This window comes from Tiliqua scincoides, chromosome 7, assembly GCF_035046505.1.
Source record: "Tiliqua scincoides isolate rTilSci1 chromosome 7, rTilSci1.hap2, whole genome shotgun sequence".
Classification (NCBI taxonomy): Eukaryota; Metazoa; Chordata; class Lepidosauria; order Squamata; family Scincidae; genus Tiliqua; species Tiliqua scincoides.
This window is the reverse complement of record NC_089827.1, coordinates 35,105,936-35,314,436: the sequence shown is the minus strand read 5'-3', so window position 1 is coordinate 35,314,436 and position 208,501 is coordinate 35,105,936. Positions and strand designations below refer to the sequence as shown.

General features: G+C 45.4%; 2 protein-coding genes, 1 long non-coding RNA gene and 2 pseudogenes across 3 annotated transcripts; 3 read left to right on the top strand and 2 right to left on the bottom strand.

The window, feature by feature from the left end:
• The first annotated feature begins 20,396 nt into the window (after window positions 1-20,396).
• On the top strand, window positions 20,397-133,239 carry ST8SIA1 (ST8 alpha-N-acetyl-neuraminide alpha-2,8-sialyltransferase 1). The gene is made up of 5 exons (XM_066633163.1): window positions 20,397-20,841; window positions 43,349-43,493; window positions 75,770-75,879; window positions 88,170-88,262; window positions 128,078-133,239. Exons 1-5 carry the CDS (start codon window positions 20,618-20,620, stop codon window positions 128,562-128,564), a joined length of 1,059 nt encoding a protein of 352 aa, XP_066489260.1. The 5' UTR covers window positions 20,397-20,617; the 3' UTR covers window positions 128,565-133,239.
• LOC136656825 (uncharacterized) lies at window positions 128,754-145,213 on the bottom strand. The gene is made up of 6 exons (XR_010794719.1): window positions 145,107-145,213; window positions 144,798-144,923; window positions 144,320-144,433; window positions 138,734-138,873; window positions 137,368-137,474; window positions 128,754-129,247 (listed from the first exon to the last, which is right to left on the bottom strand). It is a non-coding gene; the product is annotated as an uncharacterized lncRNA (long non-coding RNA).
• A 31,349-nt stretch (window positions 145,214-176,562) lies between these two features.
• Window positions 176,563-176,680, bottom strand: LOC136657996 (5S ribosomal RNA; annotated as a pseudogene).
• Window positions 176,681-188,781: 12,101 nt separating this feature from the next.
• Window positions 188,782-188,898, top strand: LOC136657934 (5S ribosomal RNA; annotated as a pseudogene).
• Window positions 188,899-197,320: 8,422 nt separating this feature from the next.
• Window positions 197,321-205,449, top strand: LOC136657148 (sulfotransferase 6B1-like). Its single transcript, XM_066633803.1, has 6 exons — window positions 197,321-197,465; window positions 199,372-199,556; window positions 200,106-200,232; window positions 201,754-201,848; window positions 203,000-203,186; window positions 205,331-205,449. Exons 1-6 carry the CDS (start codon window positions 197,321-197,323, stop codon window positions 205,447-205,449), a joined length of 858 nt encoding a protein of 285 aa, XP_066489900.1.
• Window positions 205,450-208,501: the final 3,052 nt, after the last annotated feature.

Below are 208,501 nucleotides of genomic sequence, written 5' to 3'. Positions count from 1 at the left end.
CTAAAGGATGAGAAAATTTTCAAATGAGTAACTTCGAATTCCTTTTAAATTGTTTTAGCAGTTTTTCCCAGGTTTAAAGTTACCCCATGACTTATACAACTGGGTCTTGAAACACCTTAAAAGCCTAGTCCAGCGGTTTTCAAACTGTCAGGGAGAGTTTGAACTACAGTAAGTTCTTGTGGGGGCAGGGGAGGCAGTGACACGATCCCCAGGATCGTGTCACTTAGAGGGCTGCAGGGACTGGGATGCACTCACCAGTCCCTGCAGCAACCTGTTGGGGGTGCGGGGAGCCCTGCAGCTTAAAAAGTGAAAGTACAGCAATCGCACTCCCGCAAAACCGGAAGTAGAGCGCAATTACTGCACTTTCATTTTTTGAGACCTGGGGAGCCCTGCAGAAGGTTGCGCAGGGCTCCCTGCACCCCGGACAGGCTGCTGCAGTGACTGGTGAGTGTATACCAGTTCCTGCAGCCCCCTTAGCAATGCAATCCTGGGGATTGCGTTGCTGCCTCCCCCTGCGCCTTAAGGGGAAAGTGGCCAGGGCTCTCTGGCTGGGGCGTCGCAACGTCCCAGATTGAAAAGCTTTGGCCTAGCCCATTATTTCAGCATAAGCTTTGGTAGATTACAGTCTACTTCATCAGTTGCATCACATTTATTCAGCTGCCTCAGATATGATTTGACTGGCCTAGGACTTAAGAGGCTTCCGGTAAAAGTAGCATTCCATATCCCTCCACAGGAAAATACAGGGTGTCTTAAGAAAATGGATGCATACTTTAAATTTGAAAGTATATTACGCTATAATTCACACAAACTGCATATGGAGTACACAGAAGCAGTTTCTTGACCCGGTTTAATTAGACCCGGTTTAATTATATAGTTAATGAATTAGACCAGGGGTGTCCAAAGTTTTTGGCTGGAGGGCCACATCATCTCTCTGACACTGTGTCGAGGGCAGGGGGAGAAAAAAAATTAATTTACATTTTATTCCAATTTAAAATTTGAATAAATTTGCATAAGTTTACATAAATGAATATATTAAAGATAAACTTATATGAATAAATGAAGGTCTTGCAATAGCTCAAGGCCTATAAAAGGCCTTGCACAAAGCAAGGCTGGCCTTTCCTTTTCTGCCTCTGCTGCATCACAGACATGAAACAGCAAGCAGTGGAGGAAGCCCTTATCCCACAGCTCACGCGAGTGGTCAAACAGTCGCCCTCATGCTGAGAGCAGTTGCGTTGGGCCAGTGTGGGCTCCAACAAATCTCCAGAGGGCCAGAGGCTCATTGGAGACTGGGGGCTCCCTGAGGGCCGCATTGAGAAGCCTCAAGGGCCGCATGTGGACCCAGGGCCAGGGTTTGGGCACCCCTGAATTAGACCATATGCTCAGAATGTTGCCCATTGCATCTATACACATATAGTTAACCAAGGGATTGGCAGGCAGGCATCCATCAGTGTGTGTGCTGGGATAGTTCCATACGTCTTTTCCATTTCTTCCCTTAGGTTTTTTAATGCTGCAGGTTTTCTATAATGACGTATGAAATACGACTCATTAAAATGTGTGCACATTTTTTGAGACACCATGTGGGGTTGAAAGGGCAAGGATTACTTTTTTGAGAGAGTCAAATGCAATCCCCAACTTTATTTGCTTTGTTGTAATGGTACCTGAAAGCACTTGAGGGATAGCTGTTTTTCTGGCTTTGTTGAGATGCATTAAGACAGGTAGATACCCAGAAACTCAAGAACTTAACAAATCAGCTGAAACATGCCACAGTAGCAGCGGCTTCCTCTCATTGAGCCTCCAAAGAAGGAAGAAAGGGGCCACAGTCAAATCACCAAGATGCCGAAACACGAGGAGGCACTGGCAGCCACAGCCTGGTAATCTCGCTGCTATCTCCTGCTCTTGAGCCTCCCAAGGGGAAGGAAGCCAGATTGCCAAGCTGCCAAAACACATGGAGGCAGTGGCTCCTTCCATAGCTATGACCATGGTGACTGCTGCTTGTCCCACCACCTCGATCTTGGCTGGATCTCACACAGCACCCCTCTTCCAACCTGGTATCCTGGGTGTACTGCCCCCAACCCCTGCTTGGTGCCACTGGTTCTTGGTACTGCTGCTTTTCATTACACTGCAAGGGATGTCCAATGGCTCCCCTAGGGTGACTTGATCACAATTAAATCTGAAAGCAATTCCAATAATCAGGCAATATTAACAACTCTAAAAGCATACAAAAAACCTATAGAACCCAGTATGAGAGAAGATGCACAGAATTTTCTACCATCCAAGTGTCTCATGGACAGAAAATACCTTTGCCTGCTTCTGGAAAGCCAATAAAGAAGGAGGTCTGCAGGTTTCATCACAGCACCTGATTAACTGACATCTTTATCAAGGCTCTGCAAGGACAGAAAGGAAGCAGCCTGGCCACTGAATGCTATTTTTCATTTCAGGCCTATGGAAATCCACCAGTTCCATTGAGCTGATGAAGGGTCTGTTCGCTTAACATCACACTCAGCACTTCTTAACTGGATTGTAATAGTGCAATAGTAAACTCCCATCTTGCCCATTTCCTAGGAGACAGGCTGCTGTTGGAAAGCAAATGCTCCAGCCTTTCGTTCTCACTTTTGGCAGAAAGCATTGCCCAATTCATCTCGCAGATATATGCTCCAATGATCCCTATTTACCAGGCATCTATTTTTGGTCTATGACACTCCCCCCCTGCCCACCTCCTGGTAGATTAGATCTATCTGGTAGATTAGAACAAATTACATCTATCTATCTTAATTAGATCTGGTAGACTTACTTCACTCAGATATGCTTTCTTAAAATAGCACAACTTTAAAAGACAATTTCAAGCATGTCAAAGATCTTTCAAGTCAAAAGATACAAGTATACTGTAGCTGGCTTTTCAAAATAAGAACGACAATTCCCTATTGAATTCATAGCTCTTGACTTAAACTCTCATTGAACACACTCTTTCTTCCCAGAGGACCCCAATGAGACACATTTATGTTCCCTGATTGGGAACAAAACACAGTGGAGCCGTGATGAGGTAGAAGTCTGCTTTAGGAGCATAATGGAGCTCCCTCCAATAGCAGATAATTTTTCTGTGTGTGTCTGTGTGGGTGATTTCTTTGTGCATGTTTGGCTTACTTGTCACAAAGGCTAAGAGCCTCAAATGTATCAAATATGTATCAAAATGTATGTGTTGGTGTTTATTTTCCCAATAGACGTATGTTATCTGTTAAGTTTTTCACACCACCATCTGCTCTGTGAAATACTCCACTTCTGAGTAAGGGCATAATCATGCCACAAAGTAGATGTGCTTTTAGTGTAAAGATTCATCCCTCACAGCAGATGCCTAGTTGAATGCTGTGGTGCTCATCCTTGGAGAGTGGGCCAAGGTGGGTATCATGTTCCCTGGGGCACATGAGAGCCAGCTGAGTTGACTGCACAGCTCATTCTGTACAAGATTGCTAGTCGTCTAGGGTAGCTGAAGTGCTGGAAAATCACGACTGTATTTGTATTTTTTGTTGCCTTCTGCACCAGAGACCTGCCAGCAGCCAACCACTGCCCATGGAAAAGCAAATGGCAGGTATGAAATCGACTTGCAATTGTAAATGGATAGATGAAAAAAATGCATTGCAAAAATGTAAAGAGCGTTTTAAAAGAAAATACTTCATTCCAAAGCATCTCTCTTTCTGACAGCCACTAGAGGTCATTCACCGACCAACCTGCCAAGTGATCATATGAATGATATTCCTTATGCTGTGCTTTCAGCCCCGGTTTTCAGAACATGGGCTGTTTGTTCTTACTGAGATGGTACATGGGGTTTGAGCCATTCAATTCAGGCTACAGTGAGAGCTCACATCTTAAGGCACCTCTATACTATAAACAAACAAGTAAAGACCCTCCCAACTGAAAGTTACATATCAGAGAGAAGGGTTCTAGCGTATCCATTTCCTCCTGTCATGCTAGTTTTCTGTGTGCTGGGAGACTTTTTTTGTAGGAATCATGTGAACCTACGCCTACCTTCTGAAGGGGAACAACCCTAAAACAGGCTTACTATCTCAGTGAGAACAAAGTCATAATGTCCAGTCTAGTGATCCTAAATATGCATGCAGCCCAATCCTGTCCATGTTTACTTGGAAGCAAGTCTCATGGTGTTTAGTGGGGATTACTGATAGGTTAGTGTACATAGCATTGAAGCCTTAATACAGTATATATTACTGTATGAATGATGAAACCTCTGTGTCAATGGTAGGCATATGCCATCAGTACATGGGCATAGGCACCCACCCCCAGGAGCCCCAGCAATCTGCTGCTAGAACTGCTCCCCCACCACTTTCGCAGCAATGGTGAGGACCCTAAATCCAGTGTTTAGATTACTGCTCAGGAACTTTTGCAAACTATTCCATTCCCTGCAACATCACTGGACAGGCTCATGGACAGATTGCATGACTGATGGACAGGGCTGGCTGCCTCAGGCAGCACGTAGCTCCTCATCTCTGCCTGCTCCACTGCCCTCCCCTTACCTGACTCCTCCTCCTGCATGAATCAAAGCAGGAAATGTGAAAGACTCAGGAATGGCTCCCAGAGCACTCTGCACTTCCTCCTTTCTTTAAATAGCCCAGTCTTGCTCTTCCCCCACTGGCCTCCTCTTTGAAAGAGCTGGGGGGGGGGGGAGTGATGGAGCCAGATCACTGTCCTCTGAGGATCACTCTGCATCGACATCACTCTTTCCTTTGTGTGAGCTCTTTACACAAAGCAGGCAGTACAGAGTGTCCTGGGAATGTACCCTGCATTCCCTGCTTTGATTGAAGAGTGGGGTGAAGGAAGGGACTGGTAAAGAGGCCAGCTCCATCTGCTGCTGCAGAGTGGGTGGGTGTCTCTTTGCCACTTCTCCACTTGGGCCCCAGAACCTGCTGCTCCATGCAAATAGGCTTTTACATCATTGAGGGGTCATCCCTGCTTGTGGGCTATGAGGTATTGTGGCAGATCCACCGGGTTCAGGAAAAAGCTCCATAAGAGCATGTCGCCTCCTGCATGCATGCATGCGTTGAGAATTGGGACTGTGCCCAAACCACTGGCAAATTCCAAGTGATGGGCACGTTAAAAAATGGTACTCACAATCATTACCTTTTGTCCAACCTTGTTAACACCGGTAGCTTCTTTCTTGCACTTCTGCAGCTTGCCAGCACGGTCAAGCTTGTGGCATCATAACCTGAGGGATGACTTGCTCTGCCCATAAGCCAGTCCAGGCCTCATCATGGTGCTGTTATGGTGTCTTGGTGGCCAGTGAAATCAAAGACAGCTGTCAGCAGTTACAATCTTCAGTTCACTACGACTGTGTGGGGGGAGATGTTAGTAGTGAAGCTACAGGGGATGCGAGCATTCTTTAGTCCCAGCATGGCTCCTTCTAAAAGAAGAGAAAAATAAATATCAAAGGAAAGATCAGAGGCTTCCCACAGTCTCCAAGGAGAAAGTCCATAATTTGAGAGCCTTCAGCACATATGTGACTGTATACGTGTGTGTGTGTGTGTGAGAGAGAGAGAGAGAGAGAGAGAGAGAGAGAGCAGGGGTGTAGTAGAGGCGTGTGGTGGGGTAGTAGCAAAGCTCCAGCATTTTCTTCTGTAGCAGCAGCAGAGATGTCATTCGCAGACTCATTCTGGTGCTGAACACATCAGGTTCAGCAGGAGGCAAACTGAGAAATTTGCATAGGGACATCAGTTAACATCTAGTCCAGAAGTTCTCAAACGTTTCAGTTTCTGGAGCCTTTTACACTCCTAAACTGAGTGACAGGGAACTTTGCCAGTTCATGCATGAAGTCTCAGGGAGCCCCAGGGTGCTGGCGCATGAGTGAAGTGGTGTAGTGGTGAGTCTAACGCTGAATACCAGTGAAAAGCTGGAACAGGAAGGGAATGAGGAGGGCCACATAAAGGAGAGTCAGGAAGGGCAGACAAGAAAATCTGTCAGGGGGTAGACGGCAGTCACTTATGGTGTGGTCATGGAGCCCCAGGGCTCCTAAGAGTACACTTTGAGAAATGCAGGTTTAGGCCAACATCTTTCCCAAGGGCTGCCTAAGAGCTTAAGATACATCAAGGCTAAAATACTATACAAATATACCTGGGGGTAAGTACTGTTAAACACAGTGGAACTTCTTAAAAACATGCATAGGCTAACACTCCAGTATACCTTTTATATTTATCTCTGCAGTCTTTTTAAAGTCATTTTTCAATTTTTATACACTTATTTTAAACAACTGCAACCCCTCCAAGAGTGTGGAATGAAACAGAGATCTTTACGTAAAGCGTAAGAAGTTAGTCATAATTCTCTGTGGCTCCTGAAGGCAGGACTAAAAGCAATGGGATGAAACTTCAGGGCAGTCAAATTAAGCTAGGCATAAGGAAGAATGGCCTAACTGTAATAGCTGCCCAGCACTGAAGGGCTTGCCTCATGCAGTTGAGGGCAAAGTTCCCTCTAATTTCCTCCCTGAGGACATTGAGCCCTACCATGGCTCACAGGGAATGTATGCGCTGTTTTATGAATTTCATAAATTCATAAATGAATGCGCTTTTTTTAATTTCAAAGTAGAAATTAAGTGGCAAGAGAAGAAAACATTCTAATGACACTGTATGTCACTTCCACCTCCTTATTGGGCCTGTTATGACAGGTTTATTATCCCCTGGGGGCTGGGGATAACAATAGGTCCTCAGTTTGGCTGTACTAGTCTTAAGAGGTCAGTAAACAGCCACCAGGTAGGTGGGACTCTTAGCCTGGGAAGGCAGCTCATCTGAGAGAAGGAAAACTCTGATCCCAAACCACCACTGCCTTGTGGCTACATCCAGTTATGGAAAAGGCTTCAGGAGGCAAAATCCAGAGCCAGAGTCCCCGAGGCAGTTCATGGCTGAACACAGTCATGTTCTGGCAACTCCTGCGACGAAGCTGGAACCAAATGTATTGGCTTCTGCCTTTCCATTGGACCATTTCAGCGACGTGGAGTGGGGGGATTTGCTGCATGAGAAACAGTCTATCCTCCCTATCTACTTTACTCAGGCTTTGCACACTGGAGAGGACACTCTATTCTAGAACCACTATTCAGAGCGCGATCCTATCCACACTTTCCTGGGAGTAAACTCCATTGACTATAAGGGGACTTATTGTTCATCCTTGGCGATTTCAATGCTAGAGTTGGTGCTGATAACAGTTCGTGGCCCACTTGCTTAGGTCAGTTCGGCACTGGGAAGATGAACGAAAATGGCCAACGCCTGCTAGAGTTTTGCTGTCATCACGGTCTCTGTGTCAGCAACACGTTCTTCAACACGAAGCCCCAACATAGAGTCTCTTGGAGACACCCAAGATCAAAGCACTGGCACCAGCTCGACTTGATTCTCTCCAGACGCTCCAGCCTTCCCAGCATCAAGATCACATGCAGTTATCACGGTGCTGCCTGCGACACTGACCACTCCCTGGTGTGCAGCAGAGTGAAACTGCAAGCAAAGCGACTGTATCACACGAAAAAGGAAGGAAGACCTTGCATTGATACCAGCAAGATCCGGGATCAGAGAAAAGTGGAGGAATTTGCACAAGCACTTGAGGAATCTCTTCCAGGCCCGGCCGACGCAAATGCATCCAACAGATGGAACATTTCAAGAATACCGTTTACAACACCGCCTTGTCCATATTCGGCAAGAAGACCAACAAGACGGCAGACTGGTTTGAAGCCCACTGGTTTCACTGGTTTGAGGAGCTGACACCAGTCATTGAGGAAAAGAGGAGAGCTCAAGCAGCATACAAGGCCTGTCCCAGTGAGCGCAACCTGCAGGTCCTCCGAGCTACTCTTAGCAAAGTCCAGCAGGCTGCCAGGAGATGTGCTAACGAATACTGGCTCCAGCTCTGTTCCCAGATACAGATAGCAGCTGACACGGGCAACATCAAGGGGATGTATGATGGTATCAAGCAGGCCCTAGGTCCAACACAGAAGAAAATTGCCCCTCTGAAGTCTGCAGCAGGTGACTTTTCTTTAGGCTGATTGTCAGTCCAAAATCTTGGCAGGCCTTGCTAAAACGATCCATGAGACCCTCCCAACTGAAAGTTACATATCAGAGAGAAGGGTTCTAGCCTATCCATTTCCTCCTGTCATGCTAGTTTTCTGTGTGCTGGGAGACTTTTTTGTAGGAACCATGTGAACCTACGCCTACCTTCTGAAGGGGAACAACCCTAAAACAGGCTTACTATCTCAGTGAGAACAAAGTCATAATGTCCAGAGTCATTATGACGTACTGACATAATTATAATGTACTGACATAATTATAATGTCAGTACAGAGTGTCCTGGGAATGTACCCTGCATTCCCTGCTTTGATTGAAGAATGGGGTGAAGGAAGGGACTGGTAAAGAGGCCAGCTCCATCTGCTGCTGCAGAGTGGGTGGGTGTCTCTTTGCCACTTCTCCACTTGGGCCCCAGAACCTGCTGCTCCATGCAAATAGGCTTTTACATCATTGAGGGGTCATCCCTGCTTGTGGGCTATGAGGTATTGTGGCAGATCCACCAGGTTCAGGAAAAAGCTCCATAAGAGCATGTCGCCTCCTGCATGCATGCATGCGTTGAGAATTGGGACTGTGCCCAAACCACTGGCAAATTCCAAGTGATGGGCACGTTAAAAAATGGTACTCACAATCATTACCTTTTGTCCAACCTTGTTAACACCGGTAGCTTCTTTCTTGCACTTCTGCAGCTTGCCAGCACGGTCAAGCTTGTGGCATCATAACCTGAGGGATGACTTGCTCTGCCCATAAGCCAGTCCAGGCCTCATCATGGTGCTGTTATGGTGTCTTGGTGGCCAGTGAAATCAAAGACAGCTGTCAGCAGTTACAATCTTCAGTTCACTACGACTGTGTGGGGGGAGATGTTAGTAGTGAAGCTACAGGGGATGCGAGCATTCTTTAGTCCCAGCATGGCTCCTTCTAAAAGAAGAGAAAAATAAATATCAAAGGAAAGATCAGAGGCTTCCCACAGTCTCCAAGGAGAAAGTCCATAATTTGAGAGCCTTCAGCACATATGTGACTGTATACGTGTGTGTGTGTGTGTGTGTGAGAGAGAGAGAGAGAGAGAGAGAGCAGGGGTGTAGTAGAGGCGTGTGGTGGGGTAGTAGCAAAGCTCCAGCATTTTCTTCTGTAGCAGCAGCAGAGATGTCATTCGCAGACTCATTCTGGTGCTGAACACATCAGGTTCAGCAGGAGGCAAACTGAGAAATTTGCATAGGGACATCAGTTAACATCTAGTCCAGAAGTTCTCAAACGTTTCAGTTTCTGGAGCCTTTTACACTCCTAAACTGAGCGACAGGGAACTTTGCCAATTCATGCATGAAGTCTCAGGGAGCCCCAGGGTGCTGGCGCATGAGTGAAGTGGTGTAGTGGTGAGTCTAACGCTGAATACCAGTGAAAAGCTGGAACAGGAAGGGAATGAGGAGGGCCACATAAAGGAGAGTCAGGAAGGGCAGACAAGAAAATCTGTCAGGGGGTAGACGGCAGTCACTTATGGTGTGGTCATGGAGCCCCAGGGCTCCTAAGAGTACACTTTGAGAAATGCAGGTTTAGGCCAACATCTTTCCCAAGGGCTGCCTAAGAGCTTAAGATACATCAAGGCTAAAATACTATACAAATATACCTGGGGGTAAGTACTGTTAAACACAGTGGAACTTCTTAAAAACATGCATAGGCTAACACTCCAGTATACCTTTTATATTTATCTCTGCAGTCTTTTTAAAGTCATTTTTCAATTTTTATACACTTATTTTAAACTACTGCAACCCCTCCAAGAGTGTGGAATGAAACAGAGATCTTTACGTAAAGCGTAAGAAGTTAGTCATAATTCTCTGTGGCTCCTGAAGGCAGGACTAAAAGCAATGGGATGAAACTTCAGGGCAGTCAAATTAAGCTAGGCATAAGGAAGAATGGCCTAACTGTAATAGCTGCCCAGCACTGAAGGGCTTGCCTCATGCAGTTGTGGGCAAAGTTCCCTCTAATTTCCTCCCTGAGGACATTGAGCCCTACCATGGCTCACAGGGAATGTATGCGCTGTTTTATGAATTTCATAAATTCATAAATGAATGCGCTTTTTTTAATTTCAAAGTAGAAATTAAGTGGCAAGAGAAGAAAACATTCTAATGACACTGTATGTCACTTCCACCTCCTTATTGGGCCTGTTATGACAGGTTTATTATCCCCTGGGGGCTGGGGATAACAATAGGTCCTCAGTTTGGCTGTACTAGTCTTAAGAGGTCAGTAAACAGCCACCAGGTAGGTGGGACTCTTAGCCTGGGAAGGCAGCTCATCTGAGAGAAGGAAAACTCTGATCCCAAACCACCACTGCCTTGTGGCTACATCCAGTTATGGAAAAGGCTTCAGGAGGCAAAATCCAGAGCCAGAGTCCCCGAGGCAGTTCATGGCTGAACACAGTCATGTTCTGGCAACTCCTGCGACGAAGCTGGAACCAAATGTATTGGCTTCTGCCTTTCCATTGGACCATTTCAGCGACGTGGAGTGGGGGGATTTGCTGCATGAGAAACAGTCTATCCTCCCTATCTACTTTACTCAGGCTTTGCACACTGGAGAGGACACTCTATTCTAGAACCACTATTCAGAGCGCGATCCTATCCACACTTTCCTGGGAGTAAACTCCATTGACTATAAGGGGACTTATTGTTCATCCTTGGCGATTTCAATGCTAGAGTTGGTGCTGATAACAGTTCGTGGCCCACTTGCTTAGGTCAGTTCGGCACTGGGAAGATGAACGAAAATGGCCAACGCCTGCTAGAGTTTTGCTGTCATCACGGTCTCTGTGTCAGCAACACGTTCTTCAACACGAAGCCCCAACATAGAGTCTCTTGGAGACACCCAAGATCAAAGCACTGGCACCAGCTCGACTTGATTCTCTCCAGACGCTCCAGCCTTCCCAGCATCAAGATCACATGCAGTTATCACGGTGCTGCCTGCGACACTGACCACTCCCTGGTGTGCAGCAGAGTGAAACTGCAAGCAAAGCGACTGTATCACACGAAAAAGGAAGGAAGACCTTGCATTGATACCAGCAAGATCCGGGATCAGAGAAAAGTGGAGGAATTTGCACAAGCACTTGAGGAATCTCTTCCAGGCCCGGCCGACGCAAATGCATCCAACAGATGGAACATTTCAAGAATACCGTTTACAACACCGCCTTGTCCATATTCGGCAAGAAGACCAACAAGACGGCAGACTGGTTTGAAGCCCACTGGTTTCACTGGTTTGAGGAGCTGACACCAGTCATTGAGGAAAAGAGGAGAGCTCAAGCAGCATACAAGGCCTGTCCCAGTGAGCGCAACCTGCAGGTCCTCCGAGCTACTCTTAGCAAAGTCCAGCAGGCTGCCAGGAGATGTGCTAACGAATACTGGCTCCAGCTCTGTTCCCAGATACAGATAGCAGCTGACACGGGCAACATCAAGGGGATGTATGATGGTATCAAGCAGGCCCTAGGTCCAACACAGAAGAAAATTGCCCCTCTGAAGTCTGCAGCAGGTGACTTTTCTTTAGGCTGATTGTCAGTCCAAAATCTTGGCAGGCCTTGCTAAAACGATCCATGAGCTGCTGGAGACCCTCCCAACTGAAAGTTACATATCAGAGAGAAGGGTTCTAGCCTATCCATTTCCTCCTGTCATGCTAGTTTTCTGTGTGCTGGGAGACTTTTTTGTAGGAACCATGTGAACCTACGCCTACCTTCTGAAGGGGAACAACCCTAAAACAGGCTTACTATCTCAGTGAGAACAAAGTCATAATGTCCAGAGTCATTATGACGTACTGACATAATTATAATGTACTGACATAATTATAATGTCAGTACAGAGTGTCCTGGGAATGTACCCTGCATTCCCTGCTTTGATTGAAGAATGGGGTGAAGGAAGGGACTGGTAAAGAGGCCAGCTCCATCTGCTGCTGCAGAGTGGGTGGGTGTCTCTTTGCCACTTCTCCACTTGGGCCCCAGAACCTGCTGCTCCATGCAAATAGGCTTTTACATCATTGAGGGGTCATCCCTGCTTGTGGGCTATGAGGTATTGTGGCAGATCCACCGGGTTCAGGAAAAAGCTCCATAAGAGCATGTCGCCTCCTGCATGCATGCATGCGTTGAGAATTGGGACTGTGCCCAAACCACTGGCAAATTCCAAGTGATGGGCACGTTAAAAAATGGTACTCACAATCATTACCTTTTGTCCAACCTTGTTAACACCGGTAGCTTCTTTCTTGCACTTCTGCAGCTTGCCAGCACGGTCAAGCTTGTGGCATCATAACCTGAGGGATGACTTGCTCTGCCCATAAGCCAGTCCAGGCCTCATCATGGTGCTGTTATGGTGTCTTGGTGGCCAGTGAAATCAAAGACAGCTGTCAGCAGTTACAATCTTCAGTTCACTACGACTGTGTGGGGGGAGATGTTAGTAGTGAAGCTACAGGGGATGCGAGCATTCTTTAGTCCCAGCATGGCTCCTTCTAAAAGAAGAGAAAAATAAATATCAAAGGAAAGATCAGAGGCTTCCCACAGTCTCCAAGGAGAAAGTCCATAATTTGAGAGCCTTCAGCACATATGTGACTGTATACGTGTGTGTGTGTGTGTGTGTGTGAGAGAGAGAGAGAGAGAGAGAGCAGGGGTGTAGTAGAGGCGTGTGGTGGGGTAGTAGCAAAGCTCCAGCATTTTCTTCTGTAGCAGCAGCAGAGATGTCATTCGCAGACTCATTCTGGTGCTGAACACATCAGGTTCAGCAGGAGGCAAACTGAGAAATTTGCATAGGGACATCAGTTAACATCTAGTCCAGAAGTTCTCAAACGTTTCAGTTTCTGGAGCCTTTTACACTCCTAAACTGAGCGACAGGGAACTTTGCCAGTTCATGCATGAAGTCTCAGGGAGCCCCAGGGTGCTGGCGCATGAGTGAAGTGGTGTAGTGGTGAGTCTAACGCTGAATACCAGTGAAAAGCTGGAACAGGAAGGGAATGAGGAGGGCCACATAAAGGAGAGTCAGGAAGGGCAGACAAGAAAATCTGTCAGGGGGTAGACGGCAGTCACTTATGGTGTGGTCATGGAGCCCCAGGGCTCCTAAGAGTACACTTTGAGAAATGCAGGTTTAGGCCAACATCTTTCCCAAGGGCTGCCTAAGAGCTTAAGATACATCAAGGCTAAAATACTATACAAATATACCTGGGGGTAAGTACTGTTAAACACAGTGGAACTTCTTAAAAACATGCATAGGCTAACACTCCAGTATACCTTTTATATTTATCTCTGCAGTCTTTTTAAAGTCATTTTTCAATTTTTATACACTTATTTTAAACTACTGCAACCCCTCCAAGAGTGTGGAATGAAACAGAGATCTTTACGTAAAGCGTAAGAAGTTAGTCATAATTCTCTGTGGCTCCTGAAGGCAGGACTAAAAGCAATGGGATGAAACTTCAGGGCAGTCAAATTAAGCTAGGCATAAGGAAGAATGGCCTAACTGTAATAGCTGCCCAGCACTGAAGGGCTTGCCTCATGCAGTTGTGGGCAAAGTTCCCTCTAATTTCCTCCCTGAGGACATTGAGCCCTACCATGGCTCACAGGGAATGTATGCGCTGTTTTATGAATTTCATAAATTCATAAATGAATGCGCTGTTTTTTAATTTCAAAGTAGAAATTAAGTGGCAAGAGAAGAAAACATTCTAATGACACTGTATGTCACTTCCACCTCCTTATTGGGCCTGTTATGACAGGTTTATTATCCCCTGGGGGCTGGGGATAACAATAGGTCCTCAGTTTGGCTGTACTAGTCTTAAGAGGTCAGTAAACAGCCACCAGGTAGGTGGGACTCTTAGCCTGGGAAGGCAGCTCATCTGAGAGAAGGAAAACTCTGATCCCAAACCACCACTGCCTTGTGGCTACATCCAGTTATGGAAAAGGCTTCAGGAGGCAAAATCCAGAGCCAGAGTCCCCGAGGCAGTTCATGGCTGAACACAGTCATGTTCTGGCAACTCCTGCGACGAAGCTGGAACCAAATGTATTGGCTTCTGCCTTTCCATTGGACCATTTCAGCGACGTGGAGTGGGGGGATTTGCTGCATGAGAAACAGTCTATCCTCCCTATCTACTTTACTCAGGCTTTGCACACTGGAGAGGACACTCTATTCTAGAACCACTATTCAGAGCGCGATCCTATCCACACTTTCCTGGGAGTAAACTCCATTGACTATAAGGGGACTTATTGTTCATCCTTGGCGATTTCAATGCTAGAGTTGGTGCTGATAACAGTTCGTGGCCCACTTGCTTAGGTCAGTTCGGCACTGGGAAGATGAACGAAAATGGCCAACGCCTGCTAGAGTTTTGCTGTCATCACGGTCTCTGTGTCAGCAACACGTTCTTCAACACGAAGCCCCAACATAGAGTCTCTTGGAGACACCCAAGATCAAAGCACTGGCACCAGCTCGACTTGATTCTCTCCAGACGCTCCAGCCTTCCCAGCATCAAGATCACATGCAGTTATCACGGTGCTGCCTGCGACACTGACCACTCCCTGGTGTGCAGCAGAGTGAAACTGCAAGCAAAGCAACTGTATCACACGAAAAAGGAAGGAAGACCTTGCATTGATACCAGCAAGATCCGGGATCAGAGAAAAGTGGAGGAATTTGCACAAGCACTTGAGGAATCTCTTCCAGGCCCGGCCGACGCAAATGCATCCAACAGATGGAACATTTCAAGAATACCGTTTACAACACCGCCTTGTCCATATTCGGCAAGAAGACCAACAAGACGGCAGACTGGTTTGAAGCCCACTGGTTTCACTGGTTTGAGGAGCTGACACCAGTCATTGAGGAAAAGAGGAGAGCTCAAGCAGCATACAAGGCCTGTCCCAGTGAGCGCAACCTGCAGGTCCTCCGAGCTACTCTTAGCAAAGTCCAGCAGGCTGCCAGGAGATGTGCTAACGAATACTGGCTCCAGCTCTGTTCCCAGATACAGATAGCAGCTGACACGGGCAACATCAAGGGGATGTATGATGGTATCAAGCAGGCCCTAGGTCCAACACAGAAGAAAATTGCCCCTCTGAAGTCTGCAGCAGGTGACTTTTCTTTAGGCTGATTGTCAGTCCAAAATCTTGGCAGGCCTTGCTAAAACGATCCATGAGACCCTCCCAACTGAAAGTTACATATCAGAGAGAAGGGTTCTAGCCTATCCATTTCCTCCTGTCATGCTAGTTTTCTGTGTGCTGGGAGACTTTTTTGTAGGAACCATGTGAACCTACGCCTACCTTCTGAAGGGGAACAACCCTAAAACAGGCTTACTATCTCAGTGAGAACAAAGTCATAATGTCCAGAGTCATTATGACGTACTGACATAATTATAATGTACTGACATAATTATAATGTCAGTACAGAGTGTCCTGGGAATGTACCCTGCATTCCCTGCTTTGATTGAAGAATGGGGTGAAGGAAGGGACTGGTAAAGAGGCCAGCTCCATCTGCTGCTGCAGAGTGGGTGGGTGTCTCTTTGCCACTTCTCCACTTGGGCCCCAGAACCTGCTGCTCCATGCAAATAGGCTTTTACATCATTGAGGGGTCATCCCTGCTTGTGGGCTATGAGGTATTGTGGCAGATCCACCGGGTTCAGGAAAAAGCTCCATAAGAGCATGTCGCCTCCTGCATGCATGCATGCGTTGAGAATTGGGACTGTGCCCAAACCACTGGCAAATTCCAAGTGATGGGCACGTTAAAAAATGGTACTCACAATCATTACCTTTTGTCCAACCTTGTTAACACCGGTAGCTTCTTTCTTGCACTTCTGCAGCTTGCCAGCACGGTCAAGCTTGTGGCATCATAACCTGAGGGATGACTTGCTCTGCCCATAAGCCAGTCCAGGCCTCATCATGGTGCTGTTATGGTGTCTTGGTGGCCAGTGAAATCAAAGACAGCTGTCAGCAGTTACAATCTTCAGTTCACTACGACTGTGTGGGGGGAGATGTTAGTAGTGAAGCTACAGGGGATGCGAGCATTCTTTAGTCCCAGCGTGGCTCCTTCTAAAAGAAGAGAAAAATAAATATCAAAGGAAAGATCAGAGGCTTCCCACAGTCTCCAAGGAGAAAGTCCATAATTTGAGAGCCTTCAGCACATATGTGACTGTATACGTGTGTGTGTGTGTGTGTGTGTGTGAGAGAGAGAGAGAGAGAGAGCAGGGGTGTAGTAGAGGCGTGTGGTGGGGTAGTAGCAAAGCTCCAGCATTTTCTTCTGTAGCAGCAGCAGAGATGTCATTCGCAGACTCATTCTGGTGCTGAACACATCAGGTTCAGCAGGAGGCAAACTGAGAAATTTGCATAGGGACATCAGTTAACATCTAGTCCAGAAGTTCTCAAACGTTTCAGTTTCTGGAGCCTTTTACACTCCTAAACTGAGCGACAGGGAACTTTGCCAGTTCATGCATGAAGTCTCAGGGAGCCCCAGGGTGCTGGCGCATGAGTGAAGTGGTGTAGTGGTGAGTCTAACGCTGAATACCAGTGAAAAGCTGGAACAGGAAGGGAATGAGGAGGGCCACATAAAGGAGAGTCAGGAAGGGCAGACAAGAAAATCTGTCAGGGGGTAGACGGCAGTCACTTATGGTGTGGTCATGGAGCCCCAGGGCTCCTAAGAGTACACTTTGAGAAATGCAGGTTTAGGCCAACATCTTTCCCAAGGGCTGCCTAAGAGCTTAAGATACATCAAGGCTAAAATACTATACAAATATACCTGGGGGTAAGTACTGTTAAACACAGTGGAACTTCTTAAAAACATGCATAGGCTAACACTCCAGTATACCTTTTATATTTATCTCTGCAGTCTTTTTAAAGTCATTTTTCAATTTTTATACACTTATTTTAAACTACTGCAACCCCTCCAAGAGTGTGGAATGAAACAGAGATCTTTACGTAAAGCGTAAGAAGTTAGTCATAATTCTCTGTGGCTCCTGAAGGCAGGACTAAAAGCAATGGGATGAAACTTCAGGGCAGTCAAATTAAGCTAGGCATAAGGAAGAATGGCCTAACTGTAATAGCTGCCCAGCACTGAAGGGCTTGCCTCATGCAGTTGTGGGCAAAGTTCCCTCTAATTTCCTCCCTGAGGACATTGAGCCCTACCATGGCTCACAGGGAATATATGCGCTGTTTTATGAATTTCATAAATTCATAAATGAATGTGCTGTTTTTTAATTTCAAAGTAGAAATTGAGTGGCAAGAGAAGAAAACATTCTAATGACACTGTATGTCACTTCCACCTCCTTATTGGGCCTGTTATGACAGGTTTATTATCCCCTGGGGGCTGGGGATAACAATAGGTCCTCAGTTTGGCTGTACTAGTCTTAAGAGGTCAGTAAACAGCCACCAGGTAGGTGGGACTCTTAGCCTGGGAAGGCAGCTCATCTGAGAGAAGGAAAACTCTGATCCCAAACCACCACTGCCTTGTGGCTACATCCAGTTATGGAAAAGGCTTCAGGAGGCAAAATCCAGAGCCAGAGTCCCTGAGGCAGTTCATGGCTGAACACAGTCATGTTCTGGCAACTCCTGCGACGAAGCTGGAACCAACTGTATTGGCTTCTGCCTTTCCATTGGACCATTTCAGCGACGTGGAGGGGGGGGATTTGCTGCATGAGAAACAGTCTATCCTCCCTATCTACTTTACTCAGGCTTTGCACACTGGAGAGGACACTCTATTCTAGAACCACTATTCAGAGCGCGATCCTATCCACACTTTCCTGGGAGTAAACTCCATTGACTATAAGGGGACTTATTGTTCATCCTTGGCGATTTCAATGCTAGAGTTGGTGCTGATAACAGTTCGTGGCCCACTTGCTTAGGTCAGTTCGGCACTGGGAAGATGAACGAAAATGGCCAACGCCTGCTAGAGTTTTGCTGTCATCACGGTCTCTGTGTCAGCAACACGTTCTTCAACACGAAGCCCCAACATAGAGTCTGTTGGAGACACCCAAGATCAAAGCACTGGCACCAGCTCGACTTGATTCTCTCCAGACGCTCCAGCCTTCCCAGCATCAAGATCACACGCAGTTATCACGGTGCTGCCTGCGACACTGACCACTCCCTGGTGTGCAGCAGAGTGAAACTGCAAGCAAAGCGACTGTATCGCACGAAAAAGGAAGGAAGACCTTGCATTGATACCAGCAAGATCCGGGATCAGAGAAAAGTGGAGGAATTTGCACAAGCACTTGAGGAATCTCTTCCAGGCCCGGCCGACGCAAATGCATCCAACAGATGGAACATTTCAAGAATACCGTTTACAACACCGCCTTGTCCATATTCGGCAAGAAGACCAACAAGACGGCAGACTGGTTTGAAGCCCACTGGTTTCACTGGTTTGAGGAGCTGACACCAGTCATTGAGGAAAAGAGGAGAGCTCAAGCAGCATACAAGGCCTGTCCCAGTGAGCGCAACCTGCAGGTCCTCCGAGCTACTCTTAGCAAAGTCCAGCAGGCTGCCAGGAGATGTGCTAACGAATACTGGCTCCAGCTCTGTTCCCAGATACAGATAGCAGCTGACACGGGCAACATCAAGGGGATGTATGATGGTATCAAGCAGGCCCTAGGTCCAACACAGAAGAAAATTGCCCCTCTGAAGTCTGCAGCAGGCGACTTTTCTTTAGGCTGATTGTCAGTCCAAAATCTTGGCAGGCCTTGCTAAAACGATCCATGTGCTGCTGGAGATCTTTGGCAGAGTGGGTAGTGACAGCTGCATTGTCGGCAAAGAGGACGTCACGCAGACATTTCAGCTGGACTTTGGACTTTGCTCTCAATCTGGAGAGGTTGAAGAGCTTTCCGTCTGATCTGGTCCAGAGATAAATGCCTTCTGTTGCAGTTTCAAAGGCATGCTTCAGCAGGACAGCGAAGAAAATCCCAAACAAGGTTGGTGCAAGAACACAGCCCTGCTTCACGCCACTTCGGATGTCAAAGGGGTCTGATGTGGAGCCATCAAAGACAACAGTGCCCTTCACGTCCTTGTGGAAGGATCTGATGATGCTGAGGAGCCTGGGTGGACATCCGATCTTAGGGAGAATCTTGAAGAGGCCATCCCTGCTGACCAGGTCGAAAGAAAGATCTATGAAGGCTATAAAGAGTGGCTCTCGTTGTTCCCTGCATTTCTCCTGCAGTTGAGATCTATGGAGATCTGTCGTTCAATGATCTTAGAACCCAGGAGGGTTGCAAACGTGCCATAAAACACCCTCCCTCAGAACATCTCCCTCCCGCCTCCTCTTCACCCATCCAAGAGTCAGAGTCAGCCTGAGCCGGCCCAGTCAACTCACATGGAGGCACAAATGTGCTTTATGACACGTTTGCAACCCTCCTGGGCCACACAGTACAAGTACCTGGAGCCTCTTTAGTGCAACTTGGGCAAAGAACTTTCCTACAACGCTAAGGAGAAAGATGCCACAGTAGTTGTTGCAGTCACCCCTGTCGCCTTTGTTCTTGTACAGCGTGATGATGTTTGCATCCCTCATGTCTTGAGGTACTCCACCTTCTCTCCAGCAGAGACAGAGGATTTCATGCAGCTCAATGACGATGATTTCTACATTTTCTCTGGGATATAGCTCAGAGTAGTGCTGCACCCAGCGTTCCATCTGCTGCGCCCAAGCCAGCCAGGCAGGCTTCTAGGAGGCGTCCATACAGCGCCGAGCACCTCTGGCTGCTTTCACCGCAGCACTGCCCCTCTTGCACGCAAAACCTTAAGGAAGGGGCCATGTTCAGTGGGGAGGGGTGGGGCACAAAAGGGCCAAGTGCATTTCTGGGTGAGCCTGAGCCTGGATTTCACAGAAGCCCTCCTGCTGATCTCCAAGGACTTCACCTCCAGGGAGCTGCAGCCAGCCTTGTTTTCCTATTGAGCAGTGGGGAGGTGGCAAGGAAGCTGGCCCTCCTCCGTGGACCCCGCCAACCCTGCATTCCTCTCTTTGTGGGAATCAATGGAAATCTGAGCAGTGGCGTAGCTGGAGGGGGTGCAAAGGAAGGGGAGGGGCCGCTGCGGGGAGGCTCTCTGCCAAACTTTGCGCCTTGCTCCCCCTCCAGCTACGCCACGGAGTCGGTGCCTTGCTCCTCCTTATCACTGGGCGCCAGAAGAAGCGCAGGAGCCGGGGGGGGGAGGAAGGCAGTGCCCCCCTCGCCCCGCCTGCCTACCAGCCAAGGGAAGGTGCCCCCGCCACGCCCCCTTCCCTTGGCGGCGAGGCGAGGCTGCTGCGCTAGACAGAGGGCGACGCGGCGAGCAGCAGCCGGACGGGGCTGCGGGGAGCAGGCGGGAGGCGCGCGCCAGGGAGCGAGCCCGGCCCGGCTGGCTGGCTGGCTGCTCCAGGAGGGAGGAGGCGCCCCGGCCGCCCGGCCCGCCGCAGCCGCAGCCGCAGCCACGCGCGGGGTCCTCGTCGCGGGGCTCTGCCAGGCCGGAGGGGCGATGGGGGGCGCGGGCGGCGCGCCCCAGGAGTCCCCTGCGCGCCCCTAGCAGCTGCAGCAGCAGCCCCGCCGAGGAGGTCTTGCATGGGGGGCCTGGGGCTGCGCGCCCTCCCTGCTGCCAGCCACCGGAGGAGGAGGGGGCGGCGGCGGCGCGGGCTCCCCCCGGGCTCCCCATGAGCGGCGGGAAGCGGAGGCGGAGGATGGCGGGGCTCCGCGGCTGCAAAGGCCCCCGGACCCGGCTGCCGGTGGGCGCCAGCGCGCTGGGCTTCTTTGTCCTCTGCTGGCTCTACATCTTCCCCGTCTACAGGCTGCCCGACGAGAAGGAGATCGTGCAGGGGGTGCTGCTGCAGCAGGGCAGGACCTGGCAGAGGAACCTCACCGCCCTCGCAGGCTTCAGGTGAGCCCCCCCCCCCGGCAGCCCAAGGGCAGCCGGGGACATGCGGCGCTGGGGAAGGAGCATCGCGCCCTGGAGCGCTCGTCCAGGCTGCACCACTGGACCAGCAGCCTCTGCCCCCCCCCCCCACCATTCAGCAATGATTGATGCTAGTCCACTTGAGGAGTGTCTCTTGCCCAGGGGCATGCGGTGGGTGGGGAGAGCCTCCCCACCAGAATCCTTCGAAAAGCACCGCTGCCGTGGGAAGCACCCACAACCCATGCATAATGAGGCAGGCGAGGCAGAGCCTCCCCGCCGGAGTCCTTCGAAAAGCACCCCTGCTGTGGGAGGCGCCCACGCGCAACGCATGATCCAACACGCATGGCAGCGCCTTTGAAGGACTCCAGGGGGAGGCTGTGCCTCACCTGCCTCCCCACCCACCACACATCCTGGCTCCTACCCCAGTGTTTTCACCACTCTCCTAATAATGCTAAACAGTGGTGCAGCACAGGGTGCTTTCCATCAGCAAAAGTTCGTTACTGGCAGCTAATTATCAAGAGCAGTAGCTGGTCTAGTTAGGGTGGGTTGCCCTGAAGAAACACACTGATTACCATTCAAGATGTATCCTTAGTGCTTTTCATCAGAAAGTTCACAAATTTATTCTACACAGTAGTGTTTCTCAAATGGTGGGTCAGGACCCACAGGCAGATCATGAGCCATTTTCAGGTGGGTCCCCATTCATTTCAACGTTTTATTTTTAATATATTAGACTTGATGCTACCATGGGATGTGACCGCCATGGGATGTGACCGCATTTGGGGAAATGTTACACATCTGTATTTTTAACAGGATACTATATATATGCTTTAAACATTGTTAGTAAATGGGGCTTACTCTTGGGTGAGTGTGGGTAGGACTGCAGCCTAGGATTGTTAAAAATTATCCTGCTTGATGATGTCACTTCTGTCCATGACATCACTTCCGGTGGGTCCTGACAGATTCTCATTCTAAAAGGTGGGTCCCGGCACTAAAAGTTTGAGAACCATTGTAGTAGAGTAAATGAAAAGGTGGTTACATGTCCAGGGAACACAGTCTTATCAAAACAAAGAAAGGGAACCCCCAGCAACAGTTCCTGGGAAAACTGCTCTGCTGATGTGCATAGGGACAGTTGCTCCTCCCCCCCCCCCCGCTAAACTTAAGAGAATCACTGCTTTAAAAGGTGACTCAGCCCAGTTACAAGGGGCAGTTCCAACCCTTTCCTCCAGTACACATTGGAAGGTACAAAATGTTGCCAAACTGTGTGGATGTGAGAGTAGGTTGAAAATATTGTGTGTTAGTGCATTATCTTGCCCATATGCTTGATTTGAATCCCATGGGTCCATAGCTTGGTGAGCTGCATATAAGAAATGTTTGGCTGGATCAGAACTACGGACCACCTTGTTCCTCAGTCTGTTTCCAGCTGTGACCAACCAGATGTCCATGGGAACTCAGTCTTGTCAGTAGATTTACTGGGGTTTACTTTTGAGTAGACATACGCGTCGATAGTATTCCACAGAATTCTTCTGAAACAAGATGGGCTACACTTCCCCAGACACACAACCAATGTGCATTTTGATGGCTTTGTTGTTTACAGAAGTCCAGATTCATGTATAAAAAGTTCAGATTCTTGCAAGCTGTTCACACTTCATACATTTTAAACATAGGTGCTACATTCCCGCAGGGCATCATGTGTGTCCTACATGCACACAGTTGCATAGGATGAAGCAAGCATAGTTTGGTGGTGGCAGCTTCACTTACATGCCTGTTTGTCACAGGTGTACAAACAGGTGTGTGTGGTTTCCTACACTGGAAAAATGTGAGGGCAGGAAGATTCAGTATGAGACAACTTTCAAATCACGCGAACATTGAAGGTAGCTGTGTAACTGTGTTGATCCATCAGGGGAAAAAAATAATCCAAAAGCCCAGGATGATTACTTATTGCTCTCAACAAAGGTGAGGTGTTATGATTACAGTTTAAGTCTTTCTGGACACAATGGGTTTACTGAGTAAAGTAAATAATGCCATTTACAAACACCTCTAGCAATAAGGTATTTGCCCAAGTATGACAAAGTAGTGAGCAAGATTTTTGAATTCTACAGAACTCTTCTTTCAGCTGGATGTTAAGCAAAACAGCAAAGGGGGAAAAGGGGGGACAGAGGGGAAAAAACTGGGCAGGATGTAAGCTTCAGATTTGGGGAATCTCCCATCCTATCCAGCCCTTTCCCTTCCATCCCTTTCTCTATTGTTTGACTTAACATCTAACTTGAAGGAGCGTTCTGGAGCTCGCTCACTACTTTGCGACATTTTAGTTGGTCCTAATAAAAATATCACTCTATTATGGCTTTTGGATTTAGATCATATTTGGATTCAGGAGTGGGAAGTAGATGGATTTGAGGATGGGTGTTGGAGGACCTATTGCACAATGCCGTATCTGTGAGCATGAATCTGGCAGGCCATAGACACAGACATGCATATACTTAATGTCAAAACACAGGCCCTGTCTCCTTGCATTTTATAAACTGCTCTTACAATTGCTTTTTAGTGTTCCTCTGAAAAAAGTGGCGTGATGGTTAAGTCGAGTGTACCATTTCTCTTGTTTTGTTTTGGCTTAAAATGAAGATTGTGACTTAAGCCATGTGACAGCTTTCCAGAAACTCATTTCCCAAATTTAGGGTGCTGTGATTGATCTAATGATGAAAACGCATCTACCTGGAATTTGGGAAAACATTTTCTGGACTGCAGAATATTTCACTCGGGGTGAATTAAGCATCTGCACATATCCTTTTAGAGATATGAGAAACTACAGATAGGTAATAGAAAGCAAGCACTTCTTGGCAATATCAAGGAAAAGAGTGAGCTGCTTCTGTGCTGCCACCACGATGCAGGCTGGTGCATCCCTGCTGAATATATTTTAAGTGGTTCTGGCATTGCTGCCTCTCTCCTGCTTGTGTTTAATAGAACAGACAGTGTTTAAGCATGTAAACAAATCATATATATGTATTTAAAAGACAGAGTGTGGTTCATAAATCACTTTAGCCATTGGGCATGGTAACATTGTTTTCAAATAGGTCTTCAGATGTGTGAGGAATGTTTCAGAATAAAAATTGTAAGTAGCCAGGATGGTCTGTTTGGAAAAGTTCAGAACCTAAAAAATAAGGTAAGGCTTCTTAGGGTTTGAGAGTAAGAAACTGATAGAGAAAATGAAACTACCAATCTTGCTTTCTACTGGGAGGAGGATTAAGGATTAATTGAAAATAGTTAGGTCTCCGCTTCCCTGCTTGATCACTTGCCAGGGGGAAAGTAATATTCCTCTCAAGAGCTTCCAGAGGGCTCACTGTGTTAGTCTTGGACTGCCAAAGCAACAAGGAATCACTGGGCATCGACAGGACTGGCAGTGCCACCCTATGGATATCTATTCAGAAATAGTTTCCATTGTGTTCAACCCAGTCCTGTCTTGTGCCACTCCATAGCATGCAGCCATGCTAATGGAGCTTGCGCTACATGCTGTGGTGGGGAGCAATCAGATGGCCAAAGAGAGGTAAGTAAAAATATTTTTTACTTACCTCCTAGTAGGTTGCCTGATCACCTATGGGTCTCCTCGGTCCCATGCCAGCTATTTTGCTGGCATAAATCAGAGGAGAAGAAGTGAGTGGGGTAGATTGAAAAACCACGATAGGATCTGATGTGTGCCACTGAGAACCAGCTCCTCCAACCTACTTCCTACTCCTGCCCATCCTGCCCACCTCTTAGATTGCTCAAGGCCTGACCCCACTGCCTCCTTACCTGTGCCCACAGAGTGTCTGGGTGAGTCTGGCACCTGCGTGGTCATTTCTGCCAGCAGCTCCATCATATTCAATGGTGGCGTGGCTTCTGTGCCACCACAATGGGGCTTATCACAGTGGATTGTGAGATCTGCTGCCGTAGGCCCTTGATAAGGCTGTTACTGTCAGGCCTATACTGTATGTATGGGGTTGTATGGCAGTGTGTATGGCAGCCTGACAGACTGAGTGTGGCAGAAACTTTTGTGACTCTGAGTCCATCATTGGGTGCAGAGTTGTCCTTAGTTGGTAACTGTGGGTGTGTCTCTGTGAATGAGTTTGTCCATGGGTATTGAAACAAACTGGGAAACAGTGGAGTCAAATGGCCATGGAATTCAAGGGCTACTTAGAAAATGTGACAGTTACATGTCAGGCTTAGATAAACACCATGGTCCTTTACAACAATAGTTGATGATAACACAGTAATCCTTAGCTGTCCTATGTAAATGAGCACCTGCAGTAGGAGAGGAGGAGGGTTTCTACATCCCATGTATCTGTTGTTCATCCCTATTCTACAGACCACATAGAGATGATTGCTTGCTTTTTCTGTTGTTCACAATTATATGTGTCACTGTTGATGAGAGAATGCTTGCTAGTTCTTCCCTCGTTCTTTATGAAACCCCTGAGAAATCAGTCTTTTCCATGTCATTTCCCTCTTATAGTTTAGGACGGTTATTGTATATACTGGTAGTTTCTTCTCTTTTCTTATAACCCGGTGAGGTTGATGAGAGAGAGAGAGAGAGAGAGAGAGAGAGAGAGAGAGAGAGAATGGTTAACTACCTACTGAGAGAAGGTCTGCACACTGCCCTTATTGACCCTTGATTGTCACTACCTGGAATCCTTAGCTGAATGGTAGAGCACATGAATTGTATGTGGAGGTGTGAGATCACTTCCTGGTATCTCCAGCTGGAAAGGGTGATGGGACTCTGTTTAGGACCCCGGAGAGCTATTGCTGGATGATGTTGGGCAAGACAGACCACTCACCTGATTCAGTGGAAGGCTTACTTCATAGATGGCTTGGGTCAGCTGAGCCATTTTCAGTTTGTCATCTGGATCTGGTTCCATTTCCTGTCCTTCCTCAGTCATATATTTGTCGTTTATCTGCAACTTTTCTTGACAGTTATGTGGGTTAGAGAAGACATTCTATATCTCATCTTTGTTTCAGTACATTCAAGCTGCTTCTTGTTATCAAAAGTTAGATCTTTTCATAATGTATTGTGTGATAGTACTTTATACTGGTCTCTGTGCTTCTGTTTTTCAGCTCCTTCATCCTGATTTCCTTCCTCCCAAACTTTTAAAGTTCAGTTAACAAAATTTAAGGGACTGTATCTCAGTGGTAGAACCCCAGCTCCACACACAGAAGATCCCTGGCACCTCCAGGCAGGGCTAAGAAGCACCCCTGCCTGAAACTCTTGAAAGGGGCCACCACTAGTGGGTGCTGACTAGTTCAAACTCAACCCAAGAGTTAAAGAAGTGGTGAGACATTGCTATATATGTTTGATGGTCCTAGTAGTGTGGCTCATTTCAGTTTTTCGTCTGTTATCTTATCTATATCTATGCTGGCCAGAGAGAGCCCTGGGGATTGTACCTGGTGCACCTATGACAATATGAATGATGAAGAATATTTACATACCCTTTTCAACAAAACCTGTGTGGAGGCTTCTAAGAGGCACTGGGTACATCCCATTCATTATGAAAAGGAATGGAATTAAAACAAATGAACCTCATTTATTTTCCATTGAGAATGAAAGGAAAATCAAAACAAATACAGGTCCAGCCTATTTATACATGGATTTTTTTATACACGGATTTGACTCAACACGAATGGCCCCTGCAAATGAGAAGGAATGTGCTGATCCCTGGAGAAGGGGAAAAATGCACCCCTTTAAAATAGTTTAAAAAACTGAACAGTCCTTTAACAATAGCCTCCTTAATGAGAGGGGGGGGCAGCTGGCTGACAATCCTTCAATCCTTCTCTCTCCAGCAGACCCCTCCTTTCCACCTGAGCACTTGAAAGAAAGGTGATCACTTTGCATTGGTGAATGGAGGGACTGAGTGAAGCCCTTGGAGGAGGACTGATTGATGGATTGTCTTCTTAATGACTCTTATCTTACATCACAAAGATCAGCAAGGCTGTTTTTAAATCACCTTTAAATTGATTTGCTATAGTGAGTTTTTTGCCATCCACAGAACAGAACCCACGCGAATAATGAAGCTCAACCTGTAAAAGTAGCTTTTTAGGCCACTGTAGGAAACAAGCTACTAGACTGAAGAGACCTTCAGTCTGATCCTACAGTACTTCTCTTCAGTCTGTTGGCTGCCTTACCTGCAGCTGATGAACTTCTGAAAGGGGACTATACAAAATGACATTTGGAACCTTCATCATAAGCTTTCAACTGTGGGAAGCTTTCAAACCATGCTTTCCAAAGGGGCGTTTGCTGATGTGAGGCCACAGGTGTAACGCTCTTGCAGCTTAGAAGTCAGAAAGGGAACTTAGGCCCAAATCCGAACCCACTTTCCAGCACTGGCATAGCTGTGCCAATGGAAGGTGTGCTGTATCCTGCAGTTGGGGGGCACTCACAGAGACCTTCTCAAAGTAAGGGAATGTTTGTTCCTTACCTTGAAGCTCCATTGCCCTTATTTTGGTGCTGAAAAGTGGGTTTGGATTGTGCCCTTAGGTGCATGTAGCTGCATCACATAAGCTGTAAGGTAGCTACTAGCCTTGGCTGTTGAGGGAGGGACAGCAGTGGAACCATTTCTGTTAGGGATGTGAAGGGTGTATTTAAATGTGATTTCCCTCTTGGTGTATGTCAAAAAGAGGCCCAGGAAATGTACTTTGGTTTCTCTGGTTTGTTTTCTTTTTGAAATTGTCATTTCAGCTGCTTGGAGACGCTGCCTAACTGCACTGTCAGTTGGATCACTTTGATGCTTGCAACCAGTTCTGCAAATGGCAGCAAAAAGCCTCTTTTTAAGGTGCTTCACTCAGATGGTTTTCAGGATGCCCTTGTTTGAGAGCTCCTTCAACAAAATGGCAAGCCAAGGAAAAGAGACTGCTTTCCAGGCCTCCTTCAAATGATCAGCCGACTCCCTTTATTTGGGGAATTTTACCCAATTCAGGACCAAACTTGATGTGATGTTTGATGTATCAGTAGCCCTGAGAAGCTCAACTTCTTTAAAGTCAGTAGCACCTTTGGGAATGGGGAGGAGACTAGGGCAGGGAGGGGGCAGATTGAGGCTGGGAAGGGGACAGTATTAGTGGTAACAGTGCACTGATATCCTTTCCCCCTTCCTGCCTTCCTGGGTTCATTCAGACTTTGTATGTAACGGGCACAGGTTTGAGTAGACCCAATGGGCCAGCAATTGATTACTCCTCCCCCACCCCCAGCCAAGGGAACAAATCTTTCCTTACTCAGAAGAGACCTCTGGGACTGGACACTCCCCTGCAGGATGCAGCACACACCCTGTTGGTACAGTTATATAGGCACAGAGGGAGTTAGGTAGAATTGGGTTGTCCATCCGTGATCTGAGAAGTTCAAATCTTGCCTTGGCCACTAACTTTTTCAGTTGCCTTCAGTGAGTCTTCTTCTCTCAGCTTCTTCCTCCTCCATCAGTAGAGGTGTTTGAAAACAGTGTTGTTTATTTTACTCAGAAGTAAGCCCACTGTGTTAGTAGGACTTGGGCTGTAGTCCTATCGTACTCACCGGAAACGAACACCTCTATCCATCAGATCCAAGTTTAATAAAAAAGTGCACCAGAAAACACTAGCTGCGTGATCTTACGCACATCTACCCATTGTGTTCAATGCAACTTCCCCCCAGCAAAGTGTGTACAGGCAATGTCGGACTGCAGGAAATTGTACACTGTCCCTTTCTCATTACAATAATTATAGTGGGAGAATGGCATGTGAGATGCAAGCTGGATTCATAATGTCAATATTATGAGAGAATAGGTCAAAATAAAGAGGGTTTTGTATGGGTGCTGAAGAACTTGACAGAATGATTGCTATTTAGGGGGAGGTATACAGACATCTACCCAGAATTTCAGATTGAATAACCTTTGCCTGTTCCTCTCCCTCCCTGTCCTTCCTTTCTCTGGGCCCATTTAGGGCAGAAACATATTTGCTGTGAGATGGTGATGTAAAAATTAACAACATGATTTCATGAGAAACCGGCCATCTGTAGTTTCCAAATGCTGTGGAAGTCAACCAATGTTATATTTTCGCAACACTTTTGAAAAAAGAGAATGTGGGAGACGTGACCCTGTTTCCCAGTGTCATGGCTGAAGCTAAGTGGCAGAGCAGCAGGCTTGCTTGGACAAGGTTCTGGGGTCCATTCCTGGGACTGTTTTCAGGTAGGACTGGAAAAGACCCTTGTCTGAAGCCTGGAGAGTCACTGCAAGTCTGTGCAGACAGTACTGAGTTAGGTAGAACAATGGTCCATCTCATATGTTCAGGACTGGTACGAGTGTTTCACTCCCTTCTCAAGCACTGTATGATGTAGGTATTCTCTGGGGAGGCCTGTATGCCTGTCTGACTCCCTGACTCATGGAGTTCCTTCACCTCTGAAACGTGGAGATTCTGTGCTGTGAGGCAGCATGGTGTAGCGGTTAGACCAGGGCTGCTCACACTTTTTTGGCTCGAGAGCTACTTTGAAACCCAGCAAGGCCCGGAGATCTACCAGAGTTTTTTTTACAATGTTCGCGCCATCATAACATATAACATTTATGTGTACAATGTATGTTGGTGTACCTTGAGCCCCACTGAGTATAACAGGACTTACTCCTGAGTAGACATGCCTAGGATTAGGCTGTGAGGCTGCAATCCTAGCCACACTTACCTGGGAGTAAGCCCCATTGAGTACAATGGGCCTTACTCCCGGCGTTTCCTCCCAGAGGCACCTGAAGGGGGGGGTCGGCACTCCGTGATCTACTCATTTTGCCTCGCGATCTACCGGTAGATCGCGATCCACCTATTGAGCACCCCTGGGTTAGACCCTTTGGCCTAGGACTGGGGAAATGCAGCTTCAAATCTCTTTGTGGCCATGAAGCCAGCAGGATATTCCTGGGTATCCTGCATGAAGGGGAACATTCTTGAACATCTTATTCTCTGCTTGGTGACAGTTTGCTCCCCCCCCCCCAAGTATCACCCTACAGAAGATGTTGTGATGAAGTTTTGCTCCCATGCCTGTGAAATGAATGAGGTGACAGACCACGCTTGGGGGCTCCCTTCCTTTTTTAAGAAAGAGGCAATGGAGAATGAGGAGTAGTGTGTTGTGGTTTTGGAACCAACAGTGGCTATTTCTAGTTCTGCCTTCCCCCTAATTTCAGCTTCTTTCATCTTCCACTGCAGAAATCCACAAATTTTCTAAGGACAAAGGAACCTACCTTAAGCTGAGTCAGACCATTGGTCTGTCTAGTTGTGGGGGGGGGGGTATTTCCTAGTAAACTAGCCTGCCTGGAGATGACTGGGATGGAGCCTGAGACCTTTTTCCTGCACAACACATGCTCTTCCACTGAGCTACTACAGTTAGCTCCTGGCATGTAAGGATGGCAGTGTAGCTATAGCAAACCTTGATTTTGAAATTGAGTTCTACCAGCTTTTTCTGCTGCATGTGTACACTAGGCCTTACAGCCCAATCCTATTGGGTTAATATGCTGGCAGAACGAGCATTTCGCCCGTGTAGATTGCCTTACAGCAGTTGCAAATGACTCTTCAGAAGCATGCCTTCCCTTGTATGCTGGTGGATCTGTGAAGACCCTCCAACACCATAGGGCCCATTCAATTATTAAAGCCAAACTTTGGGAACTTGAATCTATTCAACTCTTCTCTAATCTTAACCCAACCTGTTCCCCTCAGTTCTTTGGTCTTCTCCCCTCACGTGGTTGTTTTCTTAATTATTTTAGTATGTTAACCGATCCCATTAAGAGGAGAGCGTTTATGTTAGCGAGATTTAACATTTTTCCTTCAGCCGTTCATTCCAGCAGATTTTCCAAGATCCCTCACGATTGCAGACTATGCCCTTTTTTTGAACCGGATACAATGGACCATATTTTGTTTCGTTGCCCAGCTCACTATTCCCTTCGTGACACTCTCCTGATCCCTATGCTATCTTCTTTGCCTGGTCCTTCTGCTGACCCTCTACCTATCTTATTAAGTGATAGCTCTGTGGCTATCACTAATGTTGTAGCAGACTATCTTTCCGCTGTTTCTAAGTTTAAATTCCCCTCTTGATCTATATAGCTTCACTTTCTCCCTGTTGTTTTTTTTTTAATCTCCTGATGTGATTTTTCCTTTTCTCTTGGTATATAGTCAAGCGTTGGCTTTGTTATACTGTTTTGTGTACCCGTTTGCCGTTTGTTTCTATAAATGCCAATAAAGGTTTCCAGACTTGACTTGACCCTCCAACACAGGTGGGCTGGTGGGAGAGGTGGGGTGAAGTGAACAGGGCAGAGGAGGGTGGAACAAGGCGGTGATGGGGAAGGGTTTGCAGCATCAGCCACTGAATCCAAACCTCCTTCCCAGAACTGATCCCATGGCACGGGTTCATGTGGACCTGTGCTGTAGTTTTTTTGTTGGCACATATCTAAGTAGACCCATCTGCTCTGCATACGCTTACCCTGGGTAAAGGAAAAATGTTCCCTTACCCATAGGAGACAGTCATGATTCCCTCCCTCATAAGATTTAATAGTAGCCATTTTGTATTGTGGAATGGGGGGGTGGGATAGGATTGGACTGCTAATTTCAGCCAAGGTTTGATATTTAACTTGAGGGGAAAAAATCAGGGCTCATCCTTGATATGTGGAAGAACCAACAATGATGAGAATACTTCTGAGTATGGTATGTGCAGTGTATCTGTTCCTCACTACAGAGTGAGGATTTTCCCCTCCCTGGTGTTGGGGTGGCATATTTGACCCCACTGCAACTTTTCCAAAGAATAAAGCACTTTTTCTCAAGGAAATGGGCAGTAGTCAGGCAGTGAAGACCAAAAGGGATTGTGAAGAGCTCAAGAAGGATCTCTCCAAACTGGGAGAATGGGCAGTAAAATGGCAGGTGCGTTTTAGTGTAAGTAAGTGTAAAGTAATGCACATTGGGGCAAAAAATCAAAACTTTACATATAGGCTAATGGGTTCTGAGCTGTCTGTGACAGATCAGGAGAGAGATCTTGGGGTGGTGGTGGACAGCTCAATGAAAGTGTCAACCCAAAGTGCAATGGCGGTGAAGAAGGCCAATTCTATGCTTGGGATAATTAGGAAAGGTATTCAGAATAAGATGGCTAATATTATAATGCCATTGTACAAATCGATGGTAAGGCCACACCTGGAGTATTGTGTCCAGTTGGTCGCCTCTTCCATCTAAAGGATATAGTGGAAATGGAAAAGGTGCAGAAGAGAGCAACCAAAATGATTACTGTGCTGGGGCACCTCCCTTATGAGGAAAGGCTACAGTGTTTGGGGCTCTTCAGCCTAGAAAATGGACAGAGAAACACTCTTTTCCCTCTCACATAACACCAGCACCAGGGGACATCCACTAAAATTGAGTGTTGGGAGAGTTAGGACAGACAAAAGAATATATTTCTTTACCCAGCATGTAATTAGTCTGTGGAACTCCTTGCCACAGGAAGTAGTGATGGCATCTTGCATAGATGCCTTGAAAAGGGGATTGGACAAATTTCTGGAGGAAAAGTTCATCACGGGTTACAAGTTATGGTAGGTATGTGCAAGCTCTTGGATTTAGAGGTAGCCTTCCTCAGGTTGCCAGATGCAGGGGAGGGCACCAGGACGCAGGTTGTGTCATGTTGTCTTGTGTGCTCCCTGAAGCATTTGGTGGGCCACTATGAGATGCAGGAAGCTGGACTAGATTGACCTTTGGCCAGATCCAGCGGGGCTCTTCTTATGTTCTTAGTGATGTGGGAAAGAGAGTTGCTGATATTATCTGTGTTATATATTGATGATTAACTGCAGTCACATATATTTTGCTCTGATGGCTAAGCGGAACCTCCATGGCCAGAGGCAGTGTGCTGCTGAATATTGGAGGACAAAAATGAGTGTGTGCACGGTTGGGGGGCTGGGTGGTTATTCCCTGCATTCATGCTCTGCTTTTGGGCTTCATGGAGGCATCTGGTTGGCCACTGTGGACATGAATGTGGGCAGAGCTAGCATCCGTACACATGAGTTAGCCCAGTGTGATGCTGCTGCAGCTTTGTTTGGAAACAGCTGTTCCCCAAGCGATGCAAATTCTGCTTCTTGACAGATACCGCATGCATGTGCAAGAGTGTTATGCAAGTAGATTTCTTTTATGAACGGCTTTGCTAAACATAGGTTCTCCAGCAGCCCTCCCCTTCTAGACCTTGCAGTAGCAATGTCAGCAGCAAGTCTGCAAGGTTTTGTTGCAGCCCCTCATCTGTCAGTTTCGCTTTGGTTTGATGCTGCCACTGACAGTTACATAATCTGGTCTGCTCTGACAGTGCATTTCAAGGTAAAGCTGAGGTCACGCTGTGCATTATTTGGGTTGCTCAGAGCTGACACTTCAGAGCTGAAAGCTGTTTAAAAGGCAGGCAGTCTCTTTTATTGTTCCTTTCGCTTGCCATAAAGGATATTTTTGAGGAGAAATAGGGGGACGACATGTGTCTAAAGCCAAACCATGCAGGGTAGGATGGATTCAAGAAATTAACCACTTCCTCACACTTAATGTCACATGAAGCAGGGTGGGGCAGGATGGAAATCTTGAGATTTGAAAAGTTTTCCAGTGTCGCAAATTCCAGTCTTAAAAAATATAACCTGTAAATGGGTCAATGCATGTTTCAGAGCCACTGGTATAATGTAGTGCAGTGTTCTTCAGCCTTGGGGACCCCAATGGGGTCGCGAAGCCTCAGTTGTGAGGTTGTGGCAACTTACAGGAATTAATAAGTTGAAGACCACTGGACTAGAGCACCACCAGGGAAAGGAAGAGGCATCTGGTGTACCTCTTCAAGTACCAGGAGATTGTGTTCCAGTCCTGCTCAGATTTTCAGCAATTGTGCTAAAATAGCTTTCACAAGTACCAGGCTTCATGGTAACGTTTTCCGATCTCTCCAATAAGAATATTTGGTTACAGTGAACAGTGTTGGAAGGGAGTAACAGGGGTGGGGAGTGGGCGGATAGGGTCTCAGGAGGGGGGCAACCAATGGTGGACCATCCATTCATCCCTCCCTCCCTCCCTTTCTCTGGGTGGTGGCACAAAAAAAGAAGACCAGTGATGTAGTGGTTGCAAGACTGAGTCTGTAATTCAGGATTTCTTTGATTTGAATATCACCTCTGCCATGAATGTAATTATTATTTTAATACATTTCTGTCGTGCTGTTCCCCTATAGAAAGAGGTGCCCAAGGTGACATACTTTTTCCCTCAGTGAACTTCTCAGGCTGCAATCCTATTCACATTTAACTGGGAGTAAGCCCATTTACTGTAATGGGGATTACTTCTGAGTAGACATGCATAGGCTTGGGCTCTCAGTCTTTCCTGGGTGCAATATGGGGATAGTAATATCTACTCACCTTATAAGGTTGTCGTAACAGCAGCCTTAACATCACAGATGGGAGATGCTTTGCTCACTCAAAAAGTGTTACACAGATGCCAAGAATTGTTATCATCCTCAGAGAATCAGCAGTAGCTGTAGCTCTCTGTTGTGCAAAGTGGCCTTCCAGGGCTTATAGTCAAGTTGAATTGCAGCTGCGAGTCTCGAAGGTTTTTAGCTGTCATGTGAAGTTTGTGACTGTGGAACCCAAGCTGGCTGGTATTGCAAAGACTTTGGATGCCTTGACAGTGAGGCTGTATCAGGAATGCTAGGCACAGTTCTGGCTGCCTCCGCTCAGAAAGGAGGTTGCAGGGCTGGGAAAGGTGCAGAACAGGGCAATGGAACACTTTCCCCATGAGACAAGACTAAAGAATTCAGGGCTTTTAAGTTTAGAACAGGGGTCTCCAAACCCCGGCCCGAGGGCCAGATGCAGCCCGCAGCAAGCCTCTTTCCAGCCCGCGGCCAACCTCTTGTCTCCTGAAAGCCTCCAGCCCACTCAACTGAACATGACCAGAACTGTGTTCTGATTCTGTCTGGAGGGTGTTCTGAGAGCCAGAGAGGTTGAATGAATGAGCCCATTCATTCATTTATTCACTCATATAAGTTCCATCTCTAACTTATTTATTTAAATTTTAAATTTAAATTTTTTTTTCCGGCCCTCCACACCTAGCCAGATATTTGATGTGGCTCTCTGGCCAAAAAGTTTGGAAACCCCTGGTTTAGAAAAAAGGTGACTAAGGGGGGACATGGTGGAGGTCTACAGAAGAATGCATGGAACTGAGAGATACAGAGAAACATTACTCCCTCTCATAATACTAGAAGCCCAAGTCATATAGTAAAGTTGATGACTAGTAAATTCAAGACAGGCAAGAGAAATTTCTCTGTGGTACAGCTCACAATTAATGCATGGCATTCCCTGCCTCAAATTAGGGGATGGTGGCCATGGGATTAGGTGAGCTTAAAAGGGGATTGGGCAAATGAATGGACACCCACTGCTCATCTATTCTAGAATAACCTCTCTGCTAACTCAATGAGGCCAGGAGGACAGCACTGTATAGGACAGGACTGGAAGCTGAACTAGCATAGAATACATTAGTCCTGTGACCATAGAGATGAGGAATGGCAACCTTTTCATGCAAAGGGCCCAGATGTTTGGCCTCATGTCATTGTCAAACGTTTGGGTTGCTGAGGTCCTGGAAGTGGCTTTGCAGAGCTCATCTTGGGAGGTGAAGCCTCCTGCCCAATTTGCCACATGTCAGACAGTGCATGGTAGAGCCACTTGTCCAGGCTCACTGAGTCTCTGGGCCACGCAGGGATTGGGTGGGAGGGCTTTACCTCCCAAACTGAGCTGAATGAACATAGGCAGCTATCTTAGTATAAGTATACTGGGTCAGACGCTTGACCCATGCAGCTCAATACTGTGTACGCTGACTGGCAGCAACTATCCAGCAGGTTTTTGTAGGCCTGCCTTAATTACACAACTAATTATTATGTAATTAGACTGTGGAACTCCTTGCCACTGGATGTGCCAGTGACACCTGGCCTAGATACTTTAAAAGGGAATTGGACACATTTATGGAGGAAAAAGTCCATCACAGGTTCCAAGCCCTGATGGGCATATGCAGCTTCCTGGTTTTAGAAGTAGGCTACCTCAGAATGCCAGACTCCAGGGAATGGCAACAGAATGCAGGACTCTTGTTGTCTTGTGTGTTCCCTTAGGGATCTGGTGGGCCACATACAAGAAGATGGACTGGTCTTTGGCCTGATCCAGCGTGGCTCTCGCTATGTTCTTATGCCTGGAGATTGAAACTGGTAACCTCTGTATGCAAAACAGATGCTCTGCCACTGAGCTACAGCCCCTCCCCAATAAGAGCCATTATGAGAGAACTCATTGGTGTTAAGTGATCCTGCGCATGCATTCTGCAAGAAACTGTCAAAGTCACCCCTGTGTGCAAGCAATCACTTTAATGGAAAACAGGATCTGCTATCAGCAAACAACAAGAAAACCTGGCTTAATGAAAATGAAAATTATGCCCAAGCACGGTGATGGGGACAACATTCCATTAATCTGATTTGCTGATACGTAATGGAGCTATTGATTACTATCTGCCTTCAAGGAAAGATAAATACTCTGTCTTCTTCCCCCATGAGAAATGTCACACACTAATGAAGTTCTTCAATCAGTGGTTATGAGCATAGCTGTAATTGTGCAGACTGCAACAAAGAGTTCAGCCACATCCCCCTCCTGAAAGAGGGACCAGAGCTCTGTGGTGGAGCACATGCTTTGCCACAGAAGGTCTTGACTTCAATCCTTGGCAGCACTTTCAGTAAAACGGCCCTTTGATAATAGGGCTGTGTTGGAAATGACCGTTGCCTGAGATCTTGCAGAGCCACTGCTAGTCAGAGCAGCCAGAATAGGCTGGGTGGGCCAATTGATCAGGGATGGGCACTCAATTCATGATGACTCAACTTGAGGCCTGAAAATTTCCATGACTCGTATCAACTTGAGTCGCAGGTGTCACTGACTCAGACCCGACTTGCAACTCGGGGCCACTGACTCAGAAAACAGTTATGACTCAAATTGAATTGGGTGATGACTAGCTTTTTGCATGTGCTCACAACTCTGTTTCACATATGTGCTTGCTTGCTTACTTTTTTTTGTCACTTCTGCATCATGCCAAAGACCTTGTGGGCAATCTGGAAGCCGACATTCAGGCTGACGACAGCAGCAGATGTGGTGGGAGGAGGGTTGATTGGTTCAGAGGCAGGGGAGGAGGGAGGCGTAAGGTTATTAGTATTTTGGCTGGCTGTACGAGGCTGGGCAGAGGAATCGGAGGAAGATAGGGGAAGCCAGGACAGGGCAAGGGGCTTTTGGCCATCTAGGAACAGACAATTGGACGAATGATGGATGGCCTGATTTTTTTTTTCTGGACAAGGGAGGGAACAAGGAGGAGCCCAATGTATGGAGGAGGTGGTTCTTGCGATAGAACAGTTACCTGGGAAGAAGCCCCATTGACCACAGTTGAATTTCTGAGTAGACTTGCAAAGGATTGGGTCATAACCCTCCTGGCTGCTGCAGGTAACCTTCCCTCCCGCCTGCTGCTACTGTCCCCTCATGCTGTCCATCCCCTCCCACCTTTCTGAATTCAGATACCCCCCTGTTGGTCCATGAAGTGTTTTTCAGCGCTCCTTCTGAAGGCGGATTCAGGCGTTGTGATGTGAATGGGGTGGGTAGTCTTTGCTGGGGTTTGTATGGAACCAATCATTTTCCTGCACTGCTACACTGACTGGAATAAGAGCACAGCTTTTGTTTACATAAATGAAATGAAAATGATGGTTGAAGTGAAGGACTTCAACACATCGCTGACTGCAGATGGGATAGGAACATCAGGGCAGTGTTAAGTGAGAACTCTGACCCCCCCCCAGCACCTCTGTTTTTTTTCTGTGGAGTCGCGCCTGACTCGCACCAGGACTCATTTCTGATAATGACTTGGACTTGAGTCAAAATGACTCTATAAGCAGCTCAGGCCGAATTGCAGTGGCCACCCATTGTGAATTGCAAGTTGATTCGAGTTGGGGTTGGTGATCTGACTCATGACTCTGAGGCAGTGACACCAGCACACCATTAAATCTGCCAATGAGACAAGCACCAGAAGTGCCAATTTTATGAAGAGCATGTGGATAAGAAGTTGGCTGTAATATTTCAGGAGAAATAAGAGGAAACTCAGCCATCTGATCATCTCTTGGTCAGAATCTTTATTTTTTTTATATTCTGGACATGATGTCCACCTGTGAATACTATTTATGAGGCTCATGCAACTGTCAGGGTCCTAACCATGCGCAGCAGCTAGCACTCTGGTGTGGAAGGAGAGAACCAGCGAGGGCAGAGGAGCCTGTGCCAGTCATGGCAGTACTGGAGCCATGCCCTGAGGGCAAGCATGCGTTTCCAAGCAAGAAGTTCCTTGGAGCTCAAGATCCCCAGACCAGAGACACAACCCTGAGTTAGATTTTCCCATGGGACCAGGCCTCCATGCTTCTCAGTGCACATTCACTGAGGCAGTCAGTATACTATGTGGAAACTGATTTTTTAAATGTTTTACTTTATTTTATGCAACAGAAAAAAATTCATAAATGTGATCATTATAAATTTACCAGTGACCACAAAAGGATATATCAACAGTCTAAAATATTGAAGAAATGTTTCTATATGCTTCATACAGTTTTAAGTGCTTTGTCAAGGAACGGCCTCCAGTTCGTTTCAAATATGTCCATGCACTGCTGACATCTATAAGCCATTCACTCAAGACTGGAAATTGACGGAGAAGTGATAGAATTCTTGGGCCCGGTCCTGAGGGCTGCCCCTTTAAGGCTCATCACTCTTCAGCAAAGGAGAAGAGCCTAGGATGAGTGGCAAGGACCAGAAGGGAGTGGTTCCCAAACTGCTGTGGCTCCCTGGGGTGACATGGATCAGTAGCATAGCATAGCAAGTCCACCTTGGGTGCCGGCCATAAGGAAGTGCCTGCATTGCTTTCCTGTTTTGTGCTGCACTGATCAGCATTAAAATCCTTTGCTGCACTCTTTCAGCTCCAGAGTGCATGCTCAGTTGTCCCTGTCTCCTGCATCACTCTGGCTCTTGTGCAGGTGCAGTAGCAGCATATTGTCCCTCCTCTTTCTCTGTGCCCCTCTTTAGAATTTCTGAAATTTGTCATCATCGTGGAGGTGAGTCAGGCCTAGTGAGTGAGTCAAGGAGTGCTTTGCACCCGCTTTTACTAAACATTCCAAGCCTCGGGATGCGCTGTGGAGGGCTGCACCACCTGCAGCCTCCACCAGCCCTACCTAGTGAAAAGTAAGTGCAAAGCACCCCCTGCCCCCTTAGCGACATGATCCTGGGGAGCGCATCACTGTCCTAGCCTCTCCCCTGCAAACACTTACTGAGGGAGTAAAGCTCCCTCAAAGTTGGAGAAACTTCGCTCTAGGAGGCTTTCCCGCTACTGGCAGGGGGGTAGGATTAGATGACCTTGTGGGTCCCTTCCAACTCTATGATTCTATAACTCTCTACTACTTCTTGTGAACTGTAAGTTTGTGTTGACTTATAATAAAGGAAATGAATTTATACAGGAAACAAAAAACCCTGATGTGTCTTAGCATCTGGAAGGTGTACAATCACCAGTGAGAACCAGCCTGTCATGGACTCCATTTGTCTTTGGATGGATCAATCAAGAGAGGAAAAAATACGAATAAAATAATTAATAGAACAGACAATTATGGACCTGATCATTTTGGCCAAAGTGACTAAAATAAATGCATTCTAAGAATTAAGATTGATGAAAGATTGTTCAGGTAATTAAGTGATCAGGTAACATTCCCTGGCAGCAGATCTGTTAGGAAATCTGATCCTTTCATTCTTCTGTCCACATTCTCATCAACGATGCCCAGATTTTGGATCGCTCTGCCTTGGAAGGTTCAGGCTTCTCCCCTTTTGACAAGTGCAGACTGCAGGTGAAGGCAGTGTTATTTGGAACATGCGTTTAAATGTATTGTGTGGTAGTGTTAGGGTTTCTGCAGTTTCCTGGTGTGGTTGATCTAACTCTGCTGTATGAGTACAGGTGAGGATTTGCCCCACCATGAATGCCAAACCCCCAGATTGCAGACTTCCCAAAACTTTGTTCCAGTCACGTCTGGGAAGTTTTCTGAGCCTCGGAGCACCACTGCTCACGGCCTCTCTGACTCTCAGAATGGTGCCCAGAGTGGTTTTCGGAAGACCTCTGGTTTTACTAGAAGTCGTCAGAAAAATGCTCCAGGTGCCATTCTGAGCCTTTCGCAGCTCAGAATGGCTCTGGATGCAACCAGAGCAAGGCTCAGAGCAAAAGTGGTCTCTGAAAACTGTGGATGATGTTATCTGCAGTTTTCAGTATCTGCAGGAATTTCGGGAATCGAACCCCTACAGACAAAGAGGCTCCACCTGTAATTTCCTCTTTAGATCTGTGAAGCCTCCGGTTTCCATTTCTTCTGTAACTAACCCTAAACCTAACTGAAACCATAGTTACATTCTTCCCATGTTTGCCCCCCTTCCTTTCTTTTCTCTTCCCTTCTTCTGTTGTCTCATGTGTCAGTATCTAGACTGCAAGTCCCTTTGCCCTCTTGTGCTTTCTAAAATGCCAAACCTGTGAACAATGCTGTGTAAATATATTAAGAGATAATTGGTTGATATATTAACAGATAACTGTTTGGGTAGGTGGAAGATGCGAGATAGAAATGATTAAGCAAGCAAACAGAATGGTGGTGGGGAGGAAGATAACTGCCTGTGATCTGGTTGGGCACATTGTTTATGCCGCCATATGGGCATTCTGAGACACTTTTCAGTACTTGTGAATACTCAGCAATCATTCATCTCTGTGGCATGATAGAGCCGCATAATTTTGGATTCATGTGTTTCTTTTCTGTAAGTGAATCAGTCGCATGGCTCACGTCACCAGCACTATATAACCTGCTGCTATCCTTTCTTTTTGTCTCTAGGTGCTTTAAAGCAAATTCAGGGTTTAGCAAATGTTAAAAATGACTACCACATCGCTAAGAAGCCCTGAAGCCACAATAGAAGTGAAAGGGCAACACTGCACCCCTCCCCATAGATTTCTTTCCTAAGTGATGAGGAAGTCATCTCATTAGCCACAGGAGTGCTTTTTCAAAGGGCAGCGATGATGGCAAAAATGTGTGGCAATAGCTACAGGGGAGAGGGAAGGGAAAAGAGATCATAGAGCCACAGCCAGACCTGCAGCAGATGGCAGGAACTGACAACGTTTAATGGCAGCTGCACTTCACAGCAAGGTTTCTTAGAATTCCCAGTATTCTGCCCTCAAAGCAGTTTTAGCACGGAACAAAATGGTTCCCCTGTGCTTTTAGAATGGAGGTAGTGTCAGATTCTCCTGTTCCCTCCAGTGTTTCACTGCTGAACATAGGGGCATCCTTCCTAACACCCCAGTGCTACACAGCATCATTCCTTCCTGTTATTCATTTCGGAAGGCTCTGTTCTGTCAGTTGTGTGCTATGCTGTATTCATTTCTTCAGCGTGAGCCCTGGTCTCAACTGATTTAAAAGCCAAGATTCTTTCACTTAAAGATATAAACATGTCTCATAAATTACCCTCATGGTACAGTATAAATAATAATCTACTTCATTATATGTGAAATAGCCTCATTCATGTGCGTTCATTTATACAGATGGGATGCCAAAGACAAGATACATTCCACTTCCCTCCCGAACTCAGAGATTTGGCTTTGTGCACTGAGCTGGAAGCTCTGAAGGAGGGCAAGTTGGAGGAGGCATAGCTCTGTGGTTGAGCATATTGTTTTGCATGTAGAAGGACCTAGGTTCAATCCCTGACATATCCAGTTAAAAATTGGTATGCAGTGGTATGAGTACCACCAGTGGTACCTGAGATGGTACCTGGTGGTACTTGCGGGTCTTCTGGACACTTGGCAGTGAGACCAGGAATGCAAATAAACAGCGGTTGGATGCTCCAAAGCTTGTTTTCTGCACTCGAAGAAGCCCTCCAGTCAATCGTGTGTCTCTTACCAGTGTTTGTCGTGTCACATCAGGCCTCGCAAACCAGAAGTAACTGGCAATTATGTCATCGTCAGTTACTTTCAGTGGTACTTTGAATAGATGGACGGTGTGAAGTGGTGCAGCGGAGGATAAATGTCGAGAAACAATGTGATAGAGATCTGTGCCTTTGTGTGTGGTGTAGGTTAGACAGTGTCTAGAGAGGAGCTTTTCTCTCATAGTGCTGGAACTCAAAGTCATCAAACTTAGTTGATTAGCAAGATTCAGGACAGATTGTACTGCAAAAGTACTTTTTCACCCAGTGCTGAGAACGTGATGTTCTCCACTAACTTAAGCAGCTTTTAAAGGAGGAGGAGAAGAGGTATATCAGTGGCTATTAGCCATTGATGACAGTGCAGAACCTTCATGTTCAACGAGAGTATACCAGATAGCAGCCTGTTTAGTGAGGCTAAACAGCCTTTATCCATGCGTGTGAAGTGGTGGAATGGATTGCACCACCTCAGGCTGCAAGTGCAGGAGATCACACTTTCTAATATTCTCCAGTATTAGATGTTTCTTGCAATCGGAAAACCCACAAAGTAGGCAAAAGACTGGGCTGGAACTTACAAAGCTTTAGTTATTGTTGAACACTTTGCAAAGTGTTTCTTTCCATGATAAAGTATTGTCCCACCCTTAGACAGAATTGGTATAGTCCAGTGGTTCTCAAATGGTGTACTGCCATGACCCGCCTCATACTCTGCGCTGGGTTGTGACCTGATGCTCACTGTTGTGCCGCAAAGCATTACTGGGATCAACTGGAGGCGGCTTCCAGATCACACCACGCCTGTGACCCACTCCACTGGCCTCCACAGGCCCCAGAATACCTTGAAGAAGCAAACCAGAAGTCATGGATGCAAACTGGAAGTTGCGGTTGCAAACTGGAAGTTGTCTCTGGTTGCTTCTGCGATGCATTATGGGGCCTGCTGAGGCCGGTGGAGTGGGTGATGGGCACAGTGTGACCCAGAAGCAGCCTCCAGTAGCTCCAGGTATGCTTTGCAGCATGACAGTGGGCATCAGGTTGCAATCCAACAGTGGGTCATGACCAACAGTTTGAGAAATGGTGGTATAGTCCATCCTGCTGCCTTACTCTGCTGAATGGGTAGACTCAGCCTGTGTCCCACAGAGTTCAAGGAGAGCCTCTGAGAGCAGAGTCCTTCTCCATGTGCATAGCCCCTCCCTTCATTAATACATGCAGTGATCCAAGGTTGTTTAGCGGCTAGAGTAATGGAGTAGGATTGGTGAGATCTACATTCACATCTCAATTCAGCAATCAAGCGCACTGGGCCAGTTCAACATCCCTCTTCTTAACCTACCTCACAGGGTTGTCGTAAAGATACGTATAGTGTGGGAAAGAGTCCATGTTTTGATGTGATGCTCAAGTGGGAGAGAATTGGGACTTTTAAGAATGTGACAAAAGGAAAGAATTTGGCTCATCAGTGTTACAGTGTGTACATATTCCTTAGAAGTGCCTCTCGCCAGTATGTCCTGCTCAGTTTTCTTGTCTTTCCTTTCACCCCTTTCTTTTAGGAAATTATTGGAAGACTGTTGCAACCCCAGTCAATACTTTGCTATGACAAAAGAGAACTCTCCTGTGGGGAAGAACCTCTGGTTTGATGGGGAACTCCTGTACTCGTTCACAATTGACAACGAAACCTTTTCTCTGTTTCCAAAGGTTAGTGAGGATTTTGTTTCACTTTGATGAAGCAATGATCAAAGTGATGATTTTTGTTTCATTTCGTTTCACTGTATGACTGTTCCTCTTTGCTTTGCATGCAGATGGACCCCAGTTCAGTTTCTGCCATCACTGGCTGGGAAGGGCCCTCCCCACTTGAAATTTTAAAGAGCCACTGCCGGTTAGTGTAGGCAGTTTGAGCTCGATGGACCAAGGATCTGACTAGCAGGATGCAACACTGATGCTTAGATGGTGGAGGCAGTGCCAGGCCATTCATGAAACCTACTGAAGCAGTTGTCTCAAGCAGCAAACTGGTGGGGAGTGTCCATCTCTGCCTGCCTGCTTGCCTCCATTGCTCCTCTTTCTCCTCCCACTCCCTGGATTGGAAAAGCAAGAGAGGGACAGAGAAGAACAGGAAATGTAGAGGGGAGGGCTGAGCTAGACCATTGGAGAGTGGGAAGAGTAGAAGCTGGCATGTCATTGGGGAAGGATGGACAGCACTTCGCATGCTACCTCAGACATCAGCAGATCTTCAGCCAGCACCAGATGGAGACCCTTTTCCCCCTTGCCATTTGGTTTAGGGGTGGCCTACGCTCATAGTTGCAGTGCACATCCTCTCAAAATATAGCTTAGATTACAGTGGTTCTCACACTGTAAGCATCAGGACCCACTTTTTAGAATGAGAATCTGTCAGGACCCACTGGAAGCAATGTCATGACCAGAAGTGATATCATCAAGCAGGAAAATTTTTTAGCAATCCTAGGCTGCAATCCTACCTACACCTGCCCAGGAGTAAGTCCCATTGACTATCATTGTTAAAAGAATATACATAGTAGCTTGTTAAAAGTACAGGTCTGAAACATTACTTCAAATGCAGTCACATACCATGGTAATATCAAGCCTAATGTATTAAAAATAAGATATGGAAATGAATGGGAACCCCCCTGAAATTGGCTTGCGACCCACCTAGTGGTTCCAACCCACATTTTGAGAAACACTGGATTAGAACATTTCAGTGCTTTGAAGCTAGGTTGTCACTCAGGTTAAAAAAAAAAAATTAGCCCAGCATTTCTCAAGCTGTGGGTCACAACCTGATGTGTGTTGGGTCATGACCTGATGCTTTCTGTCATGCTGCAAAGTATTACTAGGAGGCCAGGTTGTGGAGCTGCTTCCAGGTCGTGCTGAGGCTGCCTCCAGCTCATGCCAAGCCTGCCAGCAACTTCAAAATGCCTCACAGGAGTGATGATTCACAGCAGTCATGTAATCATCACAGCAATCTTAGGCTGAGAGAGGAACTAGGACATGAAATGGCAAACCCTGTCCCATGTTTGCGTTGAACATGGAATGTGTAGGCATTTCCATTTGAGTTGTATCAAGAGGTAGGGTGCTTCACCCTCTTCTACCCATTGCTTTTGCTCAGTAACTCCTTCCTGTGACCATTCCGTCCCTGCCACCTTGACTTTGAGACTACGTTTCCAGGTCATGTGGAATGAAAGAGGTTGGAGAAAAAATGTGGACAAGTAAATGGACTGAGTGCCCTCCTTCCTGTTTGCAGCATATTCTTGTTGCCCTTTCCCCTTACAAATGCCCCGTTTCCCCTATGCTCGTTGGAGACAATCATGAAGCCTTCTGTGTTTTCCCTGGGTTGCTTCAGCTTGAGAGAGAAAAAATCTCTGTGCAAAATTATCTCAGGCTTTGACACATTTCTCTGTTTCTCACTGTCACCACTGTGAGCTTCATTCATTCACCCAATGCCAGCTGCAGTGATAGTGGTAGTGGCTATGTGTGCATTTGTCACGTAATGAAAATGACACCTGTCATGATACGATCCAGCCAAACAAGAACATGATGGTGGTGGTCACGTATGGGGCACCAGTCAACTAAGGTTAAGAACTAAGGCTGCAGTCCTAACCACACTTTTCTGAGAGTAAGCCCCACTGAACAAAACTGGACTTACTTCTGAGTAGACCTGGTTAGGATTGTGCCCTAATTCCCATTGAGGACCGTTGGGCCAAAAAGTGGCTTATTGGACTTCAAATGGAACAATTCAATCAGTTTTTTGACTGGACAGCATAATGCACTCTCCTACCGAAATCCGCAGTGCTATCTTTGGGGCTACTGTGTATTATTTTCATTACGTGAGATCTTACATGCACCCACTGTCGTCATTGTTGCAGCTGGCTTCAGTTTCATGAATGAAGCATGCACTGTTGCAGATGTCTGATGGAAGAACATGCTGAAGCCCACAATCACAACCTGAGATTGCTGAGAAGGGAGTAGATTGCAGTGCTCTTTTTCCAGAGCTGCCTGCTGACAGCTGTGTGCCGAGAAAATTCCTTTTATAAATATGCATTTTGTGGGGCCAACATGTGTTGAGATGATCACAAATACATTCACAGAGTGATAGCTAGAGATATAGGTTGCTACATATATTTATGAGTCCTTGCCCTGCAACTACTTTGATCAGGGGCCTGGAGCTCTTTCTCTACAAGGAAAGGTTAACACGTTTGGGTTTTTTTTTTTTTTTTGGTTTATATTGTTTCAATTATTGTCTTAATTGTTTTATTATATATATCTTGGTTTTTGTATTGTTTTATCATTTTATTTGTAAGCTGCCTTGTGTGCCCTTAGCAGGGTAGAAAGGCAGGGTATAAATTCTATAAATATAATAAATAATACCAAAAAGTGATTCAAGAGGACAGACATGGTATGCATTTAAAAAACATATGCATAGCTTATAAAAGTGGGAGGAGAGAGAGAAAGAGAGAGAGAGAGAGAGAGACTTTTCTCCTTTCATAATTTGGAGCATGGGTTAACTAATGAAGCTGACCAGGCAGAAGTTTCAGAACAGACAAAAAGGATGTGCTACTTCAAGGAATGCACAATTCACTTATGAAATTCACTGCCATAAGTTGTCGTGATGGGCATGAGCATAGATGGTGTTCAGAAGGGATCAGATACATTCTTGGAGGACGAGTCTTGATAGTTCCTAGTGTATAATTATCATGGCTATCTCCAGCTTCAGAGGCATCAGATTGGCTGCTGTTGGAAACAGCTGGGCCAGTTGGTAGACCAGATGGCCCTTGGTCTTGATTCAGCAAGACAACTACTCCTTCTTTTCATGGTTGATCAAATGTGATGCAGAAATCTCTGGTTTTTCTTTTATTAGCCACTGTTCTTTCAGAATCTCTTCTGGCGTTGGTACCTCTGTAAACATCACGCTTGCCCATCTTCTAGCCAAGGATAAAATTGAAAAGCTACCAAGATTCAGGGGAAGGACAGCCAGGTCCTGTGGAAGAAGAATCAAAATAGGGAACTAGTCTTGGGGCCTATTTGTAACTTATTTCTGCCCCTCTACCATGGCTGCATCACACACACACCTTGTCTCCTCCATGAATATAAACCCAAACTACCTTAGGGTGGTTTTAGTTCAGTGGTGAAGCACATTTTGCAAACTGAAGGTCTTAGGTTCAGATCCTGGCTGCATTTCTTTTCATAAAGGCTATTGACCCATTAGCAACTGCTTTTAGAGTGCAACAGCATGTAAAGCAGATGTGGGTAGACAGTATTGAATTTAGCATGTTGTTATATGTAAATAATGTGGTTTTAATATTGGCTAAACTTTATAACTCCTGTATTCGTTCTTGGGAGGTGATTAATTTATTCTCAGGTATCTGATAGAAAGTAAACAGAGATAAATACGAACATAACTGTTTTAGCAAATGAGAAACAAAGAGCAATCCAGTTGATGGGTGCACAATGTGAAATCCATCTGATATATGTTTCATAGGCAAAGGCATGAAAGTGAGAATACAATCTCAAATTGACACTATACTGGATGATTTATGAACAATTTAGAAAGGATGTAAGTGAAAACTGAGGCTGAAATTGTCTCCATTGGTAAGAGTCCTTTTCCTGAAAGATTTTAACAAGGAAGGACAGATGTTATGGCAGAAAATGGCTCCTCTTAGGCATGAATCTGTAGCTGTGATTCTTTGGGAGCAACCAAAACCCAGGGGTCAGGTTGCTGGATTTAGGTGCAAGAGCAGAAGCAAATGAATGGTCAGACAGAAAATCAAGAGACAGCAGACAGATTGTGGGTTGAGAATGCAGAGAGAGAGAAGCAAGCAAGCTAGCTAGCTTGTACGAGCTTTCTCACTGCCTTTTATTGAACATTGCAACATCAGTTACATTCCGTTCCTAGATAGTGTGCCACATTAGAATCTCATACAGGGGCTTAGAACAATGGGTGCTTCTTCACAGAGTGCTGTATCAGCTATTGTCACATTTCAGCCTGGGAACTAGCGCCCCTATCGGTTTGCCGTAACAAGGGGGGGTTTGCCCGCTGCCATGTCACCAAGGCTTTCTGTGTGCTTCTGCTTAAGCACTAAAACACCACAGTTCCCCTTTTTTATTTATTTAAATTTGAGATAGCATTTGGCATTGTGGGGTCATAACACACAAATTTTGACACCATGCAAAAGAACATTGGATAAGACAAAAAGACCTTCATGAATACATGCTAAAATTACAGTTGGGAGAAAAGGCAACACCTTTTTCTCTAAAAATGATTTGCTGTGAACAAAATTATTATAAATCAATTAAAACAACAGGTGGTGGTTAGGTAACAACACATTTGCATAATTAAAAGAAACATTTTTATCATGGAGCCCATTCCTACAGGCATACAAAGTTTGTTAAATATTTTTGCACATGTTAAATTGCTGCCACTGACCACATAAAGAGTGTGCAGTGAAAGACATTGGGATTTCACCATGAATTACATTTACATTATAAGACATTGCATCATGAGCTATGCAAACATTGGGAAAGTTTAAACTTGGTTACATACTATGCACTCCCTTAAGGGGGGTGCTAAATGACTATCTTTTAACACAATTATAAAAAGCAAAAACAAACATAAGAGCAACAACATTGAACTTTTTATTAGGGGTTCTTGGTTCACTGGATGTCTTTAGGAAACTTTAGTGCTACGCATCTTCGTTTCTGTGAAAATAAACAAAATAGCAGAACTTTGCTGCTAAGTTATTAATGAAGCTGGCCCTTTCACTCTGGATCCGGCAATTTATCTGTAAAAGCACATGGGGGGGGGGTAAAAGCATATTATATTTGCATTTAGTGTTTTACTTAATAAGACAGGGGGGGCTTCTGAGCTTTGTAAAGTGTTGATATTAGTGTAAACAAATGAACAAATGATGATCTCATATCCCTCGTTTTTTTAATTATTTAAATAGAAAAATTGTAAGATGCACTGTGTGTGTGTGTGTTGCAAGGTCTAAGATGTTATAGGAGATACGCTTAGGTTTGAAAACAAACTGAGCAGGTAGAAGTGGTGATTATTCTTAGGCCTTTAGTTGTCTAAACATCTCAAGGGATTATTTTTAAGCATTGAAAATGAATGTGAAAGTTAGAATTTAGCAAAAGGTTAACACAGCATCTCAAGGGAACATTTTTAAGCATTGAGAGAGTGTTAGAAGTGAGTGAAGTCACATTAACATCTTAAGGGATTCATGTTTAAGCATTGAGAATGTGTGTGAGATTCAGAAGTGAGAAGAAGAGAAAAGCTTGTGTGTGTGTTATTACAATGTGGGGTTCTCTCTTTGAAACACACATATTTTTTACTAGAGACAATTTTGTTGTTTTATCTTATACATACAATTCACATACAATTCACATACCCCCTGCAGTCAGCAAATGGCATTGCACTTTTAATCACAATGACCTTATGTACCATAACCATCGTATGACTTACTCTGGCCTTTGAAATGCAACATAACTGTTGCTAAACTGCTATCCTTTGCACTCTCTGTGAGAATCTGATTTTTGAACTGGAAATAACCTTGTGTGAACCTTTCTGACATAGTTAAACCACTACAGCTAATTTGAAATATTACTATCTGCTAGTCACTTGTGTATGCACTAAAACTGGTTTGAAATGAAGAATAAGAATATAAAGAGAGCTGGTATGAATACTGTTATGCATGCTTGTTGCTCTGAAGAATATTGGATAGCTATTTACCTGTATATGAAGTCTGAGCTTAAAACCATGCTGCTGAGCCTGTGTGTTAAAAGGAAAGACTAATTTTTAAAAGCACACAGGACAGGGAAGATTTTTTTTTTTGTGGTCTGAAGATGCTTTTAAACCGAAAAGTTTTTTGTGGTTTGAAAACAAAGAAACATTCACTGTGTTTGCATCTTATCTATTGTGTTGAGAACACTGGGCACACAGCCAAGTTCAGCAATTCGTTTGACTTTCGGTTTCTTGCTTGGGCATTTAACTTAACATACTTTTTAACATGTGGAAACCAAAAGAAGGCTTAAGGACAATGAAAACAGGCATATATATACAGGTAACAAAAGAGAGATTAATATGGAATTCTTGGCTAATTTTACAAAACAATTGTTTAACTAACATTTTATAAACTGATAAATAAAAAAAACATGGTATCAGTATGGAATTAAGAAACATTTTATAAGAATAAAACAGAAAGGCCTTAAGGGCTTGATTAAGAGAATGGCTCCCTCTCTTGAGAGTTTTCGGCAAGGCCTGAAAACACTGTTGTTTAAACAAGCCTTCTGATTTCTGGCCTTAACATTTTTATACATCTTTTAGTTTTTTACAGGCTTGATTCCTCGGTGACTTGCTCTTTTATTCTGTCTTTTAGTCTGACTACTGTTTTTATGGCCTCTGTTATGTGTTTTTAAGTGTTTTTATCTGCTATGTATTAATGTTTTTAAAATTTGTTTTTTAATATGTTGTTAGCCACCCTGGGTCCTGTTAGGGAGAAGGGCGGGATAAAAATAAAGTTTTTATTATTATTATTATTATTATTATTATTATTATTAAAACTATGGGATTTTGAAAATTTTTTCTGATGGAACAGAATGAGACCATCTGATGAAACAGAATGGGATCAAAAATCTTTTTCCTGATGAATTTAAACCATGGAATCAGGAGAAATTTTTTGATGAAGCAGAATGGGATCAGAAAATCATTTTCTTGGTGAATTCAGGGAGGTCCTTTAAGGGCTTGATAAAAGCCTTGGGATCAGAAAAGGTTTCTGATGGAACAGGATAGAATCAGTCAAAGCTATGGGAACAGGGAGACTTTTTAAAAGCCTGAATAGCTTTGTTATTACTTTTACATAAACATCTTAGAAAAAGGAGGTGTAGCTTTGACTAATAACAGAATAAGGTTTAGTTTGACTTTGAAGCTGTGATAACTGCTGTTGGTGGGTAAAATGGCTGATGGTTGCTGTTCTGAAAGGTGTGTGGAATGAGAAACACTGAAAAGTTAGGGAACTACTACAAACTAAACTGAAAGGGAGGGGTGAGCTTAGCTTGTTGGTAGCAGTTTGAGAATCAGAACTGGAGCCAAGGTGTTTAAAGCTCTATTGTACAGTTTGCTCTTGTTATAAAGTGTGGTTTTTTTTTACTGACCTTTCCTTTGGTATGTAACTACTTTAGCGATGGGGATTGAGTATTTGACTGGTTTTAAAGAGAGATTTGCCTGTGTTACTTGGGCAAATCTTAACTCTTTTTTTATAATGGGTGGAGTGATTGTTTAGACTTCTTGACTTTGAAGTCTTATTGCTTGCTCCCTACCTTTTCTAACAAGGGAAATGATGGCTTCTGGATAGCAGAACACATTCTTGGGCAAATCTTAACTCTTTTTTATAATGGGTGGAGTGATTGTTAAGACTTCTTGACTTTGAAGTCTTATTGCTTGCTCCCTACCTTTTCTAACAAGGGAAATGATGGCTTCTGGATAGCAGAACACATTCTTTGAGGGGTTGGATAAAAAATAAAGCTATTTAAGCATCTGGGGAAAAAATAGCTTGTGTTGCAGGATTTTGACCTTTTTTAAGGTGGTCAAACAGTGGTTTTAACAATTGTTACAAATGTTGCACTCAAATGTTGCAATTACACCAAAGTTAACTGTTGGGTGACTTTTAATTCAGGTGTTGCTGGTACAACATGAAATAATAGCACTTTATACTCAATATTACAAATAAAGTGCTTGTGTTTGCACCCTTTTTGGTACTATATAAAAACTAAACTGTTATGAAATTTAAGACAGGTCCTGTAGGAAAAAAGGATTTACTTGGGAACCTGCTATTAAAATTCATATGATAAATGGCTATAAGGCTTAATTTACACTCAGCTGACATGAAGTTGGGCTGTTTAACATGCTTTGGGCTGTTTAGCATGCTTTTGGAAAAAACTTAGCTAATGATACTTCTGGCTTTCTTTTTAAGTGGTTGGAACATTACTGAGCTATACTGCATTCTGTACAGGGGTTCTTAGGGACTTCCAACCATAGGAAACTAAATGATATGTATGTGTTGTACCTTTTTGTAATTCTCTAGCATCTATGCTAGTGATGTTAAGGTTTTTAAATGTAATCTGTACCTCTTTTGGCACAGAATGGGGGAGAGTTTTCTGTTTTTTGGCTGTTTGCCTTCGTGCATTGTGGCCTTGTTTTACAGGGAGAACTATGGACAGCTTTAAAGACTCCTCTGCTATTAAGTTTTTTGATGCTATTGCTTTTTGAGCCATGGTTTCTATATAGGATGGCTGCTTGTTTTAGCTGGGTTGGTGCAAAGGAGGAAAAAAGGAAAAATATAAGCTGATGTATAGTCTGGCGGAAGAGGGCTTGTAGCACTGTTTATTTCCTCTGACTGTGTTTGCAGCCTTACTTGTAGAGCGTAAGTTTGGATGGTAAATTAAGTCTGTGATGTCTTGGGAGGAAACATGGTGCTGAGCTTTGCTAAAGAGAAACAGTGAATCATTGCTGCGGTATTGATAAGCTTGTACCTATACTTACCAATGCTATACTTACTGGGATCCTGAAGTCAGGATGAATGAGCTCTGTAGCCTGTGCCAGGCGGGTAAGCTAGCTGTTGTCGTGGCCCCTCTTTCAGGGTCAGACGAAACGTGGCCCCTGTTTCAGGGTCAGATGAAGCAATGAATGGGAAGCAATCCGAAACAGGCTACTTGATATAGAAAAGAGCAAAGATGCTTGTTTGCTATACTTGGCTGGCCCCACGTCTGGGCGCCTGGTATAGCTACAATAGCGTTGAGAAGCAACTTGACTTCAGAGTCAGGATGCTTGTAAGAACAGATGCAGTGAGAAGTTAGAGAGGCAGAATAAACACAAACATAGCAACGCAAGGCTGCCTGGGAGACACACAAGACTGTATCTTATTGCCTGAGGGAGAGTGCTAAAGCAGAAGCACTCTGAGGGTTTGAAAGTTAAAAGTGGAGCAACAGAAAGTCAAAGCAATGAATGGGAGCTAGCCAGAGGACAAGCAGCCTGTCTACTGTACCTGATTGTTGCAGAGGGTCCCTGTTCTAGGATTAGAGGTTCCTGTTCTGAGACTAGAAGTCGTTGTTCGAGGCGCCAGATGTAGCAGTGATTCTTTGGGAGCAACCAAAACCCAGGGGTCAGGTTGCTGGATTTAGGTGCAAGAGCAGAAGCAAATGAATGGTCAGACAGAAAATCAAGAGACAGCAGACAGATTGAGGGTTGAGAATGCAGAGAGAGAGAAGCAAGCAAGCTAGCTAGCTTGTACGAGCTTTCTCACTGCCTTTTATTGAACATTGCAACATCAGTTACATTCCGTTCCTAGATAGTGTGCCACATTAGAATCTCATACAGGGGCTTAGAACAATGGGTGCTTCTTCACAGAGTGCTGTATCAGCTATTGTCACACTTCAGCCTGGGAACTAGCGCCCCTATCGGTTTGCCGTAACAAGGGGGGGTTTGCCCGCTGCCATGTCACCAAGGCTTTCTGTGTGCTTCTGCTTAAGCACTAAAACACCACATGAATCATATTTGGACAGATTGTCAATGTGATTTGGAACATTGACATTTTAGGGCTCAATTGTGTCCAACTTTCTAGTGCTGATGCAGCCCGGCAGTGCAGCCCTGAGCTAAGAGAACAAACACTCCTTGATCCTGAAGAGGTTTAAGTGACTCCCTCCTTAAGTGACAGGATGCAACACCTGCCCCTTTGGCATGACTGCATCAGCACTGGAAAGTTGGATAGGATTGGACCCTTAGAGCCCAGTCCTAACCACCTATCCAGCACTGATGCAGCCGCAGTGCAGCCTCAAGGTAAGAGAAAAAATGTTTCCTTACCTTGAGGAAGCTTCCATGATTGTCCCCCCATCTCAAGATACAGCACATGACCTGTTGGCATGGCTGCATCAGTGCTGGAAAGTGGGATAGGATTGGGCCCTTGCTGAATGCTGGAAGATGCTGGAAAGAAAAACCAACCAACCATTTCTAAGGGTCGGTTCACACATTATGCAGAGACAAACCCATGTGTTTGTCTGTTCACGCTGGGCAGATATTGGGGTGTAGACTAGGTTGGTGTTGGAAAAAGCCCCAGCCGTTTCTTTTTGTTATTTGGCCAATAAGCTTATGCTCATACTGAATCTGAGCATTGATCTGTTTATTCATTGTTGTCTTTTCCAACTGGTATTGGCTCTCCATGGTCTCTGGCAGAGGTCCATCCTCCCCCACCGCCCCCACCAGATCCTTTTAACAAGGATGTGGACTCACCTCCCTGCATTACAATCTCTGCGCATGAACTGGAGGTTGTCCATGACTTTGTGTACCTTGGCTCAACGATCTCCGACACTCTTTCTCTCGATACCGAGCTAAACAAACGCATCGGTAAAGCGGCTACCACATTTTCCAGACTCACAAAGAGAGTCTGGTCCAACAAGAAGCTGACGGAACATACCAAGACCCAGGTCTACAGAGCTTGCGTCCTGAGTACACTTCTGTACTGTAGCGAATCATGGACTCTTCGCTCACAACAGGAGTGGAAACTGAACACTTTCCACATGCGCTGCCTCCGACGCATTCTCGGCATCACCTGGCAGGACAAAGTTCCAAACAACATAGCCCTGGAACGAGCTGGAATCCCTAGCATGTATGCACTGCTGAAACAGAGATGCCTGCGTTGGCTCGGTCATGTTGTGAGAATGGATGATGGCCGGATCCCAAAGGATCTCCTCTATGGAGAACTCGTGCAAGGAAAGCGCCCTACAGGTAGACCACAGCTGCGATACAAGAACATCTGCAAGAGGGATCTGAAGGCCTTAGGAGTGGACCTCAGCAAGTGGGAAACCCTGGCCTCTGAGCGGCCCGCTTGGAGGCAGGCTGTGCCGCATGGCCTTTCCCAGTTTGAAGAGACACTTTGTCAACAATCTGAGGCAAAGAGGCAAAGAAGGAAGGCCCATAGCCAGGGAGACAGAACAGGGACAGACTGCACTTGCTCCCAGTGTGGAAGGGATTGTCACTCCCGAATTGGCCTTTTCAGCCACACTAGACGCTGTTCCAGAACCACCTTTCAGAGCGCAATACCATAGTCTTTCAAGACTGAAGGTTGCCAACAACAACTAGGGATTGTATCTGGGGAAATTTACATATGAAGCATGCTTGCTGCCAGAGAGCTACAGCACCTCCCCTGATGGAGTGGTAAAAACAAAAGATAAACAGCCTCTTCAGTCACAGCGGCATTAATGCAGTTGATGCTACAGCTACCAGATTCTTTGTAGTCATTAAAATCCAGTCTAGGAGGCTCTTACCAGCCTTTGCTTGTAAACCTCTGGGGCTACTTAGAAAATATTTATAATTTCCAGTGGCTCGAGAAAAAGTCATTTTTAGCCTCAGCCATCTCAAATATTTATATAAATTGTAAATTAGCCATCCACCTTACTAACAACGAGAGACTGGGTTAAACATGATTTAACACTGATCTTATGGGAATACAAAAATTATGACTTGGTTGCTATCGTTTGTTTTACGATCCATTGGGTAATATTACAGTAATGTTTCAAAGAAGAATGAAACCAGGTACCTAATGGAAATCGGAGTGTTAAGAGAACTGGGATTCTAGAGAACCAGAGGCTTGCAAGAATATGGGGCTTGCTACCTAGTTTCCTGCCCACTTCCCTGACATTTAGCATAATAATGTAAAAAGAGCTCTGCTAGATAGGACCAAAGGTCTGTTGGTTCCCAGCTCCTCACAGTGGCCAACCAGATGCCCCATTTCTGGGCTTTCCTAAAACATGTAGGCAATCAGTCTTCTCCTGCCATTGCTCCTCAGGAACTGGGATTCAGAGGCACCCTGAACCTGGAGTAGCATAAAGCCATCATGGCTAATATTGTCCTCAGTGAATTTATGACTATGATAAAATGCCAGTGAATCTTGAACCAGGAGGGGTAGGAAACACAGTAAAGAAGACATAGGTAGACTCTCCAGTGTGGGAGAGTCCACTTCCTGGGTGAAGATGTTCACATGCTAAAGATATCTTTGCAAGCCCAACCATCTCCATTATTACACCATTGAGTAATTCACACATTGTCTTGTAGGCACATACAGGTGTCTGTACATATTTTCATCTGGCTGACTGCACATGCATTCATTTCAAAGTCCCTCTGGTCACTGGAATAGGCCTTGCTGAAGGAGAATCAGCATGCCTTCTGTAAGGGTAAGTCTTGCCTCACAAACCTTTTAGAATTCTCAACAGTCAGGTGGATGCAGGAGAACCCGTGGACATTATATATCTGGACTTTCAGGAGGCGTTCGACACAGTCCCTCACCAAAGGCTACTAAAAAAACTCCACAGTCAGGGAATTAGAGGGCAGGTCCTCTCATGGATTGAGAACTGGTTGAAGACCAGGAAACAGAGAGTGGGTGTCAATGGGAAATTTTCACAATGGAGAGAAGTGAAAAGCGGTGGGCCCCAAGGATCTGTCCTGGGACCAGTGCTTTTCAACCTCTTCATAAATGACCTGGAGACAGGGTTGAGCAGTGAGGTGGCAAAGTCTGCAGACGACACCAAACTTTTCTGAGTGGTGAAGACCAGAAGTGATTGTGAGGAGCTCCAGAAGGATCTCTCCAAACTGGCAGAATGGGCAGCAAAATGGCAGATGCACTTCAATGTCAGTAAGTGTAAGGTCATGCACATTGGGGTGAAAAATCAGAACTTTACATATAGGCTAATGGGTTCTGAGCTGTCTGTGACAGATGAGGAGAGAGATCTTGGGGTGGTGGTGGACAGGTCGATGAAAGTGTTGACTCAATGTGCGGTGGCAGTAAAGAAGGCCAATTCTATGCTTGGGATCATTAGAAAAGGTATTGAGAACAAAACGGCTAATATTATAATGCCGTTGTACAAATCGATGGTAAGGCCACACCTGGAGTATTGTGTCTAGTTCTGGTCGCTGCATCTCAAAAAAGACATAGTGGAAATGGAAAAGGCGCAAAAGAGAGCAACTACCTGTATTATTATTTATTATTATTACTGGGCTGGGGCACCTTCCTTATGAGGAAAGGCCACGGCGTTTGGGCCTCTTCAGCCTAGAAAAGAGGTGCCTGAGAGGGGACGTGATTGAGACATACAAAATTCTGCAGGGGATGGACAGAGTGGATAGAGAGATGCTCTTTACACTCTCACATAACACCAGAACCTCATCCACTAAAATTGAGTGTTGGGAGAGTTAGAACAGACAACAGAAAATATTTCTTTACTCAGCGTGTGGTTGGTTTGTGGAACTTCTTGCCACAGGATGTGGTGATGGCATCTGGTCTGGACGCCTTTAAAAGGGGATTGGACAAGTTTCTGGAGGAAAAATCCATTATGGGTTACAAGCCATGATGTGCATGTGCAACCTCCTGATTTTAGAAATGGGTTATGTCAGAATGCCAGATGCAAGGGAGGGCACCAGGATGAGGTCTCTTGTTATCTGGTGTGCTCCCTGGGCCATTTGGTGGGCCGCTGTGAGATACAGGAAGCTGGACTAGATGGGCCTATGGCCTGATCCAGTGGGGCTGTTCTTATGGAACCCTCTCCAAAATACAGATCATGTGGATGGCTGCATGTTGAATTTCATGTGTGAATAACTTTGTGCATATACCAAACAGTACACTATTCCACACATAATCCTCTCCATGTCCAGTAAATGTGGGGGAAGGAAGCCACCCAATTGCCCCAGCCCTGGATGCCAACACCCAAGTGACCACATCTTCATTGATCCAGAGAAGGGGATTGGTACTCATATGCACTGCAGGAACAGGAGAGCTCTGATCTCTGTTGTGTGTACAGATGCTGCCCCTTTCTCATGAAAACCAAATGTGTGGTCTAGCAGGTGCATTCCTGGGTATCGTCCTCTTCCTCCCTGCATGTACTGAATGTCGGAAGGATTTCATCTGAAGAGGGCTACACTGTAAGCAGGTTGCATGTTATGTGAATGTTGCTGAAGGTTCTTCAGTGCCTGCTGGATATTATATTAATTCACTGAGCCTTACCAATGTGGTAGGATTGTTTTTATAGAAGAGTATTCAGTTGTGTGAACCCCCAGCTGTAGTCTGAAATGGTACAGTCCAGAAACAGGTTTATCACCTCAATGAGGACTAGACCAGAGCCAACACAAACAGGAAAGGGCAAAATGCATGCTGTCAGTGCATGCATACATTGATTTTTTTTTATATCCCCAAAATGGACATAACCACTTCCTTAAGCACTGCTTGCTAGTTCCGATTTATGTAGTCACTGAACTGTGTGGAGAAAGTGTGATTGTGGCCCTTGGTCACGCCGCTGATATTGCTGTGCATTCTGGCCAGGCCCCTGATATCCATATATTTAATATAAGCATGAAAGGAACTTTGTGCATACACACATAGGGCTCCCTTTCATAATCATGTTAAATGCTGGATCCAGGGGAGCATGACCAGGGTGCAAGCCATTGTCAGGGGTTGTGGTTAGTAGGCATGGTCTCACTTCCTCCTCATGTGCTCACCAAAAGCATGAGCAGGGACAAGGGAACAGTGCCTTAGGACCCAATCCTATCCAACTTTCCAGACCCAATGCAGCCGCAATGCAACCCTAAGGAGGAGCCCTCTGTGACTGCCTCTCCCACTGCAGGATGCAGCACATGCCTCATGGGCATGGCTGCATCAGCGCTGGAAATTAGGATAAGACCGGGCCCTTAGCATCGGTAGAAATGATGCAATAGTAAACAAACACAACTAAAAACAAAACCAGCTCTCCACTCAGGTCTCATATCTAGCATCATTGTAACCAAACGGGCCACAAAATATGCACTAGAGTTCCTAGAGCAGTGGTTCTCAAACTTTTAACACCGGGATCCACTTTTTAGAATGAGAATCTGTCAGGACCCACCGGAAGTGATGTCATGACCGGAAGTGACATCATCAAGCAGGAAAAATTTTTACAGTTCTAGGCTGCACTTACCCAGGAGTCCCATTCACTATACAGTGGTACCTCGCATAACAAATGCCCTGCGCAGCGAAAAACTCGCAGAACGAAAGCGTTTTGCGAAGTTTGATAACTTGCACAACGAATTTTTATGACCCGTGCTTCGCAAGACGAATTTTTGTTTGTTTGTTTTGGTTTGACTTAAGGGGGGGATCTTCATGTCAGTTTATGATCCCGTTCACAGTAGTAAGGGCGGATCTTCATGTCAGTTTATGATCCCGTTCACCCTAGTAAGGGGCGGATCTTCATGTCAGTTTATGATCCCGTCCACCCTAGTAAGGGGAGGATCTTTATGTAAGTAAGTCCCATTGTGCTTACTCCCAGGAAAGTTTGCACCGGATTACAGCCTTCAAACTCCCCACTCAGCATCCCCCCCATCGCTCATTCACCCTCTCACTGCCCCATTTCCTTCACGTTCCCCCCCATGATCAGCAATTGAGTGCAGCTGCTCTGTCCTCCCCGCTTAGAGCACAATCCTGTGCGTGTCTCCTCAGAAGTAAGTCCCATTGTGCTTACTCCCAGGAAAGTGTGCACAGGATTACAACCTTCAAGCTCCCCACTCAGCATCCCCCCGCTGTTTTTGAAATCCTCTGTACAGTATGTATGCCTTTAAAGAGCACTTAATAAACACTTTGTAAACCAAATTTGATTTGTTCTGACTTTTCTTGCCCATAGGAACGGATTAATTAAATTTCAATGCATTCCTATGGGAAAACGCGCTTCGCAAAACGAAAAACTCGCATAACGAAAGGACTCGCGGAACGGATTAATTTCGTTATGCGAGGCACCACTGTAATTGTTAAAAGCAAATATATAGTAGCCTGTTAAAAGTACAGATCTGTAACATTTCCACAAATGCAGTCACACACTATGGTTGCATCAAGTCTAATATGTTAAAAATAAAACATTGACATGAATGGGGACGCACCTGAAATTTTTTCACAACCCACCTAGTGGGTCCTGACCCACAGTTTGAGAAACACTGTCCTAGAGAACAAGTGCATTATGCAGTGAAAGAAAGGCCTTCTGGTTTCAGTAATTTTTGGATCCTAAACACATTATAGACTGTGGAAAAGGTTGCTGTAAAGTGGTCCGTTGTGAGCAGTCACAATAGTGCCCTTGTGGGCACACCCTTTAATCTTCTGGCTAGTTTGAAAGATGCCTTTTTTCAAGCTTTGCAAATAATTGTTTTAGAAGAAGGGCCAGCCTGATAAGAATGAATGAAGTCTGCAAGAGAAAAAAGTAGCAAACCCTTGATTTCAGGATGACTGTGCACCAGCAACACATTGAAAGTCTCTGGGTTTGCTTGTGATATTTACTCTTCCCCCACTGCCATCCCTGTCTAACACTGTTACCAAAGCGTGAGTTGAATTTCATTTTGTTTCATGCTTTGAGGGAATGTTTGTTCCACCTTTAAAAAAAAACAAAACCCGTTGATTTGTAACAGGCACCTGTTTTGACCTAACAGTGGCAAGTGACAAAGGGATTATTGGAAAGTTACTCACCATAGGAATCTCTGGGGTGGAGTGTGTACAGCAGTGACTGGCAAGAGGCAACTCAGGGCCAAATCTGGTTGATGAAGTGATGCCCTTGTCATTTCACTGCGAGTCTTCCCATTGCCAGCTGGGGTTGGAGGCCTTCCACTTGTTTGATGTTTGTAGAAAGAACAGATAAACTGAATTTTATATCACATTTCATGTGACACAGTGTGATTGTCACATCCTGCGCAATCCACTGTAGTGGATAAAAGCTTGAACATTGACAGCAGGTAGACACTACAGCTCAAAGTCTCAATGCCATTTAATTTTGCATTTATAGAAGTGTTGAATCTGGGTTTATATGGCTGGCAAAATAAAGTGGTAACCTTGTTTCTGGACTGCACCACTGCTTCAGCATGTATAGCTTCAGAAAGATGCTGCATCCTGTGCCAACATGCAAATGCATACATGTGCAGCTTAAAGTGCTACAGGCTGGAGAACGCTTGGCCACTTGATTCTGCTTATCGTATAACCTAGCACTGCCTGTAAAAAGCAATGGTTGTTGTCAGAAGCTTTGGGCATTTGAAATTGATGTCACATCTTCAGCTAGGGTTGCCTTGGATGATAGCACTGACTGTTCCATCCTAAACATAGGGAGGAACATTGATGCACATGTCTCCACACCATCCCTCAGGTGCCTCCCCACTGCCCACTATTTGCACAAGGGATGGTTTATCCAAACTGCCCTTCATCACTCAGATGAAATATTACTTTAAAGTACTGAAAGGAAAAATGCTGACTATTTAGCCCTTCATCACTGAGCTGACTTCAGCTTTTCATATCTCTCCCTCTCAATATTTTTCCCTTAGGAAATCAATGCTTTGTAGAATGTAACACCTAGAAGGAAGGTAGCTGACAACTGGCATTCATTTTGGCATTATTCACTCTGTATTGAAAAGAGAATTAAAAAAAACAAAACATTTAAAGAGTTCCTTGGCAAGATGCTCTTTTTTTCTATCTACCTAGCACAAATCTCCGAGTAAAAAGGCAGTATTACTAAACCGTATACTCATGAACAGGCTGTTGTGAACAACCATATAGTGAGCTGGCTTTAACCAATGGTGTCATTTTTGAGCCCTCTTAAATTGGGCTCATTCAGCTCCTTGTGTTCATGTCCCTGTTGTAAGGAGAGCATGTTGACACCAGGCGGGTAGTGCCATAGAAACTCCTCATAAGTTAGGGCAAACCGTGAAGAGAACATAAGAATTAGTACACTTGGGAGAGACCAAAGTCCACCTGATGTAGCATTTTTGCAGTCGTGGCTGACCAAATGCCTCTAGAAGTTTCCAGTCAGATTACATAGGTGTCTGTAGCTTTAGTATGTACAGATAATAAAGATAATTGGAGGGCAAGACAGGTTGAGTGTTTTGTGGTTAGTAAATGACACCCACCTCCTTGCTCCCCACTGGGCAATCTGGAAATGAACTGGAGAAACCTAGTTTCATTGCTACCACCCAAAGATAGAAGGCCCAGGCAAAAGGAAGCTACCTTAGGACAACCTCCCTCCCAAGTTAACAGGGAATTAACTCAGCACCCAAACGCTGGGTGCATGTGTCCCCTTAAGATCAGACATTAGCAGAACATGGGCAGTTTGAGAGACATGGCAACCTACTCTCTACAGGATGAACTGACACCAGGCAGGTAAAACAGTAAAAATACATGATTAATAAAAGGCCAAAACAATGGAGGAAGAGGTAAGGATAAAAATGAGGCACTGATAATCCATCAGAAGGAGAAAAAAAAGGATGTGGTGGCAAAAATTTGCAAGGCTGTTGAAATAATAATAATAATAATAATAATAATAATAATAATAATAATAAACAACTTTATTTATATCCCGCCCTTCTCCCTAAAGGGACCCAGGGCGGCTAACAACATGTAAAAAACACATTTAAAAACATAAATTAAGACAACAGAGACCATAAAAACAGTAGTCAGATTAAAAGACAGAATAAGAAGAGTACAAAAGAGCAAGTCACAGAGGAATCAGGCCTGTAAAAACTACAAAAAGTGTAAAAAATGTTAAAAAGGCCAAAAAATCAGAAGGCTTCTGTAAACAGCAGTGTCTTCAGGCCTCGCCGGAAACTCTCAAGAGAGGGAGCCATTCTCAAGTCAAGGGGAAGGGAGTTCCATAATGTTGGTGCCACTACCGAGAAGGCCCTATTTCTTGCAGCTGCCCCCCGGACCTCCTTGGGTGGCGGCACTTGTAAAAAGGCCTTCTCTGATTACCTGAGAGGGCGAGCCGGATTGTACGGAAGTAGGCGGTCTCAAAGATATCCTGGCCCAGAGCAGTATAGGGCTTTAAAGGTCAAAACCAGCACCTTGAATTGGGCCCGGAAACGAATGGGCAGCCAATGTAGCCACCGGAGAAGCGGACTGACAGTCAAACCGCCTAGCTCCAGTGACCACACGGGCTGCCGCATTCTGCACTAATTGCAGTTTCCGAACTGTCTTCAGGGGCAGCCCCACATAGAGCGCGTTAAAATAATCTAACCTCAATGTCACCGTGGCATGGATCACCGTGGCCAGGTCTGCCCGATCCAAGTACGGCTGCAGCTGGCACACCAGCCGAAGCTGAGCGAAGGCCCCCCAGCCACAGCCGCCACCTGGGAATCCAGGAGCAGCTGCGAGTCCAAGAGGACCCCCAAGCTGCGAGCCTGCTCCTTCAGAGGGAGTGCAACCCCATTCAGAGCAAGCCGATAATTCAGCACCTGCATCGAGGATTTCCGAACCAGGAGAGCCTCTGTCTTATCCGGAGGCAAGTGCCCAATAAAACAAAAGTCTGATGTGATTCTTCTACTCAGTTTCCATTCCCTGCTTATTACTCAGCATTCCAGGTTTGTGCCAGACCCCTTGAATTTCCCACTCGAGAAGCAGGTGGCCTTCATGCTCCAAAAAGCTGGATTAAAGCTTACTTTGTTGGCTGCACTGCCCCCTGGAATGCCTTGTGATATCCCGCCATCACCAGTCAGCAACCCACCAAAAATCGGATTGTGACTCATTAGTGGGTTGCAACTCATAGTTTGAGAACTGCTGCAATAGGGCAAACATGCTTACTGTCTCCAGTGTCTCAGCATCCCCTTCAGGATGCGGAGGCATCCCAGAAGCCTCTGAGGGAAAAGAGAGGTACAAAACAGGTGTAAAAAGCCAGAAAATGGGGGATAATTAGGGATTTTCACCACATAGCTTCACCATCCCTGAACTGGCTGCCATGGCTAAGAACATAACATAAGAAGAGCCCCACTGGATAGGCCCCACTAGTCCAGCTTCCTGTATCTCACAGTGGCCCACCAAATGCACCAGGGAGTACACAAGACACAACCTGCATCCAGGTGCTCTCCCCTGTATCTGGCAATCAGAGGCAGCCTCCCTCTAAAACCAAGAGCTTGCACATACCTAAGCATGATAGCTAAGCTATCATGGCTAATGACCACTCTGCATGTTGATCTATGACACATCCATGCCTGTTTCTGCACCTCTGCTTTGCTATCATAATAGAAAAGTGAGTTTTTAAAATATTTGCATAGTTGGTTTTTAATGTTTTATTTATTGTAATGTATTTTTAAATGCTGTTACTATGATTTGTTTTTATGGTATTTTAATTTATGATGGCAAACTTCCCCGGGTTCCATGTTATTTGGGGAGGAAGGGCAGGATATAAATCTTTTGAATAAATTATATTGTGTTAAATATGCCCATCATTTAGACGTTATTTCAACAAATCCGTTATCTGCAATAAAATCCAATTTACTTGAGTGGTTGCAGGATAATCTTAGAAGAACCTATCCATGCCATGCAAAGCCCTTGCGGGTATTTTTTCAGGGTTATAAAAGCATTTGCATAGAACAGGAAAAGCAGGGTAGAAATCTATTTCTCTCTTTTGTCATCATAAATACCAGTTCAATATTATTTCAATTAGTCATAGCCTGTAAGGTTTTATAGCCAACATCACACCCATTTCAAATATAAACCAGCTTTTAAAAAACATCCTATCTGTTCTAGGCTTCTTTTTTGTGAATGGTACAGTAATAAATTGCCACAGTATACCTGCAGTCCTGGGACTTAACAAAAAGCTTTATGTGTGTAGCTACAAATCTGTCCTGAAGCCTTTTGTTACAACTGCTTTCTTTCAAAAAGGACTCTACTGGAAGGTTTCCCATTCACAATTTGACACTTGCAGTGTAATTGCTGTCTGACAAAATTATCTCTTGTAAACAAGGCAGAGGGCTTGTCAAGCACTATCATATTTAAGTGCCATCTCTGGATTTGAACCTTTTGAGATACTATGGGTGCAATCCTAACCAACTTTCCAGCACTGAGGTAAGAGCAATGCAACTCCGAGATAAGGGAACAAACATTGCCTTACCATGAAGAGGCCTCTGTGACTGCCCCCCAACTGCAGGATGCAGCACATGCCCCACTGGCACAGCTGTTCCAGTGCTAGAAAGTTGGTTAGGATTGCACCCTATGTTACACAGGACCAGGGCTTAACCGGAGCTCACCATCATTATTTAACCAGCTACATTTTTAAAAAAGCCTTCACGATGATGCATGGGGTATATGCAGAAGTAGGACTTGCACATTGCAAGGATCTCTGAAAACTGCAATGCGTCTTTGTTGGATCTGGCACAGAGACACATTACATCCCCCCTTAGGACTCCTGCTATGGAAGATAGACAAACCAGTATCAGGTGGAAGGTCATCAGCCTAGTGCTGCCCCCAGAGGAAGGGATATTTCAAATTCATTTTTCCTTACAGGAGTGAATGGTAGCCTGTCAGAGCTGAACCATAGGCAGCCATAATGTGGAACAGGGGTGCCCTAACCCCGGCCCTGGGGCCACTTGAAGCCCTCAAGGACTCCCAATCTGGCCATCAGGGAGCCCCCAGTCTCCAATGAGCCTCTGGCCCTCTGGACACTTGCTAGAGCCCGCGCTGGTGTGATGCAACTGCTCTCAGCGTGATGGCCAACTGTTCGACCTCTTGCGTGAGCTGTGGGATGAAGGCTTCCTCCACAGTTTGCTGTATCACATCTGTGATGCAGTAGTGGCAGCAAAGAAAAGGCTGGCCTTGCTTTGTGCAAGGCTTTTTATAGACCTTGAGCTATTGCAAGACCGTCGTTCATTCATATAAATTCCATCTAATATATTCATTTATGTAAATTTATTCAAATTTGAAATGTAAATTAATTAGTTTTTCCGGGCCTCCAACACAGTGTCAGAGAGATGATGTGGCCCTCCTGCCAAAAAGTTTGGACACCCCTGATGTGGAAGATGGGACTTAAGGGCCCAATCCTATCCAACTTTCTAGCCCCGATGCAGTTGCAATGCAACCCCAAGTAAGGGAACAAGTATTCCTTTACCTTGAGGAGGCTCTGTGACTGCCCATCCCACCGTAGGACGCAGTACATGCCCTGTTGGCACAGCTGCCAATTAGTGCTGCAATTTTGGATAGGATTGGGCTGCCAGAAGTTGATCCAAGAGTTGAAACCAGAGAGCCAAAAGTCAGATTGAACCAAGAACTACAAAAGACTATTGTTGCCCTGGCAAAGTCCCATCAGGAACAGGAAACCTTTACAGCCCTTCCTGTTGAGGAGAACCAATGACCAGCTAGCATGGGTGGACCCACACAATGACGCCACTGTTTAAGAGAAGTGCTGGATTTGAGAATCCAGCAGTTGAGTTCTCCTGGGTGCACCTTTATGCAAACGAAATCAAATATGGACAGGCTTAGAAGTATCAAGCTTCCTCAAAAGCAGTTATCCAAAGGACATCATAGGGTAGTGGCTTCTCAGTCATTGATTAACAGCCCAGTCCTGAGCTGCCTGAGGCGCCCAGGCTCAGCTGCACAGAGAACTGCTGCAGCTGGATCCTGCGCGCCCCAGGCTACCGCGGGAGGCGCCTCGGGAGAAGGGGATTTTCATCCCCTTCCCCTGGGTAAGGTAAGCAGCCCCACAATGGGGCTACTCACTTTAAAGTGAGTAAAGGCACTTGTATAGGGCACGGAGTCCTCCACAAGCACCTTGGATCCTGCGGAGCGGAGCTCCGCGGACCTGCCTCCCTCCCTTCCCCAGGCGCGCCTCCAACCCACCCCCCTCCCCGCGTCACGCCTCTGCATCACGCTTCCCCCACCCTCTCTCCGCCCCCACTGCCCCCCTCCTCCCCGCCCCCGCTTACTGTGCCACAGCTTGGCAGTCCAGGAGACCACTGAGCCGCGGAGGCTGGGCGACCGCCTTGTGCTAGCCCAGCACCGGCCACCGCTGGGCTAGCATGGGTAGGAGCCCGGCGGTGAGGCTTGCCAATGTGCCTTACGGCACGTTTGCAACAGTGCTCGGCAGCATGAAGCCGTGCCACGGAGCACAGGATTGGGCTCTCAAGTAACTAGGAAAGGCCATCTACCTGAGGCCATGAAGAGCCATTATCAGAGTAGCAAGTTCTGGGCTACGTGGTCTGATGCACTGGTTCATTTGGGTGTGTAGGCATTTTCCTCTTTCCCAGTGGTGGCCTAGGACATTTTGAGGCTTGAAGCAGGGCACCAAATGCTGCCTTCCTGACCGTTTTCCTCCAAACTCACATGTATTCCAGGCACCCTTACATTGTTGCCCATTGTTATACATTGGGCATGCGACAGCAGCAACCAAACTGCATATTGCGCCTGTCCCTGCAGCACCACCTCTGCTGTTTGCCTCCGGGTCCTTCTTATTTTGTCTCTTCTTCCTCCCCCTGTGTTCAGTTAAAATAAGAAGGAAGTGGACAAGGGGTTGGATGAGAAAATTCTGCCTGTAGAATTGGGCTGGCTAGAATGGTGCTGCTGGAGGAAGGTGGGGGGGGGATCACTCAGGGCCTAATTCTATCCAACTTTCTAGCACCAGTGCAGCCGCAATGCAGCCCCGAGGTGAGGGAATAAATGTTCCTATACCTTGACAAGTCCTCTGTGACTGCTGCCCTACCACAAGGTGCAGTGCACGCCCCACTGGTACAGCTGCACCAGCACTGGAAAATTGGATAGGATAGGGCCCTCAGAATCTGCCATTCCCTCAAAATCACCCCTTGAGGCAGCTCTTTTCATCCTGCTGTGTGGTAGGGCTGGCCTTGACTCTTCCCAAGCCTCCACAAATTATAACGTTCTATTAATCCTAATACTCCTTATAATGATGATAATGGAGATGTAATTGTATTATGCTGATGGCTTACTGGGCTATAAAGAATAATTTATATGCTTAGGCTGTGATTTAAATTTTGTTGGGAACCAGCCTGCTAAAGTGCCCAGAAGGGATTGGCATGTTTTGGATGTCAGAATCAGTTCTCTGAGACCAGGCCCCTCAAATTTCGTTGAGCCCTGATTATAACACTATCTGCATTATTTGTCTTTTTTTAATAAAACATTGCTGGTTTCTGTGAAAGATGAAGAGAATTTAAAATGCACACCAAGTAGGATGGCCACAGACTAGAAACTGCTATATTGTCTTAGCTATTAGTGTGAGCTGAGAAACCTCCATCTCTCACCTCAGCCATGAACTCATGAGGTGTCCTGAGGTAAACCATTATTCACTCAGCCTCGGTGACCATAATACTAGCTTGCCAATGGGGTTGCTGTGTGGATTGCTGAGATGATATATTTGTAGTGCGCTGGAGATTCTGATTTTGAGTGCAGGAGCTCAGTGCAAAAATAGGTACTGAGAGGTTGTGTTGTACTTGAAAGGGGTGGTCCACAGTGTCATCCATGATGCCTGCAGCAGTAAAGCCATTGGTGCAGCTGGTGCAGTAAAGATTCTTTGGGAAGATACATTGGATGGATATTTCAAATTTGGATCTTTCACTATAGATTTGGGTATTGAGCTTTGCATTTATTAAATCCGTATTCCACCTTTAATCATGAAATGACTCCAAAACATTAACCTAGTTAAAATACACACATCATCAAAATAAATTGCAACAAAATGACGTAAAATCAGTAGCATAAAACCAAGTTATCTTACAACAGCAAAGGCAGCTCAGCTCATCAAAGTGAATCAAATAAGCCTTTCTTGAGATGATGCAGCCTGGACCTCCCCGATGAGAGGATTCAAGAGACTAGCAGCCAAATCCTAACTCCCCCCTCCCATGCAGCCATTGCTCTGGAGTGTGCATTGCATTCTTTGGGGCTGGCCTGAGTGGTCCCCCTTGTCTTGCCTGTCTTGTCAGCTGCTGCAGTGGGTCTGCTTGAACCTGCAGCAGCAATTTTGTTGGCACAAGTCCAAGTAGACCTGGGAAGGGGAATCAAGGCTGTGAAGGGGGACGGTTTGTTGGCAGAGCTGCTGCCACTGATACCACCCTTTTCCGGCCTGGTTTACGCTAGGAGGGTTATACCCCTACCCTGATTCCCTTTACCCTGGCGTTTGCCCTGTCCCTCCCTGTCCCTACCCACCTCCCTGTCCCACCCACCTCCCTACCCTTCCTGGTGTTGAGGCTTCTTTGGAGGCCACTTGTGACAGTGACCCAGCAGCGCTTGATGGCCTTAGGGAAGGCATTCCCTTTCCACCTCCATTCCTCCTCAGCTACAGTGTTGGGATAATAATGCCCACCTCCATGACAGGTTTATTTAGTAAACTGGCATGACGTCTGGAGAAAATAAATCCCATGTTGTAAGAATTACATTAAAATAATATATGCGCTGTGCTTTGCTCATTTGAGTGTGCTGTACAAGTACTAATGCTAATAATTGTATAAACTCACAATTACTATCATTCACTTCCAGTCCCAGAAGAGAATTTAACACTACAACCAGTTTTAGGCTGAGATCCAAAAAAGTGTGTAACTAGTTCCAGGTACCCTAAGGGGCTCTGGGCTTGTATTTCTTGAACGGCAACCCCGCTCCTCATGCCTCCTTTTGAAACTGAGGGGACTTTCCATAGTTCACGATATAGCATGAAGATCCACTGTTCAATGGGGAACAAAGGTCCAAAAAGCCACTGGATGCTCAAACAGCTCTATGGATCTTGACCATCACATTCCTGCAGAAAATCTACCCATTCTTAGAGGCATCAATTTGTCATTAAAGTAGAATGCAGCCATTTATTTAATGGGCTGTCATTGTGTTCAGTGTTTTCCACTCCTAAATGGATTTTGCATGCTGGCAGGAGTGTCTTTAGAAACATTAAGACAATAATGATACTGCATTGCATTATTTAGTAAACTGGCATGGCATTTGGAGAAAATAAATCCCATTCAGCCTTTCTTTTTGATCCTCAAAGCATGATAATGCTGCCAGCCCCTCACATTTCTATAGCTCTCGCGTCAGCTTTTTAAAAGGACCAAAATGTATTTCGTGATGCATGGCTTTGGCTTGTCGGGATAATGCCAGCAAATGCATGGTGCATTTTTATTTTTCTGTTTAAATGTGGCAGCCGAAAGTTGGCAGGCACTGGGGTTTCCTAGGACTCATTTTGTATCAGTGGCCCAACATTTTCTTCCTCATGTATATTTAAAAAAAACAAACAAGTGAGGTTTCCCCCATCTTATCAAGGCTAACAATGTTATAAAAACACAACAATAAATATAAAAATGCCCAATGAAACAACGTAAATTTGATGCACAGCAGCAATATTTTAAAAAAAAAATCCTACCAATTATAACTGATCGATCATTTTGTGCAAAGGAAGTAAAACACCCCAACTAGCCTATGTTTAAAAAAATGTGCAAGAGGTCAGGAAGGACATCTGCCTGTTGAAAAGAGAAAGTGAAGACATCAGGTGTACATGTCCTGAGAGGGAGTCCCACAGTTTGGGTGCCACCACTGAAAAGGCCCTCTCTCCATTCACTACCTGCTTCATCTCTGAATGTGGGGACACCTTGAGAAGAACCTCCGAAGATTATCTGAGAAGTAGTTTTCTTTGAAGGATATGGTCTCGCCTCCCTCCAGAACTCAATTTATTTTCTTTAATTTTCATTCATATCATTGTTGTATGCTGACTTTTCCCAGCCAGGTTAGGTTCAAAGTAGCTCACAACAAAAGCAATAACATGCATAACACCTCAATCAATGTAGCAAGTTAATAATATCTATGCCGATGAAAGTATTTCAAGAACATTGTATATCAATAAACAATTCAGTACAGAAAACGGCATAGCAATGTTCATTCCAAAGGAGTCCAGTTTAACACATTTACATCCCTTGCCTTGATTGTGGAGTTTCCTGAGGCAATGAAGAAATGCAGAGTAATGCTAAGGCTTGGATTCATAGGTGCAGTTTCCCTACAGAAAGCCTCTTACCATGCATTCCCCAAATAAATACAGCCGACAGCAGGTATGGAATTAAAATTGGGCCACTTTATTGAATACAACACATTGCAACAGGGCAGCAAAAGGGGTAAACAAAACCCATCCCAAGTGCGGGGTTCTACGTGGGGGAAATGGTCCTAGCCGTCTTCGTCCCCCAATCTCATAGGGCATCCACCCGACTCCAGGTGTAACTCAATTGTTATTAAGCCCGCCTTTCAACGTCACCCGAAGAGGGTAAGTCAGCTGAACTGCTATGCCTTCAGGTCACCCCTGCAAGGCCCCCAAGTTCGGACAAGCCAGCATAGCCAGCTTGCCTCCTTGAGCCGGTCAGGCATCATGGGAGCGGTTCTGGTTCACCCCCTGTCCTTGCTGACTTAGATTGGACACCGAGAAGGTCTTCTGCCTACCCACCCCGCACTTCTACCGCCACAAGGGGAGGTCAGCCTAGCGCTTGGCCTTCCCTGCACCCAAAAAGTGTTCTCAAGCCCTGTTGCAAGTCTGTTAAAAAGAGGCCATAACCCATAGGGGAAAGATGAACTCCATCACCCCCTGGGCTCCCCGTTGGTTGGCAAGGCTGGAAAGAGGCCTCTGCCACCGCCCCGCAAGGGGTGCGGTCACCGTCCTGTGCTGCGGGGAGGCTGCCCCCCCAGGCGCCCAGCCGCCTGGCGTGGACGGAAGAAGGCCCCCGCAGCCGCCACCCGCAAGGCACGCAAAGCCCACAGTCCCGGCTGCAGTGCTGAGAGCACGGCACACCGAGCATGCAGCCCCGGCCACGAGAGGCTCCCGCCGCCCACTACCCCGTCACGGGGCAGCTCCAGCCTGAGCACGGGGTCTGGGGAAGAGACAGGAGTTTGCAAGTGTGGCTCTTGGCGCTCCAAGCCCCGTCCTAGGGCAGCCTTTCCCCGCTCCTGGTTAAGCGTCTACTCGGGTCGCTTGCCAGAAACGGACTGAGCTCCCTCCGTGCATGCGCACTGGAGGAGCTCTCCCATCCCACCCCCCTTTCAGCCAGCCAGCCAGCCAATCAGCTGGCAGCAACTCACTTGCCAGCTGAAAAGGGGGAAAGCCTGGCAATCCCTGCTAACGTGGCAGGGAGGTGCGCTAGCAGCCTTTCCACTAACAGAAGGTCTGCTTCCAACTGAGTGGGAGAATGCTGCATAAGAAATCTGGCTCCAAGTGCAGAGGAGTCTGCTTGATGATGGTTACTAGGTGAAACATGCAATGTGTTGTCATTTGTTTCAGCATGACTCTGTGTCCTACAAGAAGCATCCCATGAACTGGAGTGGCAAAGGGCAAGGAAATGCTGAATGTGGTGATGTCACATCACACATTTATTTTCATAGATGTTCCTGGTGAGACTGTGGGGGAGGTGCTGTATGATACAGTGCTAGGCCAAAAGTCCGGCTCTGTTTCCACCAAAAGCATTCTTTTCCATGAAAATGGAGGGCTTTTGTTACTTTCTGGAGGTGGGGGTGCCTTTTCTTCTTTTACAACTGAAAAGTGTCACAGCTGACGTGGACCTGGTGCACTTTGGGAAAGAAAATGACAACCAGCCACCGCCACCACAAAGAAGAGCAATGCTTGAGGCACTGGTGCTGATACCCTTTACAGCAACAACAGCATATTTCAGTTATAAAATAACAAAAACCATCCTATTTGTAGGATGCCCCCTTGCCCCCCAAACTGCTTTGCAAGTTTCTTGAGTTCCCACAAAAGTGGTTTGCTTTTTTATCATCCCTCTGAAATTCCTCTTTTCCCGGAAACAACTGGAAGCTTTACCCAGCTCTAGCTAAAACCAGCTTGAGAGGCCCGACTCCACTGCCCTCTGCTTCGTGACCAATGAGATCCAGCTGGTGAATAACAGGGAGGAGTTCTCTTAGTGAAGTGCTACCAGTTATGCAAAACCCTCCCAGGAGTGATCTAACAATTTCCCTTTTTACAAAATGGACTGAAAAGGCATTTTTATCCGGGCAGGTGTTTGAGTAATGAGTGGATTAGAATAGTTTTTAGTTGATTCTTGTCTTGTTCTACTGCTTTTTTTAAATTCTTGTTTTCTTAGAATGGTCTTTGCACTGATTTTTTTTATTGTATGAGTTTTTATGGAGAAAACCTGGACAAAAATTAAATGAACAAATTCTATATTATTATTATTATTATTATTATTTATTTATTTATTTATTTATTTATTTTTAATCATAGCTGCCAGTTCTTTAGCTGGACGGCATTAATTACTAGTCGGGCCCCACCCAGCAGCCTAGAATATTGTAATATATTTGTGAATAATGTGTGCCGAACCAAGCAGGGTGGTTTTTTGAATTTGACCAATAGTAAAATTGTCAATATTCAGATGTTTTAGATCTAATTCAAGAGTTTTTGGGACTGCACCTAATGTGCCAATCCCCACTGCTTGACCACTGCTCGTTTGTGCCATATTTGGATTTCAATTTTTGGATCCTGCTATTTACTGATTTTTTTCATATTTTTTTTCAGCAATCCTACTATCACCCGATATTGCTATGTCAATAATGTTCACTTTATTTTTTTCTATTACTGTTCTGGTGTGTTGTGTGCCAAAACTTGATCGGTTTGTATTCAAAAATCCCACAAGATCTTCACTTTCTCATTTTCTATCACTCTTTGTGTTTATGCTCCTACCAGTTACTAACTGTTTTGATGTTGTAGTTTCTGCATAAATTCCAGTGGATCATCTGAGCCACTGGATTATGTCTAAATTTATAATCAGTCTGTGCGATCTTCTTGCAGGAACTTAGTATGTGATCTTCAGCTTCCTTGCACAAGCTACATTTTGCATCATTTGATGATTTTTCAGTTCTTGCTTTTATTGCATTTGTTCAAATAGCCTTCTCTTGGGCTGCAAATATTAATGATTCTGTTTCTTTCTTTAAAGTTCCAGATGTTAACCATAACAGGTTTTTTCATTATCTGTTTTGTCTGATCTTTTGTATAAATTGGCCATGCAATGGTTATTGTGCCAGCTTTCAGATTTTATTTTTTATAGCATTTTTCTTATACTCTTGCTTTGTTTGCTTAGCTTTTAGTAATTTCCGATTCTTTACTTCAACAAGTTCTTGTTCCTGACTCTCTTTTACATAATCAGCCAATGTATGTTTCTCTCCCTCCACTGTTTGTTTTATTTGCAAAACCCACCAGATTTTCAAGGCAAGTACAATCTGTCCATATCACTCCGTGGGTGTAAAACATAGTGTATTCTCATAAGTTTCTGGGTTTTCCAATCCAAGGTATTCAAATCAGCGTGAGTCCAATTAATTATTCCAGCAGTATATGTTATAACTGGTATGGCCCAGCTGTTAATGACCTTAACTGTGTTCCCACTATTTAACTTAAATTTCAAAATTTTTCTAACCCTCTGTGTATATTCCTTTTTGGCAATGGTTTTCACTTCTTCATGCTTGATGTCATCCAGTTGTAGAATGCCAAGGCTACATAGGCTTTATAAGTTTCTTTCTGGTTAGACTTTATCATTTGGCTATTTGGCACTTCAATGCCATTGCTTTCTGTGATTTTACCTCTCTTCATAGCTTGTGTGGCACATTTTTCTAGGCCAAATTCCACTGAAATATCTGCACTAAATATTCGAACAGTATTTGTCATTGTCTGAATTTCTGTTTCTGACTTTCCATAGTGCTTTAAGTCATCCATATAAAGCAAACGGTTAATTTTTTTGTGAATTTTTGGTCATTTGATAACCCAACTTTGTTTTATTTAATATATCTGATAGTGGAACCTTGTTGGCATCCTTCAGTCTCGGAAGACTATGGTATCGCACTCTGAATAGTGTTCTGGAACAGAGCGTCCTCTCCAGTGCGCAAAGCCTGGGTAAAGTAGATATGAAGGATAGACTGTTACCCATGCAGCAAATCCCCCCTCTCCACGTCGCTGAAATGGTCCAATGGAAAGGCAGAAGCCAATATGGTTGGTTCCAGCGACGTTGCAGGAGTTGCCAGAACGTGACTGTGTTCAGCCATGATAGAGGATAGACTGTTACCCATGCAGCAAATCCCCCCTCTCCACGTCGCTGAAATGGTCCAACGGAAAGGCAGAAGCCAATACGGTTGGTTCCAGTGGCGTCGCAGGAGTTGCCAGAATGTGACTGTGTTCAGCCATGAACTGCCTCAGGGACTCCGGCTCCAGATTTTGCCTCGAGGTTGACTCCTGAAGCCTTTTCTATAACTGGATGTAGCCGCAAGGCAGCGGAGGTTTGGGATCAGAGTTTTCCTTCTCTCAGATGAGCTGCCTCCCAAGGCTAACGAGATCCGGGTAGTGGAACCATGACAATGACAAACAATCATGGTGACAGTGAGTCACCCTGGAAAATACCTCGCTTGATATTAACTGTACCATAGTTTTCATTTCCAACTAACAGTTCTGTTCTCCAATGATTCATGGCCTTCTGTATAAATGCATTTATATTTTTGCTAACTCTTTTTTTCCCCCAAGCATTCTGTAATCCAGCTATGAGGGAGTTAATCAAAGGCTTTTTTATAATCAATCCAGACCATATGCAAATTTGTTCTTCAGCGTTTTACAGTTTTCTAGTATCATTTTATCAATTAGGTGTTGAACTTTTGTACCCCTGCTTTTCCTTTTATTTATTTCTGCTCTATCATTATTTTATTTCTGCTCTATCATCATCATCATCATCATACAGAGCTTTTCAACAAGAAACTCAGAGTGGTTAACATAGCAAAACGCATGAAAAAAATCTGACTTTGTGTCCCAATGGGGAATCCCAATCTAAAAAGAAGCAGAAGAGAGCCACCAGCAGCAGCCATTGAAGGGACACTGTGCTGGGACAAATAGGGCCAATTACACTCTCCCTGCTAAATATAAGGAAAGCATCACTTTAAAAGGTATATTTTACCCAGTTAGCTCAGGCCAATGAATGAATGAACATCTGGACACAGCTCAAGTTGGCTTGTGGAAGAAAAAAGTCTGAATTAGACTACTAATTTTGCAGAGAAGGAAAAAAGACCAAAGGTGTTCCTACTTAGTTGGTATTTCCCCCTGCCCCATGCACACAACACCACTTCATGGCTCCAATCTCCTCTCCTATCCCCTCTCCCTAAATTCCTGAAGTGGAGCTGATCTCCTCCATAGAAATGGTCCTTGTTTTCTGTTGCCAGGCAACCCCATTCCAGCTGCCATTGAAGAGATGCTCAGTGGTGGGAAATGGTGGGATTCTGAAGAAGAGCAGCTGTGGCCGACAGATAGATCAAGCGGACTTTGTCATGCGGTAAGACGGTGACCCTGCTGCGCTATTTGCCTCCACCCCCCTCATTCTGCAGCCTTTCAGAGCATTTTTGTTGGTGATTAATCAATTGTAACTGGCCTCTTTTCTTTCCTAGTGTGATTTAAAGGAGCGGGGAAGAGAAGTAGCAGGCATCCCTCCCCTTGTTTTCCAGCACAGTCTTTTAGAGGCCTGTTAGAGGGAGAGGAGATGGTTGAGTGAGGGAGCTTAAATCTGATCAGATGCCAAAGTGGGGCAGAAAGTGCTGTTCCTCTTTGAATTTTATTAATGTTTGTTAGGGCAAAAAAAATTTAAAAAGCATACATGCAGGCTGAAGAAAGGAAAATGATCATGTTTATTGGAAAGCAGCACTGGGCTAGTTCTCTGCAAAGATTGTGAGGGGTGTGACCCCAAAGACAAATTTCAGCTACTTCTTATGCCCTTACACAATAAAGATTTTGTACAAACTAAGGCCTCTGTGGCCAGAATTGTAACTAAAAGAGAAATTAATTTGTGGATTCTTAGGCCACGTTCAAGAAGTCTAAACATTTTCCTGACATTTTGCCCCAACTATGTGGGGCTTTCTCAACGGAATGAAAAAACTATACTGACACCTAAAAAACGCCAAACAAAGTATCCTGCTATACTGCATCATAAACCTAAAAACTAAGCAAGTATCTTAGCCAAAAGCTCAAGGAGCCCTAAGCATAGGTAAATGCCCCTGCCTCCAGCAGAGCTTACTCCCAAATGTAAGGATGAAATATCAGGACTTACATAGGCTTCTTCAATCAACTAACTCTGGGCTGCTCCCAGCCCCAATTAACTCATCACCAGATTGTTCCTTCCCAACTGTCTTAAAGGCACCCATTCCTTCAATCTGTTCCTTATTAAATCTGTCCAGATGTCAAGGAGAGGTAGACTGACCTTTGGTGTAATCCAGCAGGGCACTTCTTACACAGTGCAGCCTTAGAGACTGTTTTTTCAGGGAGAGAGCAATTGAATTCTATTGTCTCCCCCTTTCTCCTGCCTTTTAAAATATATTAGGCTCTAGAGCAGGCTGCTCAATCCTAACCTGCATTGGAACAGGCAGACCACAGTGGCCTGCACTCTATGCAGTGCAAGTTATGTGCAGGCTGGGGGTCACCTTAGGGTAAGGGGATATTTTCCCCCCCGCTACCCTGTGTCAAGCCCCAGCCATGCCTGTGGAGCTACTCAGATCTGCATCAGCTATTTAGCTGGCACAAATTCGAGCAGCACTTGTAAGGCTGCCCATGTTACCAAAAGAGCCTGGTTTAGTTGTTTAGGGGAATTAATACACCGGGTCTATTGGAACACTGGAAGCTTAGACTGGATGCGAACCAGCGTTCTGCAGAAATTCCCTTTACTTAAAGAAGAGACTGCGAGAAATATTCCAATAAATGATTACAGCTTTATTAAAAGAGACACAAAATAGATATCCAAAAGAAATCAGTAAAGGACTATTGTAGTGACCTAACCAGAGTGTCCTATAGTGGTGAGTGCGGTGTCGTGAGAGTGTATTTGGTGCATCTGAAGAAATCAGAAAGAGAATGGTAGGGAAGGATGTCAGGGATTCCTGCTCTGCCAACCCCTGTTGGGGAGAGAAGGGAACAAGGGGGGTGAGGGAAGAGAAAGAGTTCAAAGCGCAAGACATAGCTACCTGTCTGGTCTGGGAGCAGTGTGTGTGTGGACACCCTGGAGAGTGACCCTGTGTTTGGGCACTCAGGAGAGTGACTATTTGCTAGTCAAACCTCCTTAGTATTTAAGGATATTGAAAAGTTGCTTACGTGTAAGCAGAATGTTTGGGGGATGAATGTGTAACTTAGGGTGCTTACTTTTAATGTACCAGTAGGTAACTTGGGCGTGAATGGAGGGAATTCCTCTTAATCAACCAGGATGCAGGTAAATAGGGCTAACAGTGTCAGCTAAACAACAAATTAGCTCTTTGGTGCCACAGGATGTCTAGCAACTTTAAGTGAGGTTTACCCAGTGCTTTTTTTGTAAAAAATAAATAAATAAATAAATAAAAATAAAGGTGCAGGAACTCACAACTTGTTAATCTTTTATTTATTTATTTATTTATTTATTTATTTATTTATTTATTTATTTTTAAGCCATTTTTTAATTGGGGAAATAAAATATTTTTTATGTGCTTCCCCCCTAAAGATGAACTTACTTCTGAGTAGACATGCATAGGATTGGGCTGTCAGTCTCCACATCCCCTTCCCTCTAGCTTCTTTTTCTACACATGGGGAAAAATACTGTACAAGTGCACTTGTATCGTGTAGTATGTAGTGTGGCACTACTTCGAGGAGAGGAAGCAGTGAATGGATTCTGAAAAATGGCTTACATGAGTTCCATGTAGTAAAATTACTCTAAGCAACTGTGGGAGTAAGAACAAAAAAGGAATTCTTACACGAGAGGGGTCCTTGGGTGCACATAGAAACAGCTACATTTGCAAACAAGCGATTAAATATGGTTTAATTCAGGTATCAGAATACTCTTTGTCTTTGGGAAGGCACTTGGCATGCAATTGTATGTTCTCTGCTGCCCTGAGCAGCTGCTGTGCATTGCTGGAGAGGAGCTGCAAACGCTGGCTAGCGGAGGGCATGCTTGTGGGGGAAGGATGAGGAGGATCTCTGGCAAGGCTGGACAGCACGTTGTACACACATAGAATCCCTTTTCACCTGCCCTTAGCATGTGAAAACCAGTGCAGATATATATCTCTGCCAGGATTAAGAGCCCAATCCTAGGTATATCTACTCTGAAGTAAGTCTCTTTCTAGTCAATGGAGCTTACTCCCAGGAAAGTGCCTAGAATTGCAGCCTAAGAGCCCAATACTATGCATATCTACTCAGAAGTCCACTTTAGTGAATGAGGCTTACTGTGGATAGGATGGCAGCCTCAGGGCCCAATCCTGTGCCTGTCTCCTCAGAAGTCAGTCCCATTAGAGGCAGTGGGGCTTCCTGCCAGGAAAGTGTGGAGAGTACTGCAGCCTCAGAGCCCTTCTTCTGCCTGTCTACTCAGGCTGCAAGGCTATGACACTTTCCCAGGAGTAAGCCCCATTGAACACAATGGAACTTACTTCTGAGTAGACATGCATAGGCTTGGGCTCTCAGGCTGCAATCCTATGCACACTTTCATGGGAGTAAGGCCTATTGAACATAAGAACATAAGAACATAAGAACAGCCCCACTGGATCAGGCCATAGGCCCTCTAGTCCAGCCTCCTGTATCTCACAGCGGCCCACCAAATGCCCCAGGGAGCACACCAGATAACAAGAGACCTCATCCTGGTGCTCTCCCCTACATCTGGCATTCTGACTTAACCCATTCCTAAAATCAGGAGGTTGCGCATACACATCATGGCTTGTACCCCATAATGGATTTTTCCTCCAGAAACTCGTCCAATCCCCTTTTAAAGGCGTCTAGGCTAGACGCCAGCACCACATCCTGTGGCAAGGAGTTCCACAGACCGACCACGCGCTGAGTAAAGAAATATTTTCTTTTGTCTGTCCTAACCCGCCCAACACTCAATTTTAGTGGATGTCCCCTGGTTCTGGTATTATGTGAGAGTGTAAAGAGCATCTCCCTATCCACTCTGTCCATCCCCTGCATAATTTTGTATGTCTCAATCATGTCCCCCCTCAAGCGTCTCTTTTCTAGGCTGAAGAGGCCCAAACGCCGTAGCCTTTCCTCATAAGGAAGGTGCCCCAGCCCCATAATCATCTTAGTCGCTCTCTTTTGCACCTTTTCCATTTCCACTATGTCTTTTTTGAGATGCGGCGACCAGAACTGGACACAATACTCCAGGTGTGGCCTTACCATAGATTTGTACAATGGCATTATAATACTAACCGTTTTGTTCTCAATACCCTTCCTAATGATCCCAAGCATAGAATTGGCCTTCTTCACTGCTGCCGCACATTGGGTCGACACTTTCATCGATCTGTCCACCACCACCCCAAGATCTCTCTCCTGATCTGTCACAGACAGCTCAGAACCCATCAGCCTATATCTAAAGTTTTGATTTTTTGCCCCAATGTGCATGACTTTACACTTACTGACATTGAAGCGCATCTGCCATTTTGCTGCCCATTCTGCCAGTCTGGAGAGATCCTTCTGGAGCTCCTCACAATCACTTCTGGTCTTTACCACTCGGAAAAGTTTGGTGTCGTCTGCAAACTTAGCCACTTCACTGCTCAACCCTGTCTCCAGGTCATTTATGAAGAGGTTGAAAAGCACCGGTCCCAGGACAGATCCTTGGGGCACACCGCTTTTCACCTCTCTCCATTGTGAAAATTGCCCATTGACACCCACTCTCTGCTTCCTGGCCTCCAACCAGTTCTCAATCCATGAGAGGACCTGTCCTCTAATTCCCTGACTGTGGAGTTTTTTCAGTAGCCTTTGGTGAGGGACCGTGTCAAACGCCTTCTGAAAGTCCAGATATATAATGTCCACGGGTTCTCCCGCATCCACATGCCTGTTGACCTTTTCAAAGAACTCTATAAGGTTCGTGAGGCAAGACTTACCCTTACAGAAGCCATGCTGACTCTCCCTCAGCAAGGCCTGTTCGTCTATGTGTTTTGAGATCCTATCTTTGATGAGGCATTCCACCATCTTACCCGGTATGGATGTTAGACTGACCGGCCTATAGTTTCCCGGGTCCCCCCTCTTTCCCTTTTTAAAAATAGGCGTGACATTTGCTATCCTCCAATCTTCTGGCACCGTGGCCGTTTTGAGGGACAAGTTGCATACCTTAGTCAAGAGATCTGCAACTTCATTCTTCAATTCTTTAATAACCCTTGGGTGGATGCCATCAGGGCCCGGTGACTTATTGATCTTTAATTTATCAATGAGGTCTGAAACATCTTCTCTTTTAACCTCTATCTGACTTAACTCCTCGGTTAGGAGGGGCCGTTCGGGTAGCGGTATCTGCCCGAGGTCTTCTGCCGTGAAGACAGATGCAAAGAACTCATTTAATTTCTCTGCCATCTCTAAGTCTCCTTTTATCTCCCCTTTCCCTCCCTCACCATCCAGAGGGCCAACCGCTTCTCTGGCGGGTTTCCTGCTTCTAACATATTTGAAGAAGCTTTTATTATTCCCCTTAATGTTGCTGGCCATGCGTTCCTCATAGTCTCGCTTGGCCTCCCCTATCACCTTCGTACATTTCTTTTGCCACAGTTTATGTTCCTTTTTATTCTCTTCATTAGGGCAAGACTTCCATTTACGGAAGGAAGCTTCCTTGCCCTTCACAGCCTCTCTAACTTGGCTGGTTAGCCATGCGGGCACTCTCCTGGATTTAGTGGAACCCTTCTTTCTTTGCGGTATACACCTCTGCTGGGCCTCTATTACTGTTGTTTTAAGCAGCCTCCATGCACTCTGGAGAGACTGGACTCTTTTTACCCTCCCTTTCAACCTCCTTCTAACCAGCCTCCTCATTTGAGGGAAGTCCGCCCGTCGGAAGTCAAGGGTTTTTGTTAGAGATTTGCCTGGTATTCTTCCCCCAACGTGCACGTCAAAACGGATCGCAGCATGATCGCTGTTCCCCAACGGCTCAGTAACGTTTACATCTCTAACCAGGTCTTGCGTACCGCACAAAATTAAATCCAGAGTCACCTGTCCTCTGGTGGGCTCCGTGACTAGCTGATCTAAGCCACAGTCATTCAGCACGTCAAGAAATCCGGTTTCCTTATCGTGACCAGAACACAAATTGACCCAGTCAATATGAGGATAATTGAAGTCCCCCATGATTACAACCCTGTCCTTCCTTGTCACCTCCCTGATCTGTTTCCTTCCTTGTCACCTCCCTGATCTGTTGAGCACAATGAGACTTACTTCTGAGTAGACATGCCTAGGCTCGGGCTGCAGATTGGCACGGGGGCTGCACCAGTCAGCTTCCTTCCCCTCCTCCTCCGCCAAGCCAGTACCTGGGCATTCCGTGGGTGCGGCAGCCTGTCTCCCTGGATGGCTTGCTGGCTGGCTGTCCTCCTCCTCCTCGGCATCGGCGCATGTCCCCCGTGCCCTCCACCGGCTTGGAAGCTGCGCGGGGAAGCAGAGCGCAGGGGGAAGGGGAGGCGGGCTGGGCTCAGGCAAGAGCTTGGGAATGGGGGCAGAAGGGGGTAATTGTGCGGTCAGGCAGGGGCCAGGCGCCCGCCCACCCTGCACCCCCCAGCACCCACCCAGCGAATGCCTCTGTTTTGCCACCCAGAATGCCACCCAGAATGCCTCCGAAGGGGAGGGGCCCCTGCAAGAAGGTGCCGGAACTCCTTCTCCCCGCGTTCCATTAGAAAAAAAGCCCTGGGTTTACCTAAGTTAATGCAAAATACAGGTATACTCCAATGTTTTGGTACAGAATTTACTGAAATTGCATTCAGGAAAACAAACACAAACTGAAGATACAATGGACGACCGTCTGACAGGATTACTGAATCTCATTCAGCTAGAGTTACAAGTAGGATTATCGGTTTTCTTCCAGGATGTGTGATTGTGAGGGGAGAAGAGGGAATACACAACCAAGAGTCTGAGCTTGACCAAAATGGGAATGAGGCCCATAGGCCAGTGTTTTCTGGGAGAATAGTTCATTTTGCATGCTGGCAATCATATATGAAGGCCTGTTCTTGATATCAAAGTAACATAACCAGAAATACAATAAAATGGGGGGGGGGATTTTCCGTAACACCCAGGCCAGGATTGCAGATTAGGATTCAGCTTGCACCACCACAATCATGCCCTTTCAGGGCCCAATTCACCTCCTGTTCCAGCCTCTCCGTACCTAAAAATGACCCCTCCCCACCCTGGAACACCTTCCCACCACTTTCCCCCACTCCTTGCACTGCCACTCACCCCATCAGGGCGGTGCAGGGTTCGGATCAGGCTCTTCCAAGCTGGAATATGAACTCCCGAGTCACACAAGCATTCCTTACGGCAGGTTCATGACACTTGGGAGCCAGTGCAGAGGGCCTGTGCTGACTCAAGTGCCTCCTTGGATTGCACTCTAAAGTGATTTAGAACGCAATCCTAACCCACTTTCCAGCACTTGCATAGCTGTGCCAGTGGGGCATGTGATGCATCCTGCAGTTGGGGGACGGTCACGGAGGCCTCCTCAAGGTAAGACAAAATTTATTCCCTTCCCTTGGAGTTGCAGTGCCCTTATGTTGGTGCTGGAAAGTGGGTTAGGATTGCTCCCTTAAAGAGTTAAAGTTCAACATATGCTTGATATGCTAATGTTCATCCTAACCACAGAGGACATAAGAGAGAAAAGCTGCTGATTTCTCTTCCTTAGGCTTTTGTAGAAGTCACAAACATAACCCAAAGGGGGAGAGAGAGAAAGGACACATTCCATTTCCTGAGTCCTCTGTGAACTATTCATGTTAGGCTTTTGCAGAAAAGAGAACAAACATCCTTCCTTCCCCCCAAATATGTTGCCATTTTGGAGAATACAGGAGAGGCCCACATTTCTGCTGAGTGTGTGGGAGTAGAGAAAGCAAGGGGCAGTCACCAGATTTTGCATATGTGGGGGGAGGATAATTTATGAAAGGGTAATTAAAGAGAGATTTAGATAGCTTTGGAAGAATTAAGTGGTGCAATATTTTTTATAATGTTGGCAGAGACTGAAATGCAATAGTATATTTAAAAACCGTAGGGATCTTTTACAAAGCCATTGAATGAACAGCTGGGCAAAATGTAGGCTGCAATCCTAAGCACACTTACTAGGCAGGAAGATTCATTGGGACTGACTTTGGGGTCAGCATGACTTGATTTGCATTGCACTCATGTATCTTTTCCCCTGCCCAAGAACGCAATTGGTTTATGTCAGTTCTTCTGCCCCAGTTAAAGCTTTTGTGTGCAACAATTCCCATTACAATAAAAACGTCATGGCAATGTTTGATATTTATCTAGAAACCTGAAGCCCAGTACAAAAACTGTGAAATTCAAGTCCCAGCTGCTTATAAGACCAGAGGTTTGAGATGTTATTTTTCCCTGAACCAGGTGATTATTCTCCTCCAAGAAGGAGGAAACAGCCTCACACACAAGACAGCCTATGGTGTCATCAGCTGTTCTTAGTGAACACACTGAATGGACACTGTGCAATTTATGCACCATGTGATTTGATAATAGCACAAAATTACCTGGTTAAGCTTTTTTAAAAACACACGGTTGGCAAAGAGATGATGCAGTTCCTTAAAATGGTATGCCTGTTTCTTGCGTTCACAATTTTGACTAAAAACTTTGGTCATTGAAACTAATCAGACCTGATGAACTCTAATTTCATTGCAATCAGGACAGATTCACACAAAACGTTTGTCTGACATGTAGGCATGTGCCCAGGGAAACAGCCAATATCAATTCCCAGATTGCAACAGGCACTTTCAGCTGCTCTGCTGATTTAGAGCCCAGTTCTAACCTGGGTCAGTGCCAGTGCTGGGTGTTGCAAACATGTGGTAAGGCACGCCTGTGACACCCTGTGCCAAGTCAGCATTGACTCTGCCCCAGTCCCAGTTGTCGCTGGGCACTACCCGGAGCTAGGTAAGATGGCAGAGAGGGCCTCAGGGGCAGGGGGGAAGTGTTCTGGGGTGGAGAGAGGGCAGAGTGGGGGGAGGAACCGGGGCAGGAGGGGGGTTGAACTGGCGGAGCCCTGCAAAATAGCTAGTGCAGACTTGAGAAGCCCTATTGCGGGGCTTGCAGCCTTGCCCGGGGGAAGGGAACAAAAGTCCCCTTGCTCTGAGGAGACCTCTGGTGGCAGCCTCAGGATACAGTGGTAGCTACTTTGGTGCTTCTGCACCCAGCAGCAGTGGTGACTTTAAGATTGGGCTGTTATTTATTAAAAATTTCAAGAAAATCCTTACAATTATTGTAAAATAAGTTAAAAATACACACAGGACAGACTAGCAGAATTCCAGCATATGCAGAACCTAAAATCTGCTGCAACCAATAGTCTTTTGTTTCTTGCTAAAAGGAGCAAGAATGCCCAGGACAGCCTCACTTGGGAGGGCATTCCATAATTTTGGTGCCACAAATAAAGAGGCCAATAAAACAAATAAAACCCATAAAGTCATAATATATCAAACCCATTCACACATTGCAACACATTCACATTCTGGAATTCTTATCATTTGTTTTTTTATTATTATTAATTATTTAGCATCATCCATATTCATGGCACTTTATGTAGGAATTGTGAAATACAGGATTACAAACTTCCTTATGTAGTTTTGTTGCCTGAACAGAGATTATCTTTCCCAGCAAGTTCTATATGATGCCCTTACTACTGTGAAAAGTTACAAGCACGTATGAAAGCTCAGTCTGTAACCTCTTCAGTCACTGTGTTGACTCTCCAGCCACTGGAAGCCTCTGGGCGAAATCTGCTTCACTGATGATGACTCACTGATCTCCTAGTTGAGAGAGGCAAAAGAAGTATAAAGGAATGTGGTTAAAGGAGAAACCATAGCTCAGGACTAGACTGCAGAAGGTCCCAAGTTCAATCCCTGGAATCCCCAGGTGAAACTAGAGAGCCAGCTCTTGAATCATGGAGAGGGGAGCGGTTGTCTTAGGTAGCTTTGCCACTCTACAACTGTGCCTCCATGTTCTCCCTCAGTTAATATGAACTGACTCATAATTCCTGTCACTTGGATATGTTGGCTGCACTGGAGTTTGTTAATTACTCAGACAAGCATAAATGGAAGAATTTAGAAATCTGTGCAAACAGAAAGGAGCGAGGGCGCACTTAAGCCAGACTATGCGCCATGAATGTCAGTTTGAAGTTTTGCATCAATTTCAAAGCAATTTGAACTGGGACTTACATTTGTTCCTCTGTCAGTTTCCCCATACTAGAAAGAATATTGGTGTGACATGTGTAAAAGACATGTGTAAAACTGACAAGTTGAGGCTACCACAGATTAAGGTGAGCTGGAATGTGAAATTTCACAGTGTATCTTAGAGGGAAAATGCCTGAAGAATTGATGCAAATGTCACAGAGACATTCATGGAGTTGAACCAGGGACAGCAGGGATGCTGACAATTCAGTGTTAGAATTTGTATATGGGCCCATTTTACCCATGTGCTCTCATGGTGCTTGCATGTCAAACCAGGAAAATGTGCCTTTTAATCAATCACCAAAAATATGCCCCTGACTTTGTTAGTAAGAGGAATTCTGGTAGGCCCACAAAAAATATCCAAACTATTAAACTGAGCCACACTCCAAAGCCTTGAGGCCCTGTAGATTTATGAAACAACTGTTTGTTCTCAGGAGACTCAGAGTATATGACAGTCTGATCTTTTCAGCCACAGTTGAAAACTGTGTGCATTGCATTTATAACCTAGTTGTTTGGCTCTACTTCTACAACAGTGGGTCAGACAGCTCATCTTTTTCTAGATTAATGCCCCAGATGCTGGACTGCTCTTCCCAGGGCAGATCACCTGGCAACTTGATCAATGCGTTTTAGGTACCCATCTGTAAGAACCTTTTACTTAATTTCTGGATGTACAGATAAACTCTTCTTGAACTGTTTCTTGAACTCTTAAATAAGTTCTTGCAATATCAAGTAAGTTCCTGATGAAATACCAGGAAGCACTTTGAACCACTGTCAGCACAATGGACAGCTCTCCTGAAAACAAGAATTTGAGCAGTGCCATTCACTTAATCCACATAGTTAATTTATCTAAAAGTTTATTTCCAGTCTTTCCTCCATTATCTCACCTTCAAAGCAGCTTACAAGTTCATTTTTAAACCATATCAAATGCCAACTGTGAAACAATTTTTTAAAAATAGGGCAATTTAGGAATAAATGAGACAGAAGCAATATACAGCTGCCAAAAGATGAGGATTGTTATGGGCATTCCTGCTAGTTGGGTATACCTTGTGTTAGGCAAATAAATGTTTCAACGACCAGGATGGTTTTCTGATAGTTCCTTAATTGAAGTTGATGGCAGTTTCTCTAAGACCATAATCTTATGCATGTCTATTGTGAAGTAAGTGCCATTGTGTTCAGTGAGGGTTATTCACAGGAAACTGTGTATAGGATTGCAGCCTAATGGCCCAATCCTATCTCCCATTTGTGATAGTGGGAGGAGAGTTCTTCGGTTGCATAAATGAAGGTGTATGAAGAACACTACCTATCAGCCAACCTGAGCTGCTGCCACAAAGCAGCAGATAAGTTGGCTGCAGAGAAGCCTCATGGGTGAAGAGGGAGGAAGGAAGGGGGATTTTCTGAGTAGTTTGGGGAAGGGCAGGTCAGACGGGGGTGGAGGGGGTACAACCCCGCAAGACTATTGTGCGTCAAGATCCTATCCTCCCTTTTTTGACCAGACCCTTCCCTTTTCTCTCCTTAGACTTTTACCAGATATATACCTGGCATTGGTCTGAGGAAACCCATAGGCCTTCAGGAAGCCTATGGAAGGGTAAGGGGAAATTAGTGATGTCATCAACCTGGAAGTGATGTCATCAACCTGAAAGTGATGTCATGGCCTGAAGTGACATCATCAAGCAGGAAAATTTTTAATATCCCCATATGACACGCCCAGTAATTGATTTGGGGTGTTAATTATTTATACTCGAAATCAATCAATTAATCGATTGATTATTTAAGTAAATAAAGTAAAAGTTTGCAATAAGTGTCAGTTTAAAAATTAAACCTTTTAAACTAAAGAAAAATCCTTCTAACCCTCCCAAGCTGTTGTTGAACTGTTTAAAAAAAAATAATTCCCCAAACATCCTGAAGACTGCAGTCCTATCCACAGTTAGTAAGCCCCATTTACTATCATTGTTAAAAGTATATACAGAATAGCCTGTTAAAGGTACAAATCTGTGATATTTCCCCCAATGCAGTCACATACCATGATAGCATCAAGTCTAACACAGTTTGGGCCTTGGTATCTACAGAGTATTTGTTCTTGGACTCTCTGCAGATACCAAAAACTGCAGATAAGAAAATCTGCTGTTTCAGCCCTTTAAACCCTTTGAAGGTGACCGGAGCTCTCTGGAGGGCTTTCAGAAGCCCGCAGAGGCCATGCGCTTCTGCCTATGGCCTCTTCAGGCTTCAGAATGGCTGTTACGATCAAAACAATGCTGTTTTTATGCCTTTAAAGGCATTCTTGGGAGGGCTTCTGGCACGGAGAGACATGTAGAACCTCGTTTCACTTTTACTGACTTGAAATTTATATACAATTTAGATATTGATGGACAGAAGAGTATCAATAATTTTTGTAATTATTTTTATTATATAGTTTAAAACCTTTTTTGCATATTTCAAATATGTTGCCTGGTTTTCTTTCTTTCAGATGCAACCTCCCTCCTCTCTCCAGTGAATACAGCAAGGATGTTGGGTCCAAGACTCAGCTGGTAACAGCAAATCCCAGCATAATTAAGAAAAGGTAGGAAGCTGATGTGTTTTCCCCTGAAATGGCCTAGCAAACCAAGCAAAGAGAAATTGTGAGTGTTTGGTGACGCTCTTGGAGTGGAAGAACTGTATCCCTGGCAAGTGGTGGAAACACAGAGCAGGCTGAAGTCGACAGTAGATTCTTGTTTGAGGCTTAATAAATCACAGTGCTCCTTTAACACACTCCAGCAAGCATGAAATTAGATTGCAGGAAGCCCTCTTCACACATTATCCTCCATATGTCCCTGTGTGTATAGGCAGCAGGTGTGAGGCAGCAGAACACTTGTGCCAAGCAGTGCCAATGATACAAACATGAAGCCCTGCCCTTGCCCTCCCATGAACAGTATTTGCTGCTGTGACAAACACTGATCACAGGGAGAGAGACCTGTGCTCTCATTGCCACCCTGGAACGTTCTAAGTGTGGCAGTCATAGGGAAGGTCTTTCCTCTGATCAGCATTTGTTGCTGCAGATAATCAGGGGTAAGGTGGGAGGCAGGACTCTGCACATGCATCTTTTGTAGGGTGGGGCTTACTGGTGTGATTGTCCTGCCCCCTTCCACCCATTCTCAATAGGTAGTTGAACAATGGCAGGACCATTGCGTCCTAGACAACTGTGTCTAGGTCAAATATGTCCTGCCATTGGACATTCATGTCTCTTCTTTTTGAGTCCTGGTTATTTGTGTCCTAATATCTGTATACTTATATTAGATATACTTTTTTATTTTTAAAACACAAAGGCAGGGTTAGAACAGAGGTTAGGGATAGGGCTGGGATAAGTGGCTTAGGTTATATAACATGGGGTTTGTTGCCCATTTATAGTTTGTTACCCAGTTATAGCGGGATGCAGGGAGCCCAGGGAGTGAGCCTAGGGAGCCCAGGGAGGGAGCCCAGGGAGCCCAGGGAGTGAGCACCTGGCAGGCTCCTCCCTGGGAGAGGAGCTTCTGGCAGGCTTCTCTCCCGTCCACGCACCCCTGGGAGTGAGCCCCATTGACTCTACTGGGGCTGACTTACCTTTCCCCTGTTTTTGCACTGGTATGTATGGAGATTTGCCCCCCCTCCCAACTTCCATCTGTTGGTTCTGTGTGCAAGGGGTTTTGCACTGGTCTTGCTGTGATGTCTATATAGAGATCTTCCCTCCCCCACACCTTTCCCCTGTTTTTGCGCTGGTTTGTATAGAGATCTGCTCCCCCCCCCCCACTTGTATTGGAATCGAGGAAGATCTGGTGAGGAGGTAGATGTGGTGTCAGCAGTGGCCCCTTTAAGGCAGTGGCCTGGGCATCCAGCAGAGTGTGCTGCACAGCTGCAGCCACTTGAAGGCAATAGGGCCCTCAGGGATATAAGAGCACCTGAGGCAGGAAGGGCTCCACTTATTTATGTGAGTCAGCCTTTTCCTACATGAAGATCATTAAGTTCCACCATGACTGATGAACATTTGGAAGTGTGCTTGAGGCTGGCTGTCAGCAGCTAGTGTCCGGACTATGCATCCTTGGCTGATTCACTTCAGTGCAAGTCATCAAAGTAAACTCAAGTAATTACAAAAAAATGTTTATAGTTAATTATGTTGTGTTGTGCAATATTGGCTCATGTGGTTATGCAAGGTACACCAACATACATTGTACACATAAATGTTATATGTTATGATGGCGCGAACATTGTAAAAAAACTCTGGTAGATCTCCGGGCCTTGCTAGGTTTCAAAGTAGCTCTCGAGCCAAAAAAGTGTGAGCACCCCTGGTTTAGTGGGTCTGGCAAAAGATTTTAGTCCCCAAAGAGCATGTGATCACATTGTTTAACTTCAGTTAATTCTTCTGTTAATTCTTCTGTTAATTCTTCTACAAGAAGAAAGCCTAGGAATCTGTACAAATTATATTCCATTGGATTTATAGATGCTATTGGCTCCCACCAAATTTGAATAGAATTGGATTTCCATTCAATTAAGCCATGTATTTCACCACCACTTAATAATCTGTTGCTGAATCTGAGCACAATATTGAGTGCTGTTTGCTGAGTGAAGCAAAAATATTCCCCCTCCGTCAAAAAAGCAGTTCTTTTGCTTGAAGAAAGTGGACCTGGTTTCAGTTAATCTCACATGCTATATTAGCTTTCTTACTCAGGTGTATAGTCAAAAGATAAGTTATTGACTCAAGAAGCCTTGTAATGAAGCAACTGATGAAAGTTCTCAGTTAAGAAACCGGCAACCCAATCCTATCCCTCCATCACTTACACTGCATACAATGGGGGGTGGGTGGGAAGGGAACCAGATGGCCTGGAAGAGGTAAGTAAAATCATTTTTACTTACTTTGCCATTGGCATACTTGCTTGCTTGCTTACTTGCTTGCTTACTTACAGCCCAGTCCTGAGCTGCCCGGGGCACCCAGCTTCAGCAGCACCAAAACGGCTGTGGCTGCATTCTGTGCGCTCTGGGCTACCCCGGGCGGCACCTTGGAAGAAGGTGATTTTCATCCCCTTCTCCTGGGTGAGGGAAGGTAAGGTAAAGGCGTTCGTGTAGGGCGCCGAGCCCCACACGAACACCTTGGATCCAGTGGAGCGGAGTTCCACAGGACCCGGCTCACTCTCTCCCCCGGCATGCCTCCCACCCGCCCTTTCCCCGCCTCCTGCCTCCCCGTCATGCCTTCTCCCTGTCCTCTCTCTGCCCTCCGCCTTCCTTCCCCCTCCCCGGAACACTTCCTCCCCGTCCCTGCTTACCGTGCCGTGGCTCGGCGGTTCGTGAGACCACCGAGCAGCGGAGAACGTGCGCCTGCCCAGCGCTAGCCCAGCCCCAGCCAGCACTGGGCTAGCACGGGTGCTGGCCCGGTGGTAACCCTTGCAGATGTGCCTTATGGCACGCTTGCAACAGTGCGCACCGGCAGGAAGCCGGCACGCCAAGCTAAGGATTGGGCTCTTAGAGTGCAAGCTAGGATCCTAAGGGAGTAGCGCCAGCCTGGGAGGGTTACAAACATGCCATAAAGTATGTTTGCACCTCCTTATGAGAAAGCCATACCAGTGCACTGTGTGCTGGTCCATAGAGGTGCGCTGGTCCATAGAGATCGGTTCCAGCCTCCGCGGTGGCAGGAGGCAGGGCTAGGATATGGCAGTTATGCTGGATCCTAGCCCTGTTCCCAGGCGGCTCAGAATTTTTCCCCCTTGCCAAGCCTCTGCGCTTGGATTGCACTGTTACTTACTTACTTACTTACTTACAGTCCAATCCTAACCTGCCCTGGAGCAGGCAGGCCAGCAGTCCTGACCCACATCCAGACAAGGTTTGGGCCAGTTGCAGCTCAGTCCAAGGCAAGGGGAATTCCTTCCCCTTACATTGGGTAAAGCCGCAGCAGCCCTAATAAGGTTACGTCAAGAGGTGGCGCAAATCCAAGCAACCAGGAGCTGCTACAGGCCATTCAGGACCAGGGTTAGGATCCAGCTCAACCCCCACCCACCCACAGGCCCACCCACACCACCCCAGAATGCCTCCCTCCTGCCCTCCACAGCCCTCAGACCTGCACCGGCCCATGTACAGGTCTGGATTGCACCCTTATTTATTTATTTATTTATTTATTTATTTACTCATTGGCTACCAATGAGTCTCCTTAGACCTATGCCAGCTATTTAGCTAGCTTAAGTTCAGTGAGCCTTGGGAAGCATTTCACGCTATGAAAAGGGGGGTTGGACCTTGGCATGCACCGCTGTCACCAAGATGCTCCACCAAACTACCCCTTCCACCTCCAACCTGGTCCCCACTCCTCCCCTAACCACCCCCACTACCACCTTATGTGCTCTGGTGTCCGGGAGCCACTGGTATGTGCATGGAGTCCCTGGCCATCTGTGCTGATGGTTTCAAAGTGCACAATGGCAGCACAGCTTTCACACCATCAGAATGGGTCATGGCACAAGATCATGAGATTCACCTCAGTAGGCCCTAAATATGATTGGGCTCAAAAAGCCATAGCTCAGTGGAAGAGCATAAGCTCTGCATAAAGAAAGTTCTAAATTCTGTCCCTGCATCTCCACAAAGGACAGGGAAAGACCCCTCCCTGAAACTGTGGAGAGTCTCTGCTAGTCAGTGTGTAGACAATGCTGAGCTAGATGGATCAGTGGTCTGACTCAGTGCCAAGTAGCAGCTTCTTATGTTGGTTTGATGCAGGGCTTTGAAAGACGGCAGTCTGTTGTGTCACATGTTCTGTTGTTCCTCCCACGGCTGTTCTAGTCATGCAGTCTTCATGTGCACACAGCCATACCAACATAGGTGGCCACAGGAGAGGTGATGCACTGGCAGTAAATCTGAGAAACAGAGGCCAAAGACAAACAACAGCGAGGGACTGTTGCCTTCATGACCCACTTGTGAGCTTCGCAAAGGCATCTCCCCAGGCACTTTTGGAAAGAGTACTAGATGGGTGGACTTTTAGTCTGACCCAGCAGGGCAGGGATTTTGTAGGGAAAAAAATCCAAACTATTGGCTTATTTTTGTCAGCGTTCACATAGGGCACATGTGTACCCCTCTCCCAGCTTGTGGGGAGCTTCACGTTAGACAATGTTGATTCCTTATATCACTTCCTGAGAGGAAGTACCTGCAAAGTGTCAATTCTTAAAATGGATTAGAATTCTGGTTCCAGCCTGTATTTTTTCCAGGATATTTACTTGGCCTGGCTTGCTGAAGGGTTCAGGTATGGGTGGTGCAGGAAGTAAGATACCAAAGGTAAGACACCAGAGATTGACTGCAAGGAGACCCCTCTTTTAGTGGCCTACACAGAGATAGAACAGGCAGAGACAGTTGGAACAAAACTAGCGTGCCGCACAAGGAATGCCAGCATTTGACCATTGCCAAGGCACAAGTCTCAGGTTGCTCGGAAAGACTTTATAGCCAGGCTAGGCAGGGACAAACAATGGTTGGCTGAAGGACTTCAGAGGACAATACCTCCTTCAATACCATTCCTCCTTCAGCCTCTTCTTCAACTTCACCACTGAAGGTCTCCAGTTCACAGATCAGGAAGCTCTAACACAGTGTTTCTCAACCAGTGGTACTCGTTCCACTGGTGGTATTAGATGTGGTGTACATGCAGGACCCCCAGACCCCTGCTGCCTGACAGCGAGACCAGCATTGCAATGCGACAAGCAGTGGCAGGAAGCTTGGCTTGGCAGGCAGAGCTCCAGTGTGCACTTTTCACATGCTTGGAAAAGCCCTCCCATCCAGCCTGAGCCTTTTACCATTGTTTGTCATGTTGCATCTGGCCTCCCAATCCAGAATTAACTTCTGGTGGTACTTCTAATCTGTGGACGATGTGAAATGGTACAGCAGTGGACAAATGTGGGGAAATGCTGTTCTAGCATATCCCGGTGTGTGCAAAACATTCTCCTTGATGTAAACGTTACCATCACCCATGTGTCTTGATTGCTTCTCCCATTTGTCTCACACATTTCATTTCTTTGGCAGTCAGAAGCTAGGAAAACGCTCTTCCAACCAAGGTCTGCTCCTACCCTCTTTGCATTCTCATTTCCAAACTTCTGATTTGGCTTGCAAAATTATAGGGAGATTAAGAAGAAGTTGGATAACTAGTGGCAAGGTGGAGTTTATTTTTGAACATGGTTTTGTTTGGTTTCTTATATTTAGCAGCAGTGAACCTCAATTAAAAAAAAAAATCTACCGTCCTCTGAACCCAGATGACATTTTTCCCCATCTAGTGATGATTCATCTGTGTTGAAGGCAGATAAACTAGCACAGGTGTTTAGAATCAGCATGGAAATCTTTCAGCATTTGAGCAGAGACAGTGTACACTGAGAGTGGTTAAAAGGCTTCTACATCCTTTCAAGTGTGTTTTGGGGGAAAGGAAGACTTATGGGAGCAGAGTGACAGAAGGTATGGCAATGGCTAGCCTCTTTACCACAGGCTGGAAGGCTCAGACAGTAGTGTACTGCAGGGGGGGCACAGCACTAAGTTTTGCAGGGCACCTCAATGCACCGTACAAGCTGCTGCTCCCCCTCGCCATCGAAGACATTCCCAGAGGCAAGAGCTTAGCGGAAGCATCTCCTGTAGTTACGCTACCCTTTTGCGGGATCGATAAACTTGTTTTCCTTTGGGTGACACCAGTGGCTGTGGGCAGGGCTAGCCTACAATACCCCTGTCAATGTGTTAATTGCATTTAGTTAGCCCCTGCTAACTGGGTAAGTAATACTTTTCTCAAGTGGGTGATCCTCTTTTATTTAGCAGGGGGAGAGTAACTGGTCCTTCTCACCCCAGCAATGTCTTTTCTAGTAGCCGTCTGCTGGTGTTCCTTTGCGTCTTTTCAGATTGTGAGCCCTTTTGGGACAGGGAGCCATTAGTTGTTTGTTTGATTTTCTCTGTAAACTGCTTTGTGAACTTTTGTTGAAAAGCATTATGTAAATACTGTTGTTGTTGTTGTTGTTGATGATGATGATAATTTGTATTCTGCCCTTCCTCTAAGACGGTGGTTCTCAAACGTTTTAGCACCAGGTCCCATTTTTTAAATTGACACTCTATCAGGACCCACCTAGCTTTGCAAGACTTTTAAAAAAGATAGTCTAGAAAGAAATTATTTATTTATTTAACCCCCCCCCCCAATCTATGGCTCATAATGAGGCAGCCCTAATGAACAGCCTCAAGGCTTAAGAACATGAAAAGAGCCCTGCTGGATCAGGCCAAAGGCCCATCTAGTCCAGCTTCCTGTATCTCACAGTGGCCCACCAAATGCCCCAGGGAGCACACAAGACAACAGACACAACCTGCGTCCCAGTGCCCTCCCCTGCATCTGGCAGTCAGAGGCAGCCTGCCTCTGAAACCAAGAGCTTGCACATACCTACTATGACTTGTAACCCGTAATGAACTTCTCTTCCAGAAATTATGTTCAAATATTTATCTCCCTGTATATTCAAATACTTATACCCAAGCTTGGCCAACGCAAGGCTTGCTCCTTCCATCAGCACAGAGGCTGAATTCAGCCATCCTTAGGCTGAGGAGGTGCAAATGTACCTTACTGCACATTTGTGACCCTCCTGGGCCTGTGCAAGGGACTTTTGTCGGCCAAGGGTGAGTCCGAATTGCACCCTTAGTTATCTAATCTTTCATCACCTGTATTTTCATTGGAGGCTCTGTGAGACCCACCAGATACTGGGTCACAACCCACCGAGAGGGTCCTGACCCACAATTTGGAAAACCCTGCTCTGGGAGTGCAGAATGGTCTCCCATCTTACTTAGCCCAGATCTGCCCCACTGCAGAAATTTACGTACGACGATTGGGCCCCAAAGCGGTTTACAGTCACAATCCACAGAAAGATGCAATCTGTTTGGGAGATGATCCAGTGTTTATGGCAGAATCTTTTGATCATAGTCCAGGTTCCTCCCTTCTGGAGTTGCAGATGGATTCGAGGCTTACTGATGGTAAATATACCAACCCACAAAAAAGTATCTGAATAGATCCCCCTAACAATATTAAACTGCCCTAGAAGGGTCCTGACTGTACGTCCTGTTACATTTGGTCTTTAGAAAACAAGTATTTTTTCTTTCATGAATAAAACTAACATCCTCTCATTAGCTGAGTTCAGTTTGAGCCAGACATGTAGCAGATGTCATGCAATCATGTCATGTCATGCAAATGAATATTTTCAGCACCTGCCTCTCATTACCTCATCCTCCATTTGGTAAATCACTCTGAAGACAATCCCATTCCCAGTGTCTCGGGTGAATACAGACTCGGGGCATAGACCAAATGTCCCTTGAGTTAAGAGTCTCAAATGTAAGATGCACAAAGAACAGAGTTTAATTAATTTATCCCCATTTTATTTAATTAGTTGGAACATAATTTCAGATGAAATATAAACTGTTGGTTGCTGGCTGTGATTTTCTGCTGGCAGAGAGATTCTTAACAAATTCATTGATTTTTTTTTTTTTTTGGTCCTCTTTACTGAAGATAGCAGCAGCACTACAAAGAGATTTCAAATAATATTTATTTGAGCCGGCAAAATTTGCTGAAAATTAGGATCCTGTTGCCATGCAGTCTCCCTAGTTCCCACTCCCATTCAGAGATGGGTGGCAATATGGAGCATTGGATTAGGGCTGTATGGAAAGGTTTTCTGCAACTCTTTTCAGCAGAAAATTGGAGAATCTGGGTCTGTATAAAAAGTTTCATGACATCGCTCCCCATTCACTTCTTTGCACTGCTGCCATATATAATCGTGGTGCTGATAGCACTGCCAACTTATCAGCTGGCGGACAGTTTTTCTTTCCAAGCGGTACATAGAGCAGTGGCAAAAAGCCTTGCCCTTACTCCAGTTGTCTTCATGACACCAATACTGTGTAATGTCATGTGTTGTTATATGAGCCAATAAGATTTAGGGCAACGCTTCCTACCTTTTCATTAGGGATTAGAATGGTGATCACTAGAGAACAGATGGCTCTTGACTTGGCATATAGAACATATAAATTTCAAACTGGCATATAGATCATATTGAAAATGTGCTATGAAGAGCCAAGAGACAAAGCTTTTGGCTGCTGCCTCTGTGTCTGCGAAGTATGAGGAAAAAGTTGCCGCATGGGCTACAACATCATCATGCATGGCAATGATCATGCAAAAATAACTGAGTAAATCCATACAGTGAACACAATACAAAAGGATGTCAGCTTTATGCATACAGTACTTGGGGCCCTATTTCTAACATGCCCAGAACAAAACAAATGTTCATTAACTTACTAGGTCATAACTATGATAAATGTATTGACAAGACAATAATGTTAATGATGCAAGACAATAAAAGGAAAGAAGTGAGAAAAATTAGCAAACTGCAACCATACAGATGAATTAAAATATAATTACACTTTCTGTTGAGTATAAAAGGCCAGGGACAGCAATGAAAAGAAGCTGGGTGAGAAAGGTCTATCCATTCTTCTTCTGTATTTTTATACTGTTTTTTTCTGACCAAAAAAAGCAGGTTTCCAAGGCAGTTCAGATAATAAAAGTTCAGATGTGTTCAAAAGAAGAAGTAAAATAGAAATTTAAAATAAAATTTGGAGACAGCAATGGTAACATGGCAAACTTCCAATTAATTCCTAAAGGCCTGGCAGAATATGAAAATGTTTACATATCTCAAAAAAAGATAAAGAACAACAGAGGAATGACAGCAAGCCTCTCAAACTTCAAGTTGAGTGAAAAACTCAGAGAAAGGGTTCATAAATCCTTGGGATGGCATTTGTAGTATGTTAAACAGCATATAATACATCCTAAAAGAAAGTTGTACTAGATAAACCTCAAGGGCAGGATTCTTATGCTCTTATATGCATCTCAAGGGAATGATCCCATAGCTCAGTGGTGGAACATTTGCTTTGCAAATGTTCAGTCCCCAGTCCCCAGTTCAGTCTCTGTTTTTTTGTTTGTTTGTTTTAAGTTTTAAAAACAAAAAACCTTTATTTGTTTGTTTTTTTTGTCCGTTCTGTTTTTGTTTTTTTGGTTTGTTTTAAAGATGGGAGTAGCAGGTGATGAGGAAGACCCTGCCTGAGATCAAGAAGAGCCCCTGCCCAACAGAGAAGACAGTATTGGACTGGACAGGTCAATGGCCTGACTGAGCAGTTTTAGATGTCAGGTTCCAGCTTTAGCCTGGCTTGAAATAATCCAGGCTGTTGAGTATAAAATCACATAAGATGTAATATAGATCTAAGCATTTAAAAACCCAGCCTCATCAGTGTATGAGATTGTCTGACTCAGTTTAATGATCCCCTTGAGAGTGATACGTTACAGAGACTGACATGAAAAATGGTTCTGAGTCAGGCTGTTCAGGTGCTTCCTTATAGTTCTATTCACAGTTACATTCAGACTGTTCCAAGTGAGTCAACTGGAATGGCAGAGAGAAAATCAAGGTTTACTTTGTTCCCCCTGCCTGCATAAACAGAAATAAAATTTTATTGTAATTAGCCTAGTGATCCCCAAACTTTTTCTCAGTAGTTGAGAACCTTGTAAGTATTTGCAGGGGCAGGGGGTGGTGACGGCACAGCAGTGATTGTGGTGGAGCCATGACCAAGGGGCTTCATAACATACTGGGGGAGTAGCACTGGCCATTCGGAAGGTGTGGGGTCTGTGAGCCTCCCACACCCTCTGGATGGCCAGCGCTACCCCCCAGGTACATTACAAAGTCCCTTGGTCATGGCGCTGCCACAATCACTATGATACCTTCACTGCCATCATTGCTTGGCCACTCTCTTTAAGGAGGAATGACCAGCTTCCCCTGCTAGGTCATAACCCACCGGTTTGGGAACCACTAAGTTGGACAAACCAAATGGAATGTGCCTGCCAACTTTGTTCCTTCTGAGTTCTTGCTTCTGGATTCACAGAACACACACACACACACACAATGTCATACAACATATCAGGCTATCAGAATAGGGCAGCGGTTCTCAAAATGTGAGTCCATGGCCCACCAGTGGGGTCACAACCCAATTTTGGGTTGCAAGGCAGATTAGGCTATGTGCATCAAGGGTTAAACAACCTGCTACTTGGGGGGGGAGGGGGAGCAATCTGCTGCCCAATCACCATTATAACCACAAAGGCTTGAGTTGCTGGTAAAGTGAAACGATTTTTAGGTGAGTTCCAGTACTAAAAAGTTTGAGAACTACTGGAATAGGGGATTATTCTTTGTTTAAGAGTAATTCATTATTCCACTGACTTGGTGGTAAGGTGCATAGACTGATGGCTTGAAACAATATTACAGGGAGCAAGAGCAATAATGTTATGAGATTATTTCTTTTTTTTCTATGAACTTCAAAGGGCTGGTCGGGGTACTGGCTGAACCAACCGATGAGTACTTAAATTTGTGTAGGTGTTTATGACTCTGACAGGTATGTTGCTCTGTGGGTTGCTAAGCAGGTAGCCAGCTCATCTCCTCATAAGTCAATGAAAGCTATTTCTTACCCGACAAACCGAACTGTCGGTGCCCATCCATAAGTGGGGAAAAGAAACTCACTTGCTTCAAAGAGTTGTACTAAAGGACTCTGCTTGTGCCTTTTCATTTGTCCCAGAAGCAAACACTAGATACAATAGTTCTGAAGGGTATCTTGTTTCATTAATAATATCCCCTGTGAGAAAATGGAGATTTGATTGTGGAGATTCTATATAAAGTGATGTGGGCTGATTTTCTTGGTAACAAGTTGTGGCAGTTTAGAATGATGATGAGATTTTCTGTGGTAATGTTCAGAAGCTGAAGAACACTGCTAAGGAAGGCTGCCGTCTTGGGTCTAATTGCAAATAGATCCTGAGGGAATATCTTGATAGTTGCTTATGAGAAAAATTTGGGGGAAAAGGGCCTCACTTCTAGTCTGACTGTTTCCACCATTCCAGAAACCCACTGGGGAGCTTTTTGGTCTATGCCAGGGGTTTTCAACTGGTGGTATGTGCACCACTGGTGTTACACCAGGTGGTCTTGGGTGGCACACACAGCACCTGCTGCCTGGCAGTGAGACTGCGATGGGATCTTCTAACAGCAATAAGAGGCTCAGCTTGGCAGGCAGAGCTCCAGAGCATGGTTTTTGCACACTTGAAAAAAGCCTCCAATCTGGCCTGAGCCTCTTACCACCATTGGAAGCTGCTATCTCAGGCTGCAATCCTAACCACACTTTCCTGAGAGTAAGCCCCAGTGAACAAAATAGGACATATTTCTGAGTAGACCTGGTTAGGATTGTGCCCTCAGTCTCCAAACCTGGACATAATTTGGTGATAATGTCATTGTCTGTTACTTGCATGGAGAACGTTGGAGCTACTTTGGGGAAGCAGCATTGAGAAACACTGGTTTAAGTGGTTTGGAGGTTTTTTAGCTAGTTGTTGGATGAAAGTATCCAGCAATGGCTGGTCTCCATTCAAGGTAATGTGGTAGCAGGTGTGGTCAGCTAGAAGCAAATGGTTAAGCTCAGCCTGAATCTGAGTAATGAGTTGCTCACACTAAGGAGATAGGCTGGATTCAACAACTTTATAGGGATAGATTGACATCCATCACCTGTTCCTTATTGGGCTGGGAACAAAGGTGCCTGTGGTGATGGTGCTATAATACAACTGAGACCAGATCAACAGACCTTATGAGCTGCCAGGGTGATGTATATTGAGGCCCCTGAGCCTCATCCTCATTCTCTCAATCAGGGGACTTCTAACCAGTGGTTAAATTTCTCTTATGCGAAGTAGTGCATCCTTGCAAGTTGCAAAATGTTTGAACAGTGCTTGATCTCTTACAAAGATGGTGACTTCGGTTGCCCCTTCTTTGAAATCAGCAGTGCCAAGGATTTGTCAGCAAATAAAGGTTTTTATTCACAATATCTCTTTCCAAAAAAATGTGAATCTGTGTCCTCTGTCAACCCCCAGCTCATTCAGGAAGTTCACCATTTTCAAAGTCCCTTTCCCTGATCAGGACAGCAAGGTTTGGGGAGTCTGATAATTGCTCATGCATGTTTGCCAGCTAACACCAAGGAAAATATCCTCCTGCTGTATAATCAGCTTTAATTAATTACATTATTGTGTATGGCTATTTGAATAATGATGGGGGTTAAGTATGATGGATTCTTTGATTCATTGATTTAAATGAGAGCATCAAAGAATGAGAGAATCAAAGATTTAAATAAGAGAGAGAGTTAGAATTTGGTTCTTGCATTTTCAGAGAATTCACAGAGCCATTTCACATGTTCTAGAGAGCCAGAGTAATACAGTGGTTAGAATGTCAACCTAGGAGTAGAAAGACTGGGTTTGAATCCCTACTTGAGTCATAAAGATCATTGGATTATCTTAGACCAGTCACCAGGCATGTGTTTGATAATTGAGTTGCAGCCCCTTCCCTTTAAGTCATATGTGTGTGTGTTGAGTGTATAACATTGGAATACAGGTAGATTACCCCTTATCCGGACTGATAAGCCTGGCTGAGACATGGAATATGCAAAGTCTGTGATTTGCCATGAAGCTGCAGCTCCTCCCAAATATTATTCTTATTAGTTTTGCTCAATCTCTCTCTTCAAAGCAATTCGGGAATATGCACACATTTCAGAATTTCCAAGTCAGTTTCTCCATTGTAGCACGGGTGATAGATTGTTATTTTCTGGGCATGATAATTACTGTTTCTACTGGTACTGACAAGCCTTGCCTAAGAATAAAATTATGTTCCTTGGTAGGAGTTGCATGATAAATCAATAGTGACACTGAAATATTTACAATTTATGCTATCTGAAAACATGCTGGAACTTGACCTCCTTCATAAATTAAATGTTTTTATCTACTGGACACAAGGGTATTTTACAGGCAGCGCAATAGGGGTGTCATAGCACAGTAGGAGTTCACTCTGTAGTACTATCTTGCGGAAAAGGCGAGTCAGTTGTTATTCCTTGGGGAAGCTGTGGCTGTTTGTTGGGGCAGCCTGGCACAGCACAGCATTTCTCCACGTGGCCAGTTTCTTCATATGGATTTTAAAGTATTCCGTGATTTTGCCGTGCGTTCTTACATACTACTTTTAACATGAACACTAAATGGTACATTTGCACACAACTGATTAATTTCATCCCAGTACTGGAACATCTTACAGCCCAGTCCTGGGCTGCCTGGTGTGCGAGGCTTCTGCGGTGCCAAAATGGCTGCGACAACATCCTAACGACGACTCTTTGGACTCTTTCATCCCCTTTCGCTGAGCAAGGGAACTAGCCCCTGAATGAGGCTACTTGATTCTGCAGCAGCTCTTTAGCTGGCGCAGAATCAAGGAGTCCCATGTTGGGCTGCACAGCCCGACACAGGGTTCTGGATCTGACGGAGCTGAGCTCCACTCTCCCACCCCGCTCCCTCCCCAGCCATGCCTTCCCCTCCACCTGCCCTGGAACGCCTCCTCCTCGCTCCCCCCACCCCCTCTTACCTCCCTTCACACATAGCGCCAGGCGGTGGAACACATGCCCAGTGCTAGAGCTGGCTGAGCAGGGACTTATGCTGGGCGAGCTCTGGCGCTGGGCCTGTGGTAAGGTTTGCAAATGTGCCTTATGGCATGTTTGCAACAGTGTACGCTGGTGGTGAGCTGGCATGCAAAGCTCTGGATTGGGCCCTCAGTCACCTCACCTAAGTCAGCTTAGCAATATGTGACCCTGTCCTGTGCACCCGTGTGGCATGTGTCTCATGTGTCACAGTCGTTCATCTTCCTGCAATGTTTTCTTAACTTCCAAAATGATCTGATCAGTCCCACAGCACCGTTAGTCATAGCTGTCTGCCTGTCTGGGGCTTTCCATAAAAAGCTAGTAGGCCATGAACTTATGCTCGTAACTTAAATCAAACATGTCTTTGGAATATATGTCTATTTTTCCCCTGATATATCAGATATCTGTTTCAGGGCTGAATCACTAAGAAATTGTGATTAGCTCAGTAGCCTTGTATAACCTGTCTGTCTTCTCTTAAAGTGGAATCACAACTTCTGTTCTGGAACAGTCCTCTCTTGTGGGGGCCTGTGCCACCTCACTTGTTTGAAAGTGATATTACACTCACATGATTCCAAAGTGGATGAGGGTTGTGACTGTGAGAAGGAATTGCCTCTGGGCCATCTTTCTGCCCTTTTTCCTTATAAGGGGCTGAGCTTTTCCTCTGGTGGGCATGGAATGGCATTTGTTTGACTTCCAGACAACAATATCCATTTTGCCTGCTGTCTTTGTTTGTCCAGCTACACATATAATTATGTTGCATGAATTGCTTATTTAACCTTGATAGTGCTGCTTTTGTGTATTAATGGATTTTTTTTTTCCTTTTGCTTATGCTATAATATTTTGAAATTGGGATATAAGGGCTGTTTTTGCTTATATTGTTAGTCAGTTTGGGTCTTCTTAGGAAGAGAAAAAATGCAATACAAATTCTAAATAGAGATTAATACTCTAAGACTGCAATCCTAACCTCACTTTCTTGGGAGTAACACAGTAGGACTTACTTCTGAGTAGAACTGGTTAGGATTGTGCCCTAAAACAAGTCCACAGATAGGGCTGCCAATTCTGACAGAAGCTATTTTGGGGGGATTATTTTAGAGGCACTACTAAAATTTCCAGGCTTGGTTTGAATAGTCACTTGGGGATTACTTCTGATTTCTGGAGACTCCAGGCCAGTCCTTGAGGATTGGCAACACTGCCCATAAAGTAAAAATGCTTGCTCCATTCCATGTGCGTTCCATTCTACATCATGCACACTACAGAAAGGCAAAATGGTTATAGTGCAGTGGTATTGCTCAGGAATAGAGCAGGGCTGTCAAACTCATTTCATACAAAGGGCCAAAGTTAGCATTCATGGTGCCTGTTAAGGGTTGTAAATGACATCAGTTAGCAGGAAATGACATCATTAAGTAGATGATGGCCAGTAATAAGCACTTTGTTCACACATAGCAACTCCTTAGTTGCAAATAACGGAAGAGAGATTGTGCAAATCTTGTTCATATTTTCAAGATATGAGAGAGCCCAATTATAATGGGGGTCAGAGAAGTTGCTTCTGGGGGCCACTTTCATCCCATGGGCCTTATGTTTGACATACCTGATGTAGAGGGTTCAATCCCTGGATCCCCCAGCTAAAGGACCGCAGGCAGTAGGACTGAGGAACATCTTGAACTGAATTGTTGGAGATCTACTATCTTTCATGAACAGACAATTATGGGCTAAGTGAACCAATAGTCTGACTCAGTTTAAGGCATGTGTAACACAATCCTGAGCTGCACATGGGCTGGCACAAGTCCCTTGCGCTGGCCCAGGAGGGTTGCAGATGTGCTGTAAGACATGTTTGCACCTCCTTGGGAGTCAGCAAGGCCAGCGCGCCTCTGCGTTTGTGCAGAGGAGGACACCAAAGAGGCATTCCTGTGGAGGCTGACTTCAGCCTCTGTGCCAATGGAGGCACTGAACCTTGTGTCAGCCCAACTGGGCTGATGCAAGGCTCTGGGGTGGGTGAGGAAGAGACAGAGGGCAGCGTTCCTGGGTGGGGAGAGGGCAGGTGGTGGGCAGGCAGGGAACAGGAGGTGGGGATCTGGCAGTTATGCTTGAAGCCGCTCCGCTCTCCTCGAACTTGTGCCACTACAGGAGGTGACACAAGTCTGAGAAGCCCCATTGGGGCCAGGGTGCCTTACCCAGGGGTAGGGGGAAGAGTTTCCCCTTGCCTCTGGCTGAGCCGATTCTGGCCCCTATCCTGAGCTGGATACAGCGCAAACCTCTTGGCTTGCCTGTTCAATCGCAGGGTAGGATTGCGCCCCTAGGCTGCTAGTCTGATTCTGGAGGGGGTCTTTCAGGAAGTGCATGCATTCCTTAGCAGGGCGCCTGCCCCATCAATGACCTCATGCCATCTAAGCTGATGTGCTCCAGACCTGAAATGCCCCAGTTCTAGTTGAGGCAGCTGACTCTGGAGCCTGGCTGTCTGCAATTGCTCTCTGCCCCTCATTAGTGTCTGAAAAATACAGTGGTTCTGCAAGCATAGGGTTATCTCACCCAGTAGTTCTGGGCTGAGCACCAAGTTGCTTGTAATAGTACTGCACTCAAATTCATTGCTGCTGCTACTATTATTAGATTTCCGCAGAGCATTTTTGTAACACATTAACATCCAAAATGCATAAAATTAATTAGGACAGTTTAAAGCTTTTGTAAATCAATCCAGCTACGTTTGCACAACATATTAAGACCAAAGTCGCAGAATTTCAAAGCGCAGCTTTCTTTTCCTGAGATTTTGCTTGAGGGTGGAAGAAGCCATCCCAAAGAGGGTAGTTTTATTGTCATTTTCTAAGACAATAGAAAAGTGCCCACGTGGGCCCCTGTAGGCAGAGAGCTGCATTGGAGGGAGGCCAGTACTGAGAAATAAATTTCATTCACCTGGATCTTATTTCTCAAAGGCAAAACACCCCAGGTTTTCTAAGCAGTGGGTAGAAACATAAGAATAGGCTTTGAAGAGGTATTTTTGGTCCTGAAACAATCTAATTTGATGTCTGTGTTTGCTTTGATCAGAGCCTAGAGCAGATTCAAGATTATAGGTGCTTTGTATGGCTACAGTGTTGATTTGGTGATTTTTTTGCATTGCTGTGTACAAATGAGATAAAACTCTGCAACTGTCAGGATGTGATTTTCAAAAGATGACCCATCCCATTTCATGCTGAGAAAGTCCTAGACCAGTGTTTTTCAACCTTTTTCAACTCTTGGCACACTGACAAGGCACTAAAATGGTCAAGGCACACCACCAGGTATTTGACAATTGCCAAGGCACACGATGCTGGCTAACATCTCCCATTAGCACTATTAATAAATGACCTTCCCACAAATTCTGTGGGACACCTGTGGACCACTTACGGCACATCAGTGTGCCACGGCACAGTGGTTGAAAATTGCTGTCCTAGACAAAGGAGAGCCAGGGCTTAAGTACAAGGCGAGGCAGAAGGATTGTGCCCACCTGCCACCAGGTTGGATGTAATTTGTAACTAGTGCCTTCTGTAAGAACTCAAACCCATGGTGGGTCATGCACAAGTGATCTGTAAGTTATAGGGATTCGCCCTCTGCAGAGCCAGCCCCAGAAGCATTGTGGCCCAATGCAAGGCCCCCCACAGGCCCCACTCACCAAGCAGCTGCAGTAACTGATGGTGGTGTGTTGGTGTAACTGATGGTGATCAGCACAGCTATCCTAGTGCTGATGGTGTTGCATGTGAAGCGTGGCATCTGGAAATAGCTGGTGGTGATGTTCCTCTGGGAGGCCCGTTTTGGGCCGTACAGACTCAGGGGTGAGCAGGAGGGCCAACACAGTGTTTCACTTGCTGTGCATTGGCATGGACGATTCTGTAACAGAGCAGCAGTGGAGGCAATACAAGCCCCCTCTGTTCTATCCCAATTTGTCCTATCCTGCTGACTACGCCAATTTGTCCCATCCAAATATCCCAACTCCCTTTTAATGCCCACTTTTTGGCTAATTAACACCCTCCTTTTCCAAGAAACAACAGCTATGGTATGCAAAGGAATGAACACAGAAATCCTTATCTATAGCAACTAACCAAATTTATTGCTATAAACACAGATACTCCCTGCAAGTCCTTTTGTCCAGAGGCTTTCCCTCCCCAAAACTCCACTTAACTCCGTGGGTGAAGGTCTGACGCCTCCAGTCCAAGTCCACCGTCTAATCTCCAAAGCACGGTCCAGTCTTCTGCAGTAGGATCCCTCCTCTCCAGCAATGTCCTCTCAAGCAGAGTGTCTCCTCCAGCAGGGTCCTGGCAGTCCTCTCTTCTGTGTCCTCCAGCAGAGTCCTGGCAGTCCCCTTCTCCTGTAGGCCTGGGTCAGGTAGCCCTCTTGGTCTGGGTCAGCATCCCGCTTCTGGCTCCGTCAGTGTCCTGCTTCGGGCTGGGTCAGCGTCCCACTCTGGTCAGCCCTTTGCCCCTTCTGAAGCTGCCTTTTATCCTGCAGTCCCTTGTTAAGTCCAAATGCAGCTCAGCTGTGAGCTGCCTCGTTAGCTCCAAATTAGGCTCAGGTGAGCCATCTCTTCCTTGTCCGTGAGTCCATGTCCATTCAAAGTCCCATCAAGGTCAAATGAAGCTCAGGTGTCCATCCAGGCCTCCATTAGCCTTGATTGATTACAGCTGTGGAGCCAGCCCTGCCCTTCCCAGAGCTGTCAACCAGCTATCAAAACATGGGATCACTGTCAACACCACATCATCCACCCGATGATCTTCTGATCTTCCATTACACCCTCCAAAGTGTGGGCCCGATTTCACATAATTGTCCAAATTGCCCTAAAGCTGGCCCTGACCCTGTGTACCACCATTCAGCTCCAGGCAAATATGAGGACCAGCCAAGGGAAGAAGCTGCCTTGTGCCAGTAGACAAGGTGAAACTCCTGAACGAGCTTCAAGGCCAGGCTAGCTTGCTGCCCCATGAGAAGCACTTTGTTTCATACAAGTGAATTATGATCACTTACATGGGAGAAACTAAAGGTGTGTTCTGGCCTTTGCCCATAAGGAGCCCAGTTTCTGGAGGGGAGAAGTTTAGCTCCTCCTCAGACAGTGTTGGGAGTCATTGCCAAAGAGTTCATTTTGGAAACTACTTAATAGTCTAGGGCAGTGGAGGCACCTGGCAATGACATCACCACCGAGCATCTTCATGGAAGCTCTGTATGAACTTCACGCAGTTTGGGCATACCTCCTGTGTCCCTTTTCCCTGTTGTATGGTGCCTACTACTACTACTACTACTACTAAAAGCCCTTCTTTTGAACTGGGAACTATTGTGAGTGGATTGGCATAAGGTAGTATCTGAATACAGTAAATCAAAACTGCCACAGAAAACACATTGCTCTTTTGGGGGAAGGGTAATGACTCTAAACAGCAGTGCTGCTGCTTCTCATATAGTGTCTGCTCCCTGTACTTAGGTTATTTTTCTTGCCAAACAATGTATTTTCTTCACCAGAGTACTGGGCAGGGTTATAATTTAGTAATTTGAGAGAAGCTCTTATTGATGTTGTCTGTGTTTCTGCTTCTCCGAGGGTCCATTTTCTATTATCTGTGTGATCTCTGTTTTGTTCAGATGAATTCCAGTGAGAGTACATTGCCACAGATTCTTGTCAGAGCTAATTCAGCCCGAAAGTGCTCTTAGCGAGAGAATTACAAAGCCATGTTTTTTTTTCCCCTCTCAGAAATGTGATGTTGAGGGTTCTAAGACAGTAAATTGCCCTTTTTCATGTTAGCAGGTTTAAACACCCAGCATCAGGCTTAAATGTATAATTAAGTAGTGTGGATAAGCCATAAAGCTCTCAATTCCCCAGAAGAATGATGGCTTGATATTTAGGTTATGATCCAAATGTATTTATATATGAACACAAACAGATTGGTTTCTGCTTCTGTATAGCTTTCAGCCCTCTTTTATAGGAGAGCTCTGAAATTGCCTTGCAAAATGAGAAGCCTGCACGCAAAATTGTGGCTGGTTTTAGCTAGTGCTTGGCCCAACCTCCAAGCAGCAAAAATGTGTGTGTGTGTGTGGGGGGGTGTACCCCCCAAAGTGGCAATGATGTTTCTGAGTTTGAGGGATGCCTTGCCAGTGGGGTGAAACATTCATTCTTTCAAACTACATACGGCAGCCAGTAGTGTAGCTATGGGGAGCCGCACTGCAAGTATTACAAGCGCCCCAACATGCCATATAAACTGCTCAGAATGGTCCTGGAAGTGATTGGGCGGCGCATACATGGCTCATTGCAGCAACTGCAATACTTACCGCGCTGCTCCCTGTAGCTATACTACGGATGCCAGCCACCTCTGCAAGCTGTGACAGCAGATGCAGCAGTGCTTCAACTGTTGCTCATCTTCACAGGAGCCACTACCCACCATTTACTTTCCCAGCATCATATTCATCATACCCAGCATTCAAGCTAGGTATGGCTGCTAGATGGATGGATGGCAGCATCCAGCATGGGTCACTGATGTTCTCACTCATGCCTGTGCTGGGCTCCCTAACAGTTCAGTAGTCACATACCTGCATGGTGTTGCAGCAGCTCCCATGCCTCTGCTGCCATGTCATGACACCCTGTAAGGTGCCAGGTGGAGTCTCAAACATGGGCTGCTGCACTTCAGCACCTTATGTACTGCACCCTCTGGGCTCTGTTCCTGTTGCTGGCCTGCTGGATGTAGCTCTGGCTTCAAGGGTGCCAGTCTGCCTGGCATCTGGTCAGCTGATCCCAAGGGCCAGTCCTACTGCACCAGAGCTTATAAAATGTGGCCTCAGAGCTAAGCCTTCCTAGATTAAATAGTTCATATCTTTGTGAAGAGTTTGCCTGGCTTCTGCTCCCTTTTCCTGATTGCCCCCTGGAATCTTGACCTCTGCTGACCTCCATAGCTGCTTCTGACCCCCCTGATTCCATGTTGTCGCCTGTTGTCCCGCCCCCCCCCCATCCTTGTTTCCTGCTCTAGAACTTGCTCCTTGCCTGTTTTGAACAAGGAAATGACATCTGTCGACTTTGGCAGACAGCTAGCTCCTTGGATCCTCTTGGGTGTCCTAGAGCTTAACCCTAACATTTAGAAAACATATTTACAAGCTTCATTTATAAGGTAAAGAATGGGTGGTTTTAAGTTTTACAGAAGAAAAACATCTGTACAAATTAACTTCTTAGTGGCTCTGTCCCTGGGATACTTGATACATTTCAAAACATGGTGCTTTAGTGGTTTCCCCTTCTTGCTCAATGGGATGTATGTTCGTACTCCACTGTGGAGTGAGGATCACTGCATTCTAATCCTCGGAGCACAGCAATCTGGCCCCCTCACCTTCCTAAAGAAGAACCTATGGGGGGGGCACACAGGATCTTTAAACAAAAGGAGGAAATGTAAAGTACTCTGTGATCCTGGTGTACATCACATTCCCTGCTTTGATTAAAGAATCCATGCAGAAGAAAGAGCCAGGTAAGGGGTGGGTGGAGCTATATACTGCCTTCAAGATAGGCCAATAGCTTCAATCAGCCCTGTCTGGATTGTTGTTGTTCACAATTGAAAATAAAAGATCATGTTCACTGAAGTAGCAGAAGTCCTCATGCTTTTCACTTTTTGCATTTCTGTTATAAGGGGAATACCTATTTTTCTCTCCCCGTTGCAAGATGCCCAAATTCCACGCATAGTTTTTATGTCAGCCTGCTAAAATGCAGCATGTTAGCTGCATTCCTAATTCATCAAATATTTCTCTTTTGTGCTTCTGAAAGAAAACTCTGCATATGTTTGGATAAGGTTTGCTTATTGATCTGCTCCTTTGAAATGGCATTCAGACTTCAAAAAAAAATTTAAGACACGTTGAGACCACAGCAAGTCCTTGTGCTATGGATGTTCCCACTGCTGCATGGGGTAGAAATTGGCCTGGAAATGGATTCAGATTGCGTTAGAAATAAGCAGGGATGGGAACTTGAGTCAGGTGACTCCAATTCGCAAAAATCAGAATTTTCACTGACTTGTGTACTCTCAAGTCACACACGTGGAAGACTGCAAAACACTCCAGTCAAGGACCTCTGACTCGGCACTTGGTCCCCATGCATGCAGACTCAAGTTTATCTGTGTCTGGGTGTGCTTGCTTACTGTTTTCATGGCAAGAAAGACCTCATTCAGACCAGGTGAGCAGCAGGGAAGTTCCAGCCAGAAGGCAGGGAAGGGTTGATGCTTGCTTTTGCATGGGGGGGGGGGGAGAGGCTGAAGCAGGCTCTCTCGCCCATCTCTGAAGGAACTGATGATCCTTGAATGAAGGATGGGAGGTCTGATTTGTTTGTTTAGATGAGGAAGGGCAGGAGGAGGTGCCCAAGGGGGTTCTTGCCTTGGAATTGGCTAGAGAAGCCCAGGGGGAAAAGGAGGGGGAAGTGGGGGAGGGGGATGTTTGTAACGATCACACTTTCCAATCTCATGGCTACTGTGAGCTCTGTTGTTACTTGGGGAGAGGAAGTCCCATTGAATGACTGGCTGCTGCAGGACTACTTCTGCATAGAGCTGCAAAGGATTGGGTCATCCTGCTAAGCCTCGCAGCTGCTGTGCCTGACCCTCCTCCCTCTTGCCATTTTGTCCCCACTCTCACGCAGTCCTTCCCATCCTCTCCCACTGTGTTTACAGATGGGATATGTCAACAGGGGAGAGTTTAAAGGGAATTCCAACACACACACCCTGGCAGTAGCTCTGCTTTTCTCCCATGCCTGACACATGTATCAAAAAGACTTGTGACTCAAGTCTTTTTGAGTCATGGAAATACTCCAGGTGACTCAGAAAGTGCTCCTGTTACAACTCATTTTCAACTCAAGTTGCGGGGGGGGGGGGGGTAGAGACTCATGACTCGACTCATGTCAATCTGGGCTGGATTTGTCCATCCCTGAAAATAAGCCAGGCAATGTGCTGATTTCAAAGAAAATAGCACAGTCGTCGTCATCATCAGTATTTATATATTGCTTTACAAAAAAAAAGTTCACAAAGTGGTTTACAGACAAAATCTAATAATTAAATGGCTCCCTGTCCCAATAAGGCTAATAATCTAAAAACATGCAGAAGAACATCAGCAAACAGCCACTAGAACTGTGCTGGGGTGAAGAGGGACAGTTACTCTTCAGTTAGCAGGTGAGCCTAATTTATTCAAAGTCTAATTAGAGCCTGGAGCCCCCCCCCCCCTCTACTTTTGTGTGTGTGCCAGATCTTTTCTTTGAAAATTAGGATCCAGGAAGCATTTGGCAACTCTTTCTGACCATCCCTGTTTCAACATGTTCTAGGAAGCGATCACACACAAAGTAAGTGTCCTCTTCGCAAAAGTTGAAAGCTTCCTGAAGCTCTTATTCAAATAACAGCCAGACACAACATGTTTTGTAATCACAGAGTTGTAAGGGACTTTAAAGACCGTCTAGTCCAGGGATGTCAAGCAAGAGTCTTGTGAGCCAAATGGAGCCCCTGGAAGCAATTTTTCCAGCCCTTGTTATAATTGGACTTTCCCAGCATGATAATTGGACTCTCTCTTGAAATTATGAACAAGATTTGCACATTTTCTCTTCTGTCGTTTGCAGCTAATGAGTTTCAGTGTGAGAACAAAGCACTTATTTCTGGCCATCATCTACTTAATGATGTTACTTCCTGCTTAATGATGTCACTTCTGGTCCTCAGAAGCACCATGATTGCTATTTGGCCCACTATATGAAACGAGTTTGACGGCCCCGGTCTATTTCAACTCCTTGCTTAAGAAAGGAAAATATAGTAGTCTCTCCTGGGTCTCCTCCCTCATACTCCTTTCTACTGCCTTCTTCTTTAGTCCCATTATAGGGCCTTGGCCAGCCCTATCCTGCCAGCACCTGGAGCCAACTGATTGCTTTTTGCTGATCTAGCTGATCCCTCTTGCAGCTAGGAGCAAGCGATGGCTACTGACATCATAAGACATCTCACCACTGCCCAATAGATCTGTACAGCCACTGTCTCCCCCAATCCCTTGGTAGGGTGATTCGTGCACCCTGCTGCCCAGCTGGTCTGCAGGGACACATGTTGTCCGTCCCCCCCGCCCTGGCAGGCAAAGCTATGTGTGCACTGCCCGGTTTTAGGATCCCACCCACTGACTCTGCCCAGACCTTGATGCATCCATCAGAATTTTTATACAGAGCCAACATGCTTGCAAGCTGTGCCTGTGCAGGCTTTGCATATTAAATCTGTACCCTGCACAAATGGAGGCAATAATAAGATTGCTTGGGGAGGACTGATGCCTGTGCAGCTCTGTAAGAATGTTCTGATGAATGTGCAGAGACTGGAGTGGGGCCAGTGGGTGTTATTCCTATTGATTTACGTGTGAACAGCAGCACACAACTATTTATTGCCAACAATTTATTCCCTTCTAATGCCCACTTTTTGGCTAATTAACACCCTCCTTTTCCAAGAACAACAGCTGTGGTGTGCAAAGAAATGAACAGAATTCCTTATCAGTTGAGGAATTAACAAGAATTTATTGCTACAAACACATACACTCCCTGGAAGTCCTCTTGTCCAGAGGCTTTCCCTCCCCAAAACTCCACTTAACTCAGTGGGTAAAGGTCTGAAGCCTCCAGTCCAAGCACAGTCCTGTCTTCCCAATCCAATCTTCTACAGCAGAGTCCCTCCTCTCCAGCAGTGTCCTCTCCAGCAGAGTGTCTCCTCCAGCAGGGTCCTGACAGTCCTCTCTTCTGTGTCCTCCAGCCAAGTCCTGGCAGTCCCCTTCTCCTATAGGTCTGGGTCAGGTAGCCTCTGGGTCAGGGTAGCTTTGTGCCTTCTGAAGCTGCCTTTTATCCTGCAGCCCCTTGTTAAGTCCAAATGCATGTCAGCTGTGAGCTACCAGTTAGCTCATTCAAAGTCCCATCAAGGTCAGATGAAGCTCAGGTGTCCATCCAGGTCTCCATTGACCTTGATTGATTACAGCTGTGGAACCTGCCCTGCCCTTCCCAGAGCTGTCAACCAGTTGTCAAAACATGGGATCACTGTCAACACCACATCATCCACCCGATGATCTTCTGATCTTCCATAACACCAGCCCCTCACTGGAAAAACTCAGTATAAAGTTTAGATTGCTAAAAACAAAAAACACGTATTCTGTGGATATCCTTTAGTTTCTAGTCCAGTGTTTCTCAAACTGTGGGTTGGGACCCACTAGGTGGGTTGCGAGCCAGTTTCAGGTGGGTCCCCATTCATTTCAATATTTTATTTTTAATATATTAGACTTGATGGTACCATGGTATATGACTGCATTTGGGGAAATGTTACAGACCTGTACTTTGAACAAGCTACTATGTATATTTTAACAATGATAGTCAATAGGACTTGCCCCCTGGTGAGTGTGGGTAGGATTTCAGTCTAGGATTGTTAATAATTTTCCTGCTTGGTGATGTCACTTCCAGTCGGTCCTGACAGATTCTCATTCTAAAAGGTGGGTCTCAGTGCTAAATGTGTGAGAACCACTGTTCTAGTCCATCTGGGCCTAAATGGCCCCTGAGAAGATTGCAAAGGCACAACCACTCACATAGGCTTCTGCTGCAAACCTGAACCCTTTCCCCAGTTTTCTCAATGTCTTCCTCATCCTAAGGCCATCTGGACCTGTTTGTAAAGAGGCAGTGCACAACCATCCTGATGTCCTCTGTGCATTCAGTCTCAAGGGATGTGTTGTGTGAATTGTGCTGTTGTCTTTGAGTAGTTAACCTGAATCCAAGTTTTGAGGGAATGCTTTTCCAATAGCTACTGTATGAGAAAGTCACAGGTCCCCTGTGCCAAAGGAGAAATCAGGTCTGCTTTGTTTTTCTCTGCTTTTGGCACATATTGAACCAAGGATCTGATGACTGTTGTTATGTAGATGAGGGTACAAACGTACACTGTTTCGTTCAAATCTCTCACAGGAGACAACCACCCACACATATTGTGCGAAATCTGTGCGCCTCACTCTGGATTGAACATGTTGCAAAGGTTATTCAAGAGTGAAGGCAAAGTTGCTAGAGTAGCAGCTTCCCAAGCTACCAGAAAGCAAGGCAGATGCAGCTGCCAGCAGAGTGATGAGCAAGAGGAAAGAAACCGGAGCATCAACAAAGATGATGATGGACCCGTGTAAGGATGCCAACAAAAGAACGAATGCCAAAAGTTGCAGAACTGGGAAGGAACTCAGACTGCAACACTAAATAGAACATGGCCATTTGACAGGAAGTCTCTCAAGGACCCAGCTGTATTTTTAAATTATAGGCTAAAAGGAAAAGGAAAACCATGAATAAGCAAACCACGTCAATTTGTCTAATTCCTCATTCAATTTCCTCTTCCTCTTTCCCTGGTTGTTTCTTTTCTATGTTTGACAGTTTGGGAGAAAAATCTCTGGTTTAGAAGATTTTTTTTGCCCTTTGTTGAATCCTCAATATCCTGCATGTGCGTGCAGCCCCTGTACAGACCCATGTAAGCCAGTCCTTAGAGGCTGTGTTTCCACTGAGACCAACCAGCATGCCATCCTCTGGGGCTTTGTCAAAAACACTCCTGTGCTATTCTTAATAATAATCTGAAAAGACATGCAAATGCTGTTCCTTGAAATTGCAGTGTGCTTTGCTTTTGTTTGGGGGGTTTTGGACCTGCAAGTTGCTTCTGTCCTGTCAGCTGATCTTCCTCTCCCAGCTTACTAAACACTCAAATGAAAGGTTACCAAAATCCTTATTCTATATGAGTCACATTGTCAGGCATACTTTGGATTAATATTTTGTAAACCTCTATATGCTGACTACCTTCAAAGTGTGTAGAAATGTGCCTTTTAGGCAACTTTAGTATAAATTAGTTTCTGACTAGTACAATCTATAAGAATAGCTAGAAAACACCCGGTATTCTGGAATATAATGGTAATTTGACACATATGACCAGAAACTGCTGTAGATCAGATCATTCTAATGGAGTCTCATAGCTCCTCTTCAAATTCTCAGTTCTTTCCCAGCCTTGCTACCAGAGGTGCTTTAATTGAAGTACCTGGGGATTTAGCCTAAAATCTTCTGCATGCAGAAAATGTATTCTATTTTACATGAGCAATATTTTAGTTTTGTTTGTTTCCTTTAATTCATGGCATGCAGGAGACAAGCATCTAAACACGGGGGTATTTGGTGCCAGGTGCCTGCCTGGAAAGCAAAGGGCCAGACCAGAGCTGATGGCAAGAGGCCACAGATACAGGAAGGCCACATTTTTCATTGAATAATGTTGTCAGCTCCTCCTTAATTAGTATATAGAGCCTAATGCTCCAAATTTGGAGACCTGTTTACTCCTTAAATGTACTTGGAATTTTCATGCTTCCAAAAGATAGGTGAAGCTTTCCAGCTTCAAATTCTGTTGGAACACCATATTTGGTATCATGTGACTACAACCCCATCCCTGCCTCCCGAGTTTCAAGAAAACAGCATTTTAAGACAAAGGAAAGGTTTTGCACAGTCAGTGGTCCTTACCAACCCCACGACTGAGCTCCAATCTATGCACAAGCCAGTGATAATCAAATTAGCTACCACACTTTCAACTGGGTGGGAAGACAAAGGCAGAAACCACCCAGTGATCAAGTACATTTGGATAGAGTCAACTATGAATGCCATAGGTTTCTAAGGAGCAAAAGTCTATAAAACCTATTAGCTCTATAGAGCCTTATGTTTTGTCCTTTTGCCTGGCTGTTCCTTTTCTTTTTTTGTCTGTAGCCCTCCTTGCTGTTGTGTGTTTAGGAAACCAGCTGGTGCTACAACAAGCCACCTGCATTCCAACCTCCATCTGAGAACCATTGTGGCAAGTGAAGCCCAGATTGAAGCCCCTTTTTTGGTTAGGGGCACTTTAGTAAATTTTTGTGTACCTGCACCCTTATCTCTGCTTTCCTTTCACTGCCCAATTATACAGTCACACCATTGGCTATTACACTGGTCTCTGTACGTAATTAATTTTCCCCGTGTGTACATGTTACATGTATTTTAAAAAGATCTGCCAGTAACATCTACCACTAAGCTATGTCTCTCTGATTTTATTAAATAATATTTTCTGATATTAAAATTGCCTTTATACTATTTCTCTGATAAGAACATAAGAACAGCCCCACTGGATCAGGCCATAGGCCCATCTAGTCCATCTTCCTGTATCTCACAGCGGCCCACCAAATGCCCCAGGGAGCACACCAGATAACAAGAGACCTCATTCTGGTGCCCTCCCTTGCATCTTTTGCCCCACTTAAGTGTTGCCATGCTGTTCTTTTGGCCTGTTGGTCGGTTTTGACTGAAAAAAGAATGGGTCCCCAGCCAAATACCATTATTTTCTTAAAGTGGTATATCTGATTTGATTTAAATTCCTTTACTGTGGAGTTAGGGAGTGCGTATGAGCATCCTACTCTATGTAACGATGCCAAGGAATGCAAGCAAATTCAAAGAGTGAAGAGGTGGTTCTGGTGGGAAGACTTCCTCCTGTTAGACAAAACAAACTGAAACGGAGCCCACGTACCACAGTGCTTTGCACTTCTGTAGTAAATAAATGTTCTGCAATAATAGCCTTAGGCAGAGCAAGTGTGAGCTCTGGAAGAAGAGCAGTGGGTGGATAAACGGATTAAATACCGTTTTGTTTACTAGAATAATCAAGTGACAAAGGAGACAAAAAGAGGGAATTTTCATGATGGAATCCATGAGAAAGATGGGATAGGGAAGGCCCTGCAGTGCTGCCTCATGAAAGAAGCTGCCTCTTGCTATGAGTGCATCTAACCCATTACTGCCAGAGGCTCCTCAAAGTCACACTTTGGTCATTCAAGACCTTTTTAAGAGCCCAAACCATCGGGGCTCTGTTGGCCAGGTCAGAACATTGGCCTTTCTACCTGTAGCCAGAAAGCAGGCATGCAGGCAATATATGGGATAAAAATACTTGGTTCTTAATAAAACTACTTTGAATCCTAATTCAGGAACTAACATGGAACCTGTAGAATAAGTAGCTTCTGCATTTTGCTAAGAGCACCAAGAAAACAAGCTGGGGTGGGAATTTTCTTGGTATTTCTATCAAAACCCAGAAAGATGATTTAGGGTTACTCCTGTCCCCGCCCAGACCAGGCAGCTCTACTGACAGAACAAGAGCTGCATGGTGTTGGTAGGTGGGTGGGACAAGCTGACCCAAGACAGGTAAGTAAAAATCCTTTTTATTTACCTGTCTGTAGGCTACTGGGTCTCCTTATGCCAACTTGCTGGCCTAGGTTTTAGGAGACTCCTGGGGGCAGATCTGAACTGGGAAGGTGGGGATAGGATCTCAGCATGTGCAGCCGACACCAAAATCCTCCCCTGCCCACAATCCTCCCTGCTGTTTAGTTACCAGTGACAACGGGGGGCTGGAGGTTCAGCAGGCCACTGCTGGTTGCACATGGCCTCTGGCTGTTTGCCCTGGCAGCCACAGCCTACCAAATGGTGGAGTGGCGTTCCCACCAGCAAGATCTGTCAGCATAAGTCCCAGATAGGATTGGGCTGGCAGTGTCATACAGGTGATGAGTGGTAGCAGCAGCCCTCTCCTTGCTCAAAGAATGGGGTAGAAGGTCTCTCCCAAAAAGGACGGTCTTGTGGTAGGGCTACCTTAGCTCCTAGGGAGACAGAAAGTCCAATCCTGTGTTTTCCAGCAGCTGGAGGAACAGCAGTGCCAAAATGTTGACTGTTGTATCCTGTGGGCGCCAGGAAGTCTCTGGAGGTCTCCTCAGGGAAGGAGTCTTTTATTCCCTTCCCCCAAAGAAAGCCCCAAGCCCTGCAGTGGATCTATTTATGCCTGCACCAGCTATTTTGCTGGCACAGATGCAAGAAGTCTCATGTTGGGCTTTCCAGCCCTATACGGGAACTAGGATCTGGCAGAGGAGGCCTATATGCTGGTCCCACCCACCCCAGAATGCCACCCAGCGGTGTTACCACTGGCGGAACACATCGTTCTCCCAGTGTTGATGCCCAGCGCTGAAGCTCCCTACTCTCCAGGTGCTATAAATGTGATTTATGTCATGTTTACAACACCTAGTACTAGTGCTGGGCTCTAGTGCCAGCACTCCGGGCCTGTAGGATTGGGCCCACAGTCACCACAGCTCATTTTTGTGATACCTTGTTGAGATGCAAGTGTATGAACTGGCTATGGGATCTTAGGCAACTACTCCCTCTCAGCCCTTCCCCATCTGAAATATTGGAATAATACTGTGCGCTGACTTATAAGGTTTTAGTGGGGGGTTTGTGAAGTGCTTTGAATACTTGAAAGCAGTGCACAAATGTGCGGCCCTACACACATGAAATGGTGCAGGGCCAAGGGCCAGTTTATGCAGGCCAGCAGATGTGATAGGACCTAGCTCAAATATTGACTTATTAGGGGATTTGCATCCCAACTTTCCAAAATAATTGTACTGAAGAGGTCTTGTGTAAATAAAGCATCTTAAAACAGCCATTACCACCAATCAGTATTACAACAAACAATATGTAAAGGACAGCAGATAAAACTGATAGGACCTAGGAATAGCAGAGAAACAGAAGGGAAAAAAACCTTTCCTTAAACAAGAGAGAGCCCAGTTCTGTGCTCGGCGGCACTGCTCCGTGCCGCTGAGCACTGTCTCAAACGTGCCATGAGGCATGTTTGCAAGCCTCACCGCCGGGCTCCCGCCCATGCTAGCTCAGCGCTGGCTGGTGGTGGGGTAGCGTGGAGTGGCCGCCCAGCTTCCACGGCTCGGTATGGACCTCCTGGACTACAGAGCCACAGCACGGTAGGCGAGGGCGGGGAGGAGGTGTTCCGGGGAGGCCGGCGGGGGGCGGAGAGAGGGCGGGGGGAGGCATGCTGGGGGGCAGGCTGCAGGCGTGTAGGGGTAGGGAGGGAGGCAGGTCCGCAGAGCTCCACCCCGCAGAATCCAAGGCGCTCGGGGAGGGCTCTGTGTCCTACACGAGCGCCTTTACTTTACCCCCGACCTTTTGGTCAGAGGTAAAGTGAGTAGCCCCATTGCGGGGCTGCTTACCTTACCTGGGAGAAAGGGATGAAAGTCCCTTTCTCCCAAGGCACCTCCCACGGCAGCCCGGGAGGCACAGGATCTGGCAGCAGCCGTTCTCAGTGCCGCCGAGCCTGGGCGCCCCGGGCAGCTCAGGATTGGGCTGACAGACATTTAAAAACTTGTTGAAAACTAAGAATAGGAATAGCAGGGGAACAGTAGGAGGGAATCCTTTTTTAAAATAAAAGCAAAACATGTTGCAAAAGAAAAGCTGCCTGTGGAACACTGATAAAGAAGGAGGCAAACCAACCTCCTGGCTAGTCCACATTCTGAGTGCCACATGAGAAAATGCCCCTGCTTATGAACATCCCAATCTGGGGATTATTTTCCTTTTCATCACATACCATTTATAACTTATATCCCACTTTTACTTTCCGAAGGAAGTCTGTAGCCACTAACAGTGCAAGCCAGGGGTGTCCAAACTTTTTGGCAGGAAGGCCACATCATCTCTCTGACACTGTGTTGGGGGCCAGGAAATAAAAAGAATTAATTTATATTTCAAATCTGAATAAATTAACATAAATGAATATATTAGAGATGGAACTTAAAATGAATGAAGATCTTGCAATAGCTCAAGGCCTATAAAAGGCCTTGCACAAAGCAAGACCAGCCTTTCCTTCACTGCCACTGCTGCATCACAGACATGAAACAACAAGCAGTGGAGGCAGCCCTTGTTCCACAGCTCATGCGAGAGGTTGAACAGTTGCCCTCACGCTGAGAGCAGTTGCAGTGGGCCAGTGTGGGTTCCAGCAAGTCTCTGGAGGGCCAGAATTTCATTGGAGACTAAGGGCTCCCTGCAGGCTGGATTGGGAGTTCTTGAGGGCCACAAGTGTCCCTGGGCCGGGGTTTGGGCACCCCTGGTGTAAGCCAACAGTTTAAACCTTAGTATGAAACTAGTCTCAAAAGCAAATCATGTACTTATCACCTCCAGATTCCTATCAAGTCCCCCTCGGAGTGGGGAATCAGTTTGTGAGCATGAGAATGGAGTGACCTGGAACAATAGGGCCTCCAAAGCGAATTGTGGGAACCCAGCACTGCATCAAAAGCCCTTGTTATTCTGGTAACAAAGGCTTGTCTGAGCACCTTGCAGCAGCTTAATAAAGTTTGGGAGGGGGGTGAGGATGGAAGTGGGGAAGTCTTTTGTAGGTTATCTTTTTAAAGAGAGGAGCTGCTGATCATTTGAAAACTGACTGTGCTATATGGGAACTCCAAGTATGCTGGACACCTGCATTGCATAAACTTAATCTATTGCAAGGAACAACTGCAAAGAAGGGTCTCTTAAGGCCATGATGCTGAGAAGAAAAAAATGCAGTAAAACGTTTGGCACAGATTTAGTGCTTTAATACTTTCCTAACTGGCAAACTTACGTACTTTGACTGGGGACTTTTCACTTGTCACTGGGGACTTTTCACTTGTACTGCCAATTTTGCAAGCAGATGAGGAGATATTTGATAACTACCCATTAGCCCAGCTTAGGATTCATCTGCCACACATGGGGTCAAGAACTGCCCCAGATGAACAAGTAAAGTGTTGTTTAGGGATCTGGTCCCAAGTTGTGGTGAAAGTGCCAGATGTTCGTCTATTTTGTCTTTTCCCCAATTTTCTAACCCCTTCTGATTAAAAAAAAAAACAAAAAACTGTGTGGTACCCTGCAATAGCCATTATCCTGAGATGCTACCAGAGATTCTTTGAAATAAGCATCATTACAGAATGTCTGTGTGGTACATGCATAAGGGCTCCATCACGGTACTGTTCTGTGGAGGACATTCACATGTTCAACTCAAACGAGCATCTGAGTGCTCATTGTGCACACGGGAATTAACTTTCGACATCCTTGAAGTCCAAGTCCTTAGGGAAGTCCAACCTCACACAGCAGCACAGCATGGCAATCACTGAAGGGCTAACTCCCCCTGCAGCTAGTCTTGCTGCTTTTCTGCAGAGACATGATTGCCAGAAGTACACTGGGGTTGGCCAACAGTTGGCATTGTGCTGCTTTATCGGTTCAGGCCACGTTATGACCGAAGTGGCCAAACCACAACTGACTGTACATCATGATTGCAGTAGCCAGCAATAAATTGATTTGGTAATGTGGTCTGACGAATACTACAAATACTACGAAGGGAGCAATTTCATTTTTCAATTTCCATTTACATTCCATTCAATCTTTTTTTTTTCTTTTGCTGCCCCTATCAGAATGCCCCAGATGCTTGAGTTTATCTATTTCTGTTTAACTGCTCTGGATAGGCAAAGTAAAAGTGAGAGGGAGGGGAAGGGATGGGAAAGGAAAAAAAGAGACTGTGTTTGAGGAACCACTTCCCTTTCTCCTGGAAAAGCCTCCACAACCACCCGAATTTGTGCCCCCAGAGGCACTAGCTACACCACTTCCCTTTCTTCTAATTCAGGGGTGCTCACACTTTCTTGGCTCGAGAGCTACTTTGAAACCGAGCAAGGTCCAGAGATCTACCAGGGGGGAAGGAAGCATCTGACAGACACCCCCTTTGATGTATGGAGCCCCTGCTGGACCAGGTCAGAGGAGACCCACCAAGTCCAGCTTCCTGTGCCCCACAGTGGCCCACCAGATGCTTCAGGAAGCACACGGGAGGCCTCTCCTCTCTCCCCACCCCACATACTGGGGGCAGCCACAGGTCCCCCCAAGAGGCACATGCCCAGCCTTGCTGCACTACGGGGGGGGAGCTCCCCACTCCCCCAAACTCTTTGTGGCTGCGCCCCGAGACCAGCAGGGAGAGGGAGGCGTTGCAGGTCCTCCTCGGAAGGGGCGGGGGGCTTCCCCGTTTCCATGGAGAGGGGCTGCGCGTGCAGGCGGCAGGCGGGGGAGACACTGCTCCCACCGGCCCTCCTCCTGCAGCGGCGGAGGGGCCAGGGGGGTCGTCTCACCTGTCAGCCCCGACCGAGAGCGGCAGCGGCCGCAGCACTTACCTCTGGGCTCCTACAGGGGCGGCTGGGCCGGGCATGGCTGGGCTGGGTTGGGCCGGACCTGACTGGAAGGGAAGGGGAGGGTCACTCGGGGTCTCCTGTGGCAACCGCCATCAGACCAACTCCATCTCGAACTCCCGCCCCTCCCCCCTTCCGCTACGGAGCCCCAGGAAGCGCCTCAGTCCAGTGCAGCCCAGCTCCCCCTCCCGCCGCCGCCCACTTTAGCTCCTGTTCTTCCGGCATGCAGCGGCACGAAACTGATGAAACTGACTAGAGTCTAGTCAGTTTCGTCAGTTTTGTTGCTGCATGCCTGAAGAGCAGCTAAAGTGTCAGTTTCAGTGTCAGTTTAGTGTCAGCTAAATATGTCAGTTTCGTCTAGTCACTAGACGAAACTGACATATTAACAGTTTGGAGAGACAGGGCTCCGCGATCTACTCATTTTGCCTCGCGATCTACCGGTAGATCGCAATCTACCTATTGAGCACCCCTGTTCTAGTTGCATGCTTCAGAACTTTGTGCTCATGATGAGAAGCTGGACCACATACATGCCACATTCTGGGGCCAATGGCAGCAGTGGCTGAATTACAGATGACCATTTTTCCCCAAGAGGCAACTTGAACATGGTTCATATGAAGCTTTTGTTAAGTTGGTTGTCTGTAGCAAAGCAGTCACTACTCTGCCACTTCCCAGATTAATGAGGAAATGCATAAGTGACAAAAAAATGCTCTCTATTTGGCAGGAGAATACAGACAACTGCCCTCATACATACATCCATAAGAACATAAGAACAGCCTCACTGGATCAGGCCATAGGCCCATCTAGTCCAGCTTCCTGTATATCACAGCGGCCCACCAAATGCCCCAGGGAGCACACCAGATAACAAGAGACCTGCATCCTGGTGCCCTCCCTTGCATCTGGCATTCTGACATAACCCATTTCTAAAATCAGGAGGTTGCACATACACGTCATGGCTTGTAACCCTAATGGATTTTTCCTCCAGAAACGTGTCCAATCCCCTTTTAAAGGCATCCAGGCCAGATGCCGTCACCACATCCTGCGGCAAGGAGTTCCACAGACCAACTACACGCCGAGTGAAGAAATATTTTCTTTTGTCTGTCCTAACTACCCCAACACTCAATTTTAGTGGATATCCCCTGGTTCTGGTGTTATGTGAGAGTGTAAAGAGCATCTCCCTATCCACTCTGTCCATCCCCTGCATAATTTTGTATGTCTCAGTCATGTCCCCCCTCAGGCGCCTCCTTTCTAGACTGAAGAGGCCCAAATGCCGTAGCCTTTCCTCATAAGGAAGGTGCCCCAGCCCAGTAATCATCTTAGTCGCTTTCTTTTGCACCTTTTCCATTTCCACTATATCCTTTCTGAGATGTGGCGACCAGAACTGGACGCAATACTCCAGGTGTGGCCTTACCATCAATTTGTACAACGGCATTATAATATTAGCCGTTTTGTTCTCAATACCTATTCTAATGATCCCAAGCATAGAATTGGCCTTCTTCACTGCTGCTGCACATTGGGTTGACACTTTCATCGACCTGTCCACCACCACCCCCTAGATCTCTCTCCTCATCTGTCACAGACAGCTCAGAAACCATCAGCCTATATGTGAAGTTTTGATTTTTTTGCCCCAATGTGCATGACTTTATGCTTACTGACATTGAAATGCATCTGCCATTTTGCTGCCCATTCTGCCAGTTTGGAGAGATCCTTCTGGAGCTCCTCACAATCACTTCTGGTCTTCACCACTTGGAAAACTTTGGTGTTGTCTGCAAACTTTGCCACCTCACTGCTCACCCCTGTCTCCAGGTCATTTATGAAGAGGTTGAAGAGCACCGGTCCCAGGACAGATCCTTGGGGCACACTGCTTTTCACCTCTCTCCATTGTGAAAATTGCCCATTGACACCCACTCTCTGTTTCCTGGTCTTCAACCAGTTCTCAATCCATGAGAGGACCTGCCCTCTAATTCCCTGACTGTGGAGTTTTCTCAGTAGCCTTTGGTGAGGGACTGTGTCGAACGCCTTCTGAAAGTCCAGAAATATAATGTCCACAGGTTCTCCCGCATCCACATGCCTGTTGACCTTTTCAAAGAATTCTAAAAGGTTCGTGAGGCAAGACTTACCCTTACAGAAGACATGCTGATTCTCTCTCAGCAAGGCTTGTTCGTCTATGTGTTTTGAGATTCTATCTTTGATGAGGCATTCCACCATCAAACCACACGCATCCCCTTCAAACCAGCTGTGTTCTCAATAAGGTTCATTTAGAGAGTAATAATAGCTGTACTGCATGATAGATCTGGTTTCTACTTGCCAGCCAAATGAGGAGGAATAACAAGGTTAATTTCCCTCTAATGTCAGGGAATCTTGTTTGTAAATAACTGTGGCTGCAATCCTAACCACACTTTCCTGAGAGTAAGCCCCATTGAACAAAATTTCCTTTCCTCTTGCTAGCTAGCTTATTGACCCTCCCCCATCTTAGCATGCAGCATGCACTCCATTGGTGAGGCTGCATGCTATAGACTGCCAGGGGATAGGATTGAGCCGTTCATGTCTTTTTCAGTCTTAAGCCGTTTCTGCCCAATGTTGCATATATGCAACAGGATCCAAATGTGTGCACCTGTGGGCCAGGCTAAAATGGGTTAACTAGATAATGCTACATGCAGAGGCTGGTGAAAGTATGTTTTGTGTGTGCACTGCAAATGCAGCATATGTAATAGGGAGAGAAGAATGACATCAGTGTATACACTCCCCCCTTCTTCCCTTCACCCAGATAGCTCAGCGCAGGGAGGTTGTCAGCCATCAGATAGCACCTGCCAGCCCCAGGTAAGAGAGACCTGTGGCCTTAAATGCCTGTTGCTATAATGTGGCCTTAAATGCCTGTTGCTGGTGGTAGTCAGTTCTGAATCACGGTTGTCACAGCACATTATACAACTCCAATGTAAAGGGAAGGTCATCTTCACAAAGGTGAGCCCAGACATCTTCTCACTAGCACTCTAGAGAGATCACCACAAAGCACTAAATACAGTAGCTGATATATACAGGCTCTTGGCAGCCCCCATGGCATGCTGCCATCTTCCTTTACTGCTGACTTTTTTTGGTAATTAGAGCTTACATTGTATTTTAAATTAAAATCCATAGACGAAAATACTGTATTCTAATTTTTCCAAGACAGTGTAATTTATGTAAATGAGGAGACTGCAGTTTAAAAATAAAGGTAATTCCAAAAGGAACATTCCAATTAAAGCAAATGTTTAAATGTAATGTAAAATTATCCCAGCTATCCACACATTTCTTCTCTCACTGCATCTGGTCATATGAGTCTATTTAACCATATACGATATCAACCATATTGTTTTCAACTGCTTTCTAATTATTTGACCTTCTGGAGATTTCCCCTTCTGTGCAAGCTTGTAATGATTACACAGTTAATTATTTCTTGATAAACGCTACCTCTGTGGTCTTTTATAAAAACATAAGAGGAGCCCTGCTGGATCAGGCCAAGGGTCTATCTATTCCAGCATCCTGTATCTCACAGTGGCCCACCAGATGCCTCAGGGACCACTCAAGACACGATACTGGTACCACTGGTGATCCTAGACCCAGTGCTGCCTGGGGCCAGGATCACAGGGTGCCCACCCTGCCAAGTGCTGTCCCCTTCCCTGCTATCCAAGGCTCTCTGGAGGCCTCTGGAAGGCCAAAAATTGCTACTTCTGGTTTTCTGAGGCCTCTGGAGGACCTTTAAACCTCACTTCAAGTATTCGACTGAAAACTGGAAGTGGGGTTTAAAGGCCCTCCAGAGGCCACAACCTCCCTGGCTCTCCGAAGGCCCCTGAATGAGGACAGGGGTAAGGTAGGTGGCACTGCCCCCACAGGTGTGGCGTCCTGGAGCATTTCCCCCTCCCACAGGAATGCCACTGACCTGTATCCTGTTGCATCTGACATTATGTGTAACAGGACAAGAAAATGAATGGATTGAGAGACAACACCATTCCAGAGATATCCCAAGTACGTTTGTACCAAGTATGTGAGTGTCTTTCAATTGGAGGCAAAATGGTGCCCCCCAATATAAGGTTCTGATTTCTACATACTTGACTGATTGCCAAGATATGAAGAAATACAGACTTTTGTAAATGTAAAAGCAAAAGTAAGATAGCGCACACACACACACACCCAAAAAATGTGTTTATACTCGTACCATACTTCCTCCAAAGGAGCTCAGGGTAGTATGCATAGTTATTTCCTGCCTTTTGTCCTCACAACAACCCAGTAAGGTAGTTAGGCTGGGAGAGAGTAACTTGCCAAAGGTCACGCAAGAAGCTGTGTGGCTGAGCAGGGATTTGAACTTGGATCTTCCAGATCTAGGTCCAACTCCGAAATCACTACACCATCATGCTTGAACTTTGAACAGCTGGCGGTAAGCATTAGCATCATTAAGAACATAAGAACAGCCCCGCAGGATCAGGCCATAGGCCCATCTAGTCCAGCTTCCTGTATCTCTCAGCAGCCCACCAAATGCCCCAGGGAGCACACCAGATAACAACAAACCTGCATCTTGGTGCCCTCCCTTGCATCTGGCATTCTGACATAGCCCATTTCTAAAATCAGGAGGTTGCGCATACACATCATGGCTTGTAACCCGTGATGGCTTTTTCCTCCAGAAATTTGTCCAATCCCCTTTTAAAGGCATCTGGGCCGGATGCCATCGCCACATCCTGTGGCAAGGAGTTCCACAGACCAACCACATGCTGAGTAAAGAAATATTTTCTTTTGTTTGTCCTAACTATCAGAATGTAAAACATTGTGTGACAGGTCCCTTTTGTCAAGGGCTACGTAGCCATGATAAATGGAACCTCTGGGCTGCAGGTCTATGAATTTCCATTGCTGAAGATTAGCAGCAGGTAGGGCCACAGCCCACCTTCCTGCCCTGTTCGTGGGCTTTTCAGAGATATCTGGCTATTAGACCCTGGCCTAGAAGGAACATGGATCCAGCAGGGTTCTTACTGTATTCTTAATACTTTCCAACCTGTATGAAGAGAGAAGTTCCTCATTTATCCAGCAAGGAAGGGGATTTGCTCATCTGACTGGCTCCACCATGCATGGCATCAGATTAGATATCTGACTGGCTCTGCCTTGCATGGCATCAGACAGTCTTCTCGAGGCCATTCAGTACAAAAAGGAAAACTATAAGGAGTTAAAAGGATAAGTTAGCTTTACTGTTGACTTTTGTGGAAAAGGTCAAGCAGAGTCACAGTGATGACAGACATCAGTCTAGCAAGGGAAGGGGAAAGAAAGGCTGCCCACAGGCTGGATAAAACCGAGCCCTGTGGCAAAAATAACAGAAGTATGCAAACCTGTGTAGCAAAGTGGAAATGTTGCCATCAGAGCAATCTTTGTGTGTAAATTCTTTGTCAAACTAGGTCCTGAATTTAAGGTGACACATTTGCTTTTTTTGTTTGTTTTTTTAATTCTACTTTTTTGAGCAGGTTCCAGAATCTTCACCAGTTTCAAAAGGGTTTTCCTTTCAGTGAGCTGCTTTGAACAGTGCTTTCACCTTCTGACCAACCCCACATGATCATGGGCATGCATGCCTCCTGTACCCACTTCTTTCTGGGAGAATTTGGGGCATTTTATTTTACTGTGGGGTGGACAGTTCATTCCAACCACCCTTCTGTATAGATGGATAAGCCTGCTACATTTATCAGTGTGCATAGAGGGGCACTTGGGTTGACTTACACTCCCTTTTTCAAGATAATGCCGCAAATTCCTCTGGTTGTGTGTGCACCATTAGCATGCATGTATTTTACTATGTGGGGCTGACCTGACATTAATGCCTCATCCCTAGTGGCTCAGTATTTTCAAACCTTTTTAAAACTAGGTTTTGAAGTGGAGGCAAAGCATTCACTTATCGTGTATTCTGTTTTTCAACAGGTTCCAGAATCTTCTTTGGTCTAGAAAAGCATTCGTGGACAGTGTTAAAGTCTACAATCAGAGCTACATCTACATGCCAGCCTTCTCCATGAAAGGAGGGACAGAGCCGTCCCTTCGGGTCTACTATACCCTAGTGGACTTTGGCGCCAAGCAAAGAGTGATCTTTGCCAACCCGAACTTCCTGCGTGACATCGGAAAGTTCTGGAAGAACAAAGGAATCCATGGCAAGCGACTGTCAACAGGCCTCTTCCTAGTCAGCGCAGCCCTGAGTTTGTGTGAAGAAGTAACGATATATGGCTTCTGGCCTTTTTCAATGAACCTGCATGGAAAGTTTATCAGTCACCATTACTACGATAATGTCTTGCCGGATTCAGGGTTCCATGCTATGCCAGAGGAATTCTTGCAGTTATGGTTCCTTCACAAAAGTGGTGTTTTGCGGATGCAGCTAGAACGCTGTGAAGACTCTATATTGCACTCTGTTGCTTGAGAACCTCAGGGACACTCTGAGGGAACTTGCCTGATCCTCATTTGAGAGAAATGAACAAACTTGAAAAGGGGGGGGAACCCCTATAATGGATGTGCTTGGACTACTACAATAATAATTGCTCCATTGATAACTTGAAGGTAAAGGAAGGAAGCAGAGTCTTTATGCGTAGGGTTCTGTTGGGACATTCAGCAAAATGGTGGCAATCGACTGGACATTGTCAAGGGCATTAAGGGGCTGAAGAAGGTTAGGCTTATAAAGGGCTTTTAATGACAATGCGGAATCCTTCATGTTGCTCAGATGTCGGACTGATACCTATATGACTGGGTATGCATTTCTTTCTTTTTTGTTTGTCTGTTTCCAAAGCTGGATCTTGAAAGGTGCCTGGTGTTACCCATTCCCGTTTTCCTGAAAGGGTGTTGCACAAATACTGGAATGGTGCCAACTTTCCTTCCTTTTTTTAAATAACAGAGATCTCCTTTCAACAGCAGTATCCTACAGTAGTATTCTTATAACACAAACTGGAAAACTTTTTTTTAAGGAAATGTGAATGTTTTTTAGGAGAAAAAAGAAATATTTATTTTTTAAAGTTGCCCGCTTTTTCCACATAGGCCTATTGCTGTAGAATACAGTTGCTGTTTGGTACTCCAGGTTTCTCCTAGTCCTAAAGCCAATCCCCCTGGATCCTGCAATACAGAATGAGGCATTATTCTGAGCCGGCCTCGTAAGTTCAAAACACGGGGTACTTGCTCCGAGATAAACAAGAGTCAGCCTCTTGGGTAGGCCTTGGGCGCTTAGCCCTGATTTTTGTAGTGGCTAACTTGAACTCATTTTGTGATGTCTGAAAGTAGTACAGCATTTGCAAAATAGACCACATTCCGCATTCCCTCACATTCCAGAGCTCACCATGAAGGCTATGCCTTGCATTTATACTCAGAGTGATGTTCAGGCTTTGAGGAGGAGTCATAGCTCAGTGTAATGCTTGCGTGTATTTGCATGCAAATAGTCCCAGGTTCCATCCCTGGCATCTCCAGTGAACAGGTTCTTCAACAGCATCTGGGAAGACCTCCTTGCTTGATGAGACATTGGAGCAGCTGATGAGAGGTACTGCCAGCCAGTAGACAATATGACTGATAGCATGATTTGATATAGGGCAGCTTCATACCATAAACTTCACCCTGGCCTGGTTCGAACAATGCTCCTGATCCCAAACTGGCCCTATGTGGTCATGGATGCGTGCACTCATACACATGCCTGTTCTCTCTCCTCTCCCTACCTTCCAGGTTAATTCTCACATTTGCATATGCAAGTGTGAGAACCAACCAGGACAGGAAGGGGAGGAGCCAGAACATGTACCCAGCGTGAGAGCACACATCCCTAATCACATTTGACTGATTCATGATCTGGAGTACAATCTGGACCAACACATTGTAATTCTGACTATCCTTGATCCAGATCTGTCTGATCTTCACCCTTTTCAAGGTTAACCCTACTGTTACCAGTATCATCTCCCTGAAAACAATGCTTTATCAATTTGATTTAAAGCTATGGCCATGAACTGTATAGAGCTTCTCTGAGAAGTTACAGGCCAAGACTGATGGTTTCCTACTTGCAAGACACGCTTAAGCACCAATGAACACAAATCACAAGTATTCTCATTTGTGCAATTCCAGTGGAAAAGTTCATGTGCAGCTGCTGTTCATTTCTGTGAAGCTCATGCATGAGAAATTCATTAAGTGAATTCAAAATAAGTGGATTGTGCACACCGGAAGGAAACACAACAAGGATTCGGCCACCTGTGATGACCCCTAGCATGACCCAAGGATTAGAAAATACTACGGAAAATTCTCCATTTTCTCCTCTGCACTTATATATGTGCTGACTGTTCACTGGATATTTATCTGTACTTGACATCTAACAATATGTGATTTCAAATATGAAATACGGCAGTATTTGATAGCTGGCAAGCAGCCATGTTCAGTGTGTCTCAATATCTGAACGTTGATTAGATTTCATTTTTGAAAATCAAAAATGATTTATTTTTTTTAAATCCAGAGACCAACAAGTATAAAGACTTCACATCTCAAATCCTGAGGTTAACATTTTATGTTCTGATTGTGGATGTTTTCCCTTTTGACATTTGCATTCAAAATCTGAATGGGAACATTGCAAATTTTGCGTTCCAGATATTTACGAATATTCATTTTAGTTCCGATGTTCAGTCAGTCACCTTTGGCTGCGTTGCTGGTTATGGCCAATACATGTTGGGCTTAACTCTTTCCAATGTTGGCTTCCATTGTGGGGTCATTTTCTGAAGCAATGTTATAGGAACTTTAGTCATTTGATAAATGATTTTAACACTTCCACATTCAGATTATCTAGCAATATTTATAGTTTTTACTGGAATAGCATGATGTACAACCTCATGCTCAGTTACACTTTGGATGACCACACTCAGCATGAAACCATCTGAGTAGTATTGAGCCATCTTATATTTTTTTCTACAGGAACCATGCCCTTCTTTTCAATGATTTTTCAGGGTGACAGTATTTCCAGTGTACCCGCTTATTCAGAGTAAGGGCGGAATTTTCTGTCTTCATTTTCAATGGCTCTTTGACAATATTATGATGATGTAGGCAAATCTGATTGGCTATATAGCACTACCACAAAACCCCTTCACAGTGAACATAGGAAGCACTATCTTAGAGTCTGAATTATCTTTATGGTATTGTCATGTAGCCAAATCTACCTGTAATCTGGTACTGTGACATCAGGACATTCATAATGTGATCCCTGATTGATTGGAAAAACAAACCTGGGAATAAGGGACTAGCATGAGAAGAGCAGGTTGTTAAAGTGGGGGGAGGGGTATAGATAGAAAGACTGAGAAGCAATATAATAAACTGACAGATTGATTGATTGATTGATTGATTGATTGATTGATTGATTACATATCTAGGCATATCCCTAAAGGTATTCCCCCTCTTTTTAAATGTCTGTCTAAAAGTAAGTGTAAAGTGTAATAGTAGCAAACTGGGTTTGAAAATACTTGTACCTTACTGATACATTCACCAGAGATCTGGGATTGTCTGCAGCTCTCTGTCTCAGTGACAAACTTGGTTTTGTTGATGTGCTGTATGTGAAATGGCCCTGATAGTCACATATTCAAAAATCATGTGGTTGGCAAAAATATTATCCACAGTACTGATGACCACCAATGGAGCAGGTGGAAATATCCACTTACGTTCCTCCTCCGTTTTAGTAACTATGCAACCATATGCTCAAGAAGTTGCTAAAAGCCAATGTACATGTTCAGAAAAAGCACATGGAGTCCTTCTGGGTTCCTTTCTACCAATTCAGGGAGTGTCAGATATTTGGACCCCTCGTATTGCCCCTCACTAAGTATTTAAAATAGTATGTCAAAGAGAAGGCTAGATTAGAATCTTTCCTATTCAAGAAACATGGTAGTTTCTTAGGGACATTTGATATGGAGGGACCTTCAATCACATGATCCATTCTCTGCATTCCAAGTGGAACAGTCACAAAAAGACTATACCAAGGTCCTTTTCTAAATGTGTAAATTGGCCTTCAGTGTTCCTTTGTGCCTCTATGTGTGGCCATTCAATCATATAAACCTAACAGCCAAACTGGTGATTTCCGCTTTTGGGTGTTTGGCTCTTCACACAAAATACAAATGATCAGCTGTGAAGGGTGCATATATATAGATCTCTTAAAAGATAAGAAACAGTAGTTCACTCCTTTCCTACCTACCTAGTCCACGTTTTTAAAGAGGAATCATGTCAATCATCAAGCCCATTTCCTTTACATTTGCTGGGGTGTATATTTCTTACTCAAGAATGTGTGCTCAAGTACAGACTATAAAATGGGAATTGTTCCTGAGTTAGCCAATGAATGACATAACAGCAACACATGAAACAAAGGGGCTCAAGATGGAATTGCAAATCAATGTTGTTTTGCAAAGACACACTGTGCCTACAAGCGGAAACTTTGGACTGATTTACATGACCTTGTTTGACTCTGTTTTGATGAGCTGCAAGTCAATCTGAGTTGACTTCAAACAATCGATGGACAGATTTTGTGATGACTTGCACACATCTCAGAATTATAGATCATCATGCCTTCAAAGATCATGCTGAGCCTGGAGGTGGAGAATTGAGAATTAGGGGGGGGGGGGTCATATGACCTATTCACCCCACATGGTGACATCAACCCAGGGTGATGGCCACTATAATACAAAAGGGTGAAAAATGTTGAGGATCACACTTTGTGGTGTTCAAGGGAGAACTGATAGAATGTTTGACAACTGTACATATCTGAAAAATGATTTTGATGAATGTACATAGAAGCCACAATGCAACACAGTGTTGAGCATGCTTTTGTGTGTAGAATAATGGCCGAAAGTGGAAGCATTGTTAAGCTCAGAACATTCTTCCCCTTTCTTTCCACTTGAGAAGCTACATTTTTATTTTTAAAGAAAGAGTGGTTACTGCTCTTTCTTTCTGGATTGTCATCCTTGGCCTCTTTCATTTTAATCAAATTTGGCCCAAGGCATTGTTAAAAAGAAATAAAACAACCCTTGAGTGCTTTTAAAAATTACAGGGCAAGTGAAATATAAAGGAATGAGATGTTGGAGACTTATGTAACATCACTTACCTTGCAATTAACAAATTGCGTACAAATCTACATTTCATGGCTGCTGTGGGTTTCTCAGTGCCTGAAGGATGGTTCCATTTTGGATTATTACTCAGACAGTAAGTGGCCCTAGAATCTTCATAAATAACTTCCTTTTTTCTCTTATGAAAAGTATAGATTATTGGATGAGAAGGGGAAGAACTGGGCTGACCATTCGCTTTTGGTGTGGTTCTTGACTGGAATATTAAGAACTGCATGTGATGTAGCATGCATGGGCTGAACAATTACAGGCAGTTCCAAAGATCAAAAGACTCTTCAAGATAGTGTTCAGTAAGATATAAGAGATAGCTGAAGGAAAAAATGTGTGTTTCCATGTGTGCACAGACATTTTGCATACCCAGCAGTGGCAGTCCTGGCCACTGTGGCACCCAGGGGCATGCCTGGAAGTGCCGCCCCCCTTCTAAGGCCTTCAAAGGACTTTAAAACATCACTTCTGGTTTTCGGTCAAAAACCAAAAGTGACATTTAAAGGCCCTCCTGAGGCCTTAGAAGGCTTTCTGAGGGCTGGGAAGGCCGAATGTGGCCTGTCAGGCCCTCAGAATGTCTCTAGGGGGAGGCAGCAGGTGCCTGCAGCCCTTGGGGTGCCACAGCTAGGGTGGTGGCGACATCCCACAGCCATGACACCTAGGATCACTTGCACCCATTGACTCCCCTAGGTACACCACTGTTACCCAGACAGGCCTCTTTGGGTCCCTGCTCTTTTTCCATTAGTTATTTTGATACGTTTGTATCTTCATTCTGAACACTTAATGGGTATTGTCATAGGTGCTGGTTTGGCATCATCCACTGTGGAGCCTGCAATGGCCGTGTTGTTGGTTCAACAGATAGGGGAGTTAATGTGTTCTCCTGGGACATTAGAACCAAATGAAATGGCAACTCTATCAGTTTTCCCCCATGAGGGTTCTGATCCAGAATGGCATACTTGCTGTGATGCACTGGTGGAGCTTCTATGTGTCCAGTTTTTCCTGTTCAGCTCAGTAGGGGAGTCAGTTTGAACACACAGAGTGATATGGTTATGGATTGGCTTCCTTAATGTGGACACCATTCAAGCAAGAGAAGTCCACAATTGCTGGATTGGAAGGAAGGGCATGAAATCATTCATGGGACACTCATATTGGGTCAATTCAGGCCCTGATTAGTGCATGGATGGGTAACTTTGCAGTGGAATACAGGCATTCCCCTATATCCATGGATCTGGTATCCATGGTTTCACTTATCTGCAGTTCTCGGTGGGGGGCCCTGCACCCTCCCCATACCTATTACCTTTGTATTTCTAGCAGTGGAAGCACACGTTTTCTTGTGCTTAAATGAGAAACGTGTTAAATGAGAAACGTGGCATGGAGGCAGGCAGCCTGCATGCTAGAAGGATACAGCCAGAATGTTGACAGGAAGCAGGAATGTCCTTCCTGTTAATGTTTGGTTAATCTCCTCCCTCTAGCGTGCAGGCATGTCACTTTCTCAGTTAAGCAAGAAACTGTGCCTCTGTTAAGCAAGAAAATGTGTGCTTCCACTGCTAGTAAAGAGGAACAAAGGTAATATGCATAAGGGGGTGCAGGATGTGGAGTATTGACCTTATTATATAGGGTTCCCTTGTGTCTGTGGTTTCTATATCCACAGGGGACCGGTACGGATACAATGCGGACACGAGGGGACGCCTATACATCCAGTGGATTCTTTATATTTCCAAGACTCCATAGATTGCCTATGTTGCCTGTAGTCTAACTTTCTACCCTAAAGCAGATTATCTTTTGCCTGAAACAGGTTGGACAAGATCCAAGTCCATAAACATCCTGAAAATCTCCAAGTAGAACTTTAAAAAAATAGCACCTAGGCAGATAGTTCTACTGCTGAATGGCTTAGATTTAGGAAAGCCTCCCTCCCAGTGCTCAACTTTAATCTAGTTTTTTTGTTTTTGTATTTTTTTTGGTCTGGTATTTTCGTTTTTGCCCTTTTTTAAAAAATGCACATACCATTTAAGAAAGCTTAGCCACTTTTAGTCTTTCATGGCTCAACGTCATCATTATTATGTTTATATTCTAACTACTTTCCTTGGTAGCACACCTGGGTCTCCCACACTGTCACCCATCCATGCACTGATCAGGCCTAGACGTGGTTCAGCATCAGGAAGATGACTGTATCATGGACCCTCAGATCATGATTCGGCACCATGGGACAGGGTAGTATGAAGACACATACACACTCCTGCCAGGTATCATCAGGCCATTCCATACGCTCTAAATATATTGTAATTCAGATAAAATAACATCAGTATCTGGGAAAAGGAAATTAGATGCATGAATACCTGGATTAATTTGATCAATCATCAGCATAAGTGGCATTCAGATATGTCTGTGGGTGTTTGTTGGGATGAATATGAGTCCATGTGAATGCCAATATGCATTTCCACTGACTTCAAAGGAGAGGGAGCTCTTAGCATGTGTCAGCCTTCCCTCCAGTGAACTGAATGGAGGAAGCCTTGCAAGCAGAAGAGCTTCTGTGCCTGCAAGGAATCTCTGGAGAAGGGCATGGGATTGTTTAAATCAGGGGTGCTCAAACTTTCAACTTTAGGGATGCTGCACCTTTAACAAGTGTATAGAAGAGAGAATTGCAGCAGGTGCAACGTCATCCCACGGATGATAAGCTGTGAGATGTTTGAGCACCCCTGGTTTAAATAACAACAACAAAAGAGCATGCTAGAATTGCATGCTAGAACTTCAATAAACAAGTGGTGACTTGTTAGTCTGCCTAAAGGATAGGAAACGTGTGGTAATAGCATACACTGAGCCAACGTATTGTCAGTGTATACATCTCTCTGGGGTGGTTTCATAATGATTAAATCTACTTGAACTTTGTTAAATGAGAACACATCTCTCAGTGGGTCCCGGGAAGAAGCTTACAAAAAAGCAGCTGCCCAGGGCCACTTGAACAATATCATGAATAATAATATGATTCTTTGATGTAGCACATTTATGGTGCAAAAGTTTCTTTTACGTCCCAATTCTAACGAAAGACAGTACCAACGAAATGGGTGTTCCACTGACACTGACTGCTGCAAAAGCATCATAAAGTGCTTTTGAGTTAAGCTTCGCAGCAGTGTGGAGAGCAGGCATGCCAGCAGGAAGGCTGAAGCATTCCTGTGCATGCCAGCAGAATGATGGAGGTCTTACAAAGCTGGTAAGCCTGCTGGGGGACGGGGCAGAACAGGGCAGGAAGAGGATAGGGAGGGGTTTAATAATGGGGCAGGTTGAGGGCGGAATAGAAAGGAGATGAGGCAGGATCAGCAGCAGTGGTGCACACTGAATCCTGGGCCCCATCCGTCTGCATACATCAGTGATATCGAAGACTGTGTTGACCCATTGTGGCTGCTGGGACTTACCCCCCCCTGGCAAGGGGACAAATGTTCCCTTGCACCAAGGAGACCTCCAGCAGCCAAAAAAATCCCCCCATGGGATGCAGCACCTGTGCTGGTGCCGCTGCATTCCCACATGGGGTTTTAGGATGGAATACGCAGTTAGTCATTCATGAGGCGAATCTCATCCCCATTTTATAGGTGGGGAACTGAGAATAAAAGTGAATCAGTTGCCTTAGATTGCCCCATGACTTCAGGACTGAATGTGAATTTTAATTAGATGTTGCAATCTCACTCCTTTTCCCACAAACTGGGGACCAGTCTAAACGTTAGGGTCAACCCCATGCTTGTTCAAGCTACACTTATCCCCTTTACCTGCAGAGGGTGGGGTAGGCTAGGGGATTGCTTCTTGCCTGGCTCACTCGCAGCATTGGTTCTGGCTGGGAGAAAACTGTGAATGGTGGAAGCACATGCCTAACAAACATGTAGTTGCCCCTTAATGTGTAGTTTGGCCCTGAATTGCAGCTGATTAAATCTGCGTCAATTAAACCAGCCCTCATCCAACAGCATTCTTCTTGGAGTCAGCCAGTGTTCAGCAGGATTGCATTCACCAGCTATGCCCCCGTGTCTTCCAGCAGGTTTCTGCAGATTCAGCATTTGTCATCACAGAGCAGCATGGAACACAGAAAGGGTTTTTGTACATGATTGGAACCCACAGCCAACACCTTCCAAACTAGACAAGTACCTGTTCTGAAAGTGCAGACCTCTGTAGGGCTTGACCAAGTGAGCACATTGGCATGGTGGTATAGCTCGGTAGCACAATCCCACTGCAAGGTCACTTGTTGGCTGGACCTGGGGAAAGTTTGGATAGAAGAGTATTACGTTTCATCATGAATGTGTGAATCAGTCCTTAAACTGGGGGATTGAGATGTGAATATAAGCTCTACTTTCAGTTGATTTAAACTTAACCAAATAAAAATAATCTCTCTTGAAAATATAAAATAAAATGTTTCAAAACATTCCTTTGCTATCGACTTTAGAAGTGGTGGACTAGGAATTTTGAGGGCCAAAAATAGATATTAGAATGTTCTAATAATGTGATTAAATATCTAGAATGTTTAATGAGACTCTATCAATAAATCTGGTTTAATGCTCTGTACCTCTAGTAAGGTGTGTTTGTTTCTTTCCCCATCCTAAGGCTGCGACAGTGCAGACAGTCTGCTGCTACCACTGGCTCCGGCTGTCACAAAAGTGCAGAAAGTCACTTTGCAGGTGGCTGGAGCAGCCTAGTGCCAATGCTGATGCAGCGCTGGGAAGCTGATGAGTGTTGCTGCCAGCTGGTGCTATGGGTTTTCGGGGTGGGGGAGGACAGTGGGAAGGTGGGGACAGCAGAACTGGGAAGAGGGAGGTCAGGTGGATGGGATGATCTGGCCAGGAAGGAAGGTGGAGATGGCAGCAAACTTTGCAGCCATATCCTATCCCCCTCCCCAGCCAGGAGACCCAGCACAGGCTCCTAGGTTCTTTGCCTTCTCAAAGGCGGGCATTGATCTGAGTAGACACATTAGGGCTGCGGTAGGTTGCCATGGGGTAAGGTTCCCTTACCCCAGTGGTTCTCGCGATGCCCCAGCCTGAGGACCATGGGCTCTGCCCCTTAAGGGGCAGGGGGAAGGCAGCAACGTGATGCCCAGCATCGCGCTGCTGTGGAGGAGCGTAGGGGCGCACTTCCACTCACCCCTACCTGCAGCAGTCTCCCGGGGTCAAAGAAGCCCAGCGCCAGCCTCAGCAAGGCTTTCTGCGCAGCGCAGACCCCTGCAGAACATGATCACAACCACTTTTGGTTTTGCGATCGAAAAACAGGAAGTGGTTGCAATCATGTTCTGCAGGGGTCTACGGTGCGTGGAGAGCTTTGCTGAGGCTGGCGCCAGGCTCCTCCAATCCCCAGGGGGGCTACTGCAGGAGGGGGTGAGTGGAAGCATGCTCCTGTGCCTTTCCATAGCAGCGCAATGCTAGGCATCACGTCGCTGCCTTCCCACGCCCCCGCTGTTCCTCCTGCCTGTGCAAGCACTTACAGGCTCTCAAGCTCTCCCAGAGTTTGAGAACCACTGTCTTACCCCAAGGAGACCTGCAGATGCTTCTCTGTCCCTTCTGGATTCAGCTGTAGCCATTTCATTGCTGCTGGAGCCCTGAGCGCTAGGGAAGTTTAGGTTTGGGCTTCCCATGAGCTGAAACTGATGGCATGGATACTCATCAGCTAAAGGATTTCAAATAAAAACAAACATGATAAATGAATGGTTAGTGCAAGATACAACTATTCCTTATCGGGGTTTTTTGGGCTGGGGTGCAATAATTAGGATGGATTGAGATCATCTACTGAATTTTAATGGTATCAATACAATTGAGAATTCCTCCAAATTCTTACCAGACCTGGTGGCATGAACTGAATGTCCCCCATAGGTAGTTTAAAAGTGTGATCCTATGCCTGTCTACTCAGATTGGAAGTTCCATTGTATTCAGTGGAGCTTGTTCTCAGGAAAGTGTGTATAGGATTTCTGCCTGAAGTTTATTGTGATGTGCCTGTCACTGAACCTCTTTTCTATAGGTGTGCTGCTTCAGAGAAGTGACAAACATGAGGACCATCCCATATGAGACTGGTTGTATCAAACCTTGCCATGTTAATCAAATGGATGGACATTTTAAAAGGCATCTAGTTATAAAAACGTATTTTTTACAACAAAAATCAAAGGGATAAAAAAAGAAACAATGATAATCAAATATAGCATGTGAATGAAAATGAATACAACTGAGTGTAATTTAATACTGAATTTCCAACATGGGTTTTTCGTCAGCCTCTCATTTTGTCACAATAATGAAGTCAGCCCAACATGGATAATGTGAACGTTTTAGCTATTTCTCCTTTTGTTTACGTGAATACAGGAGCATGTTCTTAAAAAGATTTCACGACATATGCATACACTCTCTTGTAGCTTCTGTTGAAATTCCTCCATTATTTTGCCTCAGAAGGAATCTTCAAATTCACTTCCAATTTCCCTGTAAATGAGGTTTTGCAACAACAGTCAAAATCCTTCTGAGAAAGCAAGCAGAATGAGATGACATGTTTTCCTCTTGACCCTGATCTTCTCTTTTTTGTGGGTGGGAGGTGACTGACAGCCCAATCTCATGGGCTTCCCAATGCCAGTGGGACAGAGTCACTGAAAAGCTATGTAGCTGGTATAGGCCCAAGGAGACCCATAGGCAATCTACCAGGGGGTCTACCAGGCAGTATACCAGGGGGTAAGTGGTATTTTACTCATCTGCAGGCTGTCCATAGAATGCAGCACAGCCTCTGTTAGTGTAGTTACATGCTATAACATGGTGGGAGATAGGATTGGAACAAAAAACAGGTAGAAGCATAATATAGACAAGGTCTTGTGTTACGTGAAAATCCCCCTTTTTGCCTTTTAGCTGTGATTTTATTATTATTATTATTATTATTATTATTATTAACAGAATTTATATACTGCTTTTCAACAAAAAGTTCACAAAGCGGTTTACAGAGAAAAATCAAACAACTAATGACTCCCTGTCCCCCAAAGGGCTCACAATCTAAAAATATGCAAAAAAAGAACACCAGCAGACAGCCACTGTATAAGACACTGCTGGGGTGAGGCGGGCCAGTTGTAGGGCTGGGGACGCTGCGCTCGGCACCTCCTGCCCTCAGAACCCCTCTGGCCGCGACCGGAGCCTGGGCAAGCTCCGGCCGTGGCCAGAAGGAGTTGCAGGGCTAGGGCTCCGGCCCTCGGAATGACATTCTGGGGCTCCATAAGGCCATGAAAGGTCATTTCCGGGTGTTCCAAAAACCCGTAAGTGACCCTTGAAGGTACTCTGGAGCTTCAGAACGTAACTCTGAGGGTTGGGGGTGCTGCGTGCCATGTTCCCAGCCCTCGGAATTTTCCTCCAGCCGCGGTTGGAGCAGATCTTTGGTCGCGGTCGGAGCGAGCGGGGGTGGGGCAGCCCCAAAGCAAACCCAGATTACAGGGGCCACCCCAAATGGTTCTGCGGGCCGTATCTTTGACACCCCTGGTAGATCATCTGCTTCCTTACCATGCTCCTTTCACAGTTACTTCCAATAAGAAAGTGCAGGACTTTCAGTTGGATCCAGTACCTCAGCTGCAGGGGAGGGCACCAGTCTCCAGATTGTGTCTTGCTGTCTTGCGTGCTCCCTGGAGTATTTAGTGGGTAATTTTCTTGGTGCAGAATTTCAATTACCTCTGTGCAGAATTTTAATTTTTTTAATCACAGAGTCCACACAACCCTAATCATGATTCAGCAAATTAAGCATTTAAAATAATTTGATAGCATCATTCTGTAGACGTTAACTCAGCAGAAAGCCCCATTTATTTTAATGGGATGGGATACTCCTTCATAAGTATGCATATTGTGCATACTTCATATTAGTACTAGTAAGTGGCAGTGATGCTATCACAATATTATTTTTTCTGTCTCTTGTAAGAATGGCGAACAACATTTCAGGTGCCTGGAGCAGCCTAGCCCCAGAACACATGAGAGAACAAGAAAGAAGGGGGTGCCTGTCAGGGACACTGGGTGATGTCATGCTTCTTGCCCCCTAGGACTGCCGCAAAGTGGCAGTTCCACTTCATATGAGGCACAGCACGGCATTTTTGGCTTACTTGGTGAGCAGAAATCAACAATTAGAGACCAAGGAACTGCTTGTAAGGGGGCTGGAGTCTCTTGTGGGAAGCAGAGAACAGCCAGAGGGGGTCTTTGCTCCAAGGTCTTTGAATGTACACTAGATCCTGCGCTTGTGCTACTCAGGTTGGTTGTGGGTAAGATCTTCTTCAGAAACCAGGAGGGATGAAGTATGAGGGTGAGTCTAGCCAAAAGGGCCTTGCTGCTCTGCTGATTCTCCTATGGGTCTCCTCGGACTTGCGCCACCTCCTGAGGTGGCGCAAGTCCGAGGACAGCTGAGCGGCTTAACATCACTCCAAACTCCCTGGGAATGAGCATTGGGATCCAGCATAGCTGCCCCGCCAGTCCCACCTCTCGTTCCCTACCCGCCTGCCCCTGGGGCCACCCCCACCCACCCTCTCCCCGCCCAGGAACACCTTCTTCCCACCTCCTCCCTGCCCACCCCAGAAGCTTACTTCACCCGAGGAAGCCGGCATGGAAGCTTGTGTCAGTCTCCTCAGACCAGCACATCCTGGCCCGGCTTCTTCCCAAGAAGGCTTGTGCTGGCCCATGGGTGCCTCAGGATTGCACCCTTAATGTCTGTCTGCAAATCTCAAGCCTGTTTCCCTCTCTCATCAGCCATTTCTGATCTTCCCCCACCCTGTAGCTTGTCCTTCAGACCCCTCCTTTGTCAGATATAAACATTTGCTACTGTTGAAGGCTGTTTTCAGTTTTCCTTCACACCCCCCCCCCCGGGACTTTGGGTTTGTTTTAGAGTTTTGCTGCCTTATCAATGGATTACTTTTCTGTAGGCCAGTGTTTCTCAAACAGTGGGTCGGGTCGTGAGCCAATTTCAGGTGGGTTCCCATTCATTTCAATATCTTATTTTTAATATATTAGACTTGATGCTACCCTGGTAAGTGCCTGCATTTTGGGAAATGTTATAGCCCTGTACTTTAACAAGCTACTATGTATATTCTCTTAGTGATAGTAAATGGAACTTACTCATGGGTAAGTGTCTGTAGGATTGCAGCCTAGGATTGTTAACATTTTTCCTGCTTGATGATGTCACTTCTGGTCATGACGCCACTTCCGGTAGGTCCTGACAGATTCTCAATCACACACTTCACTTCACAACCTTTATTGGCATATAGATTCTCAATCTAAAAAGTGCGTCCCGGTGCTCAACGTGTGAGAACCACTGCTCTAGGCTATGCTCACATCTTTTACTTTTTAGTAGTGACTGTTATTTTAAACAGTTATTTTTGTGCTGGAAGTTTCTTTTGGATAGTTAAACTTTAAAATTAGGCAGCAGTTTCAGGGAAGAAAATTTGAGGATTCCACTCCTGCATTTGATTAGTGTTTTTGAGTTATGGGTATGTTGCATCCAAAGTGCCTGGCTCAAGCCTAAATTGACACTGCTAATTGCTGAGATAAAGCAATTAAATTGCTTCAGTTTGTTTCATAAGGAAGGAAGGGATGAAATTCAAAAAAAAAAACATTCCACAGACTTGAAAAAGTCAGGTCAAACTTCTGATTTGAGATGCTCTATGCACTGTTTGCTCAGGATCATCCAAATTCCCCCACTTTTGACTGAACTCTTCACTTTTGAACTCTCCCCACTTTTGACTGAACTCTTCACTTTTGAACTCTCCCCACTTTTGACTGAACTCTTAGCTTTTGAAAGTTATATACAGGAACAAAAATTCCAAAACAATAAATGTTGCAGTCAAAAGTGGGGAGAGTTCAAAAGTGAAGAGGACAGTGGACAGTCTATTTTGGTGTCAAGTTATATTCTTGGCCAAGGATCATTGTCTAGTAAAGAAAGTGGTCCATGATAATAGAACAGTGATTTTCCATTTGCTCCATTAACTTGCGTGCACTTTTAAAGCGCACATATAAATTTGGGGGGAGGGGCCCTGCAAAAATGTTTCTAATTGGGCCCCACAACACTTATGACAACATCAAAGGCATTTTCAGGCCCTAGCATGCTGAACATTTGTCATGAAACATTAATAGGCCCATGATGTAACAGACGCTTGGCACTTGAGAAGGAAAGTCAAACATTGTGGCTTGGACTTTTTCCAATAGGCAACAGATAAGTAACCTCTTGGGGAGGAAGCAGATTGGCATTGTCAGCAAGTTTGGCTACTTCTTTGAGTAATTAAGCCTATTTGTCAATTAAAATGTATTTTTAGACACAATGTTCACCAAGAATCTCCTTCAGCAAGAATGTCTTCTCGCTCACGTGGTTGGTGTAAAGACAGCTTTAAGAAACAAAGAGACTCTTTTGAAATTTTACTGTTGTACAGCACAAACTGTGGCGGGTGATGTCAAGGATACCTTGACAACTTGAACAAGGTTCTTCTTGGACCACAGACCAGCTCTAATCCAATGAGCTACTCGGAACTCTATCACTCTAGCCTCAGAGTCTTCTTTAGGAGCAGCAGAGAATGCAGCATTGACTTATGTGATTGGCTGGCAATTAGAAGTCTCTGGAATGGCCAAGCCAAATATAAATACCGAGCCGGACCTTCTGCCCTTGCAGAAGGGCAGCAGATTCTTCCACTTTGCAGACATGAAGAACACATAATATAGATTCAGGTATGGCCGTCAACAACCCCATTACCTTTCTGAAGTTTAAGGTGTTTAAACAACAGAAACTCCTTCCACTGGAATCCTCCCCCTCACCACCTCCAGTGGTGGCTTGTGCCACATATCCAGAGATCACACCCTTGAGCTGTGTCCCACAGTCACAATAATTACCTGGAACAGAATCCCCATTTCAGCTATACACACACATTGAAAGATTGCAGCCTAAGAAAAATAAAATAATTCCTTAAAGCAACCTAGCTAGCCTAAGCTACTTATATTCCTCAAGGAAACCCCAGTCCTTGTGAATGAGCAAGTGGATGCTCCTCTTTGATCTCCCCATGAATGGGTCACTCAGGTGACTGGCAGAGAAAAACAGAGATTTCTTGTGGGCTGGTGTTTGTATAACACCCCTTTACCTAAGGTCTGCAGGCAAATGTTCTAGAAAGTAGAAGTCTTCATTCTCTCTCTCTCCTCTTCCTTCTTTCCTTCCTACTTCCTCAGGGGAAACCTGTTCACTCCATAAAAATATCCTGTTCCGAAAACAAGAGATGAATCTTTTTACTGTGTATGCAGTAAAGAAGAACACAAGATTTTAAAAGAAATTGATAGAACAAAGTGAAACATGGGGGAGGGGGAGTAAAAGAGATGTACACTGACAAAGCATCTTTTCTTCTATAGGGAATTTATATTATGCCCTTCCAATCAGAAGGAAGCTAAAGGGCACTCCTAAGAATAAAACTACAGAGATAATAAAAAACTATAGCACAAAAACAACAAATCAATAGCCAGCAAAAAGACTCGGATACTAGTCCAAAGACTGACTAAACAGTGAGGCCATTACAGACTGGGAGTTTGATGGATCTCCCAGGGGCTATAGTTCCACATTCTAATGACCTCCATGGAGAAGGTCCTCTCAGGTGTCACTGCCGAACATAATCAAAAGGTGGTGGGAGTGTTGAAGGCCTTCACCAGCTGAGCTCCATCAGCAGTTCTCCTGTGTCCAGACACAATCTGTTACTTCTAGACCAGAGAGAGAGAGAGAGAGAGAGAGCGAGCGAGTGAGCGAGCGAGCGTGCGCACGCCTACTCAGGTTACTGCCAAAACCTATATTTAGCTTTGGGCTTATGTGCTCCTTTCTCCCTTCTCACTCCTTCCTCCCCTCAGTTCCATTATTGTATTGGCTTACTGGCAAATTATATTTACCATTTCACTGGAACCCAGGAAAGCATACTCTTGCCCAAACTACAGGTTGTCTGCAAAGCAGGGTTGCAAATCATGGTCCTAGCTCCTTATTCCTTCCCATAACAAGCAAAACCTGAATAAATAATGCAAAATGGTTAAAAGTGGGGGAGAAAAATTACATGAAGTAACAGACAGAAGGTAAATTTGCTCACTTTCCATAATTTATACCAGTTTCAGAATCCAGCTTTCCTTGAGGCTGAATAGTAATTTTCATAGCGTGGAATACAAAGCCCTGATTATAGCTTGCTTACCTTGCAAACACATTATTTTAAGTCAGAGTTCCATTTCCAAGGAAAATGAATGACAAGCAAAAGCATCTTTGTCTTCTGCTCCTGAAATCATTTGCCTCTTATTGGAAAGTGGAATAGAAGGGCAGATACTCACATATATATGTAAATAGGAAACTGAGTGGGGAGAGACATGTTTTTGTTAGCACAATGATCAGGGCTGGAACATATTCATTTGCCTCTCCTGCAGAAAGATCAGAAATCATATTGAGAGCTGTAAACACTGTCATTCAGTTGCTTTGAATGAGAGGCAATGTTCTGTAGTTGTTAGAGCAGTGTTTCTCAAACTGTGGGTCGAGACCCACTAGGTGGGTCACGAGTCAATTTTTTGTGGGTCCACATTCATTTCAACGTGTATTTTATTTTTAATATATTAGGCTTGATGCTACCATGGTATGTGTCTGCATTTGGGGAAATGTGACATATCTGTACTTCTAACAGGCTACTATGTATAGGATTTTATTTTAACTATGATAATGAATAGGGCTTACTCCCATGTATGCAAGGATACATACACTCCCATGTATGTATGCAGCCGTTGAGATGTTTGGGGAATTTTTTTAAGCAGATAACAACTGCTTGGGGGGGGGGGGGTTAGGAGAGTTTTTTATTTTAAATAATTTTTTAAACTTATTGTAAACTTTTAATTTACTTAATTAATTGATTTGATTTGGTCATTTGAGGGGTGTTATAATTTTCTTGCTTCATGATGCCACTTCTGGCTATTGCATCACTTCCAGGTTAATGACATCACTTCTGGTGGGTCCCAACAGATTGTCGTTCTAAAAAGTGGGCCCCAAAAACTGGTGCTACAAAGTTTAAGAACCACTGGGTTAGAGTGTTGACCTAGATGCCGGAAGACCAGGGTTTAAACTGCTGCTCAGCCATGAAGCATACTTGGTAGCCTTGAACTGAACTTTAGAATAATATAATACTAGTGCTGCAAGGGACCTTGGAGGTCAGCTAGTCCAACCACCTGTTCAGTGCAAGGAACTATTTGAGTATTCCTGACAAGTGGTCATCCCGCCTCTGCTTGAAAATCTCCAGTGAGGGAGAGCCCACAACTGTATGAGGCAGGCTGTCCCAGTGCCAGAAAACTCTTAAAGCTAGGAAATTCTTCCTCAAGTCCAACTTAAATCTACTTCCCTGTAGTTTCAGCCCATTAAGTTTAATACTGCCATCATGAGTCACAGAGAATAAGGGCGCAATTCTATGAGCTCATAATGCATGTTTACCACACTGGTGGAGAGGAGGGCACTGGTACCAGGCCAGAGCCACATGGTGCCAGGCCAGCAGCACAAGGAACTCGGCTCAGCACCAAGTGGACCCCAGCAGTAAATGGCACCTCTGGCCACTCTTCTGCCGCAACCAATCTCAGCGCGGTCACCCTCAGAGCGATGCCGCCCACCTCAGAAGAAGTGGGTGGCATTGCTCCAAGGCATGGTCACTGAGAGTGGCCACTGCTTCCAAAACGGCCACCTTTGTTCCCAGTGAGCACTGAGACAATTGGCTGCACAGGCAACAGACAGGTTCTCCTGCTTGCCACCCCCACAGTCAGTGGTATAGCAAAGAGGGTGCAGGAGGTAGCAAGTGCACCAGGCAACAAGCTTTAGGGGGCAACAAACTGAGTTTGGCACTAGTGGCCAAAATTATGAAAACCTTGGTATGTACAAATAATACCATCATGTTATATATCATTGGAAAGGTAATTTAATGCAGAACACAGTGAAAAATCTATATTGGAATATCTGTTTTCTGTCAAAAGTTACGGCCAATTAGCCAGAAAATGAAAACACGACTGACTTAGGAACAAAGAGCACAATCTTATCCTGCCCTGTAACAGGCAAACCAAGAGACTTGCGCTGTATCCAGCACAGGATAGGGGCCATAAATGGCTCAGCCATAGGCAAGGGGAAACATCTCCCCTTACTTCCGGGTAAGGACCACTGGCCCCTGTGGTTCTCCTCGTACGTGCGCCACCTCTTGAGGTGGCACAAGTCCGAGGAGAGCAGAGTGACTTGGAGCCACTCTGTTCTCCCCAGGAACGAGGGTTGGGATCCGACAGAACTGCCTACCTAGCCCTGCCTACCGCTCCCAGCCCACCCACCCCCGGGGCTGCACACCAGCCGCCCTCTCCCCACCCACCCTCCTCCCACCCGGGCCGACGCAAGACACTTGGAGAAAGCCTGCATGGAAGTTTACATCAGCCTCCGTAAGCTGCCATGTCTCTGAGCACCAGCCTGGCATCCTCCTGAGGAGGCGCAGACATGCCTTATGGGCTAGATTGTGCCCAAAAAGTTATTTTTCTTAACTCAAAACCGACCTATGAGACTGATTGTTTAGAGAGCCAGTGTCAGTGGCATCACTAGCGTTCACGTCACCCGGTACAGGATGCCAGCCCATCATCCCCCATGCAGTGGGTGGGGCAACACCCCAGGTGGTAGGTGTAGTGATGTAGTATCGTCCCACCTCCACTGGTTTTTTTTGCTGTACCTTTTGATAGAACAAAGGTAGAACACATTCTGCATGAAATTATGCATTGATTGATATATAACATGATGGTGTTATTCCTCCAAATTCTGATTTTAGTGATTTTGATCAGTGTGATTTTGATTTTAGTGATTGTTTGATCACAAACAACAGGTCAGGAGAATTCAGAGGGTTTCTGAAAAGAAAAGCTTTTGCTTCGTTTGCAAACGGGACCACCACAAAGAGGGTGATGGACCAAGAGTGGGTTACAATGATACAGTTTTTATAGAGCCTTCTGAATAGAGGAGGGGTACACAAGGGCACAAAGAGATAGGAGTAAACATCCTTGGAAAATTAACAAGTAATCAAACAAAAGGCAAAATCAGCATCCATTATCAGTTTGGAATGTTTGGTAGGAAGAACAGTACAATGTGCATTGACAGGGTATTTATATACAGGATGTCCATTACCAAAGGTTTGGTAAACAGCACTTTACCCTAGTTCTTTTGGGGTCTCTCACCCTTGCTCTATTTGTTTATTACCAACTGTCCTTCCTTGGAGGCCCATATTTTGTGTACTTGGCTTATCTTGTTTAGCTAGCTTGTCTCTAAGAAGGAGGATGTTATCGTGTCACAGCAATTACTTCCAGGCAGCCGGGGGGGAGGTGGCATCTGTAGGTGTGACGCGAGGTTGGGCAAGCCCCAGCTATGCCACTAGGTGTGGCTTAGTTTCACTTTCCATAGGACTCAATACATTGTTCCTTGTCCTCTTGAAGGGAGGGACTTCCTTCTCAAAAGTTTGTTGGAGCCTGCACTCATCAGCTCAGGACCATTCTGATGGCATTAGGCTCCTCTTGTCATGCCCTTCAATGTGGACCAAGGCACATTCACCTACTAATGAGTAAACGCATATGTGTGGCTCAGTTTCACTTTCCATAGAGTTCAATATGTTTTCCTTGTCTTCTAACAGCAGTTTTGAGGCCCACTAAAAATCCTGTTTTGACCCACTGATGGGTTGCAACCCACAGTTTGAGTACTGCTAGTGTATAGGATTGCAGCCTAACAGCCCAATTCTATTCTTATGGTATGCCTGCATACTGTAAGACCTGCCATTAGAGCAGGCACTCCACTGGTCTGTGAAGCACTATACCAGTGCAAGGACCAGAAGGCCACTCACAACTAGAAGCGTGCCACGGACCAACCACCTGTAGAGTTCTGCTGGCAGAGGAGGCAGCTCAGAGCAGATTGAGCCAGGGGTGGGGGGATTGCAGCACCAGCAAAAGAGCTAGTGTAGATCTGTGGAGTCTTCTGCACCTGACACAAAAATAAGCATTATCCATTCTTTTTTTTTTTCAACCATCTTCAACCCCAGCCAGCATGCAGGATACAGTGGACACCGTGCCCTGCATGGGACTCACTTGCCTGGGATAGAATTGGGCCATCACACACCTAACAGTAGATCTTTTTCACACATGCTGCAGCCAAGTCAGGTTACCCTCATTGACTTTCACCTTAAGGCAGTGGTACTCAAACCTTTCCAGCCAGTGGCTCCCTTGACCCCCGTGGCTGTTGGCCACGAAGAAATGTAAGAAGGTGATAGGGGAGGCCAAGCGAGACTATGAGGAACGCATGGCCAGCAACATTAAGGGGAATAATAAAAGCTTCTTCAAATATGTTAGAAGCAGGAAACCCGCCAGAGAAGCGGTTGGCCCTCTGGATGGTGAGGGAGGGAAAGGGGAGATAAAAGGAGACTTAGAGATGGCAGAGAAATTAAATGAGTTCTTTGCATCTGTCTTCACGGCAGAAGACCTCGGGCAGATACTGCTGCCCGAACGGCCCCTCCTGACCGAGGAGTTAAGTCAGATAGAGGTTAAAAGAGAAGATGTTTCAGACCTCATTGATAAATTAAAGATCAATAAGTCACCGGGCCCTGATGGCATACACCCAAGGGTTATTAAGGAATTGAAGAATGAAGTTGCAGATCTCTTGACTAAGGTATGCAACTTGTCCCTCAAAACGGCCACGGTGCCAGAAGATTGGAGGATAGCAAATGTCACGCCTATTTTTAAAAAGGGAAAGAGGGGGGACCCGGGAAACTATAGGCCGGTCAGCCTAACATCCATACTGGGTAAGATGGTGGAATGCCTCATCAAAGATAGGATCTCAAAACACATAGACGAACAGGCCTTGCTGAGGGAGAGTCAGCATGGCTTCTGTAAGGGTAAGTCTTGCCTCACGAACCTTATAGAATTCTTTGAAAAGGTCAACAGGCATGTGGATGCGGGAGAACCCGTGGACATTATATATCTGGACTTTCAGAAGGCGTTTGACACGGTCCCTCACCAAAGGCTACTGAAAACACTCCACAGTCAGGGAATTAGAGGACAGGTCCTCTCCTGGATTGAGAACTGGTTGGAGGCCAGGAAGCAGAGCGTGGGTGTCAATGGGCAATTTTCACAATGGAGAGAGGTGAAAAGCGGTGTGCCCCAAGGATCTGTCCTGGGACCGGTGCTTTTCAACCTCTTCATAAATGACCTGGAGACAGGGTTGAGCAGTGAAGTGGCTAAGTTTGCAGACGACACCAAACTTTTCCGAGTGGTAAAGACCAGAAGTGATTGTGAGGAGCTCCAGAAGGATCTCTCCAGACTGGCAGAATGGGCAGCAAAATGGCAGATGCGCTTCAATGTCAGTAAGTGTAAAGTCATGCACATTGGGGCAAAAAATCAAAACTTCACATATAGGCTGATGGGTTCTGAGCTGTCTGTGACAGATCAGGAGAGAGATATTGGGGTGGTGGTGGACAGGTCGATGAAAGTGTCGACCCAATGTGCGGCGGCAGTGAAGAAGGCCAATTCTATGCTTGGGATCATTAGGAAGGGTATTGAGAACAAAACGGTTAGTATTATAATGCCGTTGTACAAATCGATGGTAAGGCCACACCTGGAGTATTGTGTCCAGTTCTGGTCGCCGCATCTCAAAAAAGACATAGTGGAAATGGAAAAGGTGCAAAAGAGAGCGACTAAGATGATTACGGGGCTGGGGCACCTTCCTTATGAGGAAAGGCTACGGCGTTTGGGCCTCTTCAGCCTAGAAAAGAGACGCTTGAGGGGGGACATGATTGAGACATACAAAATTATGCAGGGGATGGACAGAGTGGATAGGGAGATGCTCTTTACACTCTCACATAATACCAGAACCAGGGGACATCCACTAAAATTGAGTGTTGGGCGGGTTAGGACAGACAAAAGAAAATATTTCTTTACTCAGCGTGTGGTCGGTCTGTGGAACTCCTTGCCACAGGATGTGGTGCTGGCGTCTAGCCTAGACGCCTTTAAAAGGGGATTGGACGAGTTTCTGGAGGAAAAATCCATTATGGGGTACAAGCCATGATGTGTATGCGCAACCTCCTGATTTTAGGAATGGGTTAAGTCAGAATGCCAGATGTAGGGGAGAGCACCAGGATGAGGTCTCTTGTTATCTGGTGTGCTCCCTGGGGCATTTGGTGGGCCGCTGTGAGATACAGGAAGCTGGATTAGATGGGCCTATGGCCTGATCCAGTGGGGCTGTTCTTATGTCCCCAACATGTTCCTGAGGGCTGGAAGTGACATCATTAAACAGGAAGTGGCCAGAAATATTAACTATATTAAATATATTAAATATAATATTATAATATCATATTTATTATAATATAATATTAAATATATATTAACTATATTAATATTAATTATATTAATCATATCATTGATTAAATGCAGATCTTAAAAATATATTATTAATACACAGCAATATACATGCTTTATAAATGATCAGCTGCTGATCACCGTTGGAGACAGGATGCTGGAGTAGGTAGATTTTGTCTGGTCCAGGACTCATTTTTTTAAACTTTGTAAGCATACCAATAGAATTGTTTTATCAAATGAACTTTGTGAACAACCAGTATGACCAACATTGCACACACCCACCCCTGTGGACCCCAATCCAGCTAGTCATTTCTCCCATTCTCCTTGAATAGGATTGAACCCTTTATTAATTTAACAAAATTAAATTTTTCCAGCAGCTGGTGGGAAACCAAAAATAGACCATGAAAATAATAATAATAATAATAATAATAATAATAATAATAATAGTACATGTATTTATATACCACCTTTCTTGGTTGTCAGATTTCTCCTCAGACTTTATTCAAGGCGGTTTACATGGGCAGGCTGTTCTAAATCCCCGTAGGGATTTTTACAATCAAAGAAAGGTTCTATCTTTCAAGAACCACAACATTTCAGATGGAACTTTTTGACCTGGTATCACATTCTGGCCTCCGGTTTCCTCCCATGCAAGCTGACAAGCAGCTCCTTCATCTCTCACATGGAGGGCAGCCAAGATGCTTCTTCGCTCACACCAAAAAGCAGGTGGAATAACTCGGCTCAGCTTGTCAGCTGCTTCAAGGTCTCGCCATTCACGGTGCCGGTGGCCTCGAACTGGTGACCTGCGGATGTTATCTTCAGGCCAACGGAGGCTCTACCCTCTAGACCAGACCTCCTACCTGGTATATCAGAGCTGATAAGGGTTTGGTGAGGAAGCTGATTTGTCTCCTATACTAGGAGATGCACAGCTCAAGCCTATGCATGTCTACTCAGCAGTAAGTCCCATTAGAGTCAATGGGGCATACTCCCAGGAAAGTGTGGATAGGATTGGGCTGGCAATCACTTCATCAATGGCTGATAAGTATTCCCTTCAAATAGCAAGATTCATCACTTTAAAAATACAGCCTCTCCTCAAACAACAAGATTAATAAATCACTTTCAAAACAGTACCCTTTTTCTGCTCCTGGCCAAGTAAAGTGTGTGCTTCTCTCTCTCTCCCCCCCCCCTGCCAACTGCATGGAAACAACTTTAAGACCCCTGGTGTCTGGTAAAATAGGAAGCATTTTATTTGGGGGGGGGAGGAAAGCGGGAAGGTTTGGAGATCGAAGGGGGGGGATTGGAAGAGGGAGGGGGTTGAAAAGAGAGATTTCACTTTGATGAGAAGCGATCCCAGGCTGGGAACTAGGAACCAACCAGCCAAGGATCAGCAAGGGTTAAGGACTGCAAGCTGAGCAAACAACATGCAGCGAACACAGAAGGCAGCAGCCTTGGAGTGGGGGAAGAAGAGGACGGGGTGGCAGCAGCCACTCTCGCAGCTGAGAAACTCCTGTTTCTTCTGCTTTAAAAAAAGCGCAGACCACAGGCAGAAGACGGGCTTGTATTCTGTCCAGGGGTGTGACTGTATCACTGCGAGAAGACATCCCGCACCTCCCCTTTGAGTTCCTGGAACCTCCCTAAAGAGCTGCGCCGCACAGTTTGAACAACACTGCCTTAAGGTATCTCACAGGATACGTGTAAAGTGGGATCAATGGACCCACAGGCCCAGATCCTAACCAGCTTTCCAGCTCTGACATAGCAGTGCCAACGGGGCATGTGCTGCATCTACAGTTGGTGGGCAGTCACAGAGGCCTCTCAAAGTAAGGGAATGTTTGTTCCTTTACCTCAGAACTGCATTGCCCTTATTTCAAAGCTGGAAAGTTGCTTAGGATTGCGTGGGCGCAGACACACTCCTTGGAGGAAGGGTGGGATAAAAATGAAATAAGATAGATCTGAGTGTCCTGAACTGCTGGAATTCAGTACACACAGATAGCAAATGTAGCTGTTACCACAATGACAGCTGCTGCCTTCCACATCACTCTGATCACTGTTGGATTAGGAAAATGTGGCAACAACACCCTGAGAAATGTTAACAGTTTTTTTGGTCCCTCCTAGCTTCCCATCAAATTTATCAGGAGTTCAACCTAAGCAGGTATCTTTAGATGAAATTAAGAAGATGATTTGCCCATCTAGACCAGGGGTGCCCAAACCCTGGCCCTGGGGCCACTTACGGCCCTCGAGGCCTCTCAATGCGGCCCTCAGGGAGCCTCCAGTCTCCAAAGAGCCTCTGGCCCTCTGGAGATTGGTTGGAGCCCTCACTGGCCCAGCACAACTGCTCTCAGCTTAAGGGTGACTGTTTGACCTCTCACGTGAACTGTGGGATGAAGGCTTCCTCTACTGCTTGCTTGCATCATCACGTTGGTGATGCAGTAGTGGCAGCAAAGGAAAGGCCAGCCTTACTTTGTGCAAGGCCTTTTATAGGCCTTGAGCTATTGCAAGACCTTCCTTCATTCATATAAGTTCATCGTTAATATATTCATTTATGTAAACTTATGTAAATTTATTCAAGTTTTAAATGTAAATTAATTATTTTTTTCCCCGGCCCTTGACACAGTGCCAGAGAGATGATGCGGCTCTCCTGTCAAAAACTTTGGACACCCCTGATCTAGACCAGCAGTGTTGAATTCTCATGTACTTTGTATATTGAACCCATTTGTGCTTCCTTGGGTACAAGTTTGGTTTGGCCACCCACCTGAGGAATTTTGACAGGAGCCTGTGGATTTTTCCCCACACTATGCAAATGTTACTGGAGCACATGCACAAATACATATGTTACAGTCCTCTCAATGCAAACGTTGCTGGAGTAGTGTGGAAGGAAGCTGCTCCCATGAACAGAGCTGGTACTCTGGTACCATAAATCTCTGGTACTGCTTCCTGTAAGGAAACAGGACCTATAAAGAGCTTGTGACCTCACACTGAGGCATGGATCAATTTTATAGGCTCCAACTCCTACCTTCCGTCTTGTTGCTCAAAGACAACTTCTTCCTCAGTTTGTGTGAAGATACTGCCCTCCATGAACGCTTCTTAAAATTGCAAAACTTCCTGGCAGCGTAAAATATCTCCATCTGGTGCTCTGAGAGCACAAATGGTGAAGCAGAAACGGGAAGCATCCGTGACACAGTGCCAGCCTACAGAATGGCTGGGAAAGGTTTATACGGCAGGGTTGAAGAGTCAGTTCCATGTCTGAATGTGATGTACCCCCACAACTGTCTGCTTTATAGTTGTGAAGGGGTGGGGGGAGACAGCACCATATACAAAACTGTGTACTAGTGAGATATCCACCAATGGCTTTTAATGTTTGAAAACTGCAGCATGACTGAGTTGGCCATTTCGACTCAGATTTTCAAACACATAGGCAGAGGAAAGGAATTTATTTGCTGCCTCCTGCTGTTGCATTAGCCCTTAACTCTATATGGCAAGAGCATTTTCCTTACAGCTATTTCAGGGCATTTGAGGTGCTCTCTTTTGTTCTTCATATTTCAAGTGCTGGCAATTGTGACATTACCAGGACCGACTTTTGGGTGAGTTTGGAGGAACCCAACCTAGTAGTCCTGTCAAGCTTAAAAGGCAAGAAGACCTGTGCAGCCAGACAACAATTGCACTGTGAAGGGAAACACCTGGAGAATTCTATGAGTCTCTCTCCTATAATGATACTTGTAAAAACCCCATTTGAAAAAAAATGGGGTTTAAGGTCAGCCTGCCTGTGTAAATCACCTTGAGTCTTTGAGAAAGATGGTATATAAATACTGTAATAAATTGGTTTGGGAGAGGATTGTGGGTGGGTTGGGGTGGAGAGCAGAGTGGGCCAGAGGCAGGAGGGAGCTTTGCACACCAAGATCCTGTCCTGCCCCAGACTTGTCCCCAGCAGTCTCCTTGGACTTAGACCAGCAGAAGAGCTGGCCTAAGTCCAAGGCCATCCATCGGAGAGAAGGCGTATGGTGACGTAAGTTTTTTAAAAAAGTTTTTTACTTTCCTCTTCTGGGCTATCTGGTGCTCCTCACTAATAGCACATAATGCATGCTCTGTCAGTGGCACTGCATGCTCTGGGCTGGCGGCGATAGGATTGGTCCCATAATGTCCAATCTCCCTGAAGTATGAAGTCAAAGGTCACATGTATGTGTGTCTGAAGCAGTTATAGATGGACACAAGCCACTGAAACTGGGCCCAGGTATGAGCTTTGGAAACCTGAAATACTACCCTTAAAAAAGTTTTAGAAGTCCCCCCCCCCTCAAATCCTTATTCAGCTTTGATTAAAATCTGAGTCAGAAGAGTATTCCCATTTTATTTCCCCATCCCACAAATGTCACTTGGCTCAGAACATCAGCAGAACTATTTCTGACTTTTTTGAAAAATAACTCCATTTATTTTGTGAGCCAATCTGATGTGAATCCTGGGGAAGTCACCCATCATTGGTCACTGGCCAGTCCAGCATGTCAAACTTGATGCCAAGATACAAGCATATCCAGGTGACATATGAGACGTGCAAATACGTGAGAAATCAGTGCAACACTAATTTCAGGCATAGTGATACACAATCCCCCCCCTTTCAAATTGGGATTGGTACACCAACAGCCCAATCCTGTCTAACTCCCCATGAGCCATTGCCAAGGGGGATATATGCTGCATCCCACAGGTGGGGAAGGGGGGTTTGAGCTGCAAAGGCCTCCTTGAAGTATATTTGTTCCCTTGACCTGGGGTAAACCCTGGCAGCCTCACTAGGACTACTTAGTCCTGCACCAGCTCCCTGGCACAAGCCCAAGTAGACCTGGGAAGGTTGGGGTTGAGGTTGGGAAGGGGGACAGGATATTTGGTGGCAGCGGTGCCACCAATGCCACCCCCTTCCCAGCCTTGATCTGCCCTCCTCCCTGCCATGATCATTCCCTTCCTTACTGTGTTCCTCATATGCTGCCATGAAACCCAGAAGTGTAGGTGTTCTGGTTTCATTTACATTTACTACACTTGTACTGTCCCTGTATTTGAAACTGGAAGTCTAGCACTTCAGGGTTTCATAGCAGCACAGCAGGCGTATGGAAAGGATTTTTATTTCTTTTTGTAGTGCAAATGTGGTGGACCCAAGACTCATCAGGCAGCACTCCAAGTCATACCTCCCTATCCCATAGTCTCTGCATGTGCCTCTGAAATCAATGCACTGTCTAATCTTTCCTTCCTTACCCCGGCCTCCATTGGCTCCCCCTTCCGCTGTTGTCTCCCCTGTGCCCAATTATAGGTTGTGAGCCCCTTGCAGCAGGGATCTAACATCTCATACTTTTCGCGTTCATTGAAATGATGCGGTGCTAAAGTCAGCACTAATAAGTCGTTCCATGTTCTTTAAATGCTGTGAATTCAGCATCAACATAGCATTGCTAGGGCTACGCATTTTTCCTCTTCCAACCCAAAGAAAGAGCACTATAGCAGACAGCAGAATGTGGCATTAGTCACTTCTGTTCCCATTGCTGAAGAAAATAATTTGTCTTTGTTTTACACAAAACATTCAGTTACAATTCTGTATAATCTTTATGTTTCTCTCTTGCTCTTCAATACAGTGGGAAAAGGTTTTCTTGCTCCTTCAAAGGAAACAAGTTATCTAGATTACATTTTATTCACTTGTCATTTTCCAATTCTCTTTGTGCTCTTTCCTCAAATGGACAGATTGAATGCAACACTTAACATGCCAGTCTTTTCAGGACCAAAGACAGCAACTAGTTGTCTCCCTCATTTTAGTCATGATTTCTCAGTTAATAACAGCACAACAGAACATTTTTCTTCCTTTATGTCAGTGTCACATTCTTTCCTTGCATGCACTTTACCATCTCTTATCTTCAGATTGGTTCCCAGCACATGACATCTTGCTGTTCCCCAAACAGCCTCTGACAGTACATGGTGAAGTGATAAAATGAGATGGCATTGATCATGATGAGGATGAATTGCTGGTAAAATGTGGACGCGTAGCTGCTGCTTTGGGGGAAATTGCCACAGTTTGCAAAAGGACTGCCCCAATGGTGCAAATTGGGATGGCCCACGTGAACAGCCCCTACATGGAGCCATTGATACACAGAAACAAGGTCCCCACGTGACCTGGTTCAGAAAAACATAACCCCTTCTCAGGTGCACTCAGCTCCGTGGTGTGGAATGAAGTAGACAACTACAGCAGGTCCTAGCTATCCACAGAGGATCCAGGATTCCCCATGGATGCCAGATACTGAATTCCACAACTAGAGGGCCTCGGAATACCTCCAGATGCAGCATCCATGACTGGAGCCACTGGTGCAAAACGAAAGTTACTTCCGGTAGCGCCCAGGAGACCCTTCAAGCCAATGGCTTGACATCAGTGGATACTGAAATCTACTGAGCCCATGGATAAGGAAAGCCCCCTGTACAAATATTCAGAGTCATTCATTCAAACTAATGGCAGTGAAGTCAGAACACACCCAAAATACTTCTACAGAAAATGCAGTTAATCTACCACAAGATGAGGTGATGGCCATTGACTGCGATGGTTTGAAAGTGAATTAAGCCTAGCCCCTTGTTCTACCAATGGCTATTTGTCACAATAGCTAAGTGGAATCCCCACGTCTAGGAGCAATAAGTCACTGTACACCCAGTGCTTAGAGGCAACAGCAGGAGAAGGCTGTCTTCATACTCTGCCCCCACAGTTCCCGGGGGTATCTGATTGTCAACTTCAGGAAGAAGGATGCTGGGCTAAGTGAACTGACAACCTGATCCAGCAGGGTTCTTCTTATGTTGTCCTGAAAGCACAAAAGCACACCTGCTCTGGGCATTTTGGCCACCACTGGTTAGAGTGGATGTACCCTATGTTTCCGATCTCTGCCTCCATGCAGCTGCTGCAGGATACCTGAGACAAGGGCAGAGGATAATATGCAGCAATTCTACTTTCAAAGTTTTATATACATGCAGCATAATAGCAACAGTACCCTTTTGATGCTTGCGTTCTCAGCCCTTCTTTGTCAACTATGTTATTTGCCACCATTTTTGGAAATGCCATTCTCTGATTTGAACTTTCTAACTTGGGGAACTCATTACTTTGAACTAAATAAGAGTGATTTCTTTAAAATTACAACCCCTTTGGCAATATTGGCTTTAATATTTGAATTTCTCTTTGTCTTAAGTTTTGTTGTAATTTCCTGACCAGCTTGCAGTTTCCTCATTAGAGGTACTTGGCGCTTTTTTTCTCTTGAACATTCTGGAACCACATTTGTTGCTGTAGGAATGCATTGTACTGTCTGCCTGAATGCATTCTGAATAGAAGTACTGTGTGTGAATGAATATGTTCTGTTTCATTATACATAGAAGGTTCAAAGAATTATTTTCGCTCCCCCCATACTCCAATATTGCCTGCGGTTTGAGGGTTTGTTTGCTTTTGTATCTGCCACTTTTCAGTTGCAGCCCTGCAGTTTTCATTGTAGCCCAATCCTATCTAAATTCCCTTGTGGCAGTGTTTCTCAAACTGTGGGTCGGGACCCACTAGGTGGGTCGCGAGCTGATTTCAGGTAGGTCCCCATTCATTTCAATATTTTATTTTTAATATATTAGACTTTATGCTACCATACCATGTGACTACATTGGGGAAATGTTACAGAGCAGTACTTTTAACAAGCTACTCTGTATATGCTTTTAACAATGATAGTCAATGGGACTTACTCCCGGGAAAGTGTGGGTAGGATTGCAGCCTAAAAGCCCAATCCTGTGGTCGGCGGCAAGGCTCCATGCGGCAGGCCACAGTTGCAAACATGCCATAAGGCACGTTTGCGGGGCTCACCGCTGGGCTCCCACCAGTGCTAGCACCGGGCGGTGGCCCAAGTTCCGCAGTTCGGCAGTCTCCTGGATCACTGGGCTGTGGAATGGGAGGCGGGGGTGCGGACGGGGGTGTGGGGAAGGCGTTCTAGGGAAGGGGGAGGCCAGCGGGTGCAGGGAGGAGGCGTGCCGAGGGGCGGGCGGGAGGCGTGCCGGGAGGCAGGCAGGAGGAGGATCCGCGGAGCTGAGCTCTGCATGATCCAGGGCGCTTGTGGAGGGCTGCGCGCCCTACATGAGCGCCTTTACTCCTGGTGTAAAGTGAGTAACCCCATTGCGGGGCTGCTTACCTTACTTGGGGGAAGGGGATGAACTGTCCCAAGGAGCCTCCCGCGGTAGCGCGGGAGGTGCAGGATTCGGCGGCAGCCCTTTTCGGTGCCACCGAGCCTGGGTGCTCCGGGCAGCTCAGGATTGGGCTGTCAGATAGTTAAAAATTGTCCTACTTGATGATGTCACTTCTGGTCATGACATCACTTCTGGTGGGTCCTGACAGATTCTCATTTTAAAAAGTGGGTCCCGGTGCTAAAGGTGTGAGAACCACTGTCCTGTGGCAATGCAACAGCACTGACATGGGCTACACTGTATCCCACAGGGAATTTTTGGCTGCTACAGGTCTCCTTGGAGTAAGTCCCAGGAGCTGCAATGGATCAACTTGGACCTGTGCTGGCAATCAGGCCCAGGAAGAGGATTTGGATACAGCACAGGCCAGTGCTACCAATCCTGCCCCTTCCCAGGCCCGATCTGCCCACCCCATGTCCCATCTCTTCCCCATTCCAACCTCTCTGCGGCTGGATAATAACACGTGACACAGTTTTGGGACTGTAGCCCAGTGCAGGCAAAATGCCAAAAAGGACTACACCCTATTTGGATACTGGTAAATTACAACTGAGCATAGAAAAATATCAGGAAAAATACCGATTAACACACAGAAATAATAGATTCAAATCTATTTAGGCTTTAAACATTATTCATGGAGAAACTAACACAACAGTTTTATTAATATATACACAGACTAACATAAAACAGACATGATGAGCTCATCATTCAAGTTCAGTTACTTTGGAAATAACTTTTATCTTACATTTTTTTTTTTAGAAAATAGCACTTTCAAACAATTCTGCCATCAGCTCTGCCAGCCAGCCAGGGCCCAAAAGGGTGCGCACCACAACGGAAGCGGCAACAACAAGCTGAGACCACTCCCTCTGTCTGAAAGTGCCAATCTACAAAACAATTACTATGAGGGAAGAGGTTTGATGAAGAATACTTAATGTTCATGCTTCTGATCAGAATACCCCTGATTTCCTCTATTCAAAATTAAGCCATGCAATTTCTGGCTTAATCTGAACAAAATGTAATACTGCAGCATTTTATCATAATAACTCTATTTTACTCATTCTCACACCTTCACACATGTCCATGGACTTCAAACACTCCATTCAATCACTCTGTTATACTCATCTACATCCACAGATAGCATATTTCACATTACACATGCTTATAATTTACAGCTCTAACTTACATGCAAAAGAATTCATCATTTCATACTTACTTCAGATTTCCCTCCATTCCGAGGTTTCCAACACTGACAGCACATTCACAGTACAAATCTTAACTTTCTTCTCTTCAGATGCCAAGGTAACATTATCACTTTTCAGGTACTAGCTTCTGTTAGATCTCACATTAATATGGCTGGGGACATCTGCAAGAGGGATCTGAAGGCTTTAGGAGTGGACCTCAACAAGTGGGAAACCCTTGCCTCCGAGCAGCCCACTCTGCGGCAAGCTGTGCAGCATAGCCCTTCCCAGTCCAAAGAGATGCCCGGCCAACAGCCTGAGGCAAAGAGGCAAAGAAAGAAGGCCCATAGCCAGGGAGACAGGCCAGTGACAGACTGCACCCGCCCCTGTGTGAAAGAGATTGTTCTCTTAACCTTTTCCTTGCTATCCTGCTGTTCATTCTTAATGCAATTTTTCCTACATCTGCTAGACTCATGCACGTACATCTTTCTTGAGAAAAACCTGTTTTGCTCCTCTTTACTCTGTTCCATGTTGCTTTAAAACAGTGCACGAAAGCACACAGCCCGTTACAAATATTTAAAATCAAAACAGCCTCTAACACTAGCTTAGCCAAAGCACAAATTTACTTTAAGTACACTGTTCTGGGACACCTGCCAACTGCTACCCGACTTCCAGAACATCTCTTTTACTTATCACTTAACACCACAAGTTCTTCCTCTGTTTTTTGCACTACTCTGATCTTTTCAAATGTATTGTATTCAAAAGCTCCTTGCACACACCTCCTCTGTTTTCTGAAAAACAGTGAGCAGCGATAGCTTTCTTTACTAACTTTCCCTACAGGTATTGTCTGCTACACACTTTTAAGTGGTCCAGACAATATCGACCTGCAACACCGCAGTTCTGGCCACACCCAAAACTGGAAGAAGTTAACTTCAGGGAACCTGCCTTACCCAGACTGTAAAAATAACCGGGATACACACAATTATCCCCAAGGGCCCTTATTTTCCCAACAAGGTTTACCTAAGGCACCAGACAAGGAAACCTGTTCCTACTGTACCCTGTACTTACCTTGTTATATGAGGTTGTCCACACCTTGCAGCACCTCCACTGCAGCAACCTCTTTGTTCACCAGTGAACTGAACACACAAACATCAAACACCAGACAAACACACTTAGACAAATACTTACCTGCTTGCACCTCCACTCACCAGTAGAACATGCAAACAGGGGAGAAACAGCCAGAACCTGTATCCACCTGTATCTAAAATTTAAATTTTTCCAATTTAAATTGTTTTTTTTTCCCTTAGCTATTTAGCAAAGAACAATCAGAGTCCCATCTGGGTCTATCCCATCTGAGATAGAAAGATTCTGGGATTCTGTCTCTGAGTCAATGCCAAACAGTCACAAACTCTTGTAAAGCTTAAAGAGGCTTTATTTACAGCTATTTACAGATTAGAATCAGAAGGATTAGAAACAGATGGATACAGAAGGTCTTACCCTTTGGTGGTTCCCTGGTTCTCCCAGAACCACACCCAAAACCTTTCAGTTATAGGGGGTGACAAACAACTACTCATGTGACTACTCATGTGGTTCTGTATGTCATTTCCCTTTCCTCAGTTGGCATACTATGACACTTTAGTACAAGGTTCCAGCCCTAACTGGAAGTCCTTTATCCATCTAAGGCAAAGTGTATGTCCCACAACTTTGATTACACAACCCTGGAATTTTCCTTTTAGGAACACTATGACGTGTATGTTTTTTTCTCTGCAGGTCAACTTGACATAATGGCAATTCTACCCTGTTTTTAACAAAAACACTGGCCTCTGCTTTTGGCACTAATTTTGGTTGTTTTCCTCATCTGAGAGAAGTTAGGTTAACCCTTAAAATCTCCATCACCTGCTGTCTCTCTCCATCCCTATGCTGGACTTACCTGGTCTGATGCATGTCCTGATGGTCAGCAGCATGCAGGAAAGGCTCTGGTGTTCTCACTGGTGTGACAGCTACTGACGCTGTAGCAAAGTGCTTTACAGCACTTTCGTGAAAGCACATGCTGGCCAAACATGCATTCCATAGGATTGGGTTGTGAGATATATATGCCTTGCATCCTTCCAGCAACAATTACTCTAATGCAGGGGTGCCCAAACCCCAGCCCTGGGGCCACAAGCAGCCCTCAAGGTCTCTCAATGCAGCCCTTGGGGAGCCCCCAGTCTCCAATGAGCCTCTGGCCCTCCAGAGATTTGTTGGAGCCCTCACTGGTCCGACACAACTGCTCTCAGCATGAAGGCAACTGCAGTTGTCTGTGATGCAGTAGTGACAGCAAAGGAAAGGCCAGCCTTGCTTTGTGCAAGGCCTTTTATAGGCCTTGAGCTATTGCAAGACCTTCATTCATTCATATAAGTTCATCTTTAATATATTCATTTATGTAAACATGTAAATTTATTTAAATTTTAAATGTAAATTAATTCTTTCTTTCCCCGGCCCCCGACGCAGTGTCAGAGAGCTGATGTGGCCCTCCTGCTCTAAAACTTTGGACACCCCTGCTCTAATGGAATTTGCTCTAATGGAGCAATTCATGTTGTTGTCCCACATGGGAAATGTTCAATTCATACAGTTTGTTATCATATGAAATATCTTTGTGTGATTAGCCAGGTTACAATAAGGATTCTACATTGTGTTTAGCTGTTAATAGCACTGCTAAGGGGCTGTTCTATATTGTATTGTGTTTCAAATGTGCAAAGGCACAACCAACTAGCAGTTTTATTTTCAGTCCCCTTTCAATGATTATTCAGAACGTGTTGATCAGCTCTGTGAAAAAGCCACAGGCCACAGCTGTGTAGTCCATCAAAGCTGAGCAGGGCGTTTAGCCCTGGCTTCCCAAGGGCAATTCTGGCATGGAACAGATGCACAAAGCTTAGGAGACAGTGTTTAGTAGCAAACATTTTTCACCATTGGGCTGTTTGCATCTTTGTTTACATGATCAGAGGTGACAGTTCAGGCTTTGTTCCTCGCAAAATGCCAGCATGTGCATTTTCAAGTACTTAGATGTATGTCTGAACAGAGGAAAGAAATGGCAAGTATCTCTCAAGGAGACAGTAAAATCTGTGTCAAACCTCTTTGTTATCAGTGTTATCACTGAGCGTTTACAGTGTTTTGCACTGCTGGTCCAAAGCAAGTGCATCTCCCAATGAGATAATAATTAATAAAGTATTACTAATAACCAAGATCCTGTGCTCCCAAAGCTACTAGAGACCTTACATTTTGTATGTGTATATAGACACTTGCTAGACCCTCCTAGAAATGGAGTTCAAGGACTGTTCCCCAAAATCTTTACAGTCATTCCAGGGCACACAAAAGGCTGAAATGGAGACCAAAATGTGCACTTAGAGACTTCTAGGCCAGACTTAAGGCTGAAACTTGGTTCACACTAATTACTAGAGAAAATGGGAAAATGCGACATTTTGATTTGGGGGTATGAAGTCCAGCCACAAGAATGGTCTTTCCATCTGGATTGCCTGCTGCTGCAATTTCCTTCTGCAAACCAGGCAAGAGTGCTTGCAAATTAAAAAAAAAAAAAAAAATTCAGAAACTTTTCACAACCCACCAAAAATCGGCTTGCGACACACTGGTGGGTCCCAGTAGATCTTATAGATTTTCTAATTGAAGGAACTCAAAAAGAAAGTGACCACAAATTGCAGAGATGGACTTCAGAAGCATTTATTGATATGCATTTGTGTCTTCAGGGCAGAAATCTGAACTTCCAGGAGAATTGAACATGGTTTGTTATGGAGATACTGGTGACATTCTTTACCCAAAGGACATTGTCTTGGTTTTGCAGGTGACCCTGGGCAATGACTTCCAGTGGACCAGTAGCACAGGGTAATTGACCCTGGGCAACGAGTTCCGGTCAATCCTTGGTATGGGTTAGTTGACCCTGGACACTGAGACCTGGTTGACCCCTGGCAAACTAGAGGGCATGGCTTGGAGCATCCAGAAGTGTTGCCACAGGATGTTGGTGGGCATTTGCAAGCTGCTGGCACTGCTGCTGGTGAGACATGTTTGTGGGGATTGGGGAGATCATGTCTGGAGGTGTTCTGCACCTAGAATTTAGTTCAAGCACCTAAAATGTCCTCCCCAGCATGTGAGTAACTAACTTAAAGGAGACAGTGAACAACCATAAATTCCCCAAGGAACAGACACCTTGACTCAAAGCTGCAATCTGTCAACAGAGAGAGCAAGAGGTTCTCAACACCAGCCTCCAAGGGTTGTGGCAGCTGGACTACACTGACTCCCACAAGCTGTGAAGCACTGGAGCTCACTTTTGCAATCCAAGCCGGAATGGCTCGCCAGCCAGCCTCCTCAAGCTAGCAAACACCTGAGGAGTGGTACTGGCTCAACCACTGACCTTGCTTATCTCATAGTACACACTGAAATCCCAAGTCCTGCAACCCTGGTCTGCATGACACCTACCTAAATTGGCCACCAAGAAAGGTAAGGAAGGAGAAAAACAGCACAAAAACACAAGGTTAACCAACCCAAACAAATGCCAATCTGGGGCAGGCGAAACAATGGCTAGCTATGACCAATCAAGCTAAAAGCAAAAAATTCCTGCCCAGTTCCTAAGGGGCAACCAGCTAATCTCAGACTGCAGAAAGGAAAAGGTGGGTGAGGGTCGTGATCCGGAGTCCGAGAGAGGGAAAGCCTTCCACACACCTACAAATTAGTAGTGAAGCTCCCTCCTGCAGGCTGAGGCACCGGTTTCACCACTGCTACGTGCAATGGATGGGGACTGGGCAAGGATGACCCACATGAGACTGGCATGCAACACCAGAATTCTGAAGTAGAATTATTTCAAAGTAAGTCACTATTCAAGCAAGGTAATGGACATTACAGGTATATACATTGAAAATAGAATACAGCAAAAATAGTGGTCATGAAGACACAAAATGGTATTTTAAAGCAATTAGCATGGAAAGGAGAGCTAACTAAAAGCACAGGAGAATAAAACAGTTTTCTATTACTCACTGAAAGGTCTGGCACACCTTCAGGGGAAAACTTTTCATAGTCTGGGTGCTACTAGTACAGGTGTGCACAAACAACGGTTTGCTTAACAATGGACTGCATATATGACGGTGGTCAAAGCACAATAAATTATTATTATTATTATTATTATTATTATTATTATTATTATTAACAGTATTTATATACCGCTTTTCAACTAAAAGTTCACAAAGCGGTTTACAGAGAAAAATCAAATAACTAAATGGTTCCCTGTCCCAAAAGGGCTCACAATCTAAAAAGATGCAAAAGAATACCAGCAGACAGCCACTAGAACAGGCACTGCTCATTAAGATGCTCTTAATGAGCCAATTGTGTCTCCCGTAGCCTGCAGCGGAGTGTCTGTTTACATAACAGAGAGGCTCTTCATGCAAAGAAGAGGAGATCTATCTCCAGTAGCCTGTGCGGCCACTAATGTCTGACAAGGAGTGTCTGTTTACACAACAAAGGCAATAGATTGGACTGAATGTTCACTTAATGACCTATTCGCATAACAACGGGGATAGGAGAATGTATCCCTGTTGTTAAGTGGTGCACACCTGTAATAAGAAGTTCCGACCCTCTGGTGCCCAAAATAGTGACACAATATAAAAAGAGAAAGGGGTGTAAAGAAGAGAGGAGAATAAGGAAAGTCAAGCTGTCAAACGCTTTCATGGTGCTATGTAGTGAATCTACATAATAGAATTGTAGAAGACTGTCCTGGGAGGGGAGCAGCCCGATGACACTTGATCCCTGGTGAGCTGATCGAAGGAGCCTCATTTTTCTCCAGTGAGGTCAGGTGGAATTACCAGTGAGGAATTAAAGGCTGGGGGGTTGTAGTCAAAAGCAGTTAATTCTGCTCAGCAAGGGTCTGGTGATACAAGGGGCCAGTTGGATCAGTGAGGGGGTAGGGGGCAAAACCCCCAGGCGCCCCACCTGTGGGCCTTGTGGGGGTGGCACCACCAAGCTGCTGCCATCTCTGCCTGTTGCACCATCTCCTTCTGCCCTTTCCGTTCCACGGGCAACCTTTCTGCAGGCAGGCAAAGCCCTGTGCGGCGTTCCTAGTGGCTCCGGAGCACTCTTAAGCAGTACTTCCAGTTTTCATCAAAAACCAGAAGTACTGTTTAAGAGTTCACCAGAAGCCTCAGAAGGCTCATGGAGCTGCTAGGAATGCCATGTGAGGCTCCATGTGGCTAAGTAAGGGTCAGTGTGATGCGGGGGGCTTCATGTTGCGGTCCTGCACCCCGGGCTGCGCACGGATCAGATCCGTAATTGAGTCAGATTCCGCCTTGAAGCAACTACCTCTGATCTGATTCATCGGTGTGAGCATCATGCTCTGGCTGTGACCCAATCCCCGTGCCAATGCAGTGATTCCAGCATGGCTTCCACTGCATCCTTCATGCTCCGCTGGCACAACTGAACAATGGGATTGTGCCAACAGGCTGCCTCCAGCCAAGCAGCCCTGTCAGAAACTCAATGCATAGTAGACACTGCAATCTGCCCCAGTGCCTTTCAGCCCTGATGATATTAGCCATGATGGCTGTATGTCTCCAGAGGAAGCATATCACTGAATATCACTTTCTAGGGACATACAGTGGAAGAAGACTGTTGCCACATGCCCTGATTGTGGACTTCTTGGAGGTATGATTGGCCACAGTGCTGGAGTAGACTTTTGGATGGATTTTTGGTCTGATGAGTCAGCAGGACTATTTTGACACTTTTATTTTTATTACAAGGGAGGATATGGATGAAGATGTATGGAAAGTTGAAAAGTGCTTAAGTATTCTCCTGAAGCAGTCTCTGTTCTTCCTAATAGTCATGTATAAGAAATTCCCAATTTGATAACGTGCAGTTTTCTGGGGTAATAGAAAAACCATCAGATAAACCTTCAGCTGTTGTAGCTTCATCAGCAGCTGAATTCATAGTGACACTGGAAAATTGTAAGCCAGCCAATATCTTTGTGAAAACTTCACTCATACAAATCTCCTGTTGGTTTTTTCCCAGTTGTGTGCAATGCCCTTCAGAAATGAGTTAAACTACAAAGTGGAATGCAGCTGATTCTTATAAGTTATGGATCACATTTGTGGTGGTTCTGTCAAGCGTTACAGTGCTTGAAACTGGGAAATGAATACACTACAAACACATACTCCTATCTAGTGTGTGGATTTTATCTTCAAGGAATCAGGCGCTACTTGTCACTTCAAACAGGGACGGGTGAGAAAGAATCTGGACTTGAAGATTCATCTTCTGGGACAGCATGGTGAGCAAGAGGGCTCATGCAACTGGGATACAGGTAGGGACCATCATCCATTTCATGCACGGGTTTTGCTGATCTCATCCATCTTTTCTGTGTGGAGGATCGAATGGGCAAGCTGCTGGCAGCTGTTCTGAGCAGAGAGCCCTGTCTTCCCCTGGAATCAAGAAGGAACAGCATCTGTTTTAGAGGTTGCCCTAGAGAGGCCATTCTGTTGGCATCCTTCAGTCTCAGAAGACCATGGTGTCACGCTCTGAATGGTGGCTCTGGAACAGAGTGTCCTCTCCAGTGCGCGAAGCCTGGGTAAAGTCGATTTGGAGGATAGACTGTTTCCCATGCAGCAAATCCCCCCTCTCCACATCGCTGAAATGGTCCAATGGAAAGGCAGAGGCCAATACAGTTGGTTCCAGCGGCGTCGCAGGAGTTGCCAGAACGTTACTGCGTTCAGCCATGAACTGCCTCAGGGACTCCGGCTCCGGATTTTGCCTCGAGGTTGACTCCTGAAGCCTTCTCCATAACTGGATGTAGCCACAAGGCAGTGGAGGTATGGGATCAGAGTTTTCCTTCTCTCAGATGAGCTGCCTTCCCAGGCTGACGAGCCCCATCTACCCGGTGGCTGTTTAGTCGCCTCTTAAGACAAGTACAGCCAAACTGAGGGCCTATTCTTATCCCCAGCCCCCAGGGGAAAGGCCATATGAACTACAAGCAGGCTTTTCCTGTTAGACTGGATCATTTCCCATCAGAGAGCCAGTATGGTGTAGAATGGTTTGGAAGCTGGGAGATCCAGGTTCAGATCCCCACTCAGCCACAAAGAAGCTTCCTGGATGACCTTGGGTCAGTCACTATCTCTAAGCCTCACCTACCTCACAGGGTTGTTGTGAGGACAAAAGGAAGGAAGGAACCACGTACACCACCTTGAGCTCTTTAGACAAAGGTGGTATAAAAATGTGAAAATAAATACATTTCCACCTCCCTAGTAACCTGAGCTGACTTCCAAACAGTAGTGACCTCTTCCTCACCTTCATTTCTTACAGTTGCATTTACTAAGCTGTATAGCTTCCTACTACTACTACAACCACGTTGCCACGATTTGTTTTGCCAGAGTTTGTCATCCTTGTTTATGCCAGTCTCCTCTCTCTCTCTCTCTCTCTCTCTCGCTCTCTCTCATTGTATAGCTTCTTTCCCTTCCCTTTTTAGCACACTGACATTTGCTGTCACAGGCCCATAGCCTGTAGTCTGTAATCATGTTCATCTCTAAGATGGCCAGAATACTAGCCTACCTTAGAGGCTTTTGTAAGTCTCGCTTAATCATCTGAAGCACTTTGAGCTTTTAGGGCAAAATGAGGACTGTATTTTGAGCCACCCTGACCTGTCATCAATCATCATGCAAGGAAGCTCATCCATACAGTGAATATTGCCAAGCCTCAGGGTCTGCTGCCAGTGGTTAGATGCTGAGACCCAGGGTCCAGAAAGCTGGGTATCAGTCCAGGGAGCAGAATCAAGGCCAGGTTCTAAAGAAAGCAAATCAGGATTCAAGGGGCCAGAACAGTGATTTTCAACCTTTTTGTCTCATGGCACACTGGCAAGGTACTAAAGTTGTCAGGGCACACCATCAGTTTTTTGACAATTGACAAGGCACATGTTGTTGGTGGGGGTCTTACATCCCTCAGTGGCCCTGCTAGTAAATGCTAAACTCCTTCCCCAAACTCCCATGGCACACCTGCAGACCATTCGTGGCACACCAGTGCACCATGGCACAATGGTTGAAAATGGCTCGGCTAGAGGCAGGGGAGTCTTCAGAGCTGGGCAAAAGGTCAAGTTTTTGAGAAGGTCGGTGGCACACCAGCAGTTCTTCTGTGGTAACAGGCTGATCAGCAAATGTTGAGGTCAGAGCTTTTTAGGACTCATTGAGCAGGGATTTGGTGAACACTTTCAGAGGTACTGTAACCTGCGTGGTGCCCTTTCATCACAAAATACCATCTGCCAAGATTGCAGAGGAGACACAGCACACATGGCCCAGCAAACCCAGCGCTGGCTCTTCTGCTCAGGGTTTTACTTTGCACCATGCCCTGGCTATTCACAAACATTCTCACAAACAGAAGGCCTGTTCCTGCAGTTTTATTTCCAAGAATTTAGGTGATCAGAATAATTGACTCAGGAGTTCTGGTAGCAACACTGATTTAATGTGAAAACAGTGGCCTTCATTTGTTTAATGTGATCATTGCTTCAAGGCCTACTTGCAGTCCTTGAATTGACAGCCCCCTGGGAAGGTCCAGATGTCTTCAGGCTCATGCATTAAGCATGTGGATTTTACCAGCTTTCCAGCAGGAATTCAGCTTCATAATTGATGGAAGCACTTCTTGGAGTAACACGGCAGAACCACATTTAATTTTTCTTAATCTTCCTAATTGCAGCCAAAGGCACTGTCCAGGAGTATAAATGTGTGCTCTCTTACACTGCCTCCCTCTTTCTCCCCCTCCCCCCCCCAATGCTCTCCAAGATTTGGTGATTTAAATTTGGCATGCTTCAGAAGCAGAGAAGCAGGCTCAGTTGTGGTGGGGTCCGTTTGGTTTTGTATAAAACTAATTAAAATTCAGCCCAGCGTGCTTTGGAAGATTGCCAAGGCTTGAAACAGTGGGAAACGTGTGGGTTGTAACACACGAAGCAGTGTTGGTACACCACAGCAGAATACAATGAAAAGCAGTGCTTCTTTTCACCTGAATTGGAAAGAGGGATTCCTCAACTGGAATTCAAGTTCTCTAGTGCAGAGGTGGGCACATGGGTAGAATCTCTCTCTCTCTTTCTCACTACAATCCTGAGATCTAGCAGCAGGAACCAGGCACAGAATGGAGAATCAGAGAATCAAGTGGTGGAGCCCAGTGGTACAGTTCAAGGGGGTGCAAAGCTTTTGCAGGGAGCCTCATCACAAAGTGCAAGGGGCCCTTCCCTCTTCCCTTTGGAGCCATTCCAGGCACTGGGAGGCATATGTCTCTGTTTTGCTCCTACCCCCCCCCCCGGAATGGCTCCAAAGGGGAGGGGCCCCTTGCACGCTGCAGTGAATCTATACCACTGGTGGAGCCAATAACTTCTTATACCCCATGAGCCATACCCTAGGATAATCTGCACAAAAAAGGACAAATCTACATCTTCATTACTACAGATTAAAGCTTCTAACACAAAGCTTACCATTGGCCAGCAGAGTTACACAAAGACACAAGTCCTTTTCTCACAATCTATCCAAGACAAGTAAATGCACAGAGAACGGAGCAGGGGCAGCCCATTCACCCACTCTTCCCCAGATCGACTTGAGTTTACATATACTTCTGCATGGATTCTACAAATACAATTGTATGTGCACAGGCTCTCTGCACACAGTTGGGAACCCTACAAAAGCAGGATACCCAATTGTAGGGAGAGTCTTAGCATGTACAGTATATGCTGACTCTATTCAGACATTCAAGCAAATGTATACGCATCTCCTCTCTCTATGTGTGCACTCATCGTGGCTATATAATAAGATTAGGGCTATCATCAAGGCTATGAATGAATATGCATATTTTCCAGGTGAAGAACACTGAAACTGACAGACAATGAACACAAGACCAAGTGTAACAGAGATTCCCCCTCCTTGACATTTTACTTGCTATTGTTAAACTATTGGAAGTCAGAAATAACTTCCTGCTTTTCAGAGATCTACCACTGATCCCAAATTAACTTGTGCCTACCCCTGCTCTAGCACATCCCCCCACATTAAAGAAAAAAAGTTTCTCTGAGTCAAATGTGGAATTTGCAACATTGTGGATTGCAACATTTAAAAAATAGATAACAAGTCTAGGTGCAGTCTAACTGCTGAATAACCATCTCAGGGAAACAGCAGACAAACAAAAACCACATGCTCACATCTTCGAATCCTCAGCCTAAAAAGCATTGATAACATGGCATCATGCATTTTGCATTTGAAGACATGACTCAGGAAAAATGACAGTGAAGTCAATTCATAGGCTCAGCTCATGTAATGACAGTTTCACAGGCTTCACTCACAGACAAACAATGCCACCACCACGTTTGAGTATGTAGTAGGGCAGGCATTGTTTAATTCAACCCCTGGTGGCTCCATCTTGGGGAGGCAGGTGAATTGCAAAACTATGGGAACTGTGAGATAGAGTAGGAGAGGAATTTGTTCTGCATGACTTGACTCTTCAAATGTTAACTGATCCAGTCTTTCTTTCCCCAAACATTAAAAGCAATTTACAGGACAGTCTTGGGCTTCTTTTGCTTGAAAGCACGCTCCACAGGGCTTAATACCAGGTAAGTGCACATGGAATTGGAGCCATGCAGCTCTATGCAAGTTTACTACAAAGTCAGTTCCACCGGATTCAATAGAACATCTTCACTAGTAAATGCGATTAGAATGGCAGCATTGTTGGTGCAGAAAATTGTTGGAATCAATTCAATTTCTTTTTGTCTCCTGGATAACACGCTTCCTGGTTGTCTTTGGAAGGTCACCATCACACTCTAATATGCCAACACACATGCTTCACCAAGGAAACTTCCTTGGCTGTATTTCAGGATGAGATGGCTTTGATTATGATAGGGTTATTTTAAAATTGAATTCATGTCTGGGATAAAACCTGTATCGTTTCTGTGTACTGACCATCCACCATTCGCTAATGAAAATTATATTGTTGCAGACAACCTGGTGAGCTTGGAACAAGACACTGAAAATAGTGATTCATAAGTAGACCTCCTCTTACTCATTTTAGCGTGTGCATGAGAGAGAGAGAGAGAGAGAGAGTGCTTCAGTGTAAGCAGTGAAATGGCTAGAGTGGGTGCAAAGCACTAAGTTCTGCAGAGAGCCCCACTGCAGCATGCAAGTGGCCTCTCCCTCTTCCCTTCAGAGCCATTCCAGGCAGGGGGAGCAAAATGGAAGGCCTTTCAAACCCCAGCCCACAGTTGTTTCAAATCCAAAGAGCCAATTATGGATTTTCCGCATTGTACCTGTTTCAGGTTCATACCTAAAATAATGTCTTGCATGCAGCAACCCTCGGACAGTTGCATCAGATTCTTCTGATGATCTTATTCTTTAAAAAGCATCCCTCCATTTCCCCCTCCTGTCATGTCCTTAGCACCGATCTTGCGTCATATTTCCGTTAATCAGCTTCAACAGTAAGCTAATTGGAAACTGCCCAGCGAAAAGGTTAAAAGCGACAGTGCTCTCAGCTCATTTGTCATAAAGCTCCAGCCAAGCAACTTGTTTAGCCTGCAACCTGACAGACCCTTCTCTCCTTGGCCCTCTTCCCAGGCCCGTTTTCATCATCAGTGACCTCCACAACCCACTGTTCCTCGCCCTCAATCAAGTCTGGCAGTTTCAGGTTCAGAGTTGTGGATGTCTGGCAAAATCAGCATTCTCTGAGAAGGAAAAGGGGGAGGGAGGAATTTTCAGACAAGGCTCACAGACATTTGATCACAGGGACATACCTCAGTTGGCCTTTTATCTTAACTGATGGTCTCTTAATGCTTGAGAACAAAGGCAGATCCCCCCCCCCCCCCCGTAGAAATGAATATAGGATCTGCTTAGTAAAACTACATCTGGCTGGAAAGAGTGAGCAGAAAGAAGATGTGGCTTTGTGTTTTTCATCTTCCAACCATAGCCAATGATTTTTTGGAAGGAAAACCTTGCATTTTAACAGATTAGAAACATGAAAAGAGCCCTGATAGATCAGACCTGTGATTTTCAATCTTTTTCATCTCACAGCACACTGACATGGTGCTAAAATTGTCAAGGCACACCATCAGTTTTTTGACAATGGACAATGACCCCATGCTGCCAGTTGGAGACTCACATCCCCCAATGACCCTACTAAGAAGTGACACTCCCATTTAACTCCTGCATACAACTGCAGAGTAGGCTATGGGAGACTGGTTGAAAATGGTCAATTAGACAAAAAAATCCAGTGTTGTCCAGAATGCAGCATCCCACAGCGGGCAACCAGGTCCCTTTGAGAAGGCCTGAAACAGGCTTGATGGCAACTGCCTTCCCATGCTGCCTACCTCCTGGCAGCTAGAGTTCAGTGGCATCATGAACACCATGGCTAATAGTCATTGATAGGCGCATGAACATATGAAGTGGATTTATACTGAGGCAAACTGTTGGTTACATTGTTCAGACCAGCAGCAGCTTTCCAGGGTCTCAGGAAGCCAGAGCTGTCCAGCACTGGCTACCTGTTTCTACACCTGAAGAAACTGGAAACTGAAGCTTTCTGCACATGACCATGTGTGTTCTCGAGACCTCTCCACCAGGAATATTTTGAATCTTAAAGCTATACCAGGGCCAAACAACATATTGTTTGGGAACACCTATTGTTGGATCTCCCAGCTACTTTTTTTTTTTTTTTTTTTGCCAAAAAGAAATGCCACAGGTAATTGAGAACAGGGCAAAAATAGGGAGGAGCCAAGTGACCTTTGGCTTCAGGTGCCTTCTGTTGACATGCCAGCTGCCTGGGTGGTGTGCTCTCTGCTGCCTCCTGGGTCAAGATGGGAAAATACACAGACACATTTGTGATGCTTTTAAGTTTCCCTCTCCATGGCAAACAGCAGCTTTTAGGAAGTCCACTGAATTTGTCTATCCCCTTTTAAGGCCATCTGAGCCAGTGGTTATTACCATATAATAACATAATAATAATGTTCCCAGAGCAGAATTCAAGCTAGAACCAGTGGGTTGAAACCACAAGGAAGTAGATTTAGACTAGACAGGAGGAAGAATTTCCTAACTTTAAGAGCTGTCCAGCACTGGAAGAGCCTGCCTTGTGCAGGAGTGAGCTTTCCCTCAAACAGAGTCTCCCCTTTCAGGCAGAGACCAGATGGCCAGCTACCAGGGATGCTATAGTTGCCTGCATAGTGCAAGGGGCTGAACTAGATGACATCCAATTCTGTGATTCTATGAGAGGAGACCCAGTGGCGGACCTCCCCAGCCCTGTGCCCAGAGCAGAGGTCCACGATAGCACCCTTCCCACAGGATGGCACCACTCCCCATGCGCAAATATTCTCCTTCACTTACCTGAAGCTCACAGAGCCTCGCCTGACTCCAGGATGCGTTGGGAACCTCTCTGAGCTTCCCCAACGCTTTAAACTGTGCTTCCAGCAAACCGGAAGCACAGTTTCCGACCCCATTGGGAGCCTCAGAGAGGCTTCCGCAGGGTCCTAAAGGTGCACGAGGCTCTGCACCCTGGCCATTTGCCCCATAGAATGAATGGAAGGTCCACCACTGAGGAGAGCAGTTGGCTAGATGGTCCACACTTCCTCTTCAGCTCCACCCAATCCAGGATTGAGAGGATAAGCAGCAGTGGAAGTGAGTGGGTGTAGAGCGGTGGCATCCCTAATCAATCTGCTGCCTGAGGCTGCTACCTCCGTTGACCTTATGGATGGATGGCCCTGCAAAATGCTGTCATTTCAGGCCTTTCAGTGACGTGCTGTCAGTTTCATATCAAAGGGGGCTGCTCATTGATCTTCTGTTTGCATTCATGATTGCTCATTATTTTTTTCACAGTTTCCATTAAGATTGTTAGCTGCTGCATCAGGGCTTCTGTTTACAGAGCCAACAATAAGGGGAGGGGAAAATAAGAATGTTTTAATTGTTTGAAACACATTAAATTATTTACTACGTTTATGCTGCTTATCTATTAAAAATATTCCAAAGGGGTGTCCAAACCACAAACCAAAGATATCTACAAGAATAGCAGCAGAACAATAAATAACAAGGTATTCATAAAACATAAAAGTAGGAGTCGAGAGATGTTAACCGATACTGTTAATATTCAAAATAACATTTCTTTTAAACCCTCCTGTTGCATTGGATTTAATACCGTCAGTGTGTGTGCTTGTTTCAGCTCCCGTGAAATCCCACTTCAGGGTGCACTGCTAGGTCTATGTCTGCCTTTGGCCCAGTGCCTTTGGGGCCCCTCCATTTAGCAGGGTGGTAGAGCAGGCAGCCATTTTTGTTTACTGCAGTGTAACACCCTCATTCCCGCTGTTGCATCACTAGACATAGTGAAGGGGGTTGAGGCATTGCATTATCCGTAATAAGCAAGGGTGATGGAGGTTGGTGTAGCTACTGAGGAGCTGCATTGAGCCACTGCTGCCACAAGGGTATGGGGAGGGTTTTCCTTGGTGGAAGCTGTAGCAACAGCCCAGAGCACTCTTGAGCAACTGTGCAAAGATCTGCCATCTTTGTTGGCTGCCTAGTCTTCAGTACCCCAGCCCATTGTTACATCTAGTAGCCTTTGGCTGGCAACCTTCAGTCTCGAAAGACTATGGTGTAAGCCTACAATACCCAGTATTCCCAGGCGGTCTCCCATCCAAGTACCAACCAGGCCTGACCCTGCTTAGCTTCCGAGATCAGACAAGATCAGGCATGTGCAGGGTGGTTAGTCATAGGACCTTTTTCTGTCTCTTGACCCTCAGCCAGGGCCCCAGTTGCTGCCACATTAGGGCCAGTCTACACATCATTGCACAGATCAACGGCCCTGGTGAGCTTAATTCTGTTTGCTAAATAGTAGTTGTGGAGGGTGCTGATCTTGGGAGGAGGGGGCCCTAGTGTTAACCCTTTGCCCCAACCACAGTCCTGATCCAGATCTCCCCGCAATTGCTGCTTATCCCAAGAAGGAAGAGCCCACTGGCACCAGTACATCCAGAAGTAAAAAGATTGGTGCGAAGAAACCTGAAGTCTTCAGTCCACCCTCCTAAAAAAACTTGGAAGAGGCCAATCATAGCTCCCCACCAATCGAGAAGTATGAAATAATATCTCTGCAAGGTCTTTGTGGTCTGTAATTTTCCCTCCACAGTTGAGAGTTCCTCATTTTTCCAGCACGTACGTTTAAATCAAGACGAACAGGCCCACTTGCCCTGCAGGAGGGACCTGGGTGGTAGAAGGCAAGGGATCTGTTATTACAGATTTCTGAGAAAGTGAAGTTGTTACTAAAGTGACTCATTTTGTAATCGTTAGATGCACTTAGGACTCCTGTGAGACTATTCATTCAGTAACCCAGGCAGTACTCTCCAAATTAGGTGGCACCAGCGTTGACTAGGGTAAAAAAAAATCATATCCTGGGAGTGGGTGACCTTTCAATAGCTCCTAATCTGTCATTTTTATGGAGGAAAATGCTTCCTCTTAGCGGTGCATCAAGCTGCTCAAATGGATCATAATAGCACACATCAGTGCAGCAGTCATTTGCGCATTTGCTCTATTGTTTGCCCTTAAGCAGTTCCTTGTAGCTGATGGCACCGCTCTCAACTTTGGGCAAATGGCACCTTGTGAGGCAAAAGGTGCCCACAGAGCTTCACTTCAATGGTTCATTCTTCCTACCAGTATTCAATGGCCTGCCACAGGGCCACTGTAGTAGAGGAGGTATATTTTCTATAGTAAGAACTCAGAGATCCTTTTAAAAAACACACGAGTAAATTCTTGGACCATTTAGTAGGCATGAAAACCTCAGGTTAACTGTGTCCATCTGACAACTGTCTGCATGCAACAGGCAAGACTACAAATGAAGATGCTCTATGATTTGCCTGTATTGTTACCACACATGCTCTAGGACAAGTGCACTGCAATTACACATGGCCCCTGTGACCTAGTCAATCTTTTATTCGCTTTTATTAAAAGGTGTGTATGAGGCATGCCTATGTACATGACTGTTGAGTGCCTGCCTGGGCGGTACAGGCTAGATCAGTAACATGACTATTGCATGGACCAAAAGCAAGAGGGCTGTTACCAACAGTGTCTTTTAGAGCACATGTAACATGAGCACATGAGGAAGAATGATCATGTGCAGGGACCTAGTGTAATAGCCAATGGTGCGACAGTGAAAGAAAACAGAAACAGGGGTGAAGGTGTTTATGACAGTGCTCAAAAACGAAAAGGGGGTTCAGACTCAGCCTAACTGAATTTGGTCTACAATCTTACCCAGAGGAGACCTCTGCAACAGCCTCCTCACCATTTTGGTGCCACGGCATTATGGGGGGGGGGGGAGGAATGAATAGGATTGGGCTATAACACACACATATAATCTAGACAGGGAATCCTACAGCCAACTTTCAGGCACAATGCAGCCCTGAGGAAAGTGATCAGAAGGAGGGGAGGAGAGAAGAACTCCTTAGAATGAGAAGAAGCAGAGTGAAGAAGGGGGAAACATCTGTGAAACTCCTTGTCACAGAATGTGGTGATGGCACCTGGCCTAGATGCCCTGAAAAGGGGATGGGGCAGATCTTTGGGGGGAAGAATCAATTGCAGGCTACAAGCCATGATGGGTATGTGCAACCTCCTGATTTTAGAAGTTGGTTGCCTCAGAATGCCAGATACAAGGGATTGGCAACAGGTTGCAGGTATCTCCTTGTGTGCTCCCTTGTGGGCCACAGCATCAGGCCCAGGGACTAGATGGGTCCTGGGCCTGATCCAGCAAGGGCTCTTCTTATGTTCTCAACATAGGGAAGAAGAGACAAAAAGAGATTGGATGGGCTTGCCAGTGGAACCCCAGAGAGGGGAGGTAAGGTTTGGGGTGCAAAGGGAAAGATGGATGGAGAAAAGAGAAAGGTTTTTATGGTTCAGGCCACTACAAAATGTCTCTGAATCTCTAGCCCACCACCCCCCTCTCCTCCACAATTTTGCCTTCCATTCCACCTTCCTCTTCCTTTTCTAATCCAGAAAGTGGAAACAGCAGAGTCTGACACATCACTAGGTAAGGGGGGGCACCTTCTAGCACACCACCTTGAATGTCAAGATGTCTTCAGCTGACCCTGGCTATACTTAATGTCAAAGCATGTGTACCTTGTCTCCATGTTGACCACACTGGATGCAACTGAATACCTTGAGCACTTTCTGAGATGTATGGCTTGAGCTACAATGAGTGCATTGTGGAGGCAAGATTGTTACAGAGTCCCCTTACTGTTTTTCCACACCATGCTACACAGTGGAAAGAGAGGCAATCAAGGAAAAAAGGAGAGCTGCTTAATACAATTGTGCTTGTCCCAATACATTTGTCATCTCAGAGAGTGGGTGACATACAGATTATGTTTGTGTTTCATTGTCTTGGTCTTTGCACAGCCAGCGCATGGCACCCTGCAAGGCATGTTAACAGAAGCTGGCACAAATTGATCAAACTCAAGGAATAAGCTGGTTGATTGATTGGCCTTGCTTGTTGACTGGAGTAAAACTGGTTGCCTTGAAAAACAACAGCAATTTGGCATGGCAGAAAGAAAAGGAAGTATTTTGAAAGAAGGTTTCTATCTTTCAAGAAACCACAACTTTCAGATGTTTCTTTCTTGGTCTGGTTGCACATTCTGGCCTCCATCCTCCCACGCTCAGAGCAGATGGAATAGCTCGGCTCAGCTTGTCAGCTGCTTCAAGGTCGCACGGTGCCGGTGGCCTCGAACTGGCAACCTTCGGATGTTATCTTCAGGTAAATGGAGGCTCAACCCTCTAGACCAGACCTCCTGCCCATACCTGCCCAGTGTTTTCATAGCTAACACTATGACCCAATCATTTGTTCGGTCCTTTCCAGTGTTCCTCAAGAGCTGCTGGTGCACTGCACAAATGAACTGAATTTGTTTCCCAAGGCTCTTGTGATTCCACCAGAGAGGAGTCTGCCTGCTGTTGCTCTGCGTGACTCCAACACCCTTACCTGTGACTCCAACAGCTGCTTTAGCAGCTGGGGCTGCTCCAACAGCAGTTGGAGGGAGTTCCAATTGCCCAGCAGATAAAATCAAAGCTGCTACTGATCCTATTGATCCAAGTCCTTATGGAACCTGGAAAATTTTCCGCAGGGAGATGACAGGCATACTAATATGAAGGAACCTCAAAAAATCCCATTTCCCAGGGTCCTTGGTCTAAGGGGCACTGCCATAGAAGTACTCCAGGTGCTGGAGACATGTGGGGGGGAGGGAAGACTCCCTACCACAGCAACCAGGCAAATGAATGGGTGGGTAGGTGAGAGTGGGAGAAAGGAATTGTATCTGGCTTCTATAAAACTCCCCCAAGCAGTAAAAGTTCCATCATACTGAGCATCATGCAAGTTGCTGAGCTTTGTGTTATAAACAAAAGAACTGTGGAATTTTGGTGACATTACTACATACAGATACACAAATGAGGGAGAAGGGATTGGCTGCAGTTCCCTTTCAATAATACATTCCGTAGCAACTAGAGGTTTGCTACAACATCAAATGTGTGAGATGCTCCTACAATGCTTGATGTTGTAAACCTGAGCAGCCAGTGGAGTCACGCTAATGTCCATCATCACGCTGTTTAACTTGGGTTCAAAGCACATTTTGTTCATTCTCTTTAATTCTTGCAACAATCCTGTGAGGCAGATCAACATTATTATCCTCCCCACTTTGCGGCTTGGCAGAGTGATCCTTTGATTGCGGTTCCCCGCTTGTATCCACTGCACATTGAGGCCCAGAGCCTACACCAGCCATTTTCAACCACTGTGCCATGGCACATTGGTGTGTCACAAATGGTCCACAGGTGTGCCTTAGGAGTTTGGGAGAGGGTCATTTATTAGTAGGATCATTGGAGGATGTGACCCCCAACTTACAGCATGGTGTGCCTTGTCAATTGTCAAAAAACTGATGGTGTGCCTTGGCAATGTTAGTACCTTGTCAGTGTGTCACGAGATGGAAAAGATTGAAAATCACTGGCCTACACTCTGTTGAATGGAAACAGCAATTGCAGCAAAAGCCACTAGGGGGCAGATCTCCTCCTCTTGGGAACGTGACGAGACTAGGATTCATTCTCCTGTTAGACTGCTGTGCAAACACTTGGCTGCTAAGGGAAGAAGGCAGCATTATCAGACGCAGCCAGGGATAACTGCATTTCATCCGTCATAAAGCTAATTAGCCGGCAAATTGAAGAGAGCCTTTTCAAGTCAGTCAATTCAGTCAGAGAGGCAGCCTTCATTTTGCCTCTCTTATTGCTACAGCACAAGCAGCACAGCCAGGGCTGGCTGCTGCCCCCCTGGACAGAGTAGGAGGCATAGCTAGGGCACTCCTGTCAGCCTCTTCCATACTGTACTGTTGCCTGCTTTCCAGCACAGGCATGAATAGGCAAAAGTTTTCCAAGCCATTTTCCAAGTCATGATCAGGACAATCATAACAATAACCATCATTATTTTGACAATCAGTATGAAATGTATTGATATAGTATATAGTATAGTATAATTTTTTTTCAAATTGACATCTGTACAAAACAGTTCACAGCACATAAAACAATGGAACAAGAAAGAAACAACAAACTATATAAAAACTATAAATCAACTAAACTCAATGTGGCAGCTACAACTGATCCATGGTAGAGGCCAGGGCAGCAATAAAAAACCAGGCACAAACCAATTAACAGCCAGGCAGAACAAATGTTTTGGGGGGCAAAGAATATGGGGGCCTATTGCCCATGCCTGGCCCTTGCCACCACGGGTCTCCTCAGTAGCAGGGGTCTCCTCAAGAGCAGGGGAAGTAAGTACTGCCCAGATCTGGCCAGGAAGATCACATGGCCAGAAGGGATGCAGCCAGCTGGGATGGCTGCAGGGTTCATAAGGCAGCAGCCATAGGGGGAAGTCACTCCTCCCTGGGCTTCAAACCAGGAGAAAGGACATGGTGAAACTGGTGTCCCTGTCCTGGAAGGGGCTCAAGGAGCCCCTTGGGGAATGGAGGGCTGTACCTCCCTGGGGTAAGTGAACCCTGGCAGAGTGTAAGGACCACCCGACCCCTGGCTGCTCAGGGGTTCCAGGCACCCAGCTCATCTACGAGCTGGGGGCAGCCCTGGGAGCTCACCCCAAACTATAGCCCTCTGGAGGCAGTTGCTCCATGACTGCCAGCCCAGGCTGGCAGGGACAATACCACTTGTCTACTGCCAGAGGTGATAAGCCCACCTGGGGACAAAGCTCCAGATGCCACCTACTTGTGAATGCCTCCTCTGTGAGGTGCAACAGGAGAAGGTCTTCTTGACAAGGACTATCAGCAAAGACAGTTGGACATTTGTGGTCCCTGTGATGTAACAGGACCGGGAGCAGCCTTCTGTGAGGACTATTGTACCAGCATGGCTCCTGTGAAGTAACAGGGTCAATGAATGTGAAAGCCTTAACAAGATTAAACTACTTGCGATGACCTCTCCAGAGACCTTCTTGCCTCCTTCTTGGCCAGGGTAAGTTGAGAAAACCCCGAACCCTTGACAGTAGAGCCCCACCCTGGGGGGAAGCTGAGCAGGCCCCACCATGAATGTGACAGGGCCTGATGGAGCTCCTTGGACAGGATGTTCAAAAGGCTCAATGCCGTTGCCAAAAGGCCATGTCTCTGGTCATGAATCTGGTCATGAATTTGTGTCAGTGATGGGCCAAAGAGCAGGACCCAAGACAACGTCCTAAAAACCCACTTAGGCCTACATGGGCAAAGGCATTCCTTGATGTCGCATGTCCCAAAATGTACATGGCTAACACTGTTAACCAGCACCATGGAAAAGAACTGACAGCCAGTGCACTTAATACCAGACAGCTGTGACATGCTGTAGAGACCCAATATGCCATTTGGTTCCTTCTTTAATTTGGTCTTTCTCTATTAGCAGTTATTCCACCTGTCTCCAGAAGAGAAAAAGAGTGGCAGAATTACCCACTCCATTGGCTCATTGGGACCAGCTGTCATTTCCCCCCTCTCCTCCTTAAGGCTTTCCTTAGTGGCCATCCTGCCTGGTCTTTAGGCAACTTGAATGGACTTTCCCCAACCTCCTTCCCATCCCCCTTCCCTTTTTGTATTGTTAGATTGTAAACCTTGTGGCCAGGGCCTGTATTTTATAAAATCAAGTTGCAGTGCCTAGATCATGTTACGTTTTTATCATCCTTCTCCTCCTCAATAAGTATATTGGATCATGTTGGACAATAGACCCAAAGTACGTTACATTCAGTTTATTTTAAATGTTGATCAGCTCTGTGAAGCAGGTGGATCAGAACTAGGACCCTGGCATGGAGGGAGTATTCAACCCAATCCCCGCCATTACACTCATGTGCTCCGAATCTGCTATTAACATAGGATAGGAAGCTTCCATTGGTAACGCCCTCTCAATTTCAGCCCTTCTCCACCTGCAATATGGAGAAAATAAGATTGACCTATTATACAGAGTTGCTGCTGTTCAAAAGTGACTCATGCAGATCTATAGCAGGCATTTCTCTGAGTACAGGTAATCTGACTGAAAGTGATCTCTGTGAATAATTTAATGATTCAGTTGTCACTAACACAGCTAATATGCAGAGATGATGAAGCAGAATTACACTGGAGGGTGATTGAGTGAAGGCAAGGCAGAGCAGTGACTTCATGCAGATGCAGTAGATGAATTTCTCTGTGCTCATACTTTGGACTCATAAGAGCACACTAATCTGTAACTGGTACATGGCGCAGATGTTCACTGGCCCAGCCAAAGCCATCAGATTCTTTGGACAGCGTAAAGACAAGAAGCGATTCTGCTCTCATGACATCAAGAAACTTCTATTGTGAGCAAGGACCTGTTGTCCCTCGATGAGCCACAGATCCTTCCGAAGCTCTGTGAATCCAGAAAGGTTGAGAAACAGTCTGCTCAATCTTTCATCCACAATAACTCTGTAACCAAATCTAATATGTTTCCCTCCACTTTTGGCTCTCTTCACCATATTCCATTTGCAGACACCCTGCCTGGGAGCACATATACCTGTCAAATGTAATTGAAGTCAAGCAAGTGATAGGATTGGCAGCAGATGAGGCACCCTCCATAAAAACCAATTTGCTCGGCAGTATTGGCACTGAAATAGCATTGCTTGGGGAATTGCTTTCCATTTCTTTCTCAGTTTGGCTAAGCTGGGCTTGGTTTAAAGACAACAGGCTAAGCTGAAGGCAACAGATGCATAAATGATAGGCAGGCTGTGACACTAATCATGCCAAGTTAGACCATGGAATGAATGCCTGTATTTATTTGCTTAACCAACCAGCCAGGTTCCATGGCTTACCAGTGGCATAGCTAGGTCAGTTGACACCCAGGGCCCATTAATTGTCACCCCATATGACATAATTAATTAATTAATTAATTAATTATTAATTACTTATTAATGCATTCATTTACATTTTTATACCACCCTTCCTCTAAGCAGGTCAGGATTTGAAATGAATAATAATAATGGCCAGAAAATAAATGCAGTGAATATTTCCCCAGAAGCAATGGATGAAATTCTGCATCAAATGGTATAGAACAGTGGTGGCTAACCTATGGCACGCGTGCCAGAGAGGGCACACAGAACTGTCTCTGCGGGCACGCACACCATCGCCCCAGTGGCCAGGCGGAAGCCTCTAGGATCGCCACCCCGGGGCGCAGCCACAAAGCCAGCCTCCTCCTGCTTGGCAGCAGCCGGGGCAAAGTGGGGAGGCTAAGGGGGGAAAGGAACGGACAGCAGGGAGAAGCGGGGGATCAGGTGGGGCTAATGCCCGGAGGAGGAAGGCTGAGAGGCCCTCTGCCCAGCAGCCCAATGGGAGCGCTTCCTTCCTCCCCTGTCTGGGGTAAGGCGGGCAGCTCACATGCCGTGTGAGAGTGCAGCATGTGGGTGGGTGGGCACAGGGAAGCTGCTGCTTTGGTGCTGGTCCTGAAGTAAGTCTCATTAAAGTCATTGGGGTTTGCTCCCCAGGCTAGAGCCCAATCCTATGCATGTCTACTCAGGAGTCAGTCCATTGTAGTCAGTGGGGCTTACTCCCAGGAAAATGAGGATAGGATTGCAGCCCTAGTCAAAAGGGTGGGGGGGGGGGTTTGCTCCTACTTAAAGAGCCCTATCCTATGCATGTCTGCTTCGGAGTCAGTTCCATTATAGTCAATGGGGCTTGCTCCCAGGAACGCATGGCTAGGATTGCAGCCTGAGAGCCCGTTCCTATGCATGTCTACTCAAAAGTAGGTCTACTGTAGTCAGTGGGGCTTACTCCCAGGAAAGTGAGGGCCCTAGTTTGCAGCCCTAGTCAAAAGGGGGGGGGCTCCTCTTTTATTTAGCAGGGGGAGAGAAACTGGCCCACCTCACCCCAGCAGTGTCTTTTCTAGTGGCTGTCTGCTGGTGTTGCATCTTTTTAGATTGTGAGCCCTTTTGGGACAGGGAGGCATTAGATATTTGATTTTCTCTGTAAACCGCTTTGTGAACTTTTTGTTGAAAAGTGGTATATAAATACTGTTGTTGTTGTTGGTTTGCTCCTAGTTTAAGAGCCCAATCCTAGGCATGTCTACTCAGGAGTCAGTCCCATTATAGTCAATGGGGTTTGCTTCCAGGAAAGTGTGGCTAGGTTGCCAGCCTTGGAGCCTGCTCCTGTGCACGTCTATGCAGAAGTAAGCCACATTACAGTGTGTGTGTCTACTCAGAAGTAAGCCCCATTGCAGTGGATGAGGCTTGTTCCCAGGAAAGGTTGGCTGGCATTGCAGCCTTGGAGCCTGCTCCTGTGTGTGTCTACTCAGAAGTAAGCCCCATTAGAGTCAATGAGGCTTACTCCTAGGAAAGAGTGGCTGGGATTGCAGCCTTAGAGCCCACTTCTGTGGGTGGGGCTTTTTAAAAAAAAAAAAAATTTCTTGTTTGAGAAAATAAGCAGTGGCAAGGTCGTGCAGCCCTCCCTGCCAATATTTCTTTACCCAGCATGTAATTAGTCTGTGGAACTCTTTGCCACAGGAAGCAGTGATGACAACTTGCCTAGATGCCTTTAAGAAGGGATTGGACAAATTTCTAGAGGAAAAGTTCATTACAGGTTACAAGTAATAGTAGGTAAAAGATGTTAATGTATGAGTTTTTTTCTAAACTAAAACCTCAGTATTCAGGTTAAATTGCCGTGCTGGCACTTTGCGATAAATAAGTGGGTTTTGGGTTGCAGTTTGGGCACTTGGTCTCTAAAAGGTTCACCGTCACTGGTATAGAACATGATGGGATTATTCCAAAAACCCAGGATTTCCAGAATTTTGGTCACTAGAGTGTTCTCCCCCCCCCTCCCCAAGAAAGTCTAATTGACCTGTTTTGAGTTAAAACAGCAGTTCTCAAACTTTTAACACTGAACCCGTTTTTTAGAATGACAATCTGTCCAGGACCCACTGGAAGTGATGTCATGGCTGGAAGTGACATCAAGCACAATAAAATAAACAATCATAAATAATTAAAGAAAAGCAAATAATTAAATAAGGGGAAGCCAGCCCTGTTCCACCAAGTGAATTTTCTCTGTAACCTGCCTGCAAGAACACAACCCCCCAACAAAAATATCAGTGAGATTTTCAGCCCTCCCCACTGCCCATTTCAGTGTAAATTCTTATATTTCAAGCATAGCACTATCACGACCCACCTGGCTTTACAAGTCTAAAAACAAATAAAATTGACCTTACCAGCTGAAGCCTCCATTTTATTTATTTTGGGAGGGGGGGAGGTGCTGCCTTCTGGAGCATTTGTTGAGCTCCACTTTCATCTGATTGGAACCATGCAGCTAGCCTTGCCTTCCCCTTTGCCTGACTTGACCAGGATCCAAGGCATGTTTGCTTACTCATGAGTAAATGTGACAGTGTGGCTTACTTTTTGGATGTTTTTTGGGGCTGCTTTCATTGGCTAGGAACCATTCTGGTGTCAGTGGAATCTCAGCCTTCGCTTTCCAAAGAACTATGGCAAGTCCACCTACTTGCGAGTAAATGCCCAATATGGCTCAGTTTCATTTTCCATAGGGTTCCATGCCTTTTTTTTTGTTCCAGTTTTTTGGCCATAACTTTTGATGGAAAGGAGATATTTCAATCTGGTTTTTGCATTGCATTCCGCTGGACATTCCACATCCAACGGTATATAGCATGACTGGGTTATTCGGAACCTCCACAATGTTAGCAATGTTGGGGCATTTGTGGTGTCATCCCCCAAGGATGGTACCCAGGGCGGACTGCTCCCCCACCCCCGCTAGCTACACCACTGTGACTTACAACATGTTAATCTCACAAGGCATTAAAACCATCACAGAAGTAAGGCCAGCATAAAGCCAATTGAAGCAAGATGAACTCTCCAAAGCCTCAGCAAATGAAAAAGTTATTTTTACAACCAACCTGGTATGGAAAAGAAAACACAGTCGGCACCAAGCCTAGGTCAAAACCTGCAAGAACGGAACTTGCAGGACCATTTGATACTATAGATTTGATAAGAGACTATTTGATACTATAATTTGATACTATTTTGTTCTCTCCATTGCCCCAGTAAAAAGTTTCAAGAGTCAGGCTCTTTCAGGGTCAGTTACTTTGTGAAGATGGAAATGTATGTTTTTGAAATAACAATAAAAATAATAATAAAGCTGTGTCAAAGCAAACGCAGCTAGTCTTTAAAGTGGCGGCAGTTGCAGTCTTTAGTGGCAATGCTAGTTGCGGAAGTATTTTGCAGTTATCAGGCCCATTAAATTCTTATTATATAACTGGGAGAATTAGCTAAGCAACTCTGGAGCAAAGGTAATCACCTCAATTGACATAATTTACCTCTCATGTTGGTGTGGGATGGATCACAACAGAAATTACTGGGGGGATTCAACAGTAATGTGAAAAAGGGTGGGTGTGGATTTGATGAACAAAAGCTGACAGTTACCCAGTCCCTTTCTTCTCCTGGTAGAAAGAAAAAGTGTATTAAGAAGATATGGCCCCAACCAGGCAGAGGCTTGGAGGACAGAGAAGTAGAAAACATGGGTTCAGACCAGTTGTGGACCTGGACCTGGCCCCGGAAAACATGGGTAAGCCCATGCACTATAGCTGGTGCATGTCTGCATGGACCTGGGTCAAGGGATTAAGACTGGGAAGGGATTTAGGATATCGGCATACATTCTGATGGCTCAAGGCTTGGATGGGGCCATCAGAATCCATTGCGTTGCCAAGAGCTCTGCCAACGCAAGACCAGACAAGACACTTTGCCTTTTTATAGAGCTCAACATTTGTACAACAAATGACTTTAGTCCATGGAGTTTCTGTTGTCAACTCCATGCCTGAAAGCAGGTTGCAAATGAGATGCAGAAAATTCATGGCCCTTGCTTCCACCACCACCACTGCTGCCTCTTTGCTATTGTCCACTCCACACTCCTTACGTTCAAGCAGTGCAGTGACAGCTGCTGCCACCATGAATACAAAAAGGACAAAATGGGGGTGATTTGGCCCTATATCATCTCACCTGGCTCCTTCTTCGTGTGGTCCTTTTAAATAAAACAGAAAGTGCAGGGTTGCTCAGAGTGCACCCCACGCTTCCTATTATTTAAAGGGACTATGTTAGGAAGGATTGAAGTGAGGTAGCAGTGGACCAGATAACCACCTTCCCCACATTTTTGTTGGTGTAGCAAATCAGTTCAGCTCCACCATGGTAGGTTAGATATAGGTGGCAGCAGCAGACTTGGGGTAAAGGCATCCTCAGTCCAATTGTTGTTCTCCACAACATGCCACTTGGCACAATCGGCTGGCCCTGAACTCTGTTTACTATATGGATTTTCTTGAGAGTCCATGACAATTCATTTGAGAAATCCCACAGAGAATGACTGTTACCCTGCACATGCCCAATCTCGTCTGATCTTGGAAGCTAAGCAGGGTCAGGCCTGGTTAGTACTTGGATGGGAGACCGCCTGGGAATACCGGGTGCTGTAGGCTTATACCATAGTCTTTCGAGACTGAAGGTTGCCAACCATAATTGCAGTAATGCTGTATAACAGTGATTTTCAATCTTTTTTGTCTCATGGCACACCGACAAGGTACTAAAATTGTTAAGACACACCATCAGTTTTTGGACAATTGACAAGGCACACCTTTCTGTTGGTGGGGGGCTCATATCTCCAATGGTCCTGTTAATAAATGACCATCCACCAAACTCCGGCGGCACACCTGGGGACCATTCGCGGCACACCAGTGTGCCACGGCACAGTGGTTGAAAATGGCTGCCATATAACCACTTGGAAAAACAGTACTATTACCAATCAACCAGCAGAACAAAAACTGCTGGTGAACATCTATGGTGATATAATTTAGGGAGACGGCTCACACCATTTCAAAGCTCCGTCTCATGCATACGTTTCCTGCCCATCTGCAAAGTAATTCTTCATCTCATCTCCTTTCAAGTAAGCATTGCATTTGGAAAAGGGAATAATTTGACAGAAACTCTTTGGACCTGTTCTCCCCATGCAGCTGAATGAAGTGATGGAGGTTAGGGATGTGTTTTGGAATGAACGGAAACCAAATCAACTCAGTAACATTCATGGCGCAATCCTATCCTTGTGTAGTGCTGGAACAGCAGCTGTTGTGCCAGTGCTAGCCATCGCAAATGTGCCATAAAGATGTTTGCAATAACTTGTGAGTAGGGCGCACTGGTGGAAAGGCCCGCACCCTGTCACCAGTGCTGTATCCAGCCTGATAGCACTGATCAGTATCTCTCCAAGTAGCACAGGGGCAGGGGAGGACAGAACAGGTGAGCAGAGGGGGTGGGGTTTAGGGTGGGGGAGGGTGTGGTTCAGGCCTGGGAGGGGTGTGGGGTCAGCGGAGGAGGCCTCTGCCATAGCCTAACCCTCTCCATGGGCTGGAGGGCTCCTCAGACTTGCGCCAGTGATTTTGCTGGCACAGGTCAGAGTAGCCCTATTGGGCAGGCTGGAGCTTTACCTGGGCTAAGGTGACAAATGTTCTTTTACCCTGAGTAGACCTCCAGTCTACTCCTAACCACCACAGGATGTGGTGTGGGCTGCTTAGCCCTGCTTTGTTGGCGCTGGTTAGGACTGGGCTGCCCATTTTGTCTCAATCATTTCTCAAAATGAACAAACGGGTGGAAATGGAGTTTGCTTTTGCGTTCGTGTTTTTAAAGTTAAAAAGAATCTCTTGTTCCTTTTGCCGCTGCCTGTGAGGGCAATGGCAGAAGCTGCCGTGGGCCACTGCCTTGTGGCGGGGACCATCTCGAATGCTTGTACTGTCCTGCAATGCTGCAGCGTCTGTGGAAAATAACGACTATGGAGAAAACCTACAGTGGAAGCAAAGCAGTGCTGCAACCAGGCTGCTTGGGAGTCCTGGGACAAAGCCCTGCACTGCCCCCCCCATGTCCTAGAGCCCCCCCAATGTCATATCAGGTACTACCACTGCCTTGGAATGGAGGGTTCATGGATGATCATGGAAGACTTGGCCTCTGATGACCCCAAGCCCTCAGCCAGGGCTGACCCCGAAACCACCCTTGAAACTGAGGCACTTCAGTGCCAGGCAAAGAATCCAGAGTTCACCAAACGACTGCCCTCTCCCCAAATACATTCTCAGTTCACATGCAAACTCTGAACGCCCTTTGTAGGCTATTAAACCCATTTAATTCAAGTAGCCCCTTTCACAATTTGACAGTTTTATGATTTTATTGTAAATGTTTTTATTATGCTTAGTCACTGTGTGTATTATGCTGATTATCACTAAGCATATTATGGTTAGTCACTGTGGACTACTAAAAGTAGAATGAAACTTACATAATCAGGAAATCAATATGGGTAGATGATGCCAGTTGAACAATTTTGAGCCTCATTACTGAAGGCATGATATAAAGTTAGAAATAATTACAGCAAAATCCAATACATCAGTGTTTCTCAAACTGTGGGTTGGGACCCACCAGGTGAGCCCATTTCAGCTGGGTCCCTATTCATTTCAATATCTTATTTTTAATATACTAGACCAGGGATCTCCAAACTTTTTTGGCCAGAGGGCCACATGAAATATCTGGCGCAGTGCTAAAGAAACAAATTTAAATATTAAATTTAAATAAATAAATTAGAGATTGAACTTAAGATGAATGAATAAATGAATGAGTAAGCTCACTCACTCAGCCTCTCTGGCCCTCAGAACACCCACCAGATGCAATCAGAGCACAGCTCTGGTCATGTTCAGTTGAGTGGGCCAGAGGCTTTCAGGGGACAAGAGGCTGGCCGTGGGCTGGATAGAGGCTCGCTATGGGCCACATCTGGCCCCTGGGCCGGGCTTTGGAGACCCCTGTACTAGACGATGCTACCGTGGTATGTGACTACATCTAGGGAAATGTTACAGACCTATACTTTTAACAAGCTACTATGTATATGCTTTTAACAATGATAGTCAATGACAGTCCTGATAAGTGTGGATAGGATTGCAGCCTAGGATTGTTAAAAATGTTCCTGCTTGATGATGTCACTTACAGTCATGACAACACTTCCAGTGGATCCTGACAGAATCTCATTCTAAAAAAGTGGATCCTGGTGCAAAAAGTTTGAGAACCACCGCAATACATGTTTACTGAGAAGTACTGTAGTCTCATTTTGTTCAGTGGGGCTTACGACCTAGTAAGTGTGTTTAGGATTTCTTCCTTAGGGCCCAATCCTATCCAATTTTCCAGCACTGGTGCAACCTCAATGTTCCCATACCTTAAAGAGGCCTCTGTGATTACCTTTCCATCACAGGATGTAGTGCATGCCCCATTGGCACAGCTGCACCAGCACTGGAAAATTGGATAGGATTGGGCCCTTAAATACATAAACAAACCAACTTGCCTGAGACTGTCAGAATTCGTCCTGAAAATATTTAGCTTTGATTCTGTCCATTCACCCCCAAGGATTCATATTTTAGGTTGGACCTTCTTTAAGTCACTAAAAAGGCTGTAGTTCTCACACTGGTGTAGCTAGAAGGGGGCGGGGCACTGAGTTTTTCAGGGAGTGGCCCCTCCCCTTCCCCTTGGGAGGCATTTGCCTCCATTTCCCCCCCCACCTCCACCACCGCTGCCAAAATGGTTCTAAAAGGGAGGGGAGGAGCCACTTGCATGCTGCGGTGAGGCTAAATGGAGGCATATGACTCCCAAGGGGAGGGAGAGGGGCCGTTGCACTCCACGGTGAGGCTCCCTGCAAAACTTAGTGCCCTGCCCCCCGTCTAGCTATGCTGTTCTCAAATGGTGGGGCAGATCCCTCCTTTGGAGGCAACAACATCTAGAAGTGGGCGCAATATTCTAAGTAAGGATATGATCTAGTGTCAATACGTCTTGTAAGGCGACTCTCAATGACCCACTTTGACTTTGTGGGTATCAGTGTACAGTGTGTAGTGGACCCTCACTGTACAATCATCCCAATGTGATTTGGGAAGAAGGGCACTCAGAAAAATTCTTCTTATGAAGCCTCCCTATGCAAGGCTTTATGAGGGCAGGGTCAGAGATACCCTGTTCCAATGACAGTGTGGGATTAGACAATCCAAGAATATTGTACACAATGGCAGGAGGTGCAAACATGACTGATTCATGGTTCTCTGCCTGCTCACCTGCAAAATTGGTTACTGGTTCATCCAAAAGAGCCTGAAAGTTTAGAAGGTAGCACTGATGTAAAAAAAAAAAAAAAAAAAAAAAAGGTGGAGGAATGCTGATGTAAGGGCACACAGTGCAGGTGGATGTATTAACAGAGCCTGGCTAATCTACTGTTGTAATCATGCCAGCCTGTTCTCATTAATTGGCACAATTTACCAAAAGGAAAAAAATACGTATGAAGTCCAAGATAACTATTAGCAGAGCTTTTGATAGCTGGACGATGTCATTTCATATGGGGCTCCAGGTAAGACTTCTCTTTCAAGATTAGGATGATAATGGCAATTATGATCATTATGATGATGAATTATGAATCAAGTGCCTGGAGTTGCACTGGGACAAAGTTTCCTAAACTTTCGACAGTCCTGAGTCACTCAAGTCATTCATTTTGCATAGCATGCTGGTGGGTCTCGTCCATTGCTTGAGACCAAGATGGGATGGAAGATGAGGGTCAATGCATTCTGCCCTGAAGGTTGGGTAAAACAGTTGTTTTTTTCCTGTCCCAGAAGAGTTCACAATCTTTAAAAAGACATGAGAGAGATAGCAGCAAAGAGCCAGTGGAACATAAGAACAAAGGAACAGCTCGGATGGATCAGGTCAAAGGTCCATCTAGTCCAGCTTCCTGTATCTCACAGTGGCCCACCAAATGGCCCAGGGAGCACACAAGACAAGAGATCTGCATCCTGGTGCCCTCCCTTGCATCAGGCATTCTGAGGTAACCCATTTCTAAAATCAGGAGGTTGCCCATACACATCATGGCTTATAACCCGTGATGGGCTTTTCCTCCAGAAATTTGTCCTATCCCCTTTTAAAGGCATCTAGGCCAGATGCCATCACCACATCCTGTGGCAAGGAGTTCCACAGACTAACTACACGCTGAGTAAAGAAATATTTTCTTTTGTCTGTCCTAACTCTCCTAACACTCAATTTTAGTGGATGTCCCCTAATTCTGGTGTTGGGTGAGAGGGCAAAGAGCATCTCTCTGGCCACGCTATCCTTCCCCTGCATAATTTGGTATGTGTCAATCATGTCCGTCCTCAGGCACCTCTTTTCTAAACTGAAGAGCCCCAAATGCTATAGCCTTTCCTCATAAGGGAGGTGTCCCAGTCCAGTAATCATTTTACTTACTCTCTTTTACACCTTTTCCATTTCCACGATATCCTTTTTGAGAAGTGGCAACCAGAACTGGACACAATACTCCAGATATGGCCTTACCATTGATTTGTACAATGGCATTATAATATTAGCAGTTCTGCTCTCAATACCTTTTCTAATTATTCCCAAGCATAGAATTGGCGTTCTTCATCACACCCAAAGATCCCTCTCCTGATCCATCACAGACAGCTCAGAACTCTAGCCTATATGTTAAGTTTTGATTTTTTTTTTTGCCCAAATGTGCATTACTTTACACTTACTTGCACTGAAATGAATCTGCCATTTTGCTGCCCATTCTCCCATTCTTCTGGAGCTCCTCACAATCTCTTCTGGTCTTCACCACTCGAAAAAGTTTGGTGTCATCCGCAAACTTAGCCACCTCGCTGCTGAACCCTGCCTCCAGGTAATTTATGAACAGGTTGAAAAGCACCAGTTCCAGGGCAGATCCTTGGGGCATATTGCTTTTCATGTCTCTCTATTGTGAAAATTGTCATTGACATCCACTGTCTGTTTCCTGGTCCTTGACCAGTTCCTAATCCGTGAGAGGAACTGCCCTCTAACTCCCTTGCTGTGGAGTTTCCCCAGCAGCCTTTGGAAAATCCAGATCTATAATATCCACACGTTTTTCCACATCCACTTGCTTGTTGAACATTTCAAAGAATTCTAAAAGGTTTGTGAGGCAAGACTTACCCTTACAGAAGCCATGCTGGTTCTCCCTCAGCAAGGCTTGTTTATGTGTTTTAAGATGTTATCTTTGATGAGGGACCTGAAACAGGCTGTCCAGCCTATAGCTTCCTGGGTTCCCTCTCCTTCCATTTTTAAGAAAAGGCACAATTAAAGGCACAGGGCCTGAATTAACAAGAATAGTTGATCTCCTCCTGTTAAATATGAACCACCACTTTAAAGGGGAATATTACTAGGAATATTACTAGAAACTGGGACCTAGCCATTTCTGCTTAGGAGGGGTTGTAACTGGTCAACTATCCTTAGCTAGTGTAAGGTGCTTAATGCCATGGAGGTCATCAGGGTCTCTGAAGACAGGGCCAGATGTAATAATATTCATATAAGTGACATCATTTGGTTCACCTACATGGTTCCTCTCTAAAGTCAGAGCAGTATGAGTCTGAACTGCAGTAGTTGCTCTAGGAATATTGAAATAAGCTAGACCTAACACTGAGAGCATGGTGGCAATGGAGAGTGGCAGGAATGAAGGCAGTGGGTGCAATTGGCAGCAGTGGATAGTGGGGAGAGGAAGGGTGAACTTTTCCACTAGCATCTGGTAAGACACAAACGGCCCAATCCTAATGTCCCATTGAGCCAGCACAGCTGTCCCCTTGCTGGCTCTGAGTGTCAGAAAGCATGTTTGTGGTTACTCACGAGCCGGCAGTGCTGGCCCAATAGCCTCTGCCTGCCTGCCATGCCACATCCTGCTCCAGCACTGGCCAGCACAGATAAGTTTGTGCTGGCCTGTGCACCTGGTGACCAGATCAAACTGAGGACAGAGTAACATTTAACCATTGTGTAGCAGAGCAAATGCAGTTTTTTAACCGTTCCATGTTGAGCTGCACCAGCCAAAATTCTGTCTTCTCTACAATGGTTAAAGGTAAAGGTACTCTGTCCTCCATTCTATCTGGTTACCCTGTCTGTGCAGGGAGTGGAGGGCAGTTTGGAAGTGGGGGGATTTGGGGCCAAGGGAAGTATGGAACAGGGGAAAAATTGGGGCCAGGAGGGGGGCAAAAATGATTGAAGCTTCATCTGCTCTCCCCTAACCCTGTTCCCAGGTCGGGCAGCCCTAAATGGACTTCCTGGATTTGCACCAACTAAATAGCTGGCACACATCTAGGAAGTCTCTTTGTGGTGGCTGGGGCTTTACTGAGGGTAAAGGGAAAAATATCCCCTTATCCCGAGGTGACCTCCAGCCTCCTCCTAAGCTGCTTTGGATGAAGCTTAGAATGGGCTGCCCAATGTCCAGTGCGATGTAGAGGTTTGTCTAGAACTCTGCCATGCCTACTTTGCAAGGTTGATGTGCAACTAAAACGGTGTGGAGCAAGAGAACTATGTATGCTGTCCTGAGCTCCTTGGAGGACAGGTGAGAAGAAAAAGAAAAGTATCTGTGAAAGATGTATGGAAAGGCTTTTTCTAGATCAGGGATGTCCAAAGTTTTTGACAGGAGGGCCACATCATCTCTCTGTGTCAGGGGCCGGGGGGAAAAAGAATTAATTTACATTTAAAATTTGAATAAATTCACATAAGTTTACATAAATGAATATATTAAAGATGAACTTATATGAATGAATGAAGGTCTTGCAATAGCTCAAGGCCTATAAAAGGCCTTGCACAAAGCAAGGCTGGCCTTTCCTTTGCTGTCACTACTGCATCACAGACAACTGCAGTTGCCTTCACGCTGAGAGCAGTTGTGTCGGACCAGTGCGGGCTCCAACAAATCTCTGGAGGGCCAGAGGCATCACAGACGTGAAACAGCAAGCGGTGGAGGGAGGCGTCATCCCACAGCTCATGCAAGAGGTCAAACAGTCGCCCTCACGCTGAGAGCAGTTGCGTCGGGCCAGTGAGGGCTCCAACCAATCTCCAGAGGGCCAGAGGCTCATTGGAGACTGGGGGTTCCCTGAGGGCCGCATTGAGAGGCCTCGAGGGCCGCAAGTGGCCCCAGGGCCAGGGTTGGGGCACCCCTGTTCTAGATGGTAAAAAATTTTGGAAACCAAAGTTTATTCAGAATGCACCAGTCCAGTGGTTCTCACACATTTAGCACCAGGATCCACTTTTTAGAACGAGAATCTGTCAGGAGATGTCATGACCAGAAGTGACATCATCAAGCAAGAAATTTTTTAACTATCCCATTGACTCTCATTGTTAAAAGAAGATACATAGCAGCTTGTTAAAAGTACAGATCTGTAACATTTTCCCAAATGCAGTCCCATATCATGGTAGCATCAAGACTAATATATGAAAAATAAAATATTAAAATGAATGGGGACCCACATGAAATGGGTTTGCGACCCACCTAGTGGGTCCTGACCCACCATTTGAGAAACACCGCACCATTCATTGGACCCCAGAGAGTCATTCTACCAGCCCATAATTTTGGTCTTGCAAATGTTGGAAAATTTGCTATAGTTATAACTAAAGCTGGATTTCTATATTAAGTGAGCATTAGGAACTCATTAACCCACTGAGACAACATACCACTTGTACTAAGAACATCGTTTGTTAATGAATATGCTGCGTTCATGTGTCTAATTGCAATCCTGGTAATATTCCACCCTCAGATTTTCTTGTTTATCTTCAAAGCTTAGTAACAGTGAACTAGTGTACTAGGTTTTTTTTTCTTTTTTTTGTACTTGCAGTTTATCTGAATAATCTTTCTATTACTTTACAGTTGTCGTAATCTGTAAAGATAAGCCCTGCACTACCTCTTCAGGATACTACAAGTTGTATAAATATGTCATTTTCAACTCCTTGCAACTCCTTGCAGTTGTCACTGACACTTGACAGGCACACAAGTGGCACTGTAGCCATCTTGCTGCAGGAGCAGTGTCGGACAACCATCCGATCCCCAAGACCAAATTGGAAATGTCATCGCTGAGTGAAGACAATCTCATTCACACTTTCAATGGTATCGCTTTCACAAAGAGATCATCACCAGAGTTGTTAAACTCCCTTGTCACGTTTGATGCAAGAGAAGATGATGTCCTCTTGGTTTCCTATCCAAAATCAGGTAAAGTCTTGTCTGAACTTGGGGAGAGAATTCTAATCTATCCCTTGCAATTCTGGGCTGAGTTAACTGAAAGGTGGAACTGTGGTCTACAACCTAGAGCTGCAATCCTATGCAGAGTCACTGCGGAGTAAATCCTATTGAACTCAGTGGGACTGACTTCGGAGTCAGTGGGTTTAGGATTGTAAGGCTGCAGTCCACAAACTGCTTGTTCTGAAATCACATCTAGGAAGTCTGATTGAAGTCCAAGAGGCAATTATAGTATTGAGAACTCTGACCTAGTTTTCAGTGTGGCATCAATTTGTATCTGGGCTGTACAACTACAAACTGGATGCAGGGGCTCATGCAAATACTTCTCCATACAAAGAAAAAAAGTCCCTCTGTATAGAAAACTAGATGCCAGTCTAGTATCCCTGAGATGCTAGTTTTCTATGTGCGAGGGAGATTTTACAGTGAAGGAGCATTTGCAGGAGTTTCACCAGGACTAGCCCAGACACAGGTCCTCATCTCAGTGAGGACTTAGGGATGATCCAAAGATATGACCCGCTTTCCACTGCCTCTGAAAATGGCAGTTAAAGTGGCAAGGGATGTTCTTGGATTTTCATGTGATGGCACATGAACATTGTCAGTGAATTTGAAGGACTTGCTGGTGGGGGGAGTTTGAAGGGGTGTACCACTGGTGATCAGGGGTTCCTGTTTGCTTTAAACTTGAAATGCTGCTTCTTCTACAATGGCAGCATCCACAGTGAAAGCACTGCATCTTTGCTGGCTGCCTGGTTGCTTCCAAGTGCCCTATTCCAAAGAGCACAGGGTGTTGTATGACTGCATGATGCCCCGGTACATTTTGCAAAATTTACGTCATTGATCAGCATAATTACTCAACTAAAGTTTTAACTGCAGACTTAAAAAGCATGTGAGTTAATTGCGCAGGTCAACAGCACTGCAGAACCAAATACTTTTGGGTTTTTGTTGCGTGCTTTTCTTGTGCATTATACAGGTTTGAGAGAGCCTGTCTGATTAACAGCACAATCCCATTCATGTCTGCTCAGAAGTAAGTCCCATTGTGTTCAATGAGGCTTACCCCACAAGAAAGTGTGTATAGGATTTCAGCCTATGGCAAGATGAACAAACACCATAAGTTCTGAAAATAAGTTTTGTAAGTCTTGAAGATTCCATAGGTCATGAATTCTGAACCCTTCATCCAAAATCTTGCACACAGTAACTAGGTGACAGTCTCCACCGGTGCAGATCCATTAAGAATGCAAAGGATACAGCAGTTTATAATCACTTGAAGGCTCCTTTATATCTGTGGCTTTTTCTCATCATTGATAACTCAGTTCCCTTTGGGTTTATGTCCCTGAAATCGTTTACAAAAAATCATGGTGTGTTTTTTTTTAAAGGTATGATCTTTTGCTACTTTGAAGGAAATTCTTCAAAGAATTTTTCTTTTTCAATACTTTTTGAAGTTATTGTCTTTAAAGTTCTGATGCTTTTGACAGCTTATTGTTCTGGCATTTATAATGCAATGCAATTTTGGTGCATTTATAATGCAATGCAATTTTGGTGCACGTGTGAAATGATGATTTCAAGGAACTGTTTTTTGCCCTCCACAAACACAGCTGCCACTTGCTGTGCAGAGAACACCCTGGCCACCAGAATGTTTTCTGCTGTTCATACATTCAACACCATTTTTCAATCCTCCTAAAAGCTGAGATGGATTATCAGAAGCTACCACCTCCCCAAATTTGGTCCAAATCAGTTTACTAATGAATAAGATACAGCGCTTCCAAACCAACCATGCTTTTGTTTATAAAAACAATATATAGTATACAGCCTTTGTCTCCTAGCTTGTGAAGCACTTTTCAGCATATGTTGATGTATTACCTCTGTCTCTTTGGCTCCTCTGAAGGTACTCATTGGCTTGCCGAAATCATCACACACCTCTGTGCATCGAAAGCAGCTTTAACGTCTCCGATTGAATTTGGAGACCTGTCCAAACTGAATCAACTGAACCGTCTTTCAGGCAAGAGGATCATTCCAACCCACTTGGACGGCAACATGCTGCCACCCGCTTTCAAGCGCAAACAGTGCAAGGTATTGTAGACATCTAGTCTTTGGTCTCTAGCAAAATTTTCTTGAGAAGCCCCAAGACCTTCCCAGTGCCTGAGGCAACATGTGCCAAATGCTCTCCCACCCTCTGCTCCTCTTTTTCCCTGAGTTATGAGAAGAAGGTGGGGATGGAGTAGAAGAGCAAATGTGGAGAAGAGTGATGAGCTAGTGCAGGGGCTCATCGTGGGAAAAACACCCCTGTAGCCATATAGACACAACCCAACAAAACTGTAGCAAAAAGCAAAAAACACCCCAACTTTAGATTTCTGTTCTTGAATGACTTCAAGCAGAAATCTCTCTCCTGCCCAGCACCAATTACCTGAGAATTTTTTAACTGAACTTTGAACCAGGGAACTTCTGTGCACAAAGCATGTGTTGGCTGTGCAGAGACTGTAGCCAGCTCTGGTGATACAGCAGGACAGAAATCTAGATGTTGAACACCTTAGGGAGATATAATTATGTTCAGTGATGATGGAAGAACCTTTGACAAAAGAACCTAGCCCTTCCTTAGTAATACTTTGTCTTCATTTGTAGGCAATCTATATTATCAGAAATCCAAAAGACACAGCGGTCTCAATGTATCATTACTACAGAGAAAATCCAAACCTTCCTACTGTAGATTCCTGGCCGCGCTTCCTGGAGATGTTTCTTAAAGGTGACGGTAAGTAGAAGCATTGCCTTTTATCTCTCTTGCCTTGTCAATTTAAGTACATAAAGAATTCTTGGTGATTGGTGAAACTAGAATGGAAATAAAATGTTGCATATGTTCAAAATTCAGCAAAATTCTAGAATTTGAAAACTGCTAAGTATATGAAATGTCACCTTTTAAAAAAGTTGGCATTGAACCTTTAATCAGAACAGGGAGCACTGTGTCTGCTGCCTGGTTCTTGGGTTCTGTAGTCATGACCCATGTCTAGCTCCCTGGGCAACTCTTGTGAAATGATACCTTCACTGCCACCTCTGGGATTGGCAGCTTTGAATTGCAAGTCCCAGAACAGGGCAGCATAGAAGATTTGGACCCCAGATCCATTCTTAACACCTTCAGCCTTGGACCAACCTCAGTTATCTTGAACTGTCAATCCCAGCTCCCAAGGACCAAAAGGTGCACTTTTATGGCCATAGCCTAAGCTCCATTATTCAGGCCAAGACCATCAGGGTCTCCTTCTTGTTATCTAAACACTGGTTTATGGCTTGGCTGTAAAAATTTGTTCCTGCGGAGCTGGGAATCCAAAGATCAGCCTGGTCACAAACATAATGGACTGATTAACATAGGAACATTAAATGACTTATATAAACATTTGCTTTTATATATATATAAAACTCATTTTGTTTATATATATATAAACAAAATAGCCAATTATGACCTTACCTCAGATGACCTTTTCTTTCTTTCTTTCTTTCTTTCTTTCTTTCTTTCTTTCTTTCTTTCTTTCTTTCTTTCTTTCTTTCTTTCTTTCTTTCTTTCCCTGTCACTCTATGAACCTGAGATGACTCACACGTAATTTAAAAACATTTATTTATTTGTTTGTTTGTTTGTTTATTTATTTCCCACCTTTCTCCTTGAAGGGCACTCAAGGCAGCATGATCAATTTGTGATTTTTTTAAAAATAAATTATCCTGCCATGTCCTAAAGTCACAGGTTGGCTTATGAAAATGTCCAATGTGTTTCACATAATCAGAGTCAAATATTGGATCTAAGATATTCAGAAAATTCCTTCTCACATAACAGTTTTCCCTGGGATGGGACAATTTGCTGACCCCTCCTTTCAGGGCTGGCCAATCCATGAGGCCAACTGAAGCGGTTGCCTCAGGGAGCAGGTTGGTAGAGAGGTGGCCATCTTTGTCTCCCTCCTTGTCTCCACTGCTCCTTCTTCTCCTTCCACTGCTTGTATTGGAAAAGGAAGGATGAGAGAATGAGGAAACAGAGAGGGGAAAAAAGTGCTGGGGCAGAACATGGGTGAGTGGAAGAAGGAGATACTGGCTTATCATTGGGTGAGCAGGAGCAGCATTTGGCATGCTGCCTCAGGCACTGAGAGATGTTGGGCCAGCCCTGCTTCCTTGTCAGCAGTCAGGTTAACCAAACAGCAGGGCCTTTTCTGTGGTGAGACGCCCTTTCATGGTCTCTTAGAGGGTAGCTTGGCTGTGCAGAACTCATCCAGATCTCCTCTTTCTGTCTTTCCAGTTGTCTGTGGCTCCTGGTTTGATCATGTTTTAAGCTGGGAGGAACACACCAGTGACAAAAACACCCTATTCTTGTTCTATGAAGACATGAAAAAGGTAAATATCACAACCATTTTTTTTCCCTCAAACAGCAAAAGAACAAAAACCAAAAAAATCACCCACTGGCAACAACAAAAATTCTTAACCCCCCCATCCTTTCCCCGCCCTAAAGCTGCTGTGAAAGGACATTTTTTTAAAACCAACTATGTGTCTGTTGTAAAGGATTTTAATACAATATTTATTAGAAAAGAAATGAATAGCACACAAAAATATAAGCATATAAGCAAAGTACTAAGACAGAGATTCTGTAGACCAGTGGTGTCAAACATAAGGCCCAAGGGCCTGTATGCAGTCCCTGGAAGCAGTTGATCCACACACACACCCATTATAATTGGACTCTCTCATATCTTGAAAATATGAACAAGATTTGCACATCTTCTTTTCTGTCATTTGCAGCTCATGCCTTTCTATGTGAGAACAAAATGCTTATTTCTGACCTGCTGAATGATGTCACTTTTGGCTTAATGATGTCACTTCCAGCCCTCAACAGGCACCATGAATGCTAACTTGTATGGCCCTCTGTATGAAATGAATTTGACACCCCCCCCCCTGTAGCCCACTATGATGTAACTTAAACATGCAACCTTATGCATGTTTACTCAGACATAAGTGCTACTGTATTAGTGGAATTTACTCACATGTCCTTGTGCATAAGATTGCAGCCTTAGCAGAGTCAATCACTTTATCACTTATAAAGCACATTACTTTGTAACTACTGTGTGTCTGTCCAGAATGGCATATGTTCCACGTGGTACTGGGGTATTTGCATCCTTGAAAACTGCATCCCGGTCAAATGTGTCCCTGGACATTCATGTCTGGGATTTTTGGAGTCCTGCTCATTTGCATCCCACTATAACTAGGCAACAAATCTCCTGTTAACCCTAAACCTTTTCTCCAGTACTAACCCTAATCCTGCCTTTGTGTTGAAAAAAAAGAAGTACGTGTAATATAAATATGCATATATTGGGACACAAATGGCAGGATGCAAAAAGAATGGATGCAAATGTCCAATCCTGAGATGCATTTGACTGGGACACAGTTGTCCAGGAGGCAAAGGTCCTGTCGCTGTCCTGCTTAGAGCCCAAATAGAGAATCCAACAGATGAGCAGTTATGTGACTGATCTGGTCATCTATTGTTCATGTCTCAGGATCTTTCCAGAGTAGTGAAGAAAATCAGCACTTTTCTGGGGGTGAGTGTCAACGAAAGCATCATTCATGAAATCTGCAAAAAATCTTCATTCAGTGAGATGAAAAGTACCATGGAAAAAGAAAACCATGATCCCAGCCACACAGTCTGTGCACTCACATCCAATCGGAAATTGATACTCCGAAAAGGTAAGTCTGAAGCCAAGTAAGGGTCTTTACTGGTCTTGGCTAAAGGTTCTTTGACTATTTCTACTGGTCGTTAATTCAAACATTCCCAAAGGCAGGGAGAACAACCTTTACAAAACTATACTACCTCTCAACCAAATATGGTGTTTGACAGTGGATAGAGATCTGGGAACCAGGACTCCAATACACATCTACCAAGCTGTGTAGGGTACTGTGTAATTTGCAGAGGGAGGAGTGGTGTGGGGAGGCCCCAGATCTGAAATATTCTCAAGGATCCTCACCATATGCCCCTCCTGTATCTTTGAATTGTCTTGTGTGTGTGTGGGGGGGGTCATTTGTCATGCTTGTGGATTTTCACCATGCATTTACTGTACTGAGTTTTCAAAGTGGGCATGTTTAAGGTATTCACATCTTAACACATATGAGCTAAAACATTGCTTTAAAAAAAAAAAGAGGACAATTTAGAGTTGGAGAAACTTTAATTCTGAGACCTTCACTCCTGTGAAATATCACATATACACAACTCAACCAATAACCCTGTGTACACCACACATTCATCCCTCCCAACTGAAAATGATCTTGCCCCTGATCTTTGGGATGGGATGCTGATCTTTTTGCTGATGATTTTGGGGTGGGATGCTGATCTTTGAATGAGGCCCCTGATGCAGTTGCACAGACAGAGTTTTCCAAGTTGGAGCGTACTTTTTTTAATCTGACAGATCTTATCTTCATTAATTTCCACCTATCTCTTTCACCAGTCAACACTACTATATACACAGAGTATTGCAGGACAAGGTCTCTGGGTTTATCTCAGACCAAACAAAGACCAGACACATTTCTGTGAGAAGCAGTAATCACTACTTCTTATCTAGTTTTACATTGCCAGGGAAGAAAACAAGTTACATCAGGAACAGGTGAATAGGTTGATTAGATAATGACATGAAGAGATGAGAGGCCCTCATTCAGAGGGAGAACACATATTGCTTTCATGTGGAAAATTCCAAGTTCAGTAGCTGTATCTCCAGTTCAAAGTTCTTAGGAAGCAGAGCTGGGATGGACCCTAGGATCACTGGCAAAGGATCTTCCACACTACCAGAAACCCAGACCATCACATGTGCAGAGCTTGTGTGTGTACAGCAATATGTGCAAAGAAACCATTTCCATCTCTCATATAATGTGTGAAGGTTGGGGAGGGGGCATGTTTCTGCTTGTTTGTTCCTGCTACTCCTCCATGTGTTCAGTGAACATGCACTTGAAGATGGGAAAAAGAATCAATTCCCCCCCCCCCCCTTACAAGGATTGATTATGTACATTTCCAAATAGGGCTAAAGATGCCAAAGAGATAGATATGCTCACAGAGAAAGAAAAAGGATGGAACCAGATACCCTGATTTAAGAATCAATCTCTCTGTCGTGCCAGTTTTCTATGTACACTGAGTTTTTCCTCTCATGGGAAACATTCAAGAATGAGATCTCCAGGTGCCATCCCCTCCCAAATGTAATCTCAGGTGGTACCACTCCAAGAATAGTTGAACAGTTTACAGCATGTAAACCTTGGCTCTAAGAGACAGCATAGAAAACAATCAGGAAACCAAGGCCAGTTGCAGCTTCTCAGTGTACAGAAATGTTGCACGTGATTCTATGTGCCAGACAGCAAAACAGATACATACCTGTGAATACATCACCCTAATCCCCTTCTCAACTGTAATTAAGCCCACATGTACATGTAGTCATTGCATCTGCTTCTCCAACTTCCTCTGCACCCCACCCCCCCTTCCTCTCTTGTCCTTGTATCTCTTTTACAAGGGGAGCCTTCAGGACAAGGATCTGACTTCTCTTGCTGTATAAAGCACCACTGCACATGGATGGTGCTATATGAATAATACATTATAATACATTATAAGAAGTGTTGGTTTATCACAAGGGATGGTGAACATGAGATGTCACAGTGATCTTACACAGAAGGGATATCTGTGTAGGAAATGGCTCCCTCTCATTTTCATTCAACTTTCGTTTCAAGGCTCAAAATGCATTACATTTCATTTACAGTTTCACACCAAGACATGGTATTCCTTGGATAATCTTTGCTGTCTTAGCCCCACCAGCTGGGTAACAGTAGCTCTTCATTTTTTGCTGTTAATTCTCTAGGCGCTGTTGGCGACTGGAAAAATTATTTCACTCCCAAACAGAACAGGATGTTCGAAGAGACATTTAACAAGAAAATGAAATTCAGCGAAGTGGCAAAGCATCTTGTCTATGAATTCTGATGTGAAGGCAAACATCAAACAGCTGTTGACTGTACAGCAATGTATGCACTATGGGTCAATATATTAACAAGAGTTACTGTTTCCAGATTTATGGGCCAGTTAGGTTTTTTCTAAAGAAAAGAAAAACTGCATTTATTAGCCAGTAGTTTACGGATCTGTGATGATGGGACATTTTAAGATTGCCCCATTAGTTGTGGGATATTTTTTATGGAGACACACTATACAAGTTTGCTCTGCTCAGAAACAAAAAACACAGGACCATAATTATTGTACATTAATATGATTATGTATAAGAAACAAGGAGCCCCAAGACATTAAGGGTGCAATCCTAACCCCTTATGTCAGTACTTTTCTGAGGTAAGGCAATGCAGCTCTGAGGTAAGGGAACAAACATTCCCTTACTTTGAGGAGGCCTCCGTGAGTGACACCCAACTGCAGGATGCAGCAGATGCCCCATTGGCATGTGCCAGTGCTGGAAAGTACTGACATAAGGGGTTAGGATTGCGCCTTTAGGTACCTGAGGTAAAAAATCTAAAGGATGCCCCATGCTAGTTAATATGGAGGAAAAGCCACTATTATTAACAGTATTTATTAGGCCTATTGGAAATGGCCTATTCCAAATGGGGTTAACTAGCTTACATAAACATGGCCACCTAAAAACTAACAGAAATGCTATTTCACATAGTTCATGTTTGACCATGAAAGGCTTTTCTATGCTGTCTATTGTTATTGGGGAATACAATGTACAGGGGGCAAAGGAGAAGCATGGAAATCGGAGATATGAGCATTGTTTAAGAAAACAAGGAATGAAAATACATTTTATTCCACTCTGAGTGCCAAACTAGGTTGCAACTTCAAGCATTTTGTTTGCTCTCTCTCTCTCTCTCTGTATGGGTGTGTATATGTGTGGGTGTGTTGTAGTCGCTGGGGAGAGGTATCGCCATGAGGAATGTGGCAGAGGGGGGGTGTTTAACCCTCTTCCCACATCATTTTCCTGATAAAAATAGCCCATCTGCCATTTGCTACTGCAAGGAAGCTAGCATTGGCCATTGGGGGACGAGGAGGAGGAGGAGATGGGGTTGGTGACTGGATGCCAGTGCTGCCTTTTGCCAAGGACCAGAGTTCAACTGGGTATTTTTTGGTCCCTTCTGGCATTAGGAATATCAATAGCCCTGCTTAGAACAACATTCCGACAAGGGCTGCAGGGCCATCAATACTGTCCCTTTGCCAACGCCTGCTGCTTGGAGGGAAGAGAGAGGCTGAGCCAGAGGGGCTTGTTATCCTGCCCCTCTATGCATAGTGCCAAAGGTAGCTTAACATCAGAGCAAAGAACATAGTAAAACAAGATCAACAATGCAACATGAGGATGCTCCTGGTTGATCTCCCTCACATCACCATGGCAGCTATAGGGGAGCAGGGGCTACACGGCAATCCTGTTCCTCTGTTCTCCCCGCCATCATGGGTGCTCCTGCTGCCTACAAGCTGGTTTTTCTTCCCCAGAGCCTCAGAACGAGGTCTGTGAGAACAGCCTATGCTGGAGGGGCAGATTCAGGTTTGCCACTTGCCTCTTTTAATCTCTAATCTGAGACAGCTGCCTTGACACTTCCAGACACCCAATGGTTTCTCCCACGTTCAATTAAGTTTTATTCTTCCTGCAAAATTAACACATATATTGTCCTTCAGGGACTATTCAAGTCATCCTGGCACTGCCCTTTTCTGATATGCCTGCAGCTACAAACCATTCATTATGTCACAAATTATATCCAAAAGGGTTAATGAAAAAGAGCCCAGCAATATCCAACTCAACCACTTGGCTCGCTTCCATCTGTTTTATGATCCCGTCATCTAGATGACTTTGAAGAAGGAAGGTGACACCTAGTGGTCAAAATGTGAGAAAACTCCAAAGTATTTTACACCAGCAGTTCTCAAAACTGCTGTTTTTGGCCGATGTTCATTACCTACACCTGAATCCATCTGGCAAGCATGAACCACTGCTAGAATCCATCCTCCGTGAAATTGTTACGAGGGAAACTATCACTTTTGTGTGTGCCTATGTATTCTGTCTGAAAAGGAGCATAATAATGTTCTTGTAAACAATATTCTGTGCAGTGTTTTCTATTATTGGTCTTGAATCTATCTGCAAACATTATTTATTTTACTTACTGAATTTCTACCCCATTTACTCACAAATATTCACTGGTAGGAGCTGACTGGGACCATGCAGAACAGTAACCAAATCTACACCTTCCCAACTCAGGGTCTTTGAAGTTAAGGCTTAGTATAGAGGCAGAGAGAGCTACTACTCTGCTGATCTGGCAAAGGCACAAAGCCGGGTTCCTCCAGGTTTGGCCAATACAGAGACTTCATATTCCCTGCCAAGCACAGAGGCTGATGTAGAATACTGCTGTTCCTTCCAGAGGCGGAGTAGGTGTGTGTGCATTATATATTTTCAAATATATTAACATAACTCCAAGAACACACTGGTCTGATGTTATAGGAATGAACACTGTGCTTGTCTACTCCAGTTCAGTTAGTTACTTCCTAATTGGATTCAACCATGGTTTGCCATTACTTCTGAACTGGCAATCCATGTTTTGTGCAAATCCTCCAAACCAGGATTGTAAACCATTGGTTTGGAACAATGTGTGATCCTGGTTTGAAAAACAAGCTCAAAGCACAGTTTACTGGCTTAAATCTATTTGCAAACTGTGGTTAGATCAAACCAAGTACAGCTGTACCTGAGTGAAGCAAAGAGCACAAGGGAAAGTGTCACAGCAGACCAGTTCATAGTTCATGGTAGCTCCGTCAAGGGTGCCTGGGCATCAAAATCTGAAGTCCCTATTTGATCCCCTGGAGCCTGAAATCCAGCACATCACACTCCGACTGCGAGTCGACATGCCCAAACAGCCACCAGGAATATGAAGCTGAGTTGCAGATGCACATACACACACAATGAGGACAAGTCACATGCTGTGTACATGAAAGAGTGCAGCTCACTCACCACTATTTTCAAGTCTCTAAGGCAGTGGTATTCAAAGTGGGGCGTTGCGAC

Coding starts and splice junctions, on each gene's coding strand:
- ST8SIA1 (XM_066633163.1), top strand. CDS start 20,618: ATGAGCGGCGGGAAGCGGAGGCGGAGGATGGCGGGGCTCCGCGGCTGC. Junction 43,494..75,769: donor CCTTTTCTCTGTTTCCAAAG/GTTAGTGAGGAT, acceptor TTCTGTTGCCAG/GCAACCCCATTCCAGCTGCC. Junction 88,263..128,077: donor CCCAGCATAATTAAGAAAAG/GTAGGAAGCTGA, acceptor GTTTTTCAACAG/GTTCCAGAATCTTCTTTGGT.
- LOC136657148 (XM_066633803.1), top strand. CDS start 197,321: ATGTCATCGCTGAGTGAAGACAATCTCATTCACACTTTCAATGGTATC. Junction 200,233..201,753: donor GATGTTTCTTAAAGGTGACG/GTAAGTAGAAGC, acceptor CTGTCTTTCCAG/TTGTCTGTGGCTCCTGGTTT. Junction 203,187..205,330: donor GAAATTGATACTCCGAAAAG/GTAAGTCTGAAG, acceptor TTAATTCTCTAG/GCGCTGTTGGCGACTGGAAA.